The sequence below is a fragment of the Pleurodeles waltl genome, chromosome 2_1, assembly GCF_031143425.1.
Source record: "Pleurodeles waltl isolate 20211129_DDA chromosome 2_1, aPleWal1.hap1.20221129, whole genome shotgun sequence".
Classification (NCBI taxonomy): Eukaryota; Metazoa; Chordata; class Amphibia; order Caudata; family Salamandridae; genus Pleurodeles; species Pleurodeles waltl.
Genome location: NC_090438.1, coordinates 285,970,687 through 286,259,044, shown reverse-complemented (window position 1 = coordinate 286,259,044; position 288,358 = coordinate 285,970,687). Strand labels below are relative to the sequence as shown.

The window sequence follows — 288,358 nt, the reverse complement described above, 5'->3', positions numbered from 1 at the left end:
GAGGAGGTTTTGTGAATAATGGTCCGGATTTGAACACTGTTGTGACGGGTGTGCAGGCAATGAAGAAGGTGATGCCATGTCACGCGGAATTGTAGGTCATTGGAAAGGCGAGTGCCCGATGATGGTGCAGGAAGGTGCAGGTGCAGGTGCAGGTGTTGGTCAGCAAAACAATGATGTCAATGCATTTCAGACAATGAGGGGACTGAAACTGAGAGGTCCAAGCCCAAATTTTCAGACCGTAAATCAATTGCAGGGATTACAACCTATGCAGCCGCAGCAGATGCAGATGCCTCGTATGCAGATGACGCAAATGCAGCCAATGCAACAGCAGTTACCTATGGTACCTAATCAGCAAATGCAAATACCCTTGGCACCAATGAGTCAGCAGCAAGTGATGGTTCCTCCACAGGTCTCGGGTCAGGTAATGAGCACAAATGGCACCGTACAACAGTTCCCATTACACAGTGAGAGTGGAATAAACAATGTATGGGAGAGTGAAAGCTCAGGAGAAGAAGGAGATTGTGTGCTTGCGGCATCCTTGGAAGTTGATCAAAGGGGTCCGTACGTAGAGGGAAGAGTAATGGGGCATCGTGTCTCATTCTTGGTTGACACGGGAGCCACACGTTCAACAGTTAAGAGCAGTGAAGTACCAAATTTGCCACTCTCAGGGAGGACAGTTCAAGTGGTGGGAGTAGCAAACAGACATCTGACGAACCCAATTACAGATCCGGTACCAGTCAGCATCGGTAACTATCAAGGGGTGCATCAATTTGTGGTATGTGACTCAAGCCCGATAGCACTATTGGGGAGACACCTATTGTGCAAATTGGGGTGTTCGATCATGTGTTCGAACGAAGGAATAACAATTCAGACGAGCAGTGATGGGGAAGAAGAGGATAGCGTAGAGGGGGATGAAATGGAAACGGTGGATGAAGAGTATCCTCTAATTTGCCTTTTCCCGATGATAACTGAAGAAGATATTCCAGCCGAATTACGGGAGACAGTCGGAAAGGAAGTGTGGGACATGACAGGGAAAGAGGTGGGATTGATGAAAGGAGTGGAACCAGTGAAAGTGACGGTAAAGCCCAATGCGATCTTTCCCCAGACTCCACAATACCACATGCCACAAGACACCCTCATGAAAGTTGCCCAACTTATTGACGAATTTGTAAAGCAGGGGGTACTGAAAGAAGTGTTAAGCAGCCCATGTAATTCACCAATAATGGGACTAATAAAGCCGAGTGGAAAGGTCCGACTCGTGCAGGATTTGAGGAAAATAAATGACATCATAGTCAAGTGCTGCCCTGTCGTACCGAATCCAGCTGTGATAATGTTTCAAATTCCTTGCGATGCCGAATGGTTCTCAGTCATCGATTTGTCACAAGCATTCTTTTCTGTGCCTCTTCATGAGGACAGCCAATTCCTCTTTTGTTTCAAATTCCTAGACAGAGTATACAGTTGGTGTCAAATTCCTCAAGGGTTTTCTGAGTCACCGTCGATCTTCAATCAGATTCTAAAGAAAGATTTGGAAGAATTAGAATTGCCATTCGAGTCAACTCTAGTACAGTACATTGATGACTTACTGGTTGCATCAAAGACAGAAAGTGGCTGCACAGCCGATACCATTGCTCTGTTGAATCATTTGGGAAGGAATGGACATAAGGTGTCTCCTTCCAAATTACAGTTCTGTCAGAAGAAAGTGAAATACTTGGGTCACCAAATAGAGAAAGGGTCACGGAGAATAATGAAGGAAAGAATTACAAGCGTACTCCAAATGAGTCCACCAAAGACAAGGAAGGAGGTGAGGAAGTTTTTGGGAATGGTGGGTTACTGTCGCCAGTGGATTCCCAACTTCTCGACTCTAGCGAAGCCTTTACTGAAACTGACCCAGAAGGATGCTTTGGATCAAATTGAGCTGAAAGGAGATGAGATGGATGCCTTTGTTGAATTGAAAGAATGCATGTGTAGGGCTCCAGCGTTAGGTATGCCTGATTACACGAAGCCTTTCACACTGTTTTGCCATGAACGTGATGCATGTTCTTTGTCTGTCTTGACTCAAGCCCATGGTGGCGTAAACAGACCAGTAGCGTATTTTTCAGCTACTTTGGATCCGGTCGCAGCAGCACTCCCAGGGTGTTTGCGCGCCGTAGCAGCAGTTGGTATCAGCCTCACTCAGAGTGAAGGAATAGTGATGGGACACCCAGTAACAGTCATGGTCCTTCACTCAGTTGAGATACTTTTGACCCGCTCCCGAACGCAACACATGACTGGAGCAAGACTCACAAGGTATGAAATGATAATTCTGGGCTCACCGAATGTGCAGCTGAAAAGGTGCACTACGTTGAATCCAGCAACCTTGCTCCCTGGAGAAAATGCCGAAATTGAGAACGCTGAAGACGTCGAGCATGACTGCCTTCAGGTGACTGAATTTTGCACAAAACCTCGACCGGACATCAAGGATACTAAACTTGATGAAAATGACCAAATTCTTTTTGTTGATGGTTCATGTCTAAGAGATGGGATGGGGATTTTGAAAGCAGGATACGCTGTATGTACTGTAACAGGTGTCTTGGAAGCGGGATGGCTTCAAGGAGTCTATTCTGCACAAGTAGCAGAACTTGTAGCCCTCACAAGAGCATGTCAACTGTCTGCATTGATGAAAGTCACCATTTACACGGATAGTCAGTACGGGTTTGGGATTGTGCATGACTTTGGACAACTATGGTCACAAAGAGGGTTCCTGACTTCTTCAGGATCCCCAGTGAAGAACGGGGAAAGGATAAGGGAATTGTTACACGCCATTCAAGTGCCAGCTGAAGTTGCAGTGGTAAAGTGTAGTGCTCACACGAAAGGACAGGACTATGTTTCTCTGGGAAATGCCTATGCGGATCAAGTCGCAAGATTTTGTGCCTTGAACTGTATATTACTGAGAGATGAATGGAACTCAATAAGTGAGCCAGAACTAGAACCGGCTGAAGCATTTGCCTTGAAGGTCGTAGATACAATAGATGAACTAAAAGCATTACAAAATGATGTCAGGGAGGAGGAAAGAGATTCCTGGATTAAATCACAATGTATAAAGAGACAAGACGAGTTATGGGTTTCACATGAGGGAAAATTTGTTTTGCCAAATAGTCTCTTATCACAGCTTGCGCGGTTCTATCATGGGCAGGCTCACCTAGGGAGAGATGCCATGATAAGATTGTTCAAAACTGATTGGTTTAACCCCAGATTTCGTCAAGCTGCAGAAGCAGTTTGCCATCGATGTGTCACTTGCCAGCAGATGAACCCAGGAAAGGGAACAGTTGTGAATGCGAGTCACATTGGTAGGGCAAGCGGGCCTTTTAGTCGAATGCAGATGGACTTCATTGAGATGCCTGTGCATGGAGGTTTGAAATATGTGTTGGTGATCGTGTGCATTTTTAGTCACTGGATTGAGGCATACCCCACACGTAGAAATGACAGCCTTACAGTTGCCAAGCTATTATTGAGAGAATTGATACCACGTTTCGGATTCCCGATCTCTTTAGAATCAGATAGGGGAAGTCACTTCAATAACGAGGTGATAAAGTTACTTTGCGAAGCGCTGAACATTGAGCAAAAGCTGCACTGTAGCTATCGCCCTGAAGCCTCAGGACTGGTGGAGCAGATGAATGGTACGCTGAAATCGAGAATGGCAAAAATATGTGCATCGACAAATTTGAAATGGCCTGACGCATTGCCCTTAGTGCTAATGTCAATGAGAAACACTCCTGATAGAAAGACTGGATTGTCTCCGCATGAAATTCTCATGGGCAGGGCTATGAGACTTCCTGCAGTTCCCGCAAACATGCTTTTGAATATTACAGATGATATGGTGTTAGACTACTGCAAAGGACTGGCTGACGTGGTTCGCTCTTTCTCTCACCAGGTGGAAGCGACCACCTTGCCACCGATACAAGGTCCAGGACACGCACTGAAAGCAGGTGACTGGGTCGTGGTAAAGAAGCACGTGAGAAAATCGTGTCTGGAACCCCGTTGGAAAGGCCCTTTCCAAGTGATCCTGACGACAACTACCGCTGTGAAGTGTGCGGGGGTTCCCAACTGGATTCACGCCAGTCACACAAAGAAGGTGTTGTGTCCCACAGATGAGGAAGTTGAAGCGCTGAAACTACCAGTGCCTGACAAAGCAGTGCTGAGTGCTGAGACAGAACAGAACCGAACTGAAAGCGAACAGGCAGAAATTGGAGAAAAGGAGATATTCTCTGACGACGAAGACACCAACTCGCTTGGGGGAGACCAAGGAGAAAGTTCAGACAGCGACGAAGCAGCTGAAGGTGACAAACAGCCTGAAGCAGCTGAGGGTAGCAAAAAGCCTGAAGCAGCTGAAGGTGACAAGGAGCCTGAAGCAGCTGAAAGTGATAAAGAGCCTGAAGAAAGCAACGGTGACGAAGGGCTCAAAAAAGGTGAAAAGGCAGGAGAGCCTGATCAGAGGAGGGCTTTCCCAGAAGCAGACGATACAGAAAAAGAAAAAGAGAACGTGATTGATTCCCCAGAAGAAGGGAACGAGGCAGAACAGAACGAAAAGGTTCAAGCTTCCACAGAAAAGACAGCAGGTCCATCAAATGGACACGGTGCAAAGAGAAGACTAAGGCCCTCATTCTGACCTTGGCGGGCGGCGGAGGCCGCCCGCCAAAGTCCCGCCGTCAGGTTACCGTTCCGCGGTCGAAAGACCGCAGCTGTATTTCTGACTTTCCCGCTGGGCTGGCGGGCGGTCGCCTTCAGACCGCCAGCCAGCCCAGCGGGAAAGAGGCTTCCACGATGAAGCCGGCTCGGAATCGAGCCGGCGGAGTGGAAGCTGTGCGACGGGTGCAGTTGCACCCGTCGCGTATTTCACTGTCTGCGCAGCAGACAGTGAAATACATGTAGGGGCCCTCTTACGGGGGCCCCTGCAATGCCCATGCCAGTGGCATGGGCACTGCAGGGGCCCCCAGGGGCCCCGCGACCCCCCCTACCGCCATCCGGATCTCGGCGGTCCGACCGCCGGGATCTGGATGGCGGTAGGGGGGGTCGGAATCCCCGCGGCGGTGCAGCAAGCTGCGCCGCCGCGGAGGATTCAATGGGGCGGCGGTACACTGGCGGGACCCCGCCAGTGGTGCCGGTCCGACCGCGGCTTTACCGCCGCGGTCGGAATCCCCATTGGAGCACCGCCGGCCTGTCGGCGGTGCTCCCGCGGTCCTCCGCCCTGGCGGTCAAAGACCGCCAGGGTCAGAATGACCACCTAAGTATCTCGCCAATAAAAGAAAGGGGTAAAGAAAGTTTGAACGAAGGAGGAAGGCCAAAAGTGAAAGAGAAAAGAAAGGAAGTGACTGTCGTGGAACAATCGTCAAGTGAAGAAAAAGATTTGACAAAAGAGGAAAGTACCAGTGAGGCAGAATCGAAAAGAGAGGCAAAACTGAAAAGGAAAAGGATACCGAACAGAAGGTATTCCGGTCCTGAATGGGCATATGCAGTCAATGATGATTGGACTGACGAGTTTGTATCTCTAAGCATCGAGAACGAAGAAGAAGAAGAGATACCAATAGAAAAGAAAAGTTTCATAGACTCTGTCGATTGAAAGAGTAATAAAAGATATTGCTTGCTACAATCTAATGTGAAAGAAACAACCAGCTGAGACATTGCTAAATCGGATGAGACATTGCTAAATAGGATGAGACTTGCTAAACTGATAAAGACTGAGTTATTGCCGAATTGAGACAAATGCTGCTAACCGATAAGTGACTGGCCTTTTGAAGAAGACGGTGTGAACATTGCGCTCGTTCAGCTTTGTAACTGAATTGCTAAATAGTTTCTTTTATAAGTGCTTCTAGCTCTCTGATTCTATACAGATCATGACCAGGTACGCTACGCAAAATAATAGAAAGAAATATTGTAAATATGTGTGTATAGGCTTGGTAATTACATGTGTAATAATAATAATGGCAATAGTGTTTGGAATGCATGGAAAGGGTGAAAGTGAGAATATCGAGGCTTCCACTTTTGCTCCTGTTACTGTCACTGAACTAACACCATTGAAAAGACTGGCATTGGATGAGAGACTCTTGCACGATAAGAAAGAGCTTTCGTATAACGTTTTCTATCGCTTGCTAACAGAGTATGTTGAAACTATGGATGCGAAAGATTGTTATGTGTGTACACAGATACCAACATCAGTAAAGGAAGGGGTGACTTATCACCACATGCCTCTTACATATGGGATTACGTGTAGTATAGTAATGTCTAGGTTTTATGGTCAAACTAACATACAGTATTTTTACTCAAATTATGATGTTACCTTTGCTTATGTTCCTATAATAGCGCAGCTTAGCCAGACTGCTAAAGATTGGGATGCTAAAATAATGAGGGAATTTTTCGAACCAATGCAACCTTTTGAAACGGCTCACGCTCATAGGGAGAACCTTACTTGCTCAGTCTCTGCTGTAGAAATAAGCTTTTTAGATCGCACAGATGATAGAAGGGCTCAAATGAAGGCGAAATTAGAAAAGGAGTTACATAAGAGGACTTCAGTAGATAACTATGATTTTGCTGCTATAAAGACACAAGGGAAAATAGCTTTAGATGCTTGGCATGTAGGGAAATTTTGTATATATAGAGGTGAATCTTATTACGACAAAATTTTTGTAGGAGCAAGTGAGTGTAAACATACGTTTATCTTTAAGGCCAAATGGACATTCATGATGAACGGACTTGACCCTGTCATTCCAGGTGTATATTACATTTGTGGGTATAATGCCTATTATCGTCTTCCAAAGGGATGGTGGGGGAGATGTTATTTGGGTATAGTGTTCCCAAAGGTTTATCAACTGGACGACGTATCGATGATTCAAAAGACATCTGGATCTCATTGTATCCAGAAGAGAGAGACCACAGCTGCTGTGGTAGGAGATATATTTGGAGCCATGATTCCTTCATTGGGAGTTGTGTTGAATTCCATTAAGATACGAAAGTTGTCTACTATAGTGGATAACATGTTGACAAAGTTTTCAGGTGCTATAATCCTGATAGATGCTGAACTTGCAGCGGAAAGAGCTATGACTCTTCAAAATAGGCTTGCTTTAGACATTCTTTTAGCAAAGGATGGAGGCGTTTGCAAAATGATTGGTGCCCGACACTGTTGTACCTATATACCCGATAATAGTGTGAAGATTAAAACTATGCTTGCTAATCTAACAAAAGAAAGTGCAGATTTGAAGGAACTGAAAGAACCAGGAGTGTGGGAGAAGGTTGGAAGAGGACTTGCTTCAGTGGGACATTGGATTGGGGGAAGTTGGAATGGAATATTGTTAAAAATAATAGAGGGAATTTTAATAGTGATAATTTGTGTGTTTGGAATTTGGGGAATAAAAAGGGGAATAATAATGATTATGGAGAGAATTAAGAGAAGAAAAGAAGAGAAAATTATGAAAAGAATGGCAGAAGAATACAAAGCGCAAACTAGGGGAACTAAAAGGAAAAGGGAACTGACAGAATTTTAATGGAATAAAATTTGTGGGCTTAATTTGTGTGATGACAAGTAGTCATCAGAGGAGGGATTGATGAAGCAGAAAATGAAGGTTTTGATTTATTAACGCTTAAACGTAGTGCTGAAATAATCATGTGTGACTTTAACCGAACTAATAAAGATTGTACGGGGACAAAATGTGCCCTTAGAGTAGTTTGCCAACATTTATATGCGTGCTTTATATAACGTGATGTATTAGAATTGCACTAATCCGACATAATCATAAACGTGTGCTATGATTTGCTTGTTTGAAATGTTTAGCTTAGCATAACTTTAGCGGAGGCTTTGGCCTAGTTGCCTGGTCTCACGGTTTAGATGTTCGTATTTTCCACTGTGCTAATAAACGTGTATTTTTGCTTGAAGCTGTACTTTTCCACAGAAACTGTTCACATGCTTATCTTAAAGTTGGTGCCAGCCTGGCATATTTTCTCTTTAATTCAAGGTCGACTTGCAGGTGCGGACAATGGAGGCTCTGAAAGTGAGCTAATTGGGAGACAATGTTGCGATTTGCGTACCCATCTCCAAGGATAATGTATGCTTAAGTAAAAGCTTGAGAACTGTCGTTTTTGATTGGTCAGTTTGAAGCTAACCTCTGAACCCTCCAATGGAGACCCTACAGGATTTGAACTGTTGTCTATAAAACCCAGGTGCACGAGAAGAAAGTGGCCATTACAAGCTCGATACCCGCCATTTGCAGACTTCGTAGCTATTATGGCCCACTTTGCTGCGACGCCATTTTGAGAGACTTTGATGCTTTCTCTAATCGAGAGAGAGAGAGACTTTGATGATTCTTGCCCTAGAGACTTTAACTTTGATCCCTTTGCATGAAGTAGTAGCTTTACCTTGCCGCCGTGAGGCAATTGCCCCGTCCACCCCTGCCCCTTTGCCCCGTCTCATGCTGAGCAAGAAATGGTACCCATGATGACCGAAGAACGGTACCTGTGAGACGAAGACTTCCTTGTATGCTGATCGTAATTGGTAAATATGAAAGGAAATTGTAAAATTGCATTGTGTTTCTTTTAGGTAACCAACTGCTAATTTTGATAAGGTCCCTAGCTAGGAGTTTTCCAAATTAATATTGCTAAATTGTTTTCGCATGAAGCCCCACATGCAGATGCTAATTTGAGGTTAGACGAGGATTCCATATGTTGCACGATGCAATTTGAGATCTTGTTATGCTGACTAAATGTATGCCATTAGTTCATTACAGATTATCGTATTAGTGATTTGCATTGCTATTATCGAATGCCTTGTGATTCAAATGCTACATAGATTACACTTGTTTCGACGTTATGGACAGCTATTAATGTTCATATATGTTTATCATTTGGTGTTGAGACATATCTATATTGTGCTAGCTTTGTTAATATAGGGAAATAAATTCACTAACTTTGCAATAAACTGGTGTGGTTATTCCTGACTGAAAGGTCAGGGTTCGCCGAAATGTATTCTGGATTAATCATTAAGTGTTATGTTGATCAAGGTATTGCTTATGTACGTTATTGATTATTGATTTGATGCGACTGATTGATTAAGAGTACAGAGAGTTCCCACTTAGTCAAAAGATTCATCGGCCTAAAGAGCGTCCGAACACAGGTAAATTGTTACTACGGACCGCTCTATCATACATCAAGAACCCTAGGTACCCAGAACCAATAAATGAGCTGCACCCTGCTGTGCGTTTTCATTCTATACCGGGTATACAGCAATTCATTTGCTGAAATATAAAGACTGAAAAATAGCTATCAAGAAAACCTTTGTATTTCCAAAATGGGCACAAGATAAGGTGTTGAGGAGCAGTGGTTATTTGCACATCTCTGAATTCCGGGGTGACCATACTAGCATGTGAATTACAGGGCATTTCTCAAATAGATGTCGTTTTGACACACTCTCTTATATTTGGAAGAAAAAAATGTAGAGAAAGACAAGGGGCAATAACACTTGTTTTGCTAATCTATGTTCCCCCAAGTCTCCCGATAAAAATGATACCTCACTTGTGTGGGTAGGTCAAGCGCCCGCGACAGGAAACGCCCCAAAACGCAACGTGGACACATCACATTTTTTAAAAGAAAACAGAGGTGTTTTTTGCAAAGTGCCTACCTGTAGAATTTGGCCTCTAGCTCAGCCGGTGCCTAGTGAAACCTACCAAATCTGTGCATTTCTGAAAACTAGAGACCTAGGGGAATCCAAGATGGGGTGACTTGTTGGGCTCTGACCAGGTTCTGTTACCCAGAATCCTTTGCAAACCTCAAAATTTGGCTAAAAAACACGTTTTCCTCACATTTTGGTGACAGAAAGTTCTGGAATCAGAGAGGAGCCACAAATGTCCTTCCACCCAGCGTTCCCCCAAGTCTCCCGATAAAAAGGATGCCTCACTTGTGTGGGTAGGCCTAGCGCCCGCGACAGGAAATGCCCCAAAACGCAACGTGGACACATCACATTTTTTTAAAGAAAACAGAGGTGTTTTTTGCAAAGTGCCTACCTGTAGAATTTGGCGTCTAGCTCAGCCGGCACCTAGGGAAACCTACCAAACCTGTCCATTTTTAAAAACTGGAGACCTAGGGGAATCCAAGATGGGGTGACTTGTGGGGCTCTGACCAGGTTCTGTTACCCAGAATCCTTTGCAAACCTCAAACTTTGGCTAAAAAACACATTTTCCTCACATTTTGGTGACAGAAAGTTCTGGAATCAGAGAGGAGCCACAAATTTCCTTCCACCCAGCGTTCCCCCAAGTCTCCCGATAAAAATGATACCTCACTTGTTTGTGTAGGCCTAGCGCCCGCGACAGAAAATGCCCCAAAACGCAATGTGGACACATCAGATTTTTTTAAAGAAAACAGAGGTGTTTTTTGCAAAGTGCCTACCTGTAGATTTTGGCCTCTAGCTCAGCCGGCACCTAGGGAAACCTACCAAACCTGTGCATTTTTGAAAACTAGAGACCTAGTGGAATCCAAGATGGGGTGACTTGTGGGGCTCTGACCAGGTTCTGTTACCCAGAATCCTTTGCAAACCTCAAACTTTGGCTAAAAAACACATTTTCCTCACATTTTGGTGACAGAAAGTTCTGGAATCAGAGAGGAGCCACAAATTTCCTTCCACCCAGCGTTCCCCCAAGTCTGGGGGATGGGCACTGCAGGGGCCCCCAGGGGCCCCGCGACCCCCCCTACCGCCATCCGGATCTCGGCGGTCCGACCGCCGGGATCTGGATGGCGGTAGGGGGGGTCGGAATCCCCGCGGCGGTGCAGCAAGCTGCGCCGCCGCGGAGGATTCAATGGGGCGGCGGTACACTGGCGGGACCCCGCCAGTGGTGCCGGTCCGACCGCGGCTTTACCGCCGCGGTCGGAATCCCCATTGGAGCACCGCCGGCCTGTCGGCGGTGCTCCCGCGGTCCTCCGCCCTGGCGGTCAAAGACCGCCAGGGTCAGAATGACCACCTAAGTATCTCGCCAATAAAAGAAAGGGGTAAAGAAAGTTTGAACGAAGGAGGAAGGCCAAAAGTGAAAGAGAAAAGAAAGGAAGTGACTGTCGTGGAACAATCGTCAAGTGAAGAAAAAGATTTGACAAAAGAGGAAAGTACCAGTGAGGCAGAATCGAAAAGAGAGGCAAAACTGAAAAGGAAAAGGATACCGAACAGAAGGTATTCCGGTCCTGAATGGGCATATGCAGTCAATGATGATTGGACTGACGAGTTTGTATCTCTAAGCATCGAGAACGAAGAAGAAGAAGAGATACCAATAGAAAAGAAAAGTTTCATAGACTCTGTCGATTGAAAGAGTAATAAAAGATATTGCTTGCTACAATCTAATGTGAAAGAAACAACCAGCTGAGACATTGCTAAATCGGATGAGACATTGCTAAATAGGATGAGACTTGCTAAACTGATAAAGACTGAGTTATTGCCGAATTGAGACAAATGCTGCTAACCGATAAGTGACTGGCCTTTTGAAGAAGACGGTGTGAACATTGCGCTCGTTCAGCTTTGTAACTGAATTGCTAAATAGTTTCTTTTATAAGTGCTTCTAGCTCTCTGATTCTATACAGATCATGACCAGGTACGCTACGCAAAATAATAGAAAGAAATATTGTAAATATGTGTGTATAGGCTTGGTAATTACATGTGTAATAATAATAATGGCAATAGTGTTTGGAATGCATGGAAAGGGTGAAAGTGAGAATATCGAGGCTTCCACTTTTGCTCCTGTTACTGTCACTGAACTAACACCATTGAAAAGACTGGCATTGGATGAGAGACTCTTGCACGATAAGAAAGAGCTTTCGTATAACGTTTTCTATCGCTTGCTAACAGAGTATGTTGAAACTATGGATGCGAAAGATTGTTATGTGTGTACACAGATACCAACATCAGTAAAGGAAGGGGTGACTTATCACCACATGCCTCTTACATATGGGATTACGTGTAGTATAGTAATGTCTAGGTTTTATGGTCAAACTAACATACAGTATTTTTACTCAAATTATGATGTTACCTTTGCTTATGTTCCTATAATAGCGCAGCTTAGCCAGACTGCTAAAGATTGGGATGCTAAAATAATGAGGGAATTTTTCGAACCAATGCAACCTTTTGAAACGGCTCACGCTCATAGGGAGAACCTTACTTGCTCAGTCTCTGCTGTAGAAATAAGCTTTTTAGATCGCACAGATGATAGAAGGGCTCAAATGAAGGCGAAATTAGAAAAGGAGTTACATAAGAGGACTTCAGTAGATAACTATGATTTTGCTGCTATAAAGACACAAGGGAAAATAGCTTTAGATGCTTGGCATGTAGGGAAATTTTGTATATATAGAGGTGAATCTTATTACGACAAAATTTTTGTAGGAGCAAGTGAGTGTAAACATACGTTTATCTTTAAGGCCAAATGGACATTCATGATGAACGGACTTGACCCTGTCATTCCAGGTGTATATTACATTTGTGGGTATAATGCCTATTATCGTCTTCCAAAGGGATGGTGGGGGAGATGTTATTTGGGTATAGTGTTCCCAAAGGTTTATCAACTGGACGACGTATCGATGATTCAAAAGACATCTGGATCTCATTGTATCCAGAAGAGAGAGACCACAGCTGCTGTGGTAGGAGATATATTTGGAGCCATGATTCCTTCATTGGGAGTTGTGTTGAATTCCATTAAGATACGAAAGTTGTCTACTATAGTGGATAACATGTTGACAAAGTTTTCAGGTGCTATAATCCTGATAGATGCTGAACTTGCAGCGGAAAGAGCTATGACTCTTCAAAATAGGCTTGCTTTAGACATTCTTTTAGCAAAGGATGGAGGCGTTTGCAAAATGATTGGTGCCCGACACTGTTGTACCTATATACCCGATAATAGTGTGAAGATTAAAACTATGCTTGCTAATCTAACAAAAGAAAGTGCAGATTTGAAGGAACTGAAAGAACCAGGAGTGTGGGAGAAGGTTGGAAGAGGACTTGCTTCAGTGGGACATTGGATTGGGGGAATTTGGAATGGAATATTGTTAAAAATAATAGAGGGAATTTTAATAGTGATAATTTGTGTGTTTGGAATTTGGGGAATAAAAAGGGGAATAATAATGATTATGGAGAGAATTAAGAGAAGAAAAGAAGAGAAAATTATGAAAAGAATGGCAGAAGAATACAAAGCGCAAACTAGGGGAACTAAAAGGAAAAGGGAACTGACAGAATTTTAATGGAATAAAATTTGTGGGCTTAATTTGTGTGATGACAAGTAGTCATCAGAGGAGGGATTGATGAAGCAGAAAATGAAGGTTTTGATTTATTAACGCTTAAACGTAGTGCTGAAATAATCATGTGTGACTTTAACCGAACTAATAAAGATTGTACGGGGACAAAATGTGCCCTTAGAGTAGTTTGCCAACATTTATATGCGTGCTTTATATAACGTGATGTATTAGAATTGCACTAATCCGACATAATCATAAACGTGTGCTATGATTTGCTTGTTTGAAATGTTTAGCTTAGCATAACTTTAGCGGAGGCTTTGGCCTAGTTGCCTGGTCTCACGGTTTAGATGTTCGTATTTTCCACTGTGCTAATAAACGTGTATTTTTGCTTGAAGCTGTACTTTTCCACAGAAACTGTTCACATGCTTATCTTAAAGTTGGTGCCAGCCTGGCATATTTTCTCTTTAATTCAAGGTCGACTTGCAGGTGCGGACAATGGAGGCTCTGAAAGTGAGCTAATTGGGAGACAATGTTGCGATTTGCGTACCCATCTCCAAGGATAATGTATGCTTAAGTAAAAGCTTGAGAACTGTCGTTTTTGATTGGTCAGTTTGAAGCTAACCTCTGAACCCTCCAATGGAGACCCTACAGGATTTGAACTGTTGTCTATAAAACCCAGGTGCACGAGAAGAAAGTGGCCATTACAAGCTCGATACCCGCCATTTGCAGACTTCGTAGCTATTATGGCCCACTTTGCTGCGACGCCATTTTGAGAGACTTTGATGCTTTCTCTAATCGAGAGAGAGAGAGACTTTGATGATTCTTGCCCTAGAGACTTTAACTTTGATCCCTTTGCATGAAGTAGTAGCTTTACCTTGCCGCCGTGAGGCAATTGCCCCATCCACCCCTGCCCCTTTGCCCCGTCTCATGCTGAGCAAGAAATGGTACCCATGATGACCGAAGAACGGTACCTGTGAGACGAAGACTTCCTTGTATGCTGATCGTAATTGGTAAATATGAAAGGAAATTGTAAAATTGCATTGTGTTTCTTTTAGGTAACCAACTGCTAATTTTGATAAGGTCCCTAGCTAGGAGTTTTCCAAATTAATATTGCTAAATTGTTTTCGCATGAAGCCCCACATGCAGATGCTAATTTGAGGTTAGACGAGGATTCCATATGTTGCACGATGCAATTTGAGATCTTGTTATGCTGACTAAATGTATGCCATTAGTTCATTACAGATTATCGTATTAGTGATTTGCATTGCTATTATCGAATGCCTTGTGATTCAAATGCTACATAGATTACACTTGTTTCGACGTTATGGACAGCTATTAATGTTCATATATGTTTATCATTTGGTGTTGAGACATATCTATATTGTGCTAGCTTTGTTAATATAGGGAAATAAATTCACTAACTTTGCAATAAACTGGTGTGGTTATTCCTGACTGAAAGGTCAGGGTTCGCCGAAATGTATTCTGGATTAATCATTAAGTGTTATGTTGATCAAGGTATTGCTTATGTACGTTATTGATTATTGATTTGATGCGACTGATTGATTAAGAGTACAGAGAGTTCCCACTTAGTCAAAAGATTCATCGGCCTAAAGAGCGTCCGAACACAGGTAAATTGTTACTACGGACCGCTCTATCATACATCAAGAACCCTAGGTACCCAGAACCAATAAATGAGCTGCACCCTGCTGTGCGTTTTCATTCTATACCGGGTATACAGCAATTCATTTGCTGAAATATAAAGACTGAAAAATAGCTATCAAGAAAACCTTTGTATTTCCAAAATGGGCACAAGATAAGGTGTTGAGGAGCAGTGGTTATTTGCACATCTCTGAATTCCGGGGTGACCATACTAGCATGTGAATTACAGGGCATTTCTCAAATAGATGTCGTTTTGACACACTCTCTTATATTTGGAAGAAAAAAATGTAGAGAAAGACAAGGGGCAATAACACTTGTTTTGCTAATCTATGTTCCCCCAAGTCTCCCGATAAAAATGATACCTCACTTGTGTGGGTAGGTCAAGCGCCCGCGACAGGAAACGCCCCAAAACGCAACGTGGACACATCACATTTTTTAAAAGAAAACAGAGGTGTTTTTTGCAAAGTGCCTACCTGTAGAATTTGGCCTCTAGCTCAGCCGGTGCCTAGTGAAACCTACCAAATCTGTGCATTTCTGAAAACTAGAGACCTAGGGGAATCCAAGATGGGGTGACTTGTTGGGCTCTGACCAGGTTCTGTTACCCAGAATCCTTTGCAAACCTCAAAATTTGGCTAAAAAACACGTTTTCCTCACATTTTGGTGACAGAAAGTTCTGGAATCAGAGAGGAGCCACAAATGTCCTTCCACCCAGCGTTCCCCCAAGTCTCCCGATAAAAATGATGCCTCACTTGTGTGGGTAGGCCTAGCGCCCGCGACAGGAAATGCCCCAAAACGCAACGTGGACACATCACATTTTTTTAAAGAAAACAGAGGTGTTTTTTGCAAAGTGCCTACCTGTAGAATTTGGCGTCTAGCTCAGCCGGCACCTAGGGAAACCTACCAAACCTGTCCATTTTTAAAAACTGGAGACCTAGGGGAATCCAAGATGGGGTGACTTGTGGGGCTCTGACCAGGTTCTGTTACCCAGAATCCTTTGCAAACCTCAAACTTTGGCTAAAAAACACATTTTCCTCACATTTTGGTGACAGAAAGTTCTGGAATCAGAGAGGAGCCACAAATTTCCTTCCACCCAGCGTTCCCCCAAGTCTCCCGATAAAAATGATACCTCACTTGTGTGTGTAGGCCTAGCGCCCGCGACAGAAAATGCCCCAAAACGCAATGTGGACACATCAGATTTTTTTAAAGAAAACAGAGGTGTTTTTTGCAAAGTGCCTACCTGTAGATTTTGGCCTCTAGCTCAGCCGGCACCTAGGGAAACCTACCAAACCTGTGCATTTTTGAAAACTAGAGACCTAGTGAAATCCAAGATGGGGTGACTTGTGGGGCTCTGACCAGGTTCTGTTACCCAGAATCCTTTGCAAACCTCAAAATTTGGCTAAAAAAACAAATTTTCCTCACATTTTGGTGACATAAAGTTCTGGAATCTGAGAGGAGCCACAAATTTCCTTCCACCCAGCGTTCCCCCAAGCCTCCCAATAAAAAAGATACCTCACTTGTGTGGGTAGGCCTAGCGCCCGCGACAGGAAATGGGCCAAAATACAACGTGGACACATCAAATTTTTTCATAGAAAACAGTGCCTACCTGTGTATTTTGGCCTCTAGCTCCGCCGGCACCTGGGGAAACCTAGCAAACCAGTGCATTTTTGAAAACTAGAAACCCAGGGGAATCCAAGATGGGGTGACTTGTGGGGCTCTGACCAGGTTCTGTTACCCAGAATCCTTTGCAAACCTCAAAATGTGGCCCAAAAAACACTTTTTCCTCTCATTTCGGTGACAGAAAATTCTGGAATCTGAGAGGAGCCACAAATTTCCTTCCACCCAGCGCTCCCCCAAGTCTCTCGATAAAAATGGTACCTTACTTGTGTGGGTAGGCCTAGCGCCCACGAAAGGAAATGGCCCAAAACACAACGTGGACATATCACATTTTTTCACAGAAAACAGAGGTGTTTTTTGCAAAGTGCCTACCTGTGGATTTTGGCCTCTAGCTCAGCCGGCCCCAGGGGGGACAGAAATGGCCTAAAATAAATATCCCCCCGCCCCCCCAAAACCTTGCCTACGGGGTCGCTCCCCCTGCGTGACATTGGCGCCAAATCAAAAATCCCCGGTGCCTAGTGGTTTCTGCCCCCTTGGAGGCAGATTGACCTAAAATCGGCCAATCTGCCCCAAATGGACTAAATACAATTTGCCCCCCAGGGGAGCGACCCTTGCCTAATGGGTCTCTCCCCATCTCTAAAAAAAAAAAAAAAAAAAAAAAACACAATTTTTTTTTTGCCCTGGCACCTAGAGGGGGCAGATCAGCCTAATAACAATAGGCCGATCTGCCCCCGGGGGTGCAGAAATGGCCTAAAATAAATTCGCCCTTGCCCTTGCCTACGGGGTCGCTCCCCCTGCGTGACATTGGCGGCAAAAAAAAATCCCCGGTGCCTAGTGGTTTCTGCCCCCCTTGGGGGCAGATTGGCATAGCAAAAATCTGCCGATCTGCCTCCAAAGGGAGCAGAAATGGCCTAAATACAATTTTCCCCTCCAGGGGAGCGACCCTTGTCCAAGGGGTCGCTCCCCATCTGTATAACAAAAAAAAGAAAAATCCCCGGTGTCTAGTGGTTTCTGCCCCCCTTGGGGGCAGATCGGCCTAATCAAAATAGGCTGATCTACCCCCCAGGGGGGCAGAAATGGCCTTAAGCAATTCCCCCCCCCCCCCAGGGGAGCGACCCTTGTCTAAGGGGTCGCTCCCCTTGCGTGAAAATCACGTAAAAAAAACAAAACTCCCTGGTGTCTAGTGGTTTCTGTCCCCCTTGGGGGCAGATTGGCCTCATCAAAATAGGCCAATCTGCCCCCAAGGGGGGCAGAAATGGCCTAAATATAATTTGCCCCCTAGGGGAGCGACCCTTGCCTAAGGGGTCGCTCCCCACACCTAAAACAAAAAAGTAAACAAAAAACAACAAAATGTTTTTTATCCCTGGTGCCTAGAGGTTTCTGCCCCCCCTGGGGGAAGATCGGCCTAATAATAGGCCTGTCAGAAAAGGCCTTCCAAAAAAATGCCCCCCCCTGGGAGCGACCCTTGCCCAAGGGGTCGCTCCCTTATGACAATTTCACCCCAAAAAAAATCCCTGGTGTCTAGTGGGCGTTTCAAAAGCCGGATTGCAAGCAATCCGGCTTTTGAAACGCTCGGAGAGACTTCAAAGGGAAGGAAATACATTTCCTTCCCTTTGAAGCCTCTCCGGGCCTCCCCCAAGTGATCGAAAGAGAATTTCAAAGCATTTCTCTTTCGATCGCGCTGGAAGCTGAGCTTCCAGCGCGATGGGGGAGGCTCTGAAACTGACCCAGAAGGATGCTTTGGATCAAATTGAGCTGAAAGGAGATGAGATGGATGCCTTTGTTGAATTGAAAGAATGCATGTGTAGGGCTCCAGCGTTAGGTATGCCTGATTACACGAAGCCTTTCACACTGTTTTGCCATGAACGTGATGCATGTTCTTTGTCTGTCTTGACTCAAGCCCATGGTGGCGTAAACAGACCAGTAGCGTATTTTTCAGCTACTTTGGATCCGGTCGCAGCAGCACTCCCAGGGTGTTTGCGCGCCGTAGCAGCAGTTGGTATCAGCCTCACTCAGAGTGAAGGAATAGTGATGGGACACCCAGTAACAGTCATGGTCCCTCACTCAGTTGAGATACTTTTGACCCGCTCCCGAACGCAACACATGACTGGAGCAAGACTCACAAGGTATGAAATGATAATTCTGGGCTCACCGAATGTGCAGCTGAAAAGGTGCACTACGTTGAATCCAGCAACCTTGCTCCCTGGAGAAAATGCCGAAATTGAGAACGCTGAAGACGTCGAGCATGACTGCCTTCAGGTGACTGAATTTTGCACAAAACCTCGACCGGACATCAAGGATACTAAACTTGATGAAAATGACCAAATTCTTTTTGTTGATGGTTCATGTCTAAGAGATGGGATGGGGATTTTGAAAGCAGGATACGCTGTATGTACTGTAACAGGTGTCTTGGAAGCGGGATGGCTTCAAGGAGTCTATTCTGCACAAGTAGCAGAACTTGTAGCCCTCACAAGAGCATGTCAACTGTCTGCATTAATGAAAGTCACCATTTACACGGATAGTCAGTACGGGTTTGGGATTGTGCATGACTTTGGACAACTATGGTCACAAAGAGGGTTCCTGACTTCTTCAGGATCCCCAGTGAAGAACGGGGAAAGGATAAGGGAATTGTTACACGCCATTCAAGTGCCAGCTGAAGTTGCAGTGGTAAAGTGTAGTGCTCACACGAAAGGACAGGACTATGTTTCTCTGGGAAATGCCTATGCGGATCAAGTCGCAAGATTTTGTGCCTTGAACTGTATATTACTGAGAGATGAATGGAACTCAATAAGTGAGCCAGAACTAGAACCGGCTGAAGCATTTGCCTTGAAGGTCGTAGATACAATAGATGAACTAAAAGCATTACAAAATAATGTCAGGGAGGATGAAAGAGATTCCTGGATTAAATCACAATGTATAAAGAGACAAGACGAGTTATGGGTTTCACATGAGGGAAAATTTGTTTTGCCAAATAGTCTCTTATCACAGCTTGCGCGGTTCTATCATGGGCAGGCTCACCTAGGGAGAGATGCCATGATAAGATTGTTCAAAACTGATTGGTTTAACCCCAGATTTCGTCAAGCTGCAGAAGCAGTTTGCCATCGATGTGTCACTTGCCAGCAGATGAACCCAGGAAAGGGAACAGTTGTGAATGCGAGTCACATTGGTAGGGCAAGCGAGCCTTTTAGTCGAATGCAGATGGACTTCATTGAGATGCCTGTGCATGGAGGTTTGAAATATGTGTTGGTGATCGTGTGCATTTTTAGTCACTGGATTGAGGCATACCCCACACGTAGAAATGACAGCCTTACAGTTGCCAAGCTATTATTGAGAGAATTGATACCACGTTTCGGATTCCCGATCTCTTTAGAATCAGATAGGGGAAGTCACTTCAATAACGAGGTGATAAAGTTACTTTGCGAAGCGCTGAACATTGAGCAAAAGCTGCACTGTAGCTATCGCCCTGAAGCCTCAGGACTGGTGGAGCAGATGAATGGTACGCTGAAATCGAGAATGGCAAAAATATGTGCATCGACAAATTTGAAATGGCCTGACGCATTGCCCTTAGTGCTAATGTCAATGAGAAACACTCCTGATAGAAAGACTGGATTGTCTCCGCATGAAATTCTCATGGGCAGGGCTATGAGACTTCCTGCAGTTCCCGCAAACATGCTTTTGAATATTACAGATGATATGGTGTTAGACTACTGCAAAGGACTGGCTGACGTGGTTCGCTCTTTCTCTCACCAGGTGGAAGCGACCACCTTGCCACCGATACAAGGTCCAGGACACGCACTGAAAGCAGGTGACTGGGTCGTGGTAAAGAAGCACGTGAGAAAATTGTGTCTGGAACCCCGTTGGAAAGGCCCTTTCCAAGTGATCCGGACGACAACTACCGCTGTGAAGTGTGCGGGGGTTCCCAACTGGATTCACGCCAGTCACACAAAGAAGGTGTTGTGTCCCACAGATGAGGAAGTTGAAGCGCTGAAACTACCAGTGCCTGACAAAGCAGTGCTGAGTGCTGAGACAGAACAGAACCGAACTGAAAGCGAACAGGCAGAAATTGGAGAAAAGGAGATATTCTCTGACGACGAAGACACCAACTCGCTTGGGGGAGACCAAGGAGAAAGTTCAGACAGCGACGAAGCAGCTGAAGGTGACAAACAGCCTGAAGCAGCTGAGGGTAGCAAAAAGCCTGAAGCAGCTGAAGGTGACAAGGAGCCTGAAGCAGCTGAAAGTGATAAAGAGCCTGAAGAAAGCAACGGTGACGAAGGGCTCAAAAAAGGTGAAAAGGCAGGAGAGCCTGATCAGAGGAGGGCTTTCCCAGAAGCAGACGATACAGAAAAAGAAAAAGAGAACGTGATTGATTCCCCAGAAGAAGGGAACGAGGCAGAACAGAACGAAAAGGTTCAAGCTTCCACAGAAAAGACAGCAGGTCCATCAAATGGACACGGTGCAAAGAGAAGACTAAGTATCTCGCCAATAAAAGAAAGGGGTAAAGAAAGTTTGAACGAAGGAGGAAGGCCAAAAGTGAAAGAGAAAAGAAAGGAAGTGACTGTCGTGGAACAATCGTCAAGTGAAGAAAAAGATTTGACAAAAGAGGAAAGTACCAGTGAGGCAGAATCGAAAAGAGAGGCAAAACTGAAAAGGAAAAGGATACCGAACAGAAGGTATTCCGGTCCTGAATGGGCATATGCAGTCAATGATGATTGGACTGACGAGTTTGTATCTCTAAGCATCGAGAACGAAGAAGAAGAAGAGATACCAATAGAAAAGAAAAGTTTCATAGACTCTGTCGATTGAAAGAGTAATAAAAGATATTGCTTGCTACAATCTAATGTGAAAGAAACAACCAGCTGAGACATTGCTAAATCGGATGAGACATTGCTAAATAGGATGAGACTTGCTAAACTGATAAAGACTGAGTTATTGCCGAATTGAGACAAATGCTGCTAACCGATAAGTGACTGGCCTTTTGAAGAAGACGGTGTGAACATTGCGCTCGTTCAGCTTTGTAACTGAATTGCTAAATAGTTTCTTTTATAAGTGCTTCTAGCTCTCTGATTCTATACAGATCATGACCAGGTACGCTACGCAAAATAATAGAAAGAAATATTGTAAATATGTGTGTATAGGCTTGGTAATTACATGTGTAATAATAATAATGGCAATAGTGTTTGGAATGCATGGAAAGGGTGAAAGTGAGAATATCGAGGCTTCCACTTTTGCTCCTGTTACTGTCACTGAACTAACACCATTGAAAAGACTGGCATTGGATGAGAGACTCTTGCACGATAAGAAAGAGCTTTCGTATAACATTTTCTATCGCTTGCTAACAGAGTATGTTGAAACTATGGATGCGAAAGATTGTTATGTGTGTACACAGATACCAACATCAGTAAAGGAAGGGGTGACTTATCACCACATGCCTCTTACATATGGGATTACGTGTAGTATAGTAATGTCTAGGTTTTATGGTCAAACTAACATACAGTATTTTTACTCAAATTATGATGTTACCTTTGCTTATGTTCCTATAATAGCGCAGCTTAGCCAGACTGCTAAAGATTGGGATGCTAAAATAATGAGGGAATTTTTCGAACCAATGCAACCTTTTGAAACGGCTCACGCTCATAGGGAGAACCTTACTTGCTCAGTCTCTGCTGTAGAAATAAGCTTTTTAGATCGCACAGATGATAGAAGGGCTCAAATGAAGGCGAAATTAGAAAAGGAGTTACATAAGAGGACTTCAGTAGATAACTATGATTTTGCTGCTATAAAGACACAAGGGAAAATAGCTTTAGATGCTTGGCATGTAGGGAAATTTTGTATATATAGAGGTGAATCTTATTACGACAATATTTTTGTAGGAGCAAGTGAGTGTAAACATACGTTTATCTTTAAGGCCAAATGGACATTCATGATGAACGGACTTGACCCTGTCATTCCAGGTGTATATTACATTTGTGGGTATAATGCCTATTATCGTCTTCCAAAGGGATGGTGGGGGAGATGTTATTTGGGTATAGTGTTCCCAAAGGTTTATCAACTGGACGACGTATCGATGATTCAAAAGACATCTGGATCTCATCGTATCCAGAAGAGAGAGACCGCAGCTGCTGTGGTAGGAGATATATTTGGAGCCATGATTCCTTCATTGGGAGTTGTGTTGAATTCCATTAAGATACGAAAGTTGTCTACTATAGTGGATAACATGTTGACAAAGTTTTCAGGTGCTATAATCCTGATAGATGCTGAACTTGCAGCGGAAAGAGCTATGACTCTTCAAAATAGGCTTGCTTTAGACATTCTTTTAGCAAAGGATGGAGGCGTTTGCAAAATGATTGGTGCCCGACACTGTTGTACCTATATACCCGATAATAGTGTGAAGATTAAAACTATGCTTGCTAATCTAACAAAAGAAAGTGCAGATTTGAAGGAACTGAAAGAACCAGGAGTGTGGGAGAAGGTTGGAAGAGGACTTGCTTCAGTGGGACATTGGATTGGGGGAATTTGGAATGGAATATTGTTAAAAATAATAGAGGGAATTTTAATAGTGATAATTTGTGTGTTTGGAATTTGGGGAATAAAAAGGGGAATAATAATGATTATGGAGAGAATTAAGAGAAGAAAAGAAGAGAAAATTATGAAAAGAATGGCAGAAGAATACAAAGCGCAAACTAGGGGAACTAAAAGGAAAAGGGAATTGACAGAATTTTAATGGAATAAAATTTGTGGGCTTAATTTGTGTGATGACAAGTAGTCATCAGAGGAGGGATTGATGAAGCAGAAAATGAAGGTTTTGATTTATTAACGCTTAAACGTAGTGCTGAAATAATCATGTGTGACTTTAACCGAACTAATAAAGATTGTACGGGGACAAAATGTGCCCTTAGAGTAGTTTGCCAACATTTATATGCGTGCTTTATATAACGTGATGTATTAGAATTGCACTAATCCGACATAATCATAAACGTGTGCTATGATTTGCTTGTTTGAAATGTTTAGCTTAGCATAACTTTAGCGGAGGCTTTGGCCTAGTTGCCTGGTCTCACGGTTTAGATGTTCGTATTTTCCACTGTGCTAATAAACGTGTATTTTTGCTTGAAGCTGTACTTTTCCACAGAAACTGTTCACATGCTTATCTTAAAGTTGGTGCCAGCCTGGCATATTTTCTCTTTAATTCAAGGTCGACTTGCAGGTGCGGACAATGGAGGCTCTGAAAGTGAGCTAATTGGGAGACAATGTTGCGATTTGCGTACCCATCTCCAAGGATAATGTATGCTTAAGTAAAAGCTTGAGAACTGTCGTTTTTGATTGGTCAGTTTGAAGCTAACCTCTGAACCCTCCAATGGAGACCCTACAGGATTTGAACTGTTGTCTATAAAACCCAGGTGCACGAGAAGAAAGTGGCCATTACAAGCTCGATACCCGCCATTTGCAGACTTCGTAGCTATTATGGCCCACTTTGCTGCGACGCCATTTTGAGGACTTTGATGCTTTCTCTAATCGAGAGAGAGAGAGACTTTGATGATTCTTGCCCTAGAGACTTTAACTTTGATCCCTTTGCATGAAGTAGTAGTTTTACCTTGCCGCCGTGAGGCAATTGCCCCGTCCACCCCTGCCCCTTTGCCCCGTCTCATGCTGAGCAAGAAATGGTACCCATGATGACCGAAGAACGGTACCTGTGAGACGAAGACTTCCTTGTATGCTGATCGTAATTGGTAAATATGAAAGGAAATTGTAAAATTGCATTGTGTTTCTTTTAGGTAACCAACTGCTAATTTTGATAAGGTCCCTAGCTAGGAGTTTTCCAAATTAATATTGCTAAATTGTTTTCGCATGAAGCCCCACATGCAGATGCTAATTTGAGGTTAGACGAGGATTCCATATGTTGCACGATGCAATTTGAGATCTTGTTATGCTGACTAAATGTATGCCATTAGTTCATTACAGATTATCGTATTAGTGATTTGCATTGCTATTATCGAATGCCTTGTGATTCAAATGCTACATAGATTACACTTGTTTCGACGTTATGGACAGCTATTAATGTTCATATATGTTTATCATTTGGTGTTGAGACATATCTATATTGTGCTAGCTTTGTTAATATAGGGAAATAAATTCACTAACTTTGCAATAAACTGGTGTGGTTATTCCTGACTGAAAGGTCAGGGTTCGCCGAAATGTATTCTGGATTAATCATTAAGTGTTATGTTGATCAAGGTATTGCTTATGTACGTTATTGATTATTGATTTGATGCGACTGATTGATTAAGAGTACAGAGAGTTCCCACTTAGTCAAAAGATTCATCGGCCTAAAGAGCGTCCGAACACAGGTAAATTGTTACTACGGACCGCTCTATCATACATCAAGAACCCTAGGTACCCAGAACCAATAAATGAGCTGCACCCTGCTGTGCGTTTTCATTCTATACCGGGTATACAGCAATTCATTTGCTGAAATATAAAGACTGAAAAATAGCTATCAAGAAAACCTTTGTATTTCCAAAATGGGCACAAGATAAGGTGTTGAGGAGCAGTGGTTATTTGCACATCTCTGAATTCCGGGGTGACCATACTAGCATGTGAATTACAGGGCATTTCTCAAATAGATGTCGTTTTGACACACTCTCTTATATTTGGAAGAAAAAAATGTAGAGAAAGACAAGGGGCAATAACACTTGTTTTGCTAATCTATGTTCCCCCAAGTCTCCCGATAAAAATGATACCTCACTTGTGTGGGTAGGTCAAGCGCCCGCGACAGGAAACGCCCCAAAACGCAACGTGGACACATCACATTTTTTAAAAGAAAACAGAGGTGTTTTTTGCAAAGTGCCTACCTGTAGAATTTGGCCTCTAGCTCAGCCGGTGCCTAGTGAAACCTACCAAACCTGTGCATTTCTGAAAACTAGAGACCTAGGGGAATCCAAGATGGGGTGACTTGTTGGGCTCTGACCAGGTTCTGTTACCCAGAATCCTTTGCAAACCTCAAAATTTGGCTAAAAAAACACGTTTTCCTCACATTTTGGTGACAGAAAGTTCTGGAATCAGAGAGGAGCCACAAATGTCCTTCCACCCAGCGTTCCCCCAAGTCTCCCGATAAAAATGATGCCTCACTTGTGTGGGTAGGCCTAGCGCCCGCGACAGGAAATGCCCCAAAACGCAACGTGGACACATCACATTTTTTTAAAGAAAACAGAGGTGTTTTTTGCAAAGTGCCTACCTGTAGAATTTGGCGTCTAGCTCAGCCGGCACCTAGGGAAACCTACCAAACCTGTCCATTTTTAAAAACTAGAGACCTAGGGGAATCCAAGATGGGGTGACTTGTGGGGCTCTGACCAGGTTCTGTTACCCAGAATCCTTTGCAAACCTCAAACTTTGGCTAAAAAACACATTTTCCTCACATTTTGGTGACAGAAAGTTCTGGAATCAGAGAGGAGCCACAAATTTCCTTCCACCCAGCGTTCCCCCAAGTCTCCCGATAAAAATGATACCTCACTTGTGTGTGTAGGCCTAGCGCCCGCGACAGAAAATGCCCCAAAACGCAATGTGGACACATCAGATTTTTTTAAAGAAAACAGAGGTGTTTTTTGCAAAGTGCCTACCTGTAGATTTTGGCCTCTAGCTCAGCCGGCACCTAGGGAAACCTACCAAACCTGTGCATTTTTGAAAACTAGAGACCTAGTGGAATCCAAGATGGGGTGACTTGTGGGGCTCTGACCAGGTTCTGTTACCCAGAATCCTTTGCAAACCTCAAAATTTGGCTAAAAAAACAAATTTTCCTCACATTTTGGTGACATAAAGTTCTGGAATCTGAGAGGAGCCACAAATTTCCTTCCACCCAGCGTTCCCCCAAGCCTCCCAATAAAAAAGATACCTCACTTGTGTGGGTAGGCCTAGCGCCCGCGACAGGAAATGGGCCAAAATACAACGTGGACACATCAAATTTTTTCATAGAAAACAGTGCCTACCTGTGTATTTTGGCCTCTAGCTCCGCCGGCACCTGGGGAAACCTAGCAAACCAGTGCATTTTTGAAAACTAGAAACCCAGGGGAATCCAAGATGGGGTGACTTGTGGGGCTCTGACCAGGTTCTGTTACCCAGAATCCTTTGCAAACCTCAAAATGTGGCCCAAAAAACACTTTTTCCTCTCATTTCGGTGACAGAAAGTTCTGGAATCTGAGAGGAGCCACAAATTTCCTTCCACCCAGCGCTCCCCCAAGTCTCTCGATAAAAATGGTACCTTACTTGTGTGGGTAGGCCTAGCGCCCACGAAAGGAAATGGCCCAAAACACAACGTGGACATATCACATTTTTTCACAGAAAACAGAGGTGTTTTTTGCAAAGTGCCTACCTGTGGATTTTGGCCTCTAGCTCAGCCGGCCCCAGGGGGGACAGAAATGGCCTAAAATAAATATTCCCCCGCCCCCCCAAAACCTTGCCTACGGGGTCGCTCCCCCTGCGTGACATTGGCGCCAAATCAAAAATCCCCGGTGCCTAGTGGTTTCTGCCCCCTTGGAGGCAGATTGACCTAAAATCGGCCAATCTGCCCCAAATGGACTAAATACAATTTGCCCCCCAGGGGAGCGACCCTTGCCTAATGGTTCTCTCCCCATCTCTAAAAAAACAAACAAAAAAAAAAAACAATTTTTTTTTTGCCCTGGCACCTAGAGGGGGCAGATCAGCCTAATAACAATAGGCCGATCTGCCCCCGGGGGTGCAGAAATGGCCTAAAATAAATTCGCCCTTGCCCTTGCCTACGGGGTCGCTCCCCCTGCGTGACATTGGCGCCAAAAAAAAATCCCCGGTGCCTAGTGGTTTCTGCCCCCCTTGGGGGCAGATTGGCATAGCAAAAATCTGCCGATCTGCCTCCAAAGGGAGCAGAAATGGCCTAAATACAATTTTCCCCTCCAGGGGAGCGACCCTTGTCCAAGGGGTCGCTCCCCATCTGTATAACAAAAAAAAGAAAAATCCCCGGTGTCTAGTGGTTTCTGCCCCCCTTGGGGGCAGATCGGCCTAATCAAAATAGGCTGATCTACCCCCCAGGGGGGCAGAAATGGCCTTAAGCAATTCCCCCCCCCCCCCAGGGGAGCGACCCTTGTCTAGGGGGTCGCTCCCCTTGCGTGAAAATCACGTAAAAAAAACAAAACTCCCTGGTGTCTAGTGGTTTCTGTCCCCCTTGGGGGCAGATTGGCCTCATCAAAATAGGCCAATCTGCCCCCAAGGGGGGCAGAAATGGCCTAAATATAATTTGCCCCCTAGGGGAGCGACCCTTGCCTAAGGGGTCGCTCCCCACACCTAAAACAAAAAAGTAAACAAAAAACAACAAAATGTTTTTTATCCCTGGTGCCTAGAGGTTTCTGCCCCCCCTGGGGGCAGATCGGCCTAATAATAGGCCTGTCAGAAAAGGCCTTCCAAAAAAATGCCCCCCCCTGGGAGCGACCCTTGCCCAAGGGGTCGCTCCCTTATGACAATTTCACCCCAAAAAAAATCCCTGGTGTCTAGTGGGCGTTTCAAAAGCCGGATTGCAAGCAATCCGGCTTTTGAAACGCTCGGAGAGACTTCAAAGGGAAGGAAATACATTTCCTTCCCTTTGAAGCCTCTCCGGGCCTCCCCCAAGTGATCGAAAGAGAATTTCAAAGCATTTCTCTTTCGATCGCGCTGGAAGCTGAGCTTCCAGCGCGATGGGGGAGGCTCTGTGATTGTCGCGCGCTGACGTCACGGGGGTTGGGGGGGTTGGGGATGGAAGGGGAAGGGCTTCCCCTTCCATCCCTGCCTTGGGGGGGGAATACAGGGGGGAAGCGCTAGCGCTCTCCCCCAGTTCCGTGCCTTGGACGAGGTGACCTCGTCCAAGGCACTCGAGAGGTTAATGCAAGGAGACAGACTAAATTATCCTCTCTCTGATGGTGACATTCACTTCTTCTTACTTTCATATAATTCTACCGCCTCCGGTAACAAAATCAATTTGGATCGAATTCAAACTAGACTCTCTCCAACCCTAGAACATCTTAAACACCTGAGATCTCATAGGAACATCTAAAACAAACACATCAGAAGTTCAAAAGCAAGAGTTTACCTCTTTCTTCATGGAAAAGACAAGAAATATTGAAACTGATTTGTGGTTAGCTAGGGAGCACCTGCTTTTCACATCACATACCAGCACACCCCCAATTGGGGAGCCACTTGTTTGCTCAGTGCTCACCCCCCAAAACAATGCATCATGGAACACATTCAAAACTTTGATGAAAGAGCCACTATCAAAATCCTTACAACACTGAAAGCCTCAAACCATTTTAGTGACCCTCTTCCAGCGAATATCTTCAGCGAAATCAAAATGTCCTTACTCCCTCTTTGGACCAAGATTGTTAATGCCTCACTACTTTAAGGATTGATCCCCAACTGCCTTAAAGTGGGGCAGCTTACCCCCAATTTGAAAAAGCCCACGGCGGATCAATCAGACCCTAACAACTTCCGCCCAATCTCTAATATTCCGACACTGGTGAAGCTCCGCGAGAAATGTGTCCATCTACAACCATACAAAGGCATAACACATTTTAACCGCCTACACCAATTCCAATCCGGTTTCCATCAGGGTTACAGCACTGAATCAGCACTCACACTGATGATGCTCTAAAAGTGTTGGATTAGAATTAATATTGCCTTCTAATCCTCCTCAACTTCTCATCAGCCTTTGATACAGTCAAACACGACAGCCTACTACAACTACTTGAATGTAGGATGGGTCTTTCAAGTGCCAAACTTAACAGGTTCACTTCTTTTCTCCAAAACAGAACACAACGATTCAAGGTAAATATGTCCTTATCTACCCCCACACTGGTTACATTAGGGGTCCCAACGGGGTCCGCGCTCTCACCCACTTTTTTCTCTGTTCATGGAACCTCTAACTGAACTGTTGATTTTATCTAACATTCACTATCGCAAATACGCTGATAACACCCAATGGTACCTGAACATCTCTTCCCCTGAAGATATTAGACCTCTCAACCTTTCAAAAAACTCAAAACTGTCTAACTTATAACCACTTCAAGCTTAATGTTCTCAAAACAGAATTTCTCTTACTCACTCCACCCAATCACCTTCTGGACATTGCAAAATGGATGAAACAACTAACAGGTCTTAAGTGCATACTTCACATTATTGATTCAATGAGATCTCTGGCAATAAAACTTGACAAGAACTTAAACATGCAGGAGCACATCAGCACTGCCACCAGAGAAGCGAACTTCCACATGAATATCATAAGAAAAATAAAACCCTTCCTACCTCCTGATGACTTCAAGTCAGCTGTTCTAACCCTAGTGATCCCTAGGCTGGAGTATGGATGTGAAACACTCTGCTGCATTCCCAGATCTAAACTGGCACCACTAACGGGCTCTCTTAACTCTGCTGCTAGGCTTATCACAAGAACTTAAATAAATAATATCACGCTTGATCTGAACTCTCTAAACTGGCTACCATATGAGGTGAGGATTCATTTAAAAATTGCTTGCATGACCCACAAAGCTTTACACTGTGACACCGCGAGATAACGTGCACAAAAACCTGAGTTATCTGGTAGCTTGAGAGTATCTAAAGGCACTGGGACCTTACTGATGAAACCACCTTAAATTTCATAAAAAGAAAACACACAACCATGCTTTCTCAGGTATTGCTTCTGGAATCTGGAACTCCCTACCCACTAAAATCAGAAGTAATCCCTCAATGGCCTCTTTCAAGAAAGAAATTTAAATGATATAGATGAACACATTTTCGCTGTAAATCTCATGTATTCTACTCATCTGGACTTGGAGATGGTTTTCTTTGTGGATTTGGTTTCACCTTTTTTTCACTCTTGATTATACTTTTGTTTATGCCACCTGTATGCTGAACATGTGTAAAGCGCTCTGATACTCCCGAGGGTCACGTTCAAGCTATAACATAAAACATTATAAATAAATAAGTAAATACCTTCCCCTCTTCTCCCCTCCATATTCTTATCTATTATAATCCAGCCTTTACATCAGCCCTTTTCCTTGGCCATTTTGATAACTGAAAAATGGGAGCTATCCGCAGAGTTTCAGATCCATTTGATTGTCAAGAAATATTGGCCCTCATTACAACCCTGGCAGTCAGTGATAAAGTGGCTGTAATACTGCCAACAGGCCGGCGGTAATAAATATGAAATTATGACCACGGCGGAAACCGCTCAGACAGACAACCACTTTAACACAACGACCGCAAGGGCGAAATCAACAGGCACCACAGCGGTAACAGCCAGGCAGAAGCCAATGTACCACCCACAGTACTATGACACACCTATCCGCCACGTTTTCCAGGGCGGTTCCCAGCGACATCAAAAGCCTGGCGGAAACACTGCACAGAAGGAAAACAACTCACCTCTGGACACTCAAGGAAGAAACATGCCGCCATGGAGCCCGAGTTGCATGTCTTGCCCATGCTCTTCTACCTTATGCTCCACTACGAACACCAATGCCGGCGAAGACGACCACAGTGAGTACAGCTCACTAGCACACAGGGGAGGGGGGGTGGGAGAGTGACACACACTCGCAACACCCCCACCCCCAACACCACACACACAACCAGATGTGGTAACATAATATTTACACCCCGTACCCCTCAGGAATAATGCAAGAACAACTACTATAGTGTAAAAAGGCTGTAATAAGATAAATATAGGTGAAATTCGTGCATCCAAATCAAAAAGTATATACATATTTACAATGCAAGGGACACTGCCCAGTCCTCAATGGCAGTGGGCTACAGGGCCACACCACAAAGTCAAAGGCTCAACCTCACTCCTGCAACAACACGGAGAGAACACTGTAGGGGCATCAGGTCGGAAATAGACAGGCACCTCAGGGGTATGGGGATTGGAGAGGCATCTAAGCCGTAAGATGGTACAACGCCACTGGTCCTGGAGGGGGCAACATGCCCATAACTCTGTCCTGGGGAGTGCAAGGCCACAGTCTCCCAAGTGGGTGACTTGCCCACATGCTCTGAAGGGGGCAACATGCCCTGTGCTTGGTCCTGGGGAGTGCAAGGCCACAGTCTCTCTAGTGGGTGACTACTTCCACTGGTTCTGGAGGGGGCATTGTGCCCAGTGTGCTTCTTCCTGGGAAGGATGAGGTGAGTGGATGGCGTCTCCACTGGTTCTGGAGGGGGCATTGTGCCCAGTGTGCTTCTTCCTGGGAAGGATGGGGTGAGTGGATGGCTTCTCCACTGGTTCTGGAGGGGGCATTGTGCCCAGTGTGCTTCTTCCTGGGAAGGATGGGGTGAGTGGATGGCTTCTCCACTGGTTCTGGAGGGGGCATCGTGCCCTGTGATGCAGGTCTTGGGTAGCGCAAGTCACAGTCTCTCAGCTGGGTGTCAGACCCACAGGATTTGCAGGGGCCAGGCTTCACAACAGCCCATGGATGCAGGACTACACACTGTCCGCTGGCGGTGACGGCTGCTCAGTGGTGGCAGTGGCGGTGCAGATGTCAGTGCTGGCAGTGGTGGGGGGAGGCTCCAGCCCTTCCCCTGCAGCCTCGGATGGCTGCCTACTGGGGCTGCTGAGGCTGGCAGTGGTGCTGGTGGCGGTGCTAGCAGTGGTGGGGGGAGGCACCAGCCCTTCCCCTGCAGCCTATGACGGCTGCCCACTGGGGCTGCTGCTGCTGGTGGCGGTGTTGGTGGCGGTGCTCGTGGCGGTGCTAGCAGTGGTGGGAGGAGGCTCCAGCCCTTCCCCTGCAGCCTCGGAGGGCTACCCACAGGGGCTGCTGCTGCTGGCAGTGGTGCTGGTGGCGGTGCTTGTGGTGGGGGAGGCTCGAGCCCATCCCCTGCATCCTCGGACGGCTGCCCACTGGGACTGCTGCTGCTGGCAGTGGTGCTGGTGGCAGTGCTTGTGGCAGTGCTAGCAGTGGTGTGGGGAGGCTCCAGCCCATCCCCTGCAGCCATGGACAGCTAAACCACCATGGTTGGTGGTAGGGGCTCTGACTGAGTCCCAGCACCAGGCCTCTTGTCCTTTTTGCCTGCTGGTACAGGCCCCTTGCCCTTCCTGCTAGCAGCTGGGGATGGCTCCTTGCTCCATTTGGCAGCAGCTGGGGACTGCTCCTTGCCCTTCCTTGCAGCACTTGGTGCAGGCACCCTATCAGTGTGGCTGCCTGGGGCCCAGGATCCTCTCCCACCTGGTGTAGCTGTGGACACTACTGTGCCCCTGGTCTGGGTGGCTGAGGTGCTGGGCTGGGTTCTGACCACCCTGGCCTGACGTGAGGGACGGGAGGAAGGCTAGGGAAGAGGTCAAAGGTGGAGAGGAAAAGCTTCTTAGGGACATTGGTGCGGGAAGAGGGAGATGGTTTGGGAGTGGAGGTAGAGGGAGTGGTTGTAGGAGGTGTCATTCTGCTGTGTTTTGGTGCAGGTGCATGGGCTGGATGCTGTTGTGAGGTGGATGGCTGTTGGGTGTCTTAGTGCTTGCGTTTGTGTACTTTGGGAGGAGGGGGCACAAACATAGTGGGAGAGGACATAGTGGACGTGTGCATGGAAGTGGGGGTGGTGCCAGTGAGGGGCGTGTGCTGATAAGTGTGCTGGTGATGGGAGTAGTGGATGAGAATGTAGTGCATGCAGCTGTGAGTTTAGACGCAAATGGGAGGGAGGTGGATGAGGAGGAGGAGGGGGCCAAAGTGGAGGCAGTGGATGTTGGCGTGTCTGCATCTGGATGGTGTTTGTGTGAGTGCCTGTGTGATGAAGTGTGGTGCTTGTGTTTGCCATGTCCCCTCCTGTGTGTTGTCCTGAGTGCCTGCTCATCTGACTGTGTGCTTGGGATACGTTGGGGTTGAGGGGAATGGGATTGGGTAGAGGAAGTTGGAGGGGGGAGGCTAGAAACAGGGACAATGGCTGCTATCAGAGAGGAGGCCAGAGCCTGGATTGATCTCTGTTGGGCCGCCATGCCAGTGTGAATGCCCTCCAGGAATGCATTTGTTTGTTGCATTTGGGCTGCCAGACCCTGAATGGCATTCACAATGGTTGACTGCCCAACAGAAATGGATCTCAGGAGGTCAATAGCCTCCTCACTCAGGGCAGCAGGGCTCACTGGGGCAGGGCCTGAGGTGCCTGGGGCGAAGGAGATGCCCACCATCCTGGGTAAGTGGGCATGTGAAACACGCTGAGGGGCTGCTGGGAGGGCGGTGCTGGTACGGCGGGGAGGCAGCTGTCCCTGTAGCTGGGGTGGGCACAGAGGTGTCCATCACCACCAGGGAGCTTCCATCGGAGGAGGAATCCATGTCCGAACTGTCCCCTCCTGTCGCTGCCGTAGTGCCTCCCTCGCCATCCGTCCCACTGGTGCCCTCACTGTCGGTGGATTAGGCCTCCTGAGCCCTGTGGAATGCAGCTCCCTCTGTCGCCGGTGCCTCAGCTCCTCCGCCAGTTGATGCTAATGCACAGAAGGACAGAGTGACAAAACAAAAGGGGGGGAGACAAAGGATACACTTGGTCAAAGCGGCAACAACACCACCGTTGGCGTACACGACACACACACGCACACACACACAGGGAACAGCCCTACGCACTAGGCAATGCACTACCAGTCACAATGCTAGTCACCAGCCTATGGATAGGGACACTGAACGCCAATTGCAGCATACCTGAGACCCACAGACCCCTGCCCAGCAGTGGATGCCTACTAACGTGGATGGAGGTATTTTACATCAGAACTCTGCCCAACATGGGACCTACTCTGCAATGCCAGGCCTGGTCTGGGGGCACCCACAGGTGCACATCCCCCACCCGGATACCACCCCACCAAGGACTCACCCCCTTGTGGCTGCTGTGATGCCCCCAAGCGCCCATCCTGCTCAGAGGGTCAGGCTTCGACGGGCACCCCTTCCTTGTTGGGAGGCCATCCCCAGCTGGGCCTCCGCCATCTTCCGTGCCCAGCATCTCAGGTCCTCCCACCGTTTGTAACAGTGGATGCTCTGCCTACCGCAGACCCCCAGGGTCTGCACGTCCTTGCCAATGGCATGCCATATACCCTTTTTCTGATGGGCGCTGACCTGCAGGGAAATGGACACAGGGAAAGATATTAGTCTGACCGTCCTGCCTGTTACACTCATGGCCAACCATGCCCCTTCCCATCCCCATTAGCACAGACATGACCCACCATACATGCAGCACCCTGCCCAGGGCTCATCCACCAACCCCCCCCACATGAGGCCTTCACACAGCACTCCATGCATTCACGCCCCATGCATCATTCTCACAGTGTACTCACCTGCTGGTCTGGAGGCCCATACAGCATTTGGTACTGGGGTATGACCCCATCCACCAGTTGCTCCAACTCCGCCGAGGTGAAGGCAGGGGCCCTTTCCCCAGTGACACGAGCCATGGTCAGTTCCAGACACAGGTCACAGCAGCACTTGCAGTGTAGGTCCTCTCCTGCTGAAGGTCAGGTAGCAAGTGAGTGAACAGATAGAATATGTCAGTGACATCCGCGGCGGTGCATACCGTCACCGCCGGCGTACATCACCATTGGCCACTGTACCCCATAGGGCCCAATGTTAACCAATGAGGAGTTGCACATCGGTTTTCGACCGCCTCCTGCACGGCGCACAACGTCAGTGGAATTACCTCATTTTTACCTGTCCCTCCAAACAGGACAGGCAGACGCCATTTCAGTGGGAGGCGGGTGCAGGCCATGGTTCGTAACTGCGTCACAGTACACATATACACCATTTGGACCTCTCCAACAAAATACTGCTACAATCATGACATGCATTTAAGTGTAGTGGTTGGAAATAAGAGATACTGACCAGCTGCTCACCATTTTGCCCCATAGACTGCAACCGCTGCGGATGAATAGGAGATGGAGACATACCCCTGTGTACAGACCCCTGGTGGACTTGGCAACAATGGAGGACAGGCACATTATCCTCACCTATAGACTGGACAGGGCCACAATCACAGAGCTGTGTGCCCAATTGGAGCCTGACCTAATATCTGCTATCCGTCACCTCACCGGGATCCCCCCTCTTGTGCAAGTGCTATCAGTGCTCCATTTCCCAACAACTGGCTCCTTCCAAGTGACAGTGGGCTTGGCAGCAGGCATGTCTCAGCCAATGTTCTCAATAGTGCTGACCAGAGTGTTGTCTGCCCTGATTAAACACATGCACTGCTATATCGTTTTTCCCCAGCTGAAGGATTTGGCCACAGTGAAGGCTGATTTCTATGCAATGGGACATATCCCCAACATTACTGGGGCAATTGATGGTACACATATAGCATTTGTCCCACCCCCGGCAAAATGTACAGGTGTTCAGAAATCGAAAGAGCTTCCACTCGATGAATGTGCAGATGGTGTGCCTGGCAGACCAGTACATCTCCCAGGTCAATGCAAAATATCCTGGGTCTGTGCATGATGCCTTTATCCTGAGGAACAGCAGCATCCCATATGTAATGGCTCAACTCCAGAGGCACAGGGTGTGGCTAATAGGTGAGCCCCGGTTCCCACCCAGTGGATGTTGGTGTATGGGTATGGTGTGTTGCAGGTGACTCTGGTTACCCCAACCTCTCATGGCTACTGACCCCTGTGAGGAATCCCAGGACAAGGGCAGAGGAACGTTACAATGAGGCACATGGGTGAACAAGAAGAATTATAGAGAGGACCTTTGGCCTCTTGAAGGCCAGGTTTCGTTGCCTCCATCTAACAGGTGGCTCCCTGTATTACTCACCCAAGAAGGTCTGCCATATCATCGTGGCATGCTGTATGTTGCACAACTTTGCCTTACGTCGCCAGGTACCTTTTCTGCAGGAGGATGAGGCTGGAGATGGCCGTGTGGAAGCAGTGCACCCTGTGGACAGTGAAGATGAGGAGGCAGAGGATGAGGACAACAGAAGTGCAATAATTCATCAATACTTCCAATGACACACAGGTAAGACAGTGTAACTTTGCATTTAATTGACAGTTTTGTGTTTGGCATTGTCACTGGCAGGTTGATTTTCCAACTTCTATTGCCACTCACTGTAGCCTTTGGCATCTCTATTTGCAGATATTTGTGCCCCACTATCGCTCCTGGTATGTTGACTACAAGCAATGTTTAAACCTTGTTTCACAAATACATACTTAAATCATTTGACATACTCCATACTTGTATTTTTTCAAAGGCTGTTTATTTAAGCGCTAAGAGGTAGAGGGGGATGTGGAATGGGCCGGGGTGATGATGGAGGAAAGTCCAGGTTGGAGTCCAGCCTATTTGTATCACAGGTGTATTGTCCAAGGGATAGGAAGGGGAGCAATGGCAGTTCAAGGTGGACAGGGTGGCAGAGTGGGTTGTGATGGTGGGATATGCGGGAGATGGTGAAGTGATGGAAGTGAGGGTGGGGGTGGGGATTGTGATGGCATGCAGGTAGGGGGTTGATAGTGATAGAGATCTGACTTACCAGAGTCCAGTCCTCCTCCTTCTCCTGCCAGGCCCTCAGGATGCATGATTGCCAAGACTTGCTCCTCCCATGCTGTTAGTTGTGGGGGAGGAGGCGGGGGTCCACCGCCAGTCCTCTGTACAGCTAGTTGGTGTCTTGCTGCTGTGGAACATACCTTCCTGCGTAGGTCGGTCCACCTCTTCCTGATGTCGTCCCTTGTTCTGGGGTGCTGTCCCACGGCGTTGACCCTGTCCACAATTCTCCGCCATAGCTCCATCTTCCTAGCAATGGATGTCTGCTGCACTTGTGCTCCAAATAGCTGTGGCTCTACCGTGATTATTTCCTCCACCATGACCCGGAGCTCCTCCTCAGGGAATCTGGGGTGTTGTTGTGGTGCCATGGGTGTAGTGTGAGTGGTGTGGGTGAGGGTGTGTGGGGTGATGTGTTGGGGTGTGTGATGTAAGGTGCGTGGAAGGTGTATGGGTGATTATGTTATGTGGCTCTGGTTGTCTGTGCTCTTGCTGTCTCTCTCTGGTGGCAATTCTTTCTAGTTGTAAAGGGTTGTGGGTAGTGTGGGTGTGTGTTTTATAGTGATGTGGGTGTGGTGTGTGTATGACTGTCAGGTGTGTGTAGTTCGAATTGTCCAATGTTGTGTAGTTTTGTTAGTGTGTGTGTATTTTGGGCGTGGAGGTATCTACCGCCAATGGTTACACGCCATTGAATGTCCGCCGCGGTGATTCGTGGGTCATAATGCTGTGGTCGTAGTTCTGTTGACGTAACAGTGTGGGTTTGGATACTGCCAGTTTGTCACTGACCTCTGGGCTGGCGGACTTGTGTGTGTGGCTGTATAGTGACGGATTGGCATGTGTGTGTCATAATATGCTTGGCGGTTATCTGCCGCGGCATTGTTATGTTGGCGGCAGTCAGCATGGCGGTAAGCGGGATTTACCACCAATGTCATAATGAGGACCATTGTCTTTAGAGTCATTTAAACTGAAGTTCTATTTTAGTGAAAAGGAAAGGTACCACTATACTCAACTAAGACACTGGCTCATGAATCCACTAATAAATCAGCTGCCATCAGAGACCTTTCACTCCTAGTAAAGTTTGTGATATTGGCCAGAGAGACCAAAGGGCAGATAATTGCACTTTATTATATTCTTCTGTAAGCCACATTACTGAAGATTCATCCACTTAAAACATATTGGGTTAAGTCACAAAGAAAGAGACTGATAGCAAACAATGAGACATGCTTTGGCAAGGCATCTCTTAAAATGCACACCGTATATGTGGCACGGAAGCACATTGTTAAGTACCTTGTGATTGGTATCTCTGCCCAGTCACAAAAAACAATGTCACAAAAGTGTGCTATGTTGGAAAGGATGTCTCATACTAGGAGACTGTAAACAAATATAGTACGACTGCACACCCATCAAGGTGCTTTTGGCAGAGGTACTGGTAATATTGGGATACTCCTTGAAGGCTGATTTTTCCTGTATAATATTAGGCATTTGTCCCACCCACTTAAAGGACCAGATGAGATATGTCCAGGTACTTATGTGCCTCGGAGCAGCAAAGTTGTCTCTGGCTGCCCATTGGTAAAATACTGAGCCATCACTTATAGCCCTCTGGCACTTCTGGTCATGGTATACACTAGCAATTGTGAAGTTAACTGTTCTACTTGCTGATTTGTGCAGAAACATCAAAGCCAAATTGAGCCCCTTGATTCTCTCAAGAAGCTCACCCTCCCTGCCCTACATGTTACGATTGCGAGCCTTAAATCTCTATTAACAAACATCTGTAGATATGCTATAAATTATGTTGAAGAGAAGAAAATCTTAAAGTCCAGTTGTACTCTAGCTAGCCTTAAAGAGACATTTTTGTTACACATCTAAAGCCCTCAAATTACTATGCAACTTGATAGTGTGTACTTATTGATGTGATTTGATTCTTTCAAATATGGTTTTTGTTCTGTTTTTGTCTTATGGGGGTTGGGCTGCGGTGTTCTATACAGAGTACAATGGTTAATACTGACAATGGAGATAGACATGAACACTGTCATGTTTACAGGTGAACTAATGCATTATGGTTTATACATATGTATATAATGAATATGTTTGAACACTGATGCTTATGTGCCACAATATTTTTGTGATATTTTGAGAAAGAAACAATAATATTACCCTCAATATTTTCTCCGTTAATGTTATTGTTGTCACTATATTATGACCACGAAACTATGATTAAACAATATTTTAGAGTCATACTGAAGTAGTCCTAGATAGAAAAACAACAACTGTGCTATGTGAGGTGTCATGCAAAGTTTGGAATATACTTCTATAGCTTTTTTACAGAATTGCCCCCCCCCCAAAAAAAAGATTGCAGTCATATTAATAAATGTTTTGGGTGTGTGTGAGGCCATAGAATTCATAATTCAGTCTTGTCACCATTCAGTTTCAGTTTATTGTGACATTCATTTGTCAAGTGTGGTTTGGAGCATTTCTCTTTTGTGGTAACTGTGTCAGAATAGAATATAAATCCAAATGATTAATTTAAGTGTGCCAATGGAACAACATACAGATTAAATAAAAGTGGAGACAAGATTGATCCATGTGGAGCTAAAGAGAGGAGAGGTCTGGGAGAGAAGGAGTATGGTAGTGATAGAACTCTTTGGGATCTAGAGTCCTAAAAATACTGAAACCAGACTACCTCTGAACCACTTACACTGAGATCTCCTAGTCTACAAATGAAAATCTGATTAATAACAGTATCAAAGGACGCCAATGGATGAAGCAAAAGCAGTGCCACTAAATTACAATAATCTATTTTCATAGCTATCTAAATTTGTCTAACCTGTCAGCTGTTATCAGTTCTGTTCCACTGCTAGGTAGGACAGAAACTGTTCTACCCCAGATAAAGTGTCTTATTAGGCTGCACAAAAGCAGGTAAATGCACTTAAAGCTCTCTCTCTAGTACTTTAAACACATAAAACAGTTGATAAATAGACCAATAGCTTTCAGCACCTAATGATGTTTTCTTTCAAAGGGGACTGACCAATGTAGACTTCAGCTCTATTGGAAGTGTACTTGTCATTAGTGAAGCAATAACTATGTTCTGTACTTATATCCTGCTGTAGTGTATCTTCTGGCAACCCAATTCTGATAGAGTCACAGAGAAAAAGACAGGGAAAATTGAGATATCACTAGAATTAATCACATTGTGCCTGCTAGTGGGAATCATCCCACCAAGACGGTACTTCTTATAACTCTGATATTAAGAATTATTTTCTGAAAGAAATCATCAAATTGATATCATCTATGCTGGGGCCTGATTAGTGAGCTCTTTTGCTGTGTTGAATTTAGTCCCATGAGAGTACTGAAAACTGCTGCTGAAAAATTGGTAGCAGGAAATATTCTAAGGGTATAGTGTTTGTAATGACCATCTTTTGCATGTTATACCCCCAGATTTGTGCCTTGATTGTATTTGCTGGCTGTAGAACTCTGTGCGTTTTACCCCTGCTAACTGGTGATAAAGTGTCCATGCTTCCCCTTTCAACATTATGAAATTGGCATACCCCTAATCGGCATATTTAGCTCACCTATGTAAGTTAAATGTCACAAGAAACTTGCAGCACCCATGCTACCATCCACTACAGTGACAGTGTAAACATAACGGCAGGCCTGGCATGTGAAGACTGACAATGCAGTTTTAAACTGCATACCTGTTAAAATAGCCCCTTTTGACAGGCCTAAACCATCCTTAACTCACGCCTTCTTAGGTCTTATAGCTGATAAGGCAGGGTGCATGGCATTTAAAAGTAGGACATGTAAAAATTAATGTTAAATATGTCTTTACAGTGAAAAGGCCCTAAAAGCTATTTTCACTGTAGCAGGATTGGCTGTTCCATAGGAAATCAATAGAACTCAATTTTAAGTTTAATATTGTTATCTCTGGCTAGGGAGCAACTACAAATTTGAACTTTTGACTTTAAAAAATATTTATTAAAAGCCCAATTTACTGGTGACATCTAATTTGTAATAAACATTTGGGAAAAGGTACTTTTAGAGTGCAACCTTTTCTCTGCCTAAAGCCACTGGATGTCCATTTGCATAAGCACAACTGTTGCCTAGCAGCTGAATAACTCCCTTGATAAGGTGTGAAACTGCTCCTAGAGTTGAGACAAAATCCTTGAGTGTGGGGAGGTGTTCTTTTCTTGGGCTTTACCCAGGAACTTAATTAATTTTCAAGAGGCCTACGTTGTCATAGGCAAATTCTGGCTGATACCTGGACAGGGTCCTCTTTTGCACCCACACCTAGTCAAGCTACTGTTTGTGGAAGGCTTGACCTCTATGTAGTGTACAAAACTAGTGTCACAGTCACCAGATCCTCGGTGTCTGTGCACGTTCCCAACACGTCCACCACTGAACAGCTCCAAGACTCTGATAGATAAATCACAGAGACTGAGAGAGTTCAAGAGGGGAAGAGCGGATTAGGAAGGGAACAGCTGGGAAGGAGACCTGTAGTAAGAAAAAGGTTAGAACACACAATAAGAAAATTATATCTCCTGAAATCAATACTAGACTATGATTCTAAGCCTAGTCACTCTGAAAACATGAACAATCTAAGAGTTAAGTTTAAAATGACTAAGTTTCAAGATGGCCGGATACCTGTAGGGGAATCAAGATGAATTTAATGAAAACTTTCTTATTTAAGTACTTTCCTTTACATGAGAATCAGAAAAACATTCTGACTAAATTTTAAACCAGTCATATAAATCCTGTTTTGAGAATGTATACTAGGACCATACAATATTGCATCTAGAAACTCTGGCCTTCTGTGTACTCTTAAAATGTTTCAACACAAATTGCGCATATTGCAGATATATATATATATATATATATATATATATATATATATATATATAGTAAACTGTCAACACCAGAGCAGTACGCGCTCTATTGGCGACAAAAATGCAAAAACCCAGCACTCTCAAAACAACGTAATTTATGCATTGTGCTGATATGTTGTGGTTTAACCTTTTGCATTGCAGAGTTCAATCCTGAAAACTTATTTTTAATATGCTTACAAAAACTGTTCCTTTGCAATGTATTGCTGCAGGTTTTCAGAGTGTGTTAGGGTGTGGCCCCTTTCCAGGGCCTTCCAGAGACTTTCCCTGCAACATGCCTGGGCGTGGTTCTGGGCTGGGCCAAGACTCTATAAAAGAGAGCCAGCCCAACTCCCAGTGCTCACTATTCAGAGGTCCAGGTGCAGAGCAGCAGCTTCTTCCTGAGCTCCTGCCCCGGCGGCCTATTTGGATCTTCCAGTCTTCTGCCCTTCATCCTTCATTGGTGATCATTGTTCCAGGCGGTAAGACGGTGGTTGGACTATCCCGACACCGTTATGGAGAATTTTCATTTTCTTGGTTTAATTCTGAAATGAGTAACAGATTACTTGCGCGCTACCATTTCTTGACATTTATATGGTAGTTTACAAATAGGCAAGACTCCCAATTTGTTTCATAAAGGTTTGACTTTGTTATTCATTGCGTGCTACCATTTCTTGACATTGGCATGGTGGCTTAAGAATCGGCAAGACGCGCGATTCGTTTTATGGTGTTTAAACATTGTTGTCCATTGCGCGCTACTATTTCTTGACATTTACATGATGTTTTACGAATTGGCAAGACGCGCAACTCGTTTCATGAGGATTTAACTTTGTTGTTCATTGCGCGCTACCATTTCTTGACATTTACATGGTGGCTTAAGAATCGGCAAAAGAAGCGTGATTCGTTTCATTGCACTTTGATCTTGTTATTTATTGTGAGCTGTTATTTCTTGACATTTACATCGTGTTTTACAAATCGGCAAGACGCGCGATTTGATTAATGATGATTTGACTTTGATATTCATTGCGTGCTACCATTTCTTGGTATTTTACATGGTGACACTCGAATCGGCAAGATGCACAATTCTTTCCTCGAGTTTATTTCATGTTGTTTATTGTATGCCACTATTCTAAGATATTTATTATGTAATATTCGAGTTGACAAGTTATGTGATTTGTTTCCTGAATCCATATTGTGTTATTCATGGTGCACAATCCTTTTATGGTGTTTACTATATATATATATATATATATATATATATATATATATATATATATATATATATATATATATATATATATCAACACATTTCTCCCGCATTCAGGAAGAAAGACAGCACTCCACGAACACAGTTCATTGATTTAATCATCTACAGGGACGCGTTTCGGCGTTGCCGCCTTCTTCAACCTGTCAAACGCCATGTTGGCTCGATTTAAATACTCACATGGTGGTGTTATTAACCAACCAGCAAACATTTCAAATTAAACTCGCTTATTGTCAACATGAAATATACCACTGTTGTGGTCATACAAAATCAAGTAAGACATAATTAATTAATTAACCGATCTTGACAGAGAAAAACTAAATGAATATTAGATAAATAATTGTAAATTCTTTTGGATTACTACATTAATGTGTGTGCCAAGCATTTCTGTATTCACAATACATCACCAAAATTCTAAAAAATATTTTTATGTATGTTATTTGATCCATCAAATATAACTGATTAGCTGATTATTTCTTTATCCATATTATGCATTCTTTGTCTAACCATCTTAACTCAATTTCTACCAGTAAATGACACTTCACTTTTATAGCCAAATGGATTAATATAAGTGAATGTGCAGATCTTTCTTGAGAAGGATTTTTGATGTCACATGGGAAAGTAATTTTTTATTGATGACGTTGGATGTCACGTCTTTGTACACATGCATAATAGTAGTAGTCCAAAAGAATTTACAATTATTTATCTAATATTCATTTAGTTTTTCTCTGTCAAGATCGGTTAATTAATTAATAATGTCTTACTTGATTTTGTATGACCACAACAGTGGTATATTTCATGTTGACAATAAGCGAGTTTAATTTGAAATGTTTGCTGGTTGGTTAATAACGCCACCATGTGAGTATTTAAATCGAGCCAACATGGCGTTTGACAGGTTGAAGAAGGCGGCAACGCCGAAACACGTCCCTGTAGACGATTAAATCATTGAACTGTGTTCGTGGAGTGCTGTCTTTCTTCCTGAATGCGGGAGAAATGTGTTGACATAATACGCGATGGCGCGCATATCGAGACAAGCACCTTTGATGGTTTGGTGCAGATAAGGAAACTCCAATCCTAAGTGTTTATATATATATATATATATATATATATGTCTGCAATATGTGCAATTTGTGTTGAAACATTTTAAGAGTACACAGAAGGCCAGAGTTTCTAGATGCAATATTGTATGGTCCTCGTATACATTCTCAAAACAGGATTTATATGACTGGTTTAAAATTTAGTCAGAATGTTTTTTCTGATTCTCATGTAAAGGAAAGTACTTGAATAAGAAAGTTTTCATTTAATTCATCTTGATTCCCCTACAGGGATCCGGCCATCTTGAAACTTAGTCATTTTAAACTTAACTCTTAGATTGTTCATGTTTTCAGAGTGACTAGGCTTAGAATTATAGTCTAGTATTGATTTCAGGAAATATAATTTTCATATTGTGTGTTCTAACTTTTTTCTTACTACAGGACTCCTTCCCAGCTGTTCCCTTCCTAATCCCCTCTTCCCCTCTTGAACTCTCTCAGTCTCTGTGATTTATCTATCAGAGTCTTGGAGCTGTTCAGTGGTGGACGTGTTGGGAACGTGCACAGACCCCGAGGATCTGGTGACTCTGACATAAACACTATAAAAGGATTGTGCACCATGAATAACACAATATGGATTCAGGAAACAAATCACATAACTTGTCAACTCGAATATTACATAGTAAGTATTTTAGAATAGTGGCATACAATAAACAACATGAATTAAACTCGAGGAGAGAATCGTGCGTCTTGCCGATTTGAGTGTCACCATGTAGCACGCAATGAATATCAAAGTCAAATCATCATTAATCGAATCGCGCGTCTTGCCGATTCGTAAAACACGATGTAAATGTCAAGAAATAACAGCTCACAATAAATAACAAGATCAAAGTACAATGAAACGAATCGCGCTTCTTTTGCCGATTCTTAAGCCACCATGTAAATGTCATGAAATGGTAGCACGCAATGAATAACAAAGTCAAACCTTTATGAAACAAATCGCACGTCTTGCCTATTTGTAAACTACCATATAAATGTCAAGAAATGGTAGCGCGCAAGTAATCTGTTTCTCATTTAAGAATTAAACCAAGAATATGAAAATTCTCAATAACGGTGTCGGGATAGTCCAACCACCGTCTTACCGCCTGGAACAATGATCACCAATGAAGGATGAAGGGCAGAAGACTGGAAGATCCAAATAGGCCGCCAGGACATGAGCTCAGGAAGAAGCTGCTGCTCTGCACCGGGACCTCTGAATAGTGAGCACTGGGAGTTGGGCTGGCTCTCTTTTATAGAGTCTTGGCCCGGCCCAGAACCACGCCCAGGCATGTTGCAGGGAAAGTCTGTGGAAGGCCCTGGAAAGGGACCACACCCTAACACACTCTGAAAACCTGCAGCAATACATTGCAAAGGAACAGTATTTGTAAGCATATTAAAAATACGTTTTCCGGATTGAACTCTGCAATGCAAAAGGTTAAACCACAACATATCAGCAAAATGCATAAATTACGTTGTTTTGAGAGTGCTGGGTTTTTGCATTTTTGTCGCCAATAGAGGGCGTACTGCTCTGATGTTGACAGTACTCCCCTCTCCCAGACGCGCTCTAGGGCCTGGTTTGCTTGGATTAAGACGATGAAAGCGTCTCACAAGTACTGGAGCATGAACATCGGATGTGGAAACCCATGAGTTACTTTCAGGACCATAACCTTTCCATGAGATTAAGTACCATAGATTACGCCCTCTCAGTTTAGAATCCAACACTTTCTTGACTTCGTATTCTTCTTCCCCTTGTACTAGAACAGGAGCTGGATGAGGGTGGACCTTTTGGACTGCCTTTTTCAAGAGGGAAGTGTGGAACACTGGGTGAATCCGTAAGGATCTGGGCAATTGTAGTTTATAGGTCACCGGATTGATTTCCTGAAGGACAGTTTAAGGACCTACGAATTTGGGGTTAAACATGTGCTTCTTCTTGAAGTTTATATGTTTTGTGGAAATCCACACTTTGTCACCTTGTTGATATTGCGGTCCCTCACAATGTTTCTTGTCATAATGCCTTTTAAATTTTTGTTTGGCTTTTTCTAAATGCTGTTGAATCAGTTTCTGGGTTTGATGTAAATGCTGAATGGTTTCTGACACAGCTGGAGTAAGAGAACTTTCTTGAGGAATTGTGATGGGCAAGGTGTCAGGATGATAGCCAAATAAACCAAAAAAGGGTGTAACGCCAATAGAAGTGTGGAATGAGTTATTGTAAGCTAACTCAGCTAACCAGAGCATAGATGTCCAAGAATGAAGTGCCTTTTCAGCGTATGCACGTAGGTATTGTTTCAAAGTCTGATTTAGTCTCTCCGTTTGACCATCTGTTTGAGGATGGTGACTAGTAGATAGCGTAGATGTCACTTGGAGTGTTTTGCACCATGGCTTCCAGAAATTGGAGGAAAATTGTGACTCCCGATCGGAGAGGATAACCTTTGGCAGTCCATGATAACGAACCACTCTGTTCAGTAAAATAGTTGCCAATTCACTAGAAGTGGGCAATTTTTTACCGGCGATGAAATGTCCATATTTCGTGAGACTATCTACTACCACCAGAATTACTGAATGCTGTTGAACCACTGGCAGACCGGTAATAAAGTCTAAAGAAATGTGCTCCCATGGACGACTTGGGGTTGGAAGTGGATGTAACAACCCTTTTGGTTTTGAATGACTTGTTTTAATGCAAGCACAAACTTCACAGTTGTTTACCATTACTTTTACATCTTTTGTTAGGGTAGGCCACCAAAAATAGCATTGGATCAGTTCAAGAGTTTTAGGAGTACCTGGGTGACCTGCCGTAGGTATAACATGCAACCAATGAAACACTATCTTGCGAAGTTTGGTAGTGGGTACGAACAAACGAGCGTCATGAAAGGGTAAACCTTGCTTGATTGACCTTTTGGGATCTGCTTGGGCCCATGTTTGCCATTTTTCAACAGTGAAAGAGTTGCGAATTTCTTCAAAGAAATCTTCAGTTTTTATGATACACAGAACCTTGTCAGGAGCAGTGATAGCTCTGGAGGCTTGAAATGCAGGCAACGTGGTAGACTCTTGACGGAACAAGGCGTCAGCCTTGCGATTATCTTTACCAGGCCGGAAGGTTACTACAAAATCAAATTCGGCAAAAAAAAGCATCCAGCGTAATTGCCGAGGGGTCAAAAGTCTGGCGGAACTCATGAATTGAAGATTACGATGATCAGTTTATACTATGACAGTGTATTTGGCACCCAACAAATGATGTCTCCATTCTTTAAAGGCGTCACAAATCGCCAGAAGCTCTTTTTCAGCAATGACATAGTTCTGTTCGGCTTCGTTCAAGTTCCGAGACATATAAGCTACAGGATGAAGTTGACCAGTGTCTTTATTTCGTTGTGATAAGACGGCTCCTATTGCTACATCTGAAGCATCAGCTTCCACTATGAAAGGTTGATTCGCATCAGGATGAGTCATGACTGGGGCAGTGGAGAAAGCCTCCTTCAAAGTCGAGAAGGCTTGATCAGCTTCTGGGACCATACAAACTTTTCTTTCTTTCTTAGTAGCTTAGTGATTGGAGCCACTGTCTGGGAGAAATGATTTATGAACCTCCGGTAAAAATTAGCAAACCCCAGGAAACATTGTACATCATGAACAGTCTTTGGGGTGGGCCAATCAGATACGGCTTTTACTTTATTTTCTGCCATCACCATACCTTGAGGGGTAAGAATAACTCCTAAAAACTCAACTGTGGTATCATGAAACTCACACTTGGTTAGTTTACAGTATAAATGGTGTTTTCAAAGGGCTGCAAGAATTTTCTTGACATGTTGGACATGTTCGTTTTCATTGTCTGAGTAGATCAAAATGTCATTGAGGTAGACTATGGCAAATATGTCGAGGTACTCTCTAAGAACGTAATTCAAGAAAAATTGAAATGCTGCTGGAGCATTACACAGACCAAACGCATGACGGTGTATTCAAAAAGGCCATATCTTGTCTTGAACGCTGTTTTCCATTTGTCACCCTCTCTCATTCTGACCAAATGATAAGCACCTCGAAGGTCAAGCTTCGTGTAGATTTTTGGTCTCTTTACTTGTTCCAATAAGACTGGAATTATGGGTAAAGGATATTTATTCTTGATGGTGACTTTGTTCAAACCCCTATAGTCGATGCAAGTTCGAAGTTCTCCATTAGCTTTTGGAACAAAAAACAAAGGCGAAGCTGCAGGAGACTTAGAGGGGCGAATGAAGCCATTCTCCAAAAATGTATCTAGGTATTTTCGTAAATGTTGATTTTCATGTTCTGACAGGGCATAGGGCATATACACGACAGTTGGGAAGTATTGCACCTGGGGCTAGATCAATTTGATAGTCATAAGATCTATGAGGAGGTAGAGTCTCTGCTCCTTTCTCATCAAATACATCTTTGTAAGATGAAGACTATTTGGGCAGCTGCATTTCTTTCTTCCGCGGCAGTAGCTATGTAAGAGTTGCAAACTTTTGGTACTTGAATCTTTTGGAGACATTGTTTGTTACATAGCGCAGATGAGAACACAAATTTTCGTTCTGCCCATTTGATCTCTGGATTGTGATGAGTTAACCATGGCAAGCCAAGGATAATACCATATTGGGGAGCATGGATCACGTCAAGGATGATTTTCTCTTTATGTTTCTTTCTTTGATTCTTATCTTCACAAATCATCGAAAAGGGGATAGTCTGAAGAGTTACCGGACCTCCAGTCAAGCGTTTTCCATCGACTGCCTGGATTATTTCTGGGGTCTTCTTTTCAATACATGGGATCCCCCATGCACTAACCAATTGGACATCAAGAAAGTTCCCAGTAGCCCCAGAATCGACTACAGCCTTTTTGAAATAGATCTTTTTCTTGACCTGAACTCTTATTTCCAGTTTAAGATGTCTAGATTGTGAAGGGTCCATGGTGACACCCAAGAGCAACCCTTCTCTGCAGCTTGGGTGTTTTAGTTTTCCAACTCGACTGGTGCATTGGCTGCGACCTTCTGAACTGGACCTTGCTTGTTCTTTGGTTTGATTGGACAATCTTTGGCAAAATTACCTTTTCACCCACAATAAAGACATTGTCCATTTTTTCTGCGTAGGTCCTTTTCACCTTTGGTCAAAGGTCTTCTGATGGTTCCAATTTCCATCGGTTCCGGTGTTCTTTCTTTCGGAGTTCTTAAGTCTCTGTTATCATGAACGCGCCATGAATATTTTTCAATCTTTTTGCGCATTCCTTTACGTTCTGCTAAACGATGATCAAGTCTCAAGACAAGATTTATTAATTCTTGACAGTCTGTAGGTTGTGGGTCGATTTGCGCTAAGATATCTTTTAGTTCCTCTTTGAGTCCCTTGTAAAACAAGACCGCTTATTTTTCTTCAGGCCAGGATGTCTTGGCAACCAGATGGTTAAAGTTGGCTAAATACGACACTAGGTCTTGATTCCCTTGGCGTAAATCTAATAATTCACAATCTGCTGACTGTGTTACAGTTCTACGATCACAAAATCTCTCAAATTCACGAACAAAATTTCTCCAGTTGTACAACAAGGGACTATTTTTACGCACAAGAGGAATTGCCCAAGTAGCTGCATCCCCAGACAGATATGATAACAAGAAAGCTACTTTGGACTGGGCATCGGGGAAAGTATTTGGTCTGCAGGTGAAGTGTAGTTCCACTTGAACCAGGAAAGATTGCGCTTTCAAAGGGTCACCTGAGAAACGTTCTGGGGGAGCTAAAGGAATTGCAGATGGAACATTTAGGGAAATCGGATTACTTCCAGAAGCCTGAGAAGAAGTACCTGGCCAAGACACACCTGTGGGACTTTGTTCCTTCTTCTCTACCTTATCTTGCAACTGACTCACTCTCTCTGCTAAGCTAGTTGTCAATTCTTTGGATGATACCACCTCTGCTTGGAGCTGGGTGATAGCCTTGACTAACTCGTCTAGCGTGGCCATGCTGAAAACTTACACAAGCCAGGAGGATAATAATTAGTGGGCTCACTATTCTATCAGAGTCACCAGATCCTCGGGGTCTGTGCACGTTCCCAACACGTCCACCACTGAACAGCTCCAAGACTCTGATAGATAAATCACAGACACTGAGAGAGTTCAAGAGGGGAAGAGGGGATTAGGAAGGGAACAGCTGGGAAGGAGACCTGTAGTAAGAAAAAGGTTAGAACACACAATAAGAAAATTATATCTCCTGAAATCAATACTAGACTATGATTCTAAGCCTAGTCACTCTGAAAACATGAACAATCTAAGAGTTAAGTTTAAAATGACTAAGTTTCAAGATGGCCGGATACCTGTAGGGGAATCAAGATGAATTAAATGAAAACTTTCTTATTTAAGTACTTTCCTTTACATGAGAATCAGAAAAACATTCTGACTAAATTTTAAACCAGTCATATAAATCCTGTTTTGAGAATGTATACTAGGACCATACAATATTGCATCTAGAAACTCTGGCCTTCTGTGTACTCTTAAAATGTTTCAACACAAATTGTGCATATTGCAGACATATATATATATATATAGTAAACACCATAAAAGGATTGTGCACCATGAATAACCCAATATGGATTCACAAAACAAATCACATAACTTGTCAACTCGAACATTACATAATAAGTATCTTAGAATAGTGGCATACAATAAACAACATGAATTAAACTTGAGGAGAGAATCGTGCGTCTTGCCGATTCGAGTGTCACCATGTAAAATACCAAGAAATGGTAGCACGCAATGAATATCAAAGTCAAATCATCATTAATCGAATCGCGCGTCTTGCCGATTCGTAAAACACGATGTAAATGTCAAGAAATAACAGCTCACAATAAATAACAAGATCAAAGTACAATGAAACAAATCGCACTTCTTTTGCCGATTCTTAAGCCACCATGTAAATGTCAAGAAATGGTAGCGCGCAATAAATAACAAAGTCAAATCCTCATGAACCGAGTTGCGCGTCTTGCTAATTCGTAAAACATCATGTAAATGTCAAGAAATAGTAGCGCGCAATGGACAACAATGTTTAAACACCATAAAACGAATCGCGCGTCTTGCCGATTCTTAAGCCACCATGTAAATGTCAAGAAATGGTAGCACGCAATGAATAACAAAGTCAAACCTTTATGAAACAAATCGGGAGTCTTGCCTATTTGTAAACTACCATATAAATGTCAAGAAATGGTAGCACGCAAGTAATCTGTTACTCATTTAAGAATTAAACCAAGAAAATGAAAATTCTCGATAACGGTGTCGGGATAGTCCAACCACCGTCTTACCGCCTGGAACAATGATCACCAATGAAGGATGAAGGGCAGAAGACTAGAAGATCCAAATAGGCCGCCGGGACAGGAGCTCAGGAAGAAGCTGCTGCTCTGCACCGGGACCTCTGAATAGTGAGTACTGGGAGTTTGGCTGGCTCTCTTTTATAGAGTCTTGGCCCAGCCCAGAACCACGCCCAGGCATGTTGCAGGGAAAGTCTCTGGAAGGCCCTGGAAAGGGACCACACCCTAACACACTATGAAAACCTGCAGCAATACATTGCAAAGGAACAGTATTTGTAAGCATATTAAAAATAAGTTTTCAGGATTGAACTCTGCAATGCAAAAGGTTAAACCACAACATATCAGCACAATGCATAAATTACGTTGTTTTGAGAGTGCTGGGTTTTTGCATTTTTGTCGCCAATAGAGCGCGTACTGCTCTGGTGTTGACAACTAGTCACACTGTGCAGAGGGTCCAGGCAACTAAACATCGGTTTACAGAGTTAAAACCTAGACCACCTAATGCTTTAATTTTTATGGTAGCTTGGTCGAGCAGTTAGGCTAATCTTGGAGAAGTATTAAGCATTGTTGAGACCAATTTACAAAAATACTTCAGATTTTTATAAAAATTTGAAGACCAAGATCATCAAAATCAGGTAAGTGCTTTTTAAGTTAAGAATTTCTGAAGATTAGCAAAAATAGTCTTTTTGTGCGTAATGATGCACCATAGGAATCAATGGAGAAATACTTTAAAAATATATATAACGTCAGGCAATGTGTTCACCAATGACTCCTTTTGCAGATATGACGAGGTTATTGGTGGACACTTTGGACCAGCTAGAGAAGTTCTGGTGGCTCCTTGTTTCAGCAGGAGCAAATGCAGAATGTCGTTAAAGCTGGTGCGAGGCCACTGCAGGGGAACACTTGGAAAAGCACTGCAGAGGTGGAGTAAAGCTAAGTCCAGTGGGTCCTCTCGGAGTGTTGAGGACCCAAGTGGTGGGAGACCCTTAGGGCACAACTGGATCTTCGGTGGAGGGCACAGTGCGGCCGGGTGCAGAGTCAATCGGTGAGCCAGGAGCTGTGAGCAAAGTTGCCCTCAGGAGGCAGAAGGTAGGTCACTTTGAGGGTTGCTTGCAGGTTAGCTGGGGCACTCTGGTGCAAGGACCTGGTGGTTTCTGAAGTCCGTGGACTGAGGCTTCCTTCTGGTACTTTTTCAGTCTGGAATGGACTGTCCTTCTGGATGTTGGACATTAGGTGACCACTACGTGGGACAATGGTGCGGTTCAGCCACTGGAGGGCACAGTGCCACCAAACTTGGCACATTTGCAGGATTTCTCGTAACGGTCCATTGGGTGGAATTTGGTCTGGCTGTGAAGTCCAGTGCCTTTGTCAGCAGGCAGTCAGTGAAGTGGCCTTCACTTGGTCTTTGGTCTTTGTTGCAGAAGAGTGATGCCTTTACCCTGGAGGAAGATTTTTGGTGAGTTTCGAAGTGTGGAGGTCCTCTGAGAGTTTGTAGAGTCTATCTAATGTCCAAGCAACCCCTCAATGGTGATTCTCGAGTCCTGGGTACAGCAGGCAGGGTTTGGCACCTTTTCCTTGATGCAGCAGGACTTCAGTTCTCGAGTCTTCAGTCTTCTTTGTTGCTGGTCTTCTTTTGTCCTTGGAATCTGATTTTCTGGTCTAGGGATGCCCACTACATACTGTATTTAGTGGGCATTTAGGGGATTACCTAGTAGTGACCAATGGGTCATCTACCTTAGGGTGACTACACCCACTAAGTGACCACTTCCTGTGCGTAGAGGTCACCTCCCTATACCTCATTGGCTATTTTCCTTCCATACAAGATGGTGGCAAATGACATGGTGGGGTCACCTTGCATGCATCACCTTAGGAGTGGTGAAAGCTGGGTCTGACCAATCCTCCTGTCCTTTGTGTGTTTTCCTGCTGTTTCTCCCATCAAAAGTGGGGGTTTGCAATGGGGGCAGCCATCTGCTGCTAGCAGCAGGCTTGGCGGTTAATTTTCAAGGGAAGTAAGCACTTTGAAGCTTGCTAGCAGGGCAGGGCATATTCTTTGGGGGAGGTGTGATGGCACCTCTGCCCAGGAAGGGCTATGTTCTGGGACCCAAAGAGCAGGATCTCTCACGTCAGGGTTCCAAAATCTTGTCTGGTGGTGGCAGGCTGGCTGTGACCAGCCAGCAACCATGCCAGGATAGTTAGCTTTTTCTAAGGTATCCCATAGGTACATTTTGGGATACATCCAATGCTGGTACCAGCTTGGATTTATTATTCTGAGTTGTTTGATACCAAAACAACCAAGGGTACAGAGTAGCCATCATGTAGCTGTGAAACTCATACTGACCAGTGTCCAGCACTAGCATTAAATGGCTGCTCTGTTCACTTACTATGTCCCAGGGTTGGCAGGGACACAGTAAGGACATATTGCTCATGTATCTATGCCCACACATACAGTATTGTGCACAGTGCCTTAGGGCTGGAAGGCCTGCCAGAGGATTGACTTACCTATTTTTTATGTAGTGTGTAGTGGGCAGGACACACAGGCTGTGTTTCATGTTGAGTTTGTATTTTAGGATTGCATCAGAACACTCAGCCTGCAATGGCAATGCTGGATGTATCTGAATGCATGGTCCTTGAGGGTGGCACAATCGGTGCTGCTGCTGCCCTCAGGGGCCTACCCTTAATACCCCAAGCCTTTGGTATTTAAGTACCATCTACTAGGGACTTACAGTGGCAGCTAAAGGTGTTGACAATTATATCAATACATTTGCAATTTTTAGGGAAAGAGCACTGGCACTGGGGACCTGGTTAGCAGGATCCCAGTGCACTCCAGTCCAAATTGCACCCAGAAACCAGGCAAAAGCTGTGTATGGGGGGATACTGCAACAGGGTGCCAGTTTCCCACACAATTCCAGTGGGAGAGGAGCTGCCTCAGAATTGAATTAGAGAAATCACACAGAAGTAGTTGCTCATTTAACTAGTCTACCTCTGGGGTGGGCACGCAGGCTCTGCACAAATGGAGAAGAGTTTTACCATCTTAGATTTAAGCAGACAGGGACACTGTGTGATTGTAGTATGGGATGCAGGAAGTGGTGCAGATGGGGGTCGGGTAGCCCCTGGGAAATGTATCTACTGGTTAGGAGGGGCCAGGAGTCACACCACCCACAAGCTGGTGCCAGGTGTAACTGTAGCACCCACACACCCACAGTAGCCTCCTCTGAATACCTTTTAGACCTGTGGCAAAACAGAAAAGGATTGGCCATACTGTTTGTGACCTGAGAAAAGCCTAAAAGACTGAACCTGCTCTCCCTCATGTAGGCAAGACAAAGAAGTGGATTCCAAGGGCCATAAGTTTGATCTCCTGTTCAAGCAACAGGGACACAACAAGCTAAAAGAGGCCTTTTCTGCAGCTTGGCAGTTGACCACTTGCAACTTGACCAAAGACCTGCGGAGGACCGTGACCAACCTGCCAAGCCAATGCAATGAAGGTGTGTTGCCATTGGCCAAAGATTCAGGTTGCTCTTGCCTGAATGTTTTGCAGCAGCAAATCTGATTCAGTGGTAGCTCTTTGAGAAGGTATCCAGAAGAGTGGAGCCCTCTTTGGCCATAGTCTGCTGCGTTTTCCTGATGAGGATTTGTGACTTCCACTGCAAGGTCTAAGTCCCAAGATAAAATTCCCAGCTAGGTCGAACCTGATATCTGTATCCACACCTGACCACCATCATGGTCAGCCTTAACTTGTGCCTACCGGTGAAGCTCAACCAGTTGATTTTAGTGGATGATAATGTTTTTTGGCACCTTCTTCACATCTAAGTATCAAAAATGCATATCTCTGGTTTCCCTTATTTGACTTTTGTCATTTTGGTGTTATTTTATGTATTAAACCCTACATTAATTTTCCAAATAGTTTGACTTTATTGTTGGTTTGAAACTGCATAAAATCTTTACGGATTGCCTTTAAGTTGAGCCTGTCTGCTCTGTGGCATAGCTACCAGGGGGTTGATTTCAAGTTGATTTAGTGACTTTAAGGAGTCACCCTGACAAGGGTTGTGTTTATTACTTGAGGTGGATGCTCTTCCCCTCAACTAATACCCTAACTTCTTAAATATAGTTAGCACATTTAGCTGCTTTCATTTCAGACTTATTTTTCCAGGTGAGTTGTTGCCAAAACATTTTAAGAAGTGCAGTGGAGGTTATTTCTCACTGATGTTCTGAAGAAAAAAGTTTCTGTCTTAACTTCCTAAAACTGGGAGAAAACCAAAGTTTGTCCTATTTTGTCTGATTGTTACACTATTCTAAAATGGGTCTGATTGGCTTGCAGTTTGTCTTTATATTGACACTGGTTATCTGTGTGGGACTTTTCCAGTTTTAGAGGCTAAGTTCAACAATAAAAAAACATAGATGGAAATGCATTACATCCTGTCTTCAGCAATCCTATGTCTTGTGTGCCTGTAATGTGCTGTCAGTGGTAAGTACTTGTCACGGTGTCCTTTCCTCGGGATCTGCACGTCGCTGAACAAAAGGCCCACCTTCCGGCGTCACCAACTCAGAAAGCTATTAAAGCACAGAGTTATGATGAAGCCAGTCGGGGGGAAGGGAATCAGGGTAGGGAACAGCAGGGAGAGAGATCTGAAACGTAAAGGTTAGAACAAATATGCATTTACTCATTCATAGAAATGAAACTCATCAATAGACTCTTGTAAGGAAATGCCTCCTTGGCATGGTTACCCCCTGACATTTTGCCTTTGCTGATGCCAAGTTATGATTTGAAAGTGTGCTGAGGCCTGCTAACCAGGCCCCAGCACCAGTGTTCTTTCCCTAAACTGTACCTTTGTCTCCACAATTGGCACAACCCTGGCACCCAGGTAAGTCCCTTGTAACTGGTACCCCTGGTACCAAGGGCCCTGATGCCAGGGAAGGTCTCTAAGGGCTGCAACATGTGTTATGCCACCCTGGGGACCCCTCACTCAGCACATGCACACTGCTTGCCAGCACCATAATGGCTACACTGAAAACTGTGAAGTTTGGTATCAAACGTCTCAGCACAATAAATGCACACTGATGCCAGTGTGCACTTTATAGTAAAACTACACCCAGAGGGCATCTTAGAGATGCCCCCTGAAAACATACCCGACTTCCAGTGTGGGCTGACTAGTTTTGCCAGCCTGCCACACACCAGACATGTTGCTGGCCACATGGGGAGAGTGCCTTTGTCACTCTGTGGCCAGGAACAAAGCCTGTACTGGGTGGAGGTGCTTCTCACCTCCCCCTGCAGGAACTGTAACACCTTGCGGTGAGCCTCAAAGGCTCACCCCCTTTGTTACAGTGCCACAGGGCATCCCAGCTAGTGGAGATGTCCGCCCCTCCAGCCACTGCTCCCACTTTTGGCGGCAAAGCTCGAGGAGATAATGAGAAAAACAAGGAGGAGCCACTCCCCAGTCAGGACAGCCCCTAAGGTGTCCTGAGCTGAGGTGACTCTGACTTTTAGAAATCCTCCATCTTGCAGATGGAGGATTCCCCCAATAGGATTAGGGATGTGACCCCCTCCCCACCGGGAAGAGGCACAAAGAGGGTGTAGCCACCCTCAGGGCTAGTAGCCATTGGCTACTAACCTCCCAGACCTAAACACACCCCTAAATAGAGTATTTAGGGGCCCCCAGAACCTAGGAAGATAGATTTCTGCAACCTGAAGATGAAGAAGGACTGCTGACCTGAAGCCCTGCAGAGAAGACGGAGACACCAACTGCTTTGGCCCAAGCCCTACCGGCCTGTCTCCCCGCTTCAAGAAAAACTGCAACAGCGACACGTCCCCCAGGGTCCAGCGACCTCTGAAGCCTCAGAGGACTACCCTGCATCTAAAAGGACCAAGAAACTCCAGAGGACAGCGGCCCTGTTCAACAGAAACTGCAACTTTGCAACAAAGAAGCAACTTTTAAAGACCACACGTTTCCCGTCAGAAGCGTGAGATTTTCCACTCTGCAACCGACGCCCCCGGCTCGACCGGCGGAAAACTAACTGTACAGGGAGGACTCCCCGGCGACTGTGAGCCCGTGAGAAGCCAGAGTTGACCCCCCTAAGCCCCCACAGTGACGCCTGCAGAGGGAATCCAGAGGCTCCCCCTGACCGCGACTGCCTGCTTCAAGGAACCCGATGCCTGGAAAACACACTGCACCCGCAGCCCCTAGGACCTGAAGGAACCGAACTCCAGTGCAGGAGCGGCCCCCAGGCGGCCCTCTTCCTAGCCCAGGTGGTGGCTACCCCGAGGAGCCCCCCTTTTGTCTGCCTGCATCGTTGAAGAGACCCCCGGGTCTCCCCATTGAATCCTATTGCAAACCCGACGCCTGTTTGCACTCTGCACCCGGCCGCCCCTGTGCCGCTGAGGGTGTACTTTCTGTGCCTGCTTGTGTCCCTGCCCGGTGCCCTACAAAACTCCCCCTGGTCTGCCCTCCGAAGTCGCGGGTACTTACCTGCTGGCAGACTGGAACCGGGGCACCCCTATTTCCATTGAAGCCTATGAGTTTTGGGCACCACTTTGACCTCTGCACCTGACCGGCCCTGAGCTGCTGGTGTGGTAACTTTGGGGTTGCCTTGAACCCCCAACGGTGGGCTACCTTGGACTCAACTTTGAACCCTGTAAGTGCTTTACTTCCTGTGAACCTAACAAATACTTACCTCCCCCAGGAACTGTTGATTTTTGCAGTGTCCACTTTTAAAATAGCTTATTGCCATTTTTGTCAAAACTGTACATGCTATTGTGATAATTCAAAGTTCCTAAGATACCTGAGTGAAATACCTTTCATTTAAAGTATTGTTTGTAAATCTTGAACCTGTGGTTCCTAAAATAAATTAAGAAGAGATATCTTTCTATATATAAAAACCTATTGGCCTGGAATTGTCTTTGAGTGTGTGTTCCTCATTTATTGCCTGTGTGTGTACAACAAATGCTTAACACTACCCTCTGATAAGCCTACTGCTCGACCACACTACCACAAAATTGAGCATTAGAATTATCTCTTTTTGCCACTGTCTTACCTCTAAGCTGAACCCTTGGACTCTGTGCACACTATTTCTCACTTTGAAATAGTATATACAGAGCCAACTTCCTACAACTCTTGACTAAATGCGTCTCCGAGATATCAGATGGAGACCTCTTTTGAAATGAGGGCAAAGCCTCTTCTTTGATACAAGGAACATGAGTAAACTACGACCTCAGAATCAAGAGATGGCAAGAACTTTGAACTATGATTACACACAGAATATCAATCCTGTAACATCTATATTCACAGTATAAACCTTTGATCATGACTTAGAAAATCTCAAAGAATTAAATATGCTTTTCACATCTTAAGCTTTCCAAAGAACAATGAAAACTATGATTTGCTTATCTCCAGAAATACTTTCACATTCACAACAATAAATGCCAGAAAGTTCTACTCATTGACCTTGAAGCGCTTTACTCAATAATACCAGGAAGCGCTTTTACACAAGTAGCCTGAATCACTTAGATTGTTGTGCCAAGAACCTTTTACTCCTGTGAATTGAAGCGCTTTGATTGTTGTGCCAAGAGCGCTTTAAACCTGAGGACTGAAGCGGTTGAATTGCTATGCCAAGATCGCTTTACATCTGTGAACTGAAACGCTTTGAATTGTTGAGCCAAGAGCGCTTTACATCTGTGAACTGAAGCGCCTGAATTGTCGTGCCAAGAGCGCTTTACATCTGTGAACTGAAGCGCCTGAATTGTCATGCCAAGAGCACTTTACATCTGTGAACTGAAGCGCTTTGAATTGTTGTGCAAATGAGCGCTTTACATCTGTGAACGGGAATGCTTTGAATTGCTTGTGCAAAAGAGCGCTTTACATCTGTGAACGGAAACGCTTTGAATTGCTGTGCGCAAAAGCGCTTTACATCTGTGAACTGAAACGCTTTAAATTGCTTGTGCAAAGGCCGCTGTACTCTAGAAACTGGAAAACGCTTTGCTCATTATGGTAAGAGGCACTTTACCTTTTGGAAGTAATGACTTCCTCCAAACTTGAATTCAGCAAGCCCTTACCGCTACGAGTACTACCTACTCGTTTTTTAATGCACCATGGAAACAGGGATTCTTTGGTTAGACGACCCTTTGCCATTCAGGAACTCTGTTCTCCAGAGAAACCCCCACGAGGTCAGGCTGCATCAAAGTCTTCAAAATAGAGAGCAACGTGCTAGGGTGTGGCTGGGCTTTATAGGCTTGCCACACCCCAAGACGGCTGCTGCCTCTAAAAACATGGGAATTGTAGTCTCTTCATAGAATAGCACTGATAAGTGCATCTTGTCCACCAATGTCCTGAACCTGCAGCTCTATGAGCTTTGCCACAGGGCAGACAATGCTGATGGTCACCTTTGGAACAAGAGGGGATGACAAGTGGTGCGCATAAAGCGCCGCAGAGTCCTGCAGCGGAGTTTCGGGCGAGACCTAGACCGTGCCTGGCCTTATTCCTGACAGTACTGTGGAGTGTTTGATATTTGAGAGTGTTGATATGAGAGTGTTATGACAAAGGGCGGCTCAGCAAGGTACAGCACTGCTATGTGAGTTATGGGCTAAACCACATCCCATCTGCCCAGCAAAATGAGCAGCCACAGATAACTTCTCACTTGTTTGGTAACGAAACGGGACTCAAGACCCAAGTCTGGGCTTAGTCTTACCACTTAAGGAGACACAGGACTCTTCCAATGCATATCATTCCATTGTCTGGATATTGTTTGTGCAATTATAAAGGCAGTTAATTATACCTACATTAGTCTTTCCACAAAAGAAAGTAAGCAGTTAAAGTCAGACTTATGCCCCCTGGACACTAATTGCCGAATACATTCGTTTGGCTGTTTTTTCTCTGCTGATTTGTTTTTTTAGTGCATTTCTTTGATTTTACACTCCAGGTAGATAACTTATTGAAGATAAGCAAGTGCGTTAGTGACACCTTAAGTTTGACATGTTAACAGGTTGCACACAAAGGGCCTGATTACGACCTTGGCAGATGGGATACTCCATCACAAATGTGATGAATATTCCGACCGCCAAATTACAAGTTCCATTATATCCTATGGAACTTGTAAAACAGAGGGTGGGATATTCATCACTTTTGTGAGTATTTCAAGGCAAATGCCAAAAACAGTGAGCATTTTTTGTTGCTGGGATGGTGGTGCAGATTCACCACTACTATCTTCTATTGACTTTACAACTTGCCTTGAGCCAATAGGCTATGGATTACTCAGGGGATCCCCATGGGGAAATTTGAATCTGCAGGACTCTACTTTAGACCCCCTGGCCAACACACCTCCCACGCCACAAAACACCTTTACACTGCCAACGAACTTCACTCCCTTAATCCAGGATGCTCCTCCATCTGCTTCCAGTCCACACCAACGCGCACCAAATGACCCTTCTCCTGCAAAGCCTACAATTTCACCTGCAACCTAACCGCCAAACTGCAAGTCAAAACAGACAACCACCTAAGATGCATCTTACTTAACACCCGCTCCGTCCACAAACATGCAATTGAACTCTAGGACCTCCTGACCACATACTCGCCCGATGTCACATTCCTCACCAAAACCTGGATGAATTCGGACTCGGAACCAGACGTAGCCATAGCCATACCAGAAAACTACAAGATCACCAGAAGAGACCGAATCAACAGACCAGGAGGAGGAATCGTCATAGTCCACAAAAACACCATAAGAGTCTCCACCAACTCCCACGACACCATCAACTCCGCCGAGCACCTCCACTTCAAAATCCACATCAACGCCAACAATACACTCCGAGGAACACTGGTCTACAGACCCCCTGGACCCAGACCGCAGTTCTGCGTCGACATCACTGACGCCATCAGCTCCCAAGCCCTCACCTCTACAGAGTACATCCTCCTCGGTGACCTAAACTTCCACCTAGAAAATAACAACAATATCAACACCACCAACCTAATCGACAACCTCGCCAATTTCGGCCTCAAGCAACTCGTCACTTCACCCACCCACTCCGCAGGCCACACACTCGACTCCATCTTCTCAGCCAGCAACCACGTCTCTTTCAGCCACACCACCAAACTCAGCTGGACAGACCACCGCTGCATCCATTTCTCCTACCAGAAACCAGTCACTCACCACCCCTGCACACAACCCCCCGACGCAACTGGAGCAAAATATCAACGGATCAACTGATCTCCACTCTCGCCTGGGCCCCACCCCATGTGACCCCGGACCTCAACACAGCCACCACCAACCTGCATTGCTGGATAGAAGATTGCGCCAACACCCTTGCACCGCTAAAAAAAAAAAAAAAACACCTCCCACAGAATCAAGGCCACCTGGTTCACCCCAGAACTACAGGAATCCAAACGGCTACGTCACAGAATGGAAAAAAACTGGCACCTTGACCCTACCAACTCCAACCACATCGCTTTCAAGGATGCCCTACGCAAACATCACCAACTGATCCGCACCACCAAAAGGACCAACTTCAGAAACCGCATTGACGCCAGCGCTCACAACAGTAAAGAGCTCTTTGGCATCATCAATGAGCTCTCCACCCCCAGGACCTGCTTCAACGAACCCCCGTCATCACAGGAGTTCTGCAACTCACTGGCAACCCACTTCCATCAAAAGATAGAAGAAATCCACAATAGCTTCAAACCTCAGACCCACCAGCTTACTACAAACACCCAAGAACCCAACGCTCCAAACAAAACCCACCTCCTCCACACCTGGACCCCCGTCAACATAGAGGATACCGCCACCCCCATGGCCTCCATCCACTCTGGATCACCATCGGACCCCTGCTAACACCATATCTTCAATAAGGCAAACATCATCATCGCCCCCCACCTCTGCAAAACCATCAACAGCTCCTTCGAGTCAGCCACCTTCCCAGAAAGATGGAAGCACGCAGAAATCAACTCCCTGCTGAAGAAACCAAAGGCAGACCCAGACGACCCCAAGAACTACCGGCTGATCTCCCTCCTCCCCTTCCCAGCTAAGGTCATCGAAAAAATCGTAAACAGCCAACTATCCCGGTTCCTGGAAGACAGCAAGGTACTGGACACCTCCCAATCCGGATTCCGCAGAAACCACAGCACCGAGACTGCACTCATTGCTGCCCCAGATGACATTAGGACCATGCTCGACGAAGGAGAAACAGCAGCACTCATCCTCCTGGACCTCTCCGCAGCTTTCAACACGGTATGTCATCACACTCTCCGCACACGCCTCCACAATGCTGGAATCTGCGACAAGGCACTCGACTGGATCTCGTCATTTCTCTCCGGCAGAACCCAGAGAGTCTGCCTCCCACTGTTCCTGTCAGAAGCCTCCAGAATCATCTGTGGCGTTCCCCAAGGATCCTTGCTCAGCCCCACGCTCTTCAACATTTACATGGCCCCCCTCGCCAACATCGCACGAACCCACCACATCAACACAGTTTCCTACGCAGACGACACTCAGCTCATCCTCTCCCTCACGAAAGACCCTACAACTGCAAAGAACAACCTCCATAACGGACTTCACGCCATCGCCAGCTGGTTGGAATCAAGCCACCTCAAGTTAAACACAGACAAGACAGAAATCCTCATCTTTGGCACCAACCCCTCAGCTTGGAATGACTCCTGGTGGCCCACCTCCCTAGGAACCGCGCCCTCACCCACCACTCATGCACGCAACCTAGGCTTCATCTTGGACTCCACACTCAGCATGACTCAGCAGGTCAATGCCATCTCCTCTTCCTGCTACAACACTCTCTGCATGCTCCGCAAAATCTTCAAGTGGATTCCCGTCGAAACCAGGAAACTGTCACCCACGCCCTGGTCAGCAGCCGATTGGACTATGGAAATGCCCTATATGCAGGAATAACAACCAAACTTCTAACAAAGCTGCAAAGAATCCAGAACGCATCCGCCTGCCTCATTCTGGACATCCCACGCTGCGACCACATTTCCCCCACCTCATAGACCTTCACTGGCTACCAGTATCAAAGAGGATCACCTTCAAACTCCTCATCCATGCACACAAGGCCCTCCACGACACAGGCCCAGCCTACCTCAACGACAGACTCACCTTCCACACCCCCACCCGCAATCTTCGCTCCGCCAGCCTCGCCCTCGCCTCCATCCCCGCATCTGCCACACCACTGCCAGAGGAAGATCCTTCTCTCACCTAGCCGCCAAGACCTGGAACTCCCTACCGCTCCACCTTCGCCAGACCCAAGACCTCTTGACATTCGGGAAACGCCTCAAGACATGGCTCTACGACCAGTAGCTTCCCCCCCAGCACCCTGAGACCCTAACGGGTGATTAGTGTGCTCTATAAATCCTTGATTGATTGATTGATATAGTCAAACACACTAACCCATAGCACTGAAGTCAGCATAATCTGCCTAAAAGATGCATTTGCAGTAAAAGGGAGATGGTTTTTCAAAATAAGAGCTAGTGCTGATGCTGCAAAGAAGCTAGAGGTGGTCCTATGGATGGTTCAAGTAAGGTCTTCCACCTTTCTTCAGATTGCCTATCAGGTGTTTACCTTACAATCTTCTCTAGTTTGATTCAGGCACTAAGCAGCCGGTATAGAAATCTGGTGTTCTCCCAAAAAAGAACATTTCAAAATAATACAAGACAACCTTGTGTTAACCTTGGTAGGTAGGGTACCAGAATAATATTGTCTGAAATAATTATTATGTCCTAGGGAAATAAGGCTTAAGTGGAATTGATATGACGCTATAGGCCCCAGTAAGGAATTAACGGTATTCCTTGGGTCCACTGATTTGAAAGATTAAATAAAGGATGCATACAGTGCACCTATGACACTAAATAACCTCAAAGAGTCCCCTGATTTGAGAAGTCAGGGCACATAAGATTAAATAAAGGGCAATTTTATTTGTGGTGAGGTTGTCTTAAAGCAAATAGTTACAAAGGTCATTTCTATGACTTTTATGACATTTCCATTAGTATAAAAAGCTCAACCTTTATGGATGTCCTTGCCTATTGGGGCGATGCTATGTTTGGATCATTGGTCATCCACTGGGGGATCCCAAAGTGAAGTGATGAAAAGGGGCAATTAGCCACTGATGAGGTCTCCTACGTTATTCACATGTTTATCCCCATGAAGTGGCCCTTTTACCCGACATGTTTTTGATGTTCATTTGCTGTAACATCACTGGACTACGTCAGTTTGCATCGACTTACAAGCTGCGATTTATTTGTGACCTGTCTGAAATTCTGAATGCTGTTTATTATATATGCCAATAAACATACTTTTTTTTTAAAATGGAGGTCCTTGGATAATCTGTTGGAGAAGCAGAGATGTAAGAGTCCCAAATGGTTTTGCTCACCTGGAATCTCTGCCCTCAGTCTGGACAAAAAGGTGCCAAAGGGAACAGATAGAACTGCCAGGTTTCTTCAACTTGTCTACAAACATGGAGGTTGCTCGGCAAAGTTCAGGGGCATATTTATACTCTGTTTGCGCCGGAATTGCGTCGTTTTTTTTTACGCAATTTCAACGCAAAACTAACTCCATATTTATACTTTGGCGTTAGACGCGTCTAGCGCCAAAGTCCATGGAGTTAGCGTCATTTTTTAGCGTGGACACCTACTTTGCGTTAATTATATGCAAGGTAGGCGTTCCCGTCTAAAAAATCGACTCTGAGGCATGTGCGTCGGATTTATACTCCCGGGCAAAATTCACGCCCGGAAGTGGGCGGGTCAAAAAAAATTACATACGGCCGCTTTTGTGCCGTTTTTTTAGCGCCTGCAAAAGGCAGGCGTTAAGGGACCTGTGGGCTCTGAAGGAGCCCAGAGGTGCCCTCCCATGCCCCCAGGGACACCCCCTGTCACCCTTGCCCACCCCAGGAGGACACCCAAGGCTGGAGGGACCCATCCCAGGGACATTAAGGTAAGTTCAGGTAAGTTTTTTTTTTTTTTTTTTTGTGGCATAGGGGGGCCTGATTTGTGCCCCCCTACATGCCACTATGCCCAATGACCATGCCCAGGGGACAGAAGTCCCCTGGGCATGGCCATTGGGCAAGGGGGCATGACTCCTGTCTTTGCTAAGACAGGAGTCATTTCTATGGGGGTTGGGAGTCGTAAAAAATGGCGCAAATCGGGTTGAGGCGAAAAAATTGCCTCAACCTGACTTGCCCCATTTCTTGACGCCCAAGCCCCATATCCCCCTACGCCGACGCTGCCTGGTGTACGTTGTTTTTTTTAACGCACACCAGACGGCGCCGGCGGCTAACGCCGGCTAACGTCATTCAATAAATACGGCGCCCGCATGGTGCTTCAGAATGGCGTTAGCCGGCGCTAATTTTTTTGACGCAAAACTGCATTGGCGCAGTTTTGCGTCAAAAAGTATAAATATGGGCCTCAGTGCCTTCCACTGAAGTCGTAGAGATCCCTGCCTGCCTGGCGGGAGTCTCTGAATTTGGGCCAGCAGTTGACCACAAGGAGGCTGCGGGTTCTGCTGATCTAGCATGCCGACAGGCCTTATATCTGAGTCTAAATGAACCCATTGGTGATTTGGAAAAGTACTGAAATATAATACAGCAGGGAGTAAAATCAACGACTGAACGATGACAGAAATTACATTCTGAGAGCAGTGAGGAGCAACTTGGAGAGAATGTAAAGAGGGCATCAACATAGTCTAAGACTCATCATTGAGCAATGAGATCTAGATAAACGGTGTGTTGCATACATAGCTATAGCAATAGTCTGAATCTTGTTATCAGAGGAGTAATAAAGTAATCTGTGAGGGGAAGAATTATGTAGAGTTAGGCCCTGATTATGAGTGGGTTGATGTTTTCCGACCCCTGTGCAAATTCCTGTTCGCACAGGGTTCAGATTTCCGAGTTGGGTATAATTTAACTCAACCAGTAATCACTGAGGCCCAGATTAAAGAAAAGTGGCGCTTCATTACATGAAGCACAACTTTTCATGCACCCCATTGCGCCCCCCTAATGATATGGCGCACCATGGTGTACGTTAGGATTAATAAGATAATTTCTTACGCTATTGTGGTACTTTGCAGGATTAGCGCCAAAAATGCCCCCCTTGCATAGATTATGCCTGGCGCATGGATAATGTGGCACAAGGGTTTACAAAGTGACACAAGTCGTGTATTGCACCACTTTGTAAATATGGCACAGCGTTTTTGCCACCTTAACGCCACATTAGCATAAAAAAAAATATGCTAATGTGGCGCAAGGTGTGTTAAATATCTCACCCTTCCTTAAATTACAGTAGGTCGGACCTGTCGGAATTTAACATGGGAAAAGTAGTCATATTTAAAGTATCATTGAGCAATGAGATCTACATCAACGGTGTGTTGCATACATAGCTATAGCAATAGTCTGAATCTTGTTATCAGAGGAGTAATAAAGTAATCAGTGAGGGGAAGAATTATGTAGAGTTAGGCCCTGATTATGAGTGGGTTGATGTTTTCCGACCCCTGTGCAAATTCCTGTTCGCACCGGGTTCAGATTTCCGAGTTGGGTATAATTTAACTCAACCAGTAATCAGTGAGGCCCAGATTAAAGAAAAATGGCGCTTCATTACATGAAGCGCCACTTTTCATGCACCCCATTGCGCCCCCCTAATGATATGGCGCACCATGGTGCACGTTAGGATCAATAAGATAATTTCTTACGCTATTGTGGTACTTTGCAGGATTAGTGCCAAAAATGCCCCCCTTGCATAGATTATGCCTGGCGCATGGATAATGTGGCACAAGGGTTTACAAAGTGACACAATGCGTGTATTGCACCACTTTGTAAATATGGCACAGCGTTTTTGCCAACTTAACGCCACATTAGCATTAAAAAAAATATGCTAATGTGGCGCAAGGTGTGTTAAATATCTCACCCTTCCTTAAATTACAGTAGGTCAAACCTGTCGGAATTTAACATGGGAAAAGTAGTCATATTTAAAGTATCATACGTATTTTGGTGTGTCTTTTGGTGCTTCCAAGTTATTCCCCGAAAACGTGTGATAGGTGTTATTCATCGCATCCAAAAAATTACAAACCTTGTAGGAAGGGTATTTATGAGGTGCGATAAATAGCACTTTGATGCTGACGAACTCAGAAACAGGGCCTTAGTGTTACACTTATTGACGTCACAAGTTCTTTTAAGGTTATTCCATCTAAATATTACCTCAAAAATATTGTCTATCATATTTTGGTCAAAATATTGTGTACCAAAATATCAAAGATAGGTATATTATTTTTGTTCTACTATAATATATTGTTTACTTTAGTGTTGTTTTTTATTATTGTTTTTTACTGAACTGTTTTATTTTAATGTTTTATATTATAGATGCTATTGTAAAACTTTTTTAAATGGTATACTAATGTATTTTTTTAAGTTGCTGAGTTTATTTTGGGATTGTCGTGTACTATTTTGAAATGTTCTTTTTTGGGAGAACACCAGATTTCTACACCGGCTGCTTAGTGCTTGAATCAAAATAGAGAAGATTGTAAGAAAAACACCCACCGCAATGCCCATGGGATGCCTCCACTGCGCAGAGTAAGACAGTGCAGCTATTTGTTCTGGCTTGCCTTACTCCATATCTATGAGGCCATTCAAAGCCACGCACAGTGGCTTTGCATGGTCTCATAGTCATGAATCCAAGGTTTGCGCTACCATTGCGTCACAAAAAGTGATGCAACAGTGGGGCAAGGGGCTCATAAATGTGCCCCTAAATTGCATTACCACTAGATTGAGTCGTCTCAGGACTGGATGCCTTAGCTGACCCTGATGCTAGGATAGGAGATCTATCCTCAGTGGAATTTTCATGTGCGCATTCAGCATCATAAAACACAATAGCTGTGTTGCCCACACAGGTGCCACCAAAGTGAGGGTCATTGATACTTGCCTCATTTTCCTGACCAGATACAGGATATAGGGAATTGGAGGAAAAACATACGCACTTATCCCTGATCAATTCATCCATTGTGCATTGCTCATAGACTGTGGGCTTGTGTATCCAGAGGTGAAGCTTTCACATTTTGCGTTTTGTGAGGTGGTAAATAGTTCTTTGTTAGAAGTACCTCAGTTGCGGAAGTACAGTTGGTGGACTTTGATATTCATTTCTCACTCATGGACTTGTGGATGCATCCTGCATAGCAAGTCTGCAAAGTCATTCTCTTAGCCCAGAAGATGACCTGCTAGAAACAGAACGTGGTTGCAAATGGTCCCAGGCCCAGCTGCATCGCTCCTGCTCCCTTCTCCTTGCTTTTCACCTGTTTTGTTTGAGTGCCTTCTCTTTGCTCTTACCTCATTATCACCGCTCTCCTGGCTCTTTCCCTTGTTTTTTGTGTGCCCTCTCCTTGCTTTTCCCTCGTTTTCACTGGTTTCTCCCTGTTTTTTCTGTCGTTTTTTTGTGTGCCTTTCCCTTGTTTTACACCTGTTTTCACTGCTTTCTCTGGGACCTGTAGCGTCTGGATACCCAGTTAGGTGATTAGCATTTTGATTGATTTATTGATCGATTGAAATTACCTAATACCATATCTCCAGAATCAACATAGACAGCTGGAGAGTGTGTTGTTCCTTGTTTTGAGCCGCAGTACATGGCTGGCACATTATGAAGAATGTTTTGCCTTAACTGGGAGTGTAAAAAGCTCTGGGAGCCAGGCAGAGCGCCATACGTTTTGGATAGTTGATGTGGAAACCTGTAGTTGAGGCATACAGGTACTCTGTACAGTCATGTGGTTGAGATGTGCTTCCCAAAAGTTGAGGGAAGCATCTGTGAAAATGGTCACTTGTGGAATCGGGTGGGATGAAGGCCGCCCTGCAACTAGATGCTCTGTCAGCAGGGTGCATATTGGCTTTTACCAATGCTAGATCTTCCCAATGACTTTCTGCCTGTGGCGATTGTCTCATTAAACGCTCTTGCACAGGGCACATGTGCAGCCCGGTATGCAATACTATTGTGATACATGAAGCTATCCTTACTAAAAAAAAGGCAGCAGATTTTGGAATACCGGAGTGTGTCCCAAGCATTGCACTCTACTGCTGCTCTTGAGCAGCCAATTGTTTAGATACAATGGCGTTTCTGCACAGATGTGCTGTGACCACTGCTATATACTTTGTAGATACCATTGAAGCTGTGGTGATGCCGAATGGTAGTGTTATCCACTTACCTTACAGCGGAGCTACCCATGGTGAAATCGATAACGGGGGATGTGGAAATAGGCAACCTTGAGATTGAGGGCCATCCTGTAGGGGACGTATGTGTTTTTTCACCTCCTTTTACTTGGAATTTAAAAAGGCAATTTCTGTGTCCTTCCTTATCATTTCGAACATGCTGCTGATCTGTAGGCTGAAAAGATGTTTTCTGTTTATCAGATGTTGCTAAACCTTTGGCCGTACGCCAGAAATTCATATCCAAGTGTAGTGCCGAAGGCAGTATCTTCAAGGCAGTATCCACAGCATTCAACATGCACCTAATTTTAGCACTGGAGGTTACATTTTCTTAAGCTACCAGTTGGCCCTTCTAGTGATGGGCCTTAATGTTCTCCATTTCCTTCTAATGGTGGTTGTCGTATCTGGGAAGTAAGCCAACAGACTTTGCAGTTCTCCGTTGTGCTGCAGCCCTCACCATCACAGGCTTTCCTTCTGCCTCTATCCTATTGCTCTCCTTTTTAGGGTCGAGCCTGTGTTGCATGCGCTTGCGCATGCGTATCGCAGCGAGACGCTTTAGTTATTAGAAGAGGGCTCGGAGCCATGTCGACGTCACGTCAGTGTGTTTCATTGGTTCGTGGGCTTGCCTAGTAAAATCTGCTTGCTTTCATTAGTGGAAGGCATGCACACGTCATGCCTTTTCCGGTGGTTAGCCCTCCTCGAGCGCAGCGACCAAGTACAGAAAACATGCGAGGCTCGCTGTTTTATGTCGGATCGTGGACTACTTTTTCTCTATTTTCCTAGCGCGATTTCGCTTGGCAGAAGTCGAGCGCTTTACACAGTTAATTTCACTTTTTCGGTTACGTACATAAAAGCACTTTTGCCGAAAGATGAAAAGTCGGGTTAGGAGTTTACAACGCGATCAGCTCTAACATGAGCAAACGCGAGACCCGTTGCATTGCAAATGCTTGTTTAGGATGCAAATATAAAGTCCTTCATTCAATGTGAGCGGGAGTTCAGGCAAGAGGCTGCATTAGGAAGAACTCAAGAGTGACATTTTTAGAAGTTAATAAATTATTTATTAGATTTATTTTAATGTATGTGTTTTTGTAATGTGCTATTAATTTAACTTTTTAAGAACAATTACAATAAGATTAATTGCATTTAAATACATATACTTCTCAATGCAATGTAGATATTTTGGTGCATTATACTTTTGTGGTTGATAGTCTTGTATTTTACGATGTGTACATAATATAGATATATTGATTGTTAATATTCTGATCAGTATTTTGGTACCACAATATTTTTATAGTTGATATTCCATCATACATTTCTTTGAAAAGTTGTAGTTTGAGATCCTTTCTGAACTAGAAGAGAGAAGGCGCTAGTCAGATGTGTGGCAAGACATATTCCAGATCCCAAATGTTTCATTTCTTTATTTTGTTAAATAATATCAACCACAAATCACATAAATACATAACACATAATAAACAAAACAAGCTAAAAATTTACATAGATAAAAGCTTAAAATACTACCAATATCCTTTTTCAACCAAAAGTTACAAATTTACGCTATTCCGCCCAGTTATGGCTCCCTTTAAAAAAGACCCCAGCTCCTGGCACACCAACACATCAGGGACCATTTGCAGCCACAAAAAAGCCAGGAAATACTGCAGAAAGCCCTTTTTCCTCAGCAAGGGGGATACAAATTGTCACCTGAATGGAGCATAAAAATCACGAAACAAGGTAAAATTGAGAAGAGGCTGTGCGGACAACCCATCACAGGGGCAAATTTGTATACATTTTGGGCCATATTGTCCAAGCGGGAAACACAAATTACATCTAATTACTCCTAAGCGGAAGCGCAAAATAATTGTCCTATCCCATACATTCTGCACTGTCAAGAGATACAACTCTGGACCCATTGTCAACTTTAATATTAGGAAATCCCTCACTGATTGTTTCTTTAATTCCACCGCCTCCCTCTTGGCTCCTAGAATATTAATAAGGTTCTCCTTTGCCCCTCGTTTATCACGGCGTGTTAAACATTCTGGGGCATTAAACATTTCTGGGCGACCAAGAGATGCAGAGTCCTTTTATATAAGACAGCCAGGGAATGTCTAAAGCATGATCGCAAGCCATACAGTCAAGCAGGATTTTCCTATTTAGGGAGGCACACTCATTTAACCAAATTGAGATCCATAGCAAAAAGGGCGCCATCTTAATAGCATTGTCTATGAACTCAAAATTCAGTTCCTCAGTTGTACAAAAACAGGAAGTATTTTGTCCCACCCCCAATAGCTTTCTGCAGAAGCGATTTTCCTCTGTAAGGGGAGCCTTACTTCCTGAATAGCCCCAGAGTGCTGCTCCATACATTAAGACCGGGAGGCATTTGCCTCTATATACCTCAAGAAGGGGCTGTATGGGTTTATTCTCCACTCTTGAGGCAAACTCAAAGGTAGCTCCTACAGCAGCTTTAAAACTCACAGACCTTCTTGAGATGCAGTGCTTCCATGTACCCTTACCGTCAAAAGTTTCCCCCAGGTAGGGAAATTCCTGTACACGGCTAATACATTGGCCATTGATCTTACCGCACCCACTTTACTCCTTGGTTTACCACTAACCATGAAATGAGACTTGCTGCTATTCACCTCCAAGTTCAAGTCAGACATAAAATTATCGCCCTAACCACCTCGCGGAGACCGTTCATGGTCCGAGCCATAAGTACTGCATCATCCGCATATATCAGGACGGGGACACTCTTTCCACTTACTTTGGGAACAATCTTACATTTTTCCACCAGAAAATTGTGCAGCCCATTACTATATAAGAGAAAAACGGTTGGAGCTAGAACACACCCCATCTCACACACCTTCTAAACCCAAAAGATTCTGTGCATTCTCCCTCCATCCCAAACCACACAGTCGCATTTGTTCCCGAATGTAAGTAATGGAGCAGTTCCACAATTTGGGGCTCCAAGCCCATCATGGTTAGCCTTTCCCATAGCTTACTACAGTTCACCTTATCGAATGAGCAGCTAAGATCCATGAAGGTAAGGCATAGGGTACCCCTCTTTGCCTGCGTATATTTACCAATCAGCATACGCAAATTCAAACATTCCTCTTGAGTTCCAAGCCCTTCCCTAAAGCCATACTGGACCCTGCTCAACACATCATTCCCACTCACCCAGTCCTCAATGCGTTTTAAAACTTTTCACGTCAGGATTTTCACTGAGGAGTGAGATAGGATTTGGGATCACTCCGGTTTCCCTTTTTATATACGGGAACAATGCACCCCAATTTCCAAGAGGGCAAGATCCCTACACTACCTGCCACATTTAGGACATTGAGCAGTATGGGTGCCCACAGCTGAGGGCAGCATTTGTATAGGTCCATAGAAATGGCACCTGGGCCAGGTGCTTTATGGCTAGAGCTGTCCTTTATAGCCTCCCACACCTCATCAAGAATAAACCTAATAGCCAGCTTAGGGGTATGTCCATGTAGCTCATCCATTTCCTCCCTTTGGGTACCCCCTCCTCCCCTCATAAAAACCCTGCAGAAATGGCTCACCCAGAAATCAGGTAGGATATTGCAGCCCAGCCCTGCAGTCATTTCTGTCCCAAAGGCACCCCTATTTACGATCTTCCAGAACATGGCTGAGTCCTTGGTGCGCAACGCACTTTCCAGATGCTCCCAGGCCTTCTTTTTGAGCTGCTGTTTTCTTTCATGTAAGACAGCTTTTTTACTGAGCTTGCGCACTGCTCACGTAAACCTTATCTCTCGGTTGTGCCTTTAAATCCTTCTTGAGGGATTTCCTCGCCTCATAGCAGGGCTTAGTGAACCAACCTCCATGAAGCTTAGGAGTGGGCTTTTCAGTTTTAAACATACATTCTTTAATGGCTTCATTTAGTCTGGTCACTGTCACAATAACATCCCCTGGTGGGGGGGAGCCAGAAGGGTCCCTGTTATCAAAGTTAGATTCTGGCTCACCACCCTCTCCACTACCTGTGGGATGTTTGCCTGTCTCCATCCAATTTTCCCTCCCTGATCCTTTATTCTCACAGCTACCGGTCCTCCGAACACAGGTTTACACATGATATAAGGGAAATTTATAGACACCGTGAGAGGTTTACAGTCACTAAGATACTGCCTTATGACCTTACCGTGCCAGACCAGATTTCTCAGTGAAGGAGATACAAAAATATAGTCAATTGTCGTCCCAGCCCCTCTCCCTGCAAAGGTTGTTACCTGGAATTCACTTGCAAACTCCAGGTCACCTATATTCAACAATCCCAGACTTTGTATCCCCTTGATGAGGGATCTTCCCCTTACATCCTGTGTTCCCTCAATTACATGCAGACTGTTATCCAACTCAAAGGGATTCACCACTGTGCAGTACCCCCTATCTTCACATTAAAGTTCCCAGAAATGATGGCACAAAATTTCATACCACACACCTCCACTCTTCCCCTCAGTATCTGCTACACTGAAAGAAGGGCCACAAATGATAGTTTGACAAAGGATTGTCTTCTTGTTATTCCTGTTTTTTATCCTCCTAACTTATAGATTAGGGTTGTCATGGCTTTCTGTATTATGTTGGCAGTACGCATTCATTTACGCATTGTACTACAAAAATATAACCAGAACATTGACTGCAAAAATACTACAAAGGTATGTATATGGGAAAGCAGAGATTTTTTATACTTAACTCCGTATATATGTATCTTGACAAAATATATCTGTTCAAGGTATGCTGGTATGGAGTTAAAAATAGCAAATCTACACTTACCTATATTTACTTATCTTCATGATATTTTCGTAGTCAAAATTCTAGTTACAATATTTTTGTAGCACAATTTGTTTGATCACAGTATTCTGACATAAAACTACATTGGCTACCTAAGAATTTGAGATGACTACATTCACTGTCTGGTAGCTGATGTAACATAGCTTGAATCAGATTAGGGCATGTATGTCGGGCCAATGTAGTGTATTTCTGTCTTTTGAGAGTTAGGCAGCAGCCTTGAACAATATTCTTCACAGGAATTAACTGTGAGTATTTTCAAATATTTTTGTGATTTTATTTATAACAAGTGCCGTTTACCTCAAGATACGGTGGTACTGTTGTGAGGGATGAATCGGCCCAGGTACCCTGCACAGCAATATATGCATATATAGATGAAACAATAAATACAATCTAATAAAAAGAGACAATAAACAGAGAAACAACCAACACAGCTCATTTTCCCGCCCTGACCCCTACACTCCTACCCCAATCCCAACAAAGATACAAGCTGTGTCTCCCAACTGGCGGTCCACAGCACACAAAGAGTAGCAGCACAATGTGTCATACCTAGCCATCACCATCAGTAGTCTGATCAGGTGGAGTGAGCATAGCCATTAATCTAGTCTGGTAGTCATTGCACTGTTTCATAAGGATACACATCCCATCTCAGGCCCTGGCATCTGCTCGGACCAAAAGCTTTGTAGATGCCCCACAGATCACATCCATCTGCCCCGTAGTGACTGAGGGGCAGTCGCCGGAGGAATTGACTGTGAGTTAAAGAGGCCAGTAAGTAAGGCATTACGGTGTGGGGAGAGTAGAGCTTATGAAGTGGTTCTGAAAGGTAAAATTTTATTTTGCGGTAGAGGGATAGCTGGTACCATGGAACCTGGTGATTTTGGTAATGTGGGTTGAGAAGGGCAGGTCACTGTGGCTGGAGCATGGATTTTAGTAATGCTTTTAGAGACCCCAACAGTTTCATGTTAAAAGCTTAACACAGAGAAAAGCTGCACTGGCACGTATTTTTTAAGTGCTCATGTTTTCGTTTGTGATGGACACCATTATGCCTACCAGGTTTAACAATGCTCTGACAAGATTTAAATAATGTCAAAATATATTTTAGACTCTAGGTTAATTGCTACTAGTCAAAGAATTTGATTTTATAATGTTTAATGTGTGGTTTAATGTGTAATTTGTGAGTATAACGTTATGTACGCATAGAAATAAAAGCACTTCTCTTTCATATTTGACGATGCTGTAAGAAGTTTGTAATTCATAATGAAATGTTTTACATATTCTGATGAATTATTATTAATGCTGAATTTTTAAGTTTGCATATTATGTGAGGTTTATTAACTACGATATTAATGCATTCGTATTTCTTGTGTTAGCATACAACAAGACCTCTAGACCTCATATTTGCAGTCATGTAAAAGTGATGAATCATTCTTCTTTTTCTAACATGAACTTTTCCATTAGATTGTTCTTATGAATATCAAAGGGTTCCTTTGTTTAATTTTACAAGACTTGTTTCTACATAACCTGGGTTCCAGAACATTTAGGACTGTGGACTAAACGTGAAATAAATTGTTTCTATCGACGTGCTTTCATATGGGAAGAAGTCGAGTCCATTTATACCTTAGGAAAAATTCATCTTCTTGCAAATTGACAGAAAATTGTAATTGACTGTTGGATTCACACGGAAGAAGGAGATAACATCAGAGTAACTCTGAGGAAACATTGCAATGTTTCAACTTCGATTTGTGTTTGGACTCTGATTGGATATTGCCATTTTTGCGTGTTTGAGACCACCGAAATGTCAAATCTGAGACATTTGTGTACTGTAATACAGAGATGGACTTCATAAGTTTTAGTTACTTGTCCTCTCATTGCCCTCTGCTTGTCCCCGAGAGCTGTTCTCTGTGCAGCTCGTGTTCTTACCCTGCCTGTACTTACCCTCATGGTGCTTCTAATGGACTTTACTGATGATCTACATGCTTTGCTGATGAAGAAATCACTTAAATACTGACTCTAGGAGAGGTATATCTCCCTGTCCATGTTATTTCCAACCCTGATTCTTGATTTCTGTTTAATTTGATTTGTCAAATGTCAACACAGTCTGATTTGAGATATGTTTCTATTTCTCAGATTATAACTTTAATGATATGTATTATTCCTCTTGAATGCTTAATGGTGTTGATGCTAAGTAGATTAAAGTTGTTTTGCCGCTTTTTGGATGTAAAATAAAGCCTTGAAACTTTTAATGCTTAGAGTTTTCCTTCTATGGCCACATAGGTCATGGTGTTTAAATTTGTTGGGGTATGTTTGAAATGATTGTATATGGTAACTACACTCTTAACTGGGTCAGAAGGTCCATCGACCTCAGTGAAGCGCTTTGATTCTTGTGAAGGATGAGAAAACATGTTAACAGTTCTGGTAGCAGCGTGATGATTCCGTCCCATGAGAGGGGTAGCCATATTTTTGTTCAGTATTAGGCACATGTTATTGTTCAGTCGAAAAACTGTCCACCCTGTATGGTTAGTTTGAGTGGATAATAACACTGTACAAGTGTAGTGCAGTGTAAGTTTAAGTAGGGATTTGCGCTTGCAATGTTTTTTGCTACAGATTGCGGTGAAGTGTGATATTGTGAGGTGTTTGCGTAGTTTTCATACACGAAGAGACTGTGGCACTTTGTGCTCTCAAATTGTCTGCAGTTGTTGTTGTTGATGGGTCTGTTGAGGCCTATGACCCCAGGGTATCGCACAAGTGTAGAAGACACTTGGTTAATTTATTGTCTGAAGCGAAGTACTTCACTGGTACTGGTCATAAGGTGCATTGGCAGTGCTATTCGTTTTTCCTTGAGGGTGTCTGAGTTGTTGGTTGGTGTTAGGTGAATTCTGAGTGCACAGTGAGGATCCGTATCAACCAGGGTGAGAACTGCTAGTCAAGTTCCACTCATTGTGTAATTGTGAAGGCCACAGTCAGATGTGTAAGCTTTACAGCTTTCAGAAGAGTTTGAGCCCAACCTATAGAGTGCAGACAGGTTTTCGAAGTGCTCGTAATATTTTGCATTTAGTGTACGTGTACGTAATTGTGTGTGAGACAATTGCGAAGCGACTGCAGCTGCTAAGTGAAGTGAGTGTGACATAATTTGTACCGCACTGGGATTGGTCGGTTGGTGAAAAAGCTGGGCTTGTATTGGTGGACAATACTGAGTTGTTATTGGGTGAGAACAGCTTGTGAAAAGAATTGTGGGATTGAATTTACTTCCTGGTTTCATTGAAATTCATGTTAGTAGTTGAATTCATGCAAAAATGAAATTTTTCAAGGCTTTAAGAAGTGTGCTGAGAGGAGATGTATTTATTCCAGTTAGGGAGGGTGAACAGATAGCACATGAAGGAACACCAGCTTACGAAGTATGAAAGGTGAGAGGAGTTTCAGCATGCATTTGGGTTAAACAGTGGTGCAAAATCACTGAGAAAGAAGGTTCATTAACTTTTTCCTTGTTACAGAAATTTTCATTTGAGAATATTAGAAAATTTGAGGAAAATATTGGGTGAATTAAAGCCTCCCCCAAGACCCGCACAATTTGAAGGCTATTTGAGAACTTGTTACTAGACAAAAAGAAACAACAAAATTTGAAAACAGAATGATGAAAGCAGCTAAAACACTAGCGGAAGCTAGATGGGATGCAGATCAGAAAATGTGGAGAGCAGAGATATTAGATTGGGTGAGAATGTTTCCAGCTATCACAGAGGAAGGGGACAGTAGTACAAAACCTAAAACAAAAAAGAAGCCGACACAGAAAGCAGAGCAGACAAGGTTAAAAAGACAGCTACATATGAAAGTGACTGAGAAGATTGTGTATGACCCGCCCCCGCCACATCATTCATTTGAGGGAGCAGTGCAGAATGTAGCCCCAAATGTGCTGACAGCTACAGTTTCAAAAAGCCCGGTTCAGGTAGCTGCAAATACACATGTAAATTCAGTGACTCAGGTGCCCACGATTTATCCTCCAGTTCCAGTTGTTAGTACAGCACAGCACATCACGAGTCCAGTCATGGATCAGGAAATGACAAACCCTCATGTGAATCAAAAGGTATTTACATCTAATGTGATAGCTCCTGTGCAAAATGTTAGTCAGCACCAGACTATGCCTATGTATGCCCCAGTGCAGACAACACCAAATGTTACCCCGAGTCAATCAGGACAGATTTTCAGTACAGTCTTAACTGGTCAAAGTGCTGGCAATGGCAATTCCTCATGATCAGACACAACTGACAAGACCTGATACAGTGACAGTTCCTGTGACCATATATCCAGTTGCTATATTGTATGTTTCAGGTAACACTGGAAGTAATACCCAGACAACAAATCCTGTATCTGCAGCAATGACACCATGTGATATACAGAGATCAATTTACTCAAACAATTCAGAGATGGAGAGAAAAGCTTCGTATGTTCCATTTTTGACACCTACACAAATTGCAGATCCTACCAGATGCTAAATCAAGCAGGACCAACAGTTGATGTGAGATATCTGCAGGGAACTCTACTTCCGTGTATGCCCACACCAGATCAGATTGCCAGTGTACACAGCAATACACCAGCATTGTAAGCATGACCCAGAATAGCAATACTATTTTGCGAGGTTTTTTGGCGCAGCAGTTAATTGAGTGGTTAGACACTCTGTGTCAAAGAGGAGCAATGGCTACAACAAATAGTATTTTCAGAACAGAAGAGAGACCAAAGAGAGACAGAACAGTGAGTGTGCCCAGCTTAAAGTTAGAATTAAATGAGTTAATTGAGGGAACGATTAGATAAATACACTAAAGATGAATTGTGCTTCATGCCCAAAGATATTACACAACATGCAGAACTGACATGACAAATTAATGGAACTGGTTGAAAAATATGATGTGGATTTATAAAAGTCAAAGCCCTTAAGAAGGAGTTACAGATTTACCTAAGACACTACATCCACAAGTTAACCTAAAATGAGAATGCACATTAAAGAATTAATTATAAACATACAAACATGGGGAGGTTTAGATACATGAGAAGGCAGATGGGCAAATAAAAGAGATCAAAAGAAAGCAAAGTAGAATTTGCTCCGGTTGGAGCAAATCAAGCCAATGATAGCATGAAAATACTGCTTATGAGGACGATTCCAGGTGGAGGTTATGTTGATGCCCTTTGGGGCAGGAGTGACATATTATCATACACAAATGATTACTGAAGATTGAGGGAGATGCCAGTAGAGTTGTATAAGCAAACTGAGAGATTTGTGAAACTTTCAAAATGCCTGAGGGAAGATTTGAACACTTTATTTGACACTGTGGTTCCAGTCGATTTATGGGTTTAGTGCAAGCTGAGTGTTTATTGGCCAACTCATTAACCATTGAGAGATCCATTTGCAGGTGCACCATCTGAAGAGGTGATGAAAGGGTACTATAAAGTGATTGAATTTCTGAAGAAAAAAGTCTCCCTCAAATGATGTTGATTCATGCTTATTATGAAAAATTGCAGCAAGCTTTCAAACATCACAGTGGTTTGGAAACTATTGAGCTGAAAATCATTTTGTCTTTATATTCGTGCAAGTATTGAAACCTGAGATTAGTAACATGATTCAGTAGCATTTGATTTGTTGGCAGAATAAACCGATTGATGAAGTATTGCAGTATGCAAGGTACTGTAGTGATGAAATTGAATTGAAGCAGAAAAAGTTGAAAGAGAAATTGATAATGATGAAAATTAAATCCGCTAAGACAAGGATTCAGAGCCCGCAGATGAAGGTGAACGCTAGTGGAATGTCAGGTGTGCAACAGCAGGTTAACAATGTGCCTCTTTTTCGAGGTAGAGGACACGGTGTTCGGCTAGATCAGAGTGGTAATGTGACTGATGTGCCGTCAATGAAGAAAATGCAAACACGTCATGCGTGCGGCAACTTCAAACACTGGAAGCAGGAGTGTCTGTATAATAATGTGAATAATTTAGTGCAGAATGGTGGTGTTACTCAGACTGTTGACAGTGGTCAAGTTCAAATTCAGATAATCCAAAGACCCTGAATCCAAAATCCAAAATGTAGCTGCTCCTACAGGAGTACAACAAATGCAAGTCCCCTATCAGCAAATGCAGATTCCTAAACAGATTCAAGCTCTGCAGCAAATGCAAGTTCCACAAGCCCCAATAACACAGCAGCAAATGATGGTCCCTCAGCAAAACATGAATCAGAGAAAAATGCAAATGTAAATCAATTGGTAACACAATTTCACTTAATTGATTGGAGTGATGAGGAGTTTTCAGACTCATGTAACAGTGAACAGTGATATTTCTGATGAGGAGAAAAGCATGTTAGCAGGATCCTTAACAGTGGATCAGAATAGTCCCATATAAATGCCAATGCTATAGGACATGATGTTTCATTCCTGGTTGACACTGGAGCAACGCATTCCACTATCAGAACTGCAGAAATACCAAATGTGCCCTTGTCAGGAAAAATAATTCAGGTGATAGGTGTAGCAAATCAGCAGTTAACTAACTCAATCACAGGACATATCCCAGTCAAAATAGAATCATCTGACGACCGTCACCAATTTGTGGTTTGCGATTCGACTCCTGTGAGTTTGTTAGGTCATAATCTGTTGTGTAGGCTAAATTGTTCCATTAGCTGCACCCACAAGAAAATAGCACTTCAGACAAATATTGATAATGAAATGCCCAGGAAGATTGAATAAATGTTCTGTCTCGTTTCATTGTTTCCAATGGTGACAGTTAATGATTTACCTGAGGAGGTGCAAGAGACACTTATGAGTTTGGGACTTTTAAGGAAACAATATTGGACTCATAAGAGGAACTGAGCCAGTTAAAAACACAGTGAAGCCAAATGCAGTGTTTTCCAGGATGCCTCCTTATAATATGACCCCAGAAGTAATTTCTGGAATAACTCCAGTAATTGAAAATTTCATTGAACAAAGTGTTCTAAAAGAGATCCTGGGAAGTCCATGCCACTCCCCTATTTTAGGACTGCAGAAGGCCAATGGAAAATACTGCATAGTTCAGGATCTGAGAAAAGTGAACAAGATTGTAGTTGCATGTTGTCCTGTGGTACCGAAATCTGCAGAGATATTGTTCCAAATTCCCCTTGAGGCAGTGATTGTCTATCACTGACTTGTGGGAGGCATTTTTCTCCATTCCGCTCCATGAAGAAAGCCAATTTTTATTTGCATTTAAATTCATAAGCTGTGTTTCTTCATGATGTTGTACGCCTCAAGGGTATACTGAGTCACTGTCCATTTTTAATGAGATATTGAAAAAGAATTTGGAGTCCCTTACAATGCCTTTTCATTCAGTTTTGTAGCAATCTATTAATGATTTGATGTTTGCATCAAACACATGTGAAGCCTGTAGAAGAGATACAATTGCCCTGTTAAACCATTTAGGCGAGAAAGGTCATAACGTTTCCCCCACAAAACTGCAGTACAGTCAAAAAGAAGTGAAATACTTAGGTCACTGTGAGAAAGTAGCCTCTTTCTAGCCTTGTTACCCCCACTTTTGGCCTGTTTGTGAGTGTATGTCAGGGTGTTTTCACTGTCTCACTGGGATCCTGCTAGCCAGGGCCCAGTGCTCATAGTGAAAAGCCTATGTTTTCAGTATGTTTGTTATGTGTCACTGGGATCCTGCTAGCCAGCACCCCAGTGATCATAAGTTTGTGACCTATATGTATGTGTTCCCTGTGTGGTGCCTAACTGTCTCACTGAGGCTCTGCTAACCAGAACCTCAGTGGTTATGCTCTCTCTGTACAAATTGTCACTAACAGGCTAGTGACCAATTTCACCAATTTACATTGGCATACTGGAACACCCTTATAATTCCCTAGTATATGGTACTAAGGTACCCAGGGTATTGGGGTTCCAGGAGATCCCTATGGGCTGCAGCATTTCTTTTGCCACCCATAGGGAGCTCTGACAATTCTTAAACAGGCCTGCCACTGCAGACTGAGTGAAATAACGTCCACGTTATTTCACAGCCATTTACCACTGCACTTAAGTAACTTATAAGTCACCTATATGTCTAACCTTTACCTGATAAAGGTTGGGTGCTAAGTTACTTAGTGTGTGGGCACCCTGGCACTAGCCAAGGTGCCTCCCACATTGTTCAGGGCAAATTCCCCGGACTTTGTGAGTGCGGGGACACCATTACACGCATGCACTACACATAGTTCAATACCTATGTGTAGCTTCACAATGGTAACTCCGAATATGGCCATGTAACATGTCTATGATCATGGAACTGCCCCCTCTATGCCATCCTGGCATTGTTGGCACAATCCCATGATCCCACGGGTCTGTAGCACAGACCCGGGTACTGCCAAACTGCCTTTTCAGGGGTTTCACTGCAGCTGCTGCTGCTGCCAACCCCTCAGACAGGTTTCTGCCCTCCTGGGGTCCAGCCAGGCTTGGCCCAGGATGGCAGATCAAAGGACTTCCTCAGAGAGGGGGTATTACACCCTCTCCCTTTGGAAAAAGGTGTTAAGGCAGGGGAGGAGTAGCCTCCCCCAGCCTCTGGAAATGCTTTCATGGGCACAGATGGTGCCCATTTCTGCATAAGCCAGTCTACACCGGTTCAGGGACCCCTCAGCCCTGCTCTGGCGCGAAACTGGACAAAGGAAAGGGGAGTGACCACTCCCCTGACCTGCACCTCCCCTGGGAGGTGCCCAGAGCTCCTCCAGTGTGCTCCAGACCTCTGCCATCTTGGAAACAGAGGTGCTGCTGGCACACTGGACTGCTCTGAGTGGCCAGGGCCAGCAGGTGACGTCAGAGACTCCTTCTGATAGGCTCCTTCAGGTGTTGCTAGCCTATCTTCTCTCCTAAGTAGCCAAACCCTCTTTTCTGGCTATTTAGGGTCTCTGCTTTGGGGATTTCCTTAGATAACGAATGCAAGAGCTCATCATCTCTCTCTTCACCTTCTGCCAAGGAATCGACTGCTGACCGCGCTGGAAGCCTGCAAAACTGCAACAAAGTAGCGAAGACGACTACTGCAACTCTGTAACGCTGATCCTGCCGCCTTCTCGACTGCTTTCCTGGTGGTGCATGCTGTGGGGGTAGTCTGCCTCCTCTCTGCACTAGAAGCTCCGAAGAAATCTCCCGTGGGTCGACGGAATCGTCCCCCTGCAACTGCAGGCACCAAAGAACTGCATCACCGGTCCCCTGGGTCTCCTCTCAGCACGACGAGCGAGGTCCCTTGAATCCAGCAACTCTGTCCAAGTGACTCCCACAGTCCAGTGACTCTTCAGTCCAAGTTTGGTGGAGGTAAGTCCTTGCCTCCCCACGCCAGACTGAATTGCTGGGAACCGCGTCTTTTGCAGCTACTCCGGCCTCTGTGCACTTCCGGCGGAAATCCTTTGTGCACAGCCAAGCCTGGGTCCACGGCACTCTAACCTGCATTGCACGACCTCCTGAGTTGTCCTCTGGCGGCGTGGGACTCCTTTGTGCAACTTCGGGCGAGCACCGTTTCACTCCTCTTTGTAGTGCCTGTTCCGGCACTTCTGCGGGTGCTGCCTGCTTCTGAGAGGGCTCCTTGTCCTGCTGGGCACCCCTTCTGTCCCCTGACGCAATTGGCGACATCCTGGTCCCTCCTGGGCCACAGCAGCATCCAAAAACCCTAACTGCACGACTTGCAGCTAGCAAGGCTTGTTTGCGGTTTTTCTTCAGGAAAACACTTCTGCACGACTCTCCACGGCGTGGGACATCCATCCTCCAAAGGGGAAGTTTCTAGCCCTTGTCGTTCCTGCAGAATCCTCAGCTTCTACTGCCTAGTAGCAGCTTCTTTGCACCCACAGCTGGCATTTCCTGGGCATCTGCCCACTCTCGACTTGGTCGTGACTTTTGGACTTGGTCCCATTGTTCCACAGGTACCCTCGTCTGGAAATCCATTGTTGTTGCATTGCTGATTTTGGTCTTTCCTGCAGAATTCCCCTATCACAACTTCTGTGCTCCTGGGGGATCTTTAGTGCACTTTGCACTCACTTTTCAGGGTCTTGGGGTGGGCTATTTTTCTAACCCTCACTGCTTTCTTACAGTCCCAGCAACCCTCTACAAGGTCACATAGGTTTGGGGTCCGTTCGTGGTTCGCATTCCACTTTTGGAGTATATGGTTTGTGTTGCCCCTATCCCTATGTGTCCCCATTGCATCCTATTGTAACTATACATTGTTTGCACTGTTTTCTAATACTATACTGCATATTTTTGGTATTGTGTACATATATCTTGTGTATATTTACTATCCTCATACTGAGGGTACTCACTGAGATACTTTTGGCATATTGTCATAAAAATAAAGTACCTTTATTTTTAGTATATCTGTGTATTGTGTTTTCTTATGATATTGTGCATATGACACTAGTGGTACTGTAGGAGCTTCACTCGTCTCCTAGTTCAGCCTAAGCTGCTCTGCTAAGCTACCATTATCTATCAGCCTAAGCTGCTAGACACCCTATACACTAATAAGGGATACCTGGGCCTGGTGCAAGGTGTAAGTACCCCTTGGTACTCACTACAAGCCAGTCCAGCCTCCTACAGCCACCACATACAGAAAGGTGCAAGGAAAGTGTCCCATGAGAGAATTTCCATAATCATGCAAATTAACCCACCAGTAACATAGATGTCTGTATGTTTCTGGGAATGGTGGGCTACTGCCGCCAGTGAATTTAGATCTTTTCCCTTTTGTCCAAGCCATTATTGGGATTGACATACAAGGAGCTGTCTGATCTGGTACTATTTGATGACACATGCATGAAAGCCTTCTCCGAGCTGAAAGGAAGCCTTTGCCAAGCTCCAGGTCTGGGAATGTCTGATAACAACAAATGTTTTTCTTTGTTTTGTTGTGAAAAAGATGGCTGTACACTTTCCGTTTTAATGCAGTCACACAGAGGTGTCAACAGTGGCATATTTTTCCACCACACTTGATCCTGTAGCTGCTGCCGGCTGCTTAAAATCTGTTACAGCCACAGGTGTCAGTATCAGCCAGTGCAAAAGCATTGTCATGGGTCACCCCCTGAACGTTTTTGTGCCCCATTCTGATGATATTCTGTTGACCTGAACCAAGACCAATTACTTAACCCATGCTCATTTGACCAGTTATGGACAAGCTATTTTGGGATCACCAAATGTAAATGTTAAGAGTTGTCAAACAATGAACCCCACAACGCTTTTACCCATTACTGCTGAAAATGTAAATGATTGTGAAGATGAAGTGGAGCATGACTGTCTCAATGTGACTGAACTGTGCACCAAACCAAGACCTGCTATTCAAGATACTCCACTGGGAGAAAATAACTATGTCATGTTCGTTGATGGCGCCTGTTTAAGAGATACTGATGGAACTCTGAGAGCTGGTTATGCAGTTCACAGTCTCAGGAGTGATAGAAGCTTCATGGCTTCAATGAGTCTTTTCTGTCCAAGTAGCTGAATTGGCTGCTCTTACTAGAGCATGCTGTGCTTATGAACAACTTAAAGTGACCATTTTCATTGACAGTCAGTATGGATGTGGTATGGTTCATGACTAAGAGAGCACCAATGAGACAAACCAAAGATTCTTCATGACAGTAATTGAATCTGTGAAGAAGTTAAGAGATTGCAAGAAAAAGTGACAGAAGAGGAACATAGAGGCTGAAGTAGAGCAGGTTGTGTTCAAAGAGATGAGGACGATGTTTGGTTTCCCAGTGAAGGAAATGCAGTGTTGCCAAATAGTTTGTTACCTTCAATGACCAGGCATTAACATGGACAGGCACACATTGGCAAAGACGCCATGATAAGAACTTTCAGACAAACATGGTGTAACCTCAGCTTCTGATTGACTGCAGAAGCTGTGTGTCACAGTTGTGTAACATGTCAACCGATGAATGTAGGGAAACACACTGTGGATCTGAGCCACATAGGTAGATCAAGAGGTCCTTTCAACAAAATGCAATTTGATTTCATTGAAATGCCTGCTTGCAATGGATCAAGGTATGTTTTGGTGGTGGTGTGTGTTCTCACATTGGGTTCAAGATTACCCAATATGCAGAAACGATAGCCTTACAGTTGCAAAGCTGCTTTTTAGGGAGTTGATTCCTCGATTCAGATTTCCAATTTCTTTTGAATCAGACCGAGGATCTCATTTCAATAATAAAATCATAAAATTATTGTGTGCAGTATTACAAATTGAGTAAAGATTACACTGTACTTACAGACCAGAAGCCTCTGGACTAGTCAAGCAAATGAACGTAACTTTAAAGACTTGACTGGATAAAGTGTGACTCTACAACATTGAAATGGCTGGATGCATTACCTCTTGTTCTGATGAGCATGCACAGCACACCCAACAGAAAGACAGGCCTGTCCCCTCAAGAAATCATTATGGGATGAGCTATGAGGTTGCTAGCTGTGTCTGCAAATGCACTTGTGAACATTACAGATAACTTGGTGCTGGATTATTGCAAAGGACTAGCTGATGTGGTTCACTCTTTGTCTCACCAGGTTGAAGAAGCAACTGCTCAACTTCTACGAGAACAGTGCCACGACTTGAGTTCAGGAAGCTGGGATCTGGTAAAGAAGCTTGTCAGAAAGTCATGCATGAAGCCACGCTGGAAAGAGCCTTTCCTGGTTATCTTGGTGACTACAACCGATGTGAAGTATGCTGGTCTGCCGAAGTGGGCTCATGCGAGCCACACACAAAAGGTTCCAAGTCCGCTTGAAGATATAGTGCCTGTTCCTCTAGGGTCAGATACGGTGAAAGAAGGGGTCCAGGTTAGCCAAACTGTGAGGACTGGACAAGTGGCTGTCGCAGAACATGCCTGACTGGTGAAAGCCTGAGCGTGTCAAAAGCAGTCAAAGATGCAGGAGGGTCAAGCCACAGTCAGTCGACTCACCTGAAGTGAATGAAGAATCTGATCAAAGTGACAGTGAAGATCGTGCCACAAGGAGGTCAGAAAGAAAAAGAGTGCCAAGTCGAAAATGTTCAGCTCCTGAATCGACTTACTACATAGCTAATTAATGGGAGAAGGAGTTTGTTGCCTTTTGTGGTGACAATTCGGGTTCAACTGAATATGTTGGAACTTGAAATTGCTTTAGAACTGAACTTTGAAATCGCACTGCCGCTTGATGAACAGAGACATTATTTGCTGGAAGTGCTAATAAGTGATTGCCAGATGGTTTATTATTAGAGACATTTGAACTTTTTGTTGTGATTTTGAACCTTTGCAACTAGATGAACTTTCTATAAGATCTAAGAACTTTGTAAAAAAGTACAAAAAGACTTTGAGATTTTGTTTTGCTTTGCTTACTCAAAGAAAAATAAAATATGCTGTAAATAATTGAAAGTCGCTTTTACATTTGGATTTTTGATTTTTGGATTTGATATCTTGGTCTGACTCTAGACAAGCCACGAGTTCGGATGAAGGAAAACAGAGTATTTGTAAGTATGTGTGTGTAGAATTAACAATAGCATGCATGATTGTCAGCATTTTATTGATAGTTGGATTGAGTCTGTCTGTGAAAGGCAAGGTTGAGAGCACAACTACATCAGTTTTGGCAAATTCACATACAGAACAAGATCCCCTGTATGAGGATGAGGGATTACTTCAACTTGATGACTCAAAGGAAGATTTGTCTTCAAATACATACTACAGGTTTCTGTATGAATACGGTGAGACTATGGAGATGTATGACTGTTATGTATGCACACAGATCCCTTCATTAGTATAGGAAGGAATCACATATCACAGCTTGCCACTAACGTATGGGATTTCTTGCAGTCTGTCACTGACTCAATTGTATAATCAGGAGTATATACAATATTTGTATTAAAATATTGAGCTAGCATTTTCTTTTGTGACTATAAATCAGCATCTGAGTAGTACTGCTAAAGTGAAAAACATTGACTGTGGGAGGTTTCTTTAAATCAACCCTGACTTTTGGAACTGCATATGCTATATTCTCACACCAGTAGAGAAAGAGTTCATTTGTCAAGTAAATGACAGTAGAAAAGTAATGAAAACCACAATAGAAAAAGGAGTAGTTTTACAGGATTGGCAGAAGGAAGCTGCACATATTACAGGCAGGGATACACAAGGACAAGTAGCATTAGACTGGCAACATGTAGGAAAGCTGTGTGTATATATAGACCTCAATCAAAGACAGGAACACGTTTTGTAGGTACTCGTGAATATAGACATGTTTTTGTTTAAACATTTTTGGAATTGCACACTAAAATGGACAGGATCCTGCCATGCCAGGTGTTTATTTAGTTTGTGGGAAAAATGCCTATTACAAACTGCCGAAAGGCTGGATAGTACATGTTATCTAGGGGTAGGTCTTCTGAAAATGTATCATGTGGACAATCCAGTCTGGAAAGAGAAACCAAATTCCAGAGTTAAGAGAGGAGCTAATGCGTCAGAGATTACTATTGATTTATTTGGTGCCATCATTCCATCAGTTGGTGTGATCCTGAATGATAGCAAGATTAGGAAGTTGTCAACTGTAGTGGACAAAATGCCTACTAGTTAATGCTCAAGCAATGTTGCTAATAGATATGGTTGCTGTGAGATCAATGGTTTTGCAAAATCACCTTGCGTTAGACATATTATAGGCAAAGGAGGGCAGAGTCTGTAAAGTTTTGCATGTGCAGCATTGCTGGATTTGCTTACCTGATAATAGTAAGGAGATAAGGAAGTTTATCTCTAACATGACCTGAAAGACTTAGAAGCGACAGGTGACTGGGAAGCCATAGTTAAAGGATCTTCTACAATTGGATCATGGTTTGGAAACTTGGGAAAGGGAATAGTAAGAGTGATCTTGAAACCTGTGTTGATTGTGGCTTTGTGTGCCATGGTGGCACTTGGATTTTACAAACTACACAAAAGTTGGAAAGAGAAAAGAGCTTAGAGCAAACAAAGGAGGAAAGAGATTGGAAATGGAGATGAGGAGCGTCTATTACAAAAGACCTGACGAGAACTGAGAGCTAAAGTAGGCCAAGGCCAACACATTATCAAACCACAAGGCTTTGAGCAGTCTCATTAAAATGAGAGTGTTCTTTTTGTGACAGCATAGATTGCCGTCAGAGGAGGGACGTTTGGAACGTGAAGTTTAGTAATGCTTTTAGTGACCTAAACGTTGCAGAAGGTTTCATTTCAAAAGCTTAATATAGAGAAAAGCTGCACTGACAAGTATTTTAAAAGTGCTCATGTTTTCATTCGTGGTGGACACCAATGTGCCTGCCAGGTTTAACAATGTACTAACCAGAATTAAATAATGTCATAGTATATTTTAGACTCTAAGTTAATTGATAGTAGTCAAACTAATTAGATTTTTCAATTTTTAATGTGTGATTTATGAGTATAAAGTTGCATGCGCATAAAAATAAATGCACTTCTCTGACATATTTAATGTGATGCCTTAACAAGTTTGCAATTCATAATGAAATGTTTTTACATATTTTGATGATATATTATTAATGGTGAATTTATGTGTATTAACTAAAATATTAATGCACTCATTTTTCTTGTGTTAGCATAACTAGGCCTACAGAACCCACATTTGCAGTCATATAAAAGTGATGAATCATTCCTCTTTGTTTAACATGAATTTTTCCATTATGTTGTTCTTATGAGTAGTAAGGGGTTCCTTTGTTTAATTTTCAAGACTTGTTTCTAAGTGACCTTGGTTCCTGAACATTTAGAACTGTGGACTAAACATTAAATAAATTGTTTCTATTGACATGCTTTCACATGGGAAGAAGACGAGTCCATTGTATACCCTTGGAAGTATTCATCTTGTTGCAAATTGATAGAAAAGTGTAATTGACTGCAGGATTCACACGGAAGAAGGCGATTACTTCAGACCAAACCTAAGACAACTTTGCAATGTTTCAACTTCGATTTATGTTTAGACTCTGATTGGATATTGCTCTTTTTTGCATGATGTGGGGCCATTGAACTGTCGAATCGGAGGCATCTGTGTACTGTACTATCAGGATGGACTTTGTAAGGTTCAGTTAGTTGCCCTCTGGTTGTCCTCTGCTTGTCTTTGAGAATTGTTCTCTGTGCAGCTCGTGCTCTGACGGTGCTTCTAACCGACTTGGCCGATGAGCTACATGCTTTGCTGATGAAGAAACCACTTGAGTGCTGACCCTAGGAGAGGCATTTCTCCGTTAATGTTATTCTCCATGACATGCCCTTTTTAAATAGAAGTTAACATGCTGACACCTACCTATTTTACTTTTCTAGTTAGTTTCTGTAAACCCGAGATAGATTGTTATCCAAATTATTTTTGTTTCTTTTTGTCTTTTGTCTGCATGTGTTAGTCCATTCCCACACATGCATATCCTGATTTGGTCATGTTCAACCCTGATTCTTGATCTCTGTTTAATTTGATTTGTCAAATGTCAACACCATCTGATTTGAGATACGTTTCTATTGTTTAGATTACAACTTTATTGATATGTCTTATTCTTCTTGAATGCTTAATGGTGTTAATGCTAAGCATATTAAACTTGTTTCGCCGCTTTGGGCTTTGATTTATCCTTAGTTTGATTTTGTGCACAGTTCACATGACTTTAGCTTTGAGGATGTACAATAAAGCCTTGAACTTTTTACTGACTAGACTTTTCCTTCTGTGGCCGCATTTTTCAAGGTGTTTAAATTTGATAGGGTAATTTTGAAACAATTCTGTATAGTTAACCACACTCTTAACTGGGTCAAAAAGTTTGTTGACATTGGTGAAGCTTTTTGATACCTGTGAAGGGTGAGAAAATGCGTTAACACTGTCAATGAGGAATCTGAGTAACTTTGTATTTACTGTCAGCTGTGAAGTGAATGCACCCAGGTACATAATGTTTGGTCTCTTACGGAATGTGCTTTGGATTGTACTTTGTTAGAGCTGTCAATATTGTGGGAGAACTCAATCTTGATGGGGCTCAAGTTTCATAAAGGCACTCAACATCAAGGCGTGGGTAAGTCGCTCAGATTGCTGATGTAGTTTTTTGTGGATACTTTAATGGAGAGTTGAGTACCGATGGCAGAGAAGTGCAGTTTGATGCCATGGGCAACCAGGAGTACTACAAAGAGGCTCCACACACAGCTTAGAGCACAGTCTAAAGCTGGGGTCATACATGTGAAGAAGGACGTAGGTGTTTACATTTTCATGATGATGGATGGTGATAGATATTTCTATGATTTTTCTGTCCAAGGGATGTGTAATTTAATCATAATTAGTGATGTTGACATGGTTGAGGTTTAGTTATTTCAGCATCACGAAGATGTGTTTTGAGGAAGAAGCCTTACGAGGTATGTCCTTGATGAAAAGGGGTATAAGGGCTTCTCAAGAAAGGGATTTAAGGTTTGGCTCCTATACTGGTCCCCCTGGCACGGGTGCAGGTGAAGGGGTCAATATCTCACCCGTTTGTGCTCAGCAGGGGGACGAGACAGGGATGTCCCTTGCCCCCCATGATTTTTGCACTGGCGCTAGAGCCGCTAGGGGGGATGGGAGGAGCAAATCTCCTTATATGCAGATGATATTCTGCTCTATGCGGCGAGACCGAAAGTGACAGTGGACAGGCTGCTCCATATCTTCCAAATATTTTATAGTTACTCGGGATTCCAAATCTACTGGGACAAATCGTTGGTCTACCCACTTACAGGGTCGCCCCGGAACTGCTTACGCGGTGTGTCGCCCCAGTGACAATGGAAGGGCTTTGTTACCTAGGTATTTATATCACGCGTGATGTGCCCAGGCTCCTGGAGGAAAACCTGTTGGTGCAGCTGAGGCACCTCCAGGCGAATGTCTTGCATTGGAGGGGGCTCCAGGTCACTCTGATGAGACGTGCGGTGTTCTTCAAAATGATGGCCCTGTATTGTCTGCAAAATACCTCATATGAGGTGCCCCCCAGATTATTTCAAAATATTAACAGCGAATTGAGGAAGCTGCTATGGGACGGGGGTAGCTCGCGCATCTACCTAACCAAACTCCAGAAGGGAGTGTTCGAGGGAGGCCTGGCAGTACCGGATGTATGTACGTATTACTGGGCAGCACAGCCGTGCACGGTCAATGACTGGGTGTTCACGGCAATAGACAACCCAGCATTTCGGGTGGATAGGGAGGTAATGGGACCTCAGAATTTTCATGCGCTCCTCTATGGAGGAGGCCGGTTGGCTCGACTGCCGTTTCATACACAGTCAGTGGTTAAAGCCTGCAGGGCGGCTAATAGATTTCTAGGAAGGGAAGGGAAATTAACAAACAGAACTCCACTTTAATCCAGCGCACTGCTGCAGGAGGCGGGGAAACTCAAGGGATTTAAGAGGTGGGAGCTCATCTGGATAGAGTTCCTGGGTGATATATGGAGAGGAGGAGCGCTATTGACCTTTGAGGACCTTAAACAGGAATATGAGATGAGACAATAGGAACATTATAGGCTGCTGCAACTTGGCCATGCGCTCCACAGACACATAGTAGACGGAGAGCAGCTACCTGAGTCATCGCCCCTGGAGGATAGATTACTGACGGAACCGTTGACAAGTAGGGCTATCTCCCTGATATTCAAGAAACTTATGAACAATTCCCCCTGACCCTCTGAAGACATTACGGGCTGCCTGGGAAAGCGACCTAGGAACGCTTGAGGATGAGGACTGGGCGGCGGCGATGCAGAGCCCCAGGGAGGTGGCCATAAAGGCACGTTTCCGTCTCATACAGTTGAGGGTTCTACACAGAGCATATTACTCCAGAACACTTTTGCATTGGATGGGTCGCACTGATTCTGACAGATGTGCCAGGGGATGCGACGTGGCAGGTTCCTTATTCCACACCCTGTGGGGATGCCCAAAGATTCAGGAATATTGGGAGAGGGTGGTTCAAATAATGGGTACGGTAACTGGACCCCACACAACCCTAGAGGCTAAATGGCTGCTATTGGCCATTATGGGCGATGAGGGGTGACCCAGATATGCGATGATTTGGCTAAAATTGGCGTCCGCAGTGGCTAAACGAAATATTGCACTGGGATGGGCGAGGGACCCTCCAAGAATCACAGAGAGGGAGAGGGACTTAGACTGGTGCCAAACAGCAGAACAAGTGATTTTCAAAAGCAGGGGATGCATGAAGAAATACGAAAAAATATGGTCAGAATGGGAGGCATATAGAGACACAGTTATCTAGCTAGGAAGGAGAGACTATCTTCTGGGCTCTCGGGAAGGGAGGGAAGACAAGAGGGACTGGGGGTGACACAAGAGATGATTTAAGATCAATGATTGTGTAATGTTGGTCGTTGGCCGGATGTTATTGTATACCTCGATTGAGCTACTATGCCTACATAATTGATATGGGTTCCAATCTATGCTGAGCTATGTTACAATAAAAAGATAGAAAAAAAGAAAAAAAAGAGAGGGATTAGTTAGTGAGTCACGTGCTACACTGGAATGGCAGGTCTTTATTATGGTCAAAATATCGACCTATAATAATACTCAAATCCACCATATTGACCACTACATACCATCAAGTAGAATAAGTAAACCTTTACGTCCCTTTGTATACTTTGTATAGTAGCTGCACCGTCTTGGTAGGTCAACATTTCTGACCGATATATAATGACATACAACCAACACACTTTCTTCAGCAGAAATGCTAGTGCTTTTCTGTGATCTGTCTGATTGGTTTTGCAATAAAAAAACTAGGGGCTTTGGGGATTGTTACTATTGAAGTGGGTGGCATACCCTCAGACGCACAGTTTTCAAAGGCAATATTTTTGCTTCAAAGAGCTTTCATTGAAAAAAAGAGAACCATAAGAATAAACAATATATTAATAGTGTCCTTTGTGTACTGGGATGTACCATCACTGGAGATAAACAAAGAAGAGCACACTTGCCAGTCACAATCAGTCAATTTACATGATGGCCTTTTCACATCAATATTCTGGACGGTTGCATGGGGTTGAAAAAGTACACAAAGGCTGGTTTCTCAAGACTCCCTTGTCCTCAACAAAAGTGCAATATTTTTGACTAGACACAAACGGATTTTCTTTATTTGTGGCTACCAAAAAATGCTATGTTCAAAGTGAGAGATCTCGAGTGAAAGGCCTTCGCTGAGTGAAAGAGGCTTGACCAAGTTTGCTACACAATGCCCAGTGTCCACAGATGTTCAAACACGTAAGGAAAAGACAAAGGAAACATAAAACGTGACATTTTAAGTCCAGAATGCTGAATGGAAGGCAGCTTATCTGATTTTTCACTGTCTTTACATCATACATATATCGGGAAATAGAACATCACAAATAAGGCACTGAAAACACCACAAGTGAAATGGAAAAGTGGATGAGCGCAGTGTTGAATGTAATAATATATTTAATTACTAATGCATGACGTTTGATCCCTCAACCAGTTTTTTTTAAGTGTGAGTTCAATAAATTAGATTTAATTATCTAGAAACGCAATCACAAAAAAAGGATAAAATGACCAATGTTTTAATAAAAGTTTTTCATTTGTGCAATACAAAACATGTTTTCTTCAGATTCGTTTCACAAATACCACTAGACGGAGCTTCTTCTCCCATCTGTAACGCTGTCGTTGAATGATATGTTTGCACTCGTTCAATCACATTCACACATACAGTTAAAATATATATTACACTTGTGCAAGTTTTTAACCATTGTTAAGTTATTCTGTAGCATATTGTTGAGACACACATGAATAAAAGGCAGTCCACATTCATGATAATGTGAGTACGAGGAAGGGGAATCTGGTTTCAAGCGTAAACACGTGTTCATGTTCGAAGGATCACCATTGTGATAAGACCTGAAAGAGACGTAATATAAAAAAAATAGTAAAAACCTCGTAGAATACTGTATAACACACTATTAAGAACTGAGATGTCTTTCCACCAGAGGAATCATACCCCTATTCAGAATACTCTTGAGAGTTTTCTATGGACAATGATGTGGGAAAAAGTGTTCCCTATGCTAGCTGGTTGAGGTATTGTACATTTCACATTCAGTTTTCGTCTTATAGTACATCCCATCTGTGCTCCAACACTAGCCTCTGATGACCCGCACCGAGGTGAGAAGGCGAACACCTAAGACTCTGTGCCTGACGGTGAGTATGAAAATAATCTGTTTTCTATCCTGTGACTCACCAACCTGCCAAAGTCTCTATGCCTTCTCACTCGCTCCCTGATGGATAGAATTCACTTCTGATAATGATTCAGCATAGCGAAGAAGGAGACTCCAGGCAGGGCAGCTGCAAGTCTGAGACAGATGCTGGTTCTTTTATCACTTTTTGGCCATGACCACCTGCACAAAGGGCACGTCTCAGAGGATGAATCTTCCAGGCCACAAGGACCCCAGACAAAGAGCAGTTTATGAGGAAACAAATATCACCTCAAATCCTACATTCCAGTATATTCCAGTAGCCACGGGATTCTCTCCCTACAGTGTAAGATTTACTGAAGATCACACTGTAGTGTGTACTAAAGGTCACTCACAGACTGGAGTATCTCTTTTATGCTGACTGCCTTTCCTTTATGTTGACAACGTGCAGGGTTGTGGATTAATAGATCTTTCATGTGATGCAGATGGAGTCATAATTGAATCAAAGTACTGAAGAGTATAATGGAGCAAAAACTCAGGTGGTTACTGCAACCTCCCCATCATTCTAGATTCTTGTGCTCATTGTTTGGACTGTCATACGTTTTGCCTGAAGGTTCCAGTATCTGGCTTGATTAGGGATGTGATCTCAGGATATAATGTATTGCAGCCCTGCATGAGCTGCAAGTTTCAATGGATTCTAGTCATGCGCAAGTAGTGCATGCAACAAACACCTTCTTTCTTTTTTAGGGCAGTTAAACGTGACTCTCTACAGCGGTTTCATGTTAAAACAAGAATGTATTTTAAAGTCCTATGTTTGCCTAGTAAATGATTGCTGGGGTGGCACCTCACAAACATAATAAGACAACCGGTAGCTGAAATCTGATAGGCTTCATGTTAAAGTATCCTATATCTAATTGGGAACTCTATTCGTTTTTTTTGGATTGACGAGGGCCAGGTCTTACGGGAAAATAACTGTACACATTGGTATGTTAGACAAAATTTTATATCCTAGCTTTTATCTTTTTTCTCTTACCATTTTTAGCCATGTCCTATTTATTGTACTTTTTATCTATAATCAAAAACTTAGTCCTGTTGATTTTATTGTTATACTGTCCTGATTATTATTGTTTTTATATTGCTATTACGTTTTTTTTAAACAAATATTTTTATCATGTATGATTGTTATCTTTGTTACTCTAAATGGTCTAGATTTCTAGACCGAATGAACTCAAATAAAATAAATAATAAATAACATAATAAGACAACCGGTACATACATGTCTGCCCATGCTGTGTCAGACATTCTCTGCTAGCTTCACTTTCCAATATCAAGACATGTTTATAGAAGAAAGCTGCTTCCCGATCCACGCCCCAGCATTGTGGAAGGCACTGCCAGTAAACTAGCTTAGTGTGTGTATATCCTGTGGATATGGGCTTGAATCTTAACAGGCCAGATACCACTTTCTTAATTCAGAAGTGGACAAACTGAGTACGACTGGGGTTCAGTTTTTCTGTTTTCCCGTCTTTCCTGTTTGTATGTTTTTCGCTCTCTTGCTCTCGGTAATTATCTGATGGGGAAAAATAAATAAATAACTGCTGGTTCCCAAAAATAATTGCCAGTGGCCCCACCGGCAACCACCAGCTCAAATTAAGCACTGCACATGCTACCACATATTTCTGTTTCGTAGTGCTTTTAATGATAGGTGAAATTTGATAATAACAAGGAAGGGGCACATTTATCAATCTTTCATGTAGTGCAATGCAGCAAGCCACCTTGCTGAGCTGCATGAAAGGGAAAAGGCAGGAATGCACTGTATTTAACATTATATGGCACACTCCTGTCATGTGCCAGCGTTGGTGCACTTTTGGCTGCCTGGCGCCAATGCGTTATAGGGAGGATTGTTTTGTGCAGGAAGGGACACCTTACTGCACAAAAACAATCCTTAGAGGCAGAAAAACTTGATAGTGTGCTCTGAGTTTCACAAATTTCATTTGGAAAATGTTGCTTTCTTTATTTTATACTAATCGAGTATTAATTATACCACTTCATATGGTAATGTCCAGGCTGCAGGTTCTATCTTTAAGAATCGTGGCTCCCTTTATGTTCTGCCATGAATACACTCCTGGAGGTGCAATTTAGTAGCTTTTTCGGCTTCGCTGATGAAATGTTGTTACCGGGTGAGCAGAGGATAACTTGTTTGCTCTGATGGTTGATGTGTAAGTGTATGATAATATGTTAGCTCCAGTGGGTAATATGCATGTGTGAGATAACTGGCCTGCTCTAATGGATGACTTGAAAATAAATGGGATAATGTGTTCGCTCTTATAGAATATTTGCAGGTGTAGGACAACTTGATTTGCAAGTGTACTATCTGACAGGAATACAAAGATCAAACATTGACTGTGAATAGTACTTATTGCAGCATCAGGAAATCTCTCATTTCTTTTATTAAATCATGATCCATGTAGGAGTCACCAACAGCTAGGCTCAGAAGTAACTTTGGACAGAATAGTCCTTTAACATATTATTTTAAAATTATGCCAAAGGCCTGATGTCCTGAAAATGCCGAATCCAGGCAACTGTGTTGTGTGGCATGGCTGAGCTCTTCTTTTGCTGAGCATGGGATGCTGTATACTAGTTTTGGCTGAAATACACCAACACAGTGCGGATAGGCAGTTACTGTCAATTAATTACCTAACAGCCAAGTCTGAAAATTAAGTGCTTCTTTGAGATCTGTGCATAACCTGCAGGTTACATGTTCAAGAGTTACCCACATCTATCCATTCTTTGGAGGTCAAACAAATGAGTACCTTAGTGCCTAGGGAGTCCTGTGGGGGACACAGGTTTAGGTCAAAATTATCAGAAAGGGACTCCAAGCTCTGCAGCTAGAAAACTATGAACATGTGATAGGCTACAACTGCTCAGTCAAAATGTTTTCAATAGTAACAGTTGCTGCATTCCTACATTGTCATTCGTGGCACACACCCGTTCACTAAGGGGGTAGGGTACTATTTTATCTTGCTTGTGACCAGGCTGAGTTTACAACAGGAAAATGTGTCATTCTCCGTCACCAGTTTTGACTTTCATTAAAAAAAACTCAGCTGCTTTCCTCTAAATCTACCATAACATCTGGTTTTAAGTAAATGGAAGCACAGAATCAATGCTGAACTAAGAAAGCAGGATCTTACATATTGCAAAAAGTCCCTTGTGTAAAAGCTTGCAACCCATCATGCAATGCTATAGAGAGTTTTATGGGGTGTGCCACTCTTTTTAATAGCTGGAGGTAAAGGAGGAAGCATTCTAGAACTGAAATAATTTCAAACAGTAGTCCACTACGGTAGTTAACACTGGAACAAGATAAAACGTATCTGGCAGAGCAACGTGCTGAAATTACACTTATCACATATTGTTATGCTGGGCAGAAGTAGCTTCTTACTCCCGTAATGAACAGACACATTGGTGCTATATTGTCAGGGACAGAAGTGACATAAATGTAGACTAGGCCATCCAGCAAAGTAGTTGTCCTTGTCAGTGGCATAACGAAACTTGAGGGGACCCCCCTGCAAAATACATAGAGGGGCCCCCCATGCTCTCGACCCAGTCAAGAGCTCTCAGGCCAGGGACTCGCCACCCCTGCACAGAGTGGGAAGGGACCCCTGGGAACTTGGGGATACCCACACCACGGGGGCTGCGGGGGTGTCTTGTTATGCCACTGGCCCTTGTAGGGAGTGTTCAACCACCAAAGGCTTAAAAGTTTATAATCACATAAATACAATTACACTGAGATGCCTGTTTTATGGGTGGTGTGGTGTTAAACCTTCTATTATTCCTGTGCTCGGTAGACCTAATATATCATATATCCATTCAAGTGGGGTTTTACAAATAAATATCGAGTCCATAACTGACGAATAGTAATAATGACGATAATCATGTTTTATATGGGATTTGCTGCTACAGCACTACAGTTTCTCAGTGCTGTAAATGAAAAGTGTTACTGTTCCCTCCCTCATAGCTACTTGGTTTTTCCTTTCCAGGATGAATCAAAGGCTATCTCAACACAGTAAGCACTGGAACCAGTGACTTGCAGGTTATAAACAGGTTTCAGCAGCGGAGGCATTGAGTTGCTCAGCTAATTCGAGCCTCTGGACTTTGCTTAGAAAAAACATAGCCTATCATTTGCATTACTGACATAGTGAACTTACCTAGAACATAAGCAGCAACTAATTTTTGATTCACACTTAAATGGAGGTAGAGCGGTACTATGGATTCCATTTCCCCCAAGGTAGGCAACATCAAGGCTGCAATACACACCATTCCCAGGAAGACTGTCAGTAAACTGGGTCCTGATGTGGATGTTCTGTTATCTGTAAAAACATAAAAAAATAAACTTGAGCGGAAACTTACAGAAGTAATTTACTGGCTCAACATAATACCATGCCTCCTCAGCAGTGCTGCTAAATGTAAACCATCCAAAGTTCAATACTTTCCATACTGTTGCATAGATTGGAGTTGGAATAGTAAATCTCACCATTACTCAAAGACTAGATAAAGGCAGCCAAAATTCATTTACACAAGAATACTGTTTCATATTGCTCTTCCTTATTCATGCAATGCGATGTGCTCAACTGTCAAACCTCCTCAATACAAGGATACAAGATATTCGAGATGGGACTGCCAAAACTGGCACATGCCCATAACATAACCAGTCTCAATCTGAAAATGCCCTCCAATAATTGGTCATCATTTAGTCGCACAATATTTGAAGCTCTGAAAGAAACATTGTCACAAAATCAGCACAGACCTCACCAAGAGAGAAACTCCCAAAAATACATCCCTCACCTAAGGACTTGTTCACAGCTCCCTAAATAAGGGAAGGCATTGTATTTTCTTGCAAGTTTTATGACTGAATAATTTTGGCTCAGAACAGACCCTGTAGCTGTGTGATGTAATCACTAGAGTGCAAGGTAATGAAAGCTTGGTTTATAATGTTGGAGTTCACAGGTACACACAGTAGAATAAAGATGTGTAATCTACAGCTCTGTGTGTGGGGTAGTCATTGGTGGGTATCTAAGGCTGGGGAAGACGCTACAACTGGCAACGAGATTGGGGATAAGTAACCTGAAGAAAGATTGTGCTTTCCCTGAGAGCTTGCCATGGTTCAAGCAAACTGCTCATGCATGCCACGTGTGTCGCTGTCGAAGTACGGAATCGATGCTTCATGCATTTAAAGTCATAGTGCAAGTCCAATCAATGTAAAGCATTTGAAGATAAGGAAAGCTTTACTGGGAAGTTAAAATAAAAAACAGAACAAGGCCACACTGAAAGCTACCATGCTGCCACGCAAGATATAATTATACATTACACGGAGCGTTAACACTGAAGGCAGAAGTGGAGTCATAGATAATCGAAACTTGCCTAATAACACTGTGAACAGAAGACCTGCAAGGCAGAGATCAACCAGATGTGAAAAGGGAGACTGAAAACAAGATCCATCAAGTACATAAAAGGGTCATCTGCTTACCTGAACTAATTAAACAGAGTCCTCATACTGCAGCCAGGGGTGGCTCCATGAAAAGTGTCTGCAGATGGAGTTCATCAAGGATGACCCTGAAGCTGGCCCTCAGTAGTACCAGTGTAGGGGTATGAATGGAACAGATTTCCATCAAAGAGAGCCAGCAGCAGCTCTGGTCACAGCGTCAGCTAGTCCGATGAACAGTTACAATGCTACCGCGTTCCTGAAACCACCACCACCTTTCGTTACCACCAAAAAGCTAAATATTCGCAGTAGATTGACTGCATGGATAGAAACATTAGAAGACTTCATTGACACACTTGAAAAGACTGATAACAGAAATATCATCAAGTAGCTCAAAAATCTTGCTGGTGATGGTGTGAAAGAAGTCAAAAAGAAAATGCCGAAGACTGAAGAAGTCACATACCATCAGATTAAGGAATTTCAAGTTCAATCCAGTGCCAAACGTTGATTACGAAAGATACATGTTCCGCCAAGAACGTCAGAGAGTTGGTGAAAGTATCAATGGGTTTGTGGCGAGACTTGAAGCACTCATTAAACACTGAAAGTTCAATGAATTTAATGACAAAGAAGCTATGCGTCTTAGAGATATTGACTGATGCTTGTCAGAATCATTCATGCGAAGAATGTTGAGAGAAACTCTCAGTCTGCAGCAAGTGTTAATGGCTGCAAGAGCTGAAGAATGTGCTGAAAGACAAGCTGTTGACATGGAGGCCAGAGGTGCCCAGAGTGAATCAGTCATAAGTGTGAAAAGCAAGCCAAAACAAAAGAATGAAGGAAACAAAGAGATGTCTACATGTAAAAAGAAGTTATGTTTTAGATGTGGATTTTTGTTTCCACACAAAGGTAAATGCCCCGCCATTGGACAGACATGTAAAGGCTGTTGAAAAGAAAACCATTTTGTGAAAGTGTGTAAAGTGAAGGAAGAAGTAAGTGTGTCGCGGCGCGAAGACAAAATGGCCACTAGAACGTTCCAGAAGCAATGCTTGTCTCAGGCCCACAAGACCATCAGTTGTAGCAAACTGGTACTAAACAAAGTTCATTGTCATCTAAATCATCATCAAACTGTTTTTGTGCCTCTGTCTCAAGTGAAAGTGAAGAAAATGAATGTGCCATTTCAATGTTTACCTAAGAGAAATGTGCACGTTAGGCTGGCTCCCTGTGAAGAAAAATGTCAGTTTTTGAAAGTTTACATACCAAAGAAACAAAATCATACAAACACTATCCAAAGATTATATTGACAATAAATGGTTGTACTATACCTTTCATTATCGCTAGTGGTGCATCGATAAACATAATGCCTGAAGAGAAATACACTGAGCTATCTCCATTACTGCAGCTTATGCCATTGAAAACCAAAGTGTGTACGCGGCTGCATCGATGGCCAAAAAGAGTCAAGGTTCATTTGTAGCAACAGTGAAACATAAAAAAACAAGGATGCATGCACTCATCCATGTGCTTCAAGGAGCACCCATGCGCAGGGGTGGTTGCCCACATGACCTTACCTGCAGCCAGACCATTCAGCCAACACCCCCTAACCACCCAAACCCATGCTGTGCACTGCCCTTTGGCCATGCGCGGTGGGAGTTGGCTGCAGATTCTCTTGGTGTGAGACTAGGTGTGAGGGTGTATCGGGGGGGGGGTGAGAGAGGCTGTCAGATTGTCTGTCTGGGTGTGACAATGTGTACATCAGTGTTTTAGTTGGTGCGTCAGTTTCTAAGTGGGTCTGTGAGTGTCTGAGTGGGTGTGTGACAGAAAGAGAGAAAGAAAGTGAGAAAGAGAGAGAGAGAGGTTTTTTTTAGGCTTTAATATCTCATATACTTACAATGAAATATTTTTGTTGGATTAAAAAAAATTATTGAAAAAAAAAAATCTAATATTTTTTTTTTATCTAAAAAAAAGAAAAGGGGGAATGAATCCCGCTGGACTCGAAGCCCCCAAAGCTCAGTGTGAAGGTCTGTGACCTTAACACTGAACTATGGGAGTTTTCTTATGGGCTTACTGGGACTGCGAGGCAGCACTCGAGGGTCCCTATCTATCTATCTATCTATCTATCTATCTATCTATCTATCTATCTATCTATCTATCTATCTATCTATCTATCTATCTATCTATATATATATATCTATATATATGTATATATATATATAAAGATATATATATATATATGTATATATATATATATATAAAATATTTTTTATAAAAAGCCGAGGGGGTGTGCAATGTTTACATAGCCCTGGGGATGGTGGTCCCCAGGGATTGGGAGTCTCATAGGCAACCCCTTCCTTTCCTTTTTTATAAAGATTTGCCCCGGGAGGAGGGGGTCTGCTTCTAGAAAACTGTGCAGCCCCTGGGGCGTCTCTGCGCGTAAAAAAAATGCTTTTTAGCCCTGGAGCTAAGGGGTCAGGGTGTTTATACCATGGCCCTATTTTTTTTACATTTTTTTACTGTTTTTTTGGGACTCGGCTTTAACCTTCGCGTCCCTAGATATACAAATTTGGATTTTCTTTAATTCCTTCAAAACTACTGAACATAATTACACCAAAACAACACTCTCTCTACAGACCTACCTTCGTGTCAAATTTGGTGTAATTCCGTCCAGTAGTTTTTGTCCTATTGCTGTTTAAAATCCCTATGGAAAAATAAATATGGAAAACATGTTTTGGCACCCTGAATGGATCACCCTGAAACTTTCCAGACAGCAGCTGACGGGACTGGCAAATTGTTTTGGAACGTTTTGTGAAGATTTATCAAGTGGCGCCAAAGATATAGGCAAGTAAAAAACACTTTTTATATAGAAACTAGGTCCTAACTATAACTATCTAGTGGCGACCACGAGTAGTATATATATATTACCTATACTAATATATATTAATATATATATTACCTACTTGCAGTAGTATATATACTATAACTACCTATATATATATGACCTACAGGCAGTCCCACTAGGTTGTTATAGTTAGGACATAGTTTCCATAGACAAAGAGTTTTTGACTTGCCTATATATCTTTGGTACCGTTTGACACATCTTCACAAATTTTTCCCAAAAAGTGCCCTGGTGATTCTTGTTGTGCATGGAAAGTTTCAGGGTGATCCGTCAAGCGGAGGCCAAGGAAAACAGGGGGGTCAATGAAGTTGCGTTTCCCATGTTAATTCCCATAAAACCTTTAGACACGACTACAGCCCAAACCACTGGACGGAATTACACCAGATTTGGCAGAAAGCTAGCTTTCAGTACTCAGATTACGCTTTTGCTTATTTAGTGTATATCTGTCCAGTAGTTTTTGAGTCATTAAAGGAAATCCAAATTTGTATTTCTGTGATCGCGAAGACTTCACGAAAAATGACGAGCTCCTGCAGGGAAATGCACAGCTCTGATTGGCTGATTGGAAACCAGGAAGTGTTTGCAGCCATCTTGCGACTTGGCTTCAGCTGAGTCCCAGTAAAAAGCCCCCCCCCCAAAAAAAAAAAGACAAGGGGCCAGAATAGGGATTCTCTGACACCTTAGCTCTAGTGGTGGGGTTCCAGAGGAGCCCCCACAGAGCAAAGAAGCATTTAAAAAACAAATTGCTGCAGCTTTGCAATATTCGCAAATTTGCAGCAAAAAAAACAAGTGCAAGCTCCTGTGTTTGTTTTTAATAGGCCCCCAGGTGGACCAGGCCCTGGAGGCATTAATATTTTTGAATGTGGAGGGCCTCTCAGCCTCCCCAAAGCCCGAGGGACCACCACCTCTCCGGGGCAAACAATAAAAATGGGGTAAGTTGGTCCCTTTCGGACCTCATTACCCCCAGGGATCACCACCTTCTGGGTGGCTATAGCTACATTGGAGGGGGGCCGTTTTGTCCCCTCAAGGAGCCTCTGATGAGCATGGGGACCACCATCCCCCAGGGCCATCATTGACTCCTTGAGAGGGGCCCCCCTCTCCAATGAATAGCCCCGGGGTGGCCCCCGGGATGCGAGATGCTACAGAGACACCCCGCATTCAGTGTAAGAAGTGCCCCAGGTAGGTTGTGATCCCCGGACCTGTGGGGGAGGCTGTCGGGCCTCCTCCATACAAACAATAGGAATTGCCCCTGGGAGGTGGTGGTCACCCAGGTGTGGGGGGGGCAGTGCGCCCTCCCCCCACCCCCACATTCTAGTTACTCATCGCCCCAGGGAAGTGGGGGCCTCTGGGGCTAATGGAAGCCCTAGGAGAGGGGCCCCAAGCACCCCTCTCCTAATCAAAGCCCCAATGCCCCCGGGACCTGGCCCACCCAGGGGCTAATAAAAAGAAAAGGGTGGGATTCACTGAATTATTATTTTTTTTACATGCTTTTTAGCCTCGGCGGGGTCACTCAGGGATCCCAGCACCAAAGCTAAGGGGTTAGGGTGACTCTTCCCTGGTCCTTTTTCTTATTTGTAACTTTTTTTCTGGGACTCGGCTGAAGCTGAGTCCCAAGATGGCTGCCAATACTTCCTTGTTGAAGTGTTGGCAGCCAGTCAGTTATCATCAAGGGGACAGTTGGATCCGCGTCCTTATATATCTATATTTGTTGGCCTTACATTACTCCCAAACTACTGAATGGATTTGCATCATATCACAAAAAGCATGCTTTCTGGACCAGGAGCTAGATTTCTGTCAAATTTGGAGTAATTAAGTCCAGCGGTGTGGGCTTACCCCAAAACTTACAAGGCAGCAGATTAACTGACCAAAGCATAAGTTTTGAAAAATTCGTGAAGATTCGTCAAGCGGTGCCAAAGTTATTGGCAAAACAAAAAACACAGAGTCTATGGTAAAAAAAGTCATCACTATAACTACCTAGTGGCAACCGCAACTAGGACATATATATATATATATATATATATATATATATATATATATATATATATATGGAAAATGTCACTTACCCAGTGTACATCTGTTTGTGGCATGTTCCGCTGCAGATTCACATGCTATGCATAGTCTGCCATCTAGTGTTGGGCTCAGATGGTTACTAGTTGTTTTTCTTTGAAGAAGTGTTTTCGAGTCACTGGATCGAGTGACTCCTCTTCTTCGGCTCCATGGTGCATGGGCATCGACTCCATGTTAGATTGTTTTCCCGCAGAGGGTAAGGTAGGAGTGATAGAGTATAAAGAAAAGAGATGTCCATGCAAATGGAATATATATATATATATATATATATATATATATATATATATATATATATATATATATATATATATATATATATATACATACATATGTACAAGTGAATGTTGAACTTAAACGACTACAGGCTCCCGGGGAGGTGGGAGGGTGCATGTGAATCTGCAGCAGAACATGCCACGAACAGATGTACACTGGGTAAGTGACATTTTCCGTTTGATGGCATGTGTAGTTGCAGATACACATGCTATGCATAGACTACAAAGCAGTTTTACCTCCCATAAAAGCGGTGGTTAGCCTGTAGGAGTTGTTTGAAATAGTGTTCTTAGTACAGCTTGACCTACTGTGGCTTGCTGTGTTGCTAACACATGTACACAGTAATGCTTGGTAAATGTATGTGGTGTGGACCAAGTGGCTGCTTTATAAATTTTGGCCATTGGTATATTTCCTAAGAAAGCCATTGTAGCCCTTTTTTCCGTGTGGAATGTGCCTTAGGTGTAACTAAGGGCTGCCTTTTAGTTTTACGGTAACATGTTTGGATGCATTTTACTATCCATCTTGCTAAACCTTGTTTTGAAATAGGGTTACCAGTATGTGGTTTTTGGAATGCCATAAATAACTGTTTGGTTTTCCTAAATGATTTTGTTCTATCTAGGTAATACATTAAGGCTCTTATTATATCTAATGTATGCAGGGCTCTTTCTGCTACAGAGTCTGGCTGTGGGAAGAAGACTGGTAGTTCCACTGTTTGATTGATATGAAACAGTGATATAACTTTTGAGAGAAATTTAGGGTTAGTTTGAAGTACAACTTTATGTTTGTGTACTTGTATGAACGGTTCTTGAATTGTGAAAGCTTGGATTTCACTAACTCTTCTTAAGGAAGTAATTGCGACTAGGAAGGCAACTTTCCATGTTAGGTATTGAATCTGACATGAGTGCATAGGCTCAAATGGGGGACCCATAAGTCGTGTGAGCACTATGTTTAGATTCCCCGAAGGCACTGGAGGCGTTCTAGGTGGAATGATGCGTTTTAATCCTTCCATGAAGGCTTTGATAACAGGAACTCTAAATAAAGAGCTATGTTGTATATTTTGCAAGTATGCGGAGATTGCAGTGAGATGTATTTTATGGATGAAAAAGCTACGTTTGCTTTTTGCAAATGAAGCAAATAACATACAGTGTCTTGTATTGATCCTGAAAGAGGGGTAATTTGTTTGGATTGCCAGTAATACACACATCTTTTCCATTTGTTTTTATAGCACTGCCTGGTAGTGGATTTTCTTGCTTGTTTAATTACTTCCATACATTCAGTTGGTAGTTGTAGATACCCAAATTCTATGACTTCAGGAGCCAAATCGCTAGATTGAGTATGTTGGGATTTGGATGCCTGATCAGTTGTTTGTTCTGTGTTAACAGATCTGGTCTGTTTGGGAGTTTGATATGTGGTACTACTGACAGGTCTAATAGTGTCTTGTACCAGGGTTGACGTGCCCACAATGGCGCTATGAGTATGAGTTTGATCTTGTTTTGACGCAACTTGTTGACTAGAAACGGAAGGAGTGGGAGAGGGGGAAAGTGTTTGCAAATATCCCTGACCAATTGATCCATAGAGCACTGCCCCTGGATAGTGGATGTAGGTGTCTGGATGCAAAGTTTTGGCATTTTGTATTTTCGCTTGTTGCGAATAGATCCATGCCTGGTGTTCCCCGCTTTTGAAAGTACTTTTGAAGTACTTGTGGGTGAATCTCCCATTTGTGTGTTTGTTGGTGATTTCTGCTGAGGACATCTGCCAACTGATTGTCTATCCCTGGAATGTACTGTGCTAATAGGTGAATTTGATTGTGAATTGCCCATTTCCAAATTGTTTGGGCTAGAAGGGACAGTTGAGACGAATGTGTCCCTCCCTGTTTGTTGAGATAATACATGGTTGTCATGTTGTCTGTCTTTATAAGAACATTCTTCTGTTTGAGAAGAGGTTGAAATGCTTTTAGGGAAAGGAACACAGGTAATAATTCTAAATGGTTTATGTGTAGCTGTTTCTGTTTGATATCCCATTGCCCTTGAATATTGTGATTGTTTAGGTGAGCTCCCCAACAAGTCACTGATGCATCTGTTGTGATTATGGTCTGAGGCACAGAGTCTTGAAACGACCGCCCCTTTATTAAATTGCTGCGATTCCACCATTGAAGGGACATATGTGTTTGGTGGTCTATCAACACTAGATCTTGAAGTTGACCGTGTGCCTGTGACCATTGTTGTGCAAGGTACTGTTGTAAGGGCCTCATGTTTAATCATGCATGTGGGACTATTGCTATGCAAGATGCCATCATTCCTAAGATTTTCATGACAAATCTTAGAGTGTATTGTTGATTTGGTTGTATAAGTGGAATTAGATTTTGAAAAGCTTGTATCCTTTGTGTATTTGGATACGGTAGAGCTAGTTGAGTATTTAGGATAGCACCTAAATACGGCTGTACTTGTGCTGGTAAAAGGTGTGACTTTTGGTAGTTTATAGAAAATCCTAGGTGAGCAGAGTTTCTATCATGTAACATGTATGGTTTTGGCATTGTGTACGATTGCTTGATTTTATTAGCCAATCATCTAGATATGGAAAGACATGGATGTATTGTCTTCTTAGGTATGCTGCTACTACTGCTAAGCACTTTACGAACACCCTTGGAGCTATTGTTATGCTGAAATATAACACTTTGAACTGGTAGTGTTTTCCTTGTATGACAAACCTGAGGTATTTACTGTGAGATGGGTGGATGGGTATGTGGAAATACGCATCTTTGAGGTCTAGGGCTGTCATAAAATATTGTTTTTGTAGCAGTGGGATAACATCTTGCACAGTTACCATGTGAAAATGTTCTGATAGGATGTAAAAATGGAGGGGCCTGAGGTCTAGTATTGGCCTGAGGGTACCATCTTTTGGGGGAATTAGAAAGTATAGTGAGTATACTCCTGTTCCCAGTTGAGACTGTGTAACTAATTCTATTGCTTGTTTGAAAAGTAGAGATTGAACCTCTTGTAACAGAACTATATGTTCTGGGGAGGACTTGCGATATCTTGATCGAATATTTGGAGGAGTGTTTATCAATTCTAGGCAATAGGCATGTCTGTGGTGATATTTTGCCAATGTGCGTGGAACTGCTGTAGTCTTCCCCCCACAGGAGATGTGTGGAGTGGAAGGGAGTGAAGGAAGTCACTGTTTTGGTTGTGTTGCTGGTTGCTTAGAGGTTTGGAATTTACCTCTATTTCTAGAGTATTGTCCTCTGTATGTTCCTCTAAACACACCTCACTGGTGCTGGGTTTGATATGTTTGTTTTGTTTGTGAAGTTGATGCCTCGGAGGATTGTGGTCTAAAACCTCCTCGAAACTGAGGCTTACGAAATGACACCCTATATGATGTAGTACACAGAGCACCCATTGCCTTTGCTGCATTGGAGTCTTTTCACAATTTTTCTATTGTAGTGTCCACTTCTGGGCCAAAGAGGTATTTCTTATCAAAAGGCATGTTTAATACAGCCTGTTGGATTTCTGGTTTAAAACCAGAAGAGCGCAGCCATGCATGTCGTCTTATGGTAATTGCTGTGTTCACGCTCCTTGCAGCTGTATGAGCCGCATCAAGGGCAGACCTTATCTGGTTGTTACTGATAGCTTGCCCTTCCTCTACTACTTGTTGTGCCCGCTTTTGGTGTTCTTTTGGGAGATGCTGTATGATATCCTGCATCTCATCCCAATGAGCTCTATCATAACGGGCTAGTAGTGCCTGAGAATTAGCTATCTTCCATTGATTTGCTGCTTGGACGCAACTCTTTTCCCTGCAGCGTCAAATTTCATGCTCTCTTTATCAGGGGGGGGTGCATCTCCTGAAGACTGGCTATTTGCCCTCTTTCGTGCAGCACTAACCACCACTGAATCAGGAGGCACCTGATGGGTGATATATATTCAGGGTCAGAGGGTGCAGGCTTATATTTCGTTTCTATTCTAGGTGTGATTATTCTGGATTTCATAGGCTCATTAAAAATTTGGTCTGCGTGTTTTACCATGCCTGGTAACATTGGGAGGCATTGGTATTTAGAATGTGTTGAGGATAAAACAAAAAATCTTCCTCCAATGGTTCAGTGTGCATTGTTACCCCATGGTAAGCTGCAGCCCTGGCTATGACCTGATTGTATACTGTGGTATCTTCAGGTGGAGAGAGTTTAGATGGGTAGGGATCTGGATCGTTATCTGGGATGGAATCAGGATCATAAAGGTCACATGGATCTATAATGTCTTCTTATGAATCAAAAGAATGTGTTGGAGAAGGCATTGGTTGAGGGCTGGTGTGAGGAGAGGTAGATAGGTGTGGAGAAAGAGGAGGAGAAGACTGAGGAGGTACTGGCTTCTCTTTTTGCTTTGGCACTTTAGCTGGGGGCTGTGCAGTGTCCAGTTATTCTTGGAATGCCAACTTTCTCTTTGTCTTTAGAGGAGGTGATGCGATAATTCTCCCTGTCTCTTTATGGATGTGTATCCTAGATTGTCTCTCATCCATAACTTGTAGAATGGGCTTAATGTCTGACTGTTCCTTAGAGGCTTTATGGCTTTCTCGTAATTTATTACAAAGTCCTTGCTCCTCTGTATAACATGTCTTTTTCGGTTCTGAAGTTTGTTGCTTTTTCGGTATCGAAAATGATGTGGAAGGTCTAGGCTCCAAAACTGCCTTTCTAATTTTCGACTCCGAAATTTGCTGTTTTTAGCTGGAGTCTGAAATGGAGCCCTTCATAGTCTTTGTCGACTCCGAAGTAGTCGGAGATGTGGCTTTTTTCAATGCCGAACCCAAAGGTCGGTCACCGACAGTCTTTTTTCGGGCCGAACCATGGCCTTCCGGAAGTGGTGTACCCAAGGACTTAACATGTTTCTTGTGTGGGGGTGCAGGGGCAGATGTACCCACATGCTGGCCGGCTGTGATGGGTCTGTCGTCTTCGGATTCCTGCTCAGAGTCTGTGTCTCAGATAGAGACTGCTGTTTGCGCCTGCTCCTCTTCGGTGACGTTGAGATGTTCACTGCTCTTCAACGCCATTTCCAGCCTTCTGGGTCTTCGGTCTCTAAGAGTCTTCTTTGATCGAAACGATCGACAGGCCTCACAGTTTTCCTCCAGATGGTCTGGAGAAAGACACAGGTTGCAAACCAAATGCTGGTCTGTGTATGGGTACTTGGCGTGGCACCAAGGGCAGAATCGGAATGTAGTCCGATCCATCAGGCTCTCCATGCGGTCGGCCTGAATAAACCCAAGTTGGGCACGCGCACCTCAAAGGGCGAACAAAGTGGTTTTCCAACGGTACTACTGGTTCGATGCTAGATGGAGAACGTGATCGAGACAATACTGACGAAAGGGAAGGTTTTCCAAAGTTTCCAGAATCGAAATCTCAGGAGCGAGAGGAAACACGTCCGAACCCGACGGCAGAAAGAAAACAATCTAACAATGGAGTCGATGACCATGAGCAATGGAACCGAGAGGAGGAGTCACTCGATCCCGTGACTCTCAAAGACTTCTTTGAAGAAAAACAACTTGAAACACTCTGAGCCCAACACTAGATGTTGGAATCGATATGCATAGCATGTGTATCTGCAGCTACACATGCCATCGAACATATATACACATATAAAGTTTAGCACAGGGGGAGATATAGGCTGCCGTCACGACCCAGGCAGTCTACAGACCGCCACAGCTGTGGTGGAAGTCTGGCAGCCGCCAAAGCCGTGGTCCGACCACTTTGGCGGTAGTCAGATTGCCACATTATGACCGTGGCGGGTCAGCCACAGTCGGACCACTAGCACTGCCAGTTCCCTCCACTGGAGGGACTGGCGGTGCTGGTTGTCCTAATCTGCCAGGGCAGAGTTGCTTGCAGCGCTGCCATGGGGATTACGAGCCCCCTCTTGCCCAGTTTTTACATGGAGATTGCACTGCCATGTAAAAGCTGGGGTAGGCAGGTGCAGGGGCCCCATGGGGGCCCATGCACTTAGTATGGGCAGGGAAGGGGTCCCCATGTTGCACCCTATGCACAGCAACATTGAAATCAGCTCCATTATGAGCCGGCATCAGTGATGTGTGCTGTTCCCTGCTGGGCCAGCGGGCGGAAGCACAGTTTCTGCCCGCTGACCCAGTAGAGAACTTGTAATGGGGCCTATGGGAAGACGGGCGCACTGGCGGCAACCTGACTGATGGAGTTTAGGGGCGTGTGTTTCCACCTGCAAAACTCAAAATGACTCCCATAGTGTCTTGCAAGTTTTACGACTGAACCCTTTTGGCTCCAAACAGACTTTGTAGCCATGTGACGTAATTGCTAGAGTGGACTGTAATAAAAGCTTGTTTTAGAGTGTGGAAGTGCACAGGTACACACAGAAGAATAAAGGTGTGTAATTTACAGCTCCGTTTCTAGCATAGTCATTTGCGGGTATCTAGGCAAGGGAAGATGCTACAGCCATTATAAGACGCCTTCTTAAGAATTTGAAGGCTGGCATAGTTGGCAATAAAAATTACAGCCCAAGTGCTAGTCTATCATTGTTACAAAAGTCATGGGAAATTGTGTATCTATGGAGCTTATCAACTGTATGAATGAAAAGAGTCTACAAATAATGTTCTATTTGTCTTCAAAACAGGGCATTGTACCAAAATGACTATTCTCAATACCGCTGGCAACGCATAGAAGGTGTTGAACGGGGTGAACTATGCCTTCTGATCTTTCTTCACCGCTCCACAACCTATTTCTAAATCTTTTTAGGTTTGCAGGCAGCAAGGCAGCACAGCACAGCAGGGCAGCAGGTCCTGGGAAAAGTCAGTCACAGCAGAGTGGCAATCCTTCTGGCACAGCAGCCTTTACTCCAGCAGAGTTTCTTCTTAGTCCAGGAGTGTACTGTTTTAGTGGGTCAGGAGGCCCAGTACTTATACTACAAAGGATTTCTGTGAAGTGCGCAGATGCCCATTCAGCTCAGCCTCGGCTCCAGACTATCAGTAGGGGTAATCCCCAATGCTGGTCTATGAGAGGGTCAGGCCTCACAGTAATGAAAAGTGACTTTAGGAGTTTTTCATTATTAGAACATGAAAAACTTAAAGGTACCTTGCTCTATGGGCTGCCTAGGGCCTACCCTAGGGGTGACGTATATGTAAGAAAAGGGGAGTTCTGGACGTGGCAAGAGGTTTTAGATGTGTCAAGTCGGCATGTGAGACTGTACACATGTTTACAGAGCTACTTAAGTGGATGGCACAATCAGTGTTGCAGGCCCATTAGTAGCATCGAATTTACAGGCCCTGGGTATATGGTATACCCTTTTACACAGGACCCACATGTAAATTAAATATGTCAATTGCGGATTCACCAATGTAACATGTCTAGGGAGAAGCAAATACATTTCAGCACTAGTTAGTAGTGGTAAAGTGCTCTAAGTCTTAAGGACAACACAAAGATACACAACAAAACAGGAGGTAAAAAGGCAAAATGTCTGGGGTAAGACCAATCTAAGGATGCCAGGTCTAACAGAGTGTATAAAGATGGAATAGCACATGTGTGTGAGGTGGCCCATACATGATTTGGTTTGAGGCTAGTTGAGGGATGACTAAAACCAACATGAGAACAGGGGGCACGCTAGCACCTGCTTGAACGAGACTGTCAGTGGGATGCTTGATAAGGGGTGAATTATTCAAGAGCCTTCAGGTTTCCATTCCGCGTGGACCTTTCTTGAAGCATTTGGATCACAAGTGTGCAAGTACTTAAGTAGAGGTACCTACCTTGGAGAGCATAAAGTTTGTTGGTCGTACTTCTTTAGTAGTTAACAGAATGCTGAAGGACGGGCCCCATATGCATCAAAGATTTCCAACTTGTCACTGATCTTATACACAACGCAGTCACAGTACACAATTTTCACCTGTTTAGCTAGCCATTCATCCATTGTGGAAAAAGAGGGCTATCTGTAATGTTGCAGTATACACTTTTTGCTTTTACCAGAGATGTGACTAACTATCAATGGGCATGGTGCGTTAAACGAACAATGTCACCTATAACATGGATAGCGCTAAATGCACAAAGAGAGGCATATTGAAGGGTCTTGTCCCAGAGAGTTTGGTCCAAATACCAGTATAATACATCTATAACCTGGGAGAGTTTGTTCGGATATGCAACAGATTACAGCTTCTTTGGCCGAAAGTTAAAAGCACTGAGTTATGAAGGCATCTCAAAGGAGACCAGTACCAGCTATATAAGATCTTAAATTAAACAAGCATGAGTCTAACTTCTCACAAATCGGTTGTATGACAATAACAGTGCTGCACGCTCTTTAGGGGTGTATCTCTTGTTTACTGTTATTGCCACCAAGCAGGGCGCCTTGTCATGTGTTTAACAGACTTGGGAGTACAACCCACTGATGTGGACACTGTAGATGTTGGAGACTACTCATCTCTGTTGACTCCATATGACAGGATAATGAAGAATAAAGAATTTGGCCAATTCAACATGGGAGAGTCATATCTTGTGCTTTGGACAACTTATCAGTTGGTTATACTACAATATATAGGTGTGGCGCAGTACAGATGCAAAGCTTTTGGGTATTCCCTCCAAAAACAGGGTATATATCCAGTCTTTCCATATTAAACTTTTATTAGCAAACAGTAGCATTGCATTCTGCCATATGGGTGAACAGTAAAGGTTAGAGCTTGTTTTCAGCTGCTTGTGTATCTCCTTCCATTCCCTCAACATAACTTTAGTTAGCTGGCCATCTACAACACATTGGGCATCAGTATATAAAGTAACAACATACCCTCTATGCACACCAGTAACTGCCATTCCAAGTTCACCTAGTAGAAAATATGCCAGATATGATAGGCAGTGGGCACAGCAATGGGACACAATGTTAGGGAGCCTCAGGTTTTGCGTGTCCATACTTTAGAGTATTTCAGTCTAGGTCTTGTTTGGCCTACATGAATTGTTGTTTGAATCAACATGTGTCAACGTGTCCCTGTGTATCATCAGATGTAGCGTTCCTAAGATTTTGTAGTTTCTAGGTGTTATGTTCATCATAGTGCTCTGAACACTTCTCCACATCAATAGGTTGGGATTGGACCAGTGTTGAAAATCAGATTTTGATTGGGCTAACAATGGAGTCGGGTTGTCAGTCACCATCCTCTGTAGGCCCTGTTAATTCCTATTTGAGTCCTTTGAGGACCCATTTAAACTAAAACCCATGTATGCTGGTCTTTGTAATAACACATGGTATGGGTAAAGCTTTGCACTTCCTTCCATTTGTCCTGTATCCCCATATCGGCAAAAATAAGTTTATTAGATATACCAGAGCGAATAGCAAGTCACTCAGTAATGCAAACATTAGTAGTGCATCATCGGACATTTTTATGTGTTTCACAGCCATTAGGATCCCCGTATCTCTTCTGTTAGTCTAAGAGCAGTAGAATGGTGTTCCAGAAGGAAGAAGAGATAAGACAGTGGACATCACTGTCTTATTGACTACATAACTACACAGGCAGACTCCACAGTTAACACTCAAAGTCAAGGATTTGTACAGCCATCGCAGTTTGATTATAACATTTAGTCCAGCGCTAGACCCTTTTCAGAATTCTGAAACAATACTTCCATTCATTGTAGTCCAAGGCCTACTTTACATCAAGAGTTTGCACCAAGTCTTCGACTGTTAGTTCCTCATCTGTCAAAGGAGGCCTTGGATTATTTCTTGATATGCGACCAGGGTAAAAAGGGTAAAAACCTAAGAGGATTCTACTAAGGGAGAAATCATCCTAAGCAGCTTTTAGCCAACCTTGTAGCCAAACACTTCACAATCACATTAGAAAATAGAGCATTAGATGGAACACTCCAGATGGTCACTATCTTCACCTGGAAAGAGAGATATGATGGCTTTATTAGAGAGCAGTCTCATAATTCCTGTTGCATCTGCCTCCTTGAAGGAAGCAAAAAAGTAATATATTTATAGATGAACAGATCTGAGTTGATCACCTCTGCTTCCTCCTCCTCCTCTGCTATTTTCTTCTATTAGTACCCTAGCATGATCAGTTAACATGGGGAGGCATAGGTGACAAACAGAATCTTCCTCAGCCCTTGATGTGTCAAGCTAGACAGATTCATAATAGTAGGCAGAGGCCCCTGATATGTTTTCTGGGTTCGCGAGCATCCAACCTTTCAATCACAAGTTACTGCCAGTTCCCCATCGTCTTAACTTTGCTGACAGCAGCATGCCTGTCTTCTACCTCCTCTCATTATGCCTTCACTATAGTTTGATTAAATTCCACTCTGATGCCAGTGCACAGAACGAGTTAAGGGGCATTTGTGTGATTTCAAGTCAGCACAGTATAGCAGGGGAGTGGTTTATGATATCGTTATGTAGGACTCTTTATCTAAGACTCCAAGGCACTTTGCTTCAGGTTCAACGTGCGATTGTGCATGACAGCATCAAGCATGATTTGACACCACAATGTAACCTTGCCTGCAGCCCTTAGCATCTGTGCACAGACATTCAATTTTCTTGTACAAGTCTATACGGTCCTGTGACGTGCGATCTAAGAGTGTTTAGTTCACCAGGTGTTGTGTATTTGTTGTATATGTCATGGCATGGGCAGTTGCGGGATAGCGTGTCCAGGCTACAACACCAGCTCTAAAAGAGAATTGTAAGTGGACTCCCTTTCTAATATTGCACTGTCTAACACATCTAGGAGATCGAGGAGTCCTGGACAAAGAATTAGTCAATTAGGAAAAAAAAGTGCTATGGCCACAGGAAATGAAAGTATAGTTCTGGTCATTCAGGTGCAAAAGCCACCACAGGTCAAATAGCCTGTAATTTTTTATCAGGTCATGTAAAACAAATCTTTCAATTCTGTAGCTCTTATCAGGCAGGCCATTATCTACGAGGAGCTCCATGCCTATGTTCGACTACCCCTCCACTAGGAATTTAGAAGCACTAAGGGCCAGATGTAGCAAGCAGTTTTGCCCATTCTGTGTCTATGGGAAAATGTGTTCGTACATATGGCCCTAAATTCCGTACACAACCACACAGTTTTGAGAAAAGGTATTGGGTACATAATTAGCTCCTGTGTCAATAGTCTTGCCCAGTGTACAAAGCTCCATACAAGTGTATTGTCCCATTGTGACCGAGCCATTCTTTAAGAATTTAATTGGGTGGTGTCTTTTTTATCAGTCTAGCGACTCTGCATTTTTGGAGCAGGCCACAAAGATTACCTTGTGGGTGTACAGTACAGCTGATATTAATCACAAATCACACCCAGTCCCTTTCTAGTTTTGAGGTTTCAACCACAAGCAGAAGTATGTCTCTTGAGGTAGCGTAATGTCATAGCTTTTTCGTTTTAAGGTAAAGTAATATTTTCTTTCATTTCACATAATAGGCCAGTCCATTCACATTCAAGGAGATGATTCTCAATGGCCTGTCTGGACGTTAGCAGCTGTCATGTTAAAGGACGGGTCTCTACCCGCTATGTGATATCAGGTGAGACGTTCAGGCACCAAAGAGAAAGGGGGTTAGCAGCATATTGAGGAAATCCGCCACCCCGATTTGCATCTTTGAAATCAGTCTTATGCAATGTGTGTGGGATAAAGTGCACTCAGTGTAATATATTTTACTGAATCACCTTGAACAAGGCGTATAAAGAAACAGTGGTGCGGATACAGATGCTGCTGTCCACTCCGCTTCTGTCAGGTCTCTTCACAAGTCTCTGGTTCATTCATCTTTCAGTGGGTCCAGTGACAACATGTGTACCACCTGTGTACTTGGTCGTCTTTCCAGGATTTTTAGCCTGCAATGCATCGATAGGTCAAGCAACCAGCATTTCCATTTATTTTCTTCCCATGTATTTCCTAACACTTCGTTATGGGAGCCATGTGACGGGAGCCTCTCTACCAGGTTAGAATACCCCACACATTCTCTAACACGATCGGTCAGATTGGCCAGGTAAGAAGCCTCACTTTGGGGAATGAGGTTTGGAGATGTGCAGATATTTAAACTGCTGAACTGAATGAAAACGTGAAATGTTATTAATCAGTATGACTATGATAGAGAAATGATATTCTCTCCAATTACACCTGGCTCTTTCTTTCTGCTGTAACACTGTTTTTGATATTGTATAAAAACATTTTATAAAATGATGAATAGAAAAAAACGTATTTTACATTTCAAGTCTGCTTTTATTATTTCTAGGTTAAGAAGTGACGGGCATATTGTAATGCGACTAATGAAAGTTTTTCAAACTGGGCTGATTACGAGTCAGGTTGAGCAGAATTATCTCATGGAATTCCACTCCACCAGTTTTTCTGGGTGTGGGACAACCAGATCAATTTTTTATACGGCTGGTAATTTGGCCCATAAAATTGCATAAACCCTTCAATTGAAGCAGTAGCCAAGTTTCATTCCAGGAGATCTAACTTGTAATTCCACAGAACACGGGCAGGCTTGATGCACCATACAAGTAAAACTGCATGCTATTTCACCATGCACCCAGCATTGTGCAATTCAGCCCTAATGGGTGCAAATGGTATAAATGTTAAATGCCCCATGTGGGATTCAGTATGACTTTACGCCACCTCCATGTGGGATTTTATAAACATTATCACATACTTTCAATCAGCTTTGTAACCCTGTAGAGCCAACATGTTAGACTTTTATCTTGACATGTGAGATACCTTTTCTAACACTGGATAAGTAACAAGTAAACAATGCCTCGGAGCCCATGTCCTAGCTGCGTGATATTAAGAAAACAAAACTGTGAGTTTCAGCAATAACCACACCCTTACTGCCACGATGATATAATCTTTTAACTGGCAAATCTGCCAGAGAGTTTCTAAATAAAGATTTGTATATATAAGAACCACATACCAACTCCATCTTTACAACACTGACCTACAGAGTACCATTCTAATACTTTGGTAGACTTAAATCTCCCATACGCATGTCGCAAATATAATTTCTGGAAAGGCTGTCAATTTTTGCCTTGTGGACTGGGAGTTATGTGACCAGTTTAAGCATCCAAGACCACTCTGTCGGTGACTCCCTTGAAACCATAGTTTTTGTCAAAAAGGGAGTTTTGCAGCCATGATAAAGATCCCAGAGAGACAGAAACAGGATAAGGGCAGAGGACTAGTGGCTTCTGGGATAGATCTGGCTGTAAAGCAGGGGAAGTGCTGAAAAACTGGGGCGGGACCAGGATGGGAACCTAGCCAGGATAGCTCAGAGTTTCAAATCAACCACTGCTGTGTTGTACTATAAAATAGGCTTCCACTCCCTGAAAGAAAGAACACTGCTGAAATCTTTGGATGGAGGCAAAAGATTTAAAAGAAATGTTCAGAAGCAAGGAAGCTGAACAACTTTGCTGTTGACTCTGCTAAGGATGTCTAGTGAATGGTCCATGGTCCTAACGGGTATCTCTTAACTTACACTGGACTCTCGCCCCAGAAATGGCTCTGCCAAATCCCTGATTTTCTTCCAGGGCCAGTAAGGAGTGCAGTTGCTGTTCTGCTTCGGGGTAGCCTGGCAGTGCTGATACATGAATTAATGGACAACTCGGGCTTCCCTTCATGAGTCCTCTCTTGTAAGAGGTTTTTGAGAGGTGCCGGTACTAAGCTTAGCTGTGGCCTGAAGAGGGAGAGCTGGTAGACTGCAGCTAAGACTGGTGGACTTGCACTCTGTTAGACCTGGCAGCTTTTTTGGCGTGCCTCCCCTGTCTCTTTGCCTTCTGACCTCCTGTTTTTATGGTATACTGGACTCTGTTTTTACTGGTTTATTGTCTCTGCGCACATTACCACTGCTGATCAGTGCTAAAGTGCAAGTACTCCCTATGTAAATTGTATTGGTGATTAGGTTATCCATAATTGGCATATTTGATTTACTGGTGAGTCCCTAGTACAGTGCACTAGAGGTGACCAGGACCTGTAAATCAAATGCTACTAGTGGGTCTGCAGCTCTGATTGTGCCACCCATATTAGTAGCCCTGTAAACATGGCTCAGACCTGCCACTGCAGTGTCCATGTGCACAGTTTTAAACTGCCAATTCGACTGGGCAAGTGTACTCACTTGCCAGGCCTAAACCTTCCCTTTTTATACATGTAAGGTACCCCTAAGGTAGACCCTAGGTAGCTCCATGGGCAGGGTGCAGTGTATTTAAAAGGTAGGACATGTACTGGTGTGCTTTACATGTCCTAACAGTAAAATGCTGTACATTTGGGTTTGACTATTGCAAGGCCTATCTCTCTCATAGGTTAACATGGGGGCTGCCTTTAAATCACTTTATAGAGCAGATTCCCCTTGAGACCAGATAGAAATATGGAGTTTAGGGACTCTGAACTCAAAATTTAAAAATACATATTTTAGTGGTTAGTTTTTAGATTGTTAGTTTGAAAATGCCACTTTTAGAAAGTAGGGTTTTTCCTGCTTAAACCATTCTGTGACTCTGTTTGTGGATTCCACGTCTGGGTCAGTTTGACAATTAAGCTGTTTACACCTCTCCTCTAAACAGTGACACAAAGGGAGCTAGGGAGTATCCTGCATATTCTGATGGGCCATCTGAGCTAGAGTCGAGGGAGGAGTGGTCACTCACACCTGAAAGGACTGTGCCTGTCCTCACACAATGCAATCTCCAATCTCCTGGTGTGTGCCTGGGGCCTGGCCTGGACAAGGAAGAATCTTACAAACACTTGAGACTTTGGTTTAAAGTTTGCCAACTTCAAAGGCAGAAAGGGGTATAAGTATTGGACCCAAAATCCTAGACTTTAAGAATCTTTCTGGAATCAAGATGAACCTCTGCCACAGAGAACAGCTGAACAGCTGGAGGAGGAGTACTGTCCCTTTGCTGTGTTGCTTTGCTGGATTGGCCTGCAGTTGCAGCTTCTGCCTTAAAACAGAACAATGGGTGAACTTTGCTGTGTATCCTGCTTGAAAAGGTTCTCCAAGGGCTTGAAGTAGAGCTTGCCTCCTGTTGGAAGTCTCAGGGATATCACAGACTTCAGTTTCATCTGCCTATAGCACCGGGAACTGTGTGTTTTCTACTGCAACAGAAGAAAAACCATCCTGACACCGTCAACGATGCCGCTGGCCCTCACCGTGACCTGCCGACGCCACACGAAGTCGCATTGCCCTACTTTGCACCGCCACCCTGCTCTCACCGATGTCACACGAGTTCACCAAGCCGCTGTTTGCACTGCGACCTGTGGGCCCCGCACTCCAGCATCGCCTTGCTAACACCGCAGGCTGGGCATCCCCGACGACGAAGCTTCTGCTGACAACGACGCCGCTGCCTGCACCGTGGCCTGTGGACAACACTAGTGAGGTACATGAAGCACTGTCCCATCCTGCACCGCAGCCCCGGTCCACTGGCACCAGGATCATCGACTCCAGTGTTGCCAACAGGCGTCCCTGCTGCACCGCCGACTTGGGCCTACTGCTGACAGCACTTCAGCAACGACGACGCCACTGCCTGCACCATGACCTGGTGACACCGGACATCGCACTGCCCACTTCACACCACAGCCCTGGTCTCACCGATGCTGCTGGACGCAGTCACCGAGCTGCTGCCTGCTTTGTGACCTGTGGGCACCACACGTCGCATCATCCCGCTTCACATCACAGCCCCAACGCCATCCACACCAGCATCCTTGACTTCATCAGCCCAGAGTTCGATCTGCAACGCGTGTGACTTCAAGGGTCAGAGGACACCGCGATGGCGCTCTCCGGAGCTCACTACGAGGAGCACGAAGCCCTGCAATTCCAAAGGTACTGTTTGCAGGTCTTCTCAACACCATAGCTGGCCTGCAACACCACGGCCGGCCTGAACTGTTGGTTTTGTTGACCACAACGCCGTGATAGCCCCAGGTGGAGCTATTGACTTCAAGGAGCTGTACTTTTAAGTTAAGGCTTGCAAAATTCATATCTTCATTACTGATTTTTATCGTTTTGACCTTGTTTTATATAGATAAATATTGGCTATTATTCTAAAACTGGTTTGGTGTCCTTTTGTAGTGTTTTCACTGTTACTGTGTGTTATGTGCAAATGCTTTACACATTGCTTCTGAGATAAGCCTGATTGTTTGTGCCAAGCTACCAAGGGGGTGAGCAGGGGTTATCTGAGCAGGTATCTCCCTTATCCAGACTAGAGTGAGGGTCCCTACTTGGACAGGGTGCAAACCAACTGCCAAGTAGAGACCCCATCTCTAACACATTCCATTTGCACTGCTGTGTGGTATAGCTGCAAGAAAATGTAAAAGATTTGGGGCTACTGGAGGCACCCCCTTACTGAAAATAGTTATGGTCACTGCAGGGACCCCCCTCCCTCTTTGAAAATTCTGACAATCTGCAAAACTGAGAACAACTTCATCTTCATCTCACAGAAGGAAATGTACACCAGGCAAAAAAGATAACTCAGTCCTCACTCTCCCAGACTGTTAGACAGTTAAAAGGTTACCAGCTACTGTTTTTAGGTTGAGGCTAGGCAGCGCGCAAGCACTGTCTCTCAACATGTTGTAATATACATCTGTGGGCTTGCAACACGCCACTCTTGAGCCCATCACTTTCATTAATTTCTTGGCCTGCCTTTCAAAATTCTCCTGACTTCATAGGTAAATACTTTATATTTTTCCCACCTTGATGCTGCTTTGTTACCGCCTTGGAGATTGACCCTGCTACATGGATTATTGCACGATAAGCCATATACCTTAGTGTGGCACACTACTTTTTTTTTTTACGCTCTAATTCGCGCATCATGGCCCTATGTTGTTTCTTCCTCTTTCTTGTTTTGGCCATGCCGCAGTTTCTTTGTGGTGTCTGCGCACAAAGACTGCAATATGGAGGGGGGTTTCTTTTTAATTTATTTAATATTTTTTTCTTTAAAAGGTTCATATAGCACAAGCTCGATCGGAGGAGCTATTTACATGGATATGTGAAGTTTCATACAGCGTGACCTCGATCTGAGCAGCGCTTTACATGAGTACCACTTAACAAGTTTAGCAATTGGAAAATATACAAACTGAAGCAATTAACACAGAAAAAACACAGACATCCCCAAAGCGGCTCTCTCAGCACAGCGGGAGAGCTGATACTACAATAGTCACTGCACTCAGGAAACTTGCCCCATAATGCTTTGCGTGGCATTTCTTTTTCAAAACATTTTTAACTATAACTCAGCCTGTGGTGGTCCTATGACAATGTGACCACCACCAAACTGTTCAACGCGCTCTTTCTGTCTAGGTCATCTTTGGGTCCCCACACTAGGTTGTTTGTCATAGTATTGTAATAGGCCTGAAAATGTGAAAGGCACTTCGCTCTCCAGGGGTTACATATATGGTTACACTGCATTATTTTCTGCCATTCTGTTTTCCTGTTGTTTCTATTACAAAACATTTTTGTCCATAACTCACCATGTGGTGGTCCTAGGACAATGGGACTAGCATCAAAACATTCAGCATGGCACACTCATTCTGTCTAGGGAATCGCTGGGTCCCCACACTAGGTTGAGGGGGCCTGCAAAATAATACCCCTCCCACCAGTCAGAGTCTTTTTAAGTTCTCTTATGGCTGGAACTTTTGTTTTACAGCTGGGAGTAGTCTGTGTTTTAAGGGCCTTATTTGTAATATTATTCTAGTAGGCCTGCTTGTAGACCTGCTAGGCCTGAACATGTATAATGCACTATGCCCCCTAGGAGCTAAATAAATGATTACACTGCATTACGTTCTGCCATTCTCTTTTCATGTGGTTATGCTCTCTAGGGGCTGACTATATGGTTACATGACCAAGTTTCTTACAAGTGTTATTTTTATAGTGGTGCACTCTAGGGGCTGTTCTGAGCATTACAGGCAATATTCACTGTACTCAGAAACTTGCCCCATAATGCTTTGTGTGTTACGACTCTGTCGTCCCATTTCTAGGGGGCGCTGTAAGGGGACTGTCGGAAGCCTGGAAATCACCTTAAACACTTATCTAGAGTCCTTTGCTGACTCCTGTTTGTTTCTCTTTTCTCTATGGTACACTTGTGTAGTACTACATTTGCTTCCTGGGACTGCAAATCCCATAATGCACAGCCTGGTAGTCAGGAAAGCCTGGATTCTGTTTCCCATTGTTTTCTATGGGAGAAGGCCAGTTGCTCCTTTTCACCGGATCCTCTCCTCCAGGACTTGCAGGTGTCTGAAACTACACACACCTGAGACCTCTCCTGTGCAGCCCAGCTTGGAACTGCTTATAAGCAGCCATTTCCTCAAGATCCCTGTTGTGCATTGGAGTTCGATTCCTTTGTGTTACAGACCCCTTGTCGGATGGTGTTCCAGTTTTGTTCCTGTTCTGTTCCAGCTTGATCCTGTTTCCTGTTTCTCTGCCCTGCTCCTGATTGTTTCAGCCAGAGTCTGCTCCCTATCTCTTAGCCTTGTACCTGTTTGTTTCTTCCAGAGCCTGCTCCCTGTTTCTCTGCCCTGCTCCTGCCTTGTTTTGGCCTGAACCTGCTCTCTGTTTCCCAGTCCTGTTTACTACTCATTCCTTCTCCCTGTATTCCAGTCCTGTCCTTGCCTGTTCCAGCCAGAGCCTGCTCTCAGTTTCCCAGTCCTATATCTGTTTGTTCCAGCCAGAAGTTTGCACCCTGTTTTCAAGACCTAGTCCCGCCTTTACTTCAGCCTAACCCTGTTCCCAGTTCTTGCCTCTGCCTCTTTGTTTGTTCCCTTCTGTTTCTGTTTCTTCTTGGTTCTTTGTGTCTGGTAAGTGTTCTATCAGTCTTCACCAGTGTATAAGTGTCCTCCTTTGTACTGGGGTTGGCTCCTGGTTTCCAGGAGGCAATTCCAGCCCCCATCCTTGTCTAGTGTTATACGTTGTCTTTCGTGCCTAACAGTGACCGTGTGCTATTGCTGTTTTCTCAGGAATCGCCACTGTGTTTCCAGCTGGACCCACAAGAGAGTGGCCTGTGTATGTAAGTACTATCCTTGTTTGTGCTCTAGGGTCCAGAGACAGAATCACTTCTGCTGCCTCCTTTCTATGGGGCTGGCAGGGTGACTATCTGTAAGAGCAAACTGCACAGAGGCATTGAGATTCCCTGTCACTGTGGGAGGTTCTGCGCCTTAATCTGTGTACAACCCCAGCGTGTTTGTCCACTAGTAATCCGTTTCCTATTTGCTCACACAAGGGTTGCTCTGCTTTTACTTTCCTGTTTCCTGTGCCTGTCCATAGCTGTCCTTCCCGTGTACGCCTTTAGCTGCTCTTATGCCCCAGTACACTACCTCTTTAGAATATTCGGTGACCTCAAGGGGTGTCCCAACCAGATTCCTGATCAGACCCGCCCGAAACCGTGACATTGCGGGCATTCCTTTTCACAAAACATTTTGCCCATAACTCACTGCAAGATGGGCTCTTTATGTCTAAGTCATCTCTGGGTCCCCACACTAGGTTGGGGGATCCCAAGAGAATAATATTAAAAAAATATAATAAATAATGTCAATATTTTCATTTTTTGCTGTAGATAGAGGAAGAGAGTAAATGGAAATGCTTTAGTTATATGCAGGGCCACTGAAATTATGTGGCTGAGAGAACTAAATTATGCGGCAGGGCTGACCAATTTATGTGGCAAGAAAAGTCCAGTTATGCCTTTACAACGCCAATAGCTGTAACTGAAGCAAATGCGAGACCTACTGCATTGCAAATGCTTGTTCTTTTCTGCTGTAAGACTAGCGCCTCAGTGACCTCTTTATGTAATGCTCCACTACTTACATTGGATTTTGGCCCAAACTGTTTTAAATGAGTACATTTGACCATTTTATTTATTTATTTTTTATTATTGCATTACTCTTGATCTCATGAACGGAGTACTGTTGTTTTGGAATTGTTTTAATGATTAATGTTAGTTAATTCTGACTCATCTTTTGATACTTTTGACACTGTCATTGCTATGCCTGGTCCCAGGGGTCATAGAGACAGAAGCAAAACAGCTAACAGCGTTCTTAGGGACCTCAAGACTTTCTGAAACTCCCCCTTGCCATTTCCTGAGTTCCTCAACAGCAAATAGAACACTGATTTGGCCTAACAGTGTGGGAGTTACGTACCAACCTTGTGATGTCTTTGGCATTGGAAGCATTCTATTTTGGCCAAAGAACCACAAACCAACTCCATCTTTGCAACACTGTACAACAGAGTAGAGTGCTTGGTGGTTTGGCAGTTTGGTGAGTCAAAGTACATGATTCAGGCGGCTCAATGGATTCACAGAGGAGAGACTGTAATGTTATAGCGTAGACTGCTAATGACTAAGGGACCTATCTCTGAGAGCTTTGCAGCATGCCTGCACCATGCAACGTGGTACATGTGTGACACAAACCTCTAGGTCAGATTTTTTAAGCCACGCAAAGCCACTTGACAGGGCCCTGAATGGCTTAAAAAATCTGTAGTAATGCAACATAGCGTTAATCGCTGCGTTGCAGTACTCTGCACAAGAGAAGCATTCCCTGGGCGTTGTGTGGGTGTTCCCACACAACTCCCATGGTTTTTGACGCATTCCCAGATTTACCACACCTGGTAAATATAGGAATGCGCCAAAAAGATGTGCCTCCCCAGGCGATGCATAAGAAGGAGAAATATCTTTATCTCTCCTTGTTACCTCCTCTTTCTATGTGTGCTGCATTCTGCAGCAAACAAAGATAGAGGCGTATGCCTCTAATGATTGTTCTTGTAAACAATCCTGCATGCAACACAGGCACCCTTGCATCATGGTGCAAGGGTGCCTGCGTTGGTTCTAGGCAGCCCATTGTTCATCAGCACATGGGGAAAGGACAGGAATGCAACGTATGTCTTATAAACTAAGCATTCCTGCTCTTTCCAAGTGACACAGTGCAGTGCATCAAGGTGACTTGCTGCGCTGCACTGCGCTACTTTGCCATAAATATGGCCCTAAATATGCCCCTGCAGCCGACAGGACAATTATGCCTGGCAGTTCATATTGTTTGTCAATTGCTATATCTCAATGTAACGGAAACAAGAACATGCAAACTCAAGTAGGTTTATGGAAATATTAAAACTCATATTGCACTAAACAAAAGTGAATTTTTGGAATGAATAAAATTGCTAATTTGTTTATAAAGTTCACAGAGAATTAGCCCTACAGTAAATCCTAAAAGGCATTGTGTAACATTCCCAGTGCCCAACTCGCTTATCCCTTTTAATCAAACAATATCAGTTTCTTACTTTGATTCCTTCCTTCCTTTTCTCTTCTTCTCTTCTACCCTTTCTCTTTCTAAATTCCCTGTTCCCACCTTTGTTCTTTTGATTCTTTCCTGAGAGAGAGTCTTCCGTAAAGTATAGACAGTTATAGAAATAGGGAGCAAACAAAGATAGAAAGTTTATGTATTAGCAATTAAATAGACTACAGATAAAGTACATATCTTAAATACATCTTTATTTTGTATCTTAAAACATTATGTAAAAAAAATAATTCCTGGCATACATACATGGTATATAAATACAAAGAATATTTGTTATTCCCACATTGGCTAAATTGGGAATCACATTTGGAGCCCAATAAATTTAATCTCACCACCATAATTAACCCTTTGCTGTCACTAGTTAATGAATTAAGGAAACGCGGCACAAAAGATGGGCCAAAGAGTTAATAGCTACTATAAGGACTTCCTTGATACAGAATTAAAACCAGGTTTAGCCAACAAAAGAAATAAAATGAGCATCAACTCCCAGACATTCTTGTATTCCAAGACAATCAGTAAATGGCAATTAATCAAGGCCGTAAACAAGATGGTAAATTATTAGCAATTTTTAGCCTGGACGAGAAAACACACAGGCCCTCATTACGACCTTGGCGGGCAGCTGAAGCTGCCCGCCAAGATCGGACCGCCGGGCGGCCGCCAATGCAGGTGCACCCCGCTCCGGCCATTTGGAGATCCCCGCGGGGCCGGCGGGAATCTCGGCGGCAACACGGGAGCCGGCTCCAAACGGAGCCGGCGGTGTTGCGGCCGTGCGACGGGTGCAGTTGCACCTTTCGCGCTTTTCACTGTCTGCATAGCAGACAGTGAAAAGCTGCACAGGACCCTTTCAGGGGGCCCCGTGACTCCCTGTACCTCAAGCCGGCTGGCGGTAGGGGGACTCGTAATCCCCTGGGCAGCGCTGCCCTGGCGGATTACAACCGCCGGGGCCATTGTGGTGGGAAAACGCCGGCCCCGGCGGTGCGACCGCAGCGCTTCCGCCGCAGTAGTAATGCCCTGGGAAGCACCACCAGCCTGTTGGCGGTGCTTCCTCCAGAACAGCCCTGGCGGTCTTGGACCGCCAGGGTTGTAATGAGGTCCACAGTCTCTAATAGTCCTGTGGTATTCAACTTTCATAGCGCAAAAACATGTTTAGTATATGAAAAGCTGTGATGAAAACTGCCAAAAGGCAAGCACTTACAAACCTTAAATCAGTTAAACAGGCAAGCCAATGTAAAGAAAAATATATTTAACTAGCCCAGAATCTCTAACAATCATCAGCAATAGATAACCTATATTGGTGCTTTGCTTGATGACGTCTGCTCGGGTTTTGATATATATTATGAGCTTACTCACCAAATGACCCCTTTAAGGAAACAATATTATAGCTGCCAAAACAAGACACCTAAATTCCAGACTGATAAAGGGAAGCAGCTGCCACGAAAACCACTCTAAAACCAATCTACAGGAAAAAATACTTGCTAAACAATTTACAAATAAAATCAAAACATCAAACTGATCTCAGCTAACAGAGATCACTCTACCGTACCAGTGAATTACATATCCTGCTAACGGGGGTATATTTCATTTTTGTGAAGAGCAAACACCTGTGAAACACTGGCTCCACCACCCCAACAAACTGTTTTGCGATGACATGAGGAATCTGTTGCATGCTCCTTCTATTCCAATATGCCTTCGATTTCAAAGGTGCACACTGCTGCATGGGGGCTTCTTGGTGTTTGCTAAATAACTCTGGCTATCACCACCTTCCAATGTGGTGTCTCCACAACAAGCTACAAATACAATATAGCTGTCCACAGCAATAATGCAAGTGGCAAAAACTTTATTACAGTTGATGAACCTGATAGGAGCTATAAAGACCTCCTGTTTTTATTAGTGTCCTACTGAGAATTTTCTCCAAATACATGTTTTTTTGCTGCTTACAGATTTGAAGCAAGCGGTAGAACCACTGCAATTCAACACTTCATGAAAGAGCTCAAAACCTTCTTCCCTGATGAATGATGAGCGAACCAAAGGCTACTGCACTACGATAAAGACACAGTTATACTCTCATCTAAGCAAGCTAAACCACTTTAATAGGTTTGTCGTATCTCCATCACACCGCTTCCAGATAGGAGCTTCAGCTAGTTTGTACATTCAGTTTGTACACTGCGAATGTCCCATGTTATATATGGCATTAGACAACATGGGCTTCAGGTACATATCATAATCTATGCAGATTTGTTTAATCATTGTGACTAGATTTATAATCAAGATACACTGTGCTGTTAATTCACATAGATAAAACTTTATGGAAATCGTCCTAAATATTTTCACTCTATTTTCAACTGATAAAACAGAAAGTCTTAGACAGCTATTAGTGCACCATAAGTTACAATTGTGCCCAGTATTGCAAGAACACATTATATTTGAAGCCTTTACAATTAAAGGATGAATTAAATCTTCACCATAGATTTATTTTCTTCATTTGTCACCTGTCTATAGACTCTGTGTGTCACAAATTTCAGTATTCATCTGAGTAGAGTTTCAATAGAACCCACATATTTCTCACTATTTTTTTATTTTATAATATTTGTATTTCATTTATTTTACATATGGCTTAGAACATTGCAAGCTTATTTGCATTATTTGTTACTTCCATGCACGCTATTGGAGGCGTGGCACATATCTATATATGTATCTGTAAGAATTAACATTGATTTCTTAATCTTTCATGAGCTAAAATGACTTACCATACATTTAAACTGCTCAGACTCAACTACACAACACCACACATGGAAAACGCCTCAGTGTTATTAACAACTGGGTTAAAGACTTTGGGCCTGATTTAGAATTTGGTAGATGGGTTCTATATGCCATATGATATAATGTCCAAGGTGGGTGGGATATAAAGTAATGTTTGAAACTGAGTACCCATCCGCCAAACTCTAAATCAGCCCTTTGGAGTTGTTTAAAACTGCAATACCCCAATTGGTTTGCTCCACCCTCAACAAAAAGCAGATAATCAGTAAATATTAAATGACAGCAAAAGAGATGACTGGGGCTAAAGAAATCTGTCTATTCCCCTGCTGTAGTTTAGTCCTTGCAGCCACCTTAAGTCTCTTGCCATTTCCATCCCATTGGAAGATCTTATTCTGCTACAGTGGCAGACAGAAAATCAACAAGCCAAATTCTAGTCCTTTCACATGCAGACTCCACCTTCTACCCTGCTGAGGTCGTTAGATTCAGCTCTATGCTGGAATCTGCTGAGATCTCATTTTGTGTCCCAAATGCTCCATGTTGTGGCAGATGAGCTTGAGGGTAGATTGTTCTGAATTAAAAAGGGAGAAATAGAAAGAAAAATATTGGTATGTTGGACCAGGACTGTACTGCCATTATTGGCCCACAGCCATTCTATTATAAGAAGAGAAAGCACAACCAGTGGAAGAGTCACAAAAGCGTTTGGTATGAGAATATACTGCTTAAATTATAAACTGAAGGCTTCCACACCACCTGAATTAGTAGTCACCTCCAAAATGCTACCTAGGTTTTTAGCAACTTTAAGTTGGGAGGTTATTTTAAAGGGCTAGTTGCCATTAAGGATGTGCCTTGATCAAAGCAGATGTTGGCTCTTCCCATCTTCACTCCTTACTCTCTCTACCTCTCCATTGTTCTTATGTCTTCTACTTCTATTCTCTGTTCCTATGGTTTGAAATGCCCTCATCGCAGGACATCAATATGTTATAACTTCATGTCCCCTTCTTCCCACTCACCTATCTATGCTCTCTTTCCTTAAATCTCCCTCCATTGCTCCCTCCCACCATGTTCTCTCCTTCGCTCTTCTGTCCCCTCACAGCACATCCTCCATACATGAATCTAACATGGCATGGCTGAGTCATAAAACTGTTTTAATAAAACCTTACAGTCCTCAGTTGAGGGCTATACTGGTTGTTAAAGGCCCTCTACTCAGGTTATGGGCCGAGCTGAAGAGAAGGGTTTATAACGATGGAAAGGGCCCTTAGCCAGTAAAGTCTGAGGCAGAAGGGATATAAGCATATTAGAACATTCCATCAGCTTTTGGTAGACTGTTCTAAATTAAAAAGGCAGAAACATCAAAACAAACATCGAAACGTTGGAGCAGAAGGCCTTTACTAGCCATTATTGGGCCTGAGCTATTCTGTCTTCAACTAAGCTCTAAACAAACCAGTTTCTATTTGAATAGTAATGCTCAAATCATTTGTTTAAGAGTTCCAAAATAATGCATGCACACAGGAAACTGTTTTAGACAAAGGGAAATAAGCCTTGTCCAAGCACTAACATCTTTTATTCTGTGGCATATATTGCACATTTTTAGCATACTAAGGCTACTCTCAATACCTAAGCAACATGAAGCGGCATTGAATCCGAAAAACAGCAGAGAGAAATTAGACAATATTTATTTCAGCTACCTAATAGAAACTCCAGCCCACTGTTTTTCTCAATATATTAACAACCAAGCTAAAGGGTGCTGCATGACCCACTGTTTCTAATGGACTCTTTGTGAGTAGGTATTTTGCATGCGTGAAGTAAACCACCATGCCCTCTTAGGTTGAGGGGAGATGGTCAGGTCACTGTGATTGCACATTGCTACAAATGCAAAATCTCAAAGATGCCATAAAAAATGTATTATTCAAATTAATGATTTAAAAAAGTTTGCATTTGGTTAAAATGAAATACCTGATTGACATGAAGCTTGCTCAAAAAATACGCTTTCAGCTAAATGTTCCTTTAATCGTTTATCTTCTTCCTCCTTTTGTTGTTGCTCCTTTGCAGACGGGAGAAGTGTTGCAATTACTTCCTTACGTCCTAAGGCCTTCCTTTGGCTTTGTTCTGAAACCTGGAGGCGGAATTTGTCGATCACACCATAGTGGCAGGCCCGTACATCTTTATGACGAATTACACTAAAAGGGAAATATGTAGTTAGAGACTGTGCCGATACACTTATCAAATAAAAGTGAACCAAGTTGTAGTAATGATTGTACTACTGAATATGAAACACAGAAGTATTGTCATATAAGAATACCATGGACAAAATATTGAAGAACAAAACATTTAAAGGTAATTGCTTATAAAGGAAGCACACAAAGCGTTTTTTTGTTTTGCCAATAACTTAACGAAATTTTCAAAACTTTGGTCAGTTCAGCTGAAAGTTTTGAGGTAATCTGTCAAGGGGGGGCTGAGAAAAAAAGGGGGGGGCGCAAAACACTTTTTCGCCAATTCTACTTCAATGGGATTTTTCACATTTTTGAACGTGACTACAGCTAAAACCACTGAAGGAATTACACCAAAGTTGGCAAAAAGCTAGCTCATGGTTCAGAAAGCATGTTTTTTGTGTTTTAGTGTAAATCTGTTCAGGAGTTTCTGAGATATTAGCATTTAAAAAATAGAGATATATAGGGATGCGGATCCTGCAGGCACCCGGACCCACTGATCCAGGTCAGAATCCGTGGATCGGGGTGGAAAAGCAAGGCCCTGATTGGCTGGCCGCAACCTGACAGAAAAGCTGTGGCCGCTATTTTGTTGCATCTGCTCGGGGTGGGAAAAGAAGAGTGCAAAAACACTTAAGGGGCAGGATACAGTTATTCTGACCCCATAGAACACATAGAGGGGTCCCTTAGGAACCTCTCATTGGCAAACAATTGCCCAATTATTATTTTTTTCGTCCAATGCACTGAAAAATTGAAAAAAAAGAAAACATGCACCACATCCAACCTCAAGCTGTAGGTGTATATTCACTGAAAAACCAAAGGTTACAGGGACATTGTAGTTGGGTTCTGAATTTCCTAGCACAAAACCATAGAAATTCAGCAGTTATAGTTATGGTTAACTTAAGTAACTATAACTCACGCCCTAAGGTAACTACAACTCTAAATATATATATATATGGAAAATGTCACTTACCCAGTGTACATCTGTTCGTGGCATTAGTCGCTGCAGATTCACATGCTGTGCACATCCCGCCATCTGGTGTTGGGCTCGGAGTGTTACAAGTTGTTTTTCTTCGAAGAAGTCTTTTCGAGTCACGAGACCGAGGGACTCCTCCCATTTCGACTCCATTGCGCATGGGCGTCGACTCCATCTTAGATTGTTTTCCCCACAGAGGGTGAGGTAGGAGTTGTGTATGCTAGTAATAGTGCCCATGCAATGGAGTGAATACGTGTGTATATAATGAATTTTAAAGTAATATATTTACAAATGTACAAATGTTCAAGATCTACTTCTAAACGGCTACAGGCTCCCGGGGAGGCGGGTGGGCGCATGTGAATCTGCAGCGACTAATGCCACGAACAGATGTACACTGGGTAAGTGACATTTTCCGTTCGATGGCATGTGTAGCTGCAGATACACATGCTGTGCATAGACTAGTAAGCAGTTATCTCCCCAAAAGCGATGGTTCAGCCTGTAGGAGTTGAAGTAGTTTGAAATAATGTTCTTAGTACAGCTTGACCTACTGTTGCCTGTTGTGCAGTTAACACATCTACACAGTAGTGCTTGGTAAATGTATGAGGCGTAGACCATGTTGCTGCTTTACATATTTCGTTCATTGGAATATTTCCTAGAAAGGCCATGGTAGCACCTTTCTTTCTGGTTGAGTGTGCCTTTGGTGTAATAGGCAGCTCTCTTTTAGCTTTAAGATAGCAGGTTTGAATGCACTTAACTATCCATCTAGCAATGCCTTGTTTTGAAATTGGATTCCCTGTATGAGGTTTTTGAAAGGTAATAAATAGTTGTTTTGTCTTTCGAATTAGTTTTGTTCTGTCAATGTAGTACATTAGTGCTCTTTTGATGTCTAATGTATGTAGTGCTCTTTCAGCTACAGAATCTGTCTGTGGGAAGAACACTGGTAATTCTACCGTTTGATTCAAGTGGAACGGTGAGATTACTTTTGGTAAAAATTTTGGATTTGTCCGTAGAACTACTTTATTTTTGTGTATTTGAATAAATGGTTCTTGAATGGTATATGCTTGAATTTCACTCACTCTTCTTAGAGATGTGATGGCAATTAAAAATGCAACTTTCCACGTTAAGTATTGCATTTCATAAGAGTGCATGGGCTCAAAAGGTGGACCCATGAGTCGTGTTAAGACAATGTTGAGGTTCCATGAAGGAACTGGTGGTGTTCTTGGTGGTATAATTCTCTTTAGGCCTTCCATAAATGCTTTTATGACTGGTATCCTAAATAATGAAGTTGAGTGCGTAATTTGCAGGTAAGCTGAAATTGCAGTAAGATGTATTTTTATGGAAGAGAAAGCTAGTTTTGACTTTTGCAAATGTACTAAGTATCCTACTATATGTTTTGCAGATGCGTGTAAGGGTTGAATTTGATTATTATGGCAGTAATAAACAAATCTTTTCCACTTATTTGCATAGCAGTGTCTAGTGGTAGGCTTCCTAGCTTGTCTTATGACCTCCATACATTCCTGTGTGAGGTTTAAGTGTCCGAATTCTAGGATTTCAGGAGCCAAATTGCTAGATTCAGCGATGCTGGATTTGGATGTCTGATCTGTTGTTTGTGTTGTGTTAACAGATCTGGTCTGTTTGGTAGTTTGACATGAGGTACTACTGAAAGGTCTAGTAGTGTTAAGTACCAAGGTTGACTTGCCCATGTTGGTGTTATTAGTATGAGTTTGAGTTTGTTTTGACTCAACTTGTTTACTAGATATGGAAGGAGTGGGAGAGGGGGAAAAGCGTACGCAAATATCCCTGACCAGTTCATCCATAGCGCATTGCCCTGAGACTGATATTGTGGGTACCTGGATGCGAAGTTTTGGCATTTTGAGTTTTCCTTTGTTGCAAATAGATCTATTTGTGGTGTTCCCCAAATTTGAAAGTAAGTGTTCAGTATTTGGGGGTGAATTTCCCATTTGTGGATCTGTTGGTGATCCCGAGAGAGATTGTCTGCTAACTGATTCTGAATCCCTGGAATAAATTGTGCTATTAGGCGAATGTGGTTGTGAATCGCCCAATGCCATATTTTTTGTGTCAGGAGACACAACTGTGTCGAGTGTGTCCCTCCCTGTTTGTTTAGGTAATACATTGTTGTCATGTTGTCTGTTTTGACAAGAATGTATTTGTGGGTTATTATGGGTTGAAATGCTTTCAGCGCTAGAAATACCGCTAACAGTTCTAAGTGATTTATATGAAACTGTCTTTGCTGTATGTCCCATTGTCCTTGGATGCTGTGCTGATTGAGGTGTGCTCCCCACCCTGTCATGGATGCATCTGTCGTTATCACGTATTGTGGCACTGGCTCTTGAAAAGGCCGCCCTTGGTTTAAATTTATACTGTTCCACCATTGAAGCGAGATGTATGTTTGGCGGTCTATCAACACCAGATCTAGAAGTTGACCCTGTGCTTGTGACCATTGTGATGCTAGGCACTGTTGTAAGGGCCGCATGTGCAGCCTAGCATTTGGGACAATGGCTATGCATGAAGACATCATGCCTAGCAGTTTCATTACCATTTTGACCTGTATCTTTTGTTTTGGATACATGGCTTGTATTACATTGTGAAATGTTTGGACTCTTTGTGGACTTGGAGTGGCAATTCCTTTTACTGTGTTGATTGTTGCCCCTAGGTATTGCTGTGTTTGACACGGCAGAAGGTGTGACTTTGGGTAGTTGATTGAGAAACCTAGTTTGTGTAGGGTTTCTATGACATATTTTGTGTGTTGTAAACACTGTATTCGCGTTTGGTTTTGATTAACCAATCGTCTAGGTACGGGAACACATGTATTTGCTGCCTTCTGATATGTGCAGCTACTACTGCCAGACATTTTGTAAAAACTCTTGGCGCAGTTGTTATTCCGAATGGCAACACTTTGAATTGGTAATGTATCCCTTGGAATACAAACCTTAGATACTTTCTGTGTGAAGGATGTATTGGTATATGGAAATATGCATCCTTTAGATCCAGTGTTGTCATGTAGTCTCGTTGTTTGAGCAGTGGGATTACTTCTTGTAATGTAACCATGTGAAAGTGGTCTGATTTGATGTATGTATTTAATGTTCTGAGATCTAGTATAGGTCTTAGACTTTTGTCTTTTTTGGGTATTAGAAAGTACAGTGAGTAAACTCCTGTGTTTAATTCTTGTTTTGGTACTAATTCTATTGCTTCTTTTTGGAGCAACGCTTGAACTTCTAGTCCTAGAAGATCTATATGTTGTTTTGACATACTGTGTGTTTTCGGTGGGACTGTTGGAGGGAATTTGAGAAATTCTGTGCAATAACCATGCTGGATAATTGCTAGTACCCAAGTATCTGTTGTTATCTCCTCCCAATGTTTGTAAAATTGGCTTAGTCTCCCCCCCACAGGTGTTATGTGATGGGGATGTGTGACTTGTAAGTCACTGCTTATTTTGAGGAGTTTTGGGGCTTTGGAACTTTCCTCTATTTTTCTGGAATTGTCCCCCTCTATATTGCCCCCGAAAACCTCCCCGCTGATACTGGCTTTGATAAGTGGGCCTTGTTTGTGATGTTGTGATTTCTGTAGGTTGCCCTCGAAACCCTCCCCTAAAAGGTGTTTTACGAAATGTGCCTCTGCTCTGCGGGGAGTAGAGTGCGCCCATGGCTTTTGCTGTATCAGTGTCTTTTTTGAGTTTATCAATAGCAGTGTCGACTTCCGGCCCAAACAACTGCTGTTCATTAAATGGCATATTTAGCAAGGCTTGTTGAGTTTCCGGCTTGAACCCTGACGTGCGCAGCCATGCGTGCCTTCTTATAGTTATTGCAGTATTTACTGTCCTTGCAGCCGTATCTGCTGCATCCATTGAAGACCGTATCTGATTATTAGAGATACTTTGTCCTTCTTCCACCACTTGTTGTGCTATTTTTTGGAACTCCTTGGGTAAGTGTTCTATGAAATGTTGCATCTCATCCCAGTGAGCTCTATCGTATCTTGCCAAAAGTGCTTGTGAATTGGCAATGCGCCACTGGTTTGCTGCTTGTGCTGCAACCCTTTTGCCCGCAGCATCAAATTTGCGATTCTCCTTGTCTGGAGGTGGTGCGTCCCCCGAGGTATGAGAGGTCGCTCTCTTACGAGCTGCCCCGACAACTACTGAGTCTGGTGTTAACTGCGCTGTAATATAAACTGGATCTGTTGGCGGTGGCTTGTATTTTTTCTCCACCCTTGGAGTTATGGCTCGGCCTTTAACAGGATCCTGAAAGATTTGTTTTGAATGTTTTAGCATTCCTGGGAGCATAGGTAGGCTTTGGTATTGGCTATGAGTGGAGGATAGCGTGTTAAACAAAACGTCATCCTCAATTGGTTCGGAATGCAAGGTGACGTTATGGAAAGCAGCTGCCCTTGCGACCACCTGTGTGTAAGATGTACTGTCCTCAGGTGGGGACGGTCTGGCAGGGTACGAGTCTGGGCTGTTGTCCGATACTGGAGCATCGTAATGGTCCCATGAATCAGGATCATCTTGACTCATTGTAGTATGAGTCGGGGAGTGCATCAGTGGAGGAGTTGCTACCGGTGATGTGTGCACTGATGGTGGTGGAGACGGTGGTGGAGTTATTTTCCTTGCTACCTTTGCTTGTGGCTGCTTGTCCTTTTCTTGAAAGGCAAGTTTTCTTTTTATTTTAATTGGGGGAAGAGTGGTTATCTTCCCTGTGTGTTCTTGAATGTGGAGCCTTCTTTGAGTATGGTCTGGCTCTACTGCTTCAAGTTCCTCTCCAAATCGATGTTTTTGCATTTGGGAGGACAATCCTTGTTCCTCTGTATAAGAACCTGTTTTCGGCTCCGAGGCTGGATGTTTCGGAACCAAAACTTTTTCGGACGTCTTTTTAGGCTCAGAAGAAACCTTTTTAATTTTCAGCGTGGTGGTGTCTCGGTGGCGAACTTGTTCGGTGCCGCTGTCACGGTGCCGAAATTTCTCTGAGCCGATGTCTCGGTTCCGAGATTGCTGTGTGGCGGTATCTCGACCGGAGTCGGATGACTTCGCCACAAGCGTGCCCTTTTTCGGTGCCTTGGATCGGTCACCTATTTTTTGGGTTAAGCCATGGCCTGTTGGCGGTGGCGTCCCCTGGGTTTTTGTTGACTTCTCGTGAGTCTTATGTTTCGACGTCTTACTCACGGTTTTCTGCATTTCTTCGGCCTCAAGCTCTTCCGAGTCCGACTCGTGGATAGAGAAAGCTTCCTCTTCCTCCTCGAAACACTCTTGTCCTGTCGGCGTCGACGCCATCTGCAGTCTTCTGGCTCTTCGGTCTCTTAATGTCTTCCTCGCCCGAAACGCTCGACAGGCTTCACAAGTATCTTCCTTGTGCTCTGGAGACAAGCACAAGTTACAGACCAGATGCTGATCCGTATACGGATACTTGTTATGACAATACCGACGTTTTTTCCGAGATTCTAACTAACTTTCCGACCCGAAACACGGAGCGAAAAGGAACACGTCTGAACCCGATGGCGGAAAAAAACAATCTAAGATGGAGTCGACGCCCATGCGCAATGGAGTCGAAATGGGAGGAGTCCCTCGGTCTCGTGACTCGAAAAGACTTCTTCGAAGAAAAACAACTTGTAACACTCCGAGCCCAACACCAGATGGCGGGATGTGCACAGCATGTGTATCTGCAGCTACACATGCCATCAAATATATATATATATATATATATATATATATATATATATATATATATATATATGTGATCAAGGTACATATATGTGGGGTTGGGTATAGAAAAGCTATACTTTTCTTCTTTCCTTTTTTTAGAAGCAGCCCTACTTTGCCCTTGTTTTCTTTCACATTCATGGAGGCAATTTCCTGCTCACTGTCAGATACATCACACTTGTCCCACTCACAGAAGCCTTGCAAGCTGCTGCCCGCCCTCATCACTAGAGACAGTAAATTGGATCACATGACCAGAACTCTCAGAAATCTACATATGGTCCCCTTTCAAACTGGTATAAAACTCAAATCTCTATCCATCATTTACAGAGCAATGCACAACTGAAAACCTGAATACCTGGCTGGTAAACTATCCCTTAGCCTTTCTCTTCTTGCCTCACAAACAGCACTAACCAGATGATTTTTGAAATCCTTGAAAGATAACTAACATGTAGTAGATTCAAATGCTGTGCTTACTCCTGCCATCTAGTGTTGGGCCCGGATGTGTGCAATTTGTTTTTCTACGAAGAAGTTTTTCGAGTCACAAGGTTTGGTGACTCCTCCTCTTGCTGGTAATGCGCATTGGCATTGACTCCCTTGTTAGATTGTTGTCTTTCCACTGTCGGGTTCAGACATGTGCTCCCGTTCGAGACTGTTGACGGTACTTTTGGCGGTTCCCACAGTAACTCCTAACCATCTGTATTGTTTTCAAACGCGTATTCCTTTTTCCTTCTGTACCAGGTCAACAAATCCAGCTGCACCCGGGCGATCCTCTGATCGATTTGCCCTCTGGGGCCTTCTTCTTGGGCCATCCGACTGGTTCCATACCATGCCAAGAGGGTGATGAAATGAAAGCCTTTTAGATATTGTCCTTGATGCCACTCAAATACCCATGGACCAACCTCTGTCAGGTCTGTAACCTTTGCCTTTTGCTTGAGCATAAGGAGCTCACATGCGACGCTTGCCACTCCTTCAGATCAAAGAAGGCCTTCCATGACCATCAGGCCCGATGCTTGGAGAGGTAGAAGACAAGTGGCAAAGAACTTGTGGACATCTTCGGCACTGAAGAGATTCAACAACACCACGTTGAGCCAAGGAGGAAGCATTCTCACCAGAGGACAGCACCAGCTTTAACCTGGAGATTGAGTACCTTCCAGCAGTTCAGCAGGTCATGAGTACACACAGCCCCCTCCTCAACGTAGCCTGCAGGTCAAGTAGGCCTCCCCAAAAAGCCACCCAGGAACATCAGTAACAAACCATTGGGCCATCACCGGCAACGGGCCTTGGCAGGCACCTACCATCGACTTTAGCAATAACCCCTGGCTCAAGCTCGGTGCTAACAAAACACTACACACCAACCAGCATGGCCCTGACCTCAACTAGCTTGGCAACGAGAAAATCGTGGAGGCAAAACAGTTGGTATCAAAACTGTCAGCACCAAAATGATTGGTGCCAAAACCAACTGCTGTGAACATGGGCCATCTCCACAGTAATAAAACATTCATCAACAACACCCCAGATCTATTGGTAAGCCTACATATACCATAGGAGACTGATCTGGGTGGGTTAAATGATTTGTAATGGAAGATGCACTGAGGAGACCCTGACAGGTGTCAGTTAAGATCAGGTTCTGACTTGTTCAGTTGAACAAGTTACTTACCTTTGGTGATGCTCATTCTGTTGGATGTCTAATCACAGATTCCTCATCTTTAGAATATTTCCAGGCACCAGTCTGCATCAGAAGAATTCTTGACCAGTGCTCCCATGAAATGCAGGTCGGGCAGTGTGGCTCTGCAATTATTCTGTACCGCCCTGGAAGTGACGGAGCTGAGACGCATATAAGCACCACCCTTGCGTGATGACATCAGTTTCTTGTATCTTTTACCTATTGTGTCGTAAGACACGGAGAGTAGAACAAATTGTCTGAGACAGTGTGCTGATTCCTAACTTGAGAAACAGGCCACTCTACAGAATGGGAAGTTATAAGGCTATCTGCTGTTAGATAGTATATCCACCAGAAAATACTACCAAAGGTAGGTTTGCACTTCTGATGGATATTTCTCACCAAAGATTCCTCACCTTCAGAACAGATACTATAGGTAGAGGGTCTAGGGAAAGAACTCGGTCTAAAACGTTCTGCAGAACTGAGCAGGTAAAGAGATCTTCCTGCCAGATGTGACTGTCAAGGCACTAGTGTTTCATGAAAGTATGCACAATCCAGAACAGGCTCCCCTCGTACTGAAGCTATTGTAGTAGCTTTGGAGCTAGTGGAATGGGGCTGTTTCCTGGCCAATGCATAGCAAATTCTAATACAGAAGACTATCCATCTCGACAGAGTCCTCTTCTGCACCACCTTTCCTTTTGTTTGTCACAGAGAAATCTACAAAGAAACAATCATCCATGCGTTGGTCATTTGTGCATTTGATGTAATAGTTCAGGGCCCCCTTGCGGTCAAGATGATGGAGATTCTTATCCGCCTTTTAAGGGTGAGGTGGTGCAAACAAATACTGGCAGAGTAACTGATTGCCAATGTGAAACATTTGCCCACCCTTGTCTTCAGTACAAGTTTGTCCAGAACAAAGTTAGCGTAAGGCAGATGGACCTAAAGCACCGGTAGTTCGCTTACACAGTATGCTGACATAGTGGTGTTGAGGAAGACAGTATTTAATGGTATCAACCTTAAAGAAGAGCTGTGCATAGGCTTATGGGGTGTACACTTGAGAAATGTCAGTACCAACTTCAGATCCTATTGTGGTACAACAAATGCTTTGAGAGGGAAACATGTGAGTCAAACGTTTTATGAAACGCATCACAACTGGTGACAAACAAGGATGCTTGGTCAGGTAAACACAGACGTGCTGAAAGGACAGACACATAATTTTTCACTGTGCCCACCGCAAGGTTTTTCTGGGCCAACATAGGAACAAATAAAACAACACCAATAAGTCTAGCTTGCATGGGTTCAGTGTTTCAGGCATTAAACCAGCAACAAACTTGTCTCAGTGCTCAGCACAGATCGATTTTGTTGAAGTGTGTCTGGCAGTAAAGATGACAGTACACCACCTAGTTTGGGAAGTAAAATGCATTAAACTGTCACTACTCAATTTACCCAAATGGAGGTGTATGTTGTGGAAACTCAGGGACAGGACCTTGTACAATTGCTGAGACAGTAGGCCCTTTTGAAGTGGAAGCCTTATCAGAGGACAAATACTCAGGCTCAGATCTTTGTTTACCACACTCTCCAAGCCCAGTCTATGGTGATGAATGATTTTGGTCAGATCTTCTTTGATCTTTCTCAGAACAGAGGGCAGGAGAGCTAGTGGTAGAAATGCTTTCCATTATTTTCATTTATCCAGAATGCATCTACTGACTTTGGGTAAATCCAGCATGCTGAATTGATAACAATACGTATTTTCAATAGTGGTGAATAGACATTCACTATTGGTCCACTAGACAACTCCTGTTCAGTAGAGTGAGCACTCATGCATTCACAATCTCTGCAAGGTAGTTGGTGACCAGGAAGATGTTCTGCTGGTCCAGTCACCTTCAGAAGAGTAGCACCTCCTGTCACACGATTCCGAACCCCACTCTACTGTGCTTGTTGCAGTATCATAAGGCAGTTATGTTGTCCTTGAGAACGGGTATCAGCCTGCCTTTGATGGAAAGGTTCCATGGCCAGACAGGTTTTCTGGCTGGATTTCCAGAAGACAGACAGGAAGCTGGATCTCTGCCACAAACTTGAAGCTTCTAATCTCTATTGCTTCCAAATGGTACACTCAACTCAGCAGTCAAGCTTCTGACACCACCGTAAATTCTTAGTGGGGGAGGGCAAGTGGCCTGCCCCAGGTCAGGTTGGTGTTTGTCTGTCACCATAGAAGACCATCAGTCATCTTTTGCAAGAATAGGATGGATTCAGAGAGGCATCCCTAATGCTCTTCCCACTGAGATATAAAGGTTCCACTGCCACCTGGCATTTGGCATCAGATCCATCCTCGCCGAGACCCAGGACTGATCCTAAAACATCAGGATCATATTCTGAATTTCCCAAATTCACAGCAGTGGAGGAAATGCTTTGAAGGCTACGGTGTCCTATACTGCCCTCATGAATGGAATTCTTTACCTGGAACTCAGGTGAGAATTTTGCTGGTTGACAATGAAACCAATGAAGTCAAGCGTGTGGTCATTATTCAGAGGTGGCCTATGACTGACTACCACAGTCACAGGGCGACAAAATGTCTGCATTCCACATTTGATACCCAAGATACTCCTTCTAGGCACTTGACTCTATCAGGGTAGCAAGGACAATCAGTCAGATTAACTAATCCTCAGTGATATTAGTGTCTAATCAGTGAAAGAAAAAAAAGCACTTTATTGTGATGTAACTACTGTAGAACAGTCAAAATTAGGATATGCAATGACATCCAAAGAGCACTAGTGCCATTTTGCGCCTAGACACAACCTCACACATTGTTATAGCTCCCTTGCTCTAGGTCCTAGAAGTTGGTTAACTTAGCCCTGTGGCCAATATTATCCTTTGGGGCTTGATTCTGACCACCAGATGATGTCAAAAGACACTGTGCTCTCAGTTCCTTTGTTGACTGATTGACTCCGTCCCTGCCCCTGCATGATCCTGAGAATCCAAGACACTGAGAAATGATAAATGATTTATCCCTGCAAAAGAGCTCATGCATCAAAAGGTTTTTCCAAATCGCTAAATAGGTTTATAAATGATTACTGATTCACAATTTTGAAGGGGACGGCATTCCACTTATGAATCAGTAAGCTACGTGTCACTACTGACCAGTTACTATGCAGTGTTGGTAACTGTTAAGCAAAGGGGAAGTGTGCCCCTCTTGATCTCTTCTTCCACTTTGGGAATCGCAGTGACAGCTTCAGGGGAGTAAGCAGTGGTTCAGGGGATCACTGCCTGCTCTTAATGAAGTTTAAAAAAAATGGAAAAACCTTTTTTAAAGCATACCTGTTTCACTTGGGCTGTTTTAAAAATGAACTTCCCATCCATTTCACAGGGATGACGGTATACTGTCTCTTGCAGGTCACCATCAATATGAAGGTAGACAGTTGGAGAGAGTTGCAATTTGTGACCTGCCTAATTAATATTATTTAGGCTGAGCGTTCTGGGACCCCTCCGATTCTATATTTTGCAAAGCAACCTATTAGTAAATAGGTCGGTTTGGAAAATAAATTAGTGGTCACGTAAAGTCAGTGCACAATCTACAACCACTTTTTAACCAGTACAACAGTATTTCCAGCCCACAGAGCAGATGTCCAGAACAACCTACTTCACATCTTCTTTCTTTCTTATATGCAACATAAACAAAACAAACTTCACAAAACAACTAAAAGAAAGAAAAATCACAAACCCATAACAAAACACAAATATATTACACATTTCACATAACATAGTTATCAGACTTCAGTGGCAAAAATGACGCTCCTTGAGGAATATTTACAAAATGAAACTCCAAATTCTTCAAAGACGGGAGCCGAAGAAAACCAGTTTGAAGAAGTAACAAAATATATTTTTGCTGTCTTTGTATACCCAAGAAGATAGACCCGAAGACCCATCAGAAATTTCACTAACTGCTGGGAGTATTACTGTTGGAATCACAAAAATGTTATGGTATGAAAAGATCTGGGGCTGCATGCCATAAACGTAGCACTGGAAATGCTAATTTAAGACATGCCTCTTCTGCAGTTTTGGCTGACTGGTGTATTAAACAGTTGCTGAGAAAGAAAAGTACAATTGTATATCCTTAATAAGTAGTAAAGGGTTGCTTGTTGCAGGAAATTTAAAAGGCATGTGCAACTTTGGCTGAAAATGTAGCAGCATTTGTTGACATATCTAAATTAAACAACAGATCATTTCAACTAATCAATGCCCTAGCCGATAAACCGCCCGTCAACCCCACCGACCCTGACATCGCGGAACACAACCTCAAGCTATGGATCACCGACTGAGCCGACCGCCTTGCCCCACTCAGAAAACCCTCCAACAACCACATCAACAAAAATCCACCTAGTTCACGACGACCTCCAAGCCTCCAAACGCCACTGCCGAAAACTCAAGCAAATATGGCTTCTCGAACGCCTTCCAGACAACCACACGGCCCTCAAGGATGCCACACGCAAACACCACCAACTCATCAGGCTAGCAAAAAGATCCTCCTTCAAAACCCACCTAGAAAACAATGCCCACGACTGCAAAGAACTTTTCAGCATCGTAAAAGAACTCTCCAACCCAAATGCCACCGTCAACTACATCTCCCCCTCCCAAGAACTTTGCGACGCCCTAGCAACCGCCTTCCACCGAAAAATCACGGACATCCACAACAGCTTCAACTCCCCTCACACTCCAGACGTTCATACCCCACCCACCACGAACTCCACCCGCTCCAACCGACTGACCTTCTGGACCAACATCAGCGATGACAAAACCCGCAAGACCATGAACTCCATCCACTCCGGATCACCATCAGACCCCTGCCCACACCACATCTTCAACAAAGCAGACACGGCCATTGCACCACACCTACGGAAAGCCATCAACATCTCCTTTGAAACTGCAAGATTCCTGGACAGCTGGAAACATGCCGAAATCAACGCTCTTCTCAAGAAGCCAAAGGCGGACCCCAAGGACCTGAAAAACTTCCGGCCCATCTCTCTGCTCCCGTTCCCGGTGAAGGTCATAGAGAAAATCGTCAACACTCAGCTCACTCGGTACCTCGAAGACAACAACATCCTCAACCCCTCCCAGTCCGGCTTCAGACGCAACCACAGCACCGAAACCGCCCTCCTTGCTGCCACAGACGACATCAGAAGCCACCTCGACAATGGAGAAACATCAGCCCTCCTCCTCCTAGACCTATCAGCCGCCTTTGACACCGTATGTCACCACACCCTAAAATCCCGCCTCCACGCAGCAGGAATCCAGGACCAGGCCCTCGAATGGACCGCATCCTTCCTCACCGGCAGAACCCAAAGAGTCCGCCTCCCCCCGTACCAATCTAAAGCCTTCAACATCATCTGCGGCATACCCCAGGGCTCAGCCTGACGCTGTTCAACATCTACATGGCCCCCCTCGCACAAGTGGCCCGTCAGCACAACCTCAACATCATCTCCTACGCCGACGACACCCAACTCATCCTCTCCCTCACTAAGGACCCGCACACCGCCAAAACTAACCTCCACGAGGGACTAAAAGCCATCGCCGACTGGATGAGAGACAGCCGGCTAAAACTGAACTCGGACAAAACAGAGGTCCTCATCCTTGGGCGCACCCCCTCTGCCTGGGACAAGTCATGGTGGCTGTCCACGCTGGGTCCCCCACCGACGCCCACCGACAGCGCACAAAACCTCGGCTTCACCCTTGACTCCTCACCCTCCATGTCAAAGCAGGTCAGCGCCATCTCCTCCTCCTGCTACAACACTCTCCGCATGCTTCGCAGAATTTACAAATGGATCCCAACAGAAACAAGAAAAACAGTAACCCAGGCCCTCGTCAGCAACAGACTCGACTACGGCAACGCCCTCTACACCGGTATCTCATCCAAACTCCTCCAACACCTCCAATGCATCCAAAACGCCTCCGCCCGACTCATCCTCAACATCCCTCAGCACTGCCACATCACCCCCCACCTAAGAGACCTTCACTGGCTTCCCGTCAACAAGAGGATCACCTTCAAGCTCCTCACCCACGCACACAAGGCACTCCACAACACCGGACCATCATACCTGAACAAAGGACTCAGATTCTACACCCCCACCCGGCATCTCCGCTCCGCTAACCTCGCCCTCGCCTCCGTCCCCCACATCCGACGCAAATCTTCCGGCGGCAGATCATTCTCGTACCTCGCCACCAAGACCTGGAACACCGTCCCACCAGATCTACAACAGGCCCAGGACCTTCTTTTCTTCAGAAAACTACTCAAGACTTGGCTCTTTGAGCAGTAGCAGCACCCCATCCCCGCGCCTTCAAACCCTCTCGGGTATGTAGCGCGCTTTACAAATTAACTGATTGATTGATCATAACACAACATACAACTCTATTAAAACATAACACAGCACAACACAACAAAACAGTCAAAATGGAACACAGCACAAAAAAACATATTACAGAACATCACATTACAATAATGCAGCACAAAAACAACAGAACACCTCACCACCATAACAAAATGCCACACAACAAATGCGCAATGCATTCTAGTCACACGTTACAACCTCCAAGAACCTGCTTTCAAATACAGTTGCACCAAGGACTGCCTTAACTTATCGCCAAGCATTTCTTAGAAATGTTTGTGATCTGGCCAGCAGAACCTGATCTAGCTCAGGTACTTCCTTAAACTTCACATCTTTACTCAGAGTTTATCAATTACCAGTATTAAGTAGCACAGAAGTCTTTTGCATGTGAAAGGTTTTGAAAATATATGTAGATGTGCATTCTCCCTTCATTAAAAAATTCAGCTTCTATATCTTTCACAAATACCCCAAGTGAGCCCAGCACACACTCTCCAACACGTTTATTTTACATACTTTGTCCTGTTTTAAGATTACAATCAGCCTGCCTTGAGTGTATATTTCTGTGAGGGAAATCAACTGATAGAGTCAACTATTCTGGGTTCAGACTTGTCCTTGGATTCCTTCCCTTGAGCTATTCAAACAGTGTAAAATCAGTGGTGTTGTATGGTGGGCATTGATAAGACCAAATTAAACTACTAACATGTTGCTGAACCACACTTCGGGCTAGTTGCATACCTTCAACAATAACACTTGAATCACTCAATCAATCCCTTCATATTGGGTGAATACAATGCCATCTTTTTGTGTTTGATACTTCTCTCCTCTATAAAACCTTTGAATTTGATTTGACCTCAATTATCATTATCAAAACTTACTGAGCTCAAAATTCCCACTCTAAGACCACATTCCTCTAAAACTTCCCCACAATATCTGTATGGAGATTTCTAATCACTTAACTAACCCCTAGACTTCAGCCCATTTGGAGAAATATCTCTGAGAATACCGTAGACTTTTCCATGAGACCAGCTTTCATAACAACCTAAGAAATCCACTGCAATATCATGCTACACACTATCTGGAAACTTAGTTTAACATTAACTAGATATGTAGCCCATTAAGGACTTGTCTGCATCATGCCATATATACAATGTTGAGGTCTGCGGTCATGGAGGACAACGTCTTCTGCTTAGGAGCGGGTCTATGGGTGGTCACTGATGCCTACCTAAGGATAGGAGCTCTCATTAGGTGGTGTTGACATGGGACTGCAAGCAGTGTCTAGTACACGACCACACAGCAGTCTCCAGTTCCTGCACATTCTCCTGTTTCTTTGATAGGTGCTGGCCTCAAGGCTTGACAGTGTCTGCCATGTTCCCACTTAGGCACTCTTCAGAGTTCTTGTGACGCAGAGTAGTGGCCTCAGTTTGGAAGTGGAGGCCAATGGCAGCATGGAACATTTCAAAATGAATTAAACAGGGCTTTTAACCAAATCCGTGATCCAATCCTAGCTCAATGATGCGCACTGTGAATTCCTAAACCAAGATGGATCCGCTGTTTTCCCATATCCTGCTTCCCACTATTTAAGGCACTGACTTACACTCTGGATGTAAGTTTGTTTAGTACCTGGATACTCTCTGTGAAACTCTTCATCAACCTTTGTACTTTGTTTTGCCCAGGAGTTGTTTTTTATACTCACAGGACTTTTTCTCCTAGTGACCATTCTAAGGGGACACCTTTCCATTTTATGCATATTTATTCTTGAGAAGAGGCACCATGGCTATCAGACAGAGTTCTCCATTCCTCTAGCAATTAAAGTACCAAAACCAGGAGTTACAGTCATGTGCAGTGCTAGATTCACATTCTTAGACAAATCCTAAAATTTTGTTATCCATCAACGGACACAGAAATGTCCGTACATTTTACCTAGTGGTAGTATTTCAATCATAATGCAAATATGCTAAGCTGATAATTTGTTTCACAACTAAACTGAGTGGAATAACATTACTTCCCTTATGATCACATCACCTTAAGCACAAAAATCATCACCTAATTTCCCCAAAATGTGATGTTCTTCCTCTTTTAGCCAACCACTTTGTACATATCCCTTGACCGGCTCGAACACAGATTCATGCTTCATGGACCCCGCCATGGAACGGCTGGCAGAAAGCCAGTGCTGGAGGCCACAGGGAAGGCCCTGCATTGCCCATGCCCATGGCCTAGGCAGTGCAGGGGGCTCCCTGCCCTGCACCCTCGGAATGTGCACTGTCTGCTTTGCTTTGCAGACAGTGCGCATTCCAAGGGTGCTGGAGTGCTACGATATTGCCCTTGGCTCCCTTAAGGGAACTGAGACCAATATCGTAGCACTGTTCCAACCAGCGACTACAATGTTCCCGCCAGTCAGCCCAGCGGGAACATTGTAATACACTCGGGGGAATGTCACCGCTGTGGCGGAGGCATCCTCCTTGCGAGTTTGGCGGTCCCATGTTGCAACTGCCAAACTCACAATATGGCCTTTTGTCTATTGAGAGCCCAAACCTGGAACTAAATTACATTTTCATTACTTTAAGGAAACACTTCCTGCACAAGAAGCACTCATTTGCTGCGACTCTTCAACTAGAATGTAGTTCCCTGCGGGATTATGACCCTGCCTACCGCCATGGTTATCGTGGCAACCTTACCACCACGAAAACCATGGCGGTAGGCACTATTAGTGACAGGGAATCCCTTCCCTGTCACTGATAGGTGTCATCCCCTCCTCCCTTCCTCCCCAGGTTTTCCTCCACCCCCTCTTCCCTTCCAGACTCCCCCTTCAAACACACACCTTCATTCACACACTCACACATGCATACACACACTCATTCCCACATTCATCCATGCATGCATACATTCATTCACACACACATCCTCACACACTTACATACATACAAGCACACATGCATTCACACAACACAACATACACGCACTCGCACATCCATACGTGCACACATACAACACGCAACACACACCCACATGCATGCACGCACAGACATACACACCCCCACACACACAAACACCCCCGTCCCCTGTCAGAGCACCCGACTTACCTGTTGTCAGGGGGTCCTCCGGCAGGAGACGGGACGGGGCACTACTGCCAGCAGCAGCGACCGCCAGCAGAACACCGCCAGGCCGAATCATATGTCATGATACGGTCTGCGGCGGTCTACTGGCGTGGCACTGCTGCTGGCAGCAGCGCCACCTTACCGCCATCCGCCGGCATGGCCACAGCCAGATTTCCGCCATCCTTCTGGCGGAAATCCGCCTGGGGTCATAATCCGGCTGACAGCTGGTAGCCGCGGCGACGGTCTTTTGGCGGCCATTGCCGCGGCAGTAGGCAGTTTTTACCACCATCAAAATGACCCCCTTAATCTCTTATTCAAAAGAATGAGTTTGTTACTCCGTGATGTTGCCATCGCTGCCACATTCCAATTGGGTATGCTGCTGTACTCCAGACTTCAAAAGCGTTGGGTCTTCTACTTTCATCGCACTCCGCCATTTCCATTATTTTTCTATGTATTAAAGCATTTTGTCTATTTCCAATTTCCAATATGTATGCAGCATAATTGATCATATTTTTTTCTCTTCTTGCCTTCACCAAGAGAAGTTTTAAATTATCATAGTCTCCTTTATTTTGTTTCACAGGGTTGCTGCTTTCCTCACATTTAACAATTATTACGATGAGACAGTGAATTTATTTACTCATGTTGAAACTTCAACAAACAATTCAGTCTTGGTCTGCATAGGTGTTGCCGGGGACTAAGGGGGTCAAGTAGGAAAACAGACAATTACCACTCTATTAGTCAAGTGGAAATCAAAGCAGCCATTGAATTATCTTTCCATGGGCCTTCTTTGCACAATATTGCACATGATTATCAATAGAGTACTGCCCAATCACTTATGCACCTTTGCAGCACCCGGACCTCTTTCATCTTTGTTCTAATACACAATCTATTTTCAGTTACAGATTGGTGGTTTTATGGTATATGCCTCTATAATGATGAATTCAATGCAGGTACAAGTTATACGTCACCTAATACTAAATGTAGTCTAGAAATAATCCCGAAAGAGCTACTGTTCCTGACTCTGCAGTAATACCTCAAACATGGACAGTTATCCATTGCAGCTTCTAGGGCACATAACGAAGCTGCAGTCAGTGCAACCTGCAGTACAGCTTACCTGCTAGCTTTACCATGTAGGGCAACTGTTTGCTGGTCTCCTCTTTCCTCATTTAGGAGCCTAGACCCTCAGGTTTCTCCTCCTGTTTCAGATTAATGTTCTAGATTTCGGAGTGAATACTATATAATGATTGGTACCCCTCTTCAGTACATCATCATGTGGTTTATATCTGTTCCATTCTTACTTCTTTGTTCCAGTTGTATCATGTTGAGGTCTTTATGGTGTTTAAATGTCGCCTGGATTCCAGTTCAAACACTTAACAACCTCTTTTTGAAAGGAATGAGGTTGTTACTCCATAATGTTGCCACCGCTGCCACACTGAGACTGGGGAGGCTGCAGCACTCCATACTCCAAAAGCATCGGGTCTTCTGCTTTTATTGCAATCAGTCTGACGGTGTCCTTAGGAGAACTGCAGGATCGGTGATCATCTTCTCCTTGCCGACTCCACTCCTGAGGTATTTGGGTTCAGCTGTTAGGGCCTGAGTGGCAGAGGAGACTTTGGCGGTCGAAAAGGGGCCGTAGAAACAGCGCACTCCTAACCATAATCTCCTGCGCTTTGGCTTAGTTGACTAAAATCCTATTTATTTGTCTGGCTTCAGATTTTCCTTTTTGATTTCGGGAGTACGATTCAGTTTTTTCAGTGAAATGGAGAACTACTCACCTTTTTTCACAGGCAAGTTTCCAGGTTTGTCTGGGGCTAGTTAAATCTTTTGAATAATTTTTCCTTTTGTTATAAAAACTTAACCAGTTATCAGCTGAAAACACGCCCAACATGTCTAAAACTGAAACCCCGCCACATATGGGCCTAGCACTAACAGAAGTAATTCGGCTGCGGCTGGAGTGAAATCTATGCCAATATTTATTTTTTCCCTTTTTACAACAACAGCTATTGCTGCACCTGAAAGATTTTCTGGAGAGCAACAACACTTTCAGTCTTTTATGACACAATGCGATTTACAAACATTTTTCCTAAAACCAGAACAATTTGGCAAGGATCAAGCCAAAGTGACATTCATTCTTTTTTATTTGAGAAAAGCTGCATTATTGTGGACGACATCCTTAATACTAAACCAAACACCCTGCTTTTCTAACTTCAAAACATCTGCACAGCATTTTACGGCTATTTTTGGTCAGAAGCATGCCTGACTAGCTGTTCATATTGGACTACTGACTCTTCAAACAGGGATATAACTGCACATATTAGTGAGTACCAGCAGTCAGTGGACGAGGCAGACTGGATGGGTGGGTGGATGGATCATCTGCTGCTACATTTTAACAGGCCCTTCAGAAAGAATTAAAACAGACACTGTCTCTGGTGGTGAATCGGTCTACCACACCATCAGACCCGGTAGGCTTAACACTACAAGTTGATGCACAGAGCCTCCTGTGCTCAGAAAGTATTTGAACAGAACACTGTGGAAAATGCGAAAGACTCCATAAAATCCCCTAGCTAGCTGATGCAAGTTGGTAACACCAGAAAGACTTCCACTCTGGAAGAAAAGGAATAAACGTGGTACAGACGATTATGGATGTACTATTGGATGGCGGTGCATTTAGTCAAAGACTGTCCTTACTTGGTGGGAAACTGTAAAGAACTACTGTTACACATTAACCCCGCTTGGTAAGAAGTAAGTCTGAAGAAATAGTAATAACCAATTTTCAACACCTGATAAAGACTTTAACCCCAAAGAAGCTCTTGAATCTGCTTGCACTAACAGACTGTGGGGGGAATCGGATTGTTTGAGGGATCAGTTGTTTCACATTCTAAACAAACTTCCAAAACAGAAAAATGCAATCCTGAAGACGCTGTAAGGATTGACGGCAAAGCTTTGCTGGATGAAGGAATCTGATGGGAAACAACAGAACTAGTTATGACATCACAAAATGGGCATATAGAAAAGATACAATTTGATTTGACCTCATAGATGCCCCTCCATTCACAGTGATTTTAGCGACTATCTAGTTCAGCCAACATAACTCCCAGATTAACTCAAGAGAATAGAACCTTGATATTTCTTCCCATGTGATAAACTGAAATGTTTTCCACAAAAAAACTAAGATTGCTCCTGTCTGCATTTATTATTTGCCCATTACAGAAAATCAGGTACACCAAAGGCAGGAGGAGAGTATCCTCCATGCTCTGACTACAAAGAACCCAATGAAATCACAATATGTAAAAGATATCACTCATCTCGGTCTTGTTTGGCAAAATCAAGTCAGCCAAGATATTCTCAAAATTGGATTTGAGGGGTGCATTCAATTTGGTGAGACTCAGACAGGGAGATGAGAGGACAACTGTCTTTAATATCCGAAACGGACCTTTTCAATATTTAGTTAAATATTTAGTTATGCCGTTTGGTCTGTGCATTGCCACTGAGACATTTCAATATTTTGACAATTACATTTTTAGAGATGTGTGGGATATATAGTTTGTAATTTACCTGAATTACATTCTAATATTTTCTGAGTCCCTTGCATACCACAAAAGGGTATCTGTATGGCCCAAGTATAAGTCAAGTAAGTACAAGAATGGCCGTCCACCAGAACAGCACAAGCGATTCAATGGTTTCTGGGATTTTTTACAGACATTCTGTACAAGGGGTCTCAGAAATGTATAGGCCTATATAACGCCTTAAACAGCGGGGGGCATTTAATTGGGAAATGAACAAGAAAAGGCCTTTCAGAAACTTAGAGAGTGGTTCACTACTTCCCTCATTTTGAAACATCTCAATAGTGAATTGCTTTTTAATCTAGAGACCAATGCTTCATCCTATGTTATTGGAGCAGTTCTATCACTAAAAGGATCAAGAGACCTGGGCGGTACATCCTGTAGCACATTTTTCTCGAATCTTTGACGCAGATAATCAATGAAGTGCATGAATCCAAGACATGCTAGGTAGGCTCTCACCTATGTATCAGATAACCAGCGTGAAAAAGCAGATACTGTGTTGCGTCAAGAAGAACAAAAACTAATCAACAGTCCTCCATTGATCTTGGTGTTAACAAGAAAGACAAGTGAAGATAAAGAAACCTTTTTCAAATCCCTCAAACAACAATATCAGATCCTCATCAAGGCAGGGTAGATTGTGGGTTGAAGTCAAACACACCGAAAACTAGAAAAAGAGCTTATTTGGCACAAGAGATAGATTTTCATTCAAGGTCCTATGTTACAAACCCAAATCCTAAAATGGGGACATGAGTCGTGTGGCAGGATATCAAGGGATCCATAAAATACAGGAGTTAATAATCCATTGATGTTGGTGGCCTAAAATAAGAAGAGAGATTGGGAATTTTAAAAAACAATGTGCCATTTGTGCACAAGTAAAGCCCCCCAGAAACAAAACACAGAGGGATTGTTGCAGCCTCTGCCGATACCACAGCAACCCTGGTCACATATATCGATGGACTTTATAACCCATTTTCCCTTCAGACGGAAATACTGTGTTGTTTGTGGTAAGTGACTATCTCATTAAGATGGGACATTTTATTCAGTTAGAAAAGGTCCCCACAGCCCCCACACTTGCAACAGTTTTCCTCAAATAAATTAGATAAGATTACATGGACTTCCACATTTCATCATTACAGACAGAGGTTTAAATTCATAGTTATATTTTGAACAGCATTGCCTAAACAGCTTGGAATGGCACATTTCATGTCCTCTAGCTACCATCCCCAGACAGACGGACAGATGAAAAGACTGGATCATAAACTGAACTTATTTAAAATGTTTTGATGAATCATTCAGAACAGTGGGTGCAATTAATTCCTATTGTGGACTTTTCCTACAATAACACCATACTCCCTGTTTTTCTGTTCCACAGGGTTCAGTCCCGACATTTACACACTTACCTTTTCCTCCACCACAGTTCCTTATGTATGATTGTTTCTCAAAGATATAAATAAGATCCAAGATTCAGCATTAACCTATCTAAGAAGTGAACAAGCTCAGTATAAGATTTTTGCAGACAGACAAAATAGTATAGGATCAGTGTTTAAGACAGGTGAGAAAGTTTAGTTATCTAACAATGGCCTGTTCAGTCCGGGCCCCTTCCCAAGTTTGCACCAAGATTTATAGGACCATTTTTTACTGTCAAATTTAATAGTGGGGTACTGTCAGGTTTCAGGTCATACAAGAGAGTTAGCAAGCATACCACTTGGAGGAGAGGGAGAACACCATGGAGGACACCATGTTCCGGGGTAGGGTCTAAAACATTGTTTGCCAGCCACCAAAGGACCAGTAGTTGTCTTCCAGGTCCCAGAGGGTATGGCCTTATAAAGGGTTAATAGATGCAGAAGACAGTGTCTGGCAACATCAGCTGTATTGAGTCCCTTCCTTGCCATACAGTTCACACCAGATTCTGTTCCAACACTTTTTTTTTTTTCTTTGTTAGCTCCCTCAGTCTGCCTTCTTCAGCGCCCCTGTACTGACCCCTGTTTTTGGTTTTTGAACTGTTCTTGGTATTTTGACTAGGCCACTGATTTCTGATCTTGCACCAGTTATGGCTTGTGATTTGGCTTAGTCAGCTAAGATCCCGTTGTTAATTGACCTGACTTCAGATGTCCCCTTTTGGTCTGACCACTATGATTCAGCTTTACAGTACAGTGAAGAGCTACTTGTCTTTGGTTTTCGGGCAAGTTTTGGGTTTGCCTGAGTTACAGTGATGCTTCCCGTCACACCCAGTAAGCAGGCTCAAGCATTGCTACAGTATTTACCTGTTATAAGAACCCTTCTCCCATTATATGATAGCCACGATCTTCTGTTTTCTCCTTTGACAGTGAGTTGTATTTTGCTTCTGTGACTCTGTGCCATCCTATCAAAGAGTCCAGCCCAGGGCTCCTACCTACCATCCTGCTGGAAATGTGTCTTTCTCTGCCTTTCTTGAATGAAATCCCACATCACTTCTTCCCTTTTTTTGAATCAGGTGTTGCCTACTTTCCTAGATTGGGCACAGGACGTAGGACCTAGAAAAGGAGAAGGTGGAATTAACCTGCTGTCCTTCGGCCTGGGTTGCAAGGGTTGTGACAAATGATCACCCATCTCTGAGCAAGGGGGCATAATGACGGTTGTTAATTCTGTCGCTAGCTACAAACAGGGGATCTAAGTGTGAGATCTGTACTCTGAGGTAGGGATCCTAAAGAATGATGGTGATTCTGTTATTAGCTACAGATGCGGGATCTAAGCATCGGAACTGGATGAAGTATTGAGGCTGGGTGCATGAGTACCAGAAGGTTAGTCGTTCTGTAGCTAAAATTCCAAATTACTCTGTAGATAAGTAGGATGGGTGCAATGAATTAGACGTTCATCCGAGTACCTCTCATTGGGGAGCAGTCAACCCTGCAAATTCAAAAAGACTGCTAGTGACATTTAGAAATGTGTTTTGTAGCAGAAAGGACAATCTAGTTAAGACCCCATTTGCTGACTATCCAATAAGACCTGAACATTTTATTTTATTTTCATATGGGGTATAATGCAACATTTTCTGTCTATGATTCTCTACTCTTTTCTTTAAATGGGCTCACTTATGTTATGCCAGCTCTATCATGTCAAGGCATGGCGAACCTGCCACCTTGGCCATGGTTTTTCCCAGAAGCTGATACCACCATATATGTGGCAACCAATCTGAGGACAACTGCTTCCTGCATTGAATGCCTTCCTAAGTTCTTCAGAAATATGGCTTGTCCTTTTACACAATTTTATTTATATGTGACAACTTGAATTTAAAACACACACATAAAATCAATAAGCAACTTCAAAGAAATGACAAATAGTCAAAATGGGTGCAAAGAAAATAGACTGAACAAGAGGTACATGTCATAACAGTGGCTTTCAAGATCAAACTTTCTCCCCATTGCAGCTTTTGTTCAAATAGCCAATAGTTTTCGGATGATTTACAGGAACTAAACATTTACTATTTATTGTTTAGTTTCCTACTCCTTACATTGCTGTGCCATTGTTTGTATGCAGTCAGTTTATTAGGTTTCATCTTCTCATTACTTGCGCTGTGCTTGCGTTGATGTTGAGACAACGCTGAGATTCAAAATCGGTTCCACAGTGAGCAGCCCTGGCCATTATGCCACATGTTATCACCAGAGGAGAGGGTTGTTTGCCACTCCCAAACCCCCGTGCTAATTTAAGGCATTCTGCACTGCAGCAGGGGCCACTGTGCAACGTGTCTTAACCTCTTTAGCGCCTGTGCCAACCAATGGCTTTCACAAATAAACCTCTCTGGTGCTTCTGACAGCCACTGGCCATTACCAGGGAGGGATTTAAAGGCGCCTCTAGTGCTAAGCACCAGAGGGACTCCTTTATGTTTTTTTGTTCAGGCGGCCCGGGAAGAGCTTCTCAAGCAGTCTGAAGTATTTTTTTTTATTTACAACTATGATGATAGCACGCATGGCGTGCGATGTTCTTGTTGTAAAAGTGAAAGTACAACTAATGGTCGTTTTAAAAACTGTACAGATTGGCTAGGTTTCCTAAGGTGCTGGGTGAGCTAGAGTCCAAAATCTATCTTTTCCCACATTGGAAATAGAGGGTCAGTTTTCGGAGGTAAACTGTGATGCGTCCATGTTGCATTTTGGACCGTTTCCTGTTATGGGAACTAGGTCTACCCACACAAGTGAAGCACTATTTTTATCGGGAGACTTGGGGGAATGCGGGTGAAAGGAAGTTTGTGGCTCCCCGCAGATTCCTGAACTATCCACAACAGAAATATGAGAAATATGTGTTTTTTCATCAAAGTTTGAGGATTTCAAGGGATTCTGGGTAACAAAAACCTGTTCAGAAAGACCAAGTCAGCCTATCCTGTATTCCCCTGGGTGTCTAGTTTTCAAAATGTACAGGTGGGCTAGGTTTCCCTAGGTGCCAGCTGAGCTATGGTTCAAAATCTAGAGCTACCCACATTGGAAAAAGAGTGTCAGTTTTTGGTGGAAAAATTTGATGTGTCCATGTTGCATTTTGGGCCATTTCCTCTTACCAGCACTAGGCCTACCCACATAAGTCAGGTACCATTTTTATCAGGAGACATGTTGGAGCATAGAATAGTAGGACATTTGTTATTACCATTTAGATTCTGCTGCATTTGTGCCTTTCAAATGTAAGCCAGTGTATAAGAAATATGAGATTTTGAAACAAAACCTCCAAATCATACACTAGTAGGGATTCCCACAAATTCAGAAATGTAGAAATAATCACTGTTCCTAAACTCTATATCTTGTGCCCATTTCAGAAATACTTAAGTTTTCTTGATACCCATTTTTCACTCTGCCTATTTTGCTATAAGAACTAGTCTGTACTTAGTACAAAACATGGTGGTAGGTTCTGGGTACCTTGGGTTCTTGGGGAACCTACAAACCCTATATATCACTGCAAGCAGGCGGGTCTAGAGGACATAATGGTATATTGCTTTTGTCAATCAGATGTTGTGACTAAAGGTTACAGATGAAAATGTTGTCACAAATGACTGTTGTTTTCCTACTCATCTTCAATATTTCTTTGTTTCAACAGTTATTTTCCTTGGGCAAACCTTGAAGGATCTACAATATGACCCCTTACTGAATTTGGAATTACATCTATGTCTCAGAAATATATTGCTTTTCTGGATCACCCATGGGTTTCACACAGTTTTCCACCACAAGTGAAGTAGGTTGAGAAGATGGTGACTTTAGTACAACAAACCATTTGTGGGTGCCATTTTAGGGAAAACAATCTGACACTTTCATCTGGAACACTTGTTCCCTATTTTTCTAAAATAAAATCATATTTTTGCTATATATTGCCTATTGTATTGGTCCCCTTCTGGGGTATCCACAAATCCTGTGTACCTGTACAATCCCCTGGATGTTGGGAAAAAAAAGACATAATATTGCCATGGATACCTTATGTGGGAAAAAAACTGTTATGGAGTCCTAAATGCGAACTACCCCAAATAGCCAAAAAAGGGGTCAGCACTCGAGGAGAAAAGGCCCAGCAGCTAAGGAGTTAAGGTGAATAAAAACAAAGGACTATGAAGCAATCAACGCTGACCGCACCGCAGCACCTTGTTTTTATTTACTTTGAGATATGCTGCATCTTTAAAGTACACTGACAACAAAAACAGGTCTTGCATAGGCAAAACCTTTTGACTTTACCAATGCTTGTTTTTAAAAGGGGTAACAGAGTCAGAGAAATGAATGTATTCCTTCTGAAACTGCCAGAAATCTTAGCAGGATTAAAAATAATTAGAACTACTTACATGTCCACACAACATTGAGGCTTGACTGCACCTGCAGCATCCACAACAACATACTTATTTGGAGCCGTGCAGAGAACTGAAAAAGAGAGAGAACATAACTTTTTTTATGCTACACAAACCCAAGACTGAAATACTCTAAAATTTGTCAGACATGACAACAGTGCGACCCTTGGTATTTACACCGAAGACAGTAAAAAAGGCGCACACAATTATATCGCAATATAACCTGACATCAGGAAAATCGGTTATCGGGTTGGAAGAGAAATGTAGTGAATGAATATAGTTTACAGCCAGTACAAATAGCCTAGCTCTAGCTGTGATGACAGTGCAGAAAACTAAACGTGATATACTCCTCGTATATGTGACTTTGGGCCAGATATAGAAAAATCTGGCATTGCGACTCGCAAATTGCGAGTCTGAGAGACTCGCAATGTGCGAGTCACAATGCCGGATGCAGGATGGTGTCCCTGACACCATCTGCGAGTCGCAAGGGGGTCTCAAAGGCAAACCTCATTAATATTAATGAGGTGGGTCGCAATTTGTGACCCACTTGCGAGTCGCAGCACTCACAGGGATGGTGGCCTGCTGGAGACAGCAGACCTCCATGTCTGTGACTGCTTTTAAATAAAGCAGTTTTTTTTTTTTTGTAATGCATTACAAACGAAAAAATGAAACGTGTCAGTTTCCTATGGACAACTGCCTGCTCTGAAAAAATGTTTTCAAGGCCATTCACAAAGGGGAAGAGGTCCCATGTGGACCCCTTCCCTTTTGCGAATGGGTTACCACCAGTGTCGATTGCTTTGCGACCGCGTTTGCGGTCACAAAGCAATCTTAAATCGTGCTGCGTTTTGCAAATAGGAAGGGGACACCCCTTCCTATTTGCGACTCGCAGTCCCATTTTGCGAGTCGATAACCAGGTTACCGACTCGCAAAATGGGAATGGGCATTGTGATGTGGGTTTTGCGCCTCGCAAACAGCGATTTTCGCTGTTTGCCAGGCGTAAAAGCCTTGCTACATCTGGCCCTAAGTTACGTATCCCACTTCTTCGCAAAAGTAAATCACAGAGCTTCACAGGACTAACTGCTTTCCGACAAAAAGTTTACATGTACTGTCAGTGTTTTGAGGTTTGGTGCTCTGCTAATCATCTGCTGCCTTTTCAAATCATTCTTTATCAACATACTTTTGAATAGTCCATTGGCCACATCAACTGCAATTCCCAACTGTGCCTACTGCCAGCTTATTTATGTATTTATGTTACGTATAACATTTATCTCGTGCAGACTATCACGACGTTGAGTTACACAGAATAAAATTAATTCCTTCTGAAGTAATTTCAAAAGTGTGTGTGTGTGTGGGCATGTATAGCCCATGATGTGAGGGCCAGTTCGGTCCTCATAGCGTGGGTAAACATAGTCAGTTCCAGACAAACACTATCTTTATTAGGACCGTCGCGTTAGGAAGACTGGTCCCCGTAGTCCGAGCGAGTGCATCAGAAAAGTAGAAGTGCAGTTATATTTGCCTCAGTTCGCTTTATAACCTTCCCTACTATCAAAGCGCGCGTGTAGTTAGAATAGTAAATAAACACTTCATTACGGTCAGTGACCTGTCCTCATACATATAGGTATGTCATGGGGGGGGGGGTTTGGCAGCAAAGGAAGGCTTTATTAGTATTTGGACAAACTGTAATAAAATGCTGTGATGGTCTGAGTAAGACAGCAGTCTAGAAGCACCACTTTAAGTATACTTCAGTGATGGCGCAAACATCTATGCAGAAATTTAGATGTTCATGTACATGGGAATATTCAGATGTAATCGCTTTTTGCTAGGCATGCGTGTCATCAGAAATAGTCACATTTCCAGGCAACGCATAGGACACAAGGAGCTCATTAAAACAGACGTGTGTGTATTGTACCATCAGACGATCAGTGGATGGCAGCTGTTAAAGGTATTATTGTAATTCATCAGGGACATTAAATTATTTATGCAAAGGACACTTAGGCCCTCATTCTGACTTTGGCGGTCGGCGGAGAGGCGGCGGTCGGACCGCGAACAGACCGGCGGTATTAAAAATGGCATTCTCACGCGCCACTTCCCCACTCCGACAGCCACGGCGGTCATGACCAACGGGCTGGAGTCTGCGCACTCCGGCCCGGCGGTCGACCCAAGACCGCCAACGGTATCATGACCCTGCTTACCGCCACGGTTTCTGGCGTTCGGGAACCGCCATGCGAACCATGGCGGTAGGCACTATCGGGGCCAGGGAATTCCTTCCCTGGCACTGATAGGGGTCTCCCCCACCCCCCCACTGCCCCCCCGAGTCCTCCCCCCACACCCTCCACCCCCCTGCCACCCCCCAGAGGTGGTACGAACCCCCTCCCCACCCCCACCCCGACATGCACATACACGCACCCCGACATGCACACACCCCCAACATGCACATATACACACCCCCTACACATACACATACACAACGGGGACACATACCCGCACACATACATGCCGACATGCGCACCCGCCGAACTACACACATTGCCCATAGGCACAGCAGCACACCCCGCCCGCATGCACGCACTCACACACCCCCTCTACACACTCACACGCACACCCCCATGCACGCACACATCACACAACACCCCCCCACCCCCTCCCCTCACGGACGATCAACTTACCTTGTGCGTTGGTCCTCCGGGAGGTGACAGGAGCCATGGGGAGGTGACCGCCAACAGAAGACCGCCACACAGAAATGTGGGTCGTAATTCTGTGGGCGGTGTTCTGCTGGCGTGGCGGTGGAGGTTGACCAGTCTCCACTTTCCCGCCGACCGCCAGTGTGGCTGCTGGCGGTTTTCCGGCGGAACGCTCCCAGCGGTCAGAATGCGCACAGCGGCATACCGCCGCGGTCGGCGGTCTTCACCGCGGCGGTAACTCGGCGGTCTTGCGAAAAGACCGCCAAGGTCAGAATGAGGGCCTTAATAGCATAAGATATTGGCCTCAATTATTACAAAAACATCTGGCTTTAAGGAGAAGCGGCCTGGCTGCTAGAGATTCTGACTTTGGTACCTGGGGACCCAGATTCGAATCCCTCTTAAATCTACATCCTGTGAGTCTGGTCAAATCAATTAAGCTCCCTGTGCCTACAAATGTGACATTTAATGTATAAACTGTATTTATATAATCCCTACTAGATGTACACAATCTTGCAGAGCGTCCCCAAAGTAATGTACAGTCCTCTGTTTCTTCCTAGCTAGGTTTGCACTATATAAATACCAATGCATTCATACTTTTATGGCAGAAGCAGATTGAACTTCAGAGATATAAGGACACATTGCTACATGCGCGTGTAGTATCTAATTCCTGGCTAATATGAGTGACGACACAAGGATTTGCTGATGGAAATCTATAACTGTTAAATCCCTCACGTTAGCAAGCCCTCCTCATTCCCTCTTATATTTCTAGACAACTCATTATGCGTATATTGGGATACAAAGAAAACTTGAGTAAATTCCCATCTTGGTATTTCTCAGAGTTCTTCACAAAATGCAAGGCCTTATCTTTTCCGGGTGCACATTCTTTCATTTACAGAACAAGGAAAACTCGCATGGAAGTGTAATAATGTTGCACCTCCCTGATACCTAAAGATAGGGATTGCCGACATCGGGAGACTAATTTGAGAGGGCTCTTCGACAACCTCTTTGTTTGTGAAAACATGGAATTGTTAGCCATCTGATGTGGTGAAAACCTGTTCTGGGATGTACTTAGGTGATGAATACACTATCAATTAAATCCATCAGATGACAGGACATCTAATAGCCTGTTGGAAAATGCGGGTTTGCATTTGTTTGTTATATGTAGGCTCACATGAATCATTATACATGTAGTAGAAACAAAAAGTATGCTAACGTACGTAGATTTAAAAAGTTCATCACATACTTACCCTTTTATAAAAAGGGATTTAAATTCATTATCAAAAAACTACATTGATAATATAAACAATTGTGTAAAACAATCTGCTCCTCATAAACACCACATAAAAGCTACTTTGATAGTCCACAAACCTGATGTTTTTGAAACTGAGCTAAGAAGCATTTGCCTTCACTTTGGCAGGGACATATATGATAGTAGAATATGCTCGAAAATGTCTATAGTATTTCCAAAGAGGGAGCAATAATGTTAATCTTTTATTATCCTTGGCAGAGTCCCCCCCGCATGTGACAGCATATAGAATTAAAGATGTGTAACAGTGAATAAGGGGGCGTTTTTTTTCCTAGGGGGTCTCTCAGTGACATCAAATGGACAACAAAAGCGATTCTTGATGTCACGCTGAACCCCAAGGTGAAAAATATTGCTGTTACTCCCATCTATATTTACCCATCAATCATTTTGTTACTTATGGTCCCCAAACTCATCCCCACCTACTTTCAACTGCTACACAGTGGCATAAGAGTAATTGGGAAGCCATACATAACATAACTTCTCCTCCCTGTCCCAGATGAAAAAAATAAATACCCACTCCTTGCCAGCTAACCCTGCCACCCTCTGGCCCCCTCCAAAGCTTTGCTCTCTGCCTTCCATAAGAGTAGGGCCAATGGTACGCTAATGGGATCTCTGGGAGGCCAGGAAGAGCAGTCTCAATTCCTTTATGATCTAGCTAACTAGTTTAGAATCTGGTATTCAGATTATAGGCATAGGAAGCAGCACATAACAATCAAAATAAGGCAAAACGTCTCAAATGTTGTTCTTCAACAAGGCATCCTCCGTGCCAACAGATATTATTGTGAGTGCCAGAATACAATCTACAATCTATCTATATAAAACCCTGACGATCGACTTGTTTTATTCCCATCAAATCAAACTCAAAAGATAATTGATAGTATATACAAGACATATTTTTCATTGGACCCTAGTTAAAGAAAAGTCGAAGTAGTGCCACTTTCTTAAACAACTTCAGCACCAAGAATTGGGTCCACTGAGGGCCTTGGAAAACAGAAAGCACATCTCAATTAGAAGGATGACATATGTTTATCAGTTGTTAGAGAATCTAGACCTTTAAGGCTTTCCTAACTATACGAAGGTCTTCCTTCTGCTGAAGATGGGAAGGTATTTAATCACTGTGGCCATGGAAAAACCATGGGCATCAAATATTTTACATTAATACTTGGGGATCGCAAGAAGAAATTAGCTACTAGATCTCAACAACCACCTAGGGTTGTACCATGTGACATGCTGGAGCAACAGAGAAAGGCTCAAAGTGTATAACTTTATCAACAAAGCACAAATATTCAGATGTAATCCTTTCGGTAGGAGTCTGTGCATGGAGATTACAGCTGGAGAAATATGATCTCTTAGCTTTAAACCCAATGTAAGTCTAGTAGCATAGTTCTGAATAAGCTGTAGCTTGCGAATCAGTTGACCATATAGGTCAAGATAAACTGAATTGCAATAATCTAAGCATGAAGAAAAAAAGGCATTCAGAATTTGCAACTTATGTCTGAAGCAAGACAGCCACAAACTGTGTTTCATAGTACACAGCTTGAAAAGGCAAGCTCTAGAAACAAGCTCTGAAAAAACGGCAAGTATAATAGTTGAGAAACACATGTTGGCTGTACTGTTGCAGTAATCAACAAAGGCAAGCCCGTCTGCACCCATCCACGGTCAGTCAGGACCAGGGGCACGTCATTATGCCCATTTATTTTTGCAAGCCTCAGAGGCTCTTAAACATCTTTGTTCAGTAAGCTATCAATTAGATCCCTATACTCTGGCTAAGTTAAAAAAGCTATATCTCCTAAATGATAGGATCGTTGCTTCAGATTTGATTAAACCGTCCGAATCTATCACAGGATCATCCATGAACCACAACCCTCCCAAACCTAAAATGGATGAAGTTAGGGTCATTTACCTCAACACTAGATCTATGGTCAAGCACCAGATAAAAATATTCCACCTACTTGACTCTGATACTCCGGACATTTTATTGTTAACAGAAACCTGGCTAACAGACAAATCTTCCCCGGACATCCTAGCGGCTCTTCAAGCAGGTTATTTCCTTACTCAAACAAACAGGTCCACAGGCAAAATAAGGGGAGGAGTAGCTGCTGTAATTAAGAAACAACTTAAGTTTTTAAGTCTTGTACCATTCGTTATACCTACGGTTGACTCTCCAATCTCTTCCCTTATCTGGCAGTTGTGTATAGACCCCTGGGTCATATGCAACACTTCCCACAATTCCTTGCAGAATCCATGCCCCCCTTAGTCATCGACCATGCTAACTTAAATTATCTATAATCGATCTGAGCCCTGAAAAACCTTGCCCTTGTCCTGGATTTCTTCACAGAAACTGGTCCAAAGAAGATCTCGAATTCTTTCTAGAATCATTACCTACCACCCTACCCATACCAGATGACAGCATAGACAGTCAGGTGGAGGATATTTCCAACTGGTTAACAGCAGCCAGTAACATACATGCCCCCCTTCGAAAATTCAAACAAGCCACATGACATGATGCATCTAAATGGTTCTCAGAAGAGTTAAAAACAGCTAAAATCACACTTCCACCTTGCAGAACAAACATGGTGGCTCAATTATTCGATAGAGAAAAGGAAGTATACTCCTTAAACCTCAAATAATATAAAAAATTAATTAGGCATGCCAAGACTGCCTTTTTCTCCAACAAAATGTTAGTCTCTACAAATATGTTTAGTATATTCTCTGATTTATCTAATCTTGACAGGGTGACCATCCCTATCCAACCATCTCAGCCACAGGTCTACAGGACTCAGCCCTGGCTTGGGTCACATCATTTTAAAAGGACCACTCACAATCAGTCCGGCTATCCCCTTTTACTCCCCCCAAGGTCTGACTAACCTGTGGGGTACGTCAGGGATCTTTCCTGTACCCTCATCTTTTTAATCTGTATATTCGCCCACCAGTGCTTTCATTAAAGGAAAGGCAAGTCAGAATCTATAGCTATACTGAAGATATGCAATTGCTATTCACCATCAATAATTCCCTGGAATCCAAGGAAACCTTCCAAAACACTATGGCCCTCATTACAATCCTGGTGGTCGGTGATGAAGCGGCGGTAAAAAAAAAAATAGAATTATGACCACAGCGGAAACCGCCAACACAAACAGCCACTTTAACACACCGACCGCCAGGGCGGTAGCAAAAAGCACTGTGGCAGTAACCAACAACAGCTAGGTGGAAGACATGCCCACAATATTACAATTGGCCTATCCACCACCTTTTCTGGGGTGGTACTAACGACGTCAAAAGCATGGCGAAAACAGTGCACAGAAGGCAAAGGACTCACCTCTGGATACTCAGGGAAGAACCACAACGCAATGGAGTCTGAAATGCAGATCTTCCCTATGCTAGTCTACCTCCTCCTACACCAGGAATACCAACACCGGCGATGACGACCACGGTGAGTACTGCCGCCTAGCACACAGGGGGAGGAAAAAGACAGTGACAGACACACGCAACACACAACACCCCTACCCCCACCTCCAACACCATACACACAAACAGATGCAACAACATTACATATCCACCCCGTACCCCTCAGGAATAATGCAAGGACAAAAGGAAGTGATTTAAGTGAGTGTAATAAAATAAAATACGAGAAATACGTCCTCAAAAATCAAAACAGTATTTACAGATATACAAATGGAGGGACACTGCCCAGTCCATAATGTCCGCGGGCCACAGGGACATATCACATAGGTCAAGACCCCAATTGACTCCTGCCTCAACATGGAGAGAACACTCCAGGGGCATCAGGTTGAAAATACACAGGCACCTCAGGGCGAAGGGAAATAGGGGGGCACCTCAGCTGGAAAATGGTACAGTGCCACTGGTCCTGGAGGGGGCAACATGCCCTCTGCGATGTTCTGGGGAGTGCAAAGTCACAGTTTCTCAAGTGGGTGGTTTGCCCACTACTTGGTCCTGGGGAGTGCAAGGCCACAGTTTCTCAAGTGGGTGGTTTGCCCACTGCTTGGTCCTGGGGAGTGCAAGGCCACCGTCTCTCAAGTGGGTGGTTTGCCCACTGCTTGGTCCTGGGGAGTGCAAGGCCACAGTTTCTCAAGTGAGTGGTTTGCCCACAGGTTGGCCCTGGGGAGTGCAAGGCCACAGTCTCTAGTAGATGCTTTCTTCCACTGGTTCTGAAGGGGGCCTTGTGCCCAGCGTTCTTCATCCTGGCAAGGATGCGATGAGTGGATGCCTTCTTCCACTGGTTCTGGAGGGGGCCTTGTGCCCAGTGTGCTTCATCCTGGCAAGGAGGGGGTGAGTGGATGCCTTCTTCCACTGGTTCTGGAGGGGGCCTTGTGCCCAGTGTGCTTCATCCTGGCAAGGATGCAGTGAGTGGATGCATTCTTCCACTGGTTCTGGAGGGGGCATTGTGCCCTGTGATGCAGATCTTGGGGAGTGCAAGGTCACAATCTCTCACCTGGGTGTCATACCCACAAGGATTACAGTGGGCAGGATGGATAACACTCCATGGAGGCAGGACTACAGTCCATCCGCCGGCGGCGACGGCTGCACAGTGGTAGCAGTGCTGGTGCTGGTGTCGGTGCTGCCAGTGATGGGGGAGGCTCCAGCCCTTCCCCTGCAGCCTCGGATGGCTGCCCACTGGGGCTGCTGCTGCTACCAGTGGTGCTGGTGGTGGTGCAGGTGGCGGTGCTGGTGGCAATGCTGGTGTCAGTGCTGCAAGTGGTGGGGGGAGGCTCCTGACCTTCCCCTGCAGCATTGGACAGCTGCCCACTGGGGTTGCTGCTGCTGCCAGAGGTGCTGGTGGCAGTGAAGGTGGCGGTACTGGTGGCAGTGCTGCCAGTGGTGGGGGGAGGCTCCTGCCCTTTCCCTGCAGCCTCGGACGGCTGCCCACTGGGGCTGCTGCAGCTGCCAGTGGTGCTGGTGGCGGTGCTGGTGGCAGTTCAGTTGGCGGTGCTGGTGGCGGTGCTGGTGTTGGTGCTGCCAGTGATGGGGGGAGGCTCCTGCCCTTCCCCTGCAGCCTCGGTCGGCTGCCTACTGGGGCTGCTGCTGCTGCCAGTGGTGCTGGTGGTGGTGCAGGTGGCAGTGCAGGTGGTGGTACTGGTGGTGGTGCTGGTGTCGGTGCTGCAAGTGGTGGGGGGAGGCTCCAGCCCTTCCTCTGCAGCCTCGGATGGCTGAAGCGCCATGGTTGGTGGTGGGGGCTCAGATCTGGTCACAGCACCAGGCCTCCTGTCCCTCCTGCCTATAGGGGCAGGCCCTTTGCCCTTGCCCTCTGGCAGCTGGTGGTGCCTCCTGCCCTTTGCAGCTTGTGGTGCCTCCTCGCCCTTGCCGTGTGGTGGTGCCTCCTTGCCCTTGCCTTTGCCGTGTGGTGGTGCCTCCTTGCCCTTGCCGTGTGGTGGTGCCTCCTTGCCCTTCCCCTTGGCAGCTGGCGCAGGCACACTGCAGTGCTGATGGGTGTCTTCTTGGAGCCTCTCACACCTGCTGTAGCTGCCGAAACTACAGTGGCCGTGGACTGGGTGGCTGAGGTGCTGGCCTGGGTTCTGCCCACCCTGGCCAGAAGTGAATGACAGGGGGGGCGGGAGGGGTAGGGAAGAGGTCAAGGGTGGAGAGGAAAAGCTTCTTAGGGACACTGGGGCGGGAAGAGGGTGAAGGTTTGGGAGTGGAGGAAGAGGGAGTGGTTGTAGGAGGTGTCTGCTGTGTTTGGGTGCAGGTGCATGGGCTGGATGCTGTTGTGATGTGGATGGCTGTCGGGTGTCAGAGTGCTTGCGTTTGTGAACTTTGGGAGGAGGGGGCAGAGACACAGTGGGAGAGGACACATGGGACGTGTGCTTGGATGTGGGGGTGGTGACTGCCAGTGAGGGGCGTGTAGGTGGTAGTGGATGAGGATGTAGTGCATGCAGGTGTGAGTGTAGATGCTACTGGGAGGGAGGTGGATGACGAGAAGGAGGGGGACACAGAGGAGACAGTGGATGTTGGTGTGTCTGCTTCTGGATGGTGTTTATGTGAATGCCTGTGGGATGGTGTGTGGTGCTTGTGTTTGCGTGAGCCACTCCTGTGTGTTGTCTTGGGTGCATGCTGGTCTGAATGTGTGCTTGGGATAGGTTGGGGTTCAAGGGAATGGGACTGGGAAGAGGAAGTTGGAGGGGGAGGCTAAAGACAGGGACAATGGCTGCCATCAGGGAGGAGGCTAGAGCCTGGAATGATCTATGTTGGGCCGCCACACCAGAATGAATGCCCTCCAGGAATGCATTTGTATGTTGCAAATGCCCTGCCAGCCCCTGGATGGCATTCAAAATGGTTGACTGCCCAACAGAAATGGATCGCAGGAGGTCAATAGCCTCCTCACTTAGGGCAGCAGTGCTAACTGGGGCAGGGCCAGAGGTGCCTGGGGCGAAGGAGATGCCCACCCTCCTGGGTGAGCGGGCACGGGAAACTCGCTCTGGGGCTGCTGGGAGGATGGTGCTGGTATGGGGCTGGCGGCTGTACCTGTAGTTAGGGTGCAACAGAGGTGTCCGCCACCACCAGGGATCTTCCATCGGAGGAGGTATCACTTTCAGAACTGTCCCCTGCAGTCTCTGCCGCGGTGCTCCCCTCCGTCCCAGTGGTGCCCTCACGGTCGGTGGATTCTGCCTTCTGGGCCCTGTGGGATGCAGCTCCCTCCGTCGCCGGTGCCTCTGCTCCTCCGCCAGATGATGCTAATGCACAGAAGGACAGGATGACAAAACAAAAAGGAGGGAGGAAGACACAGAGGATACACTTGGTCAATGCCAGCAACAACACCACTATTAGCGTACACAACACACAGGGGACAGCCCTACGCACTAGGTGATGCACTACCAGTCACAATGCTAGTCACAAGGCTATTAACAGGAATACCTAACGCCAGTTGCAGCATACCTGAGACCCACAGATCCCTGCCCAGTTATGGATGGCCACGAGCTTGTTTGGGGGTGGAGTGCATCAGCCCCTGCCCAACATGGAACCTACCCTGCAATGTCCAGCCTGGCCTAGGGGCACCAAAAGGTGCACATTCCCCCCCCTCCCCAAAAGACCACCCCTCCACGTGCAAGTAGTATATTGGGAACTGTACTCAGCCCCTTGTGGCTGCTGTGATGGCCTCAAGTGCCCATTCAGCTCCGGATAGGCCACTGACAGTATGCGGAACATCAGGGGGGGGGGGGGCAGGGTTCAACGGGCACCCTCTCCTCACTGGGAGGCCATCCCCAGCTGGGCCTCCGCCATCTTCCTTGCCCAGCGTCTCAGGTCCTTCCACCGTTTGCGACAGTGGGTGCTCCGCCTGCCGTAGACCCCCAGGGTCCCCACGTCCTTGGCGATGGCACGCCATATACCCTTTTTCTGATTGGTGCTGACCTGCAGAAAAATAAAAATAGAAAAGGGTATCAGTCATACCGTCCGCCCTGTTACACTCATGGCCCACCATATCCCTCCCATCCCCTTATGCACATACATTGCCCACCATACAAGCAGCACGCTGCCCCGGACCCCTTAAACATCCCCTTTACATGAGGCCTTCACACGCAGCACTCCATGCATTCATGTCCCATGCATCGTGCACAAAGTGTACTCACCTTTTGGTCTGGAGGCCCATACAGAAATCGGTACTGGGGTAGGACCCCATCCACCAGTCTCTCCAACTCCACAGCGGTGAAAGCAGGGGCCCTTTCCCCAGTGAATCATGCCATGGTCAGTTCCAGACACAGGTCACAGCACCACTTGCAGTGTAGGTCCTCTCCTGTTGAAGGTCAGATAGCAAGTGAGTGAACAGATAGAAAATGGCGGTCACGTCCGCGGCGGTGCGTACCGCCACCACCGGCGTACATCACCACTGGCTACTGTAACACACAGGGCCCAATGATAACCAATGAGGAGTTGCATGGCAACATTACCTCATTTCCACCTGTCCCTCCACACAGGACAGGCGTCCGCCATTTCAGTGGGGGGCAGGCCATGGCACATAACTGTGTCACAGCAGACATAAGCACATTTTGGGACCAAACATCAACATACTGTTTCTGTCACAACATACAATGCATTGTACATTGAGGAAATGTTGGAAACTGACCTGTTGCTCATCGTTTTGTCCCCTAGATTACAACTGCTGAGGATGTATAGGAGATAGAGGCATTCCCCCGTGTACAGGCCCCTGGTGGACTTGGCAACAATGGAGGACAGGCACATTATCCTCACCTACAGACTTGATAGGGCCACAAAATCCAAGAGCTGTGTGCCCAATTGAAGCCAGACCTGATCTCAGCTATCTGTCAGCCCACTGGGATCCCCCTTCTTGTGCAAGCGCTATCTGTGCTCCATTTCTGGGCAAGTGGCTCCTTCCAAGTGACAGTGGTCTTGGCAGCAGGAATGTCACAGCCAATGTTCTCAAACGTGCTGACCAGAGTGTTGTCTGCCCTGATGAAACACATGCGCAGCTACATCGTATTTCCCCAGGTGGAGGATTTGGCCACAGTGAAAGCTGACTTCTATGCAATGGGACATATCCCCAACATTGTTGGGGCAATTGATGGTACACATACTGCCTTTGTCCCCCCTGAGAAATGAACAGGTGTTCAGAAATCGAAAGAGCTTTCACTCGATGAATGTTCAGATAGTGTGCCTGGTGGACCAGTACATCTCCCATGTGAATGCAAAGTATCCTGGGTCTGTGCATGATGCCTTTATCCTGAAGAATAGTAGCATCCCATATGTGATTGCTCAACTCCAGAGGCACCGGGTGTGGCTAATAGGTGAGCCCATGGTCCCCACCCAGTGTATGTTGGTCTATGGGTGTGGGGTTGGCCCTAAGGGTGAGTGTGTGGCTAACAGGTATCCCTCGATATTTGCAGGTGACTCTGGTTACCCCAGCCTCTCATGACTACTGACCCCAGTGAGGAATCCCAGGACAAGGGCAGAGGAACGTTACAATGAGGCACATGGGTGAACAAGAAGAATTATAGAGCGAACCTTTGGCCTCCTGAAGGCCAGGTTTTGGTGCCTCCATCTAACAGGTGGCCTGTGCTATTCACCCAAGAAGGTGTGCCAGATCATCGTGGCATGTTGCATGCTGGGCAACCTTGCCTTGAGACGCCAGGTGTCTTTTCTGCAGGAGAATGAGGATGGAGATGGTCTCTGGGCAGCGGTGGAGCCTGTGTACAGTGACGAAGAGGAGGCAGAGGACGAAGATGTGGACAACAGAACATCCATCATTCGACAGTACTTCCAGTGACACACAGGTAAGACACTGTAACTTCTCCTTCCATTGCAGTTTTGTGTTGTATATTTTCACTGGCAGGCTGCTGTCCCCACTACTACGGCCACTTACTGTACCCTTTGACATGTCTGATCACAGATATCTGTGCCCTACTCTGGCTCCTGGTGTATTGACTGCAGCACAATACAGGTCATACCTATGTATACATTACTGTACATTCTAATTGTAATGTCTACAGATTGTTAAAGAATACATACTTAAATCATTTGATATACTACATGCTTGTATTTTTCCAAAGGGTGTTTATTTAATTGTTGAGAAGTAAATGGGTATGTGCAATGGGCTTGGGTGATGGTGGAGGAAAGTCCAGGATAGAGTCCATTCTCTTTGTATCACAGGTGCATTGTCCAAGGGGGCATAGGAAGGGGAGCAATGGCAGTTCAAGGTGGACAGGGTGACAGAGTGGGACACAAGCCACCCTCATGGTGTTGGCCAAGTCTGCCATCACCCCTGCAATGGTGATAAGGGTGGTGTTAATGGACTTGAAATCCTCCCTGATCCCCAGGTACTGTCCCTCCTGCAGCCGCTGGGTGTCCTGCAACTTGCCCAGTATCTGGCCCATCGTCTCCTGGGAATGGTGGTATGCTCCAAGGATGTTGGTGAGTGCCTCGTGGAGAGTCGGTTCCCTGGGCCTGTCCTCCCCCTGTCGCACAGCAGTCCTCCCAGCTTCCCTGTTGTCCTGTGCCTCTGTCCCCTGAATAGTGTGCCCACTGCCACTGGCCCCAGGTCCCTGATCGTCCTGTGTTTGTGGGGTGGCCTGGGGTCCCTGTAGTGGTGGACACACTGCTGATTGACGTGTCCTGGGGACAGAGGAATGGGCCAGCTGGGTGGGTGCTGTGGTAGTGTTTCCTGAGGGTGGAGGCTCTGTAGTGGTATGGGACTGTGACTGGGTACTGACTGTCCGGAGGACCCTGATGGGCCAGGTTGGTCATCCAGATCCAGACGAGCAGAGCAGCTGTCATCACTGTGGACCTCTTCTGGGGGGGACTGGTTGTTGCTGGCACCTCCTCTCCAGTGACGTTGGGTGTGGGAACTGTGGGGATGTAAATGCAGTGTTAATGTTTCTGCGTGTGACATCTTGTGCATGGGTGTGTTGCCCTGTATGGTTGTGAGTGCCCTGTCAGCTTTGCCTTGTGTGAGTAGTTATTTGGTGGGCTAGGTGACTCTCTCTAGTGTGCATGCTGTAGTGATGGGTGTCAATGCAGGGCTGTGAGTGATGCCCATGCATTGGTGGTGCATGCAGTGCTGGGTACTGGGATGGGTGGGATGTGATGGTGGGGTGTATGTGAGGTGGTGGGGTGATGGGGGTGAGGGTAGGGGTGGGGTTATGTGATGGCATGCAGGTAGGGGGGTGAAAGTAGTAAAAAGTTGACTTACCAGAGTCCAGTCCTCCTGATACTCCTGCCAGGCCCTCAGGATGCAGTATTGCCAAGACTTGCTCCTCCCATGTTTTTAGCTGTGGGTGAGGAGGAGGGGGTCCACCGCCAGTACAGCTATCTGGTGTCCTGCAACCATGGAACGCACCTTCCCCCGTAGGTCGTTCCACCTCTTCCTGATGTCATCCCTTGTTCTGGGGTGCTGTCCCACGGCGTTGACCCTGTCCACGATTCTCCGCCATAGCTCCATCTTCCTTGCAATGGATGTCTGCTGCACCTGTGATCCGAATAGCTGTGGCTCTACCCAGGTGATTTCCTCTACCATGACCCTTAGCTCCTCCTCTGAGAACCTGGTTTGTCTTTGTGTTGCCATGGGTATAGTGTGAGTGGTGTGTGTGAGGGTGTGTGGGGTGATGTGTTGAGCTGTGTGCTGTGAGGTGCGTAGATGGTGTATGGGTGATGGTGTTCTGTGGCTCTGGTTCTTTGGGTGCTCTTGCTGTATCTCTCTATGGTGGCAATTTTTGTTAGTCGTAAAGGGTTGTGGGTAATGTGTGTGTTTTATAGTGGTGTGGGTATGGTGTGTGTATGAGTGTAAGGTGTGCGTAGTTTGAATTGTCCAATGTGGTGTAGTTTTGTTTGAGTGTGTGTATTTTGAGCACGGTAGCATGTACCGCCAATGGTTTACCGCGGTTGAATGTCCACCACAGTGATTCGTGGGTCATAATGCTGTGGGCGTAGTTCTGTTGGTGTAATGGTGTGGGTTTTAGTACCGCCGTTTCACCACTGACCTTTGGGCGGGCGGACTTGTGTTTGTGTCTGTATAGTAACGGATTACTATGTGTGTGTCATAACATGGGTAGCAGTATACCGCCTCGGTAGCGGTATGTTGGCGGCAGTCGGCATGGCGGTAAGCGGGACTTACCCCCAATGTCACAATGAGACCCTATGTTGTTAATCCGAGATTGGATGAATAGCAATCAACTAAAACTCCAATCTGAGACCACAGAGATTGTTGTCACTCATAATAAGCTTGACCAGTGGAATTCCTCCTTCTGGCCCCAACCATGAGTACTCCCCCACAGCCCAGGAACTCTGGAAAGAGTCTCGGAGCCCTCATCGACAAGAACCTATTCATGAAACCCCAATTAGGTGCGGTCACAATCCTCCTGTTTTATACAGCTCTGTAAAATTAAAAAGATTAGCAAATTCTTCACATTTGAAGCCTTAGTTCAGGTTGTTATGGCCACAGTCACCTCCAGACTGTGCCAACTCTCTATATCTTGGCTTTTCAAAAGGCATTAATCAAAGAGTTCAGCTGGCTCAAAATAAGGCAGCCAGGCTAATTGTTCAACAGCATAGATGCTGCCACATCACCCCCTGATGAGAAAGCTTCACTGGCTACCAATAGAACAATGATCAATCTTCAATATGGGCTGTATTATTTTTAAATCCCTTCATGGTAAAAGCCCTGCTTTTATATCATCCAGATTCTAAAAATACATCCTGATTGCAAACCTAATGAATCACCTCACAATTCTCTTATTAAAAAAGAAGAGATTGGGAGGTTCCAGATTCTCCGTTCTTGTCCCCGGCATCTGGAACTCCCTTCCCCCAGAACTGAGATCCACACCCCCACTATATGAGACTTCAGAACAAGCCTATGACTGAGCCTAGTAAGCAATGTGCTGTTTCGGTTCCTCAGCAGAAAGGATCCTACCTAGTGAACAAGCGCACTATAAATCCCAGTAACATACCATAACAATCAAAGTAGCCTAATCAGTTGGTAAAACAACTATCCAAGGCTGTACGAGAGCAGTAATTAAAGTAGGCTAATCATTTGAGATAAACAACTATCCAAATCATTGAAAAATAATTTCACTTGAATTTGTGCATTGTTACCTTAGTGTTGTAATTGATCAACGAGCATAGCAACTTATGAGGAGTTGTTAGCATTGGTTCTAAATAGATGTATTAACTGTATATGAATTTTGTCAAAGATTGTTCTCTACTTGTTGATTCAAAGTTAATTTAATTAAATGAGTAAATAAATTCGATAAATACAGAACTTAAATGTATTGTGTCTTTTGATTATCCACTTATTAGTAACATTTAACGTTACAGAGGAAATTGAAGCTCTATCAACAGCCATGGCTTAGACTCTCATTATGAAAGCAGAATTGATTTGAATACCCAGGTTTTTCACCCAAGTCGTCATGAAAGTCTTTGGACCCTGTGAATGTCTAAGAAAATCTCTGCCACATCACCATTAGGTTTAAGATCGTTTAAGTTTATCCAGCACCCAACCCTAAAACACTGTTGAAAAATGGAGCAGCAATATCATTCATATCACCACTGATCTTTAAGATGATTTGAGTGGGAGGCGGAGCCAAGATGGCCAAATGAGCAGACGCACTTGATCGGAGCTCTGGCCACCAGCAGTTCGTGGGACCCCCCCCCTTGGGCCTATAGGTTGCTCTTCGTTACTGGGGAGATGTAGTATGGCGCCCCCCACCCAGTGAGCTTACTAGCAGGGGTCAAGAGCTGGTGTGGAGTGGTGATGAAGCGGGACCTGTTTGGGCTTAGCGATCCGAGCAGCTGGAGAAGTAAGGGGGGAGAGTCCTACTATGGCCAAGAGTGAGATAAACGCATCTGCGGAGGAACGGGAGGCGTCTAGACTGCGAGGTGCTTGGAAGCGACCACGGACATGCAGCCTTGCTGAGGAAGGATGGTACAAAGGGTGCCCGCTGACTCGTTCGGAGCCGCAGAGCTGCACAGGCTAAACAACATCAGCACTGAGGGGGGTAAGTGTGTGGCGTCCCCTTCCAACCATGGTTATAAATAAATCTACCCCCGACGTCCAGTGGGGGGTGCGTGCCTGCATGTGTGTTGTGCTCTGAACCCCAGGGACGAGTGACAAAGTCGTGGCTGGTATGAAGCATTGCATGGTGGAGCAGGCCATCTATTGACTACTAGAGGGACGAAAAGTGGGCGCAGAAGGGCCACATGTAAAGCGATCACACTGATGAAAGGGGCGGCCAAGGGGACTGCTGAGGCAACCAGGCACCTCATTTTGCAGTCGCGGCTGGTGCCGGGGCAAAGTGGCGGAGTAGGGGAGGGTGGCACAAAACAGAAACAGAAAAAAAGTACCTGCCCATCAGCACATCTCTGCTCGTCAGGCTCCTAGCATGCCTTGTGGCCAATCCTAACGCTGCTCTCATGCTGCTGGCAGCATGAGAGCAGCATCAGGATTGGCCTGAGTGCCCTCGATTTGAGCTCCCAGGTAGACTGGGAGCCTGTGCCTGCTGTCTCCAACCCAGCAACACAGCTCGGGTTGGAGAGAGCTCAGTGCACATGTGGATTTGGCCATCCTGAGAGGGCCGGCCAAACCCACATGCACGTTGAGTGGGGTGTACACCACTTCCCCTCCCTGCCTATCATCTCCCATGGCCCGGCCCCTTAATAACGATAATAAATATGATAATAAACATGGTTTATTACTGTTTTATTTTTCAAGTTTTGCAGCTGCTGCTGGCGGGGGGAGGGTGATGCTTCTCCGCCATAGCGGAGGAGCGGCGGCTGCTGATTTGGACCACTAGTGGAGGGAGCTAAATGTAGTGACCTACCTCCCTCTGACTCCTCTTTTACTCTCTTATGTTGGCTTCTGTCCTGCGACAAAAGGATATTAGGGCCCTCAAAGAAGTGCTGGGGAGTACTCACTCATTGAGAGATAACAGGAAGGGCCCAAGGTGCATTGTGGATTGCAGTTCAAAAAAACTCAAAGCTGACTGGTATGTTGGGGGGCAGAACAGTACTTGATTTTGGACCGCACCTTGAACAGCCACAGACAAGGGCCTCTTCTTGCTCGCATGCCGCCAAAACTTCAGGGGGGCTTGGGTGCAGCCCTGAAGTCCTGCAACACTATCGAGGACTGTACTGCTAGAATGGCAGAGTGGAAATTCAGGATACATTGGCACGGAGGGAGAGCCGTTCCGCCATCTAATTTGGATATCAAAAATGTGATCTTGGAGGGAAATAAAGCAATCGCCAAGAAGATTGACGGGGTGGCAATCGCAGTAATGCTATTGCGCCAGGGCGTGGATAAACTGAGGGAATGAAGTAAAAGATCTGGGCACAAGGACAGATGGCGCAGAGGAATTTATGGACGCACACACTAGGCTAAGGGACCAGGAGCGATGCAAGCAGCAGGAGGCGAAGCTAGCTGATTCGGAAAACCTGTCTCGGTGCAACAATGTGCATTCTTGGATTACCAGAGGGCACAGAAACTGCACCATTGAAACTATTTCTGGAAAACTGGCTTCCCACAGTGTTACCAGGTTTGAATGTGGAAGAAGAGTTCATTGTGGACAGAGCGCATGGAACTCCTGGGGGGAAGCTCAAACCTGGGGTGCCCCCACGCATGTGGATTGTGCATATGCTAAAATACAGAGATAAAGTGTGAATCCTGACAGCGGCTCGCAACCACGGAGGGGTACAGTACAATGGTGACAGAACATCATTTTACCCAGATTATGGCATTGCTACCCAGAAAAAATGTAAATTCTTTGTCAAAATTAAAGAGTGGGATTATGCTTTGTTGCCTCCAGCGTGTTTCAAAGATGATTAGCAAGGAAAGAGGCTTTTTTTAAACAATCTGTGGAGGCCGTGCAGTTTATTGAGACCCACTGCTGTCCAGACAGTAGTAAATGTTGTTTCAGTTCAGTGCTATGATGATGATTGATGATGGGTGGGTGTGCCGGTATTATATTAGTGGACCGAGGTGGTGTGTGTTGTAAGTGATTGTGAACAGTATGAGTGCTCGCTAGGGCGGGAATGAGTGAGATCATTTTTTTTTTGCTAACAATGACGTTGATGTACCGGGGGAATCCTGCACAAGGGACCCTGGTGAGCACCACGCTGTAATAGGGAAGTTTGATTGTGTTTGCTGTAAGGGGGAGGTGACGCCTATTGTATCGATTGTGGAGTCAAGATTGGGGCCGGATACACAAGGGGAGGTGTAATGTTCTTTATATGCCTATGCGAAGGAGTGACTACAGTCAGATAAGTATACATTGGTAAGTGAATGGTATATCCACACAAGATGCTTTCCACAAATGCACATGGAGGTGACAATTTTATCAGTGAATGTTGAGGAGGTTCAGAATCCTGTTAAACGTCAAAGTAATGGTCCTAAATCCGTAGACAACAGGCCAAAATAGTTATGCTTTAGGAGACGCATCTAATGCCCCAGGAGCATGAGAAAATATGGTCCAAATGTGGAGGTAGATTATGGTAAACGAGCTTTACTTCGTCTGCATGAGGGGTGTTACTGTGGATGAATAGTAGCATCCCACTGGGAGTAGATACAGAGCTGAACGCAACAGATGGGCGGTATGTGGGTGTGGTAGGAGAGATTGAGGGCACCCCTATTGTATTCCTTAACTCATATGCTCCCAACATAGATACCCCTGATTTTTTGAGGCGCTCACGTGCATGTTGATACCCTATGCACACAGTGATATTATTTAGATGGGGGGTTATAATTGTGTGCTATATAGGGAGCTTGACAGTTCCCTGCTAGTGGCACAACCGTTAGGCGCTTTTTGAGGGTATGGACATGCTAAATTTAATAGAGTTGTGGAGAGCCGTGAATGGCCAGACCACAGGCTACTCCTTTTATTTTCGTCCCTACTGTACGTTCTCTAGGATTGATTATATGTTAGTGCACCCAGATCTTGATCATACGTTATCGCATTTCGCTGGTGGCTAAAATGCAGGGACCCACGTATGAAGCCCCCATAGCTCAGTGGCGATTCTAGGTACGTGCATTAAAAGACCAAGCTTACAGGGAGGTACTCCGTGAAGTCATAAGGGAATATTTCACTATTAATGCAGGTTTGGCTAACTCAGCTGGGATCCTCTGGGAGGCCTTTAAAGTGACTATTAGGGGCAAGTGTACAGCTACTATCTATGGGGTGCGTCAGTAATTGAAGTGCATGGCCATAAATCTGGAGGGCCAAATTGAGAATACTGACCGACAGGCAACAAACACAGAAGCGGTACAGATTGCAGGGGGAGCTCAATGAGGCACGTGAAACCCTAGGGCACCATGATTACAAGACATACATGGAGATCCAATATGAACAGGGTGACACACTGGGTTGGTTATTGGCGTGGCTGGTCAATAGAGAGCAGGGAGATGCAGAGATAGTGACCCCTACAACACATGAAGATATTTTGCGTCGCTTTGCAGAGTTTTACTCTACTCTGTACTCGCAACGAGTGTTAATGATGAGGCAGGTATTGCTACTATCCTAGATGAAATACAGCTACCAGTTGCAGATGGTGAGATGAGGGACATATTAAACAACCCGACTGAAGAATCAGATATCAGATGGGCTATCAAACAAATGAATACGGGGAAGACACCAGGGAATGATGGCTTCACGGTTGAGTTTTATAGAGAAAATGTGCATTTATTGTGTACACCTTTGTGTGCCATGTATCAGGGTTCATTTGAACAGGGGGCACTACCTGCTAGGCTGAAGGAGGCGTATATAGTGATACTGGCTAAGCCGGAGAAGGAATGTCCAAATGTGAATCATATTGTCTATTATCCATGATTAATGTGGATGCAAAGATTTTAGGGAAGATCTTAGCTCATCGTTTGACTAAGGTGGCGAGAGATGCACCCTGATCAAGCAGGGTTTGTGGGGAGCCAATTTACCACCACTAATATAAGGAAGGCATATATTATAATAGAACAGATCCTGAAAAGAGAAGAGTCTTGTGCTCTTGCCAGTTTGGATGCCCACAAGGCATTCAATACTGTTGATTGTGCCCATTTGGATGCCCACAAGGCATTCGATACCGTTAACTGACAATTTATTACAGACAAACCAAAATACATCTCACCATTAAGGACATGATATGAGAAGGAAACAGTGAAGGTCCGGCCTAAATCAACGGGCCTTGCCAGGTATGACTGACAAGAGCGCTACGCAGCAAGTGCTCCTATGCCTTATCATACCACTCCCCGCTTTCCCCTTCTTTATCTAGTGAGGTGTTTGAATTCCCAATACAGTCTGAGAGACTCGGGGAAGACAGGGATTCTCAATAGATCTACATCTTCAACCAAAACTTGAGACCATTACTTTGAGACCAGTGATCATCTGGGGGGTGCAGGCCGAGTATCGGAGTCGGTCGCTCGGCTACCCAACACCACACCATCTCATGTTGATTACTTTGCTGGGGGTCGCCTGAGTCCCAGTACCCCTCTTGGCCACTCAGATCTGTTTTTCGGGCTACTATACCCACACGGGCACGGTACGATTCGCGGCCTCACTTCTGGCTCCACCTCACTTTTCGCACACACACTACCTCAGCAGGGAGGATTAGCCATTCTGTTTTGCTTGGGTTGTGTCCTCTCATGCTATCTCCATGGCGTGTGTCCCCGGGCCCTAGCTCTGCCCAGCATCCCTGTTTCAGCCCGCACTCCGTGCCCAGGCCCCAGTCCTACCACTCGTCGCACCAGGCCCCATAGAGGGGAAACGGTAGGCTCCACTACTACCAATGTATCTGCAGCGCCAAATGTGCAATCAGCGTAAGTGCTCACTCGGTTCCACCTCCGGCCTCCTTAAGCGGATGTACTCTGTCTCAGGCTGGCGCCTCTCCCGTCTGGCCCAGTCCATTACCTGGCATAGCTCCCACCCAGGCCTCCTTCCTTGGCTCTAGGAGGGCCCAGTTATTTCCAAGCACCAGGGGCCCTCGCAGTCACTCCCTCACACCAGGTGCTAGTCACCAGAGTTCGTCGTGGCCCAGGCATGTCTCATTGCTCCACCCGGGCCCCAGGCGCATCTTCATCCCCACCCATTGGGCGGAGTTCACGCTTCTCTTTTCTGCTCCTGGGGAACCAGTGATCTCTCAGCCCCTGGGCCTCCAGTAGTCGCCCCCTCAAGTCAGGTTCTTGTCCCCTGGATCTGCCGCCACCCGGGCCTATCTCTCTGGCCCACTCAGGCCCTATCCGTGTCCCCGGTCACCTCATGCATTAGGCGGCCCGGGCCTCTACTGCTCCAGAGCCTTCCTTGGCTGGACCTCCTCTGTGGACCGCCGCCTCCTCCAGGCCTGCTCCGCTCCCCGTGGTTGCCGCTCACAGCCAGGGACACATATGCAAGGCACTCTTCGTCTTTGCTCCGGGGGGTGAGGGGGATGGTGATCTCCCAGCCACTAGGCCCCCGGTAGTCACCTCTTCAAGTCAGGCGCTGGCTCCCAGGATCCGCCACAGCCCAGGCCAACCTCTCTGGCCCACTCGGGCCCTAGCTGTGTCCCCGATCACCTCGTGCGTTTGGCAGAGCCTGCGGCCTGGGCCTCCGTTGTGCCAGTCGCCTCTCCTCGGGAGTCCTTCTTGGTTGGACTTCCTCTCCAGTCTGCCGCTTCCTCCAGGCCTGCTCCGCTCCCCGTGGTTGCTGCTCATAGCCAAGGCCACATGTGCAAGGTGCTTTTCGTCGCACACAGGCCCCGCCTGGGCACCCTGGGCCTGCCTGATCCATTGGTTGAACACCTCTGCGGTCCTCCGGGCCTCGCAGATGCCCCGGACGCTGCCACCCCTTCACCACGCCTCAGGGGGGCTCCAATCACCTCAGATGTAGTTTTGGCCGTGAGATATTGGGGCTTTTGCAGGCGGATGACGAAGGGGTCCGGAGAACTCTCAGAGTGCAACCGCCATCTTGACGCCTGAAACCTGGTTGCTTCTTAATAGATGTTTTTCCTTTTACTTCCTATGTTTGTCCCTCACCTAGAGCATATCTCTTTATTATCCTTCTGATTAGATGATTTCTATCCTTCCACAGCTTAAATTCAGGTACCTACTACTTTTCAATGAAATTCCATGGGAGTACAATGAATCCGCCTGTAATTTTTATGGTACTACCCTGTGCAGAGGACATAGATAGCTCAACTTGCATTGCTACATGGTACCATGGCATGCAATAAAATTGCATGGCAGTGGGTCTGAAAAATAATTATGTAACTTGGGAATGTTGTACTTAATACATAATTAAAAAAAACTACTGATTTCCCAGGGTGACCTCCGCCCTCACTACCCCACCTAGAAGTTGCTTCTTCCATCCAATTCTGGTGCAAGGAATTATGGATCCCAAGGCAAATTGGTGTTTTGCTCTTTGGATGCTCCCTTGCCTTGGTAATAAGATCATTTTTGTTAGAATCGGAAGCCCTCCTGTAGTCATTTGTTGTACATTATAAAACAACTAATTAAGCCACATCATCCTACTTACACACATACAAACACACACAAATCTCACTAGTCATCTCCCACAATCAGTGACTACCTAAACACTGCGACGTTACCACAACCAGTCACATCACGTTCGCCCCACAGAAACAATAATGAAAGATCGATCCTCATCGTCAAAATGCAGTGAAGCCTTTACCCAAGAGACAGAATGAAAGTTCAACAGACTTTATTATCAGGCATAACACACATAACGTGGTACCACCACCCTTCCCGAATGTCAACAGAAAGAACTACCACACAAAGAACAGAACACAACAGAGCAGAAAAGTCCACACAGCAAAATAGGAGGTAGAATGCAGCGATGAATACATATGCATGTCGAAGCTTACCATAAGGAATTTAGTGAAAGTGAAAGGAAGCCTAACCCCAACTAAACCACATCATGGCTCGCTAGCCACCATGTGCTGGTGGCAGCCTCCATGTCTCCCCGGACTCCAGCATAACCGAGAAAAGATATACAGAGCACTGCTTCTTCGCCTTTCATAGCTTCCAGCAGACTTTATGAGCCGTCATGGTTTTCCTTATATAGGTACATCTCGAGTTGGGGAACTCTCCCCTTTTACTTTTGCTGCTGGTGAGTTACTCCGTGAGGGAATGCAACTTCCACTTTGGAATGTAACTCCCAGGTCTCATCTCAGGGCATCCGCTGGTGAGGAAGTTGCCGTACTATTTCTGTAGCACCCAGGGAGCACAGGGTGCCGACGCCTGAGATACAAGTTTACGAACAGTTTGCCTGGAACTATATGTGTGGTGTCTGATAAGCTCTGCATCTTTGCTAGCATGTGCCCACAATGGGCAGTACACTTAACATCAAGACATGCTCTCCGGACACAATTTAAGAGAACATTTCCTACTATAAACATATATAACAATTCCTGTAATTTTAACAGCCCTAAGAGCAGATGTGGAAACAGCAAGCAGCATAACTCTAACTGCAGTTCGATTAACAGTCAAAAACAAAGACCCACCTTTGAATTTTAAGGCAAACTCATAGGGGTTGTACAGCGTCAAGACCTGCTTGTGCGTTGACTGGTCATCTGCGTAGAATATAAGTTCTGTTGGAAAAACAAACACAGGAAGGTTTCCTTCCACTAGCTCTGGTTGCCTTCTGTGTTGCTGCATTGGCACAGACTCCACTCTACTTTGTCAACTGCGTCTTATCTGGAATCCTCTTGTTTAAATGTGCTTCAGTAGAAAGCTTCAGAGCATTTTGGCAGTTCTGCAAGAAAACAATTACTTTTCGTGATAATGTTTCTTCATGTGCACAAAAGTATAATAAAATATGTTTTTCAGTTAACCTATTTGGATTTATGTGAAGAATGCGAAGTAAATTTCTGATGATTCGAGTATGAAGAAAAATGCATCAATTACCGTAATGATCCGTATAAATAAACTATTGTGAAGTATGTCAGAATGAAGAAAACCCCTGAGAACTACACTATCTCCAACTCCCAAGACCTACACTTACCCTAACCTCATCCGAAACCCTACCTCTTAACCTAGCCCAGACCCTAGAGTGGACGCTGACCCCAGCCATTCCCTCTCGCCCTGATCCTTAACCAAACCTTTACCAAAACCTTAAACCTAACCCAACCCATGCCCATCACCAAAATGGCAACCCTAGACCTAACTCTAAATGCTAACATACCTCTAAAACATACCTGAAACAAGCCTTCACCTACACCTAACTTCAACTCTAAACTCCAGTGCTAACACTGTTAATAAAAACGTTTTCTTTATTATTGTGCCAAATCAAGAAATTAAAAAAACGTATTTTCCCTTTGCTTCATTTATTTCAAATCCATTCCTTAATAATTACATTATTACGACACATTTTAAAACGATGCATTTAAGAAATATTAGCTACAGCTAAGGGTACAGCATGGTTGGGAATGAATGACCTGATGAAGAATCTGGATTTTATACGTCATCAACGCGCAGACACGCCTTGTCTCTCTGAATCATCGTCACAAGCTGCTGCATTATAAGTTTTTGCGCAGAGCATATACCACACCTGCAGCACTAGCCGGCATTGATTCCGCCCGCACCTCGAAGTGTCCAAGGTGCGGTGGGGACAGTGCGGCCTGTGCCCACGTGGCAGGGGCGTGCCCTAGGATGGCGACATACTGGAGGGAGGTACTCACTAGATTGGCACTGATGACCCAGTTTACGTAAGACCCTTCCCCGTTACTCGCCCTATTGGGATAGGCTAAGAACAGCCCTAGATCCGTGCGCAGATACACCGCCATTGCCCTACTTCTAGTCAAGCAGGAGATCGCCATATTGGGGAGGCAAACACCCACCCGAGGTGGCTGCATGGAAACACAGTCTCATCCACTGTGACACAAACAGTGAGTACTATGCAACCCTGCAACCTCTCACTCCCGTTGAAAAGATATAGGGCAGTCACTGAGGGACTACCTACAAACTCTAGCCACACCTGGCTCCACCCAACGAGATTTGGGAATTTTATTGAGAATGAGGACCTTACATGTCTTTTCTATCTTCAATGCTGTGACGCAAGGGCAGACTTTGGGAGGTTCTTTGTTCTTGTGCAGACTTGGGATGTAATATGCTAGTAACTTGGTATATATTGACTCGTCTCATTTTTAGTTGTTGGCTACATCATGTTTTGAGAACTGTGCCACTCTCCCTTTCGCACAAAACTGTGTGTTTATGCTATGTTTCAAAATTCAAAAAGTCAGAAAAAAAAAAAAAAAAATTAACACAACACTATTAACTGTTAACCAGTTTCTACATTGAGATCTCTCTAGTCTGATATTAGTTGCCTGTAAAACCATATCTGACTTTAAGCCTAGAAAATTAAAAGCATATAACATTACCAGTTTGGAAAGATGCTATTTTATTCACCGCTCCCCTTCTTACACATTGAAGGTATGCGTTCTTTTCTCTTGGTTTTAGACATTGCATCTCGAGGGAACAACGAAAGGGGGAACCCTTCATACAGGTGGGGGACCGCATTGATACCTCCAACCAAATAGCCAAATAGTTCACACTGGTGCCCATCTATGATCCTGTGCTTGAAGGAGCGTACTTAATGTTTACAGTAAACAAAGCAGACTGAAACATTCCTGCGATAGAGAATATAACAATTCTCAGGCTGTATTTATTCACAACCACATAAACACAACATAAAAACATTATCATATTTACAGTATTTCCTTTCATCCTTAAATTTCAATATTTATTTACAATATGCATCTCAGATATTTTAGGTTCTTTAAAAGGAGTCATGGTTGTCCACCCACCAGGCACTGTAAACTGGGGGCCGTGTCCCCCCCAAAAACCAATTTTACTTCACAAGGCAAGACTCACCTGCCCCCTCAAGATAGAGTCCTCTGGAGGTGTGCACCGATCGTCAGGGGCAGCCAGGGTCAAGTAAACAACCTGAACTTTGAGGGCCTTGAGACCCCCTTTTAAGCCAGCTCAGGCTGCCCCTGCCGGTTGCCTAGGAGCCCCCACCACACCCCCTTCAGCCAATGTCCCTTTTCAATGTTGATGAGGTTTCCTTTTAAGCTGTTGTGGACATTTAATAAATCACCCATGATCAAGGTGGCGTGACCACCGAAAGGGGTTGGGTGTGTTGAGGGTTTGCATTTCACCAATAAAGGAGATGGAATAGCACCATTGGACAGACTCTACTATTTTTATAGAGTGCGCCTGCTTTGGTAGTCGGTGGTAGTTCAGTACATTTCCAGGGGCCTCGTCTGGAGGCACACCAACACCATCATGGTTTCCCGGCAAATGGAGGAGCGGTTAAATAAATAAATATATATATATATTCTTCCTATACTTGTCATGCTCTTTTTCCAAAAAAACACAATTACTTTACAGGAACAGCACAGATGTTTAAGAGTGCTACCAAAGTAACACGCAGCAACAACGCAGTGCTCATTTTTGCGATATAGTGAAACAAATAAATAGAAATAATGATATAGAAGAAAGTTTGGGCTCTCAATTGCTTTCTTTATGAAATCTGGGTAACCTCTGAAGGCCCCACACTGCATCTTCTATTATTATACTCTTCATACCGTCCCTTGCTATGAATGGGAGTGATAACAGCACCATTCGCCAATCCAGCGGTAACACCAATAGGAATGTACACCCCCAGCACTTCTCCGTTACTAAAAGCTGAATGCAGAGCACTGCAATCATACACCCTGGGGGAGCACTGGCCACATCAAGTATAGGAGCTTTAGAAATGGAATTTAATACACATAAGAATACACTGTTGGTTCAGGCTGTGATTAGTTTTTGCTTGTATCTGCTTTAAATACTTTTAATCCATGCCCTCCAGGGTAATCTAGTGAATAAACTATTCTAACAGTACTCTTGATGAACTATCAATAGAGTGACCATTGTTTCTGGCAAAACACCTCCAAAACTACAGGTACCCCTCTCATTCGATATTCTCGGTTGACTCCTCTACAAAAAGTTCGTTGTTTTTCTTGAAGAGCACTTTAAAAAAATAGGTGGAGGGAGGTGGGGGGAAGTGCATCCCTGCTTCCAGTATGTCGCCGCCCTAGGGCATGCCCATGCCACGCGGGCGAAGCCCGCACTCTCCGCACGCACCTTGGGCACTTCGACGTGCGGGTGGAATCAATGCCGGCTGGTACTGCACGTGTGGTAAACGCTATGCGCAAAAACGGATAATGCAGGAGCTTGTGACGATGATTATGAGAGATGATGCGTGTCTGCGCGCGCTGATGCTGTATAGACACACATTGTGCATGGTGCAGCCGGAGGGTGAAACAACCACATGCAGTCCACAGCACTTACAAAGCAGGAAAAGCAAAGGGGGCTTGAAAGGGACAATGCTTTGTGCAATGGGCAGGTCAGAAAGGGAACGGGCCAAAAGGATCAGGCTTGTGCTGCAAAATGTATTTTTACATTTTAAAGCATGTCTGTCATATTTATTACTGATGAGGTAATTAGCATGTCTAATACCACTAAATGGCGCCCGATGCGGGATCTTTCCCTGCTTTAATTGCATCTTTCCCTATTTTAAAGCAGGTCCTCGTCCTACTGGGGCCCAGGCTTAGTTTATTATCCCAGGCCTCACAATTGCTTCTGACATGCACGGAGGCTGCAATCACCGTGGATTTGGAGAGAGTACAGTGCGTTTAAAGCCTTTTTGTATTCATTGGCTCAAAATAGTGACACTCACAGAGAGAATGATGAGAAAACCCTGTCCGAGTAACAATAATGTAATAATTTGCTTTGATAATGTGTAAGCACTGACGGCCCCATAGCATCTGTGGTGCTGGTCCAATGTAAGGCATGTGAAATCACAGCAGACAGGGTAAGGGTACAAGGTCATGGCAAACATGATGGATGAAAGGGGACAGGGTATGGGAAACTCTCAACATTATCGTAGCAAGCCCTAGCTGAGAAGAGAGACCTTATCTGTAGCATATATAATATGGCCACAAAAAAAGATCTAAAAGACTCAGTGCAAAAACTAAAGCAATAAAAAAACATTTGCCTACAAAAATGTAAACCAGTACTTAAACTCACCACCCAACACTGGCCAACAGTATGCCAGGACGGGTGTCAGAATAGAATTACACCCTCTTCCAAAGCAGGTGGGAAGTGAGTTCAGATGGATTTGGGAATTATTAACCAGTCAACATGTCTATCGATGTTTTTTATGGTCTTCATTTTTGCAGACTACATGTTGAAGATTAGTTTATTTTGTAGGGTATCTAGCTGAATGCCATTCCATGTGAAGTTCTAATTCGGAGATTATAACGCTGTGAGTTGTACTGCAGGCTATAGCAGCATACTGAAAAGACCAATCACATAGAACTGTCTTTTAAGCAGAAATCTAGAGGTCTTGAAGCTACGATTTTGTCAAAATTTCAAAATAAATACAGAATAGTCTATTCATACAGTGACCGGTAAACTCTTACGCTTACGGCATGATGTCGCGCTAAGGTTTCGCTATACTGTCTCTCTCTATAACGTTCAATAAAACACATCTTGCGCTTCCATAAAATACATTTTTGGGAGGGAAAGAGATCAGAGTTGCACAAAACGGCAAAAAAACATTAAATACACAACAATTCTGTTGCTCGCTTCGCTCTGGCCTTGAAACAGTGAAGGCGTGCATCATCTTTGCCGAGTGCCTCAGACCGCGTAAAGAAAATATATTTCTCATTTGGGGCACTGGGCACCGTAGCTTTCTTTGCAGCTGCAACACCAACTCCTTCATAACCATTTAAGTCAACTCTTACTGAGGTTTTGAAGTTCCCCTACTGTGGCCTGGGAATGGTCTGTTTTCTCTATGAGCTTCTCATAACTGCATCCACAAAACACTTATACTTTTTTCTGTCTCTTTCACAAGTACCAACAGCATTGCAGGCTCCTGGATTCTTCTCTATGCAACACTGTAGACAATCTGAAGGGACAGTACTTACCGTGATCTGGCAATGTAGAAAGAAGCACTAATAATATTAATGTTTATTATTTGAGTATTTAAAATCATTAAAATGCAAAACGCATCGCAAACGAATAAAAACAGTAACGCAAACATCAAATCTAGTTAAATACAAACAAAAGAACTGGAGACCGGACCTATCAAGGCAGAGAGTAAAATTCAATTAATCACAGCCCCTTTAAAATGCATTTATCATGTGCAAATTTACACGAAAGTAGGTAACAAACATAACTACCTGGTTGCGAATCCTATTATTCGGCAAATCATGCAAGTCCTGTCATTATTTGTAGCGTAAACAACCGTCCTGATATTATTATCCAAGACATATATGTAAAACAATCCTTTTGATTGCTGAGGCTGGCCATGTACAAAGAAGCAAGAAGGCTATGTTAGAGTATATGCTGCAATACCCAAATCGTTATGGTTTGCCTGTACGCCAATACAGGCCATCCAGTAAATTCTCTGGGTAAAATGTTTTCCAACAACACCTAATGGACTAAAATACCACATAAGGAACCACCATCCCAAAGCACATACTGAACGCTTTCCAATCTCAATAAAACAGAAAGTGTCAAAAGAGTAGACTGACATCTTATGTTTATGCAATTGTGAATATTGGGTGGAAGTGCTGCCTACCACAGGACAGTGCTTAAATACACATTGAAATACGCTGCAGCACCGCTGCTGTCATTGAGCATGCTTACCACACACTTTAGCACTGTGCCTCCGGTAGTACTTACATGCAGGGCTGTCACTATTCCCCCAATATTATGGCTGCATTATCCGGAATAGATAGCATCACCCTTTAGAAGAGGCCCCTTCAATGCCCCATAAGAATCCAGCTCATAGACCGTGCCCTAGATGCTATTTTTTCAAGGTCTACTTGCCACTCCTTCCACACCAGGAACACATAAACCAGGGATATCCAAAGTAAGTGCAAGGGGACCGGATCAATGCCAGGTTTTCAGGATAGCAACTGATTCAGAGTTCCATTCATATTTATTCCATGTTTGTTTATTTTTTCTAGTGAAAATCGGACATAGATACCGTGCTTGGACCTACTTTTCCCTAATGCAAATTTGCGCAGTTGTCAGATGAAGTGGAATATTTAGACAACCCCTGAGGCATTCCATATATTTCCTTTTAATCAAGTTACAAAAAAGTACATCTTCATCGCATGTTTCACCAGCATGGAAGACTACTTTACAGAGGTGGCCTATCCCATCCCTCACTTCCCTCACTTAGGGTCACAAATATATAAACTTAAAAGGGTAACGTCAAAAAGCCACAGAAGGCTGATCAGACAAAGTCTGGGACCAGAGAATATACTCGCTCTGTACAGAAACACTAACTACTCCTACTTCTACCCTATTGGCAGCGCCTAGGAGATTACCGCACTACTTGCTGGCCACGTTCACAGTGGCTGCCATGTGAGAAACTGGGTTGTTGGTTGACTGCAGTGTGAACCCTGGTCAAGCAATAGCCACAATCCCTTGCAGGGTGAACCACAAAAAGTCACTAAATCAATCTCTGCTTTCCCACTCAGTTCCTTGGGTCAGATCACTCTCTTCAAAATAATCGCCCTTCTGTGATTGTTAAATGTGTTGCAGAACTTTCCTCACCGTTCCTCACTCTTGGTTCAGAGGCTTATTTTGTGTTGTGCGCTCCTTTCTTTGGGCAAGTAGGACCGCAAGATTAGCCTTTCCAAAGTGCATTCAGTCGTCCTATGATGGCACAATGGGGCTGTCGGATGTTTGCCTTTAATTTTGAGCCTCGCAGCCCCAAACAACTAATGACTGAATATCTGAAGACTCTGAAGACCCCGCCTTCTGACTGGAGATTTCACTTATGGACCAAGAGTATATCCTGCGTTTCTTATATGGCAACCCAATCTCTTACTCTGTGCCAAAGGTGACTAGGGCCACCCTCCTGTGCTGGCAGCAGGCCAACGGATGGGTTGGCCGCGGCTGCTGGCTTATGTGGATGACCCACTTTATGGCAAGGTAGCTGGATGCCACAGGTGTCCAGTCTGGACAGATTTCATAAATGGGACCTCGTAGGCATCTCCCATCTTGGGGATATCTTGAAGGGCTCACAGCTGAAGACCATCTGATGGTTCCAAGACAATTTTCATCTCCACAGAACACAATTCTACAGATATCTTTAAGTCCATCAGGCATTGGCCGTCTATCAGAAGCAACTGCAGGACCTCCCACAATTCAGTCCCCTCGAGGCTCTGATCCTATTGGCATCGCTTGGTCAAGGAAGCATATTGCAGATATATCTATCCTTGGTCCTTAACTTTCTGGAGTCCTTTGGCGCCCTTTGAACTAGGTGGGAGGGGAAGGTAGGTGAGCTGGATGACAGTGATTGGAAAAATGCCATGATGTCTCCACAGGAGCTAGTTATTCCCTCTTGTCTATGCCTGATTCCACTAAAATACCTGCAAGTTTCATACTTTACCCCAAAGCGTTTATGGAGAATGGGCATGCTCCCAAAGCCTACTTGGTACAGATGCCTGAGGACTAAAGGAGACTTCTTTCATATGGTGTGGTCATGCCCTGGTTATGGCAAAATATTGGTCCTCTATTTTTGCTTCGTTAACTGCTGTTCTGGAAAGACCCCTTGATTGCTCTCCTCATTTAGCCCTGTTGGGCATCTTCGAAGATATTGGGGGACCCTGTGGAGAATGGACCCTGGTGGGCATTGGCACTGAGGTTGCCAAGCATGAAACTGATGGAAGTCCTCCTCTGCACCATCTATTGCGAAATAGAACTCTGTGATGGATTGGTGAGCGAAGATGGAGGAAGCTACCTACAGAGCTCATGGCTGTCCTAGAGAGCACTGGAACATTTGGGGAGGTGGTGGGCTTATCACTGCCTGCCGGATGTCGGACATGTTGGTTCAATGTACTTTCACTTTATTGCCTGCTATCCCTGCCGTGGATATACCATGTTTTGTACTGTGTACTGTTTATTGCATGTGCTGTAAAACAATAGAATTTTGTTCATTAAAAAAAATCAATCTGTGTTCAACCCTGGGTAGCTTGACACAAAAAGCAGTCAGGCTTAACTTACAGGCAATATGTAAAGTATTTATGCAGCACACAAACAGTAAGAAAGTGAAAACCCACCAAAGAAAAATCTCAAACCAATTAAGAAAAAATAAAGTAAATTTTAATTAATTATTTGACATAAAAATGACAAAAATCCAATCAGTAGAATCAGAATTATGATTTTTTTAATGTCTTTAGTGAAAACTAGCACCTAAAAGATCAAAGCCACCACAGACATCTAATCGCACAAGACCAGGTCAAAGTCCCAAAATATGGCTGAGAAGGTATTGTTCAGTAGGGCAAGGCTACAGGAGGTGTCAGAGGAGGGTGCGTCCCTGTCAGACGGAATTAGGTCGAAGCTGCAGTGACGATTTCTACCTTGAGGCTTTGTCATTGAAATGGAGTTGAAAATCTCCAGCGGGATGAGGCAGACGGCGTAGCCAAAGACAGTTCCACGAGGTCGGCTACCCGTTTGGCAAGGGACCACTGATGAGGATTTGCTGCTGCGGAGAAGAACGTAGTGGGAGAAGGGGCAAAATCAATCTGACCGACAATGTACCTCGGTCAGACAGGTGAGCAGTTTGGTCCCGATCTCCTCCTAGTTCTTAGAGCACATTTTGGCCAAAACCTTTTCATGTCCTCAGATTTTGGAATTGGCCATTTGGGCAACAGTAGAACCACAAACAAGGTTTCAGGACTTGTGGGTCAACTCCGGGGGTTCAAGTCTCACTCAGGCTGCTGGATACAGGTTCAAGATGGTGGGAACCTTTTATGTCCCTGTCGGTCTGAAGAGGAGGCCAGCAAACTAGCTCTTCAAGACACTTCTGGTAGTCCTTAGTGCAGGTGAAGATGTAGGACTAAACCGCAGGGCGTCTAAGGGCTCAAGAGAGGCTACAGGCAGCAAAGCAGTCCTTCCAGTTACAGCAGCAGTCAGGCAGAGTGCACAACAGGTCACAACAGTAGGCAGTCCTCTGAAAGTCCTTACACAGGTCCAGCAGTGAATCGAAGAGTGTGTTTGAAGGCTGTTTTTTTATACCCTGGTGATCTTCTTCCGGAAGCTGAGAGAATCTTCTGGAAAGGTTTTTTGAAGTACATCGAATTTCGTGACTCCCCTGCCCTGGCTCCACGCTGGCTGCAGTGACAATGCAGGGTCATTGGGTTCTTTGTGTGACGGCAAAGCAGAGCACAGGCTATTCAGGTGTAAGGGGGGCTGTGCTCAGTTCCAACCCCATCCTGCCAGCAGATGGCCCATGGAAGCACACATAGGCCCTCATTCTGACCTTGGCGGGCGGCGGAGGCCGCCCGCCAAAGTCCCGCCGTCAGGTTACCGTTCCGCGGTCGAAAGACCGCGGCGGTAATTCTGACTTTCCCGCTGGGCTGGCGGGCGGTCGCCTTCAGACCGCCAGCCAGCCCAGCGGGAAAGAGGCTTCCACGATGAAGCCGGCTCGGAATCGAGCCGGCGGAGTGGAAGCTGTGCGACGGGTGCAGTTGCACCCGTCGCGTATTTCACTGTCTGCGCAGCAGACAGTGAAATACATGTAGGGGCCCTCTTACGGGGGCCCCTGCAATGCCCATGCCAGTGGCATGGGCACTGCAGGGGCCCCCAGGGGCCCCGCGACCCCCCCTACCGCCATCCGGATCTCGGCGGTCCGACCGCCGGGATCTGGATGGCGGTAGGGGGGGTCGGAATCCCCGCGGCGGTGCAGCAAGCTGCGCCGCCGCGGAGGATTCAATGGGGCGGCGGTACACTGGCGGGACCCCGCCAGTGGTGCCGGTCCGACCGCGGCTTTACCGCCGCGGTCGGAATCCCCATTGGAGCACCGCCGGCCTGTCGGCGGTGCTCCCGCGGTCCTCCGCCCTGGCGGTCAAAGACCGCCAGGGTCAGAATGACCACCATAGTCCCTCTACTGTGTGACTGTCTGGGAGGAATTCACAAAGTCTGTCAGCCACAACCGTTCATGTGACCCAACAGACGGTACAGGCACATAAGGGGTTAAGGGCAGGAAAATGCCAACTTTCCAAAAGTGCCATTTTCAAAACTGTAATGACAAATGCGACTTTACCATTAAAGACAGTTTATGATTACAATTTCATAGGAACCAAACATAATATATCTACCTCTTCTCAATTACGAATTATAGCTTATTAAATTATTAAGTCTTCCTCAATTTTATCCTATGAGAAGGGTAGGCGTCAAAGAAGTGAGAAACAAATTCAAGAGTTTTTCACTACAACAACATGTAAAACTTAAAAGTACATGTCCAACCTTTTAATTGCACAGCACTCTGCCCTATGGGCTACCTATGGCCTACCTCAGGGGTGACATATGTAATAAAAAGGGAATTTAAGACCTGGCAAGGGGTTTTTAATGCCAAGTCGACATGACAGATTAAAACTGCATTCAGGCTCCAGTAGTAGGCCTGGGACATGTTTTATAGTGCTACTTAAATGGGTGTCAAAATAAGTGCTGCAAGCTCACTACTCCTATTTAATTTACACGCTCTAGGTATATTGTATACCACTCTATAAGGGACTTATTGGTAGACTGAAACTGCCAAACACGTATAAATAAATCAAACCATGTTTAGGGCAGTGAGCACATGTGCAAAAGGAGGAGGGAAGAAAAAAAAAATGTTTTGGAGTGACCCTAAAGAGAAGGCCAGATCCAACATATCTACAACCATTTTCCATTAATACTTGCCAGGCAGAAATGCGAAACTACATTCTCGGAAATTATCTCGAGGAGGGAAACAAAAGCTGGTCTTGGCATACCTACCCTGTTTTGCCCTCACCTTTGCCAGAAATTAAAACCTGAACAGCTTGAGAAAATACTTTGAGAAATAAATGCCTAAACTGTCAGAGGGACCTCACCATAAACCCTGCAGCTCACAGACCACTACATACAAACATGCAACAGGAATCTGGAGGCATTTCCAGTGTAACGCAAGCTGGCACATTAGCAGCCCATCGTTTGGAGGGTGGGGCTCCGGAAGCCCATATGGACAGTCCCCTACACTTGCACTGCAGATTTAAATTTGCTCTATTTGCTTACATCCCTTCTCATTGCCTTACAATTGGAAAAGGAGATACAGGAGTGCTCATATGTGGATTCAGTGGTCATTGAGAGTTCAAAAGGCAATGTGGCAATGAAAGCACAAAATACTACTTCTCCATAGGATGCAGGCTTTAGTCACTGCACAGCGGCGAGCCTTACTTACTCAATATCTAAAAAAAAAGTGCAAGCCTGTTTGAGGTTCATAATTCAAGTAGGGTGTAACATTAATCTCAGATTCAGGTAAATGGGGCTTAAACCTTAAAGCTCTCAAGAGGCAGCATGGATGAAAATATGAAAGGAGCAGTTCTTGTAAAGCATTTCCAATTTGCATGAGTCAGTGAGGGAGGAAGAAAGCTAGAGAAGGACATAGTTTTATTCTGTGTGTGCTTTTACTAGCGACATAGCTGTCTCGTGTTTCCTTCCGTTGCCTGGCACTTGACTGTCGGCCATATTCTGTTGGTTGACAGTCTTGCCTTCTGCCCCTATCCATGCGCTGGGTCAGGGATAAAAGCAGAGCTGCTGTGCGTATGCACAGCCAAAGGCAGGCCTGTTTGTGCCCGGACAACACAAGACGTCAGGAACCCTGACATTTCCAGCAAGGAGCCACAGGTGAGACTAACATACTCAGGCTCACTGTGATAAATGTTGTAAGAGCACTCGAGTTACCATAAGAGGCCCCTTGTCCTTCACTGCAGGCCTCCTGCTGCCTCAACACCAGGCTGCAAGTAGCTACCACCATCTTGGGTCACTAATTCTCCACTAAGTCATGCGGCCTCTAGTCTAGGCACCCCCCCCCCACCCGGTGTGATACACAGATAGGCATTAGGAGTTGCTACTTTAATTCTAGATCGCTCTCTAAGCACATTATAAAGTGTGGGACACTAGTCTTAGTTCCACACCAGATCTATGCTTTGTTATAGAAATTCAGATCAGTGCCTCGACAAACCCAGAAATCTCCTTTCAAATACCTCAGGGCTAAAACAATATCAAGCTTGTCCGTCCTACCAAAATGGGGTGGAGGTGTGGGGGGTTGCTATTAACTTTGACCATGAAAACCAACGTACTATGCTCAATATCATTTGCACCAACAGCTACAAAATACTTCTGTTTACTATGTCTTTGTACTCATCGTGCCTCCTGGGTAGAGCTTTGATTAACAGACCCCCCAATCCCCGCCCCTCCCCGAGTAGCTCCACCCTACCAAATATATTGGCCCTCTATACTATCAATTATGACCATTTCCTTGTCCTCACCCATTACTTGTGTTTTTTTCAGTATGCAATATAGCAGTGATACAACTGTCTAAACTCTCCTATGCAGGCCCACATTAGTGATCCCAATACAACCTCAGAGCCTTTGCACAGATAGAAATATTTTCAAAATTCTGGTATTTTAATGGGTAATTATAACATTGTTGTGAGCGCCTTTTGCTCCAACATTCAAATGTTTGTCTTTCAGTTTCTCCCTCTTTAATTTAGAGCATTGTACAATCAATGGGCAGAATGGTCTAATAGAATTACAGTGGTTCTGTCTCAATCAATACCAGTTATAGGTCCTGGGTCTCTAGTAAACTAAATAGCCCTCAGCCGCGGGCTATAACTCTATATCGTCTCTCTATTGAAGAAGTTTCCCTCAATTTATAGAAACTTTGTAACAATAAACGTTTCCTAAACGAAAATAATATAAAAGGTAAAATTTTCTAGTATTAAGCTTAGTTAAAATATGAGACAAGAGGAAATACACAGGACTACAGTTTTAGACATGAAATAGATAGCAAAAGAATAAAAATCTGTGAGGACCCGCCCTTGTGGAGTTATGAACTTTAAGTGGCAGAGGAGTTTTGGCCCATGCGAATTTCAAGAGGTCGTGTTGTTTTAAACTGAGAAGACCCTGGGCCCGATTTAGAACTTGACGGATGGGTTACTGCCTCGCAACAGTGATGGATGGCCCATCCGCCGAAATCTAAATCCCATGATAGCCAATGGGATTTAGGTTTCGGTGGACGGGACATCCATCACTGCGGTGACAGAGAAACGCATCCGCCAAGTTCCAAATCAGGTCCTTACTGTTTTAATTTTTCTTTATGGGTACTTCACTCTTTCTCACGTAACAGCCTTAAGAATAGGTTGTTCCCAACTTACAGGGTTCACCACTTGCGCCCTGAGGCCAGAGGTAAGGATACACCTTTGCCTCTTTCATGAAATTACTGTCCAAGGTAGACAAGATTTATGCTTGTGTCACTGAAACTGATCAGACACCATCACTTTAGATATGCAGATGTTCATTTTTAAATCATGACTATATTTTTGTAGTTGTGCCGGGAAGCCTCTCAAGAGTAAGGGAAGCATACAGCAGAAGGGTTACTTCATATTTTTTTAATTTTAGGGATATGTTGTGAGGCTGCCAGCACATTCTGAGATAGAGCATTGATGTGGGTTGAAAATAGTGTCAGTGCCAGAAGACAGTCTTTTTTCATCCTCCATGAAGTTCAGAATGTATTACTTCTTCTATTGTAACCTATCCAAACTTGACATGAGGTCTATGAATACAGAGCAGTAATGACATTAAGACTATCATTTTTTAAGTCCATGTCCTTTAGTTTCTTCCACAGTTTGCAGATGAAAAGTCTATGAAGACGGCCTTAAGATTCCTGCTTTTTGCTATGGCATACTTGTAAACAAGGAGAGCTAGAACCAAAATGTGATGGTTGGTAGAAAGGCCATCACAGAAGCCCCTTTGGAGTGGAGACATCTACAGTCCACATTTTCAACTCCTCCTAAATTACTCCCAAAAGCAACGGACAGCAAGAAATTCATAAAGAAGTGCTAATTGGATCACTTGAGGGCTGAGCAGGCCCTGAATGGAAGCCAATCAACAAAAAGTTACCCTGCCTTCAAAACTTCCATCACTCTCGAGCCATATTTATCCTGTTCATTGCATGATGAAAATCGTTATATCAGGTTCCAACTTGGGACTTTACCTGTGCTAGCTCATATGCTTTAATGGTCAACAAAGCCATTTCCAGACAAGGAGGGAAATACTTTGCCTGTTATTTGTTTGTTTAATACAAGAACATGTGCCGAGGCTATGTCACTCGGCCTAAGAACCAAGTCTGAATTTTTATTTCAAAAGGTGGCTTTGTGTATCTGTTGTGCCTGGAAAGGCACCAGCTCTGGAACTTGATGGTAAACTGAGGTTTGCACTAAGCCAGATGTCAGCTTAGATGTCTAAATGGATTTTTGGGCATTCTTGTTTCTAGTATTGTAAACTCTGTGTCTTTATTCTTAATTTTAATGTATTTTATAATATATCATTTTGTACTGTATGACCCTCGGGCTGAGACAAATAAATAGACTATTCCTCAAAATCTATATCAATCAGGCTGATTGGTCTTTATGCTTTGGAATCATATGTTGGAGCTTTCTTGTGTACTGGAATTATAGTAATGTTTCCTAAGAGCTCCCAACATACTTTCTTTCTTACATAGTTCAGTATCCCTGAACTTGTATCGCTAGGATACTTGTTACTAGGGTTGATAATGTTGTGCTTTACTGGAGAAAACAGAGACTTTCAATCCAGCAGTACAAACAGCAGAACATCCTGGTCGCTCCTTCCTAAGACTTGTTCCAGACTTCCACTAAAGCTGTCTCAGTCATGTGACCAAGATGGAATTAGTGTGCCCAGGAGCAGAGGGCAGTAGCGGCTCGCGGGTGCCGAAGGGGCGGGGTGGCGCGCAGGGTGGAAGATTTGGAGGGGGAGGAAATAAAAATGACATTTAAAAAAAAAAAAACACTTATCTTCTCCACAGCCGTGCTCCACTCTGCTCCTCTGCTTCCTCGCTGGTGCTGCAGGCACAGGCTCCCAGTCTGCCCTGTGCCAATACTGAGGCTGCTCAGAGCAGAGTCAGGATTGGCTGGGGGCACTCCCAGGCAGACTGGGAGCCTACGCAGGCTCTCTCCAGCCCAGCAACACAAGAGAGCCCTGTGCGCATGTGTGTTTGGCCAGCCTGAGACGGCCGGCCAAACACACATACGCTCTGAGGGGGAGTGATGAGCACTCCCCCTCACTGCTCGTCACCCCCGTGGCCCTGCCCCTTTACCAGAAAATAATCATAAACATTGTTTATGATTGTTTTCTGGAAAAGGTTTTGCAGCTGCCACTGCTGCAGCTGCCACTCCTCTGCCCAAACGGAGGAGCCGCCACTGGCAGAGGGGACTCCTGTATTGGTAAAATTATAATCATCTGCGAAATTGTGGCCACAATAAGCATGCTGGCAATCATTCTATAATGATGGGAGGTGAGACAAAGTGCTACTTTTCTATCCTCTTTGACAGTTTCATGAATGTGGCTCTGCATTACAGAAACAATATGAAAACTGGGGGGAAAAAGATAAAGAGTAAGTATGGGAACCAGGTAAGGTCGCAAGGAGTCATTCCTGCAGTATGAGGTTGGGGGAATGATCCTGGTTTCACATAATTAGGTAATGGGTGGAATTCAGGACTCCTGTGCTCTGCCTCTGTGTCTCACCGAGCCTTAGACCTAAAACATTTTCATAGCTGCATTAAGAAATTACTTGCATCTATCAATGCTCAGGAATGGTCGTAACTTACTGAACATCCTAGTATGAGACACATGGGTTAAGGTGACTCCATAGCAAGGACTCTTCACAGAAGTGCGAGTCAGAAAGAGTAGTGGCTCTTTCCCAGACAAGGCAAATAACATTCTCATCCAATGCGTATAAGCAAAAGATTAGCGTCTTAACTCTAGTTAAACCTGTGAAGGTCCAATCCACAGTGCCCTCAAAAGTGAGCTGTCCACCTCACATATTGCTTCATAGCTGTATTCCCAGAGAATCAGTCAAATTGCTCTTTGTCACGACCTGTCAGTTCCTGCTTCACTCGCATGTGTCCTATCTATTTAGTTTCCTCTATGCTCCTTTTGTGACCTTTAATGTTCTTCAGTCCCTGTTCTAGTGTACTGTTACTTTCTACGCATCTATGCATGATTTTTTTCCAGACTCCTGCATTCAGGATTCATCATCTTTGGGAGCATTAATTGCTTAATTTGTAACAAAAAGTGAGTACCAGGGCCCTCATTGGGGGGGCACTGCAGCTCTCGCTACCCATTGCTTTTACCAGTGCTGCCAATGACAGTAACAATACAACAATGAGCTCTCACACTTCTCACTAGTGTGACAATTCAGATTAATCTGGGCCCCAAAGCTATAAGAATGGCTTGAGCGACAGGTATTAGTCATTGATAATGTACTTTGAATTAATAAACAACTTTTGCCACCACCTATAAATTAAATAGACAGTACCACCATGTGGCAGACTGTCATAAGTGCCGGTGTTGACAATTAAGTGCCGGTGCCAAGTACTGGAAACTACTGGAAACCACCAGCTCAAATGAAGCACTGCGTACATTCACATTTGGATACAAAGTTGTCAAATAGTCTGACGACCTTATGCAGATATTTGCGACTTTTCAAAACATCACACATTTGCCTAGTGAGTTCATGGACCTTAGGGGGAACGGACGTACACGTGCTACCAACTGTTGACTAGAAACTAATACTTACACCTCATCAAGTGACATAAAGTTCCCTACTTTCATGGAACTATAAACAAAATGATCATTAGCACAAAATATGTAAAAAAAATAACATGTATGGCTCTGGTGTTGCACCAGGTGTTTAGAATTTTTTGTATGGTTCCCCACTATTATATTTGGTACATTATTCTCTTGACAGTGGCATTATATGTATGACACAACTGTAATTTAACCCAAGTGCCATCTTTCATACATCTCCTCTAACTCACAATAGGTTTCCAATTTACTTCTCTAGTTTTCTTCTCAAAAACGTACGACAATCACACAATCGTGTATTCTATAATGTATTTAAATATGCGGCAAATACTATTAATAATTATTCATCCAACATATAATCCGTTGTTATGATACACTGTTTTTATGGGGGCATCCATTGTACAGAAAAATAGTCCCCTTTTCCCTGTCCTGCATCGCTTATAATCACTAAGAATAGACATTCCAGAAAGTTGCTTGATGACGTCTGCTTAGGCTTTGAGACCTAGTGTGACGCAATTCACGCCTTGTAATTTAGACGCTGAGCGTTTCTGATCATTTGGTAAATTCTTTGTTTCGACAAGAGGCGTGAGCTGCACTTTTTCTTGGCGTCTCGCAAGTAATTATTAAGAAGAGAACAGTCTGCAAAGCTCGGGCTACATGATTAGTCACTGCATTGTACCAACGTGCATGAACGGGGTTTCCAGGGGTTTTTGTAAGAGTGCGATTTGCCCTTTTTAGCTTTATTGAACGATTATTTTTAAAGTCTTAATTGTTATGGGTAGAGACAGCAGAATGTGTTAGTAAAATCACGGTTACCTTCACACATTTGAGTTGGTACTTCCACAGTTCTCTCTGGTTCCAGATAGGCCAAAGAGGTACATTGGGCACAAGAGCAGTCGAGCAAGGGCAGATGAATTTGGTGCACAAGATTAATGGTATGCGAAACTGCATATATTTGTGTGAAAGTTCTCTAAATTAATGGAAATGTTGCAAAGCTACATTGTTAGCATGAAATGTGAATGTCTGGTATCTTGTGTGACATTTTTTTATGCAAAGGCATAGCTGGCTTAAAAAGGAGAAATGCAATATAATGGCAGTGGACTGGTTGGAGCAGTACATATCTTGGCACGCCTGTCTGCACACGCAGTCTCCCACAGGTAAAAATTACATAAAGTTTTGTAATTAAAAATTTCAAGATTTTTTTATTTATTTTGTGAAGTGAGGTTTTCATGATGGTTCTCAAGGTCAGCCTGTTACATTTAATTGCAAATTTCTGTCCCAAATAGTCTAGCCATCATGAACGTCGATTTACCAAAATGCAATAAGGAGTTGAATTAAGATCACACACATTTACCAATTAAGATATTATCGGGTTCACCCAATGTCTCTCAATAGCATCTTATCTTTATGCTGCGAGAGTGAAAACTACAGACAGCAAACACAGCTCTTAGAGCCTCACTTAGTTTGTCTTCTTGCTACTGCCTCTAAGACCGCACAGACCAGGGAAGCGAGTTAAGCCAAGCCACTTATAATTGTCCCTTCATCTTTCGTCCCTGTCCCAGTCATTACTCCTACTGGAAGTATTCTAGATGTAGCTTCGCCCACCCCACTTGGGTGCTTCCAAAGTATAACTCACACAGCATATTTCCTGACTTTAAGAAACTCACGTAAAGATCAGCAATTGAGGGCAGATGGATGTTTCGTAATAACTATGACTAGGCAGAGTAGGACTAAGGATAATAAAACTTGACAGTAAGAAGCTAACACATTATCCCTACATCCCTATTCCTCACCCCAGTGAGAAACACTAAAGCCATGCTGACCTTCATACGTAAATAGAAATAAATATACAAGTCGACTAATACTGCTAAACCAAATCAATTATTAGGGATTATTCCAAAGGCAAAAATATCAGCAAATGGGTTGAGATTTTAAGACAAGACTGAAGTCAAAACTCTGTGCCCAAAAACACAATCTCTCAGCCCAAGAATAAGGATGATTACTGGTAGGTAATTAAAAAACGAATGCAAGAGGCACAGTCAAGCCACTTGTACAGAGGGCGTAAAGTTGATTCAGCTACATTTTTCATGCACGGGATGACACGGCCAGGGAAAGTAAGTAAGCCTAGAATGAACATGGGGTCATGCTTGAGAAACTGATTGCTGTTCAGTAGTTCCTTGCATCCATCACTGTCAGGTGTGAGCAAGCTCTCTAATCTGGGCCAGAGAAGAAAGCAGATGTTGAAGCAACATGAAAGAAAAAGTGAGAAACAACCCACAGCTTCTCAGCCAGTAAAAGGAGGATACTTTGCAGTACTGTGATGGAGGGACAAAAAGCCTGTGGATGCAGGTTCCGTTATTTAATTAGCCTATTGTGATAAATTGGGAAATTATATATAAACACCTTCTGTGGATTTTCATGTGGAGCATGGGACATAACGCAAAGTAAAATCTGCAGCAGCAAGTAGTGAATTAACTATAGCTAAGAAGATAGGGCCTGTTTTCGTATTTACAAGTAAGTATGATTAGGTCTCGCCATCTCAACAGGTGTTGCTTATGACAATCTGTTGCTTCTAAAAAAAAGAAAAAACTCTAAAATGGGGCTAAAAGTCAGCCCACTACTTACCATTAGTTGGCTTAATTGTCACTCTTATTATCTTCCTTTGCATTGGTGAGTGCCTGTCTGTGCATGTTGGCTCCACTTCATCTCCGTGTTTTAGGGTGAGCCTAGGCAGCCCACATGCGCTGTCTCTCGACATGTAATCGACTTCTGTGGGCTTTTATAATGCCCATCACACGCCCATCACTTTCATTCGTCCCTTGGCCTGCCTTTCAAAATTCCTTTGGTTTGTTAGGTAAATGCTTTATATTTCTCCCACCTTGAGGCTGTTTTGTTCCCGCTCTTTTTTTTTGCCTCTGGCTTCGCGCTTCGTGGCGGTATGTTGTTTCTTACTCTGGCATCTCGCTGTTTCTTTGCGGTGTCTGCGCCTGACAAAGGCTGCAAGCTGGAGGGGAATTCTTTTTTTATTTATATAGCGCAAATCTGACCAGCAGATTGGAGGCTTTACATGAGCACTGGTTAAATTTGCAGCAGTTCGACCGGAAAATTAGAAGCTTCACATGAGCACTGGTTAAATTTGCAGCCCCATTCCTAAATTCTTCCCAAGTTAAGAAGTTGAAAAATATACACGTTGGTGCCTTTTAATTAGAAAAAACACGAGGGAAACCCTCAGTGGCTCTTCCTGGCAAAGCGGGAGAATCAATACTACAACATTCACTTGGGTAACTCACCCCATGATGCTTTGTGGGGCATTCCTTTTACAATACATTTTTACCCATAATTCAGCCTGTGGTGGTCCTAGGAAAATGAGACCACCACCAAAACGTTCAGCACAACATGCTCTTTCTGTTTGGGCCATCTTCTGGGTCCCCACACTAGATTGTGTGGGACCCCAAAATCAAAAACTCTCCCACCATTCAATGTCTTTATACGCTCCCTCACGACTGGAACTTTTGTTTTACAGCTGGGAGTAGAGTGTTTTAAGGGCCTTGTTTGTAGTAATATTTTAGCAGGCCTGTTAGGCCTGAGAATGTGTAATGCACTATGCCCTCTAGGGGCTGAATATATAGTTACATTGCAATGTTCTCTGCCATTTTACTTTCCTGTGGTTATGCTCTCTAGGGGCTGACTATATGGCTATATGACCACGCAAGGGAAATCCTCAACGCGTCTCTCCTGGAGCTGATACCACAATACAATATTCACTGTACTCGGGAAACTCACCCCATAATGCTTTGCAAGGCATTCCTTTTCCAGCACAATTTTGCCAATAACTCTGCCTGTGGTGTTCCTAGGGCAATGGGGTCACCGCCAAAACGTTCAGCGCGACGAGCTCTTTCAGTCTGTGTCATCTTATGGGTCCCCACACTAGGTTGGGGGAGTCCAAAATCATAACATCTACCACTCAATGTCTTTTTAAGCTCTCATATGGCTGGCACTTTTGTTTTACAGCTAGGAGTAGTTTGTGTTTTAAAGGCCTTGTTTGTAGTAATGTTCTAGCAGGCCTGCTAGGCCTGAAAATGTTTAATGCATTATGTCCTCTAAGGGCTGAATATATGGTTACATTGCAGTGCTCTCTGCCATTTTGTTTTCATGTGGTTATGCCCTCTAGATGCAGACTATATAGTTACATGACCATGTTTCTACCAAATGCTTTTTTATTGTGGTGCTCTCTAGCGGCTGACTATATGGTTACATGACCATGTTTCTTAAAAATGCTATTTTTATTGTGGTGCCCTCTGAGGGCTGTTCTGACCATTACAGTCTAATGCCAAGAGTATGAAGGAATGCACAAACACAAACTTTATTTCTGATAAAGATTTTTATTGGGTTTACATGATGATTGTATATGTTTTATTGATCTTGCCTTATTGCAATTATGACCATGATTCATGCCAACATAACATCCTTATTAAACTATTACTGTTTGAACACTCTTGATATGTTTAGGTTACCCTTTTATGGGGTCACCAGTTATTGCACAATGTCAGCTATGGTATGTTTCATCTGCCAATGTATATTTTTGGTAGTGTGTGTAATAAATATACTTTTCCTTTTCAAAAGAAAAAGTACAGACTGGACAATCATTTATTGAGTGTTATTATTGCGTACCAATGATTGGTGATTCCTAGCTCACACCACCTCCCTTGAGTAGGCCTTAGACTGCTCCGCCTCGCTACCCTGCGAGAGTCCAGTGCTACAATGATGTTGTTTGGTTCCCACTGAATACAACTGAGGAACTATTACTTGTGCTGGTCACACAACTAAAAGCCCACTTTCCAATACTGGAAATACTATCTGGGGTTGGTACAATAACCTGCAAGTCCGAGCCAAATGAAATAAAATGTGTTCAAATCCGCTTTTTAAATCTTATGCTGGTACAGTCAAACAACCCAACAACCTTAATTTACATACTACTGTTTCTTAAAAACATTTCTTTAAATAAGTACTTCACAATGCAGTGCTATAATGTGCCTATTAGTGTCAAAGCTTCCACGTTAAAAAACAGTAGATGTTGTAGCACTCAGGATAATGTGCTGCATGGCTAAATACTTATAAGGTCCCAAAGGTGAGACATATTGGTTATTCAAAGCTTGTGTTTTCTTCCCTGGAGCATGGACCTAGTACTGAATGATTTCTTGATTGCTGTTATTACACACTGCTTGCACACATATTGTGGTACGTTTCTGTGAGTGTGTATTGTTTGTTTGTATGTTCTTTTTACATGCTCCTATGCCACTCCATCTAGTTTTTAGGGTTGAGCTTTCGATTGCATGTGCTAGCACATGCATCTAGCTTGCAAGACTCTGTGGTGTACAGTAAAGGGCCTGGAGCCTACCATTTGTTGGCCTGTGTGGCACTCTTCTTCACAGCCTCATGATTCGTTACTGCAGTTCAAGCTTCATTTCCATTCCTCTGTGTGTCCCAGAGATAAAACACTGATTGATTCAACTTAATCAGTGCCCGTTCGCTGCTCTCGACATGACTGAGGTACTATTTTGTTATTTTTAATTTCTAGTGCCCCGCAAACAGAAGTCTTGTGACTGGCAAAAGCGTGCCTGGCAGGACAAACAACATTGAAAAGTTTTATTTTTTATACCTAACTTTCCTTCATTTAGGTCAAGTTGTCTTTTCTCACTTTGCACTTCATTTTTTTGTTGTTTTTGCTCGTGGGCGCTGTTCTCAAAAGATGACCATTATCTTATTCTAAATATTGCAAACCAACATTGTTTCTTCATTATGTGTAATTTCTGAAATGATGCTTTAACACATAATCGTGCAATACACCCCAATTCACCCCACTCCAATTCGGCCCACTACAATCCACCCCAATCTACCCACCTCACCCACACCAATATACCCCACTCCAATCCAAGCCACCCACCCCAATCCAATCCACTACAACCCACCCCACTCCAACCCTCCCAACCCACTCCAGTCTAATCTGCCCCACTCCAGTTCACCCCACTCCAAACCAAAACAATCTGCACCACTCCAAAATAATCTGTTCCACTCTAATCGAAAACAATCTGCCCCACTCCAATCCAAAACAGTATGTCCCATTCAAACCAAAACAATATGCCCCAAACCCACCTACCCGACTCCAATCCACCGCACTCCACTCCAAAACAAACTGCCTCATTTGAATCTGCCCCTCTCCAATCTGCTCAACTCCAATCCAAAACAATCTGTCTCACTCCAATCCGCCCCACTCCAGTCTGTCCGACTCCAATCCAAGACAAGATACCACACTCCAACCTGCCCCGATCCATTCTGCCTCAATCCAATCTGCCCCACTCCAATTCAAAACTATCTGCCCCACTCCAATTCAAACCACCCCATTCCAGTCCAATCCACCCTACTCCAATCCAATCCACCCCACACCAACCCAATCCACCCCACCCTAATCCACCTCACTCCAATCAAATCCACCCCACTTTAATCCGCCCCAATCCAAAACAATGTGTCCCACTCCAATCTAAAACAATCCCCCCCACTCCAGTCAGCCCCATTCCAATCCAAAATATCCTGCCCTACTCCAATCTAAAACAATCTTCCCCACTTCAACCTGCCCAACTCCAATATGCCCCACTTTAATCTCAAACAATCTGCCCCACTCCAACCTACTCAACTCCACCCTGCCCCACTCCAATCCGTAACAACCTACTCCAATCCAAAACAATCCACTCCCCTTCAATCCACCCCACCCCACCCCAATCCAATCTACCCCACTCCAATCCAATCAACCCACTTCAGTACAATCCACCCCACTCCATTCCAGTGAATCCAATCTACCCACTCCAATCCAATCTAACCCACCCCACTCCACTCCAAACCACCCCATCCCATTCATCAAAACCAAATAACCACCCACCCCAATCCAATCTAATACACCCCTCTCAAATCCACCTCACCCCATTTCAATCCATCCCCCTTCAATTTACCCCACACCAATCCACGCACCACCCCACTCAATCCACCCCACCCAACCCCAATCCAATCCACTTCACCCCACTTTACTAAACAGCAGCCACACTTGTGTACAACATAGCAAAACACATTGCCAAAGACAATAGCTCTTTTATAGGCGAGACGTACTGGCTTTGTCAATGCTTGTTTATAGCTGCTTTTATGCATCAACGTTCCTCTTATTTCGTCCTAACCCCATGTTCCTCTAACTTGTTGTTTGAATTCTATATTTTTCAAAAATTCATTTTCCTGTCAGCCATTATTTTCCAGCCAGTCTTTTCCAAATTGCATAACAGATCATTTTATTGAATTTAAATAAAGTTACATGTTGCAGCATTCACTAAGGGTGTGTTTGTTTATGACTTGTCCTCGTTTTGGTCTCATTCCATGTAATGCTGCCTTCCTACCTAACTTGAGAAAGCCAACGTAAGTTACATGTTTTTAAATTGTACCAAATGGTGATAATCGGAGCTTGCCTAAATGCATGTGTATGCGTACTGTTAGCAGTTCATAGGTTGTACATATCAATTATAAGCCATATCATACTCATACCTTAATATACTATACAATAACAAGCCATGACATATCTCACCATAATATACTGTGCAATAACATACCATATTATACAATAACAAACCATAACATACTATAGAATACCAGGCCATACTATAACATACGAAACAATAACAGGCACACCGTACCACACTATACTGAACAATGACAGGCCTTACCATATCATACTATCCACTCAAGGTACACTCACCTCCCTTTACCTCTCCCCACTCCAGAACCCTCAAGTCATCCTCACCTCTCCTCAACTCTGAGCCCTCAAGCCACCCTCACCTCCCTTTACCTCTACCCATCCCTGAATCCTCAAGTAAACGTCGCCTCCCTTTACCTCTACCCAACCCTGAGTCCTCATGTCGCCGTCACTTACTTTTGCCTCTATCCAACCCTAAAATATCAAGTCACCCATACCTCCCTTTACACCTACCCATCCAAGTTCTCAAGTCACGCTCACTTCCTTTTAACTCTACCAATCCTTAAAACCTGAAGCCACCTCCGCTCCCTTTACCTCTACCAACCCCTGAATCACCAGCCACCCTCACCTCCATTTATCTCTACCTACCCCTAAACCCTCAAGTCATCCTCACTTCCATTTACCTCTACACACCCCCAAACCCTCAAGTCACACTAACCTCTCTTTACCTCTACCCACTATCGAACTTTCAAGTCACCCTCATTTCTCTTTACCTCTACCAACCCCGAACCCTCAAGTCACCCTCACCTCCCTTACCTCTACCCACTCCTGAGCCGTCGAGCCACCTCCCTTTACCTCTACCCATTCCCAAACCCTCAAATCATTCTCACCTCTCTTAACCTCTACCCACCCTTGAGCCCTCAAGTATTGCCTTATACAGTGCATGTGCTATTGTTACCAGACATTTTGTTTACTTAGGGGGCTTAGAGCCTGCCCATTGATTACCGGGTTGGCCTCATCGTCACTCTCACTTTCTTGTTTCTCTTGGACAGTAAGTGCTGTCTTCACTTCCTCTTTGTGTGTTTATCCCTACCCTGGAGCATGGCCCAAGTATTACTTCCCTTGCCCAGGGTCCTTCTCCTGGCTATCACTTTCAGTGGTATTTAAAAAAAAAAAAGAACTTTTCCTCCCTTCCCCCTCCTGCATTGTTGGTGTCTTTGCCCCCACCTTCCTCCTGTGTTTTTGTTTGAATGGTCTGCCCCTCCCCAGTTGTTGACTGCATTGTCCACCTCCCCCTCTCACTCTTCATTGCTTGCCCCCTCCTGTCAGGTCAGAAAAAAAACACCCAAAAGTTAGGCCAGCGAGTGTGAAGATACTACAAAGATGCAAACAGTACTACGCTCCCTGCTCTAAAAGAACTTTTTGCCGCAGTCTTCATGGGGGGCCAAAACGATGAACTTCAGAAAATAGATCACTGCCCCGCGTGGTTAGCACTGGCCGCATCATAGTGCTTTTTCATACTAACATTTAGCCAGGCTGCACAGCAGCCGCGCTGTTGTACAACATAGCTAAAAGAAAATGACAAAGCCCATAAGCAAGACCTATTGGCTTTGCCAATACTTGTTTTTTATGCAAACAACTCGTAAAATGTGGCACTTAGACATACCGTTTAATAGTCCTGTGCTGAATTGTGACTCAAATGTACATCAAACCACCATCAAACACTCTTATTCCAAGAACCACAACAATCCTAGATTTATAGCCCAAACTACTGGGAACATGTTGCTCTCTACACCCCATTTACATTTCTCAGCACTCTAGTTCTATTGACTCTGCAAATGTACAGGTAATGAGACACAGTAGTCACATCTATGAAAACATTTATCAGAGTGTGAGGTGAGACTCTCGGCAATGTTCACTTATTTGTCATAGTTATGAGTTTTTGTAGAAGCATTGTAGAAACGCTAAACAGCACTGTTATTGCTTCACGGACCTCTTCTCCATTCAGAATGTCGTTCACTGCCACCTTTCTCCGACTCTTCCCTCCCATTTGCCCAACTTTCTACAACAGTGTACCACACCACGAAGCGCATACATGAAACGTGTATTAAATGTACTGCAGCAGTGCTGAGAAGTGCTGGTGTCCTGCACTTTAAAGAAGTGTAGTTACTCAGTACCTGACAGTATGTGCCCAATTAAAGTGCTGTCTGCCAGGAATCCTCTGAGACCCTCAAACCTTAAATATCCCAGTACAGCGCGTGTATAACATACTACCCAGAACCCTCCTTAGGTGTCCCATGAGGAGGGCACTAGGACCTTAAGTTCATGGCTTGAAATGAACATGTTATTCTATGTTTTTCAGTAAAGGGACTTGGGCTGATAGATGGGCTCTGTACTTAAACAATTAAGATGGACGGTAAGACTCACTGTGGGTGACACTGAGAAAATGTACTGCCAGAGGGATAACAAATACATTGGAAAGGATAACAGAGTGTTTGTGATCCCAGAGGGATAGGGAGTACCCGAACAAGACTCAATAGTTGAGACAAACTACATTTTCATGAGCCAGTGAAAGACTGAACAGCTTCAGATTGGGAACAGCTCTGACAAAAAGAAGATGCTAGAATAGAAACTGTGCACCTATTTAACAGAGATTGCATCAGCGACTATGCAGTTGTAGTTAAGTTTCACTTATCACTAAATACGCCTTTTTAGGGTCAAGCCTGCATCACATGCGGTTGCGCATGCGTATCGCTTGCAAAGCGCTTTAGGAGTTACAAAAAAAGAAAAAGGCTCGAAGCCCCGTCCACGTCACGTCAGTGTCTTTCATTGGTTTATCGGCTTGCCTGTTAATATCTTCTTGCTTTCATTAGTGGAAGGCACACATACGTTATGCCTTTTCTGGTGGTTAGCCCTCCTCGAGCGCAGCGACCAAGTACTGAAAACATGTGAGGCTCCCTGGGTTTGTGGACTACTTTTTCTCTATTTTCGCAGCGCGATCTCGCTTGGCAGAAGTCGAGCGCTTTGCATAATATCGACCCTGGTACATAGTTAATAGCACTTTTGCCGGTTACGTAGATAATTACACTTTTGCCAATAGGTTTCATTAGGAGTGAACTGTAGCAGCACGATCGCGCTGTTTTTTTCTTTCAACCTGGCAAGAAAAATCCGGTTGAGAGTTTACAACTGGTAATAGCTGTAACTTGGACAAATGCGAGACCCTAGTGCATTGCAAATGCTTGTTTGTTTTGCTAGCTGTTTACTAATAATTTTTGTGCCAGGCAAGTTTCTTGCAGAATTGTAAAGGGGTGAAAATTTAAAGAAGCATTTTACAATTTCTGCTCTCCTTCACACCAAAAAGTGCTATTAGAATTATACAAACGTGTCATAAAACTAGAACTTTACTCACCATAGACCCTTTCTGTGGTTTTGTCTATAACTGTTCATTAGTTTTTTATATATTTGTGTTACAAAAATGACTAATTTTTAACACGGATATATTTAAAAAAACTAATGAACAGATTTAGACCAGAGATAAACTTATTAAAACATTAATATGTTATCGTCGAAGTATCCTTCGTATTAAAGATAAATCGAGGATAATCCACTTGAAAAAAAATAAACAGATCTGGAAAGATGAGGGAACATTTTTTCCATGTTCCCAATGTGGCATCTGCACATCCGCAGATGATGCAGAAGATTTCATTAGCTGTACACATCTCAAAAACTACAGGATGCACGTCACTGAACCATTTATACTTCAAACAAGCACCGTATTTCTCTTTATTGATTTATTATTTAGGTCAATTTCTGCGTTGCCAGTGTGCCCATTGTCTTTGTTGTCCCATCATAATGTGAAGACTTCTCTTCATCATACCACCAGTGCCATATTTTTGATCCCTAGCATGTGGCCTGCCAGGACTTAAAAAAAAGAATCTTTATTCTCAACAAAGCCACTGAAAAGCCAGTGACTATAGGGTATCCAAGAACCTTCCGTTATCAGTGTTTACGGAACGCACTGATGCACAGCTATGGTAGTCTCTGGTTCGTCCCTTACTTTCCCACTTGGAGCTGGAACAGTATCAGCACAACCTTACAGACATTATTAGGATATCGAAATTGATTATCATGACCAATGCATAATCCAAATACTAGCTAAATGACTCTTTGTTAACATGCCTGAATCACCTAAAGAACAACCTGACGTCAGAGTATCTTATGCCATGTTAGGATCTTGAGGCTTTCGTTCTAATGTGTAACATGCTGATGATTTGCAGTATAACAGCTGAAAGGCTGAAAAGCTCCTTGAAGCCAGGTGTCGCTGCACAAAACTAAATAATATCAACTAAAGAAATAAATATTAACATATGCCTTTGATTATCCAAGAACCATGTGGTCTACAAATCACACATAATCCTTATAAGCTGTGAGGGGCTGTAAGGCCATGGTATGTAAACAAAATAAGACAGCATGTGCTGTCTAGGTGAGACCCAAAAAGACAAGTCATCGTGAACTACGGGCATCTTAGTGCAGAAACTAAAACCTAAAAAGGTGGTTAGTAACGTTTTGACTTCAGTCGACCCCCACCAAATCACTATATTGGAAGCTGGGGACCCCCCCCTATGCATTCTAAACCTCAAAGCAATACACAAAAATGCAGAAACAAGCTTACAGCAAGCAAATACACAAACAAAAATATACAAGCATCGACATTTTAGTAGAAGTTGGAGGGTTTCAAAGTGTACATTTACTTCTAAAAGGCAAAGCAAGACGCTAGACTCTGGGCTATCACTTTGTCTTTTTTGCTCCTAATGCATGTTCTCTTTTTGTCGGTGTATACCAGAGTTACAATGCAGCCGTACTAAATTATTTTTGCTGTAGCTGTATGTGAGCTGCTACCACAAAGCAAGACACCAACCTCATGTAGAGTGCATATTTTAAAATGTACAGTTTGACCTTATATATATTTATACTTTATGAACTTGCTAATATAACTGAGTTTTCTAGACAGATACAGACCTCCAGATTTGACTTCATGGAACCCGGGGGTCAGTAGGCCCCAGGTTAAGAACAACTCACTTAAACAATTACTGTTCCAAACACTAATTTGTATCGCTTTAGAGAAGGCAGATCAGATGCTCCCCCCTATTGCAGCTTGTGAAAGCAACTTCATTCAGCTTCAATTGAAATCGTTTGATCTTCGTTTCTATGCAGTTACCTAGAGCTGGTTTTCTGAATAGCTTTACACCACGATATTTCCAGATGCGCCAGAACACGGCAAAAGAACGGGCGCGTTTTTCCTCGACTCGAAGAACGTGAAATTGGCAGCACCTCGGTTTTCTCAACTTTCCTCCCTGTGGCTTCAGAGCAGGGTAACAGGGGCCTCGAGCAAACCACTTGTGCAATATCTGGACTGAGTCATACAAATGATATCGATTCGTTCCGAGAACAGCCCAGTGATCAGTGGAGTGCCCCAGAGGTCAACCTTATAAAACATACATGACGTTGCTAATCTCACTCATCTGCTATTTTGGCTATAACTATGCTGATGACACACATATCACCTTCAAAGTAACAAAACAACCAGAATCAAACTTCAACATGCTTCTCCATTGCATACAGGATACCAATTTCTGGATGACCAAGAATCACCTTAAACTCAACCCAGACAAACTGAGATCCTGACCGACCATGGCATGATTAGAGCAGTGACAGCCTTATTTCGGCAACTCAGCTTGGGGCAGGCCCTCTTCCCTCCAGGACAGGGGAAAACCTAGGGGTAATAATGGATTCAAAACTTTTGCTGGAGCCCCATGCTAACGAGGTAGTTTGTACAAATGTGTTTTTATTTTCTACACCCTCCATCACATATTCTCCTACCTAACATATACTTAAAGACTACTGCTGTAATCTGACTTATCCTCGCTAGACTAGACTACTCAAGATTATATGTGATTTAGTCCTGCTTGAACTTTCTTATTCATATTCTAGACAGGTTTGCCTGAGATCTATCTTGCTATATTTATGGATTTATGATGAGTTCAGATACATGTGTGAAGGGGATTACATGGAATTCGCTCTATCCTGCCAATCCCGTCGCCCCTCGGGTTCAAGTCGTCTTTTTGCGGCGGTGGTGTCTGGCTCGGACATAAACAAGCCTTGGTGCTTGCAACTGCTCCGGTACCTCGGGTATTGGTGCAGGGTGATTCCTAGTGTGCTTGGCATCTCCAAACTTCGTACGGAAATGGCTCCTGGAGCATGTTGACCTCTTCCTTGGTGGCTGCTGCATTGGTGGTCCCAGTGGTCAGCAGTTCGGTAGACCGGACGTTGTCACACCGGTGCCTTCAAGTAGCAGGGAAATAGCTTGTCCACTCCAACGGAGATGCTGGCTGGGTTACGAAGGGGTGGTAGCCCTCCAAAGCTTTTGGGAGATGCACAGCTGCAGGACAAGTTAGGTCAGGCGATTGTTGGGACAGCAGCAGCTAGGCAGTGTTTGGCACCAAAAATCCAGGCCGGTCCTCAGTGCTTGCACTGGGCAGCTCTTCTTTGTCCTTCTTCTTCTGCAGTCAGATGAATTCAAGTTCCTGATGTTAGGGTGCCACCTTAACACTCAATTTAGAGGCATTTAGGGAAGTGTAGGATAGACAATGGGCTACTTACCCCTGGGAAGACCACACGCCATGTGACCACTTGTTGTGGAAAGTGAGCTTAACCCTGTTCCAGAATTCTTAATTCCACCAAAAACAAGATGTTGGAACCCTTCCTTCGTGGAGCACATCAGGCAGTCCACCTTAAGAGTGTGGCTAGCCTGGTAGTGCAACACGGCTACAGCATAACTAATTTCCCACCTGTCCTGGTGCCAAATGGCCCTCAGGGCAGGGGGTGGCATCTCCCAGGTCTGGAGGAAGCCATGGTCTTATATCAAAAGCAGCAGAGACTTTGAATTCCTTGCACCTTGGTATACAGATTCACTAGCCATCCTGTTGGAACAGGCATTGTTCATGGCCTCTCCGAGCACAGGCTCTATTCTGCAGAGGGTGAGAAACTTGTCTGTGGTAGCAGGATGGTCGATATCATTCGGCCAGCACACTAGAGGACTAGTAGCTTTTCAGGGGGCACCTCTAAGGTGCCCTCTGGGTTCATATTGTATAATAATAAATCCAATACTAGCCTCAGTATGGATTAAGGGGAGGTGTTTGATACCAAACACCAAAGGTTTCAGTGAAGCCATTATGTAGCTGGGTGGCTCGTAATGAGCAGTGCCCAGTTCACACCTTAAGATGGCTCCCCTGTTTACTTGTAATATCTAGTATTCAAACTAGACATCACAGCGGCATATCTGCTCATGCAGCTATGTCTACACATAAAATATAAAGCACCCTGCCATAGGGCTCCAAGGCCTGCCTGCTGTAGGGTTGACTTACATATATTATATGCACTCTGGCATGGCACACAATGAGTGTACCATATCGTATTTTCACTCATGGTTTGGACCATGTCACGCAGCCTGCAATGGCAGTCTGCATGCAATTTGTAGGGGGGTAAGTTAGGACCTTCTTTAGTACCTAGACCCTAGGTATCAGGGGTACCATTTACTAGAGACGTACCGGGGTGCTAAAGTGTGTACCAATTGTAGACCTTCTACCTTGTTTTAGGGAAAGAGCACTGGCACTGGGGACCTGGTTTGCAGGAACTCAGCGCACCTTCAGTCAAACAAATGTGGGGGTGATCATGTCAAAAGGGGCACTTTCCTACACTTAACCCCTATCACGTCACCAGTTGTAGCGTCTTCCCCAGCCTGTATACCCACTAATAGCCATGTCACACACGGAGCTGGGTACTACAAGTCTTTATTCATCTGTGTTTAATCGCAAACTCAACATTGTAAACTCACTCATTTCACCACACTGTAACACTTACGTCACAGTTCTACAGAGTCCATCAGGAGCCAAAAGGGCTCTGCCATTAATAACTCACACAACACCTCAAAAGCAAGCTATGTTTTTAGCAAGGACGTTAACCTCTTAAATGCGGGCGTCGGCCACTGGCCGACGCCCACACACCCTCCCTGGTGCGGGTCACGACCAGTGGCCGACACCAGGAAGGGCATTAATAAATCCTCGGGTGCGTCGCACCCGAGGATTTTTTTTTTATTTTTTTTTCCCCCCCGGGAGACACGGAAGCTACCGTGTCTCCCCCCGCCCGCCCCTTTGTGACGTCAGCGCGCCGCGAGGCGCGCTGACGTTGCAAAGGTGTTTTCCCCATGAAAGCAGGAAGCAGCCTTGCGGCCGCTTCCTGCTTTCATGGGGAAAACGGCCTTTTTCACGTTCGGGAAGGCCTCGTAAGAAAGGGGAGAGTCTCCCCTTTCTTACGAGGCCTTCCTGAAAGTGTTTCCTGGCCCCCGATCGCAGCACAGCTGCGATCGGGGGCCAGGAAACACTTTCAGGAAGGCCTCGTAAGAAAGGGGAGACACTCCCCTTTCTTACGAGGCCTTCCTGAAAGTGTTTCCTGGCCCCCGGTCGCAGATGTGCTGCGATCGGGGGCCAGGAAACACTTTCAGGTTTCCTGGCTCCCCCGATCGCAGCACAGCTGCGATCGGGGGCCAGAAACAGTTTCAGAAGGCCTCGTAAGAAAGGGGAGACTCTCCCCTTTCTTATGAGGCCTTCTGAAACGGTTTCCTGGCCCCCGATCGCAGCACAGCTGCGATCGGGGGCCAGGAAACCCCACTAGACACCAGGGATTTCACTTTTGGGGGGCAGCCCCCCCCCCGGAAAACGGGCCGCCCCCCCCCCCGGATAATTTTCCTAAAAAAATAAAAAGGTAGGTGCCCCCTGGGGAGGGGGGGGGCGCGATCGCGCCCCCCCCCCCCCAGGGGATTTTTTTTTTTTCTTCAAAAAAAAAAAAAAAAAAAATAAATAAAATGAAATGACAGGGGGTCGCCCGTGGGCAGGGTGACCCCCTGTGGGGGCAATTTTTTTTTTAGATGTTGTAGGGTTTCCCTGGGGGCCATTTTGGCCCCCAAGGAAACCATACAACAACTAAAAAAAAATATATGTATATATCTATATATATATATCTATGTAGATAGATATATCTAGGTACATGGATATATCTATAGATATATCTATGTAGATATATATTTATATATATATATATAGGTAGATCTGTATCAAAGAGATTTATAAAGCGCGCTACTCACCTGTGAGGGTCTCAAGGCGCTGGGGGGGGGGACGGGGGGGAGGGAAAGGGGCTAGGAGGTTCACTGTTCAAAAAGCCAGGTTTTGAGGCCCTTCCTGAAAAGAAGTAGGTTTTGGGTCTTGCGAATGTGGGTTGTGAGTGCGTTCCATGTTTTGGGTGCAATGTAGGAGAAGGATCTGCCCCCGGTGGTGGTGTGTTTGATGCGGGGGTCAGAGGCGAGAGAGAGGTCAGCTGAACGGACGTTTCGTGTGGGGGTGTGGAAGGTGACTCTCGTTGAGGTAGGCAGGGCCTGTGTTGTGGAGTGATTTGTGTGTGAGGATGAGGATCTTGAAGGTGATCCTTTTGTCAATGGGGAGCCAGTGGAGGGATTTGAGGTGTGGAGAGATGTGTTCGTGTCGGTGGAGGTCGAGGATGAGTCGTGCTGCTGAGTTCTGGATGCGTGTAGTTTGCACTTGAGTTTTAGAGTGGTGCCGGCGTAGAGGGCGTTTCTGTAATCAAGCCTGCTGCTGATGAGTGCGTGAGTGACAGTTTTTCTGGTCTCTGTGGGGATCCATTTTAATGTTTTTCAGTATACGGAGTTTGTTGAAGCATGAGGAGGTAAGAGCGTTGATTTGTTGGGTCATAGAGAGGGAGGAGTCTAGGATGATGCTGAGGTTGCGTGCGTAGTTGGCGGGGGTGGGTGCAGGGCCTAGCGTGGTGGGCCACCATGGGGGGTCCCAGGTTTTTTTGGTGAGGGCCAAAGAGGATTATTTCGGTTTTGCTTGAGTTGAGTTTCAGGTGGTTGGCTGTCATATATACATCACTTTTGTCAATATGTGTGTGGTTTCCCTGGGGGGAAAAGGGTCCGACTTGTCTAGTGGCAGTTTTAGTGCCATAAAGAAGCGCAGAAGGTTTATATGCCTACTGCAAAGAGCACATCTGTATTTTATGTAAATAGCTGAGTACATTAGTAAAGTCTATGGAGAGATGAAGGGCACTTTTGCTGGGTGGTAATGAGGGAATCCGAGGAGGAGGGAGTGGGAGCACCAATAATGATTGTTGGACTGGGCGCAGGAGGTGCTAAAGACTGTGACGAATGGTATGTGACAAGGTGTTTTTTGAGTGTCTTGAAAGTACGTGCTGATTGAGGGAAGAAGCGCAGGTAAGGTGGCCTCTACTGTTGCACGTATCTCACACACACCATCGATTTTGTGACTGTCTACGTAGGCTAGTGTTTTAGAGCAACAGTTTAGCCAATAGCAGAGATGGCATCTTGATGGATGACTGCTGCCTGCACTCGGGTTATAGAGGACCGCTCTGACATAGGATCAGAGACTGAGACATCAGATACTGAGACAGCATCTGAGGGATAGGACAATGGCGCAGACTCTGGGAGTGATTTTTCAGTCAGAGGAGTCCCATTCGAAAACTCCTCTTCCAGTACATTATGAGGGAGGTGATGAGGACAGTCCTGCTGTCCCTTCGCAAGCTGTTCGTGCAACTGGGTAATAGTGGGTTAGGCCAACCCAGAGAGCAGGTGAATGCGGCGGCAAGCAGAGAGAGAGTGCTCTCTTGGGAGCTCACCAATTTAGTTCAGCCCCAAATTCCACCACCCAAATCATATTGTGGAGACATCAAAATTGTCTATGGCAAAACAAACTGGTTTTGTAAGGCAGGCACCTGTGTTTTTGGTCCTGGATTCGGCGGCCATATAGAGAAACACACTAAACCCAAACATTTCTGGAAACTAGACATTCGGGGGAGTCCACAGAGGTGTGACTTGTGTGGATTCCCCAAAGTTTTCTTACCCAGAATTCCCTGCAAAGCTGAAATGTTGAGAAAAAACTCCATTTTTCTCGCATTTCTGTCACACAAACTACAGGAATATGCTGGGATCCACAACATTCCTACCACCCAGTGACTCCTCACCTGTCCTGATAAAAACACTACCCCACTTGAGTGCCTACACCTAGTGCCTGTGTCAGGAATGGATCACCCCAGGGTCAACAGCTGCCTCACGTAAGGACCAACATTGACCGTTGTGTGATCTATTCCTGTCGCAGGCACCAGGCCTAACCACACAAGTGAGGTATCATATTTATCGGGAGACTTGGGGGAACGCTGGGTGGAAGGAAATTTGTGGCTCCCCTCAGATTCCAGAACTTTCTGTCACCGAAATGTGTGGAAAACGTGGTATTTTAGCCACATTTTGAGGTTTGCAAAGGATTCTGGGTAACAGAACCTGGTCCGAGCCCCATAAGTCACCTCATCTTGGATTCCCCTGGGTTTCTAGTTTACAAAAATGTGCTGGTTTGCTAGGTTTCCCCAGGTGCCGGCTGAGCTAGAGGCCAAAATCCACAGGTAGGCACTGTTTTCTATGAAAAAATGTGATGTGTCCACGTTCTGTTTTGGGGCATTTCCTGTCGCGGGCGCTAGGCCTACCCACACAAGTGAGGTATCATTTTTATCGGGAGACTTAGGGGAACGCCGGGTGGAAGGAAATTTGTGGCTCCTCTCAGATTCCAGAACTTTCTGTCACCGAAATGTGAGGAAAACTTGTTTTTTTAGCCACTTTTTGAGGTTTGCAAAGGATTGTGGGTAACAGAACCTGGTCCGAGCCCCGCGAGTCACCCCTCCTTGTATTGCCCTAGGTCTCTAGTTTTCAGAAATGCACAGGTTTGGTAGGTTTCCCTAGGTGCCGGCTGAGCTAGAGGCCAAAATCTACAGGTAGGCAGTTCTCAAAAAACACCTCTGTTTTCTTCCAAAAATTTTGATGTGTCCACGTTGCGCTTTGGGGCGTTTCCTGTCGCGGGCGCTAGGCCTACCCACACAAGTGAGGTATCATTTTTATCGGGAGACTTGGGGGAACGCCGGGTGGAAGGAAATTTGTGGCTCCTCTCAGATTCCAGAACTTTCTGTCACCGAAATCTGAGGAAAACTTGTTTTATTAGCCACTTTTTGAGGTTTGCAAAGGATTCTGGGTAACAGAACCTGGTCCGAGCCCCGCGAGTCACCCCTCCTTGGATTGCCCTAGGTCTCTAGTTTTCAGAAATGCACAGGTTTGGTAGGTTTCCCTAGGTGCCGGCTGAGCTACAGGCCAAAATCTACAGGTAGGCACTTCTCAAAAAACACGTCTGTTTTCTTCCAAAAATTTTGATGTGTCCACGTTGCGCTTTGGGGCGTTTCCTGTCGCGGGCGCTAGGCCTACCCACACAAGTGAGGTATCATTTTTATCGGGAGACTTGGGGGAACGCCGGGTGGAAGGAAATTTGTGGCTCCTCTCAGATTCCAGAACTTTCTGTCACCGAAATCTGAGGAAAACTTGTTTTTTTAGCCACTTTTTGAGGTTTGCAAAGGATTCTGGGTAACAGAACCTGGTCCGAGCCCCGCGAGTCACCCCTCCTTGGATTGCCCTAGGTCTCTAGTTTTCAGAAATGCACAGGTTTGGTAGGTTTCCCTAGGTGCCGGCTGAGCTAGAGGCCAAAATCTACAGGTAGGCACTTCTCAAAAAACACCTCTGTTTTCTTCCAAAAATTTTGATGTGTCCACGTTGCGCTTTGGGGCGTTTCCTGTCGCGGGCGCTAGGCCTACCCACACAAGTGAGGTATCATTTTTATCGGGAGACTTGGGGGAACGCCGGGTGGAAGGAAATTTGTGGCTCCTCTCAGATTCCAGAACTTTCTGTCACCGAAATCTGAGGAAAACTTGTTTTTTTAGCCACTTTTTGAGGTTTGCAAAGGATTCTGGGTAACAGAACCTGGTCCGAGCCCCGCGAGTCACCCCTCCTTGGATTGCCCTAGGTCTCTAGTTTTCAGAAATGCACAGGTTTGGTAGGTTTCCCTAGGTGCCGGCTGAGCTAGAGGCCAAAATCTACAGGTAGGCACTTCTCAAAAAACACCTCTGTTTTCTTCCAAAAATTTTGATGTGTCCACGTTGCGCTTTGGGGCGTTTCCTGTCGCGGGCGCTAGGCCTACCCACACAAGTGAGGTATCATTTTTATCGGGAGACTTGGGGGAACGCCGGGTGGAAGGAAATTTGTGGCTCCTCTCAGATTCCAGAACTTTCTGTCACCGAAATCTGAGGAAAACTTGTTTTTTTAGCCACTTTTTGAGGTTTGCAAAGGATTCTGGGTAACAGAACCTGGTCCGAGCCCCGCGAGTCACCCCTCCTTGGATTGCCCTAGGTCTCTAGTTTTCAGAAATGCACAGGTTTGGTAGGTTTCCCTAGGTGCCGGCTGAGCTACAGGCCAAAATCTACAGGTAGGCACTTCTCAAAAAACACCTCTGTTTTCTTCCCAAAATTTTGATGTGTCCACGTTGCGCTTTGGGGCGTTTCCTGTCGCGGGCGCTAGGCCTACCCACACAAGTGAGGTATCATTTTTATCGGGAGACTTGGGGGAACGCCGGGTGGAAGGAAATTTGTGGCTCCTCTCAGATTCCAGAACTTTCTGTCACCGAAATGTGAGGAAAACTTGTTTTTTTAGCCACTTTTTGAGGTTTGCAAAGGATTCTGGGTAACAGAACCTGGTCCGAGCCCCGCAAGTCACCCCTCCTTGGATTCCCCTAGGTCTCTAGTTTTCAGAAATGCACAGGTTTGGTAGGTTTCCCTATGTGCCGGCTGAGCTAGAGGCCAAAATCTACAGGTAGGCACTTTGGAAAAAACAGCTGTGTTTTCTATAAAAAAAATAGGATGTGTCCATGTTGTGTTTTGGGGCATTTCCTGTCGCGGGCACTAGGCCTACCCACACAAGTGAGGTATCATTTTTATCGGGAGACTTGGGGGAACACAGAATAGCAAAACAAGTGTTATTGCCCCTTATCTTTCTCTACATTTTTTCCTTCCAAATATAAGAGAGTGTGTAAAAAAGACGTCTATTTGAGAAATGCCCTGCAATTCACATGCTAGTATGGGCACCTCGGAATTCAGCGATGTGCAAATAACCACTGCTCCTCAAAACCTTATCTTGATCCCATTTTGGAAATGCAAAGGTTTTCTTGATACCTCTTTTTCACTCTTCATATTTCAGCAAATGAATTGCTGTATACCCAGTATAGAATGAAAACCAACTGCAGGGTGCAGCTTATTTATTGGCTCTGGGTACCTAGGGTTCTTGATGAACCTACAAGCCCTTTATATCCCCGCAACCAGAAGAGTCCAGCAGACAAAACGGTATATTGCTTTCAGAAATCTGACATCGCAGGAAAAAGTTACAGAGTAAAACATAAAGAAAAATGGCTGTTGTTTTCAGCTCAATTTCAATATTTTTTTATTTCAGCTGTTATTTTCTGTAGGAAAACCTTGTAGGATCTACACAAATGACCCCTTGCTGAATTCAGAATTTTGTCTAGTTTTCAGAAATGTTTAGCATTCCGGGATACAGCATTGGTTTCACACCCATTCCTGTCACTAACTGGAAGGAGGCTGAAAGCACCAAATATAGTAGAAATGGGGTATGTCCCAGTAAAATGCCAAATTTGTGTTGAAAAATTCGGTTTTCTGATTCAAGTCTGCCCGTTCCTGAAAGGTGGGAAGATAGTGATTTCAGCACCAGAAACCCTTGGTTGATGGCATTTTCAGGGAAAAAACCACAAGCCTTCTTCGGCAGCCCTTTTTTCCCATTTTTTTGGAAAAAACAAAATTTTCACTGTATTTTGGCTATTTTCTTGGTCTCCTCCAGGGGAAACCACCAACTCTGGGTACCATTAGAATCCCTAGGATGTTGGAAAAAAAGGACGCAAATTTGGCGTGGTTAGCTTATGTGGACAAAAAGTTATGAAGCCCTAAGCGCGAACTACCCCAAATAGCCAAAAAAGGGCTCAGCACTGGGGGGGGAAAGGCCCAGCAGCTAAGGGGTTAAAGAAGATTTAGATACAACTTTCCACCATTCAGTGCTTATTTCCAAATCTCTTAGGTCTCTAACCAGTTGATTGCCCCACAGATTTTTACAGACGCTGTGTTCTTCAATTGCCACTTTTAAGTAATATTTCAAGATTTTAGTAGATGTGTGTCTAATGCAATAACAGTACTTTAAGAAAGCAGCAATATGCACGGCTCTTGGGTGTAGGCTGAATTCCAAGCATATCTGTGTGCTTTTGGTGGAATCTGGGAGATGAAAGACTTTCCTGTAGATTTTACACTGGAGTTTATTCAGCAGTGACCAAATCGTAGATGTCAATATGCCCATAGGAGTGTGCTGGTAGAATTTTGCCTTTGATTACTTTTAGAGGTTTTGTGTTAATCCTGCAAATGGCATGGATGAAAGCAAAGGCCATACTTAATATGCAAGAGAATTAATTGATACCTCCAGGAGCCGTTGTTGGACATCTATATTGCTTATTTGGTTATATAAAGGATGTAGTCTAACTTCCTGGAGCCTAAATAAAAAATTTTTTGGCTTTGTTCGTATATTTTCCAGAGATCATTATTTAGTTTTTTGATTCGTTTGCTGTAAATTTATTCTGCCGGTTGTATATATTGAGTGTATATTTTAATGAGGTAATCTGACACTTCAAATTAGAACTGCTGCTCTTTATTCTTTTTAAATACTCTCCATCTCTCACTCTGTTGGGTGCTCTCCAGTCCACTACTCTTTATGCGGAGAGACTGTGCTAGTGTTGGTCACCATTTTTACCATCTTAGGTAGGCGTGCACTCTAGTTGTCCAGTGAGGTTCTTCCCCATGGCTTATTTATAGCAAGCTATGTGTGTTTTATCTGGCATTTTATTCATATTCCTATTTGTGGCTGGATTTTTGACTTTTTAATAAGGGGCAGGTATTATTGTCGTAGTGAGTGGTATGATCGCCTTTTCATGCACTTTTTAATGTGATTACCTGATTCTTTAAGTTAGCACTGCTGTAGTGGACTTTTTTTAAATATTCTCGATCTCTCGCACTGTTGGGTGCTCTCTAGTTTGCTACTCATTATGCGGAGAGCACACACTGGTGTTTGCAGCCATTTTCCCTCCTTTCGGGACACCCAGAGGTGCCATCTCAGGTGGGTGTGTGCTCTAGTTGTCCACTTATGCTCTTCTCCATGGCCCATTTACAGCAAACTGTGGCGGAGACACGTGCAGTATGAGCACCGTTGGAGGGCCAAAGGCAACCCTGTTTGCACCCGTCTGTGTCCATTCCACAGCCAGACATGCTGCCCTTTTTGCTCCAGGATGGTTTGGGGGGGGGAGGCAGAATGAAATATCCCAGAGGTGAGTCACTCCAGGTCAATCCCTCCAATAGGGACTGAAGGAGATATGCTTTAGAGGCTTGCGGGGATTAGTGACCTACAGTAGCTGTAACTAAGTTTTACAGTTTGACCCAGCTCCATCTAGGGCTCACTATCTTTGAACTAGAAAGCATATTCATCTGAAAACAGATACTAGCGCATGTCAACCACATCATGAACCAGGCTCTGAGAAGAACATTAAGGCTTGTCTAATTAATATGCAATCTATGTCTAAACATGCACTGCGTATTTTCTAAAAACTGACGCATGCTAATTTTGATGTTTTGTTTCTTAAAGAAATCTGGTTTCGCCCAGATTCAAATCCTGAGATAGCCCAAGACCACTGGTGCCTATCAAACTTTTACTGCCAAGCATAGAGATCCTTCCGCCACTTGGTTCTTGCCTGAGCTCTTATTCCTAAAGAAAGGCTACCACGCTCCAAGAGGACTTTTATAGAGGTGGGCTGTATGGTAGCCAAAAGAGACGTTACCCACCTGTGGAAACATCCTTCATCCCCCTCAATGCAACTATGGCACAAAGCAGTTGACTGGTGTGCTCACTAAGAGAAACTGATATATCAGGCACGTGGCTGTACCCAGAAACATGATACAATATGAGGGAAATGGTGGACTTATCGCGGAATACTGTTATGATGGGGCTGTTGTTTGTAATTATTCTTTTATATTTTACTGTACACCAGAGAAGCTTTGCTACTGTTGACTGTGTCACAGTGGATGATACCTGCTCTGTAAATTCAATAAAACTTGGTTATCAAAAAACAAAATCTTAAAGGAAGGCTGCATACAACTGGAGCACAAATGGCAACTGCACTAGCCAAAGATCGCTAAAGAGTCTTACAAAACAGTGCTAAAACAGCATCATAAGACTATAAAATCTGCACAAAGCTTCATTTATAGTGACCGAATCGCAGTTGCCTAGAATTCAGGTTGTGAAATTTTCAAAATTCATAAATACTATCTCAACCCTGGAACCTGTTGGCCCATAATTCCAACTTCAGGAGATATATGTGAGAGGCTAACTGTATTTTGTCAAGGATAAGATTTTAAAGATCCAAGTTTTCTACCCACATCTCCTTGCCAATTTATCTTGTGCTCTGTTTTTGAGGCCCTGCCTTCCCCTTCTCCTGAGTGCTCTCTGAGCAAGTTTGGTTATATCTTGAAAAAAAAAACAATGCTTCTGAAATGTAAATCTGGGTCTCTGGGTGATCCTTGCCCCCTGCCATACCCTTCTCTTCTGCTGAAGTTATTGCCCTGTTGCTTACTCCACTGTTTAACATTTCTTGGAGCAAACTAATGACACACTTGAAGTGGCACAATGGTTTACCCCCAAGTAGACAGGTGTGTTCTAGTACTATGTTGATTAATCCACGATGCCCTCTAATTCAAAATCCTCCAAATACGCACAGTTTTATATGTCCAGCTTTAGCTGAGTCAAACAAGTTGGACCCAGCACGGTGGCAGAAGAGTAGCAATGTACCATGTGGTAAACAGACGATTAGTAGTAACAGGGCAGAGGGGGGATCATTAGACATAGACGGCCATCATTCAGAGAAGGCTCCTTGCGAGACGTCGCAATATTTTAGTCCACTCCCATGCCAGATGGGAAATCGAAATACATACTATCCACATATTAGGGCTGAATATGCCCAAGGATATAGAAGTAGCAGCAAGCAACATTCTAGGGATTACACAAGAACAGCCAGGGTTCACAAAGTCTTTAGAACTAATGTTCCCACGCTAAATCAGGATAGTTAGGAGAGTGAGGACTCACTTAAAAACAAGATTAATCATTGGATTAGGTACTAGCAACATTGTCTATTGGTTGCCCACTTTGACATAGTGATAGTCGAGCGGATGGTGGATAGCAACAGGGCTAATGATACTATAGCACGATTGGTTAATGACAAAGTGATAGTGGATATCCTGATTTCTATGGAGCTAAGATCCAGTCCAGTTACAAAATCTACAATTCAGTTTAAACTTCATAATTCACAGACTGAAGGAAGTGCATTACCCAGAAACCAGCATGCCCAGGTTAGCCAGCAAAACCGCAATCAACATCCTGCAAACGTTGAGGCAGTAGATTGGCTGAGTTGCACTCAACCATTCGTAACAGAGGCTAGGGAACACAAGGGCAATTTGGTTCCAACTTGGGGAGAAAGTAGAGTTAGAACAGTTGACAGGGCCATATCGCAGACCTGGCAGAAGGAAGATACTAACGGTACAGAGCTTACTCTCAAAATAACTGAACTAGAATCTATTAGTTTGATCTCATGGAATGTAGTGGGCCTGAAACATAAGTTAAGGGACTCAGACTGGCATGAATACATTGAAGGATTTCATTTTTGTCTCTTTCAAGAGACTTGGTTAGTTGATCCACCCTATAAACTAGGATATAAGGCATATTATATTAATGGTATCCCCTCGTCACATGGAAGACCTTCAAGGGGGGGTAGTATTGTGAATAAAGATCTCACTAAATGCTATAATAACCGTGCACCCTTTAGATTTGCTGGAAATTCAAGGAGTAAAATTAAGCTTGCATATTAGGGACATATTGCATGTCTTCAATGTATATATATGACCACAAAGGAGTAACCAGCAATCAAAAGGTGTGGAAATTTTAGATAATGTTCCTAAAACTATAGCAGACAAAGAGTTAGCTATTATAGGGGGTAATTTCAATTGTACATATGATGCCTTGCCGGTCATTTGTACAATTGCTGCTATGCAACTATTGCATCTTACATTAGAACATGGCCTGTGAGCATGTAATGGCAGATTGAACCCTGATAATACTAATCTGTATTCCTTTAAGAGTGGCAATGCTCAATCAAGAACAGATTACATTTTATGTAGTGTAACTAAATGGGAGAGACTAATGGCCTTAGTATTGATCCAAGAGAGGATTTCGATCATTTTCCGCTACGCTTGACCCTAGCAGGGAACCTTACGGAAACACGAACACCAAGCATTAATAAAGTACACATGCAACAGATAATTGGGAATAATTGCAGGACAGTAAGATGTAAAAACTTTAACCAGTATCTATAACACTTTTGTAAACGTAGTGAGCCCTTACGTGTATCAGAGGTCTCCCAATATTTCAATATCAGAAACCCATCAGTCTCTGGTTGCAGCCTTTAGGCCACACTTGACAAAGACACTTGTATGCAAAATAAGGCAAGTTGCTAAGAGAGCCTCCCAGTCTAACCCCTGGTATTCGAAGGAATGTAAAGAAGCGAAGAAGTGACTACTTGAAGCTTTAAATAAAGGAGATATACTAGGGGTGCAGGAGGCAAGGGTAACATACAAGGAAACTTTACGCAAGGCGGAAAATGATTGGGAAGAAAGGAACTGGGAGGATTTGCTTGAAGCAGCAAAGCATTGGGACACCTTCACATTTTGGAAAATAATTGCTCATGGGAGCAAAAACACATCAATTTGCAATGAACATCATCTGGATCCTGGTACTTGGACGCTACATTTTGCTGATTTATATTCTGAGCCTACAGTGTTTAGCTTAGAAAGACAGGATTATTCCTTCTACCCCCTTGAGAGAACTGTGATAGCTAGCAACTAGTTTAGCATTGAGGAAACACCTCAGGCTATAGAGGCTATTAAACCAGGCAAAGCCCCAGGCCTGGATAAAATTCCAGTGGGATTTATTCAAGCATGATAAAGAAGTATGGACTCCATACATTAACTTGATTTGTAATGCAGTGGCCTCAGGGGCGCCAGTCCCGCGGCCAGGGAAAGGAGCTGAAACAGTTACAATGTTCCAGTTCATATGAAAGGGAGTAAGCAGGAGCCGGGCAATTATAGACCAATTAGTCTTATAGATGTGCTGCAAAAAGTATATACTAGGCAGATATTAAGGAAAGTGAGCGAGTGGATGGATGATAATAACATACTCTCACCATATCAGGCAGGGTTTAGAACCCGTGTGAGTACAGTGGACCAAGTCTCCAGGCTCTTATGTATCTTAGGAAAATATATTTAAGTCAAGAGAGGGCAAATGTATGTTGCATTTTTAGATCTTAGGGCAGCCTTTGATCTTGTCCCGAGAGGTCCTCTATGGACCATGCTTAAGAGACAGGGAGTGCCTGACGACCTTTTAATTCAAATCAGAAGATTACATCAAGACACCCATGCCCAAGTGCGGTGGGGTGCCCATGGTGAACTTACAGAGCCAATTCCCATCAGTAGGGGAGTAAGGCAGGGCTGTGTGCTTGCACTGACCCTGTTCTCACTCTTCCTGAATGACATAGTTGATCATCTAAAAAAATGCGATCACAACTCCGCAAAGCTCAATGGGGTTCACGTCCCGGCGCTACTCTTTGCAGACAATGCTATCCTGGTCTCACAGACGCTCAGGGGCCTCCAGTGTCTACTTGATGAATTTACTGTATACTGTGAGGGAAGGGGATTAGGAACAAACCCTAGTAAAAAAAAAAGTGTATGGCCACCAACCCACATAGAAGCCCTAAGATAAATCTAAAAACCTACGAGCAAAAGCTAGAGGTTGTGCCCAATTTTAGTTACTTGAGTATAACTATAGTTTTGAAGCTGTCATGGCACCCCCCTCCCCACCCGTTTAACTAATACAAAAACAGTGCTGGCTCATAATTCACAAGTCATTGCAAGTAAACATCAAGGTTCTAAAATCAAAACAGTCACTCCAGTATTAGAGTTATATAAGCACAAGGCTCAGGCTGCTGCATTTTATGGGGCTGAGCTATGGGGTATAGATGAATTAAAACAGCTCACGTTAACTGAAAATGCATTTTCTGAGAGGCTTACTGGGGCTGCCAGAGTCTACACCTTTAGTACCCATGCACCAGTATTTGAACATCAGACAAAGAGAGTACTTAGCTTACTAAGCCTGCTGCTCTACTGGGTAAGGATATGGACAACTCATAGGGAAGGCCTTGAGAAACTTATTGAACTTGATAGGTGTATAACCTTTCCTTGACTTCATCATCTACAGATCTGGTTTCAGAAGCTTAGTCTATTTTCCTTTTGGAATGAACCTCATACATTCACAATGAGGTCAAAGATTCTGCTCACACAAACATATTGGGAGTATACTCTAAAAGCCTTACATCAGACTACTAGTTTAGGCTGGTTGTGAACACTATTTCTTCTGGTCAAGCCAAACCCAGGTTATGAAGAGTTCCTGATGTGATTCAACCGCAGCTAGCTAAGACCTTATATCTGAAATTCTGTAATGCTTTCCTTCAAGTAAGAGCCACACTGTAAAATGGAAACCACATGATAATTCCAGAGAAGCTGCATTTTATACACTCTGCACTTTAGGTAGCACAGAAAACATTGCAAATGTGCTATTTTTCTGTAAAGTCCATGATAAGCATAGGAGGAAATGGATCCGACCCATCTGTAGGACTTTAGGGGTCAGGAAACATTTAGAGACTTTAAGGATTATGAAGAACGAAGCAATCCCTCATATAGTATTTGGCGTGAGCAAATATTTACTTGCAGAGGGTTTCACACGCAGAAAGATGGGTCTGAAATTTTAAATATAATTGATATGATTTTACTGTTTGCATTTTAGGATCCGGCTCAATGAACTATTAATTACTGTTTATTCCCTATATTGATTTTAGCAGTTGAACTGGAAAGTAAATAATGTACATTTTTAAACAGTTATTTATTGAAATGTATTTGTGGATGCTTTAATGGATTATACCCGAAATAAAGTATTTTAAAAAAAACATTCCTTGATGTTTGCCATTGTATCACCTTGCTGGGAAAAAAGCCAAAGTGGGTCATCTTCTAATGAAAGCCACTGTCAACCTGTCCATTATGTCAAACTTTCATCCTCCATCTCTGCTTTCCTCAGCCTCCAAAATGCTAGAAGGTTTCTTCCCCCACCATAGCACAGAAACACCTCCTTTGAAGGTCATGTAGATGATTAAGACCGGTCTGGATTCAGGGAAGGGTGCTGCCCTTATCCTGTTTGATCTGTCAGTGACATTCAACACTGTGTTCCATCCTACCCTGCTTTGGCGACTGATGGTGGCTGCCATTGATGGCAAACTCATGGAGCTGGTTAATATTCTTTCTTTCTGGAGGTTAGGGAACAAGAAATATGGCTTGCTCTTTTTGTCTCATCTTGTAAGGAGTTAGCTTTGGTGTGCAGCAAGGCTTGTAGTTGCGCCCTACTCTAGTTAATATTGACATGGCCCCCTTAGCTAAAATAGAATCACATGGTTTCAAGACCATCTCTTACGCTGATGACACCAATCGCGCCTTACTTTTGACCCCTCATCCAAAGACACAGCTGCCAACCTTAAATCCTGCCTGAGTGATGTCCTATACTGGCTGCAGAAGAGTCTTCTTCAATTTAATATTTTAAAAAACTGAGATTCTTCTGTTTGGTCAAGCAAGGGAGCATTGGTTATACAACTGCTGGCCCAGTGACCTCTCACCACCCCACCAGTGCTCTCCAATATAGCTCAGAACCTGGGTGTCAAGCTGGATGACAAACTATCCTTTCAACGCCTTATCTTGTCTGTTGTTGGGATTTTCGTTGCTGTGCTTCGTTCCATCAGAATGTTTTCGGAACTCTCCCCCACACTTCAAGTAAGACGGTTGTCCATGAGCTTATTACCCCTAGGCTAGACTATGGAAATATTCTCCTCCTCGGTTTCCCTGAAAAATGTATTAAAAAAACAGCATGTGGTGCAAAATGCGACTGCTTCTCTCATCTTCAACACCCCCAAGTGAGATGCTATTTGTGGTCTGCACTGGCTCCTATTTAAAAAAAGGATTCTTTTCAAAGTCCTTTCCACCATACACTATATCTTCTAAATGTGTAGCCCACAGTAGTTGATCAACAGGATCACACAGTACCATCTGCTCAGATCTGACTGTGCTGCTTGTCAACGTGCCCAGTATTCACCAGGCTAGGAAGGAAGGACGTTCCTTTACCTGCCCTAGCGACTCTTTAATGGACTCAGCTTCCACAGTCTCTTTGCACTATTTTGCATGAACTATCATTTAAGAGTGAGCTTAAAACTCACCTGTTTGCAGCCCAATAATGCCCCCTGCTGGTCTACATTGAGTCAGTCTAGCCAGCTGTGCACTCTAAAAATCGTTCATTCATTCATATATATAATAATTAGTCCCGGGCACAGTGTAGCCCTGCTTTGGTTTGGTCCAGTATAATTACGTCATCAGCAGATTGCATGATTTGGATGTTTTGTATTTTGATGCAAGGTGAAAAGTTTCTTCCTCTGGCTAGAGCTGGTGCAATATCTGCCAGCCATGTAAAGTGAGAATAACAAAGGGACAATCATGCAGCTCTGTTTAAGTCCATTGTTTGTTGCAGTAGATTCTGCAACATGACTGCTGGGAACAGCTCTAATCCAGGTGTCAGTGGAAAGTGCCCCAATGTGTTTTCAGAAGTGGCTGCGGTATTTCCAAGTTGGTTACTTTCCACACAAAATATATTGTTGTCAACCTTAAAGAAAGTGGTTTATATAACCTACTGCCAGTCACCAGTAGGTACTTGTAGCTAAGACCTAGTTTCCATAGGAAAAGCATGTTTTGTTTTGGAAATAACGTTGGCACAGTTTGAGGAATCTTCCAGAAATTTTCAAAACTAATATGACAGTCAGTGTAGCTGCTGTGTTGAAAGATTGAAAAGTGAGCTTAACTATATTGTCCTTGTAACCTTTGTTTGTTTTCAGTGAATCTTTATATATATATACAGTATATATGTAGATATAAACATTATACAACAACGAAAATTATCCAAACTACGGCACTCCAAACAACCAATGATTTATTTACTCAAGGTTGTCACAGTCTTTTATAGAAAACAATTTCTCGACTTGCAATGGCTACACGTTTCAACCATTGCGGTCTTCTTCATCAGCTCATATAATTACAGAGGCCCCCTCTCCCTTAGAAAATATACCCATGGTTTCCCTAGACATAGAAGACAGATCATTATGTAAAGTGAACGCCACAACACCCCACCCTTGGAACAATTTCAAAAACACCCCATATAAATCAAAATCATAATCAAAATACAATCAAACAAAAATAATAATATCTCAATTATTTTCAAAATATATATCCAAAATATCATTATCACAAAATGTGGGCTTTTTTTAAATTTCTTTCAAATTTTTAAAGACTGTTTAACAAACTTTTAAGTTTTTAACAAAATAATTATAACCAATAGCATAATATAATAATCACCACCATTTTGGCCAAGTGGCCACTAGAACTCATGAAGATGTTGCAGTCTAAACAATTTCTCAATTTACAAAAACACATTAAAACACTCAAATTATAACTAAACTTGGGAGTTTGAGCTGTCAAACAAACGCAAGTCATACTTACTCCCCCACAAACCAGCCTAACATCAACATGATCCAAAACTCCTTTTTAAATTAAATCACACACTATTTTCATAATGTAAAGATTACCCGATGTGGACATAAAGTTCTTCATCCTTATTTAATCCCCACAGATGTCTGCTATTGAGTCGAATTATATATTTGGATTCCATTCTTCTCAGAATCCATTCCCTGTCCCCTCCTCTTGGAGTTAGCTGTACCCTGTCAATTCCAAAAAATAACATTACTTAAATTCTTCCTTGAGGTATCAGATTACAGTGGCAAGCCACCTGATAAGAAACATCATTATTCTTGATGGCTCGCCAGTGTTCCAAAATGCGTCCCATGTGGGCTTCGATATGTGGGAAGTACAATTTTCCCTTTGAAGAAACACATTTTGGAACTTGGCCAAAATGGTGGTGATTACTATATTAGACTATTGGATATAGTTTTTTGTTAAAAACGTAAATGTTTATTAAACAGTCTTTAAAATTTTGAAACAAATTAAAAAAAAAAACATTTTGTGATAATGATATTTTGGATATATATTGGTGGTGTTCACTTTACATAATGACATGTCTTCTATGTCTAGGGAAACCATGGGTATATTTTCTAAGGGAGAGGGGGCCTCTGTAATTATTTGGGCTGATGAAGAACACCGCAATGGTCGAAACACGTAGCCTTTGCAAGTTGTGAAATTGTTTTCTATAAAAGACTGTGACAGCCTTGAGTAAATAAATCATTGGTTGTTTAGAGTGCCGTAGTTTGGATAATTTCATTGTATAATTATTAACGGGTCCTGCGCTCGTAAACATGCACTGGATTCGTCTGGCTCTGTCAGCTAAACAGCAGGAACTATTCTTTGTAATATATATATATATATATATATATATATTTTTTTTTTTTTTTTATTATTATTTTTTTTTATATGTATATTTGTACAATATATATACGTACAAAACCATAAAAATTTCTCATTAATAATTTTACTGCAAATGTTACAGTGATATTATCAATGATGCCATAGAAGATGTCATGAGTGATGTAATATCTGGGGTAATTAGCAGTGCATGGCAAGGGCGTGAGTTATAGTTAGCTTTGGACATGAGTTATAGTTACTTGAAATAATTCTAACTATAACTGCTGAATTTCTATGGTTTTCTACGAGTAAATTCAGAACCTAACTATAACCTCCCTGTAACCTTTGTTTTTTTCATTGAATATATAAATATATATATATATAATTATATATATATATATATATATATATATATATATATATATATATATATATATATATATAAATATAATTATATACATTGAAAAAAACCAAATTGAATATATAATTATATATATATATATATATATATATATATATATATATATATAATTATATATATATATTTATATATTCAATGAAAAAAACAAAGGTTACAGGGAGGTGCCTTGCAGCCAAGCCCTTGTAACCACCCAACTCTGTGCCATGCACAGCCTTTGGCCATGCGCAGTGCAGGTTGGCCACGGGGCCTTTCTCTGTCAGTGGATCTGTGAGTAAGTATCTGAGTGGGTGCATGAGTGTCTGAGTGGGTGTGTGAGTGGGCGTCTGAGTCTCTGAGTTAATGTATGAGTGAATGAATTAGTGTATGGATGAATCTGTGATTTTCTTTCATTTTTTTTCATATTTGCGCATATTTTGTGAATAAATCGAGAAATTCGTGAAACTTCACAAATTTTCATGAATACTGCATGTGACGACGCACAATTATTTCAAGCCCATATCTTACCCCATAACACACCTATATCACGCCCATGGGATCAGGGCACCTTCGGCCTGACCTCTTATGCCACTTTCAATTTGGAATTTCACCCCCGGGAACCGTATCCCTGTGCAATAAAACGGCGGCTGCTACATTTTAGTCAGATTGTGGTCAGCCAATTACAGCGATTCTTTTTGCAAGCGTATTCGTGAAAATGTGCACATTTTCGCGAATTAGTCACAAAATATTTGCAGCCAGAGATATACAAATGTATTTTCCCTTTAATATATTAAAAACTACTGAATGGATTTACTCCAAATAAGCAAAAGATCAATCCGCGTGCCGAAAGCTAGCTTTCTGCAACATTTGGTGTAATTCCGCCCAGTGGTTCGGGCTGTAGACGTGTCTAAAGGTCCTATGGGAATTAACATGGGAAACGCAACTTTTTTCACCCTCCCTTTTTCTCGGCCCCAGCTCGGCAGATCATCTCGAAACTTTCCGGGCCTAACAAGAATTACTGCAACATTTTTTTGCAAAAATTTTTGAAGATTCGTCAAACTGTGCCATAGATATAGGCAAGTCAAAAAATGCTTTTTCTATGGAAACATGGTCCTAACTATAACTATCTACTGGCGACTGCCAGTAGGTGATGTAATGCATATATACATATGTATGTGTGTGTGTATATATATATATATCTATCAGTGAGTGTTAGACTGAGTGGGTGCATGAGTGTGTGAGTGAGTAAATGTATATTTTTGTTTTATATTGGCAGGTGTTACACGGGGGCTGCGCTGAGCACCGCGACGCAGTTAAAACTCCACCGTTGGGGCCCCAAAAAGTTTTTTTTATCTTTTTTAAACTAATAAGGTGTTCCTCAGACACCCTTTATTAGCTCCCATGGGGTCTGAGTATGTCTACCCTGACCACTTTCATTGTTTTCAGTCCCTATTTTCATTCCCTGGGACTGTGCACTGGTTCATAAAATGGCGGCCGCAACTTTCTCCACAGGTTGCGGCCAGCCCATCAGAGTACTGCTTCCGTCATGTGGTACCGCGAACCTCCACGCAGGAGTCACAACGGATCAGCGTCTCGATATATACAAATATGTTTTCCACTTAATAACTAGAAAACCACTGAACGAATTCACACCAAATCACAAAAAGGTCGCTTTCTGGATCACGACATAGCTTTCTGCCAAATTTGATGTAAATCTGTCCAGTGGTTCGCCCGCTATTCCTGTTCAAAATCCCTATGGAAAAATGAATGTGGAAAAGCGTTTTGGGATCCCCCCTTTTTCTTGGCCCCCTCTTGATGGATCACCCCGAAATTTTCAAGACAAACGCTGAAGTGATTGTCGTATTTTGGGGGAAAGTTTTGTGAAGATTTATCAAAACAAAAAATGCTTTTATGATAGAAACTAGATCCTAACTATAACTATCTAGTAGCAATTGCCACTTGATAACAGGGTAATAGATAGATAGATAGATAGATAGATAGATAGATAGATAGATAGATAGATAGATAGATAGATAGATAGATAGATAGATAGATAGACAGATAGATTTTGTTCACTTTGGGTGTCCTGTACTTGTCAGTGCTTATTTCGGTAATGTCATTTGAAGAAGCACATTAACTAAAGTATGAAGAAACAAACATCACAGTGGCAAAAGAAGGAATGGCAACACAGGAAGCAAGAGAAGTGTGAATGTCATTATCCAGTATAAGCGGAAGACATTGGAGGTAGAGACGGACTTACAAGTCTGCCGAAGAAGCCCAGCAAGCCGAAGTGCCATCCAAAATAAACATAGAGAAACATGAACAACTGGTGGAGCCGTCTAGGAGCCAGTGCTACCTGTTCCCCATTCCGTCCACCCTACATGTTTCTGCACTAGTCACGGGCTATTAGTTACCAACACCTCTGTGCAATAAATGAGTCACCGTTCACAACACCCATACACAGCGCTCATGACAGAGCGAGTAAATGCATACACACAGCAACCTGGTTAAAGACACACTTCAGGTTTCGGAATGTAAAGGTGAGTCACTGATACTAGCTTTAAAACGCTGCAGTGCATTTCTACAAAACCCTGTCAAGCACCCAAGACGGCTCTATCACAAGTGGCTCCAATCCTTGCTGTCACCAACTTGGGTTCTTCTTTCGCTGGCCTGACACACACTACATGTGGAGCCACAACACTGCTGCCAAAAAAAGGCACACATCCATCCAATTTTCTCTGTACAATACCATCCTGCGCAAAAATGACTACCGGTCTGCAAACCGCCCATTACCACCTTGGTGTCCACAGGATAGTTTCCGTCCAGTACATGGCACAGCAAATCAGTTGTGAATTTCGAGGTAAATGTAAATTTTCCTAACTACTATTAACAAAATGTGCAATTCTTTTAGGGACTAAAAGGCGAGGATAATTCTAACATGAACCATGTGAATGCTACAAAATCCAATAAGGAAAGTACTAAAGTTGCATCAAGAAGTGCAGTTGTGTATCTTTCAACATGTACCCTCACGTCTGCTGCCTCACACAAATTCTGTCTCCAGTAACAAGTGAAGCGACTGCTTTTAATCACGTGCAGTGCAGAAGAAAGCAATCAGACTTCTTCCCATGTACACTGGGCAAATTCCGACCTTCCAGACGTAATCGACTTGTGAAACAAACCTGTCTTTCTAGTTCTACCAACACCACACTCAGTAAGACAGTCCAATGATCAGTAAATACCCGTGCATCCTGGAGATCGAGCACTTGGCAAATCTTACACCAATTACCAACATTTAAGTTTCAGCGGCCTCAACAAGTTCGCAATTCCTAAGAAACCTTGTGCCACTAAACTACTTCTCTAATGTATATTAGAAATTGCACTACTTTTATGTGTGGTGTGATACTGAAAGACATTTATAAGTCATGCTGTCTGCTGGACTGCTCCTGAGACAGTGCTCATGCTCTTGGTAGCAAGATCTATTCATGTTACAAGACATCAGCCATGAACAGATACTGCATGAGGTTCTCTTTCTTCTTTGGCCTTCCACTCAAGCATCAGTAACAGAAAAGCACACTAGCTCTGCAGTATTCGTAAATCGGATTCCCACCTAACTCCATCCAATGCATACAGCTTTATGTGTCTTTGCAGTGGAACTTGTCTCCAGTGGGTTCCTTACACACCCAGTCACAGAACATGGCACCTGGGGAGAAGTTTCCTCTAGTGTGGAAGTCAACAAGAAACATGTCATGGCCCATTAACCTATTGTACGACATAATTACAAACAATAATATGCAGGAAAAAATAAATTTAGCACAACAATCTTGTAAAAACAAGCATTAGCAAAGCTAATAGGCCTCGCTTATGCAAGGGCTTCTGGCTTTCTCAATGTGTTTTAGCCATGTTTTACACTAGCATAACTGCTGATCAGAATGGCTAAAAGTTAGCGGCATAGAGAAAAGTGACATGGAGTGTCATAGAGGGAAATGGAGAAGACTGGAGCAGAGTGTTGTAGAGTGGAGTGGCAGAGAGTATTGTATATTGGAGTGGCATAGAGTGGAGATGCGTAGTGTGGCGTACAGTGAAGTGGCATAAAGTATAGTGGACTGGTATACAGTATGTTGGCATAGAGTGCTGCAGAATATAGTGGCATAGAGTGAAGCAGCATAGAATTCAGTGGCGTAAAACTTAGTGACGAAGATTACAATGATGCATAGCAGGATGCAGTGACGCAGAGTGGAGTAGAGCAGAGTGGCGTACAGTGCATTGGTGCAGAGTAGAGTAGTGTGGCACAGAGTGCAGTGGCACAGAGTGGTGAAGAGTAGAGGTAAGGTAAGGTAAGATAGAAAGAAGTTTATTGGGACACTTCCACTTAAAACATTCTAGAACTATAAAAAAACAATAAGACAATTACAGTGTAAAATCAGCTTAAAACCCACAAAACTCCCCTGGGCAGCACAGCTTATTCTAACTCATTCTTAAAACTCTGTTTAGCAGTAAGTATACAATTTGCAATCACTACTGTACATCAAAATAGCACACTTCAGATAGAAGCCTCATTGCCTCCAACCTTGAAAGCGTTTGATATTTGAAAAGTAAAGGTCTCAAAAACTTGATACGGGCAGGAATATAAAAAAACACAGTCCACAAGTACATGAAGCAAGGAGTATTTTACATTCAGGGAGGACGTGCAAAATCCATTACTCTCCCGGAAAACATTACACCATTTGGGGTCGAGAAAACTGGGTTACACTCCACTCTCACTTTTAAAATTCCAACCCATAACCTGGGGTCTGGTAGCTGGGCCAAATGGGGAAAGACTGTGTGCTGGCCAAGAGTATTTAATATGAAGCTGATACAGGGTTTTTCCTCAAATAAGCCAGGTCCAAAGAACCACCAACCTTTCCCAGAGAATCTCTCAGATTTGTTTTACTGGGAAAATGGGATCAAGTTTCAATTGTACCCCAAAGAGATTGCATCTTTTGAAATCTCTTATCCTGGCTCTTACTTCCCTTGCCCACTTCCTTTCGCTACCAAATTTCTTCCCAACATAACCTAGGAACCTTTACAGCTTTGCTATTATCCGGTAGCTTATTGAGACATTTCAGAACACAGGGGTTCGCCAGCAAGTTCGAGGAAACCAGATTCAGTTCCCTCCTTATGCCCTGAACCATGGTTCCAGGTGGCAGCGACAACAACCTCATGAGGACGACCCCCTCCAACAGATCCCAATCGGGATAGGGATCAAGAGCAAGTACCTCTGCTCCAAATAGCCCTAGAGGGGATATTTTGCCTTTATACTCCTTCATTAGTGGTGTAAGGACCCATTTCTCTGGTTAAATTTGATCAAACAACCTGCTTGCAGCATGGACCTCTGCTTGACATTCCCCATATGGGTATCCCATTTTAAGTTCATATTAAAGTATAGCCCTACATATTTATGGGAGTTCACCACCTACACCTCTTGGGCATGCAAGCACCATTTAAAGTTGTTCGCTCCTTTCCCAAAGACCACCACCTTTGTTTTGTCCAGGTTTGTTTTCAGCAACTTCTGCTTGCTATAAACCTCAAGGAAGTCTAATTTTCTTTGCAAAGTAGAGTGGCTTTGAGTACTGTGGCATGGAGTGCTGGGGAGTACAGCTGAGTAGAATGGAGTGATGCAGAGTAGAGTTGCGTAGAGTATAATAGTGTAGAGTGGCAAAGAGTGCACTGGTGTTGAGTGCACTGGCGCAGAATGCAGTGATATAAAGTAGCATTGAGTAGAGTTGCGTAGAGTGCAGTGATGTTGAGCACAGCGGTGCAGAGTAGAGTGCAACGGCATAGAGAGCAGTGGCATATAGTGCATTGGAAAAGAGTAGAGTGTCATAGAGTTCAGTGGCTGAGAGTGCAGTGTTGCAGAGTACAGTGTCAGAGTGCAGTGGTGTAGAGTGCAGTGGCATATAGTGGATCACAGTAAAGTGCAGTGATATATAGTGTATTGCTGTAGAGTGCAATGATTTAGAGTAGACTGGTGTAGAGTGCAGTGGCATAGTAGAGTGGTGCAGAGTGGAGGAGAATGGCAGAGTGCAGTGGCGTTAAGTAGACTGTTTCAGAGTAGAGTGAAGTGGCGTAGAGTGGAGTGGCACAGGGTAGAGTGCAGTGGTATAGAGTGTATTGGTCTAAAGTGATGTAGAGTGCAGTGGTGCAAAATAGATTAGGGTAGCGTATAGTGGATAAGCGTAGAGTGTAGGGGCAAAGAGTTGAGTATTATAGAATAAAGTGCATGGAGTGGAGTGTACTGGCATAGAGTGCAGTGGTGTAAAATGTGGTGTTTCAGAGTGGCATACAGTGGAGTTGTGCAGAGTAGATTGGAATAGCCTAGACTCAAGCAGTTTAAAGTGCGGAGGCGAAGAGTGCAGTGGTGTAAAGCAGAGTGGCGTAGAGTGCATTGGCACAGAGTAGAGTGGTACATAGAAGAATAGAATACAGTGAAGTAATGTAGACTGCAGTGGTGAGGAGTGTTGTACTGCAGACTGGAGTGAAGTGCAGTGGGGTGGGGTGAAGTAGTGTAAAGCGAAGTGGGGCAAAGTAGAGTGCAGTGGGGTGGTGCAGAGTAGAGTGGAGTGGCGTACAGTGGAGTATGCAGGGTGTGGTAGCATCCTGCCTTTACAGACAACACATCTTCAACTGAAATGACCATTACATTTGCACAGACATACAGTTTTGCTAATAAAACTATACAGTGCACAGATGAACATGTGTGGAAATTGCATCACCTAGTGTAACGATTTCTTTTGATCATATTAAAGTTTTGTTTCCTATCACTTTTGGAGATGCTTAGGGAAGGTCAGGTTTCGCAGCGAGCCAGCGTTTCAACTCAAAGTTGAAAATTATCAGGAAATATGCATTCATATGTTCAACTTTCTTTCCCTCCAGAAAAACATTGTCACCTACAGCTCATTGATATTTTTTATAAGTTTACTGAGGTTTAAAATAAACCATATGAAATACATTAATTTCTTAAATACACAGTTCTGTAAAAACATTTGCAAAATACACTACAGCCTTATTTACGTACTGCTAAAGACTCAACCAAAAATGTACCAGATTTTGTTTATCAAGACCTTCAAAACTAATGTTGCCAGCGCTTGGCAATTCTTGTAACCCTCCACAAAAGAACATGATACGAACAAGATATTTCTACATACAGCTCAAAGGGGCAGGTCAAGAGATGAGCGCAGTGCGTACTCATAGGACACAACCACAGTAAATAAGCAGTAAAAAGAAGAAGTAAATCAAAGTAAAGCACACTGGCACCTTGCAGGAGACAGAGGCAATGGCAGGGTGCAAATGCAACTGTAGCAACAACGCATGGTGATAGGGCAGTGTCGGGGCACAATGCAGTCATGTGACACAGTGATAGCGTGCTGTAATAGGGTAAACTGCAGTGGCTAGAGAACCAAGTGTAACAAAACAAACAGTAGAACTGTGAACAGCAAAGGGGGCAAGTTTAGGCGAGTATGGTGGGACTGGAGAGGTGGTTGGGTATTTAGGAGGGACGGGCTGGATGGCTAGACAATGACGGGCATGAGCACAAATGTGGATCCTCCTGTATTGTTTTTCATTTTTAGGTCGAGCATGCAAGCGCCCTGACCTGTTGTAAGTATTGTGGTCTTTTAACCACGCCCACCGCATACCCATCGCTTTCACTCGTTTGTCGGCTTGCCTTTCAGAAATCACTTGATGTCATTGGTAAATGCTTTACTTCCGTCCCGCCTTGAGGCTGCTTTGTTACCACCTGGTGGACTGACCCTGTTACATAGATAATTACAAGATTGCCGTTAAGTCTTATGTGAGCAAACTTCTTTTTTTTCTTCTGTGTCTCTCCTTCGCACTCATGCTCATGGCGACTGTGGCTCTTTGAAAAGGATCACATTGCCTGCCATCCCCAGCAAGCTGTAATCAAACGTGAGAGCGAGAAAACACCTCATAGATTCAACAGACGATGTGGCCATTTAAGTTGAGGTACCATAACCAGTACTTTAAATGCAGAGGTAGTATCAGTTACTCAGTACCTGCACTTATTTCATTTGTAAGAGATAGCAGCAGAGCTCCAGTGCTTTTAAATCAGGGCACACCACATTTCTCAGCAACAAACTCGAAGGGATTATTATTCATTTGTATTATGGAAGGATACAACAGGCATAAAAAATGATAAAATTACAATTGAAGTCTTAGAAAGTGGTTTTATACATTTCTTATTACTAAGGACCTCTACTTTCCACTATCTGTGTGAGCTTCTAGAACTTTTAAAAGTGATAACTAGAGAACATTATTGACATAATTTAGAGCTCGATGGGAAAAGTAATTTTATCATTACAAATGCTGCACACACAAATTGGCTTTGCAAAAAAATAGAACAGTAATATCCTAATGTGACATTGTGAACCAGTATATGGCTTTGCGAATGGCAAAGTAAACATGTAACTCCATACGATTCACGCAAATGTGGCTGTAAAGTTGCACCCCTCATCCATTTGTGTTACTCGCAAGGAAGTGCATCAGTGTTTTCCAACTACTTGTGCGGTTGCAAACCACTGCAGGATAAGTGGTTGCAAAAAAGCTTTCTGCAATCATTTGTAAAGTGGAAGCTATCCTTAAGGGACAAAATGCACTCTGTGTGTGGTACCTGTGTGTATATGGGAGAACAGGCACCAATCTTATGTACTGGTGATGCTTCCGCTCCTGGCCCTATTCCAATCTGCTATTTTTCAGCCACTTTGCAAATGCAGATGCTGAGGTCTGCTGCCCTTGGAGGTGCGCTCCTTCACTTCTGTCTCACCCATCTGGAAGGATTTTCAGAGGAAGTTTGCCTCTGGAATATCAATTAAACCGAATTTCTGCAAATCCTTGTACACTGCTTCTTTATAATGCTCTAAATTAGTACATCAGGTAAAACACACAAAAAAGTGGCATTCAAATTGCACACACTGTGGAAACACAGCACTGCGCTGCAACCCTGCCAGTCGTGTCTTTTGCCTTTACAATGTTGTAGCGGTGTGTTTTATCAGGAAAATTATTATTATGATTAGGGTGGTGAAAGTGTTATTCTATTGGAATTAGCATGGCAGATTTAAATTAGGATGCTAAATGGCAATATTTTAATGTTTGGCTGCAGAGAGAGGAAGAAGGTAAATGGAAGTGCTTTAATTACATGCTGGGCCACTGAAATGATGTGGCAGGAAAAGACCAAATTATGAGGCAGGGTTGACCAGTTTATGTGGCAAGGAAAGTCCAGTTATAAATTTACAACACCTATAGCTCTAACTCAAGCAAATGCAAGACCCATTGCATTGCAAATGTTTGTGTTACTTTTGGTCGAACCAGATTAACGTTTAGCTATTTATTTCTAAGCTGCACTGAAAAAGAGGGGCCATCATATCAGAACAAGGTTCATACTTAGTACTCTTTTTTGTGACACATTTGTTACTTTGAATTAAACGTTGATGTCAAAAATTATAGTAAGATTGAATGACCCACCGTCACCAGGTGAAACAGAGTGCAGCCCGATAAGGGTGCTTGTGTATGCCTCTCTCATTGTCTAATTACTATGTCCAAAGTCTGTGTCACCTTGTCCTGGGCTGGCGCCTGAACCCTATTTGCAGTCCTTAGTTTCCATAAAACAAACGAATTCATTTTAGCTGTGTTGTCTTGTTTTGTTTGCGTTTAAGTAGTTAGTCTACCACACCTGACACCGATGATGTTTTTTTACAAGACACGAGGCTCTGTTATGCGAGCTCTTTTTACTGCCTCGTTTATATAGCACATTCCCTCCAGCCTGCATCTCAAGCAGGAAGCATTACATCAAAGAAAGACATCAAACACTATAAATAGGCGTGGCTCTGAACAACACTTCCTCTGTTTTTTGCTGCCTGCGATCTATACCGGATCTGCATGCTTTTGCATTTTTTGCATTAGTTTGTGCTTAGACTGAGCGTGTTACTGTAGAACCTAATTATATTGTTCACATTGCTTTGGGTTGATTGGGAATATTTTGGATCTGCCTGGCAGTGCAATGTTAAAAGTTTTTATATGCCTGACAGTTGCTACACGGCTGGTTCACTTGCCTCACTTCACCTACATGATTTATTTGCTTACACAATTAAGGAGAGAGGCGCACGGGTGAAGTAACCTTTCCCTTGCAGATTTTGATTTGTGATTTTCCCGTGGTAGAGGGCTTTCCTTACGCGTTGTACTGGCAGCACTAGGCTCAGGGTTTGGGCCATTGGTTTCAACTGTAATAGAGACTGTGTTTAATAGTCGGTGGAGCGTTTTTGCTCTTTCCTGGCTGAAATGTATATTTTGTTGACCTGTGAAATGTTTCTTATTTCAGTTTGTAAGTGTATAAGATTTGGGTTGAATTGTCTCATTATTTCTAGGGGAAAGAAAGCTTAAAGTGTATTCATGTTATATGTGGCTCTGAATAGTTAAATATATTTAAAACACAAGTATATTAAATAATTTGGTGACGGTACAACACCCTGTGGATTTATAAACATAACATCTGCCCAACAAGAAACAAATCAAAACACCTTCAGCAAAGAGTAATCCTCAACAGCAAGGGAGGGAGGCAGTCAAGGTGGCAAGCGAATGATGAAAACAAAGCACATCCCAATGGAATCCCTTTCAGGAATATGGAATGTAAAATGTGGTGCCGGTTCAACAGCACAGAAGGACGACTTTTGGTCTAATCAGCCATACTCATCTTTGGGTGCTCCTGGGAATCAAGTTAAGAGACCATGTGATATGCCTGGTGATGAAAATATTATTTCTATCCTAACAACTTGTGTCATGATGATAATGGGGCAACTAATGTTGCAAAAAAGTTTAAATCTGTGGATGAACCTATTGGATCATGAATGCAGTGGTCTCCCTAATGTTTGAGCCTGGACTTACACAATATCCAAATTCATCCGTGCCCCCCACACCAACTTGTACATATATATATATATATATGTACAAGTTGGTGTGGGGGGCACGGATGAATTTGGATATTGTATATATATGTATATAGGAACAACAAGATTAGGAGCTCTTCTGATATGGTAACAAGAATGAAAAAAGGGCTGAATGTCCCAAGCTGGTGATTTCAGATAAGGCAGCTATGGCGCCACTTTTGGATCCTAAAGTTGTAAACCTCCTTAGCATGGGGGTAAGGACCCCAGAAAATGGGTAGACAGGGTACCAGCGCTAAGCCACAACAAGGTACTGGAAGCTTTGGGTCCTACTGCCAAGATGCTATGCTTGGCTGAGCAAGCAAAAACTTTGAGTGAGGATCAGAGAGGCGTAAGAGCTTGTTGTTACGCATAGACCCAAAATTGGAGGATTTTGCAAGTTCTGAGTTGCCAAGTAACAACCACGGTTTCCTCTTTGGGAATGATCATACAATAGAAATTGGACTGTATGTTCAGACTTTCACATCTTTAGGCAAGGCCCATTCTTCTCTTGCGAGCATTTTTGGGCGGGTCCCTCCCGGGAGGGTCCCTCCCAAGGTTGGCAGATTTGTGGGTTGTTTCACCAGCCGCGCAGCCTTCTTCAGACCCTACCCCTTCAGGCAATAGTTTCAGTACTCTAGACCCACATTTTTCCTGCAAAGAAGAAGGGGAGGCTGCTTCGACGTCAGTAAGGATCAAACAAAGGGATGGGGAATTCGAATTAAGCGTGTTTTCTTCCCCACATGTAAACATGGGAGGCTGATTCGTTCAATTTGTGCTTTGTTGAGATGGGATTGCAAGTTATCCATGGGTACATCAGATAGTTCAGAGGTTTCAGACTGAGTTTTACACCACCCTGCTGCAGACAACAGCCCAAATGCCTATGCGGTTTTCTCAAGAAGGCAAGGATTTGGTTGCAGTCGAGCAGCAGTGGCCTGTCCGTACAGGCCGAGGGGCCACGCTCCACTATCTTTTTCCTGACGTGTACCGTATCTTAGGCAGCCAATAAAGGAAGGCAGCAGTGCCAACTCTCCTTGTACCTCCGAGGCTTGGTACTGCTGCCTTCCCTCATTGGCTGACATTATGTCAGCCAATGAGGAAAGGCAGCTATCCCAATCCTGCTGGGACCTCTGAGGCTTCCCTGATGGAGCTGCAGCTCTTGAGGTAAGTTATTTTTTATGTTTGGTGCATGCGTGCATGTATCAATGTATGTATATTTGTTAGTGAGTGTTGTATGTGGGTGTGCGAGTGCATGTGTGAATGAATGGTTGTGAGTGAGGGGTATGTGTGCTTGTGTAATCCCCCCCCTCGTAAAATTACCAGCCACAACTGTGCAGGAGTGGTACAGAATACCATGAGGACTGTGGGCAGCATTGCCAGCACCTCCACATTTAAGTTAGTACTCTCTACTGAAAAAGGACAAATATCGAGAAATATGTGCCTAGCGATGAAGAGCACTGGCTGCACCAGCCAGGTGAATACTAAAGACTTTCATCGAAAGTAAGTGTTATTATGCACTGCATTTACCACAGTGCATCTGGGCTAATTGTGTGCTGGTGTGACAGACAGTGCGCTCCCTTTCCCCCTTTGAGGTTCAGGAGTTGTTGTGAAAAGGGGCAAAATCTTATGTGGGCTGCACCCAGAAGACTTTGTCAACAATAGTGTCCTACTGCAGAAAAAGAAAAAAATCAGACCAGTAATAAATTTGAGAGACCTGAATCAGTATGTTCTTTAACGGCATGTCAAGATAGAGACAGTAGACAGTCTCAGGGATATTTTGCCTCCACTGGATTGGATGGCACATCTGGATTTAAAAGACACTATTTTGACAGTCACAATATTCCAGCATCACAGGAATTACGTGGAGTTTCTGTGGCAGTGGAAGCCTTCAAGTTTGATAGAGTTAACCAGGTTGCTGTGAGAATTCTGTCTCTGGCAGAGGATTTCCTTGATGGCAGAATATCTTCTAAGACCATCCAACATGCACCATCCAACATGCTGGCGGACTGATATTCGAAGAGTCTGTAACACAGCAGCGGTTGGCAGTTGCACCCTCAGGTTTTCAGGGCCACAGTGGAATTGTGGGGGCCCACTGAAATAGATATGTTCAAGACGGACAATTCAGTTGAGCTAATATAGTTGGGGACCAGATTCAGAAGTATGGACTAAGATGACTTTCTGCAGGGCTGATCTTTTTGCTTTTCCACCTTTCTTGTGATCCCCATGTGTGTTTCTCAAGTACACAGAAACTCAGCAAGGGTGATAATTGTGAATCCTCTGATATGGAAGGCATGAGCATGCTGGTGGCTTGGACCATCTCAGAACTGCTAGATCTTTCAGAGTCAGCTTCCAAATATATCAGAGTGTCTTGGGCAAAAGGTGCAATTAGAGTTTACGTACAAGTCTGCACGGGGTGTCTTGTATAAGTGGTGTGAGGCAAGGGACATTGATCTTGTTTATTGAGATCTTACAAGTGTTCTGAACTTCTTGGCAGCGTCTAAGAAATCTTACAGCATGCTTAATAACTACAGGTCTGCAATTTCAGCAGAGCACCAGAAATAGGGTGACCAGATTTTCACAACCAAAAACCGAGATGGGCACAAACATAGAAATAGGACTAAATGCTGACACATCATTCAGCTATATATATATATATATATATAGAGAGAGAGAGAGAGAGAGAGATATGACGTGTCGTTTAGTGATATATGATAACGTCCCCTCCCCCATCGCTGTCAGAAGCTCCAGGGTCTGACTGTTGAGCCTGGTCCTGGCTTTAGGGAGACGTTATTCACCTCTCATTAAATCCTGTTGTGCTGCTTGAATAATGCGAGGCAGCACAGCAGGTGACTCTGCAAATGTTAAACTGTGTCTCTGGTGTGATAAGGGCCTGATGAAACGTGAACCTGCACAACTCTGTGATTCATTTGCACGTTCATCCGACCCTCTGTCAAAAACCGGGACATGTCTTTGTTTTAACAAATAGTGTGGGGACACTAGGTCAGTCCTTAAAAAAACGGGACTGTCCGAGCAAAACCGGGACGTCTTGTCACCCTAATCAGACAGTTGAGAGTACGTGAGTAGATGAGCATCCTATAATGTGTACATTGTTTAAAAAGGTTAAGTATGAGAAACCTCCTAATCCTAGATATTCACCCTGTGGGATGTTTATCTTTATTCGTTTTACAACTCTTTCGGTCCTTGGAAAACAATGATAAATTATCATCCAAGTGTCTGGCAGCATAATTAGTAACATTGTAATGTTTGGTTTCTTTTGAAAGGGCATATGTTTGGGGTACACTTTACAATTAAAAGGCGTCCCAATAATTACTTTGCTGCTATTGAGTTTCCTTCTTTTCCCTTACACCCTTAACTGTGAGTGGTAAGATGTCTTCAACAACAGTTTAGGATGGCAGTCCGCAGTTATTTATCGCAGTGCGGAAACTCTTTGCCCGGTGTCATCAGCCATGCTAAGTGGGAGGTAAAAGTGGTAATGGCTTTGGTAGATGTAGCCAGAGATCACTTTCGTGCGCATTTTATTAAGAGAACCTTGAACTTCAAACACCTCCTGGGCTAGTGCCGGGGTTTCTACATTTAAAACTTATTATAATCCATGCTGCAATGGATTCGGTGGGGACGCTTTAAACTGCATAATAGAGCCTCCTGACTTGTTAATAAAATTGCAGATTCTCCTAGCAATTAGTGAAGGAGAGTCCTGGTTTTATTTACCATAGTAAATAAATATTCGTTTCTGCCATTTTATAAGTAGCTATTTCGTATTATTTCTACCAGTGTCACCTAATCAGACGTCAGCTTAAAGGATAAAGCCTGATTAGAGTGGTAAAAAGGAACGCCGCCTTTAAGAAAGACATTTGTACTGAGGACTTTGGTTAATGGAAGGGGTAATTGCTTTGGCTGTCTGTCGCTTGTTCTTTTGTTATTTGCTATATTTAGATTTCTCCACGGTCTGTTATCCCAGCACGTCATGAAAAGAGGAAGTTTGTTAGGAACCACGCCTATTTATAGTGCGGGGTGTCTTTGAAGTTAATAACTCCTGCCTGAGAATGAAGGACTGTTTGTTTTCTTAGAATGTCATGTATAAATAAAGCATGAAAAGAGATAGAATAGTATTTGCCTCCATTGTCTTTAATGAAATCGGGACTCTCCTGCACTAAACAGCTAGGCGAATCTGCTACTTGCAGTTTAAACACCCAGGCTGGAAAGTGTTCCTGATGTCAGAGTGAGGCGTCCATCGTTTTTTCCAGTGCACATTTCATCCTTCCCCAGTCATTGCCTGGTTGGTAAGAAAATGAGCACTAGGGCTCAAAGTTTTTCGTAGGATGTTGCCACACACTGCAACTAATAGTGCCATCTACTAATTTACATTGATAATATGGTCTAATGAGGATCGGTCGGCTATGCACTCTTTGCTGCTGCGTGACTTTCCAGCATGGTGCGGTTTAGATCCTAGAAAGGTCAACCATGCTGTTAATATTTCCATCGAGTCAGTTAAATGCATTTCATTCTCCCTTGGGAATAGTTGCATCGCACTCATAAATGTAATAGGCAAAGGGCGTTTTGTAAAAGCGCTATATGTAGAATACATATTATAAAAACAATGAGTCATTTTCTCCACAGAATGTTTGATGGTTTTGTTCCACATCCCTCAGTGGGCTGAATCTCAAGTTAGAGTAGCCTGTACCACGGGGGTGTGATAACAAAAATTCTGGAACTACAAGAATAGTTTTTGTAAAACGAAATGGGCATGTTTAACAAACAATGTGGAAGTAGAACTCAGATATGTTAGATCCAACTCACATCGACCTCTGCCTGTGGGAATGTGACTGTAGGCTACTCTAAACTCTCCAATGTGCTAGTATTCTGGGGTATGGATATCTAATGGTCTTTCTGAGTTAGTGATCTAATACGTCGCCCTAAAACCTGAATTTCTGCCCATAGTCTCCTTCCGCAAACCATTGCGATTTAGAACCTCAGTCCAGATAAATAGAAACAGGGCTACAACTCCCAGAACATACTGGGTTAGTCAATGAAATTACATCTAGGGTGACGTCGTTGCACTCTGGGTAAGGTCTCATAATGCGTAAGCAAAGTTTTGCTGCTTGGTTAAGGATGAGCTCGTGAATTGGCAGTGACGTGTGCTGTGAGGAACGTGTCCATTCACACAGAAGGGTAACCGGGGTCAGGGACATGGTCACGGGGCACAGTGGCAGCTCCCCGTGAAGTCGCGGAACTGTGACGCCTCTGCGAGGCACTAGCTCCTCTTTCCCGGGACCTCACATTCCAACCTAGCTGTGACGCGCATAGTACCGCCACGTGGCTAGTCACGTGCGCGGCTTGTTTACAGCCCGGTCACTGGTGCAATGTGTGTCAGGTTGGCGGTGACGTCAGCAGCGACGCAGGCCGGGGCCCTGGCTGTGGGAGTCGGAAGCAGCTGCTGATTTCAATTCAAGCTAAAGCACCGTTGGTGCGGCTGGAAGCAGGCGAAGAACCACTGTCTAGCGCCCACAGACAAACAGTGGAAGCCCAACCACACAAACTACAGGGGCAAGGGAGTCTATAGGATGCATTCTAATACTGTGTTGTGGTTAGTTGTGTGCCTCACTCAACAACAGTAGCATCGTTCCTAATTTGTATGAATGGAGTCTTGAGATTTTTTGAAGGTTGGTGATTAAACTTCCTGGTTCCCAGCCGTGGGGCTCGGTATGGTCAGTGGGTAGCCTGATAGTTCACTGAAATCGTCGCAGCCAACAACAACAACGGGCTCAGGGCTACGCTTTCTCCGCACAGACACAAACGCGTGAACGCGCCTGTCAGCGAGTCCAACCGAACAGGGGTCACCGAGGCACAGGCCCATGCAACCTACAAAGCGGCACCACGGCCATCGTGAAAGACACAACCAGTACCCCCACCAATGTACATGGGTAGTATGGCATGAGCTTCAGGGGGCGGGCGGAGTCACCAGAAATCGGGGTATAGTGCGCTGTACTATGTTTGGGTGTGGATATTGGATGAGAGACAGTTACCAAGGTGCACACTGCACAGTAATTATGGCAATGAAGGGGGAAATGTCGCGGCGATGGCGTGAAGGAAGGGCAACGGAACCAGGTCAGTGCTCTACAAAAGGGGTTAATTTGACCGGGGGGTTACCAGGCTGGGCTGTGCCATAGAGCCAGGAGAGTGTAGTGGCCACTTGCCTTGGCTGTGCTGCAACGTGAAGGGGGTGGACTTTGAGAGGACTGTGATGCACACAAGGGCTCTGCAGTACAAGAGTAGGCGGGGGAATCATGTCTCCGGTGTTCATGAGGGCCACACTGATAACGCATGTCTGCAGGGTACAGAGAGTGGGCAGAATGGCCAGGAAAGTGTTGTGAACATTGCAAAGGGCTGGAAAAGGGGGCAGCATAACCAGATTTGTGCTGTATAGCTAACGAGGGACATAGACATTAAAACGTGCTTTTCGGGAGACTGGCCAGAGCAACGAAGGAATAATGATTGTACAGTGCCATGTACAAGGGGCTGATGATTTAGGGCTCTATTTGTGTGGAAGGCGGCACAGTGAACAGGGAGGAAGAGGCCGAGATATCTGGGCAGTCCTAAAAAGGAGAGGAACAACGACTAAGCTTGTGGCATGCGAGAATAGAAGATCTGACGAGTTGTGGAGGCAATTGAGTGGCCATGCGTTATAGGAAGATTGCTGTGCTGCAGGGTATAAAGTAATAAAGGCAGTGCTATACTGAAAGGGAGAAGTGGCCACTGCGGTTCTGTACAGAAGGACACTGGCCCTGAGTGTACCCTACAGGGGGTAGACGAGCTGCATCGAAGTGCCCTGGGGTGTAGACACGAGGGCAGATGACCAGATTTGTATTTTTATTGTACAGGAATAGTCAGTGACTGGACTGTACAGCAATGAGGCAAGTGGCCAATGATGTGATCTACAAGAGGGGTGTTAGTGAACTAGACTAGGGTGTGCACAAGGAATAGAGTGACTAAGGGTTTGTTTGACGAGCACAAGAGAGATGAAGAGCCTGGTTGCATGGGAGTGGTCAGCAGGACTCGAGTGACCAGAAGGGTGCTTAACAGGATGTCAGAGTTACCAGGGCAGCGAGGGTCACGGGCGCCCGGGTGCAGCGTAAGGAACACCGTTTGAATTTGGTGTAAAGGTGGAGAGGCTTCGGCAGGCGCACAACAACAAAGCAAACAAAAGAGCAGGCGAACAGTGGAGGGAGGGGGGGATGAAGCCGCTGGCGGAAGCCGTGACTGCGGCTCTTACCTCCTGGCCGCTGCGGGGGCTGCTACTGATGCTGGGCACGAGCTCTTTGTCCTGCGCCGCTGACAGTCCGGCCCTGGGCTGCCGGGATACTGGAGGAGCAGGGAACTGGCAGGGAAGCGGCTCTGTGACGTCTGAAGCTGGCGGGGAGGAGGGGGCCGAGGCCGACGCTCCACTGTACACAAATCAGTAGCGCCGGCCTCCTCGGAGCCAGCGCTGCACCAACAGGATGTCAGGAGGAGTTCATAGCCCACAGTGGAAGCTGCACAATAACGCTTCTCGCAATGCTGCCTCCGACGGTCATTTTCAACCAGTAGAAAGCTACCTCATTTCAATAGTATCTTGTGCAAGTTTTCCAGGAACCCTGGCACGGTCTCCTGATTCATTTGTTTTCAAGTCTTTTTATGATGTACTGTCAGAGTGGGGGCGGTGGGGTTACTTTGAATAAGCGCACCATGTTGTGGTCAGACAAATCTAGGACACCGTAAGTGTCTAAATATGTCGGCAAACAATCCCAAGAAGAAACGTTTAAAGACATGGACAGGCCAGTTACATGGTTCGAGATCTGGCAGGGCCATGAAGAACCATGGGTGGGCCACTGCCAGGTTTTGTCTACTATTTTACACTGCATATTTCAAGATCTTTAAATCTAGGGGCTTGATCTTTTCTGCTCTCTCCACCTCATCCTGCCTTCTCTCTGTCTCGCCTTCCTCTTTTCTGGCTTCACGATCACCCACTACTTTCTTCCAGCTCACTCTCTTCACATCATCCTGCTCTCTCTCCACCTTATCCATCAGTTTCTGTGCTCTGTCCTTCTCTTTCTGCAGCTCACTCTCATATTTCTCTCACCTCGCCCTCCTCTTTTCGCTCCTTATCCTACTTTCTCTCTCCTGACCTCGTCACCCTGTCACTTTGTGTCAACTTAGTCTTGCTCCACTTCACCCTTTTATTTCCACAGCCTCCTTCTCTCTCCACCCACCCTTCTCTCTCTCTACCTCACGCTTCTCCCTCTCTTTTTCACCCTTCTTCCTCCTTTTTTTGTCCCTCACCCTCCTCTCACCATTGCCCACTCCCCTCTGTCCTTGTGACTCACCCTCCTCCTCTCCCTCTCACCATCCTTGTTTTTTCTCACTATCCTCCCTCCTCTTGCCTCAGCCTCCACCCTATTTCCCTTCCGTCTCTCTGCTTCACTTTCACCTCTCTCTACCTCACCCATCTCCCTTTCATCAGTTTAGGACCCGAAGGAGTAATAGCAGCATCAATGCAATTGGAGTTATGCCTCACAGAAGGATCACATTATGCAGCAGCGTTGATAACATTTGGCAGAGTAATGGAAGGCAGTATTATTTTATTATTTTGGCCTTTTTTACAAGTTAACTCTATCTGGAAAAAAGGTTTTACCTCATTAGTACCAGTTTAAAGTACAAGATTAAGCAGATGAAAAGTGACGTGTAAACCTTTGCCTAAGGCCTTCCACTCTGCAGCAACACGTGACCGTGTTTTTAGTAATTCCAGTGGCCCTGACTAAAATCCATTTCAGTCTGTCCATGTGACAAAATGAGAGGATTTGTTTAGAGAGAATAAACGTACAGGCACCAGTGCCGCAATATGAGGTGTCTGTTTTATTAGTTCCTTCTAATTATATTAGCGAGCTCTGCCTTCACTGAGCACCTCGGGGCATTGAGACCAGGCAGGACAATGACAGCACATGTGGCCAGTGCTGCCGTGGAATTGTTGCCAGTGCTTGTCTTTATATAACAAACACTAGTTCTGCTCCTCCCCATTCTGTATCAGTGTTGTGTTAGTGAAACTAGACACGTCTTTTCATTTGAGTCAAAACTTTGCTATTTTCAGTGTTTTTTTGCTTAATGTTGTGCCAGGAGCACAGTCACTGGAATTATGCAATTCTGCAGCCGCAGGGTATTTCGCATGATTAAGGATTTGCCAAATTTGTCACAAAATCCATCTTCTAATGCATACTTTGCAAATTTAAACAAAAAATGTAAAATGTTTTTAACTCAAATGGACCAAAAATTCCTAAAAACTCAGTGACGAGTGGAATTTTCTTCACAGAGGTAGACTAATCACCTTTCAGATGCCTATTTCTGTATTTTGGTGTTAAACTGATACTAACAAGGTGTAAACTTTGCCAAGACAGTGTTAAAATATAAAAATGTAAAAATAATGAAGAAATACTATCACAAAATGTGCCATTTTAAGCAGCATAATATGCCTTTTCTTGTCACATAATATTGCAGCGTAATTTGCTTTTCCTTGGTCACATTATTCCAGTGACCTTTGCAATAAGTAGTTAGGAATACCGTCACAGTAGAAAGAAAATAAAACAAACCACTATTAAGATATATATTTACCGATTGTCTGCACATTTTAAATCACTTTTCTTGAACTCCTTAACATTGTTTCTGCCAGAAAACTGTTTTAATCTCTTAAATATTGGGTCAGATTGTAGTCTGGATATAGTGGGGGTATCTCAGACACCACCAATTTACACTTGTACAGTAATAACAATCACCACAGACACTTATGGTAGCCAAAGGCATTAGGCTTTAATGGCAGTGCTGCAGTTTTATGTTACGTGTTTCATTAAGTAAAAAAACAAATAATTGTTTTCTACTTGTGAATGGGCGTTGGGTGGACCACAGGGCTATTTTGGGAGGGCCTGGCCCACCCTCTAGAACTAGTAGGAGGGCCTCTTTCATTTAGGTTCTGTCATGATTAGGGGTTTATTGCATACTCCCCGGAGTTTGCCATGCCCTGCTGCCCGGCATCCCACATAATCCTTCAGATGTTGACTATTTTAATTTTGAAGTTCTTTATATAACACAGATCACATCAATATCGATGACAGTGATTTTAAATGAAGAGGGGATATATACATCCAAACATTTAAAACAGCATGGTCAGCAGTGTATAATACACATGTACTCTGTTACTCATCTTTGCATTCATGCACCCAATTCAGCTAGTTACACAACCACATTAAAATACACACGTAAACTCAACAAAATATGCAAGAGAAAAGAATACAATTAAAAAAAAGAAAACATGCTAAACATGGTGGGCATGCGTTTGCAATAGCAAAATGGAATCAACATATTGGGCATCTTTGAATGGTAAAATAAGGATCAGTCCAAGACATTCACCTGGTTAAAAGGCAGTGGCCAGCAAGATGTGACGCACTGCAGAGGCATTAAGTTCTGTGGAGCTGTGTTATGCTCTACAGTAAAAATAAAAACAAAGAAAAGTATAATGAAAAAAAAGAGGACCTATAAAAGGAGAAAATGAAAAACGTAAGTACTAGTCCTGGTAGTGAAGCATATTCATTTTCACGGGGATCTGCATGTTGTTAGACAGATGCCCTCAGAGGGAACGAGAACCAGTAGCTGAACTGGATTAACCCACTGCTTCATGCTTTGTGCTATCATGGATGGAAGCCGAGTGTAAATGCCACTTACAAAGAACAACGGCCGGATGTATGTGCATTTAAATATAAGAGTATTTTTGTAAACAATATTTAGGATACACTGTACGCCAGATGATATTTTTATGTACAACTTCACTATATTATGTGAATTTCCTAACAGATTGCACTGAGTACAGCTGAAGGGATGCCCACGATTGAGCCCAGGGTGTCAGAGGAGGGGTTTGTTTTTTTACGATAGTTCATTTAACTATTTCAGAGCAAGTGGACACAGATAGGCTAGTTTACCATAAAGAGAAAATAGAAACTCATTGGATAAGAAGACAAAATTAACTTGTGGATTTTGAATGTCATAGGTCTGAGTAGTCTTCTGATGCGAATGAGAGTGGGTTACGGTGAGTGGGAGGATTTACCGATGCTGGCGGATGGCTTTTTCTTTGTCTGGTCCTCGAGAACAGCGTGGTACCTCAGGGAGAGAAAAACGAAAATCAGAAAAGCGACATACACAGAGAGAAAGGACAGGGAGTAGACGTGAGAGAAAGGATAAAGATGGAATTTTCTTCTGGATTTTTCCAGGATGCCGCACAAGGCCAGGAGCAGAGGACCTGGAGAGCGAGTCCTGAAAGGAAGGAGAAAGCAAAAGAAGACTGCAGAGAGGAGGCAACAGAGGGGCACATCACCACGAGAAGATATTCCAGACACCTGGCGTGAAACTTGAAAGTGAGCGCCATGAGAGACCTGACATGGCAAGCTGGCAGTATGTGACAGACTCGGCAGGAGGCAAGGCTCTTTAAATCTGAATGTCTCCCAGTCTGTGTCCAGACCACACCCTCACTCAGCTCAAGCCACGTTCCCAGAGGGACATGGCTTGCACAAATAGGCACCTGATTATGAGGTTGGTCCCACAGGGTAGCAAAGGGGACAACAAGAGAGTGATAAAGAAATCCGACAAATGGGGATGGGCACTTTTAAGTGCACTATCGGAACCACAAATGGGGAAATGGGAAGAAAATCAGCACAAGTTCTGCACAAATAAAAGGAATGGGGCATAAACACCGTTATTGCACATATATTGGACGGAGCACAAGAAAATAAACTACCAAGGAGAGGAAGCAGCACAAAAAGGACAAGACAGGAAGAGAGAATAAAACAGCCTTCTAGGCATCTAAAGGAGATGAGGCATATTATCAGAGAAAATAGAAGTGGAATTGCACAACAGACTAAAGTGCCTGTAAGGGAATGCCTTTTAGCATGATCACCCCCAGGATTCGGACTAGTGAGGCTGGTTTGTTGACTGACAGTGCACCGAGGCTGCCTAATCAGAACTCAGTGCCAGTGTTCTAACCCCTTACAAAATGTATGTTGAATTAGTTACCCCCAATTGGCATAAGTTGACTTATAAGCTCACGTTCACATTCAAAATAAGCTTTAATCTTGTCAAAAGATAAAACCAGGTTGAATTCATTCATAATTCCATTTAAAAGTGAGCCTTGGTGGGAATGTTCCATATGCAGGCCAGCACGTAAAGACATGCAACTATTGGCATGATCCCCTTCCACCCTGGGATCCCCGAATTGGTAAACATTAAAATTGATAACCATTATTAAATTAGCCCTGTACTGTTTAGTCCCACTCATGCTTCTCAAGAAGAAGCCCAGCATCTGTATGTTACAGACATCAAATAGGGGAAGCTTAGCATTATAAAAATTCAGCAGCAACACCTTAGGAATACCAGACAAATAAAATGACAGTGCCTGATGGGTTGAGGTGTTGTGTAGCCATTTTAGTTATAGCTCCATGCACGTTAGTTTAACACACTAGGCCGCTGTGCACTTTGACCTAGACATATTTTATTCGGCTTCGCATTGTTATTTTTACACTAACCAGTTTTAAGGTTTGTTTTATTTTCATCTATCTAATTGTTTCCGCTTAGCCCAGCACTGTGTTCTCAAACAAAAAATTCTTGATCACTTTGTGCTTCAGTCATGGCTACAGTTTGGTCCATTGCCGGTGAACTTAGTAGAAGTTTAGTCTCCAACATTCGTAGAAAATACACATCCTTACGTAGGGACATTTTCTTAGAACATCAGCTGTGTTATTATAAAAACACTTCTTAATCCTGTAGCAACGAACGTGAGTCTGGTAGGTTTGAAGCATTTATTCTTAGTCCATGTAAGAGCCCCGCACACCATGAAACGTCTCGTCTCGGCCTCAGCTCCAACTGCCGATCAGGAGAGTTCCCATTTAGAACCTTATTCATAACATTCCAGATTAGCCCATTACTACACATCTTCCCTCTGAAACATTTCTTTTTTTTATACATGTAAATATAATACAAACACAGTAATTCTACTAAAAATAATACATTTCAGTACAACAACTTGTAACGCTATTAATGATAACACATTTCACTACAACTCGTAACGCTATTAATAAGTCACTCAATATAAACTCTAGCGTTATCAATGTACAAAATCTCTCAATTTCATTGGTGTTCTGATAAGTCACTCAATATAAACTCGAGTTTATATTACTCTAACTAATAAACTCTAGCATTATCAATGTACAAAATCTCTCAATTTCATTGGTGTTCTGATATTCCTTCCAAACCTTCTCATCCTGCCTCCTGAATTAATACCTCTGTTCTCACTCTCAGTTCTCGCTTCATTCTCCATTCTTGCTTCACATCTCCCCACTTCTCTTCCAATAATATTTCCTTCCCAAGTATCATTCATCCAATCATAATTCCTCAATCTACCCCCATCACACGCATTCTTACATTTAGCCAAACAACTCAGATGCCACACCTTCCCATCACTCAATCGAGCCGAATCACAAAATAACTTGGTAACTTTCAATGGTTCACTGAACCTACTTTTTCCTTTACGTACTTTACACTTTTTTTAAACCCTTACCCACTCTCCAACCTTCACGGGCACCAATTTCACATTCTGTTTCCGGTCATAATTCATCTTATGCATCCTTTTTGCCTCCAATAATTTTTTTTTTACATTTTCCACAGACCATTCTGAAACTTTTCCTTCCCGAATCCATGCACCCTCCTTACTCACGGGTTCCCTACCTCTCATAATAACAAATGGACTCTTTTTTTTTATAAAGAGTTTTTTATTTATTTTAGAAATGAACAATAAATTGCAAAAACACAATGAAGATGCATTGTAACAGTGAATACAAACACAAATACCAATACCCTAACACCTTCTGAGATATGTATCTGTCATTTCCTTCTTGCTCGTCCCTGTTTCTGGTCCCTGTATGCTCTATGAAATCTGATATTGCAATTAGAGTTTGAGTTTGAGTTTGGTCCCACCTCTACAGCCCCGGATTGGTAACCCCTATGTTCATGGTTTTAGAGGGGACCTGCTCACTCGTTGTCTCGTGTGGTGTGAGTGTGTCCCTCAACCGTAGCAGAGCTGGGATTGCAGGTAGTAGAGCCCCTCGCCCCTTGGGTGATTTTGGTTTAGGGGAGTTGCTTGGAGAGTTCTGCTGTCCTAGGTAGGTCAAGTGGTCAGTAGACTTACCCACGGTCCCCATACTCTAGCGTATTTGTCAGGGCATCCTCTCGCCTCGTATACTAGTTTTTCGCACCCTGCGCACCAATCAACACCTCGTCTCCATTTGGTGAGGGGCATCGCTTTTGTAGCCTTCCATTTTGACATAATATCTCTTTTTGCCACAAGGCAGGCCACTCCCAGGAATGTTCGATTCGCCCTATTTAGCCCTATCTCGCCTAGGGCCCCTAGTAGGAGTGGTGTCGGGGAAATCTCTACTGTTGATTGCAGTACCTCGGAGACCTCTCCCATAATTGACCTCCAATACGACTCTATAATTGGGCAAGCCCAGCCCAATATGAAAAAAGTCGGCTCTTGGTTGGGAACAATGGGGGCACTCGTCTGTGGGTCGAAGATTGGCCCGATGGAGTCTCTTAGGTGTAAGGTAGGCTGCGTGTAGGTAAAGGGTTTGCAACAACTGGAATCGTGTGGATATAGCTAGTGTTCGAGGGGCCATCAAAGCTTCTCTCCATTCCATGTCTTCCATTGGACCCACCCAGCCCTCCCATTTCTGGCGAAGCTCCTCAAGGGGGGGGGTGTGTTGGTAAGGATAGAACAGTAGATCTGGGAGATTCCTCCTTTGTTTAGGTATCCCATCATGACCCTTGCTTCTAGTGGACTATACTCTGGGATGTCGTCCCCAGGCCGTACGTGTACTAACAGGGCGTGTCTGAGCTGTAGGTATTTGTGAAATTGGGTGTTATTTAAGGAGTGTGTTTTCTGAAGCTCCTCAAATGACCGGATTTGTGAATCGCCCCACATGTCGCCAAGTGTGGATATCCCAATAATGTCCCATTTCCGTAACCCCTCTAGCGCGGAGATCTCCCCCCCAACCACTTCCCCTGCCAAAGAGGCGTCTATAGTGTTAGACGTGACCACCACCCCGTAGCCCTTTGTGCTGCCCGCCAACCCGTGAGAACCAGCCTGGTCACTTTGTGGATGGTTTGCGGGATCACGCTCCCGTATAGAGCATTGAAGACCCCATTGTAGCCCAGCGTTTGGAGTTCTAGTCTGTACGCGGGGCCAGTCCACCCTCCAGATAGCCAGTCGTTAATCACTAGTAGGTGCATAGCCAAATAGTAAAAGTATATGTTGGACATGCCCAGTCCCCCTTCGTAAATGTCTCTTTGACATGTAAGAAAGGAGAGTTTGGGGCGGGACCCTTGCCATAGGAATTGCCGCGCCATAGTCTCAATTTCGTTGAACCATTTCCATGGGGTTGGGTATGGAAAGTTCTGCAGTAGGTATAGGAATCTGGGGAGTATCATCATTTTATATAATGCTATTCTCCACAGTGTGTTAAGTGGAAGATTCTGCCAGCGTTGGAGATCTTTTTTGGACTTCTTAAGAAGCGGTGTGACATTTAGTTCCCATGTTAGTGCGGGGAGCAGAGTTATGTAAACCCCCAAGTATTTAAAACTGTTGCGGCAGATTGGGATGCTTTTTTGCCAGCTTATACAGTCCCTAGAGGGGTGTAGAGGGATCAGTAGGGATTTTCTGGGGTTAAGTGTTAGTCCGGAGGCCTGCGAGAAGAGGTCCGTGAGTTCTAAGACACGTGGGCCACTCTCTCCTGGGTTGGATAGATAAAGGAGGACATCGTCCGCGTACAGTGCTACCCGGTCTTCTGGGCCTGTGGGCCATGTCCAACCTGTTACCAGTGGGTCTTCTCTCAGCAGTTTGGCCAGTGGTTCAATCGCGAGGGCAAAGAGTAGCGGTGATAGCGGGCATCCTTGACGGGTCCCACGACGGATGGGGAATGGATCGGAGGTCACCCCGTTTACCTGGACACGAGCGGTTGGGTTAGAGTAAAGCAGTTTTACAAGACCCCGAAATTTGGGTCCAAATCCGTTCTTTATTAGAACGTGCTCTAGATATGACCAGTCCACTGTGTCAAAGGCTTTTTCAAAGTCTATCAGAAGAAGGGCGAGGGGGGACCCGGTCAAGGTGCCGCGTTGGGCCAGGGCGACGTGCAGTCTCCTAATGCAGTGCCTGGTGCTGCAAGAAGGAATGAAGCCACACTGGTCTGGGTGTACCAGTGAGGGAAGCACTACCTTTAGTCTGGCAGCAAGTATTGTTGAGAGTACCTTAATCTCGGCGTTCAGCAGGGTGATAGGCCTGTAAGCCGAGCGGTCCCGCGATGGCGGTTGGGTCTTTGGGATCACCACTATTGTGGCTTGATCTAATCCGGTGGGGAACCGGCCGATCCTCTCCGCTTCGTCCAACATGTTGAGCAGGTGGGGGCTTAGAATGTCCCCGCACCTACTATAGAGCTCAGACGGGAAGCCGTCTGGACCGGGTGTTTTTCCTGGTGCCAGTCCGGATATGGCTGTTGTGATTTCGGCCAGGGTAATGACCTCGTCCAGGATCTCCCTAGTCGCACGTGGGATTGTGGGGAGGGTCATGTCGTCTAGTAGGGGAGTATCCCTTTCAGCTAGTGGGCAGGGGCGCGCCGCATATAAGTGAGCGTAGTGTGAGGCAAAGCTCTCAGCGATTTCACTGGGAGTCCTCGCGACCGAGCCCGCCTCGTCCGTGACCTCGGAGATAATTCTGTCGGCTAGTGGGCGCGAGGGCAGCCAGTTCAGGAGTTTGCCATTCTTATCGCCCCATCCATACATGCGAGCCGCCGACGCCCTCCAGGTGTGTTTTGCAGCCTCGAGCGCCAACTGCTTTATCTCCTCCCTAATCATTGTTAGACGTCTTAAGGTGGATGCTGATGTGGCGGTAGTCTCAGACTGCTCCAGGGCTAAGGCCTTGGACTCAAGGGCTGTCACCTGCAGGTCTCGCGCTCGTTCGCGGGCGCGTACGCGGTGCTTGGCATAGCCTCTAAGCATGGCTTTACATGCTGCCCAAACTGTGCCCGGGGAGTGGACAGACCCCAGATTTTGATCGAAGTATTGGGTAAGGTGATCCCTAATATTGAGGGTGTACTCCTTATTCTGCAGGTACCACGCGTTTAGGCGCCACATCGGACGCTGGTTCGGGGCTTTGTCTCCCAGGCGTATCCGCACTGGGGAATGGTCTGAGACTCCTCGAGGTAATATCTCTGCGCCAGTGACTTTAGAGATGTCTAGAGCAGGCACAAACACGAGGTCGATTCTTGCCTGGGAATGGTGGGCTGCTGAGGTGTGTGTGTATTGTTGGGCTCTGGGGTGCCATGTCCTCCATACCTCGCATAGTCCCAGTCCCGATGTCCATCCGTTTAGGTTGGTTGCTCTCCCGGTTCGGGTGGAGGAAATAGGTCCGGATACGTCTAATTTAGGGTCTAGGACAGCGTTAAAGTCCCCACCGATAAACATGAGTCCCTGCGGGAGGCCTATGAGTGTCCTGCAGAGAGTTAGTAGGAAGGCATCGAAGCCGGCCTGAGGGCATATACACATACGAAATTGGCCGGAGACCCGAACAAATGGACTCTTACCAGTACTGCCACTGGGTGTTATCCTGTACGCCCAAATCATTTTGAATATTTATTTTTCCTAATTCAATCCACTACTAACTGCCATTTGTATCGTACTTTTGACTACATGTTTAAACCGCTCAATTAAACCATTGCCTTCTGGATGATATACAGAAGTTAATTTGTGAACGATACCATTCCTTTGTAGAAATTTTTTGAAAGTATCAGCGATAAATTGAGGACCATTATCAGAGATCACACACCTTGGTAAACCTTCCTTCATAAACAACTTATCCAGAAACCCCACGACACCCTCACTCTGCACGTTATCTGTGATTTTCACCTCTGGCCATTTAGAAAAGTGATCCATTGCTACAATAACATATTCTTTTCGCCCCCTGTACATTTTCAACCGGTCCCATAATATCAATATCAATTTTTCCAGTGGCGTATTTGGGCAAGACACAGGAATCAACGGCAGATTAAAAGTCTTTCGTGTCTTATCTGCATTCTCACACAGGACGCACTCTCCTTCTAGTCTCTCCACCTCAACATCCAAACCTGGCCACCAGTACATGTTCTTCAGTCTCGCCTTGGTCTTGGAAATAGCTAAATGCCCTTCATGGCATCCTCCCACTATTTTTGCACGTAACAACTTTGGAGGAACAAACCTGTCACACCTCAAGAGTATATTTTGCTCTTCACTGAGTTCATTACGAACTTCCCAAAAACTCCGTTCAGATTGACTGAGGATTGTTTTGTTCGGCCACCCTGAACACACATAGGTCAATACATTCTGTAATTCATTGTCAGCCTCCATGGCACTTTTCCATTCTACCCTGTTGACTCCATCCTGTCCTTCATCAAATAGCAAAGCAACTTGCTCATCCTCCACAAACTTTTGATCACATTCTTTCCTAGGATCGCAAGGTAACGGTAACCGACTTAAAAAATCAGCTACGCTATTCTTTGCACCAGGTATGTACTGTACTTCGTAATTGAAATCCAATACTTTCACAGACATCCCAGCCAGTCTCGGAGAAGCATTTTGTAGCCCCTTGCTAGTAAGAACTTTCGTCAAAGGTTTGTGATCGGTTCTCACAATCACTCTCAGTCCCCATATGTATTGCCTGAAATGTACTAAACTCCATGAACACGCTAACATCTCTTTTTCTATTACAGAATATTTTACCTCTGCATCCGTCAATGATCTTGAAACGAAACCAACGATCGATTCTTCATTCTCATAATTTTTTCAAGATAAAGCCGCTCCTATCCCTTTAGCACGGGCATCGGTAGTGACAATAGTTTTACTTAAAGGTTCAAAACCCTTCAGGAAAGGAGCCTTACTAATCTCAACCTTCAGTTTATCAAATTCCTCCTGACAATCCCTGGACCACACAAATTTAACTCTGGTTTTCAGTAACTGTCTAATGGCAAAAGTTTTTTCTGATTTTTTTTAATGAATTTCGAAACAAACTCCACCAAACCCAAAAAGGCTCACACTTCGTCCTTATTATGTGGAACAGGTGCCATCATGACAGCTTTCACCAATTCTTCCTTTGGTTTTATGCCATCTTCACTAATCTCACGACCGAGATACTTAACGCTTCTGCAAGCAATTTTGCATTTGTCAAACTCTACGGTCAAACCTTTAGTTTCAAACACATCCAATACCATATGTAACCGCTCATCATGTTCTTTTTTAGTTTTTCCCATTATCAAAACTTCATCTTGAAAGAACATGACACCACTTATACCAGATAATAAGTCACTCATAATTCTTTGAAACATTGCAGCTGCAGAAGCTAGTCCGAAAGGTACCCTCGTGAATTGATAACAACCGAATGGTGTTCTGAAAGTTGTTAATTTCTTGCTTTCAGGATCCAACTTAATTTGATGATATGCAGATTTCAAGTCAAGGGTAGAGAACCAACTCATACCCTTCGTGCATGCAAACATTTCATTTATCTTTGGTAAGGGGTACTGATCAATTATTATACTCTCATTCAAACTCCTCAAGTCAACACACAATCTGACCTTTCCATTTGTACGTTTTACTACAACCAAAGGAGAAATCCACTCAGCTGACTCTACATGCTCGAGTATACCCACATTCGTCAGCTGCTTGAGTTCACACAAAACTTCTTTTCTTATAGAGAAGGGTACATATCGGACCTTATGAACTATAGGCTTGACATCATTTCTCAATACTATCTTATGACTAAAGTCAGTCAAACAACCAACTTTACCAGAAAAAACTTTGGAATACTTGTGTAAAATTTCTTCGCTATCAACAATAGTTTCCGTAGACAACACCGGTTCAGAACCATTTGGGTTAAGACTTATACCTAATTTTCCTTGATCTTCCCAACCCAAAACTGAAGGACCTTTTTCTGAAATATACAATTTGCACATTGCACTTTTTCCTTTAAATTCAAATTCCATGTGTTTGAACCCTAGAAAATTAATTCTTTCCCCAGTATAACTTTTCGCTTTTACGTCTGTTTTATCTAACATGTCTTCATATGTTTCTTTGAATTTTTCTATCCAAATCTTTTTTTCAATAATGGAGAAAGGCGAACCAGAATCAACCGTTACTTTAACTCCAATCCCACCCATGAACAGTTCGCAAACGGGTTTTCTATTCGTTCCCTGTTCAATATCAAGTAAATCATATTCTATGCAAAAGATTCCATTCTCATCATCCTTATCCTCCTGATATTCCGAATCACTCTCTTCTTCGATATAATTTACATTTCCCTTTTTGGATCTTTTGCAAACTCTTGCAAAATGCCCCATGCGACCACATAATGAACATTTCTGATTTTTTGCAGGACACTTCTTATTATCAGCAAAGTGATCAGCACCTCCACATCTATAGCATATTTGAGACCATACTGATCTTGTTGTTCTCTCTGCTTGTAGTGAACAGCCTTCATGTCGTTTTTGCAGCTAGGTTTTTCTTTGGTGATCAAAACCTGTTTAGTGTCTTTCATATCCTCTTCAATGGCTTTGACGCATTTCCCAGTAAGTTCTGCTTTTTTAACTAGCGATATCACTTCTTTCAACGGTGCTTCACAATTTACCCACAATTTATCTTGAATGTTAGGGTTACTTGTGTGCATCACTATTTGATCACAAATTAATTCTTCTTGTAATCCTCCATACCTGCATGTTTTCGATAAAATCATGAGAGCTGCTACATACTCTTCAACAGATTCAGATTTAGACTGTTTCCTCTGAAAAAATTTAAATCTGTCCACCGCTACACAAACTGTCGGTGAGAAATGAATGTCTAAATCCTCTAACGCTTGCGTAAACACGTCTCCACTTTCTGCATCACTCCTTGTTTTTTTTTCCATTTCATTGTACAGTTTCAAACCACCAGGACCAATGCAATGCAGTAATATATATATTTTTTTTTCGGCAGAAAATTCATCTTCTTAAAAAGTGTCTAAATAATTGCAAAAATATTCTTTCCATTCTTGCCATCTCATGACAGGTTCCCCTTTAGCCTGAAGAAAATGTTGAGGTGCATGTAAATTTAAAGAAGCCATTGTTTCATTTTTCTTTATTATTATTTTATTTTTTTAATTATTATTATTATTAACTGCTCCTTGTAATTATTAACTGCTCCTCTGATGCTCTGTTCTACTTGTCGCCACACATCACAGATCTGTTGTTTGAGGGCTTTTCCTCTAATCTCTTGATAGCGCGTGTGACGTCAACACACGTGTTATGAACACCTTGAGAGTCTTTCTTGTAAAATCCTGGCCGATCACGTAGCGTCGACACGCACGTTGCAATACGTGCCTGCGTGCCTTCAATCCTCGTGCGTTCCTGCGTGCCTTTAATCCTCGTGCACGGGACGCGCTTAACAGGTACCGGACGGCGCCGCGAAGAAAGTGTAACAGGCACAAGACGGGCTTAACAGGTACCGGATGGTGCCGCGAGGAAGGTGTAACAGCCACTGGACGGCGCCGCGAAGAAAGTGCAGATCATAGCACCTACCGGTATCCAGCATCGGACATAGGACCCCCAAAAAACACGTAAGTTCTCCAGGGTTCCAAAACTCGAGAGCCGTTTAGACGAAGAAAACTGCTATCAGCGCAATCAAAACGAAGCAGCAGGGTGGTGTGGGGCCTGTCCTACTCCTTGTCGCCAAAATCCTGTAGTAACGAACAGTCTGGTAGGTTTGAAGCATTTATTATTAGTCCATGTAAGAGCCCCGCACACCATGAAACGGTCTCAGCTTCAACTGCTGATCAGGAGAGTTCCCATTTAGAACCTTATTCATAACATTCCAGATTAGCCCATTACTACAAATCCCATTACACGTTAAGAGGGATATTCCAGCCAGGGAACCACGACTGTATGCTGATTGCTGAATGCTTCGCTGCAGATGCTAACGCAGACTACAGGCCTTTGCTCAGGTATGAGGGTTGATGTCCTCCCGGGGGAACCTGAAAGGCAGAATGAGAGTTTAACATGCTGTGCAAAGATTATGACTTAGATAGGAAATAGTCCATAAATCCTAGTGACAATATGATAGCGTTATTCTTATGCTTCACTCTCCTCGTCACCATTTTAATATTGTCATGTTGTGTCGTCCTGGTTATTGCAGCTCACACTTTGCTATCTAAAATGCAGTTGTTTTATTAAACCATTCATTAAAACTCATACTGCTTCTTATTGTCATTTATATATGAGACCGAATTATGAATGAGAGAACCGGATGCGACCTGAGTGACCATGACTTCCCTGAAAAGTATAGTATGTCATGCGCTCGGCTGCCCAGTCATCCCTATCTCTTGGTAGAGATGAGGCACTACTAGTTAGACGGAGCAAAACCCGGATTTAGAGCTAGAGGTGTCACCCGCAGTGGGTCAGACTCAGTCTCCCACACTGTGGACGATCTTGCTGCTCAAAATCCAGTAGTCTCATTAGAATAATGAGAGCCTACGCGACATGGCGCCGCCAACGTTTGGTCAGGTTCTAATTATCTCTGTCTCATTACATATAATGACACCTCAATGCCGTATGCGGAGACGTCCGTGGTGCTGAGGATTTCCACCACAGCTGTGTAGGTAATCCTACTACAACTGGCGGTTGATCAAGCTTGAACTGTAAAAGAAAACCCCATTTTGGTGAGCCTTCTCTGAAATCATAGTGTTACTAACCTGGCGAATCCCCAACAGGTACAAATAGTTGTTAATATGAGACAACCTCTAACAGCACACTTACTAGCAAATGACTTAACGGTCCAGGGAGGTCCAGTCACATTCGTGGTGGACACCCATGCAGCTTATAGAACAGAACTTTTTTACTATTGGGTCACATTTCCAGCAGTTGATGAGAACACAAATACATTTCATCAATATGCAGCCGCGAATGCGCCTGGACAATACAGAGCGTACGCACATTTAGAGATACCTCTATCTTATCAAGAACATAATAATTGGCTTGATGGTGCCCTACCCCACACAATATTACCTGTAAGGTTAGGTCCACTAAGTGATGATGGTCCTACCTGGCCTTTGTTGGCCACCTATACACCAAATCCTGCGGTAGCAAACTTAGCAGTAGCTGAGGTTTATCACTTATATATTGATTTAATAGCAATATATAAACCATTAGTACAATTTGTGATGCAAACACTAAATACAAACCCAGCACATGCTGCTCCAGCACATCCACATGCAGTAACGCCAGGTATAAATCCTGCGACTTTACATTCGATTATGGGTAAAGTACCCGCCAAACGAGAAGAAACTCCGTTTTGGTTAGCACAGAAAATTAATACGCTGGAGGCAGTATTTCCCCATACGGGACCTCAGGATAAACATAGAATTTTAACGATGTGATTGCCCTTTGCGATGGTCCCTACAGTAGAAAACCGTAATACCTGGGGCACGGTATTTGCTGCGCTCTACACAACCGCACACGGTACACCAACACTTGCCAATTTACCAGAAGTGCTGAAACAAATTCAAGATGAATATGGGGCTGCCCCGGCCCTAGATTTGGGGATGCAATTGATGGGGAATTTTGCCACAGTATCCTCAATCATTTTAAGTAACCTTAAAGGGGAAGCAGTCACGCTTGCAGTGCGCATGCAGCTTTGTGACGTTCCACAACAGGATCAAGAACGAGAGCTGCCTAAAATAATAGCAGAGACCTATTCAAGTACTGGTCGAGATAGCTTAGGGGCCAGACCACAAAAACCTCAATTTCAGGGTAAATCAAACAAAGAAACCCTAAAGCAAGCACCTGAGGGTAATAAGAAACGCTGGGATAAAAAGCAACAAACTCCTAAGAAAGAGAGGGGAGAATCTCCGCGTATGGAGACCCCACAAAATAGGTATAATCTCAGAAATAAAGATAATATAAAAATGCCTGATAGATATCAATATACTGATACACGCCAATCTCGTTCCTTTCAGGACTCATCGGAAAAAAGAAAGGAGAGAGGTGGGCAATCAGAGCGAAGGACAGAGTACGTGAAACCGAGACAGGAATCACAACGCTCTTCGGAGGTTTCTGTTAAAAAGGAAGAGAAACCCGCCCAACAAAAACAACAATTTAAAAAGAAAAAAGTGGCAGCAGTCGCAGTCCGACATGCCACACAGGAAGAGGGTCCTCTTCAATCAAGAACAAGAACTGGGCTCTAGCCTTGCTAGACAGCGCGGCAGAGGTCACAATAGTTTGCCGGAATCTTCTAGAGCATCTGGAGGTGAAAGCAACTGATGACTTTATACAAGTAGAAACTACGGACATGTGTTTCTCCATGCCTGATAGGGTGTACAAAGTAACGCTACAGTTAGAAGGAGACATTGAACGCACAATAGACGCAATCTTTTGGGATCGCATAGTAAAAGTATATGATGTCTTGTTGGCCGAACAAGGTTGGCCGCCTGACTTTGTCCGTACCTGCCCATATGGAGAAGATGTCATTAAGCCCTCCTTCTCGCCCCTTGTTCCAGAGCAACTCGCTGAATCCTAGTCCATTGAATGGGCTCTAGCACAAGCACCTGCATTATACAGAAATCACGTAGGATGGGATAAATAATCCCCCTACCATGTAATTCCAATTAAAAGTGAACCTCAGCCACAACCGCAGTATCCTATGAAACATGAACCAAAGCACCAGTGAGAGAAATACTCACGCAATTAGAGTACCAGGGTGTGATTGAACCCTGTGTCTTACCAATGAATAACCCATTATTCCCAGTAGCTAAACCAGACCATTCATACAGAATAGTCTTAGACTACAGACATTTAAACAGTCATACACGTACCTATGCTATCCATAATTCGCATAGCACAGCACTAATGAGCAATATAGTGCGTAAAAAATACAAAACAACACTCAACATTTCCAATGGGTTTTTCTGCCAGAATATAGCGCCTGAGAGTAGAGACTTAACAAGTTTCAGCGCACTAGGCTCTCAGAAAAAATTCTGTTGTTTACCTCAGGGGTATAAGAACAGCCCAGGACTGTTTGCGGCTCGTGTCACTGCTATTTTGCACGAGATCGACCCTGAAGCATTGTCCTATATAGACAATATATATCTCATGGATGATGAACTACTACAACATTTAAGACGGGTAGCCCACATTGTTGTAGGGTTTGCTGAATTTGACTACAAATTCAACTTCAAAAAAGAAAAATTCCTTCCTCAGCGTCCTGTTCCTAGGATGTGAGCTGTCAAGTGAAGGGAAGAGCCTAGCGCCACAATTCTTAGAGAAGTGCGCACAGTTACAACCACCGAATATGATTAAAAAACTCCAATCATTATTGGGCTTCTTAAATTTTGGCAGAACCTACATTCCAGATTATGCTACACGCATAAAACCTTTATATGACTTAATATGTCCCGATTTTTCAAGTAAATTCTGGACAATTGAACATACACTCATTCTTCTGGAATTGCAGACAGACATGCTTGCAGCACAACATTTACACACAAGGGACAACAAAACACATTTGATCATCAGAGTAATAGATGGGGCCATCGGTTTCACCTATGTGACATTTACTGAAGGTGAAACAGTCCCGATAGCATACAAATCTCATTTGTACACAGCACCAGAACAACGCTTTGCTCCGAGAGAAAAAATACTCACTGCTGTACAGATGGCTGTCATTAAAGAAAGACCTCTTGCCCAAGGAGTACGCATTATTGTTGTTTCTCCAATTCCAGCCTTAGAGGCTGTTACAAAAGCTAGCGTTCCAAACGCAAAAGCATTACATCCACGTTGGATACAATGGGCTACGTCTCTGACAGCCACTGATGTAGACTACATTTTTGACCCAAAGCTACAAACTCAGGAATTCCTACAATATGAAGTAGAATATCCAGTTCCAGCAAATACTTTGTCTATTGATCAGTATCATAGAGTCATGTACACCGATGGCTGTGCACAACCTGCAATTGGAACTAAACATCAATATTCTGCTGTTTGCGCAGTCGTAAGTGGCTATATGGAGGGCGATTAATTTTGTCCTCTACATACCTTTACACAGACCCTAGGGGATTGTACAGCATAATTGGCTGAGCTAAAAGCTCTGCTGATGGCACTGGAACACACGGATCCTGCACAGCTTACGCTGATTGTTTATGATTCATATTACTGTGTCCAGTCCTTTAATGAATACCTGCATTATTGGCGCCAGAATGGGTTCAGAGATTCCAAAGGCAACAACATTAAACACAGACTACTGTGGGGGAAAGTAGCTGACCTGAAAGAGACGCTACCGAATGTCCATGTTGTACACACACTTGGACACCAGCGCGTTGGAATAGACATTGCTGGAAATACACTGGCTGATGAAGCCGCAAAGTCAGCAGTGGCTGTGGCCGCTGTAGCTGCAGTGACTCATTTGAGTTCAAAACTAGACGCAGACATTTGGGCTGCCGTGACAGCTACAGCTGATGGTACACCTCATCCTAAAGGATTTCCTAACAAATATCACTATTGTATCGGAGGTATGCTGAACGCTGAGGTTAAGATACCAGGCGTAGGTGAACGAGACATCCCAAAGACATAAGATCACAATTGATTAAAGCAGCGGATGAGGGGGTGGCGTCTGCCCATGCTGGTGTGGCGGCTACAATTTCGATCTTGCAGGCCCGTTATTGGTGGCCAGGTCTCTACAAAGAGACTAAGTAGCATGTCCTTTGTTGTGACATCTGTCAACAAATCAAAGTTTCCACTGCCAAGCGCCCGCCGCAGACACCCCTCTTAATTTCAAACAAACCATTGCAATGTGTGTACTTGGACCACTGTGGTCCCTTAACACCTGTTAGTGCATACAAATATATCTTAGTTGCTGTTAATTCATGCTCCATATTTGTACGGGTGTGGCCACAACGCTCGGCTGACGCTCGGACTGTTATCAAAGATTTGCGAATCTTTATCGGTATATATGCAGTTCCGGCTTTCCATTCGGACCAGGGCCCTGCTTTCGCCTCAAGGGCATTCAGGGACACCATGGCTTTGTTGGGGGTCCAAGTCCAGAACTTGTCTCCATTTCAACCTGAGGAAAATAGTGTTGTGGAGCGATTAAACCGTGATTTCAAGCAATCCTTAGCAGCCAGAGTCTTAGCTACGGGTCGTAGTTGGCTTAACCACCTGTATGGAGTCCAGAGAGCACTAAATAATCTGCCTAGAAGGTCCCTGGGGGGGGGTCATACTTCATATGAGTGCCTGTTCGGAACTCTAATGTATGTTCCGGATCTAGATGGTCCTGGCGTGGAGGCAGCAGAAACACCTTTTGACAGAAATGAACGTGTTACTGTCTTACAGGAATTACAACAGTTCCATGATGGTAATTCTTCCACAAGTGTCGCCGCCACAGGAATTAAGGATGTGCCTGTAACATCTACCGGCTGGATTCCCAGAGTTGGGGATCTTGTACGTGAAAAAGTCACAGTGAAAAAGGAATTAGGCCCTTCTTATCGAGCACCAGTCCCTGGACTAGGGTTACACGGTACCAGAACTGTCATTCTACCACCGTTGGCAAGTGCCAAAGAAAATCATTTTGTCTCTATTGACAAAGTCAAACTGCACCATGTGGCCGATCCTGCACAGCCGACCAAGAGGAACATCCAGTAGTTCTTGAATCCCTCTCACTACTGGCGAGGAAGTTCCTCTACAAGTTGTTTACACCAACACAGACACCTCTGATCTTGCATTAATTCCACTAATGTCAACTAATTTAGAAACATTTGACCAAGTCAACTCGACTTCAAGTCAAGCGGATGGTGCTGTCTATAGTGTGCCACCTCAGGAAACATCAACTCCACCACTAACAACGGCTCCGCCATTTGCACGAACTGCCTCTGGTTATTTTGCCGACTACAACGATGATTTCTCAGACTCATTCGCATCTTCAACAGCTGATTTGTCAAGTACACATAAGCTAACAAACTGGCTTAAAGAAACGTATTTTATTTTTCCATGGAACTATCTATGGCTCTCTTTAACTGTCCTAGCCTTTCTACTTTGGATTGGTTTTGTCATTACCTTTTTCTTATTAATACATGGTCATTTTCTTCCTGAAAGATCAACAGTTGAACTGGTGGAGGAGGTTTTGAAACCACATTTTTCATCACATAAAGTCTGAAGAGACTTATCCTTTGTGAACATTTCCACAGTGCCAATTCCTGATGGGATTGTTTGGGACAAAGTAATGTTTGATATATATTGTCCCACGGAAGTTATTCAAATACCGTATGTGTTCAAATCATCAATGAATGAAATAGTCATACCAGGCATTGTTTCTGATGATTGAGATATGAAGAAAGTTGATTCTATGATGACTGAATTGCAATAGTATACTGTCTTTGAGAACGAAGATGTTTACCAATTTAAAGAAAATTATGGTGATATGTTTTGCTATAATTACTATGGCCACCATTTCATACATAGAGCGAGCAGTCCCAAAACTGTTTTTAATTACACGCGATGGGAACATTGCCCAACTCCACCGCAAGGGAGTTCCAAAACATATTCTGAAAAGTTTGCATATTTTTCTGGGCACAATCAAAACAATGCTGAGTCATATTATTTTAAGGTACCACCTACTAAGGATACACACATGTTATTGACCAATACGAAATTTATATATTCGGAATCCTTTGTTTCCCGGCTATTGATAGAAGGCTATGAAAATTGGTCCAAATCAATTGATCTGAAAAGCGTCTGGGGAACAAAAAATTGGCAAATTAAGGGAAAAGAAACATTGTTTAGACCATGTCTCATTCCTGTTCAAATTATCTTTTTAAATGAAACAGTGCAGCAAACGAGTTGTTTAGGCTTAGCAACAATCAGGGAATTAAACATGCCCAGTATACCTGCCCCTGCAAAACTTTACAAATGGCAAAAATATACAAATGCAACTGAAGATGTGCTCAATGAGTGGGTCCAGAATGGTACGTTTAATGTCTCACTGACACGTCCTGGCGGGTGGTTATTGTGGCCAATAGATACCAATGGGTGTCATCAACATTTTATTAACTCCTCGAGGGGTTTTAGGACCAGTAGGCCAGACCCTCGCTATATATCACCAGAGCATGCAGACATAATTACAACATATAGTGTGGGAAAATTATGCCAGCAGTGGCTAAAATCATCCTCACTAGACGCAGTTAGAGAACACCTCAGTCTCCTGTCTAACTCCACTGACCTACAAGATTTCTTGTCAGGCCCCAGAACACCATGTAGGAAGCGTTTCTTATATGCAGTATACAATGAAATTTGAAAACTTTCCCAACAAGATGCTGCTGCCCGGTTAAGGCAAATAGATCAGGAAAATCTAAAAAAGGCATTAGCCGTTGTGGATAATGGGATTAACACCTTGTCCGACCTGATATATACAATTAACAACATTGTCTCTTCTGCTATAGACATTATACAATCTGATATGTCTTCTTTATACCATGGACAGAGTCAGATCAGGTCCATTATGCAGTTAGGTTGGACGCTTCAATCACTGAAGGCAGGTCGCGTTCCATAGCAGCACGTCAGTGCAAGGGAGATATTTTCTTCTTTTAATCTAATGCGACAACAACTAATGGCTAAAAATGAAGCGACTTATGTCATGCTTAACATAGAGAAAATAGAAAAGTTGCCTTTTACTGTGTCCGAAATACCATCAGCTGAGTGGTTAATACATGGGGTTATTAATCTGCCTATTTCCACATTAAAATACATTCCGGTAGGCAGATATGAAAAGCTGGGAGATAGTTACATCCATGAGGTGTGGGAGCTTCCCTTCTCGTACAAATGCTTCAATGGCATGAAAGAGGTCTTTCTTAGCGGTAGTGAATGCAAGACTTCAGTCAGCCATTCGATGATTTGTAAACAGCTGTCCTTGCATGGGGCGTGTAACGCCTCGGCTGCAAACTTGGCTTGCTATCTTAAGGTTGTCCCAGTCCCTTTGATTAGACCCACGTTCCAGGTGCTTTCAAACTGCAGCTACGTCCTTCTGAGTAGTGAAAGCTGTTGTGGCATGCGGGCCGGAATAGTTTACGTTGTTTCGGTCTCTAAGGTCGTTACATGCTGCAGGAACGTATTGTTTCCCCCCACTAAATTTAAGGAGGTAGCTGATATCTGGCCTTACATTGCTACTTCAAATGTGAATTTTGACAAGTTGTGTAGACTCAAGGCTTTACTGTTTCAAAAGCATGTGGCCCTTACATCTGCACGCGAGACCTATGCACTTCAAGTGGCAAAGTCATCAGCAGAAATACAGTCCCTGTTAAATACGACCTTTCCGAGTCACTTTGGTGAACTTGTGGGACGAATATTTAATGCGTCCAGCACGACTGGAATCACACATTTTTTCAAAGCTGTTGGTTCTGGTTTCGTTCACACTTTCTCCTCCATATTCGGTTTGATACCTTCAGCTATAGTATTTTTGGGGGATTTCCGATTACTTTGGCTTTATTAGCTGGCATCTTACTGTTGCTGTTGTTTATGCGCATTAGCTGTCCCGCCGCAACAAGGAAAGCGCAGCTGTGTCATGAGCGTATGATGCAGCATTTTGGAGGAACACTCCTGGAGCAATTGGAGTGTGATTGGTCTTTGTCATTCAGACCGGTACTGTATTGTGTGCAGCCCGTGTTTCTGTGCCACTGGTGCTCTTTCGAACATGCACTGGAAGTTTGTCTTTCACAGCAGCGCCCCCTAGCAATAGATGCTGATCTGTTGATGTTCTGGCTGAGGGTTCATTACCAGACATGCACACTGATGTTGCGTTTGCCACGTGAAGCTAATTATGATTTACCCTTCCTGGAGGAAGTTGCCAACAACTCATCATTGGGCATTCCACGGGATGCTGCCTTGGTTAACACTGGGGCTATGGAGCACACATTTTTGGAACACATATTTTTGGTATGGACTTTCCGGTTCTGACACCTGCCGAAGTGGAAGATCTTCTGTTCTCCATGACTTGTACTTAGTTTGGAACTTTTCTAAATTGACATGTCTTTGGAATTCGGTTATAAATCACATGCTCATGTTTTAAATTGTCACGTAAAATGCTTGTGTGTCCTTTTTAACTTGTCAAAATTGACCTGGGTTTTGTATGTATCTTAGGTTGAGCTTTTAGAAATGGAATTTCAGTTTTGTCTTTGAACCACTTTCAACCGACAAGAGGAGGGTGTTGTGTAGCCATTTTAGTTATAGCTCCATGCACGTTAGTTTAACACACTAGGCCGCTGTGCACTTTGAACTAGATATATTTTATTCAGCTTTGCATTGTTATTTTTACAATAACCAGTTCTACGGTCTTGTTTTATTTTCATCTATCTAATTGTTTCTGCTTAGCCCAGCACTGTGTTCTCAAACAAGACATTCTTGATCACTTTGTGCTTCAGTCAAGGCTGCAGTTTGGTACATTGCCGGTGAACGTGGTAGAGGTTTAGTCTCCAACATTCATAGAAAATACACATCCTTACGTAGGGACATTTTCTTAGAACATCAGCTGTGTTATTATAAAAACACTTCTTAGTCCCATTACACGTTAAGAGGGAGATTCCAGCCAGGGAACCATGACTGTATGCTGATTGCTGAATGCTTTGCTGCAGATGCTAACGCAGACTACAGGCCTTTGCTCAGGTGTGAGGGTTGATGTCCTCTCGGGGGAACCTGAAAGGCAGAATGAGAGCTTAACATGCTGTGCTCAGATTATGACTTAGATAGGAAATAGTCCATAAATCCTAGTGACAATATAATAGCGTTATTCTATGCTTCACTCTCCCTGTCACCATTTTAATATTGTCATGTTGTGTCGTCCTGGTTATTGCAGCTCACGCTTTGCTATCTAAAATGCAGTTGTTTTATTAAACCATTCATTAAAACGCATACTGTTTCTTATTGTCGTTTATATATGAGACCAAATTGTGAATGAGAGAACCGGATGCGACCTGAGTGACCATGACTTCCCTGAGAAGTATAATATGTCATGCGCTCGGCTGCCCAATCATCCCTATCTCTTGGTAGAGATGAGGCACTGATAGTTAGCTGGAGCAAAACCCGGCTTTAGAACGACAGGTGTCACCCGCAGTGGGTCAGACTCAGTCTCCCACACCGTGGACGATCTTGCTGCTCAAAGTCCAGTAGTCTCATTAGAATAATGAGAGCCTACGCGACAGAGGTGCCTGAAGGGAGTACCTCCATCTTTTCTTTTACCACCAGGGAGACAAATATAATCAAGCCCCCTTTAGGCCTGCCAGCCTGGGACTCGGTAGTGGGAACATAGAAAGTCTTATACCCCGCAAGTAAATAATAGTTTGTGGTTGCCCAAGTTTCTTGTTAACAGATCACCCTAAAGCCTTTTATGAAATCCAGCCAAGTGGGATCCTTGAACTTGGCTGCAAGCCCAACAGTATTCCAACTAATAAGGTTTAACACCTTCGGGTCAAACTTTCTGGAGCTCAACACACTGCACAGCCAGTGCCTCTGTAATACCCCCTAGGTGATCTGAACCATTAGGTAAATCGCAAGCATCAAGGGAGGCCAATGGGGCATATCTGTTAGAAATATCCACCAGACAGGGTCCAATAGACTAACCAATGAGCTCCAAGAGTTGGTGTTGCAACCTTGGGTTCTGCAGAAGAGGATTCTGAGGGAAATGGACCACGGTATTAGGCCTGTAAAAAAAAGCCCAAAGGGAGTGCTAAGATGGAGGTTATAGGACAGTTGACATTTGGATGACTAATAGAAGCAAGAACTCTCCTAGCAGCAAATGACCTATTAAAGTTTATGATCATGCAATCCCCCCCCCCTAAGGTTTTTACGTTGTTTCCTATCAAGGTCACCCTTCTTACACCAAGTTGATCCATCCCCAGCATGTACCCCCAAAAGAGAGTGCACGCCATCCAATGAGTAACCTTGGTCTTCAGTTTCTCGTGACTTTCTAGAGTACCAGCCTTCGGGAGGGAGAGGGGGCGCATTGTCCAGTAGTACAACATAAGGTGCAGCTTCTGGTGGGTAGACAAATGGTGGCAACATTTGGTGGAGGAAGTCGACTCCCTCCAGAAGAGATGACATTTGGGGCTCCTGCCAACGGGCCATGCCTACTTATAAGTCCTTAATATACGGTACCAAAGGTACACAGGGCATGTAAGACAGAGAGAGTGTCCCCCATGGCTACAGCACAGGTTGTGCCACCCTCTGTGTGACAAAATACAAAATGGCTCCCAGCCTGCCACTGCAGCCTGGAAGAGCTGCTAGTTCAACTTTGTCATGTAAACCAATAGCAAAGCCCCCACTTCACTTAACAATATATGTAAGTCTCCCCTGAGGATGACCTATGGAACTCTAAGGCAGGGTGCTGTATATTATTAAGAAGGACATATACTTTTAATATGTCCTAACAGCAAAACATCTAAATTGTCATTTTTGTTGTGGAAAAGTTAGTAGCCCCATTAGCTGACACAGAGTTACCGGCTGACCTCTCAGCCCAGCTAACTTTTGAATGGGACGACTAAAATGGGTACTTAAGGTATCAAGTTAACTGTGGCGTTAAAAACCTGACTTGATGCCCAAGTCAAATGTAATGTCAGTTTTAAGGAAAGACAACTTTTACAAAGTTGCCACTCTGGTGCCCAGTTTATCTAGTGATCTCTATGGTGTATGGACAATAGTAGCCCAGCTGCAGGTGGCCTTCTACTGGCTCAAAGAGGACTTCTGGGGACACTGACCCCGGTAGCCAAAGTTGCCCCACCTTACTCATGGACCGAAGCATAATCCCAAAGACACTTGAGTCAAACGCACGGCACTCAGAGTATCTTTCAACATCCTCAGCATCAGCACCACTCCCTTGAAGTTTATGGTGGTGTTGAGGTAAAGTGTGGAACTGGACTTGAGACTGCTTTGGTGACCAGGTAACTGTCCAAATACTCCTTAGTGGCCTCACTGAGCACCTGCCTGTCAGATTTGGCCACCCCACTTGGGCTGGAGTAGTCAAACCCAACTCTTTTAAACTTCTCAAAGTTTGTAAACTTTACGTTTTGGACTAAAAAGCTTAGATTTACATCTTACTTAAAAAAATCTATATCTCCCCAACCCTCTAGTGGATTTTGCTCATCTTGCTGTCCAAAACATCATAAAAATATATTCTAATTTTATAAATTAGTGTTGGATTTCTTTTATGTTTTTTGACTTTCTTATTTCGTTGTTTGGTACTAAATGTTTTATACTTCCTTTGTTTAAGCCTTACTGCTCGAGATCAATCCGGGAGTAAAACATCTGGACAAAGTAGCAAGGCTGCAGAGTATAGCCGAAGAGGTCTCTAGGAGGCTGAATACTTTCTCCATGAGGTCCTGCTGAATCGGATTTGCTCTGGTGGAAAAGCTCAAAGTGGAAGAAACCTGAATCTCTAGCCCAGCGGCAACACACCACAGTCATATCAGCTCGACAGATTTTTCCCAAGTTTCTGGAGGTCTTTGAAGACAAAAGGTTTCTAAGTTCCATGTTTTTAGGGTTTGTAGAAGAAGTACAGCCAAGGGTTCCATGACCTCAGAAACAGCACTTTGGATTCAGAACTCACTCCAGCTGAGGCCAAAAGCAGGACTCAGGCCAGGTCCATTTGGAACTGGTCAGCTGGCAGTTGCAGGAAAGGCCTCTTGTGGCCTGTTGTGTCCCTGCAGCTTAAACAGGTGGTGAGCCTTATGCCCCTTGGAGTCTAGTTTTTTTTTCTGGGTACCAGGGAGAGCAGTACCAGTTCTTCTGGGCTCTTTTCAGGTCTCAGGCAACAGGTTCAGTCCTCTTCTGATCTTCCTCTAGTCCAGTAGTGTTCTGATGAGGGTCCTGGTGATGCCACATGTATGCCTGGTTTGTGAATGTGGGTGACTCCTCACTCCTCCCTAACCAATGGAGTAAAGTACCAAGGGCCTGCCCCATTTACTTTTGCAGCATTTCCTGTGTGCACTACAGCAAACAGTCTCACAGCATCCCTAAATCCAAGGCAGTGAAATCCTTCTCCCCTTGTGTACAGCCTATGTGCCCACCCCAAAGTTGTGGCAGGGGAAATGAGCAACTCCTCCTCTGTAGTTACTTCAAACCAGTTTTAGGGGCAGCCACTTCCCCACTGGAACTGGAGCTTGTCCGACTAAGAAAAAAGAAGAGGCTAGTGCAAGGGTCATCTGACATCTGCCTGTGACAGGGGAGGCACCTTTGAAGTTAATTAAGTTCCGGGGCACTGCCTCAGTGGTCATCCTGCTAGACAGACAGAAATACCTCCCCACAGCCAGGGCTCTGTCTTCTGCTCTGGGAGCAGTTTCACACCTCTTTCAGGGTTGAAGACTTAGAGGGCTCCTGGTGGACGCTAATTCACATTAGCCTTCTGAGACTTTAGGCAGGGAGCATTTAAATTCTAAAAGCAGTATTTCCTTAATCTTTATTGAAAATCCAACTTCATCAGGAAATGGAGCTTTTAGTAAATGTTGCAGAGAGTTCGACAAGTGTTCCCTAGCCAGAGATGGCATTATTAAGTTTAATATTGCACCCCGTGTTTTCCTATGGAATATCCAGCCTTGCTACAGTGAAACTTGCTTTTGGAGCCTAGTCACTGTAAGGTAATATAACATTACATTTGTACATGTTCTACTTTTATATGCCATGCACCCTACCATCGGGGCAATAAGGCATACTTAGGGCTAATTTGCTAATATTAAAAGAAAGGGTTAGACCTGTCAAAGGGGTTTACAATTTAACAGTTGCTTTACTCAGGCTACAATGGAAGGCCAGAAAACATGTTTTACTGAGTCACTGTAGTAAATGGCACAATCGGTGCCACAGTTCATTAGTGACATTTAACGGGCCCTGAATACAATGTGCACCATATGCAAGGGAGTTATAGGTATGTTAAGTATGCCAATGAGTTATACTAATGTATTCATGTTGAAAGGAGGAGAACGTGCACTTTAACTCTGGTTAGTAGGGGTAAAGTGCACAGACTTCCACAGCCAGCAAAAACAGACAGAGCAAAAACCTGGGGGTACACCATGCAAAAGGTGGTCATTTACTTCATATTATAAGTGGTCATGATCATTTCCTGCATGTCATAAGTAATAAAGTGGTTCGGATCTATCCTGATCCTGCCTGCTAGCAGTCTCTTTATGCACAGAAGGGAGAATTAAAATTGAAGTGGCTTGCTTACTTGAAACACGCCTGTCACAGGAGGAAAGTCAGAAAATAGTGAAGAGCTGGAAAGGCAAGTTGTATTGTGCAGGTTACATTACATACTCTAGGAGTTTCAGTATATGGGTGGCACACAGGACCCCCCCATGAATTATGAAAACAATGTTAGGCTTTGAAAGTAGATACATCATGCTAAGTGGGTTACTTAAAATTACTGAAATATATATTGCTATGGTGTGTATTCTACCAGTTTGGATGATCGTTTTTTTACCCTCAAATTAAGACCTTGTTTACACATCATACTGCAGTACTTATCATATGGTAAGGGCCTTTTAATTGTGTACTAGATAGGTTAAAGGAAGCAAATCCAACGTGACTAATACATTAAAGTAGTTGCACAAATCACAGAAATAGGGTTATTGTCTGAACTTGCTTGCTTGGATGCTTGGAGGGTTCTACATTCAAGTGACAGAGAATATTCATATTCAGCAGTTTGTGAGTCATATACCAGAAATTATTAGTGTTTGATATCAGGGGACTAAGTATAACATATAATATCAAGGTTAAGTGTTGGCTGACCATTTCTTGATGAAGATAACCTGTAATTGTAGGAAGGTATACCCTAAATTACTCTACTCTGAAAAAGGCTGCACATACTGGTTCTAAGGGATAAGGGGTTTAAAGCAGCATTAGGAGATGAAATGTTACAAGACCATCCACAGGAACAAAATGGGAAGTTATGAAGGTTGTAATACAAGAATTTGCTCTAGCTAGCCCACCAAGTGTGTACGAGACTAGATTATATTTTCATGCCTCGGAGTGAAATGGGAGAGACGTGATGCTGAATATATGATACGTGATCTGTCCGATCACTCCCCATTGTTGATCAAGATGGGGCGCTTTTGAGATAAACATGGTGCAGAGTGGAGGCTACAAGCATGGGAATTGAAAACAAAGAAGTTGCAAGGGGCCTTAGAGCAGATATACAGCTATGCTTCCAGGAAAACAAAGGAACAGTAGACTCCATGGCCATCCTTTGGGAAGCCTTTAAAACAGTACTCTGTGACAGGCACCAGACTAGGATTGCCCACATGAAAAAAGGGAAGAATTGAAAGCCTTGAAAAGCAAATCATTGAACTAGAAGAGTCCCTGGCACAGAACGTGGCCCACTACTGCTCCGACAAATTACAGCTCTCCAGATGGAATATAGAGACTTAGCTCAGGACTAGGGCAAAAAACAAATGCTAGGAACCCTACACCGGTTACATGAAACCAGAGACATGGCTAGGAAACTCCTCACATGGATGAATAAAAGAGAAGAGGCTCGCTGGGTGCAGACCGGGACTCCCTCATTGTTAATGAGCTTGTCTGTTACTATAGAGAGCTATACAAGGCCTGACCACTCCATAATGCAGATACCAGTGCAAATTACTTGGTCACGATCCCTGCACTGGCATAAGAGACGGATGCTCGCAAATCTCTGGAGGGGGAACTAACCCTGAACGAAATACTGACAGCAATAGCCAAATTGCGTCCTGAGAAGACCTCGGAACCCAAGGGGATACTAGCTGAATTCTTCACATGGTATGACAGTCTGCTTGGACCCGACCTCCTAGGCCTCTACACAATTGCTTGGACCAAAAGGGAACTCACCCTTGATCTCCAAAAGGCCACAATAGTAGTTATCTCCAAAGACAGGAAACCTAAGGACAGATGTGGTTCGAACCACCCAATCTCGCTACTCAATGTCGATTCTGGCCACAACACTGATACATGTTGATATCATCAAGACCAAACAGGTTTCATGCTTGGTAGATCGACTTAAACTTCTCTTAATACGCTCATATAACTGGCTCCACCCTGTCTTACAATGCTCAGTTCTACACTGTTTTCTCTCTCTGGACAATGGAAAAGCATTTGACGCAGTTCATTAGCCATTTTTTTAGCAGACCCTACTTTGGTTTCGGCCGCATGAAATAGTGGCAAAACTCTACCGGAACCCTGTGGCGGCCATCAGAGTTAATGGGAAAATGTGGACATCTTCCCAATCAGTAGAGGAACCAGATAAGGGTGCCCCCTTTCCCCACTCCTCTTTGCTTTGACACTGGAGCCTTTTGCGTGGCCAATACGTCACCACCTGGGGATCAGGGGATTCCACATCTCTGAGCAGGATGACCTGGAGGAAAAGATTTTGTTGTATGCTGACAACATCCTTCTGTATGTCACTAAACCAGAAAACACTAATCCGACACTCTTCCAGGTACTGGGGGATTATGGGGCCAATTTGGGGTACACAATTAATTGGGACAAGTCATTGTTTTACACCCCCATGGGCTTGTCCACTCCAATGACACTCCCTCCCGGGCTAAATATGGTTGAACACTGCTCCAAATAATTGCGGATGTTTCTCACCGCAAAGCCCAAGACGTGTGTGCTGCACGTGGGGAGTATCCCTTAGGACTTTCAGGCGGACGTGGAAATGAGAGAGGCCTGCCCCTCATCCTGCTGGGACAAACACCATGTTCAAGATGATAACTCTTCTCAAATTCCTGTATGTTCTCCACAACACCTATTAGCGCTGGGAGGCCTAAGGGTAGCTATGCACTCTATAAATATTCATAACATAACATTATCCCATCCCCCCTCCATTCTTTGCCACAATCAATGGGGAATTGCAAGCCCTATTCTGGGAAGGGTGACACCCGAGGGTATCCCTTAAAACAACCCAACGTAATCAATACAACGGGGGGTTGGCACTCCCAGACATATAAGGGTACTATTGGTCTTCTCATATAATTACCACAAATGAATGGATCTATGCCATGCAAGACCACCCCATATTTTGGTTTTTTTTGGAACAAGCTTTCGCCCAAAACTCATTTACACTACTGATATGGGGGGAGGTCCCAACTATATTCACCTACCACCAGGGTAGCCCTAGATGCCTGACATAAAGCCACGAAGATGATGGTGTGGGACCATAAGGTCACCAGGGAAAAGCTCCTATATGAAGGTAAGTGGCTACAACAGTTTACAAAGCTGAAAGTTGCCAATGGCATTTCAAAAGTAGACAACATTTTTGAACAAGGTAATATTGTGTCATTCTCCTCCATGCAAACAGAATTCATATGCACCCATGCAGTTCCTGCACTATGCCCGACTACAACATGCCTGGTTGGCAGAGGGGCTTCTAGGGGGAGGTGGAGACCTGCCTGACTTTGCCCCTATAGAAGGACGTATACTCATGGAGGAACTAGGGAAAAGGGCTGTATCCGTCACATATAAAACCATTAATAACAATATGCAAGAGAGATGGCAGAAGTACGTTGGTGTACTTGAGAATGTAGATTGGGAGGTGGCACTGATGCACCCCGTGAAGTGGCCATTAAGTCGCGACTTCACTTGGTACAGTTCAAAATCCTTCTTAGGGTCTACTATGATCATCACAGACTCCACAAAATGGTAAGGGCACCGACACCAGACTGCAGATGCTGTGAGACACACCCTGGGACCTTTATACGCACAATTTGGGAACGCACTCACATAAGACGATACTGGAACATAATCCTCAGGGAACTTTTAGCCATGTTGGAGTCCATCTCCTGATAGAACCCAGGTATGCTCTGCTCAAGAACCCAAGTGACATGGATATACTGCACCCCAAACTCCTTTTCTGCTCCCTGGCTTTGGTGGTGGCTAAGAGGGAAATAACTAGGTACTAGGGTAAAATGGAAGTGCCCACACTCTGAGACTGGCAACGGGGGGTGGATTGTTACATGGCAGCAGAAAAGATGATGTACCGCAGCAGAGACTGCACTTGAAAGTTCCAGAAGATATGGGACTGGTAGAAGACCCACTATGCTATGGGCTAGACTTAATGGCGGGAGACGCTGCCACATCCTCCAATCAGACTCTCAGTTTAGGATGGAGGGATACCAACCTGTTATGCCTGTCGCCCCATTAATGGTCCTTATGTTTTTGGTGCTTGGATGTTCTACACTATACACTGAACTCTCTGAGTGCTATGGACAGGAGTGCAAAGTGCTCCAGCGATTAATACATTTGCTGTATAAGTGTATGTAATGGTTGATGTTTATGTTTCCATGAACATTTTAATAAAAATATTAATAAAAACTAATTTGCTCCAGCTAGAGTTTTGTCTACATGGAAGCCGTTGGAGGATTATATCTCAAAGGGAAACAGCCTTAATGGTTTCTAAGCCAAACAGTTATTAACAATGTAAGCTTTACCATGCACATCTTAACCACACATATGCCTTAACCATGCATGCTTCTACCACAAAGAAGTAAGTATTTTCGATGTTCACTTAAAAAAAACAAAGGTTACAGGGACTTTATAGTTAGGCTCACATTTTAAATGTACGAAACCATCGAAATTCTCCAGTTATAGTTGGGGTTATCTCAAGTAACTATAACTCGTGCCCTAAGGAAACAATGCAAGGTTTTTTCATCACACATTTTTCTGCAAATATTACAGTGATATTATCAATTATGTTATCAAAGATGTCATGAGTGCCGTAATTTGTGGGCTAATTAGCAGTGCATAGCAAATTTTTTGGGAAAGTTTTATGAAGATTCATCAAGCGGCGCCAAAGATATAGGCAAGTAAAAAACGCTTTTTATATAGAAACTAGGACCTAACTATAACTACCTAGTGGTGACCTCCACTAGGTAATTTATCATGGCAGAGGTGTTTTTTGGGTGGGTTTGGGGTTTTGGGTCGTAAGGGAATTTTTAGGGATAACTGTGGGTTTGGTTTTTTGGATGATATGGGATTTTTTAGAGTATAGTGTGGGTTTCATTTTTTGGGTGGGAAGGGGATTTTTAGGGTTTAGGGTGGGTTTGGGGTTTTGGGTGGGAAGGGAATTTTTTGGGTTTAGGGCTGTTTTGGGTTTTTGGGTGGGAAGTTATTTTTTAGGGTCTACGGTGGGTATGAGATATTGGATAGCAAAGGAATTTCAAGGGTTTTGGGTTTGCGTAGGATTAAGGGTTATTTAAGGTAAAAAAGAACTATGTTTAAATATTTTATTAAATGTACATTTTTACGTATACATATATAAATATGTATTTATAAATGTATATGTAAAATATTTACAGAATTTATAAATATACATATATTTTTAAAACCCATATGCCTTTACCACGCATGCCTTTACTTTGAAAATGTAAATACTTTGCAGATTGCTGTAAAGCCTTCACATAAAAACATTTATATATATATATATATATATATATATATATATATATATATATATATATGTGTATGTATATATATAATCTCAAAAGGCTTTATGCGTACCTGCTAAATACTTACATTTTTGTTGTAAAGGCATGCGTTGTAATGGTGTATATGTAGTTAAGGCATGCATTGTTAAGGCATGCGTGGTTAAAACATGGTCGTTGTTAAGACCACGTTGTAAGGCATGTGTTGTTCCTGCATGCATGGTTTTGTCATACAACCATCTCAACAAGGGAAAAAATAAATTGTCCCTGTGAGATGATGCAACCTCACAGTTACTATATTTAAGAAAAGTAAGTGATATCCTCTTTAATGTTATTAGCAAAATATTAGAATCGAACCTACAGACAAAAACTGCATAGGTAAGAAGCTAAGGCAGGGAAACATCTGTTGTGGTTGTTAAAAAGGTAAATTCTGGAAGGCCATTGCTTTAGAGAGATTGAACTGGGTAGTATCAGACCTCTTTAACAAGTTTCATAAAATACTGGGGCCTCTACTAACCTATTTTCTGGATGTGGTATGCCAAGCTAGTTGAGGCTTCTGAACTTATTATAATGATAGTGATGGAAAAAGGTATGATCTATTTTGAAGAAACGGAGAAGCACCCGGTAGCATCTAACTATGGAATTAAATCTGACTAATAACTTCGAAGCCAAAGCATACAAGATATAGGGC

The 288,358-nt window shown here is 44.1% G+C and overlaps 1 protein-coding gene across 2 annotated transcripts; it reads right to left on the bottom strand.

The window, feature by feature from the left end:
• Positions 1 to 94,790: 94,790 nt before the first annotated feature.
• Positions 94,791 to 253,610, bottom strand: MOSPD1 (motile sperm domain containing 1). Of its 2 annotated transcripts, none has more exons than XM_069212487.1 (6): positions 253,363 to 253,610; positions 184,357 to 184,607; positions 159,436 to 159,511; positions 132,025 to 132,248; positions 99,630 to 99,791; positions 94,791 to 95,137 (listed from the first exon to the last, which is right to left on the bottom strand). In XM_069212487.1, the coding sequence occupies exons 2-6, from the start codon at positions 184,508 to 184,510 to the stop codon at positions 95,106 to 95,108; spliced, it is 648 nt and encodes a 215-aa protein (XP_069068588.1). In that variant the 5' UTR covers positions 184,511 to 184,607; positions 253,363 to 253,610; the 3' UTR covers positions 94,791 to 95,105. The 2 variants fall into 2 exon arrangements, with proteins under 2 accessions (XP_069068588.1, XP_069068589.1); XM_069212488.1 differs by lacking the exon at positions 253,363 to 253,610 and adding an exon at positions 233,936 to 234,057.
• Positions 253,611 to 288,358: the final 34,748 nt, after the last annotated feature.

Coding starts and splice junctions, on each gene's coding strand:
- MOSPD1 (XM_069212487.1), bottom strand. CDS start 184,510: ATGCAGCAACACAGAAGGCAACCAGAGCTAGTGGAAGGAAACCTTCCT. Junction 132,249..159,435: donor CCTCAATGTTGTGTGGACAT/GTAAGTAGTTCT, acceptor TTTCCCTTTTAG/TGTAATTCGTCATAAAGATG. Junction 99,792..132,024: donor GCAAGCTTCATGTCAATCAG/GTATTTCATTTT, acceptor ATGTTTTTACAG/ATAACAGAACATCCACATCA.